Genomic DNA, 288,358 nt, shown 5'->3' with positions numbered 1-288,358 from the left:
CCTAGACAGCATACAATTTAGATTAATTCTGAAGCTGCATTCATTTTTTTGTTGTTGTGTTTATTATACATTATCCTCCATAGCCAGTAACCTGTGTTTATTATACATTATCCCCCATAGCCAGTAACCTGTGTTTATTATACATTATCCCCCCATAGCCAGTAACCTGTGTTTATTATACATTATCCCCCCATAGCCAGTAACCTGTGTTTATTATACATTATCCCCCCATAGCCAGTAACCTGTGTTTATTATACATTATCTCCCCCATAGCCAGTGACCTGTGTTTATTACACATTATCCCCCACAGCCAGTAACCTGTGTTTATTATACATTATCCCCCCATAGCCAGTAATCTGTGCTTATTATACATTATCTCCCCCGTAGCCAGTAACCTGTGTTTATTATACATTATCCCCCCACAACCAGTAACCTGTGTTTATTATACATTATCCCCCCACAACCAGTAACCTGTGTTTATTATACATTATCCCCCCCATAGCCAGTAACCTGTGTTTATTATACATTATCCCCCCATAGCCAGTAACCTGTGTTTATTATACATTATCCTCCCATAGCCAGTAACCTGTGTTTATTATACATTTCCCCCCCATAGCCAGTAACCTGTGCTTATTATACATTATCCCCCCACAACCAGTAACCTGTGTTTATTATACATTTCCCCCCCATAGCCAGTAACCTGTGCTTATTATACATTATCCCCCCACAACCAGTAACCTGTGTTTATTATACATTATCCCCCCATAGCCAGTAACCTGTGTTTATTATACATTATCCCCCCACAACCAGTAACCTGTGTTTATTATACATTATCCCCCCACAACCAGTAACCTGTGTTTATTATACATTATCCTCCCATAGCCAGTAACCTGTGTTTATTATACATTATCCTCCCCATAGCCAGTAACCTGTGTTTATTATACATTATCCCCCCATAGCCAGTAACCTGTGTTTATTATACATCCTCCCTCCCATAACCAGTAACCTGTGTTTATTATACATTATCCTCCCATAGCCAGTAAACTGTGCTTATTATACATTATCCCCCCCTAGCCAGTAACCTGTGTTTATTATACATTATCCCTCCATAGCCAGTAACCTGTTTATTACACATTATCCCCCCATAGCCAGTAACCTGTGTTTATTATACATCATCCCTCCCATAGCCAGTAACCTGTGTTTATTATACATTATCCTCCCATAGCCAGTAACCTGTGCTTATTATACATTATCCCCCATAGCCAGTAACCTGTGTTTATTATACATTATCCCCCCACAGCCAGTAACCTGTGTTTATTATACATTATCCCCCCATAGCCAGTAACCTGTGTTTATTATACATTATCTCCCCCATAGCCAGTAACCTGTGTTTATTATACATTATCCCCCCATAGCCAGTAACCTGTGTTTATTATACATTATCCCCCCCCATAGCCAGTAATCTGTGCTTATTATACATTATCTCCCCCGTAGCCAGTAACCTGTGTTTATTATACATTATCCCCCCACAACCAGTAACCTGTGTTTATTATACATTATCCCCCACAACCAGTAACCTGTGTTTATTATACATTATCCCCCCATAGCCAGTAACCTGTGTTTATTATACATTATCCCCCCATAGCCAGTAACCTGTGTTTATTATACATTATCCTCCCATAGCCAGTAACCTGTGTTTATTATACATTTCCCCCCCCCCCATAGCCAGTAACCTGTGCTTATTATACATTATCCCCCCACAACCAGTAACCTGTGTTTATTATACATTATCCCCCCATAGCCAGTAACCTGTGTTTATTATACATTATCCCCCCACAACCAGTAACCTGTGTTTATTATACATTATCCCCCCACAACCAGTAACCTGTGTTTATTATACATTATCCCCCCATAGCCAGTAACCTGTGTTTATTATACATCCTCCCTCCCATAACCAGTAACCTGTGTTTATTATACATTATCCTCCCATAGCCAGTAAACTGTGCGTATTATACATTATCCCCCCCCAGCCAGTAACCTGTGTTTATTATACATTATCTCCCCCATAGCCAGTAACCTGTGTTTATTACACATTATCCCCCCATAGCCAGTAACCTGTGTTTATTATACATCATCCCTCACAGTAACCTGTGTTTATTATACATTATCCTCCCATAGCCAGTAACCTGTGCTTATTATACATTATCCCCCCCACCTCCCATAGCCAGTAACCTGTGTTTATTATACATTATCCCCCCCCACCTCCCATAGCCAGTAACCTGTGTTTATTATACATTATCCTCCCATAGCCAGTAACCTGTGCTTATTATACATTATCCCCCATAGCCAGTAACCTGTGTTTATTATACATTATCCCCCATAGCCAGTAACCTGTGTTTATTATACATTATCCTCCCATAGCCAGTAACCTGTGCTTATTATACATTATCCCCCCCCCACCTCCCATAGCCAGTAACCTGTGTTTATTATACATTATCTCCCCCATAGCCAGTAACCTGTGTTTATTACACATTATCCCCCCATAGCCAGTAACCTGTGTTTATTATACATCATCCCTCACAGTAACCTGTGTTTATTATACATTATCCTCCCATAGCCAGTAACCTGTGCTTATTATACATTATCCCCCCCCACCTCCCATAGCCAGTAACCTGTGTTTATTATACATTATCCCCCCCCACCTCCCATAGCCAGTAACCTGTGTTTATTATACATTATCCTCCCATAGCCAGTAACCTGTGCTTATTATACATTATCCCCCATAGCCAGTAACCTGTGTTTATTATACATTATCCCCCATAGCCAGTAACCTGTGTTTATTATACATTATCCTCCCATAGCCAGTAACCTGTGCTTATTATACATTATCCCCCCCCCCCACCTCCCATAGCCAGTAACCTGTGTTTATTATACATTATCCTCCCATAGCCAGTAACCTGTGTTTATTATACATTTTCCCTCCCGCATTTCTGGACTTCTCGGGACTTTTGTTGCAGCCGCTTGGTAGATAACTCCCTAATTCCCACGGTATTAGGGAGTTATCTACCAAAAGGCTGAAATACCTAATTTGGTCTTTCAGCCAAATTTACTAATACTAAGTAAAAATCTATTAAACATGTCTATTAAACAGTGAGCAGCCGTTAAAAAATTCATAAAAAAGGGTCCCCCCTCCCTGAGCGGGTGGGGGCCCTAAAGTGAAAAAAGGGGGGAGGACCTATTGTCCTCCCCACCGGCCCCCACCCCTGAGCGGTGGGTGTGGGCCCTAAACAAAAATAAGGAGGGGGACCTAATGTCCTTCCCCCTGGCCCCCACCCCTGAGCGGCGGTGGGGGCCCTAAATAAAAATTGGGGGGGGGCCTAATGTCCTTCCCCCTGGCCCACACCCCTGAGCGGTGGGTGGGGGCCTAAGCAAGAATAAGGGGGGGGGGTACCTGACATTTACCTGTCAGAGCATTCTGATTGGATGGCTTAAACCATCCTAATTGCAGGGCGGGGCAAGGCTTTATAAGCCTTCCCCCGCCCTGCAGAGCTCAGTCTGCGCAGAGCCCTCGCCGGGTGAAGATGGATTTTTTTTTTTTGTGCTCGTTTTTTTTTTTGTGCTCGTTTTTTTTTTTTATTGCGTCGGTTATTATGGATTTTTATTTGGCCTTTTTTGGGGCTGAAAAAATAAGATTTTAGAAGAAAGAAAACATCGAATGGTAAGTGTATTTTTATTTTTAAAGGTACTTAGTTAAATGGTCCCCCCTCATTATTTTTAGGGTGAGGGGGGTAGGTAGGAGTTTATTTTTTGGGGGGAGGGGGTGACTAGGGGTTTGGGGACCCCTAGTCACCTGGGGGAGGGGGGTTAAATATGTATTTATGGCCCCCACCCGCCGCTCAGGGGTGGGGGCCAGGGGGAGGAAATTAGGTCCCCCCTTATTTTTGTTTAGGGCCCCCACCCACCGCTCAGGGGTAGGGGCCAGGGGGGAGGACATTAGGTCCCCCCCAATTTGTGTTTAGGGCCCCCACCCACCGCTCAGGGGTGGGGGCCAGGGGGGAGGACATTAGGTCCCCCCCAATTTGTGTTTAGGGCCCCCACCCACCGCTAAGGGGTGGGGGCCAGGGGGGAGGACATTAGGTCCTCCCCCCTTACTTTTGTTTAGGGCCCCTACCCACCGTTAAGGGGTGGGGGCAAGGGGGAGGACATTAGGACCCCCCCAATTTGTATTTAGGGCCCCCACCCACCCCTCAGGGGTGGGGGCCAGGGGGGAGGACATTAGGCCCCCCCATTTGTGTTTAGGGCCCCCACCCACCGCTCAGGGGTGGGGGCCAGGGGGGAGGACATTAGGTCCACCCCAATTTGTATTTAGGGCCCCACCCACCGCTCAGGGGTGGTGGCCAGGGGGGAGGACATTAGGCCCCCCCCCAATTTGTATTTAGGGCCCCCAACCACCGCTCAGAGGTGGGGGCCAGGGGGAAGGACATTAGGTCCCCCTCCTTATTTTCGTTTAGGGCCCACACCCACCGCTCAGGGGTGGGGGCCGGTGGGGAGGACAATAGGTCCTCCCCCCTTTTTTCACTTTAGGGCCCCCACCCGCCGCTCAGGGATGAGGGCCGGTGGGGAGGACAATAGGTCCTCCCCCCTTTTTTTTACTTTAGGGCTCCCACCCGCTCAGGGAGGGGGGACCCTTTTTTTATTTATTTTTTTAACAGTGAGCAGCCACAGACTGCTCACTGTTTAATAGACATGCCCCTACTCGCGGTATAGCGAGTAGGGGCATAATTTACTAATACTAAGTAGTTTTTACTTAGTATTAGTAAATTTGGCTGAAAGACCAATTTAGGTCTTTCAGCCTTTTAGTAGATAGCTCCCTTATACCGTGGGAATTAGGGATTTATCTACTTATTAATTTCTGTCATTACACTGACTGGCTTAGTAACTTACATTTTATATGAATGTAAGTTACTTGATTGTTGTGAATGTTGCAAATGCTTACAGCTGAATCCTGTCTATGTTTGTATACTTTTTATTTGAAATTGTATACAGTGTAACATTCTTCTTCTTTCACTGGGTAAGTATATTCGTACTTAGGCAATACTGTGCTTCGGAACTTCGGAACTTCGGCAATTTGACACCTCGGAACTTTGGCAACTTCGGCACTTCGGCACTACTACACTTTGGAAATTCGGTAATTTCTGCACTTCGGGACTTCAGCAGTTCGGCAATTCGGCACTTCGGCAATTCAACTATTCGGACATTCGGAAGCACCCGAATGTCCGAATTATCTGAAATTCGGACGAATTTTAATTCGGACCGAAACGAATTGCACATGTCTAGTATATAGTGATCATGATTTTTTAGCGATATCCAATATTTTTAAGGTGGTCCCAGTGCCACCACTCATATCTGGTGTCACAATAGCTTGCATTTAAAAAAAAACAAAAAACTTTTTTGACTGTAATATAATAGCAGTCAGTTTCCTTCACACGTGTGCGTTTCAGGGCCTGCCAGGGCACAGTGTCACACCAGTGGAACTCATATCTGGTGTAAAAGTAGTGTACATTAAAAAAAAAACTAGAAATTTGACTGTGAAATAATAGCAGTCAGTTTCCTTCACACATGTGCGTTTCAGGGCCTGCCAGGGCACATTGTCACACAGTAACAGTAGTGTACGTTTTAAAAAAAATACAGGGGGCTTGTTGTCACCTTTCGGGGACCATTGGTGTTGTACGTGGCTGGGTGGCGGAAGAGACCTTCAATGACATCAGTGAGGACAAGGAACGGGACATGGCTAGCTTGGTATCCAACCTTGTGCAAATGGGGAGTTTGCAGTTGTGCAAATGGACTGTTTGCGGTTGTTTGCGGTGCGTTAAACGGGGAGTTTGGTCTGTCACTGTGAAGCGGGCGTAACCCTTACACTACCTGATCGATACAACATCATACCTGATGTTTTAAAGCACGTTATTCCAAACAATTTAGGAATGTTAGGTGATTTATGTCCTTTATGGATTAAAACCAGACTCTGCATCAACTATGTAATTTTCCATGGGAGTTTTGCCATGGATCCCCCTCCGGCATGCCACAGTCCAGGTGTTAGTCCCCTTGAAACAACTTTTCCATCACTATTGTGGCCAGAAAGAGTCCCTGTGGGTTTTAAAATTCACTTGCCTATTGAAGTCTATGGCGGTTCGCCCGGTTCGCCCGTTCGCGAACATTTGTGGAAGTTCGCGTTCGCCGTTTGTGAACGGAAAATTTCATGTTCGCGACATCACTAGTTAAGAACAAATAGTTTATGAAGTAGTGTTAGGCACATTGCTTAAATAACAGATAGCAGATGGTGCTCAACGACGCATGAATAGACTGGAATAGGTTTCTCATTCAGATATTTATACACCTTTTTTTGGCTGAGATACCAAGAGCAAAGAGCATACAAAGCCCCCTCTAATCACAGTTCTAACTAGTAATGGGCTCTCACTGGGAATAAAATTGCCAACCTCATCTCCAACCTTTCTATTACCTTCTTTCCATGACACAAAATATCCTGGCCAACATGGTTACACAAAATAGGACCATGCACTCATAATTCTGTCTATCTCAGAAAAGACGGCTCAAAAAAACTCACTGGCAACACTCAATTATTTCCATTCTTTGATTCTGCTGCTCACCATTATTGGTGGTGAGAATGTAATGTAAGATCTACAGTAGTATCCATTGTTTTTGTGTGGTAGTTGGCTGTTCCTGCATGATACAATAACAGAGACAGCTTTACTGACACCTGCGGGATGAGGTAGCATGACATTAAATCCTCCAGCATGCTGACTGAATGCTGCTCTTGGAAGTCGGTAAACAGCAAAATTTGGGATTAATTCCCCCCCCACACACACATCCTCATCATCACTTATTAATTAATATAAAAGGAAATGTACACACAGATATAGATCACATACATTGTAAGATTCAATAGCGTGCATTGCACGTATGCGGATAAAAAGAGGGTCACTTGTCCTCCTTTTCACCCATATAGTCCCACTGTTCCTTAACTGTATGTTTGTGTCTCACTGTTCATTATCAGGTTTAACATAACAAATATTAAAAATGAGCTATATTTTAATTATGCCTGGTTATCTATTACCAAAAGCTGGCCTTTTTATTTAATATTAATATGTTCAGTTTATTTGAGAATAAAAGGAAATGTCCTTTGTTACTAATGTTTGCCTTTCACAAAAATAAAAGGAAAAATATTTCCAAACCTTAGTGAAACATTTGATCAGAGTATAAAAGAATAAAGAACGGTAATGTAATTATTAACCTCCTGAAGCGGGGGGGTAACCCCTAGTGAGAGTTGTCACTATGGAATAAATGAGAAAAAAAAAAGGGTTGCCAGGAGAGAGCGAGAAATGATAACTGAGAGTGGCAAATATCAACCAATTAGGCTAGGTATTTCTAAAAATAAAACTTCACTTTTAATATAGCGATTAGGAGGTGAAATAAGTCACCACAACAAAAAGAAAAAGGAAAACAAAATTCAAACAGGAATCATAATGTACATATTTACAAAACAATTATCCAAAACGAGTGTAGCTATAATGTCTGTATATGGAAATCTGGTAGTTCTATCCAAATATAGAGATAATGAATACAGAGTAAGGTACTACAGGCTGTAGCTTTGTGAGTTCAGGATAATAATAAAAAATCAAAAAAATCTGTAGCAGGCCAGCAGTATAAGAAGAATAAAAAAAAATAATCTAAATCTAAACTCCAAGCAAAGGGATAAGGGGGACATCTCATTCCCTTTTAGAAAGAAACGTAGTATTTCATAATGTGCTGTATCCCTATAAGAAAAGGAAATCATTCTAAATTATATAAAAAAAAATTCCCTACCAGAATGAATTTTATTGTCACATGCCATAAATTGCAAGTGGCTATAAAATGTAGTGATTATTGCTACATTGAACTGGACATTACAGTTTTAAAACAATAATCAGGTTCTTCTGTAAGATGGATTCATTTTTGAAACATAGATCATAGTATTTTATAGCTTTAACTTGTTGGCAGGCCTCTCACGGAATACTCTAGTTGCTAAAAAGAAATTCATGCTAATTCAGAAAGAGCCATATTATACGCAATCTGTTTCTCTTTAGTTACCCACCCTACTAGCTTGTTAACAGCATGACTGGTTGGACCCACTCAGTATCTCTTACCTTTATATTTAATTGTCATGCACACTGTCACATGCTCCCGAGTCCCAACCTGTTACATATCTTTACGGAGTCATATTAACCTAGCCACACACTGTGTCATATATCTCCATACAGTCACATACAACAACCCACTAATCACGTTCACCTTACCCAATGAATTACATATATCTACCAATCCAGTGACATTTAGCTATGCATTCACACGGCTTACCCATAGCCACAGTCATTCACTTTATCACACCTTACCCATCATTCACAGCCTTGCTCACATACCTCTACCAACCTAAATATTGAGTTATCATCTCACCCAGTCGCATAGTTCTCCACCAGCAAAAAGCTATTTTTATCCACCAATACAAATTCACCGACCCACCCATCTCCATTTTCCACATACATTATATACCAGCTAACATATGCACATTATATGTAGGCCGTCCTACACACTTAACACACCCAAATTATATACCCAAATTATATACACAGTCACACATTTTTAACAAACCTGCACCTATGTGGAAAAGGGAGAACGATTCAGATGTATCTGTATGCAGCAATGTAGAGTCCTGCACCCGACTTCCTGTGATACTTTGCTTGCCCCATTTAAACCCATTGGCTTTTGCTCACAGATCACTCTGTTAGGTTTAACAGATGGAGCCACTATACAGCAGGAAGATGGATAGAATGATACAAAGATCACAGTACAGATGAGGGTTAGACAAAAGCGTAGTTAGGAATGCAGAAGGGCAGGTCAGGTGGCACAGGTTCTTAAACGATTAAACAGGTAAAGGTCAAACACCACAAATCAGAACTACAGTATGAAAGGAAGTTAACACCACTACGAGTACAGTATAATAGAAGTACAGCTGTTAAATAGAGAGAAGAGGCACTACCCCTCGTTACTCCCACCCTCCCTACACCACTTTAAATGGAGAGAAAAATAACCGCCGCCCAATTGAATAGGTGAACAGGCTGAACCAAGAGATCAGGGAGGTGAGCATTGGTGCGGCGCCTCCGAGTAGAGAGGGAAAGAGGCAGTGAGGGAATGCGCGGTGAGGTAAAGGGAGCGCCTCTCAGTATCCCCCATCTTGTTGTCTCCGAACACATCCAGGTGCAGGGCATGGAGGGTGTTGAGGATAGAAACATCTGAGAAGCCGATGTTCTCAACAGGTTCCTTGAGGAACTATCCTCAAGGCCATATCCCATACAATGGGTCACCAGAAAAGACAACAGGTTCGGGAGGAATAAGGACTTAAGCATAAAACTTATTTTCTTATATGGAATTTAGACCCAATTTCTTTGCGGAACCGGGAAATTTCAGATTCTTCGTTGATCCATAAAGAATTGACTAAACGCCACGGAGATACAGTTTTGACCGTCTGTTTATTGAAATATGCCAGAAATTAGTTCCACAAGTTCAGTGCCAACGGCCAGTCATTTTATGGGAGCTCTTGTGCAGTGGAAAAAGGGGGCTCCCCCTGGCTTTCAGGGAGATATTGTTCAGCAGGGTCTGTTGTACCTTCACTCCAGTTAGCGCTTTCATGGACTGAGCAGAAGTAGGGGAAACTTATCGTGGCCAAGCTGGAGTTCCAGACAATTTCAGTTAAGTCCCGCTGGAGACCTAGCAGCAGGCCCGGACTGGCCATTGGGCTGTGATGGCCATGGGCCGAGGCCGGCTGAGGAGGTCACAGGATCGCCGGTCCTGCTGTATTCCACGACTGGCCAATGGGGAGATCAAAGATCTCCCTCACCAGCCCACAGGCAGTGTAATGCGGCCACCGGCTGGGGAGGGAAACAGAAGAGGACCCAGAGGAGCTCTATCTTGCAGCTCTGGCGGGTTCCTCTCGTGAGGTCAGAGCTTTGCCATGGCAACGCCCCCGACCTCGCGAGAGTCAACTCTAGTCCTGCAGGCTAGAGTTCACTCACCACCACTACAACCACCATGTATTGCAGTATAGCCCCCCTCCCAGGCAAAAGGTAAGAAGGGAGAGGGGATATAATGCTTGTTTTTTTTTGTTTGTTTTTTATTTAAAAAACAAAAATACACATATTGTGGCATTAATCTGCCTCCCCTCTAACACACAATCCCTCTAAACATATACACATCACACACACACACATAGCAACCTCACACTCACAGCATCCTCACACTCACAGCATCCTCACACTCACACACACACGCTGCACCCTCACACACACACACACGCTACACTCTCAAACCCACAGGATCCATCACACATACTACACCCCTCTCTCTCACACACACACTGCACCCCTTTCTCTTACACACACTGCACCCCTCTCTCTCTCACACACACAGAACCTCCAACACACTGCACCACTCACACACATACTGCACCCCTCACACACACACACACACTACACCCCTCAACACACTGCACCACTCACAATACACACACACACACACACACACACACTACAGCACCTCACACACACACATTACATTACAGACACACACTAGATCCCTTACCCAACTCTGGATCATCTACACACATACACACACTAGATCCCTAAATACACTCTGAATTCTCATAATACACATACTCATTAGATCGCCTATACACATTCTGGGTCCTTCAAACACACACTAGACCCCTACACATACACACTGCACCACCTACACACACACTACATTCCTAACATACACACTCTGGATCCCCTATGCACACACTAGATTCCTTGTAAGCAAACACAAACGCACACACACTACAGGCCATATACACACACTATGCCCCCTATACACACACACTCTCTAGAGCCCCTAGCCACACATATTACACCACAAACATAAATGAAATAGACCTACTTACACAATACCACACTACAATCAGCTCACTCTACACACACACGCAATCCCACAAGTAGGCTCCAAACACATGCACAATATTCTTTCCTGGCCCCTTTGTCTCCTGGTATCCAATTTATAGAGACGGGTTGCAAGTAAACACAGTGCAGGCATGTTATCAAATTTGCTTGCACCATGCAGAACAAATACAGGGCCTTTTTCTCATGCTAGAGCTCTTCAGCAAAGCTCTGTGCATGGTCTGCCCTGAAAGAGCATTGAACCAACATGCTCACTTTGAGAGGGGGCGTGCTTGTCATTGGTGATGACAAAAGACACCCTTCTTAGTGGGCCGCTGTGATTTAAAAATGCCCGGGTCGAATTTTTCCCCCAGTCCGGCCATGCCTTCCTGGAACTGTCAGCAGGCACGGTGGAGAATGAGTGCTCAGATGTAGTACAGGGAGGGAAGGTAGAGAAAATCAGGGCTAGTGTTATAGTCTTTTGAGAGTACATTTATTCTCATAAGGCAAGTACTGCCATAATTGGATTGGCTGAGATAATCAATTCTGATATCAGCCAAAGAGGCAGATCGGAGGCAGAGACAGTGCCTGCAAACCCGTGGAGAGCTGGAAATAAGGTAAGCTTTAACCCTTTCTAAGGGTGCGGGGGGAGGGCAAGCCGCTTAAATGGTAGTTTTATCACTATAGGGTCAGCAATACATGTGTGTGTTCCTGACCCTATAGTTTTCCTTTAACTTTAAGTAGAGGGCCCTTTTTCACAAAAACTGATAGTGGTAAAAGTGTTGTGACAGTACCGTAACAGTGAGATTAGATCAACTTAATAGCAGTCTGTGAAGAAACTACTCTTTGTATTCAGTAATTTAGTTTCTTCGTTTGGTAGATAAACTACTGAACACCGACCACCACCCCCCCAGGCTCATTAATTTCAAAGAAGACACAAATTAAGGGCTCTCTCTGTTTGGCTGCCATGTGCGTGAGAAAATGGCAGCCATCTTGGTCGCACGAAAAGGCGACAGCGGGACTTGGTCGTCGAGTGTCTAGAACTAAAATTTGACACTCGACTTTCTGAACGCCGTTCAACTTTGCGAATGCCTGCTTCTTTCCACCGACCAGCCTGGAGAGCTAGGGGAACTATGGGAACAAACGCTACCTATGAGCCAGGGGATCCATTCGTGGATTTGTTTGGTTTTTAGACTTCCCAAAAGAGATCGACCACTTAGCCTAATTTGATGGAACTCTTTCTGGGCAGGAGCCTCGTGTGCGGTTGGCCAACCTAAGACTTCCATGAAACTACCAAACCCCTGAACCAATCTGGGTGATTTTTTAATTTGTTGGTCCCACAGATCAGGGCTGTCTGGGGATATGACTTGTGTGGGGTTTCCATTGTGTTTTGTGGAAATGTGGTTTTTGGTTTGGAGATAGTTGAGTTTAGTATAGTGCATGACTCAATTTTCTCCCAGGCACAGGCGAAGGACTATATTATTTTATGTAGGAGTGTCCTGGACCTGAGAGACAATGTAACTGCAGAATGTATTTTGTCATTGTCCCCTCTCAGGTCCAGTAGGGAATGTCCCTGGAATATGTCACCGTAAACCCTGTACATTTGTAACTGCATATAAACCAGCCAGTTGACCTGAATAAAATCACTCCTGTTATACCCTTCATCTAGTCTAGGCTGATGTTTGGGTATCCGTCTGATTTGCTTAGTGAATATACTTGGATGCTGTATTTCGTCTGGAGAACGTTCAAATCAACTCCCGAACTGTGAGTTATAATCACTCAGCCTCTAGCAGTTCGGGAGCAAACAGACGAACGGGTATCTGAAATACCAGCGTTCGTTACAAAGTCATTGAAGGTAGACCTCTCAAGGGACATTTCTGGGTTTTGTTCTACCAGATGACGTGGTTGCACCATGCAGACAGTGGTTCGGCAGTGGTCTATGCACAGTCTACTTAGAGTGGAGCTGGCCAGGAGGCCATCTTTTAGCCTGGTTTGTATTCACTTCAGACTGGCAATCTCCTTCTGGGCATTGCCAGTGATGCAAGTTGTGTCACTGGCACGCCACTCTAGGTCCAGCCTCCCCTATCCTGCTCTCATACCTCTCAAGATGGGTGGTATGTTTCCATGTTGATAATTACCAAACCATAGATTGTTAATTACCCTACAGTTTAAAAACATCTTGTACAATAATTATGTCACTGTATTCCATCCCTGGTATATGATATGCAAGCCATGGATAGAAAACTTTATTTAATCATGGGGAAAAAAGAAAACTCACTGAAAGTCCTTGACTGATCAATAAATATGGTCCTCACATTCTGATCTTGGGCCCAATAACCAATCGCCTTGCATGCTGTGTATTACCAAGCCTCTGAATGGTGTGTCCTGATTCAGGCTGTCACAGGCAATTTATTGTCCTTTCAGCGTGTAGAGATTGGCTCCATACCAATTCCTCTTGTGGCAAAATTGATTGTTTTCTTCTCTTTCAGTCTGGCTGAATACAGGAGGTGTCACAGCCATTTGCTTCCAGTCATCTGCATTAACCTCTATGTATCTAGAGGGACCGGTTACCAGTGGCTGTTTTTGTACTTTGTACTGAGTATTGCTGACCAAATGATGAATCTTTTTTTTTTTCTCCTTTCTATAATATCATATGTGCATTTAGTATTTTACAGTATTGTACTGAGGCATTGTTGGTGATTCTGCCCCTGCCCACCTGTTGCTGCTCTAAAATCTTTATTAACCTTAGTCAGTATAATCTTAACTGAGATTGATTGGAGTTGCAGCCTAGTAGCAGCTAAGGACTAAAGCAGAGGCAATATCAGTTGTTATTCAAAATTAAATAAATGTTGTAATAAATTATATGCAAGTTGGCTGCAATGGGCGAGTTTAGAATTAAACTACTGGAATGATTTAGTAATATAGGAGAAGAAGTGCGAGAGAGCAGGAAACATCTGATTATTTTCTCAAAGTTCTCATTTTGACAACCACAGATTGCTGACCCCAATACTCCGCTTAATTGAGATTGAATGATTATTAAATCACGTTTTCATTGAGGATTCGTAAAGCTTGATATTGAATCTTTATTGTCAAGTCTGATGTGGTCGGAGCCCCATGAGACACCAAGGTTTCGGTCTTAAAGGAACACACCAGGATAGACGTTTTGCCACAATTTCTACTTTATCATATGTCGTGCATAAATTGTACCCCCAAATATTTTTTTAAATTATAAAAGCTATGAGGCGGAGTCTGACTGCCAAAGCGAACGGTCGCATGAGTCTGGAGCTCGGGACCGAAACGCCGATAACTAACCCAGGCTGCCACACGGGCCCAGTTCAGGACTCGAATATTTTTTTGCTGCCCCCCCCCCACGCAAGGCATATTAGACCGCAACCAGACACACAAATGGAGCAAACTGTGCTCATTAACCTTTCGCAGACAGGATAAACTGCGCTCACCACCGCTCCCCCCCCAGGGGTTACATGGGCTAGGAAAGCGTATGCCACCCACCGGTGCCTACCAACCTGAAGCACAATCACACCCTCTGACCCCACTCATCTTAATGGAGCTATTAAAAGTAACGATGAGCCCAAGTCACTGAGGGCACCAGACTAAGAATACAATGGGTCATGTTTTCTGTTTCAATATGTTATTTTGTTTTTTTCCTTTTTCTTTTGTTACTGTATATATAGTTATTCACTGACGGTACGCAACTCTCCTATCACACACTACACCCCTCGGGGGCAAAAACAGGGGACTCAACACGTGAGGAACATAGTACAGACATGCCTACTTACCCTGCAGCCTCAGATGCATACATTCCTCCAAACGACTTACTCCCCACACACACAGGGACCACAGAGCAGAGCAAACAGCACAGCATCCCTCACGCAGTGACCAGGCCTACAGAGCATACAAACGCTTTTACCTACACATATGTTGAACTGTACACTGCTTAAAGCTTTACTGTTCATTAAATTACAAAAACGTGCTGAGTTTAATTATGCCACGAAAATGTTTTTATACGTTGCATATGATTGCGTCTGTTATGGCTATTGTGGCTACACAGACACTGTTGTAAATTCTTGCCCGACAAAAATAAAGAATTTAAAAAAAATAAATTATAGAAGCTATCCCCCAGGATTAGCAGCTGTTGAAGTAGACTCATTGTTGATGAGTAAATTGCAAAAAATATTGCAGCCAATCCTGGCTCTCTCACTATGTTCAGTAAGAGACAATATAAATACAATTGAATAAAAAATTCCTAAAATAAAATGGTGCTACAATCACCTTTGTGGGCCACACCACCACAAATACAACAAGTGATAAAATAAAATACAAACAATGGTGAGAGCACTCTGAAATTGTGTATAATATTACCCAAAATGTAGTCAATCAATCCGGAATATTAAAATAAGAAAGAAAGACATAGGGTAATATAGTTGAGATAAAACCATAAAATAACAGGTGTTGGTCTCACTCACATATATGGAGCCACTATAAAAGCTGGCTCAAACTTCAAGCTTTGAATCAGTGGAAAACAGGACTTCTTGTAGGAACTTCAATAGATTCTGTATCTGGTACCTCCAAATTCATTCAGGACGCCGAATGTAGGGGGTTACATAAAAAGATTTATTGAAATAAACATAACAGAATAAAGTAAATATTAGAAAGAGTCCCATAAAAGAGAAGTCCAGTCACTCAACGCGTTTCGGCTCTCGCCTTCGTCCGGAGTGTTTCCACTGTTGTAAGGCTTGTGTTTTTATGTTCAAATTATTGGCGCGTTTTTTCGCTTCAATCGCCGGTCTTCCGCTTCCTGTTTCAACGTGGGCGTCATGACGTCAGCCCGCGTCCTCACGTCACGACGTATTTACTTGCGGGTCAGTCTGTATACCTCCGGAATAGACGTCGGTACGTTCAGAGTTGACGTAAAATGACCCAAATTGATTTAAATTTAAAGTGACCGAGTATTCAATCACTCATTACATTTCCAACATAAAAATTCATATAGTGCATTCAAAAATATATTTAAAAACATCTAAATTAGACTAAATATAACAAATAAGCTAAACATTTAGTACAGATTAATACAGGTAAATAGAACATAAGGAGAAAAAATATAAAAATGTTATAACAGATCATACCACCCAAAGTTAAAATTACCATAATAATATAATCTTAAAAAAAGCATATATTAAAAAAATATATATAAAAATGGTTTATATTTTAGTTAAGATAATTAAAAAATTAAAGAGAGATATACAGACATATAGGGAGAAAAAAGGGAAATCATAGTTAGATAAATGAATTAATTTCGAAACCAACATTTAATCCTTGTGTTACTAATGTATCCAATTCAAACATCCACTTCATTTCTGTTAGGCTTAAAGTGCGATCCTTATCTCCACCTCTCCAATGAATGTGAATTCTATCTATACCCATAAAATCAATACCTTGAGGATCTCCATTGTGTACCTCTAAAAAGTGCTTGGATACGCTGTGGTTAATAAACTTCCTTTGAATGTTATAAATATGTTCTCTTATTCTTATTTTTAAGGGGCGTGAAGTCTTACCTACATCTTGATAGCCACATTTGCAGGTTAATAAATAAATTACATCCTTTGTTTGGCATGTAATAAAAGGGCGTATTGGATATTCTTTTTTTGTAACAAATGAGGTAATTTTTTCAGGGAGAGTCTTATACCTGGATAATTGGGCATCAGCTTCAGTAGGGTTGAGATTGATAGAAGCAGTGATACATAAATAAGGACTGAAGTATGGCTCCAAGGCAAGACAGCAGGACTACAGCACAGAAGGACCACAGTTCAAATCCCCTGGCACAGTGTGAATCGTGGAAGCTTTTTACATTGAGCTACCAATGCTAACAATGAGCTGAGGATGGTCTGACTTAATGCTGATGGAGAAAGTTAAACGTGATCTGTACGAAAACCCTTGAATAATACATAGTAAGGAACAAGCCGGGTCTGGTAAATCGAACAGGAGAAATCTTGGTCAAATAAGTAGCTGGGTCTACACACGGGATCAGGAGTGGAATACAGCAGGGTCAATGAACATAGCCAGGTCAGTATGAGAAATAGTAAACACTTTTAAACGCTCTAAAACCATGAAAACAAGAGTATATATAGCACCAGACCCTGGCGTCAATTTTATGTCCTTGACGAATATGCAGAACATCAGACAGGATGCCAACCAATAAACATAAAAAGTCTCTAAGGTTGCGTCTCATCATTTAGGTTTGGTTAGATTCAGAATGAAGTTAGAGCGACCTGGTGAACATAATGCTGCTTCCAGAATGATGCAGCTGAGCATTAGAGCTTGATGCGGCACTGTTTGTTTGCCAACCGAGGGCTTTTTCTTTTTTGGAAGAATTACACGTACCTACTGTATGGATTCCAAGTCAAGGGAATCTTACAACAGCATCACTTTTGGAAATTAGTCCACAATTGAGTCCAAATTCAACTCAGAATCCAGAGACTGGGGGGCGTGGTTTGGGTGCCGACCAAGATGGACGCGTGAGAGAAGAGCTCCGCTCCACTATCCCTCATAACAGCTCTTACAAAGCGCTTACTAAGGCTAAATGGGTCGCACGAAGCGACCAGACAACCCCCAGACTCCAAGGAAACAAATTCAAAGACCCCTGGACAGTTTTCTGCACCCGCATCCTACCGCGAGCGGGGAGTCGAGCAGCCCCAAAATGGCGTCGCCGTCCACGGCGGACCCTGGCACTGCTCCCTTCGAGAGGATCGAGGAGAAGCTGCAGAGCCTAACAGCCGCAATGGTCACTAAAACCGACCTGCAAACCCTTACCACATCCATCCAAGAGGCGGTCCGAGCAGAACTGGCGGGGCTCCGCGCAGAGGTGACCGCACATACAGGCCGCATTACCGCCATGGAGGAGTCTGCTGCGGCCTTCACAACGCGCCTCCAAACTACGGACACGGCGGTGGCACGCCAGGGAGGGATGCTCCTGTCCATGAGGAGGCACCTGGAGGATGTAGATAACAGGGGCAGAAGGCGTAATATCCGAGTCCGTGGCGTGCCTGAATCGGAGAGCTCTGAGAACGTGGTGGAGGTACTAACGGAGTTATTCCACTCTATACTCCAGACACCCACACCGCAAGTGATCGAATTCGAACGAGCCCATAGAACACTGCGACCGCGTACTGTGGAGGACGGCCCGAGAGACATTCTTTGCTGCCTACATTCCTTCCCAACGAAAGATGCCATCATGCAAAAGGCACGGGACCGACAGTCATGGCCCTACAGGGGGACACAGGTGTCGCTATTTAATGATTTGTCCCCGTTCACCCTGGAGGCACGCCGCGCACTCCGCCCGGTCACTAATGCCCTCAGAGACCGCCACATCACATATAAATGGGGATTCCCGTTCGCCCTCATGGCACGACAAGGTAACCACTGGGTGTCCCTCAGGGGGCCAGAAGACGTACCGGGATTCCTGGAAGAGCTCGGCCTTCCCCAGCTGCCAGTACCGAATTGGATATTGGGCCCTCCAAACCTCCCTCCGAGACCTCAAAGAGGGAGCAGGCGCAGAGAAGCAAGATCCCCGCCAAGTGAGTTTGCCAGGCGGCGCAGAAACCCAACTTCTCCTGAAGAATAAGTACTCTACCCGATGATGGCTACCATGGATCATCCTGGATATCCTCGTTTGCCCCGGCCTGCTCCTCGATCATTGTCACCTCAACGCCGTTGCAGTTCCAGCTTGCCCTGAAGGTACTTCGTTGCCCTGCCTTGGGATGATTGTTGCCTGAGCTCCATACCCTGACAAATGAGACGGAACACTCACAGCTGACATCTTCAGGTACATTGGGGTTATCTTTTTCTGTGCGGGGACCCCTCTGGGACTGTAGACTCATGGCACTATGTCTGATTCGGTGCCGCCCCCCCGGCATTACCCCCCCCCCGCCACCTGACTCCGCTACTACCAGGGCTCTGGAATTATCTTTGGGGTGGGGGATATCGGGTTGGGGACTTTGGGGCTTTGGGGCCAGTCTCCGAGTTGCCTGCCGTTGCAAGGCTTTGGACGTCAGCTCAGAATGCATTGCAGCAGAACACGTGAATATGCAATCTCACAGTTAACTATATAGACCATATATTGATTGACATGTGTGTACGCACTGTTTCCCATTTACATGCTACCCGATTCTGTCACCGTTACATTGCTGTTGGGTATTAGGAACGGGGTTTTCGGAATTCCGCCCTTGCCATACATACCACACGCTGCAATGAACGGTAGCTAGTTGTAACTGAGCTTTAATGGTACACGGCAAGACATATACACCTCAGACCTCTATGAGCCTCCCCGGGGACTGATGTCCACTCGTAACTACAGGGAAACCCAATGTACACTCTGCCCACTTCATGACCTCAATGTATACGACAACTCACAGGCACTCTCACTGTCGGGTGGGTGGGGGAGACAATGACCCTGATCTCGAGGTCTACACGTAACCACACTCTCAGGGGGGGAAGACGGCCTCATACCTAGGGAGCGAGGGCCATATATGCACTGCGAGGCTGACATGGATCGGAGGGGCGCAGGGACACGGGGAGAAGTGACGCAGGAATTCAGTGGGTAACGCATGATATATGGGGACCTGATCCAGGCCACAGGGGTAGTCTTTTCATCTATACTATTCCATGTTTGATACTTAGTACTTCATGTTTCCTATCCTGTATTTCATATTTTACGTAAAGAGTTGACATGTCTGGCTATGAAACAAAACTGTGTTGTTGAAAGTTAATATAATATTGCATATAATGTATGTACACGTTTGACACATGTGACCATTTGCACACAACGCATAAGTAAGCCCAACACTCAAAATAGATAGGAGGGAGGAGACGGGTGATCTCAAATTCCATACATATCTAACACCCTCTGTTATCTCCTCTGACACTACTCCTGGTGCGGACCCTTCATCACGCTACCCACACCTTTACTAGTGCTCAGGCTTCACAGCCAGGCCGTCGGCTTTCCCGGCCGCTGGGCAGGTCCCCGGTCCGGTGCTGGTTGCAGCACTTGTCCCTCCCCCCCCCACCTCACCACCCGCCCCCCAGGGTAGGGACCTAATTTCCGTTAATTCACCTAGACCCAGAAAGCACCCGAACACTGAAGACGACCACTGTTAGTAACTGGTACCTTCCCAATCACACCCGTTACACATAGTGACTGACTCTTTCCCAGCCGGCTCGAACTCCTGAGGTGCCCCCCCCCCCCCCGGTACCTCGCAGGCTAACCCATCTCTCCCCTATCTCCCTTCCCCTTCTTCCATTTCCTGTCACGGATCTGTATAGTGGGCCCTGGTCCGGATTGACGCTCACACCGCATAGATCGCGATTTGGCCATGGCATACCGCTGCACACCCCTGAGGGTACTCACACAAAACTGCAGAGGCTTAAATGCCCCGGAACGCAGGTCGCATTTACTCAGAGCACTGAAGAAACAACAGGTTTCGATTGCCATGCTCCAGGAAACTTCAGGGAAGGCTCAGCGCCCAGACTGCACAATAGGCATTACCCTGACACCTACTTCTGCAACCACCCATCGGCCCACAGGGCAGGAGTGGCTATTATCGTGGCGGCCGAGCTGTCGTTCAGGGAACTAGAACGAGAAACTGACCCACAAGGGCGATACCTCTTCTTAAAGGGCGTTATAACCGACAAAATTTACACGTTGGCAACGATATACGCCCCCAATAAGAAACAGGCTCCCTTTTTACGTAATGTCTTACACAAACTGGAAGATTTTACGGACGGGATCCTTCTGGTGGGAGGCGATTTTAACGCTCCTTTGGATCCGACACTAGACTCCTCATCAGGGCATAGCTGCCTGTCACAACGCCACATTAAAAACATCCGAGACTCTCTGGGCTCTATGAGGCTAGTCGACTGTTGGAGAACCCTAAATCCCACGGCTATGGACTATACGTATTACTCAGCCTTACACGACCGATACTCCCGCATTGATTTCCTCTTTATTACACAGGAAGGCTTATCTAGGTTACGTAAGGCCGACATTGAGCCAGCTGCATGGTCAGTCCATAGCTCAGTTATAATGGAATTAGAATCCCCTCTATTCCGACCGTCTAGGTGGACATGGCGACTTAACGAAACTCTCCTATCGGACCCGGGAACCAGAACACAAATCACTCAAGAGCTGGAACAATTTTTCAGGGACAATGACACTCCCGGGATGTCCCCCATCACTATCTGGGAGGCCCATAAAAGTGTCATCCGAGGAGTACTCATACGCACTGCCACGATCAAGAGACGAGAAGCGATGCGGGAAATGACCGACCTCTACCAATCTATAGCGCACCTAGAACGCCAGCATAAAAGAACACATCTTAACGCAGTATATGGCGAATTGATGGAAAAAAGAAGGAACCTTAGAGACCTCATCCTGAAAAGACACCTCAGGACGGTGCGGCGCTCAAAAGGCTTCTACTACGCCCACGCGAATAAAGGGGGCAAATACCTGGCGAGAATTCTCAAGGGCCCCTCGCCTCACAGACAGATACACAAAATACGGCTCGCGACAGGAGAAGTGTCGCCCATTCCACAAAAAATCGCGGAGGAATTTAGGATATACTACCAAAGCCTATACAACCTGCCTTCACCAGTAGACAGAGAGTCTCCGACACGACAGTCTACGCGGATCCAGGAATACCTACGTGGCACCATCGCGAACACAATTACCCGGGACGAGGCCCTGATACTGGACTCCCTGGTTAGCACTGAAGAACTCACGGCAGCTCTTAAATCCTCCAAATCCGGCAAGGCCCCGGGACCGGATGGCTTTTCGGTCGGGTATTACAAAAAGTTCTCCAATACCCTGATTCCCTGGCTGACCAAGGCAATTAACGAGGTTGGGGAAGGGGGAAACTTCGGACTGGAATCTCTGGCGGCCACCATCACGGTACTATTAAAACCAGGGAAAGACCCGCTGGCCTGCGCCAGTTACCGCCCGATCTCACTGCTCAATGTGGACGCTAAACTATTTACCAAGGTTCTGGCTACTAGATTGAAACAACTCCTTCCAGAATTGATACACGTTGACCAAACCGGTTTCATCCCGGGCAGGGAAGCTAGAGATAGCACTCTCCGACTCTTCTCCATTCAGCACCACGTTAGGCGGACAAAAAACCCCCTAATGTTGTTATCGACGGACGCTGAAAAAGCGTTTGATCGCGGTAATTGGAACTATATGATAGCAACTCTTCAACAGATGGGATGCGGGCAACGGTTACTCACCTGGATAGCAGCACTGTATAGCAAACCCAGGGCCACGATCAGAGTTAACGGAGCCACGACAACCGACTTCGCAATCAATAACGGCACCCGTCAGGGATGCCCGTTATCACCCCTGCTGTTCGCAATAACGCTGGAACCGCTACTTCAGTCGATTCGCTTGAACCCCGACATCCAGGGATACGAATGGAAGGAGAAATGTCATAAGGTAGCGGCGTACGCGGACGATCTGCTTTTCTTCATACGCAACCCCAGAACCACCCTACCTTGTCTCCTCTCTGAAATTGAAAAATACGGGAAACTATCAGGGTTCAAGCTCAATCTTGCGAAATGCGAAGCCTTGAATCTCACATTACCCTCCTCAGACTACAACTCGCTGAAACCACACTTCACGTTCCGATGGTGTCATGACAAAATGAAGTACCTCGGCATCTGGATACCCACAGACCCGTCGGACATATACAGGTTCAACTTTCAACCCATGTCACAAAAGATAGTCGCTGACCTCACCAAATGGTCACATCCACACATCTCCTGGCATGGTCGTATTGCAGTTCTGAAAATGAACATACTCCCGAGACTCCTCTACCTAATGCAGACCATCCCAGTTGCTCTACCAACAACCTTCTTCTCCCCCCTGAAATCGGCAGTTATCAGATACGTGTGGCGAGGCGAAAGATCCAGGCTGCGGTATGATATACTTACCCGACCCAGACAGCGAGGAGGCCTAGCACTGCCGGACTTCAAGAAGTACTACCAAGCCACAGTACTACAACGTATCCTGGACTGGCACGTGATAGCTACTTGGAAACAATGGGTAGAGCTGGACAGAGGCCTTATAGGCCCTACGATTGAGGCTAAGATCTGGGGAGGCGATGGGCACACTGTCTCACAACTCCGAGAAGAAGGGACAGTCCTGCAGACGATCCAGGGATGGAGGACCATGAGAGGCCAAACTCACATCTCTCCCGCTCCTAGCCCGATGACCCCCTTGACGTATAACAAATCGGTGGGTGGTGGGCTCCCACCCAGCGCATGGCCTATCACAACCAATGGGACATATATCCCGATATACAGAGTACTAGGGGCTGGGAAACTCCGCACTCTGGACTCTCTGCTGGAAGGTGAACCTAAGACCCCCATCGCCGTCTTGAGATATATACAACTGACACACTACTATAACACCATGCCTCACAAAGATCGCCTACACCGGAATCTATCTTGGTTCGAGAATCTTTGCTACGGAGGCGAACCCCTGGACCATGCAATCTCGGTACTCTACCAGAATCTCATAACGGCCGACATACCCACCACCGGAACATTCCAACGACATTGGGAAGAACAACTGGGAATGACCTTCTCAACCTCTCAATGGGATAAGGCACTCATCTGGCAACAGAAGAGCTCTATGAGCTCGCATTACCAAGAGGTAAATTATAAGTTGATCTCATCATGGTACAGAACACCGACAAGACTACACCAGATCTTTCCATCCATCTCTCCTACTTGCTGGCGATGCAATTCGGACAGGGGCACTATGGCCCACATTTGGTGGTCGTGCAGAGACATCACCGCATATTGGGCAATGATAAAAGATGAGATAACATCTATCCTGGGAGACATCACAGACTGGAATGCAGGACTAGCGCTACTCCATATCTCGACGCAGCCAATCCCGGTATATAGGAAGTCGATACTCAGGCACCTCCTGAACGCAGCTAAAGCTTCCATACCGGTTCACTGGAAAACATCCAGGATACCCACTAAGGAGGACTGGATACAACGAGTTGAGGACATACAGGCAGCTGAAGCGGCACATGCCTCCCTGATGGACCGTGGTACTAAACACGCAGAGATGTGGTTCCCGTGGTTCCAATATATATCGCGATGCCGCCGAGACACTGGTAATGCCGGGGCAACGGAGGGAATGTCTACGGAGATGGGTCCCACATAATGGACCGTGACCAACCCTACCCCCCCCCCCCCTATCCTGCCTTCTCGTTTTACCCTACTTCCAACCACTACTTCGCATGACACACCTGCGAGGTGCCAGCCTTGGGGAGGACAGAAGCAGAAGGGACGGTGGTGGAACACCTGCACGACGTTATACACTACCAATTCCTAACTCACAGCACACGAGGCATTGGGCCACTACTAATCACCTCCAACACCTCATCTCTAAAAACTTAAGATGCACACTGACCGCTACACTACATACAGTGACTTACAGTACTACCATGTCCGGCCACGGCCCCTACACCCCTCTCCCCCACCTAATAACCCAAGCGCATGAACTACAGCTTATACTCTCGAACTACCTGCACCATGGCGAAAATGACATGGTCTTCTCCACCACGACCTTCATATTACTCATAACACAATTAAGCAGTAGATGGGAAGGTAATGTTCACCTAATTAACACACTCTATACCCCATTACTTCGCACAGGACCTCAGGCTAGGGGGACTAGGGCACAGTGGAACGATACTTCGACGAATTTATATCTCACAATACGACTGATTGCATCCACAACCCATGACCCACCACATTCGAGCACTGACGGACCCAAGACAGAAACGCTTCTGGTGAGGGCACAAGCATGCGGACCGAATCCGGTTACTGACTTTAGACAGAAGGGATACCCCTGCTTCCTTCCGATAGGTTAGGGGTAATGATAACTACTGCTCCCCTGGGGGGCGGTTTTGCTGAGATATGCGAGACCCAGGATAAGGCCAGTCTCATGAACTCAATTACTATAGCTCGACCCTAGTGGGTAATGCCTGGCTAATTGTCACGGATATCTGGTCTACCTCAATTATTAACTATAGAACACCTAGTGGACCCCCCTATGCTATGTCCTACACTTGAATAATGGAATTATTCTTAATTGCACTAGCAGGTACGATCAGTTTAATATTCATTGCCGACCATGTGCCACACCCTTACCTTTAAACTTGTGACTATGCCATTCATTGTGATACAATCACCCACAAATTTTTCTTCATGTATGAAAAAACGAGAGAACACGGGGTGGAAAAAAACAAAAAAACAATCGCACAAGTGGAAAATTAAGTTGTAACAGTGGTTATTCACACATTCAAGGTTCAGATACAATGTTTGTTTGCTCATGGTAAATTTAAATCTATAATTGTGTTCTGTAACATCATAAGTTGTACCTCACTGATGTCTTTACTTCAATAAAGAATTACAAAAAAAAAAAAAGAATCCAGAGACTGTTGCCGAATTGATGTAGATGCATCACTAAAAGCAGGGGCGGACTGACCGGCCGGGCACTTTGGACATGGTCCGAGTGCCCGGCCGAGGTAGGGGGCCCGCCACCCAGCCACTTTGTGTGTGTCTTTGACACACAACACAATTTGCGCCGACCTCTTGAGTCAAACGCCTCCCTCGGGCCCAGCAGTACTTACCAGAGGTGGAGCTAGGGTCCGAGGGAGCAGAGGAGTATGTGATCCCTGTGCGCACAATGTCGACGTCACACACGCCCATCGACATGCTCCGCCTGCACGGGCCACCCGCAATCTTCAATGATCAGGAGCCCTGTGTAATGCCGCGGTGCAGGGAGTTTCCCTCTCCCTGCTTACCAACAAGCCGAGAGAGGAGGGAGCCAGACTCCCATCACACTCAGCCACCCTCCTGAACCAAAAAGGTACGTAAGCAGGGGTGGTGGTTAAATATGTAATGTGATCTGTGTGTGCATGTTATCTGTATATATGTTAGTGTGTTAGTGTGTGTCTGTATCTGTATCTGTATGTATGTATGTTAGTGTGTGTATAACTGTATGTGTTAGTGTGTCTGTGTATCTGCATGTATGTTAGTGTGTGTATATCTGTATGTGTTAGTGTGTGTCTGTGTATCTGCATGTATGTTAGTGTGTGTATATCTGTATGTGTTAGTGTGTGTCTGTGTATCTGCATGTATGCTAGTGTGTGTATATATGTATGTGTGTTAGTGTGTGTCTGTATCTGTATGTATGTGTTAGTGTGTGTCTGTATCTGTATGTATGTATGTGTGTTAGTGTGTGTGTATCCATATCAGTGTGTTTGTGTATATGTATGTGTGTGTGTATCTTTATGCATGTTAGTGTGTGTCTGTGTATCTGAATATCTGTCTGTGTGCTAGAGTGTGTCTGTAAATTTGGATGTCAATGTGTGTCTGTGTATCTGTATATGTGTTGGTGTATGTATGTATCTGTGAGTCTGCACCTGTGTATCTGTTCAAGCAAATACACCCCTGCATTCAAATATCAACAATACATACAGACACACCCCTACATTCTAAGGCAAACAGTACACACAAATACACCCCTACATTCACACACACATACTCCATTCAAAACATGCTTACAGTCAAACATACATACACTGCTCAGGGTAAGTTCAACCTTGCAAGGATGGGGAAATGGTAGATACCCATCTGGCAAAGTATTATGGTAGTTGTATGAAAGATGGGGATCTAACTTTTTTTCCATCCTTATGATAGGTGGACCGAAAAAAAATCTTGCACCAGCACCCACTCTAATTTAGGTCAAAAACATGAATAAAATAACTTTTTAATGGGAGGAAAGGGGGGCTGGGGACCTAAAAACTACCCCACTACAGCCCCTGTCCCCCACAAACACCCAACACTACAGTCTCTATCTGAAATTAGAACCCCTATACCCCCTCTACAGCGCCCTTTTACCCATTAGAGCCCATGTTGCCCATTAGAGCCCTTATTTTCCCACTACAGCCCCAGTCCCACACACTACAACTCCTGTCCCCTACTGAAGCCTCCCCCCCCCACATTACAACTCTTTCTGTAACACATGCATGTGTGCGTGATGTATATTTGTGTCTCTTGCAAGTTGGTGGGTAGACGGGGGCCCCATGATCTCCTATTGCCCAGGGGCCCGATGAGTTGTCAGTCCGCCCCTGACTAAAAGTATGTTTCCTGACACAGAAGCATTGTGCAAAAGTATTTTTTTTGTTATTTTATATTAATAATGTCTTATATATACACTATGTAATAAACAGAGCGTCATCTCCAGCCTGGATTGTCTTGTTAGCAATGTTACCTCTTTTACAAATAGCTTTAGCAAAAAAAATATATCACATTCTTTGACCTTGATCAGAGATCCAGGATCGACCTTCTATAACAGCTTATATGGAATTATCAGATAAGAGTGACTCTGCCACAGGATGTTATTTTATTGATAAAACCATTTGTTTTCAGAGGCTTGAAAAGAACATAAACGACTTTCACTAGGGGTTGGTATATAAGAGTAGATAGTTCTATCGTAATATACCACTGTGTATATCATTTCTTCCTTGTAGGATGTTTGCATATCTAGAACTTATGCTTGTTTGAGCAGAGCCTTCATCACTTATTATGTCTATTTGCCTAATGTGTTTTTATCAAAATTATTTATGTATTATTGACTCATTTTACAGGACTGCTGAATATGTTGCACGTAAATAATATCTATTAGTAATATATTTGGTTTATATGATGTTTACGGAACACAAACCAATTTAATATTAAAAAGATTTTTTACAAATAAATAATAATAATAATAAAAAAAAAAAAATATATATATATATATATATATATATATATATATGAATGCACACATGAAACCTGGAAGACTTCACTCACATGAACAAGCATACATTATTAAGTATGCCGGTCAGGCCAATTCATACAACATCCAGAATCCAGCTTCAAAGCTCACAAAATGTAATGGCTTTTTTTTCTGCTTGAAAACAAAAATAATGGGATTTAGTCGAGTATTTAAAACAAACAAAAAAAACAACTTGTTCTATTTTGTGAGCTCTGAAGCTGATGTTAAGTGAGTGCGCTGGTTATGTATATATACAATTCTTTATTTAGTCATGATCATGCAAGAGGTAAAAATGTACATACAATCAAATATAAAGGTGTTAATTTGAGAGACAAAATGAACACAGCCATGAACAGAGTTTTTCTGATTTTTAGAAAAAAAAAAAAAAAATATATATATATATATATATATATTAGTTTTTTAATTTATTTTCCATGATCTATTTATTTATTTTCTGTAAGCATTTTGCTTTTAAGACAAACTACCATTAAACTAGTATTTTGTCAGATTATGTAATGTCTGTCTGTCTGTCTGTCTGAATGTCTGTACAATGTCCTTTGTACATTGAGAATCGATATCTCAAAAGATATCTCAAAATGTTTGTAATTATACGTCCTTTGTTAAAATAAAATAGCACTGGGTCCACCAACATTAATATTGTTTGTGTTCTAACTATTTAATGTTTGTGTCCACGTTGTATGTACACAGACATAATTGCTAAATCAGTATACTGCAGTATATAACAGGTTTCACTTAAGAAAAGTGCAACAACATATGCTTGTTGCACCAGAGTGATAATAGGCAACAGGTACTATGTTGATTTATTATATAGTTTTTCTTAATTTACACAGACAAACATATAACCTTGAAATGTTAGTATATTCCAATCCTGCATATTTTTGCACATTTTATAGGCAGTATTGAAATCTGCATTCTTTAACAAAATTTAACATCAATGACCACAGTGTTTGTTTAATTGTATAAATTCAACACTGTGATAACTACTGTTTATGCTGCTGCTGTTTGTGCTGAAAGTGATAATTGCACTCCGTACAAATTATTTTCAATCTTTTAAAAGGATGCAAGCAACGGCATACCATATAATTACTGATAACACAAAAAGCAGGTAGTAGATTTTTTTATTCTCTATTCACATGGACTCGTCTCAAGTCATCTATTAAAGATGCAACTAATTATAGGCTTATATAAGCAATGGAGAATTCAGATGGGCATAAATGGCTCATTACCGATGCTTGCACAAAATGACTAATTTTAATGGATGATACCTGCAAAGAAATTATTTAACAGTAGTAATGGACAACCTTGTCACGTCTTATTGGACACTACATTTTTCACAATACGCAACCATTTCCATTTTTAAATATTTATGTTCCTCGATGCCAGATAGGATACTGACATCTAAAGCAGCTAGATTTTAACAAAAAAAGTTCCTTACTTCTGTGTTTATAGGGAATCTTAAAATTATTTTGGACAGCTGTATGGGCAGCCCACATTAGTAGCACAGTTGGGCAGTCTGGCACCTTGGTGTGCATGCATGCCATGATGACAAGTGCGTTTTGTGGTTGGGTACATTGTCCATCACACTGATTGTGTCATGAATATGTCCAGCAACAGTACATGGCAATTACAACACCAAACCCAAATTGGACAAGTCTGAATTGACTAAAGTGTAACTTTTTGGGGAATTCTAAGGGAAATTCAAACTTTAGTCCAAAATAACGTAACAAAATGAATACGAGAATTCTTTCAATTCAATGGTTTTAAAATGTAAAGTTCACTTTGAATTAATTTCTAGTTTCCTTCCGTTCACACTTTAGTGAATAACTCTGAAAGTAATCCACTGGACAAAAGCAATTTATAGAATATTCATACAAAATGCTGTAAATTGTGAATACTTTGTACCTGTTTCAGAGGAACACTTCAAATACCATAATCATCACAACCTGCTGCAGTGGTTATGGTGCTAGCAATGCCCTAGCTCTATCCCTGGCAAGTAATGAAATTGTTTTAGTATGGCTTGACAACTTACCTGGGTCTCCTGGGTGCACACCATTTCTGGTCTTCTCCTGCAGGAATAGCCAGATGTCTCTGTAGAAGAAAGCAAGGTCCATACAGTACCAGACACAATGGCTGAGAGCAGGACTGGCCTTAGGCCTTTAGGTGCCCTGTGCGAAATATCTTCACAGCTCTCCTTACTGGTCACAACTGCTCATCCATGTATAGTTTGTGTGTATCTGAGTGTAGTATTTGTACAGGGGCTTTATTAAATTAACAATTATTTTAAAAATATATATTTATATTTATTCCCCATTCCTTGTTGTTACCTTGCAAGGAGGAGGGCATATTGATCTTCGGTGGTCCAGTGTGCTGGGAATGTGGTCTGCGTTTCCACTTCCATGTGTGATATTTGTTAAGAGTGTATTGACCGTATGTGAATATGTGTGTATTGACTGTGTGTGTTATTTGTGATTGGTTTTAAATTCAGATAATACTAAAAACATGTAGGCCAGATGTGTGAATGCAGTGTCACATGCACACAGTTCTAAACACACTGCCAAATAAACATACATACACACACAGTTTCAGGCCCGTAGTCATTCGTACACAGTCACACACAAGGTTACCGGCAGACTTTCATACACACAGTTACAGGCAGCCACACACAGTCACAGGCAGACAATCATGCACAGTCACAGGCAGACAATCACGCACAGTTACAGGCAGGCAGTCCCACACAGTCACAGGGAGACAGTCACAGGGAGACAGTCACAGGGAGACAGTCACAGGGAGACAGTCACAGGGAGACAGTCACAGGGAGACAGTAGCAGGCAGACAGTTACACACACAGTAGCAGGCAGACAGTTACACGCACAAAGTTACAGGCAGACAGTTTCACACACAGTTGCAGGCAAACAGTCTCACACACACAGTTAAAGGCACACACACACACACACACACACACACAGTTACAGGTAGACAACCACACACGCAATCACAGGCAGACAGTCACACACACAGTTAAAGGCAGACAGTCACACACACAGTTACAGGCAGACAGTCACACATATTCACAGGAGTTAAATCACTTTTGTTTCTGTTTATGCAGCCCCAGTCACACCTCCCCTGGTTGTGACTCAAAAATATTTCATTTTCAATCAGTACACTGTTTTCTTTGTACGTTTTTATCTCCTGCTCTATTAGTTGAACGTTAATTAGCTCTAGCAAGCTATTAACAGAGCAGCTTGGCTGTCATCATCAGAATTGATTCTCTGAGCCATTCACAATGCTTTCCCATAAGATTGGCTGAGACTGTCGAGGAGGTAGATCAGGGGCAGAGCCAGCACAAGCCAAGCACAGCCCTGGCCAATCAGCGTCTTCTCATTGAATTAATGCATCTCTATGAGGAAAGTTCAGTGTCTCCATGCAGAGGGTGGAGATACTGAATGGCACTGCCCCAGGAAGCACCTCTAGCAGCCATCTAAGGAGTGGCCAGTAGAGGCATCCCTAGGCTGTAATGTAAACACTGCATTTTCTCTGAAAAGACAGTGTTTACTACAAAAAGCCTGAAGGGAATGATTCATAGAAACATAGAAACAAAAAAATGTGACGGCAGATAAGAACCATCTAGTCTGCCCAATTTTCTAAATACTTTCATTAGTCCCTGGTCTTATCTTATTGTTAGGATAGCCTTCTGCCTATCCCACGCATGCTTAAACTCCTTTACTGTGTTAACCTCTACCACTTCAGCTGGAAGGCTATTCCATGCATCCACTACCCTCTCAGTAAAGTAATACTTCCTGATATTATTTTTAAACCTTTGCCTCTCTAATTTAAGACTGTCCTCTTGTTGTGATAGTTTTTTCTTCTATTAAATATAGTTTCCTCCTTTACTGTGTTGATTCCCTTTATGTATTTAAATGTTTCTATCATATCCCCCCTGTCTCGTCTTTCCTCCAAGCTCCAAGTGAATATTCTACTCACCAGAACAAATACTATAAGCTGTAGTTGTTCTGGTGACTATAGTGTCCCTTTAAATACCATTTATATGGGGTTGAAGGGGTCAGGAGGAGGCAATTTACTGAGGCGGGGCACTTGCTCCCTCTTCCAATATTCTACAGAAGCCTATGAATAATAGATATATTAACCTCTAAAGTTCTGTGAAAATGAAATGTAATTTGAGTAATATCTTCCTTCGTTCTTGAAATAATGGATTTTTTTTCCCTAACTAAAGTTCTCTGTTTAAATCAAAAGACGATCTGCGCAGCGTTCCTGTTTTCCATTGAATGCACCCAATTATGCAGTAGATTATTATTTCCCCAACTATGTGACCTTGCTGCTGGGTTGTTTGTCCGTTGTATTTAATTACTGCGGTGCAAGAGGAAAATAATGTTTAGCAAATCGAGTTAACATTAGAGTGACTTCAGGATTTTTTAAAAAGCCGTGTTTGTAAGTCAGCGTCTTGCATGTTGACTTAGGCCTGCCCAGCGAACATTCCAAGGAAACATGCAACAGGAAAAGAAAGGGTAGCATTTTAATGAGATTTAGCAAAAGAAGTGTCAGTCGTCAGGCAGACCACAGTTGACCTTAACACTGGGCACACCTGTTTAAAATTCATAGGCAGTAGGCGCTATTTCCCAATGTTTGGTGGCGGCCTTATGTAGTCCAGGGCATGAACTTGCTTCCACAGAAGGCTATTGAAAGATCCCGAAATTAAAAAAAATATACGTGAAAAACAATCTGTCTTTAATGTCAGTTTTATGATGTGTATAGTATACGTGTCACAAACTCGGAATGAGTAGCACAGAAGATTTAGATCAGAAAGCTGTAGGGTATTGAATGTGCTCCCTGCGTTAATATCAGCTGTACAATCCTGATGAAGAAGAGTGAGATGCAGGTGTGGAGCTCTCTTTTTATTTTTTAGATGAAATCATTTGGCAAATAACAGTTTTTTTACGAATCTACACAAGTGATCTCTTTCTCCCTTTATTCTGTGTTTTTAAGCGCGCATGTATGTGTTGCAAAATGTAGGGCATTTCACATGAAAAAAAGATAATTTAAAAGACAACAGTCACCTATTTTAAATATGATAACCCTTTGCACAATAGATAGGAAATAGATTTTTCTTTTTAAATGTAATGTAAAAATAAAAAGCGAGGACAAACTCATCCTTTCCTTTAGTATGTCTCTGGATCCCTCAGCCATATACATGCACCTTGGGCCAGGCAGTCCATAGAGGGAGTCCATAGAGGCAGTCCATAGAGACTGTCAGTTTTTAAACACTGCCCAAGACCAGGGGCATGTATATGGCTGAAGGCCGAAGCATCCTGTCAAACACTAAAGGTGGGGACGAGTTTTTCTCATTCTTGCACATATACGTCATTTAAAAGAAATCTATTTCCTTTCAAAACTCAATGAAATAATTATTATATAAAAAATATAATTTTCAGGTGACAGTTGTCCTATAGTTAAAGTATAATGGTGGGTGTCTGTTGGACAGTGATGTTGGGAGAGGGACTATCTCATTGTTCCACACTTGAATCTAGACCTATTGCAGTTTGAGTACCAGTGACTGAATACCCCTACTTATAATTTATTATGGCATTCTAATGTGTATATATAGGTATATTAAAGTGGCATTATAAGCAACTTAACTTCTACCGCTTTGTGTAGTAGTTGTGATACCGGTAATCACTGGGAGCCTTTGGCATAAGTTATTTACAAAAACCCAGAGACCACCCTCTCTTCAACTGCACTGATAACACTGAATTAACAGTTCTCTATAGTTAATGTTGTAGCGGAATGGATGCTTTAGCTACATTTTTATTCCCTTTTGTTCGGCTGTCCGTACACCTCCATTCGTTTATCGAACCAACTCTGTGTAGTCCTCTTGCTCACACCTTTTAATCACGACCACCCCTGGCTGTTAACCATAAATTGGTTATTAGTTCAAGTATTTTCCCTGTGTGGCTGCCGTTCGCTTAACCGATCGCACGTGTGCAAACAATTGGCGCCATTTTGTCTCCGGAACGTGGGCAGCAGTACATGGTCGTCAACAGAGTGGAACTGTTTTCGGATATGCGACCACATGAACACCCGGGAAACTTGTACAGCTGCCCATCCAACTTCCCAAACAGTTATGAGAACGGCGTTCGGAAGACACAAACTAGCGGATAGGGGAAGCATTTGCTCCCTAACAGCCAGGGGATGCATTCATCTGTGTTCGTGCGAGAACACCCGGAAGATGACCGGTCGTTGCCTTGTTTTCTCTGGAACTGTTTTGGGGCATCATCTCGTGGCCGACCAGTCAAAACTTAATTTGAATGGCGTTCACAAACCAACTAAGATCTGAGTGATATTTCGGCAAAGTGTGCACTCAGATCCAAGCTATTCAGTTCAAATTCAAATTACTTCCGTGGGGTTCCAAAGTTATTAAAATGTATTTTTGGGGTGTTTATGAATATTGTATATATTTCTGTATCTGAGAGATAATTGAGTTATTGCTTTTTCTCATGCAATTATATCTGAGGCACAGAGGATCCTGGGAAGAAAAGCCCTGTATTATTGTATGAGAGACCTCATGTAGGGGTCTGTGTATAAAAGCCGTGTGTGGCCAAAATAAAATTAGTTGGCTCCCAGAACTATGTGTCGTCTAGTTGCTGGGGGGAAACGATCTTGGAGTGTTATTCTTTCAGCTACGAGGACAGAATAGCGAAGATACCTATGCTAGGTATTGGAGCTCCGCTATATTTTTCCAATATAACAAAATAGAGAGAAACACTTTTAGGTTGCTGTGGAGATACCATACACGCGCTGCCTCTATTTAGTTTTATAGAAAGACCATCTGTTAAACGGAGAGGGATGTGCAATGCTCTCACACAGGGCCGCATCATTTCTTTGGTACCCTGAGTGGGATTGGTCACCTATCTAACTCCTCCCATTTGCACATGTCCAGTCTAGACATCCATGTGTCTATGGCAATGACTCAACCTCTCCAGCTATAAGCCCCACCCCTTTTTGCAATCAGACACACTCAATGACAGTCACACACTCTCACTGAGAGACACACACTGACAGGCACACACTCACTGACAGATATACTCACTGACAGACATACACATAACCTAAAATAGGATAAGTGCTGCACACAAGCAACATGTATGTTGGATCCCTGGGAACAACAAAAATAGAAGTCCGCAGGATGAACATAGTAAACAAACAGTATTTATTTTGGATCAAAAAGGTATACATGTTTTGGCTGTGGGGCTTAATCATGTACTATTTTTGTTACACACATGTACACTGATAGACACACACACACACACACACTGACAGACACACTCACACATTCTTGCACACACACATAAATTAATATTATTTCTTGTGGTTTTATTGTTTTAGGCCCATCCAGCTTCCCTACCTTTGGGAGAGCTGGTGTGGGTCCTTTCCGTGGGGTCTAGTGGGGATCTTCTCCCTAGGGTCCAGTGGCCCCTGTAATCTTCCAGTTCCTCACTGCTCCCTCACATGCTGTTTAGTGATGCCGAAGCCAGAGTGACATCATATCCTTGCTTCCGGCATCACAGCAGGGTGTGAGGAACATCAGCTCTCCCTTGTCACCTAGTGCCTGCTCCCTCACCCCTTCATCCCCTGGTATATTTCAGCAGAGTAGGTGCATGAAGTCCAGGCAAGCAGGTGCTTACTCTGCCTTACTGAATATGCATCCGCTTCAGGGACGCCCTAAGGTGGCTTGCTGGCCACCTCCTGGGCCCTATGTGACAGATCATTGACTCTCTCCTCTTGGCACCACCCACCTTCTGGCACCTGGTGACGTGCACTCTGCACTCACATTTTCTGTGGTGGTGTAAGGATTAAAAATGGTAAGAAGGTAAGTGGTGACTATGCATCTACCTAGCCTGTACTTTGGAGTAGTGAGATTGAAGAATAATACGAAGTTACGAAGTTCGGAAGTGCCGAAGCTCCGAAGTGCTGAAGTGATGCGGATTTCTGAAAAGTGGCAAAACAAGAGAGAGGGAGGGAAAATTACGTGAATGATGAAAGGAATCTTGAACAATAAGCTAATTCCTTTTGTGCAATTACATCATATCCTGTACGCATCACATTGCGGCTGCCAGCGGACTCTAAAGAATGTGTGAGGCAATGGAATGTTTGTCCTATGCAGTCTTGCGCAGTCTCTATTGCGCATGACTGCATCGGACAAACATATTTAGCCAATTTTTATATAGGATATATAAAGTAGACATGTGCAATTTGTTTAGTTCTGCATATACATTTGTAGGAATTTCATGCTATTCGGATGCTTACGAATGTTCGAATTGCCGAAGTTCCGAAGCGCCGAAGTTCTAAAATGACGACGTTTGGCAGTTCCGAAGTGCCGAACTGAACCAAATGCCATTGGTCCGAATTGCCGAAGCAGACAAATTTTTTTACTTACCCGAATATCCGAACCAAATTTTTTGCCCATGAACATCCCTAGCCCCAACTATGATCTATGTGTTGGGGCTGTTGAAGAATCAAGCGAGGGAGTCCCTGGCACTTATACAGTGAGGGATTTAGATCCCACAGTACCTTAGGCAAGTTTTCAGTTTGGGTTGCACATCCATTCTCCATATAGGGATAGTGAATGGAGCCATGCAAGTGAATGGGGCCCATGTTTACCCTAGAGCCAGTAGACAGTTGCCCAATATAGGCTTATGATTAATGCTGCCCTTGCCACAACCTATATAAATTATGCATGCATTAACACCTATACAACATACAACAATAAATGCATACATTCATTCATTCTAGAAATACATGCAAATGCATACATGCATTCACACTGTTTTTACACTGCACAAATAATACATGCATTCGTGCATATACAGTGCCTTGCAAAAGTATTCACCCCCCTTGACTTTTTACCTATTTTGTTACATTACAGCCTTACGTTCAATGTTTTATTAGGCCCCAGAGGCTGCAACACCTAAGCAAGAGGTACCACTAACCAAACACTGACATGAAGACCAAGGAACTCTCCAAACAAGTAAGGGACAATGTTGTTGAGAAGTACAAGTCAGGGTTAGGTAATAAAAAAATATATGATCCCCAGGAGCACCATCAAATCTATCATAACCAAATGGAAAGAACATGGCACAACAGCAAACCTGCCAAGAGACGGCCGCCCACCAAAACTCACGGACCGGGCAAGAAGGGCATTAATGAGAGAGGTAGCACAGAGACCTAAGGTAACCCTGGAGAACTACAGAGTTCCACAGCAGAGACTGGAGTATCTGTACATGGGACGACAATAAGCCGTACGCTCCATAGAGTTGGGCTTTATGGCAGAGTGGCCAGAAGAAAGCTATTACTTTCAGCAAAAAACAAAATGGCACGTTTAAAGTTTTTCGAAAAGGCATGTGGGAGACTCCCAAAATGTATGGAGGAAGGTACTCTGGTCTGATGAGACTAAAATTTGAGTTTTCGGCCATCAAAGAAAATGCTATGTCTGGCGCAAACCCAACACATCACATCACCCAAAGAACAGAATATTCAAGGATATAGTTTTTCAAAGTAGGGTAATAGCTGCTTGATCCAAGGATAAATCTGACTGCCATTCTGTAGTCAAGAAGGAATTTTTTTCCTAGTTTGTTGCAAAATTGGAAGTGCTTCAAACTGGGTTTTTTTGCCTTCTTTTGGATCAACGGCTAAATACAAATGTGAGGAAGGCTGAACTTGATGGACGCAAGTCTCTTTTCAGCTATGTAACTATGTAACACCATCCCCACAGTGAAACATAGTGGTTGCAGCATCATGCTGTGAGGATGTTTTTCAGCAGCCGAGACTGGGAAACTGGTCAGAGTTGAGGGTTGGTGCTAAATGCAGGGATATTCTTGAGCAATACCTGTACCACCATGTGCGTGATTTGAGGCTAGGCTGGAGGTTCACCTTCCAGCAGGACAATGACCCCAAACACACTGCTAAAGCAACACTTGACTAGTTAAAGTGTTGGAATGGCCTGTTGGCCTGTTGACATGTTGGTGGAGAACATATACCTCCTGTACCCACCATGTACCCACCATGCATCGGCAAGTGGGAGGAGGATCTCCAAGTCAGCTACTCAGAGGATCAGTGGGACATAATGCTGCACTTGATTCAGAAGTTAGCGGTTTATGCCAGTCTGCAAGAAACCTCTTACAAGCTGTTCTCTAGATAGTACAAAACCACTTCATGCCTGTAACACATCTGCCTTGGAAATTTGCTGGCGATGTGGTGAGGAGGTGGGGAGACTTTTCCACATTTGGTGGCATTGCTCACTAATCTGACCTTTTTGGTCCCTATTAAACTTTTGGAGGAACCTCCTGAATTTGAGCCGGCGACTTTTCTCCTCCATCACACTTAGATCCCAATGCAGGCATACCAAAAAAAATCATTAATCCTGCACCTTTTTAATGTGGCGAAAGCGGTTCTTCCACTATTTTGGAGATGCTCATGCAGTCCACCGTAGTTGCGATGGATTCAGGAGGTGGAGGACACCCACAGATTTGAGAATCTGGATGCAGATACTGTGAAGGCTAGAGAACGCTATACATGCAGATGGCACGTTATACATGCAGATGACACCATTGGCAGGAGTTCCTCTCCAGCCTCCTTTTTTTGTTTTATTCCCTTTCTCTCCTCCCTCTCTTCCCATTTAACCTATTCTTCCTCTCTACAAACACTTTGCTCTCTTTTTTGTCTCCCTACTCCTGTAGGATGCTTCAGCTTCTCATATTGATCCCCTTCATTTTTTCCTGTCCCTACGCAATCCAGGCTGCCTTTCAAACCTACTCCATCCTCTCCAAGGCTCCACTATCTCTCCGAATCCGACTCCTTCAAGGGCAATCATAATTACATACCACACATAATACTCCAGGTCTCCAAGACCCACCATTTGACTAGCCAGGCTGTCTCTGTTATTTTTGGGAAGAGTTGACGGGAGAATCACCATTCATCCTCTTCTGCAACTGTCACTAGTCTAATACTATCCTTACCTTTTGTGTCATTTTACCCCACTCCCTCTAGCATGTAAGCTCATTGAGCAGGGCCCTCAACCCCTCTGTTCCTGTGTGTCCAACTTGTCTGGTTACAACTACATGTCTGTTCGTCCACCCATTGTAAAGCACTGCGGAATTTGACGGCGCTCTATAAATATCATCATCATCATAATAATAATAATAATAATAATTAGGTTTTTGGCATATCAGGGGGAGTTATCTCACTCACTATGGGAACCTAAGCTGGACTCCCCAAGGGGTAAAGTTAGACATGTAACTGTCTTTATTTATTTATAAAATATTTTACCAGGAAAGATACATTGAGATTTCTCTTGTTTTCAAGTATGTCCTGGGTCCACAAAACATTGCATTGATACATTATGGTACAATAAAATACAAAAACAATATTAAATACACAATATATACAAAATTCAACATAGAACAGGTAGGAAATATATAATCAACCATGACACATGCATTCTATTTTGAGGTATGTAGAGAGTGATCTCTTAAAGGACTCTAGGCTTGGGGAAGATTTTAAAGGGTGCGGGAGGTCGTTCCACAATTGCGGCGCTCTGTAGAAGAAGGAGCATCGGCCGCTTTCTTTTTGTATTGAGGTAGACTAAATAAAGTGCTGGTACTGGATCGGAGGTTATAGGAGGTGGGAACAGCCGAGGAGAGCATTTTACTCAGGTAGGGTGGGAGTTTCCCAGAAAAGCTCCTAAACACAAGGCTGGAAAGATGAAGGGTGCGTCTGGATTCCAGCAACAGCCAGTTTAGTTCTTTTAGCATGTCACAATGGAGCATCCTGTAATTACATTGTAGCACAAATCGGCAGAACAAGTTATACAATGTATTGGGTTTATTAATGTGGGATTGCGGTGCAGATGCATTTACTACATCCCCATAATCAATGATTGGTATCAGCATTTGCTGTACAATCTTTCCCTTTACTGTAGGGCTTAGGCAGGATTTGTTTCTGCACAGGGCACCTAGTTTGGGATAAAATTTAGATGCAAGTTTTTCTATGTGGAGGCCAAAAGATAGATTGGGGTCCATAGGCGTGCGCAGCCTATTGCATTAGGGTGTGCACCCTAAAGCACAAGCACACGCCGCGTATATATATATATGTATTATTATGTATGTATGTATATATATGTGTGTATATATATATATACACACACACATACACTGCGGTGTGTGTGTGTGCTGTATGAGGGTGCTGTTAGTGTGCTATGTGGGTGAGGGTGTTTGTTTGTGCGCGCTTGTGAGGGTGCTGTTAATGTACTGTGTGTGAGGGTGCTGTTTGTGTGTGTGTGCGCTTGTGAGGATGCTGTTAATGTACTGTGTGTGAGGATGCTGTTTGTGTGTGAGGGTACTGGTAGTGTACTGTGTGTGTGTTTGTTAGGGTCCTGTTTGTGAGGGTACTGTTAGTGTGCTGTGCGTGTATGAGGTTGCTGTTTCTGTGCTGTGTGTGAGGGTGCTGTTTGTGTGCTGTGTGTAAAGGTGCTGTGTGTGTTTGTGAGGGTGCTGTTTGTGAGCGCTGTATGTGTGTTGGTGCTGTGTATGTGTGTTGGTGCTGTGTATGTGTGTTGGTGCTGTATGTGTGTTGGTGCTGTATGTGTGTGGGTGCTGTATGTGTGTAGGTGCTGTGTATGTCTGTTGGTGCTGTATGTGTGTTGGTGCTGTATGTGTGTATGTCTGTGGGTGCTGTATGTGTGTAGGTGCTGTGTATGTGTGTTGGTGCTGTGTATGTGTGTGGGTGCTGTATGTGTGTTGGTGCTGTGTATGTCTGTGGGTGCTGTATGTGTGTATGTCTGTGGGTGCTGTATGTGTGTTGGTGCCGTATGTGTGTTGGTGCTGTATGTGTGTTGGTGCTGTATGTGTGTTGGTGCTGTGTATGTCTTTGGGTGCAGTATGTGTGTGGGTGATTGTAGGGGGTGGAGGTGGGGGTAATATCCCCCCTCCCTTCTTACTTTATGTAGGGAGGGGGGATTATTGTTCATTGCTGCCTTCCCTGGTGGTCCAGTGGAGGTGGGGGCAGATTATTTAATATCCCTCCTCCCTTCTTACCTTATGTAGGGAGGGGGGATCCTTTCTGCCTTCCCTGGTGGTCCAGTGGAGGTGGGGCAGATTGCTTAATATCCCCCCTCCCTTCTTACATTATGCCTGGGAGGGGGGATCCTTTCTGCTGCTGCCATCCCTGGTGGTCCAGTGGAGAGTGAACTCTAGCCTGTGGGGCTAGAGTTCACTCTCGCGAGATCTGAGCGTTTCCGCGGCAACGCTCAAATCTCGCGAGAGGAACCCGGCAGAGCTGCTGGCAATAGCTCCCCGGGTCCTCTCCTGCCTCCCTCCCTGCCTGTAGGTCGGTGGGGAGGGAGGCTGAGAGCAGAGCCGGTGCTCGGATAGCGCCGGCTCTGCATGAGCGGACAGGGGAGATCCTGAGATCTCCCCTGCCGGTATCACTCCATAGGCGTGCCGCGGGGATTAGGGTGTGCCCAGGCACACCCGGCACACCCCGTGCGCACGCCTATGTTGGGGTCTAACAACATACCCAAGTATTTGAAAGAGTGGACTGCGGTCAGTGTGCTATTTGAATTTGTTTTTATGGATAGGTGGGAATTGTGTAATTTGTGTAATTTAGGTGCTGTTCCAAAGATCATTGTGACAGTTTTGTCAGTGTTTAGGAAGAGTTTGTTTTTTGCGATCCACTTTTCTACCTCTGTAAACTGGTCTCGAGCTGTGGTAGCTCGGATTTGCTCGCATAGATTACTGTGTCGTCTGCGTACGTGTGTACATTTGAGGATTTGCAGACATTAGGCAGATCATTTATAAATAATGTAAATAGTAGGGGGCCGAGAATGGAACCTTGGGGAACACCACACGTGACTGGGAGAGGGAGGGAGTTGCTGTCAGAAATGGACACATATTGTGAGCGATGCGATACATACAATCAAAACCAGGTTAGCGAACAATCACCAATACCTGAGTTTTTGAGTTTGTGCAGTAGAATGTCATAGTCTACTGTGTCAAAGGTCTTTGCAAAATCAAGGAAAATAGCTCCAGTTAGGGCTCCTTGTCCCATGCCGGTTTGGATGTAATTGCAAACTTTTAAGAGGGCAGTTGTTGTGGAGTGATTCTGGCGAAAGCTAAACTCTCATTAAACACAAAATCACACGACAACACAAAATTACATAAAACGTATGTGTAATATCTACTTAATGTTTGTATATTACATTCAACTGTCTAAGGGCCTCATTTTGTTAAAACTATGTTCAGTCTGACCATTGTGAACAATGTAGAAAAATCTATGAAAGATTTACACATGGCATTTTAAAAACATTAGTAATATAATACTAGATTTTTTTTCTTTAATAATTGCCATTTTTTGCTTAAATGCTGAGCCCTACTGAGGCGGCCCAAACTGTACAGCTGGCCAAAAATATACAACCATTAAGATGAAAGGGTTAGCTTTTATTTGTATTAGCGAACACCAGCAAACATCCTTTATAAAGTCTAGAAAAAACATTTGATATTGTGAGCAAACTTTTAAAAGGATCTAAATAATGAGTTCCAGTTACAGAGGAAAGGATGGTCGATTTACAGCAGAGTCAAATGAAGGTTGCCCATGGTCCATTGGGGCCCCCTGCTAGAGCCATGGGCTTGGTTTCTGTGTGTACTGTGTACTGTGTGTGGTGGCTAATTGTTGTTTGTGTTTTTGTGTGTGAGAGTGCTTGTGGAGTAGGGTGAGAGCTGTATAGGGCAGGGCTATTTGTGTTTGTGTGTGCTGGTTGAGAGTTGTATGTGTGCTGGCTGACTTGTGTGTACATGAGTCTGAGTATTGTGTGTGTGCATATTCTACCCCTCTTCTGCTTACCTTCCCTTGTGGTCCAGTAGAGTGTGAGCTGGATCCCTGGTAGTCTAGTGGAGGAGCTTCATAATCTGCTCCTAATATTGCAGATTATGATATAATCTTCATAATACTGCACCCCTTTAAGGGTGCCCTCGTGGTTCTATTGCTCAGAGGAAGCCCTTATTGTGGTCTGTACCAAATCCTGCTGGCTCAAGGAGGGTCCGCTAAGAGACCCTAGACCACCGGCTTGGTTGCCTAACAGTAATCCGGCTCTGCACATATGTGCCCATCCAGTCCTTCTGCCTCATTGCAACACACCCCACCACCAGCCCAGTGCCTCTTTGATTACATTTGAAATAAATGGAGCTATGTCATTGACTATTCAATCACATTGGCTCTGCAGTGATGGTGGAAGGGAAACCGTCTACTTTTTGAAGTTACTTATGTTACATATGATTTGTTTTGTTGTATTTTTTTTAATCTGAAACCATTTTTTAGTTACACGCAAAGGACTGTTATTCTTTGAAATTAGTAAATTATTAAAGCATTTTAGTATTTTATGACAGGAACACTGGTGGGACACCTCATGCCAACATATTACTTTTAGGGAGAAAGTGGCATATTTATTTTTATATCAGCAGGTTACTCATTTCACCATCCCCCCCTTCCCCTTCCCCCCCTCCCCCATCCCCCCAGGCACTATACTAGGGGGTAGTCGTGTTCTACTTGAAGGTAGGGTACTCACTTGCAGTATATTTAGAATGGAGGGTAAATAAAGGATCCATGTATTGTACTGGAGATCCTGTGGACAATTTATTTTGTGTCTCCTTTATACAATTGTGAGGCTGAGAGAGATAGCATGGTCAAAAAGAAAACCCACTAATAATATTAATTATTAAGTTTTCCCTCCTGCACAAGGGGTGCGGAAAGAAGAGGGGGTAAATTCTAGCTCCATTGTGGTTACAAAGGGTTCCTTAAAACACTATCTCCATTATTTATTGATGTATTTATTTATTTTTAATACTGCATCAGCTGGCACTTTACATAGCCTGTGGGCATGTTTTTTTTTTCATTTTGCAGATAGTTCAGGAATTACTGCATCAGCAATTCTTGAGCTGTTCCTTTCCGAATTATGCATAACTAAGCTGCATTGGTTTTGGTTTAAGTTTGGCTTAATTCATCTTTTTCTGCTATAACTTAACTATAATTTTTAACCAAATAATATTCAGCCAAATTAAAGGATCTAATTTAGCTTGCACAGACCCTTTTTTAAAAAAAAACATTTTACAGCTAAACTCTTTTTTATATTTTTTACCTTTAGTAAATGACCAATAAAATATGGAAAGCTGTGGAGGTTCCATCACTCATTCAATTCAGTCATGGACCAAGGGCTGCTGAGAGTCCAACTCTTCTGATTTTGGTGAAACATTTCCTATTTTAGAATTCTTTTGCATTTTTTGGGGGATTTACATCCAATACATTATTATTATGACACGGTTTATTCATTAAAATGTGAATTGTGGTAAATTAAAGAGACTTCATCACCGTAATTATTTTTATTATTTCATAATACAGATTAAATCTTAATGAAATGCTCATAAAGAACCCAATCAAAAGATACCAAAGACAAAGTAGGAGTTAAAGTAGTTGTAACGGATCGCCTGGCACCCCGACTGGGTACCTCCGTTAAAGGATGCTCCTAGCGTTTCCTGAGGACTCCAAACACTCTGGCAGACACCACAATCACCGAACCGAAGAAGCATATAAATCCTCTCAAGCATATGAATGCTGTAGACAGTTGCATAGGAAACCATACGAATAGGTTTACACTCCTAGCAGTCAAACTGGAACAGCATACAATAAATCCTCCCCCAAGAATGAGACGACACTTCACTTTGAGGGTTAAAACAGGAACTCATTGTGTTGGCACATACAGCCTCTTTTATTTACCATCCACAAAACATAATACTGCCCACAGGGTTTTGCAGAACAACCAATAAACACATTACCACACATACAATGCAAGTACAACAGCCAATCAGACACAATGGGACAGTAGAAACACACCCAGCATATTCCTCCCCTCTGCTTAGGAGATAATTGAGTCAATTACTGTATCTACTCAATTATCTCCAAGCTGAAAAGTTACACTTTTATTACATTTTTTAACTCCCTGATTTTACATCACATATTTCTGTGATCAGCATAACTTGGGGAGCAACATATATAAAAATCACATGAATCCGTGCAGGGGTTAAAAAGTTAGGTGAGGTCCCTTTATTAACCCTTGCCAGCATGGCTTTACCTGCCCAAGCCAGTTCCCACTGTGACAATGCCCTGCTGGAGAACAATGGAGCTGGGGAGGGGAAGAGCCGCATCTTCCCAGGGATTCAAAGGGGAAGAAAAAGTGTCCAAAAAGTTTCCATGTGTCCATACACTGTTTTTTAAAAGGGCCAGCACTGTATAATAGCCAGGCCCGGACTAGGGAAAAAATTCAGCCCGGGCATTTTTGTTTCACAGCGGCCCACTGAAAAGGGGGCGGGGCTAGATAGGGTGTGTTTTGTCATCCCCAATGACAAGCACGCCCCATCTCAGTGAGCATGTTGGTCCAATGCTCTTCCAGGGCATGAGAAAAGGGCCCTGTATTTTTTCTGCACAGTGCAAGCAAATTTAATAACATGCTTGCGTTGTGTTTGCTTGAAACTTGTCTCAGTGGTTTCCATAATTGGGATACTTACTGTATTCCATTTATGGAGACACTATGTGTTTGCTTAAATAGAATCTAGTTTGTGCATGGGGATCCAGAGTGTGTATGTCAGAAATGTAGTGTGTGTAGGTGGTGCAGCGTCTGTGTGTAGGAGATCTAGTGTGTGTTTGAAGGACTCAGGAGCGTGTATAGGAGATCTAGTGAGTGTGTGTGCGTGTGCGTGTGTAGAGGATTCAGAGTGTATATAGAGATCTAGTGTGTGTATATCTGTAGAGTTGGGTAGGAATCTAGTGTTTGTCTGGAATTTAATGTGTTTAGGGGTGCAGTATGTGTGTGAGGGGTTCTGTAGTATATATACATATATGTTTGGTGTGTAGTATTGTGTGTGTGTATGCGTGGTGCAGCGTGTTTGGGGGCTGCTTTGTGTGTGTGCTTGGTGCAGCGTGTTTGGGGCTGCTTTGTGTGTGTGAGGTGTGTGCTGTGTGCAGGGCCGGATTAACATAGGGGCTGATGGAGCTGCAGCTCCAGGCCCAGGCCCATGGAATAGGCCCATTGGTTTAAAAAAAAAATTTTTTTTTTACATTTTTTTTTTTTACCCACTACTCTTAGGGTTGCCAGGTATTTCTCATGTATTTCTTAGGGTTGCCAGGTTTTTCTCAGAAGTATTTCTCAGGTATTTGAAGCTGCCTAGCCGGTGCCGGTATTGCAGTAATACCGGCAATACAAATGTCTGTCTCAGTATAAACATAGATTATTCTGCAATACCAGCGCCGGCCAGTAGGGGTCGCTGTTTGTGTGGAGAGAGGCAGTGATAAGAAGTTACGGCATCTCCCTCCCTGCCTCTCTCTACTCACTGATCCGCAGGGGGAGCAGCTCTACACAGAGAGTCCAGACAGCAGCTCCGAGACATGGGGACGCTGAGACATTGGGACACTGGGGAACATGGGGACCCTGAGCATGGACATCCACAGGAATTTTTCCGGGGGGGCATAATTGTAATGACATCCATGCTTGGCCTCTTTTTGACAGTGTCATGAAAGGGAAGGAGCATAGTCATTTTCACATAAAGCAAGGATGAATAGCGTTTTCACAACTATGGTGTCAGGAATATATGTTTGTATATAGGAACATTCTGGTCACCATAACAACTTTATCTAAATGAAAATGCTTTGATGCAAGGAGGCCCCTGGGTGCTCTTTTTTTGAAGGGGTGAAACCGCTCTCAAATGGTTTACCCCCAAACGCTTCCTTTAGCTCTAGATCTCCAGGTCGCTCAGTGGTATTCGACTTCTGAAACAGAGTGTCAGGAAGTGCAGATTGACGTTGCGCATGGGTGCCGCTGATTGGCTAGAGTGGTCAGCTGACACTCTAAGCCAATCGCTAGTTCCCAATTCATAAAAATGTTTTACGTTTTTATGAATGGGGAGCTACTGATTGGCTTAGAGTGCTAGCTGACCCATCTAGCCAATCAGCGGCACCCCTACCCAGCGGCCCTCTGTGCTTCCTGATACTCAGTAAATAAAAGTGAACACATTAACACTGATATTGTTTGTTTTTACCTGGGGAGATGAGAAGGTCCAAAGTTTCCCTGCCAGGCCTTATGATGTGGTGTCCAGAATGAAGTGCTCCAATGTCATTTTCTTCTCCTTCATTTGACACAGTCTTCTTTGTCTTTTGAGGCTCCTTCTGCTCCTTTACCTTTCTGCTACTTTCTGCTTATTTTGCGCCCTTCTGCTCCTTTCTCTTTCTGATCCCTTTCTGCTCCTTGATAGCTCTTCCTGCTTCTTTCTGCCCCTTCCAGCTTCTTGCAGCCCCTTGCTGATCCTTTCTGCTCCTTCTGATTCTTCCTGCCCCTTCCTGCTCCTTGCTGCCCCTTCCTGCTCCTTGCAGACCCTTCCTGCTCCTTGCAGACCCTTCCTGCTTTTTGCAGACCCTTCCTACTCCTTGCTGACCCCTCCTGCCCCTTGCAGACCCTTTCTACGCCTTGCTGACCCCTCCTGCTCCTTGCTGACCCCTCCTGCTCCTTGCTGCCTCTTCCTACTCCATGCTGCCCCTTCCTACTCCATGCTGCCCCTTCCTACTCCTTGCTGCCCCTTCCTACTCCTTGCTGCCCCTTCCTGCTCCTTGCTGCCTCTTCCTACTCCTTGCTGCCTCTTCCTACTCCTTGCTGACCCCTCTTGCTCCTTGCAGACCCTTCCTACTCCTTGGTGACCCCTCCTGCTCCTTGCAGACCATCCCTAGCACTTCCTGCTGCCCCTTCCTTTTCCTTGCTGACCCCTCCTGTCTCTTGCAGACCCTTCCTACTCCTTTCTGCCCCTTCTTTCTCCTTGCTGCCCCTTCCTACTCCTAGCAGACCCTTACTACTCCTTGCTGACCCCTCCTGCCCCTTGCAGACCCTTTCTACGCCTTGCTGACCCCTCCTGCTCCTTGCTGACCCCTCCTGCTCCTTGCTGCCTCTTCCTACTCCATGCTGCCCCTTCCTACTCCATGCTGCCCCTTCCTGATCCTTGCAGTCCCTTCCTGCTCCTTGCAGTCCCTTCCTGCTCCTTGCAGACCCTTCCTGCTCCCTCTTCCTACTCCTTGCTGCCCCTTCCTACTCCTTGCTGCCCCTTCCTGCTCCTTGCTGCCCCTTCCTGCTCCTTGCTGCCTCTTCCTACTCCTTGCTGCCTCTTCCTACTCCTTGCTGACCCCTCTTGCTCCTTGCAGACCCTTCCTACTCCTTGGTGACCCCTCCTGCTCCTTGCAGACCATCCCTACCCCTTCCTGCTGCCCCTTCTTATTCCTTGCTGACCCCTCCTGCCTCTTGCAGACCCTTTCTACTCCTTGCTGACCCCTCATGCTCCTTGCTGACCCCTCATGCTCCTTGCTGCTCCTTCTACTTTACCCTCCTGCTCCTTGAAAACCTTTCGACCCCTTCCTGCTTCTTGCTGCCCCTTTCTATTCCTTGCTGACCCCTCCTGCCCCTTGCAGAACCTTTCTGCTCCTTCTACTTTACCTTCCTCTATGCGGTCTCCCCCACCCCCAATCCCTCACTTACCTGCTCTGTAGGCTGCCTCTGTGCTGCTCCCATGCGGTTTCAGTCATGAGAGAGAGGCAGGGATAAGCTGTAGCTTCCTGCCTTTCTCCATTCACAGCACTGGCCAGCACTGGTATTGCACTGTATTCTCACACTAAAATGAAAAATAGCAGCACAAGCTGAAAAATCCGGGGGGGAGGGGGGCCAAGTACCCCCCTTTACCCCCCCATTCGGACGCCCATGACCCTGAGACACTAGGGACACAGTAGCCCCATGTCTCCCAGTGGCCCCTAGTCTGTGTCCCCATGTCTCCCAGCCACTGTCCCTAGTGTCTCAGTGGCCCCATGTCTCCCAGTGTCCCCATGTCTCTTAGTGTCCCCTAGTGTCCTAGTGACATCAGGACACTGGGAGACATGAGGATACAGACTCTAAGGGACACTGGGAGACATGGGGATACAAACACTAGGGGACACTGGGCGACATGGGGACACTGAGAGGCATGGAGACATGGGGACACTGGGCGACTTTGAGACATAGGAGACATGGCAGTGTCCCCATGTCTCCCAGCCAGTGTCCCTAGTATCTCAGTATCCCCATGTGTCCCTGGTGTCTCTCAGTGTCTGTAGTGTGCCAGTGTCCCTAGTGTCTCAGTGTCCCCTAGTATAAAAGAAAAAATCTCAGGCACTCACTGTGATAGATTTAGGCAGGTTTATTGGACACCGCAACGTTTCGACCTGTACCCAGGTCTTTATCAAGTCTCCAATGTCCCCTGTGTATCAGTGTCCCCTATGTATCAGTGTCCCCTATGTATCAGTCTCTCAGTGCCCTATTTCTCTCAGTGCCCATAGTGTCTCTGTGCCCGTAGTGTCTTTGTGCCCGTAGTGTCTCAGTGTCCCCTAGTATAAAAGAAAAGGCACTCACTGTGATAGCTTTAAGCAGGTTTATTGGACACCGCAACATTTTGACCTGTACCCAGGTTTTTATCAAGTCTCCAGTGTCCCCTATATATCACAGTGTCTCAGTGCCCCATGTTTCCCCATGTCCCCTCGTGTCTGTCACCCAGTGTCCCTAAGAGTCTCAGATTTCCCAGGTCTCCCAGTGTTCCCTAGCATCTGTGTCCCCATGTCTCCCAGTGTCCCAATGTCTCTCAATGTCCCCTAGGGACATGGGGACACTGGGAGACATGAGGACACAAACACTAAGGGACTGGGAGACATAGGGACACAGACATTCCCCCTTTTAGTGTATGTTCCCCTTTCGGCCATTCTGGTTATGTGATTTGTGTCAGTAGCCCACCCTTTTACCGCATACCTAGACTTGCATTAAACCTGCTTTACTGGACACTGCTGTTAGGGGGTATGGGTTTACTTGAAAGATGAAAGCATGAGATTAGCAAAGGGTATGTGTTTTCTCATAGTTGCATCCTATGAGTTTCCCTACAGCATCATCTCCATCAGATACATGACGCTTAGGAGGTAGGAATGTTTTAGTGTTTTTGGTCAATAAGATTTTGTAATTAGGCCCATCATAATTATCAGCACCAGGCCCACTGGGCTCTTAATCTGGCCCTGGCTGTGTGTGTTAGGATGCTGTGTGAGCGTGATGTGTGTGTGTGTGTTTTAGGGTGCTGTGTGAAGGTTATGTGTGTGTGAGTGAGGGTGCTGTGTGTTGGGGCGCTGTGTTAGGGCGCTGTGTGTGTTAGGGTGGTGTGTGCATTAGCGTGCTGTGTTAGGGTGCTGTGTGTTAGGGCGCTGTGTGTGTTAGGGTGATGTGTTAGGGCACTGTGTGTGTTAGGGTGATGTGTGTTAGGGTGCTGTATGAGGGTGATGTGTGTTAGGGTGCTGCATGAGGATGATGTGTGTTAGGGTGCTGTATGAGGGTGATGTGTGTTAGGGTGCTGTGTTAGGGTGCTGTATGAGGGTGATGTGTGTTAGGGTGCTATATGAGGGTGATGTGTGTTAGGGTGCTGTATGAGGGTGATGTGTGTTAGGGTGCTGTATGAGGGTGATGTGTGTTAGGGTGCTATATGAGGGTGATGTGTGTTAGGGTGCTGTATGAGGGTGATGTGTGTTAGGGTGCTGTATGAGGGTGATGTGTGTTAGGGTGCTGTATGAGGGTGATGTGTGTTAAGGTGCTGTATGAGGGTGATGTGTGTTAAGGTGCTGTATGAGGGTGATGTGTGTTAGGGTGCTGTATGAGGGTGATGTGTGTTAGGGTGCTGGGGGGAGGCAGGTAAATGCCAATATTGATGTCTTTTTTTTCAAAGTTTTATTATAAAAATAAATTGATTATACCCCCCCCCTCTCTCCCCCCCTTCCCTTCTTACCCGTAGCCTGGAAGGGGGGGGGGGGCTGCTGACATCCATCCCTGGTGGTCCTCGTGGTAAGTGAACTCTAGCCCTTTGGGGCTAGAGTTCACTCTCGCGAGACCCGGCCGGTTGCCATGGCAACGGCCCGGATCTCGCGAGAGAAAGCCGGCGGAGCTGCAAGTTAGAGCTCCGCCGGGTCCTTTCTCCAGACTGGCTGGCTCCCTCCCTCTCTCCCCGCCGGCGGCCGCATTTGACAGCATGTGGGCCGGTGAGGGAGATCCTTGATCTCCCCACCGGCCCTTCATGGAACACAGCGGGGCCGGCGCTCGGATAGTGCCGGCCCTGCATAGACCAGGTAGATCTCCCTGGCCTCGGCCCGTGGCCATCGCGGCCCACCGGGCATTTGCCCGGTTTGCCCGATGGCCAGTCCGGGCCTGATAATAGCAGTCCATGAGCCCCAACTCAGTCCCTTAAAGGACAATATCTCCTAGGGGCCATAGTCGCAGGGCAGGAGGCTAGCAACCAGGCTTCTCCAGTTCAAAGTGGCGAGGTTGGTTCCGCCACAGTAGTCTTATGGTAAATCTTCAAGTTGACAAAACTTGACAAAAGCTGAAGCTACTGCCACCAAGTTTTGTCAGTTTCCCAGATGTCTGTGGGAATAAGGCATTGTCTCATTCACTGTCAGAAAATATTTATGGTGGCTCCAGACATTAATCTGGATCCTACATAGACATCAGTGTTTTGGTCGTGCACATGTGCGAGAGTATAACACGGATGTGGGCTCATGGCGGGTATAGCACCAGGGGCTGAAGAATGAAGATGGCAGCACTCGCAGGTGATAGAATCAGGTATAGCTTACCGTGCTGTACCCCAGGCCTCCTTACTCTTAGTGGCAATGTCATCATTTGCTAAATATTAAAAGACCCCAGAAGGAGACAAAGCCACTTTAAAAATTTAATTTAAAAAAAATCTGCCAAAATAGTCATTTTTTTTCTAACATTTCCCAACAATCCATTTTTTCCAGACTTGCTGTTTTGACCAATGTCCAATTTTCATGTCAAATCTTCACATTTTGCAGGTTTAATAAACTTCTATGTCCATTTTTACTATGTACCGGTATATAATTTGAGGATATTTAATAAAAAAATCAACTTGAATGCACATACTTATTTGCATATATAGTTTCAGTGTTGTGTTTGTGTACAGTGTCAGTGTATATAAATGCAGGTGTGTGTATTTGTATGAAGTATTTCCATATTCCTAAAGTTTTTATATTTCCATAATCCCCAGTTTGTGTACAACTGTATCTCACACCCCAAATGTTTCCAACTGCCCCCGCTTTTTGTTTTCGTATCCTCAGCTTCCAATTACCTCTCTCCCATTCTCTATACTAGAAGCAAGCCCAATCAAGGTAGGTGCCTGATTAACCTGTGGTCACCAAAACCAAATGTCCAACCCTGTATACACCTCTACTTTCCCACATCCACACCGCTACATTTAAACACACACATGCATTCCCACACACTTGTATACATGCAAGAACAATTTTTTTCTGCACTGACTGACACTATGTGTGATGAAAGCACCTTCGTCACTGGGATTTGGAGAGGCCTGCTTGCCAGCCTCTTGCCTTGTGATTATGGCCCCTGGGATGTATTGCCCTTTAAACACTATATTTGGGCATATTGGATTTTAACATACTGTTTCTGCCCCTTTAAATTATATGGGAACAGCTTTGCACCTTTGAAGTGGCACTTCGGATACAGCCGAAGTGCCGAAGTAGTCGAAGTGGCCGCCATACGAACACGTGATGGCGGCCATTTTAATTCAGTCGAACGCGTTCAGTGGTGTTTGGTAGTCGAGTTCATGGAACTGAAATCGGACACGCGACGGCATGAACACCACTGAACTTTACCTTCTCCAAACTTCGACATTTCGACTGCAGTAGAATGCTGTTCGACAATTCGAACGGCACTTTAACATTGACGGTTTGCACGAACGGTTGCCGTTCGTCTATTTGAACTGCATTTAACATTGGAAATAGACCGGCCGCACAGCCAAATTCTGTGGAACTGTTTTGGGCAGGAAAGCCATTCTGCGGTCGGTCCAAAGAGACTTCCACAAAACTTGAACCCAATGGCGATTTTACTATGTTCATGGGATCTGAGCGTTGTTCTGGAAATATTGAGCGCTCAGATCCAAGCTTTCTGGGGTAGGTCAAATGTGGGGGTTCAGTTCTATGGAATATAAGTTATGTATTTTAATGTGTTTTGATGCAGTTGTAATTTAGAGATATTTTCTGTACCTGGAGATAATTGAGTTTACTACGGTTACTTAAGCCAATTATAGAATAGCCAGGATAGAAGGGAGGGATTTAACGGTGTATGTGGGAGTGTCAGACATTGTTGTATTGTTTTGATTGGTTTGTATCCTTTGTGTGCCTGTGTGCCATCAGGTCCAGGGGGTGTGCCTCTGGCCTGAGGAATTGTATAAATTGTGAGTCCTGCCTTCCATTAAACAGACCAGCTTACCCCTTCATGAAGTCTTGGCTCATGTTTGGGGGATTGGAGACCTACACTCTGGGGATTGCTATAATCACTATACTCCCCAGAGTATCATCATTAGCTCTTGTAAGAGCTGTTACTGTTCTACTTTCTGGATTTAGGAGAGGTTCACCCACTGGAAGTTGGAGCCCAGTCTTGGGTCCAGGGTGGGTGGAGGATGGAGAAACCCTAAACCAAGCTGCGGCGGTTCGTAGGGTTTGTTGTGGTTATGGTGTCAAGTGCGGTGCTGATGGTCCTTGGCGAGCACTAGGAGCATCGTTCGACAGAAGCACCCAGTTGGGGTGACAGTCACACTATGTACATATAAATGGCTGCATTCACACATTTGCATGACATACAAATACATGCCTGCATTGGCATACACAGACATTACACAAATACACATACAAACAAGAACTGAGCGACAGGAAGAGTGGTAGAGATCTCCCTCTCCATGCTTAGTAACCATAGCGCATGCACTGTAACTCCCTAGACAACTGTTGTTAGCACTGTATAAGGAATATAGGCAACAAAACCTGCATGCTCGTGTCACGGTGGACGTTTGCCCTTCTTGGACTAACAAAAAAAGATAGCTGATGAAGAACGGGCAGACCAGAGGTGACATTGCAGCTCTTGCATCAGAGGTAACGTAAGGTAATATTTCACAATTTTGCATTGAATCCATCAGGTATCTCTGTAATATATATAATGTAATTAATGCATTTGGGGTGATGTAAGTACCACTCCAATAGCGTATCACAGGTCCATCTGCATTTGCCTACTTTGTCCCTGAAGGGTTACTGATGGTTTGGCAGTGGAAGTAAAACATGCGTTTTCCAGTTGCACACACTTTTTACAAGTTTTACAAGTTCTGTGAAATGAAAAACACACAGGAATGATATGGGGGCAGGATCTCACACTTCTAACTACAGCTAGCAGCCCAGTAGGGGAACAGCACAAATCCACGTACAATGATGGTACTGCAGTTCCACTTTACTCTGACAGTACACAATAATGTACACAAGCATTCATACTGATTCATGCACACATGTAAATTCAGATCATATTATGTCATATCAATTAATTTATCATTTCATTTCCCTGTTTTATCTCCCACTGTAAAAATGTAAAGTACTTGGGAATATGTTGGATCTATATAAATGAACATTTACATAATGTTATGCAGTATTCCAAAATACATGCAAATTGCAACATTTTTGACAATCCTCACTTTAGTAAATAACCCCGATAAAAAAGTTGTACATTCTCAGGTCAGGCGAATCAAACGTACAGTAAATTTACCTGTCTTACCGAGGACACATCGTTATTTACCAAATGTGAATTGTCATTAAAGGGACACTATGGGCACCCAGACCACTTCGTCTCAGTTTCTCAGTTTGAGAAAATTCAATGATTACATTGTAGGGTTAAAACTTCCTTTAGAGGCTGTCAATCAGACCGCCACCAGAGACACTTCCAGATTGCTAGGCGACTTTTAGTCTCCTAACTGACACTGGGTGTCCTCACGGTCTGCACGAAAACATCCAGTGTCAGTTAAATCCCCATAGGAAAGACTATATTTAAAAGAAGAAAAACTACCACAACAAATTAGAGGGGCAAAGGTTTAAATATAATATCGGGAAGTATTACTTTACTGAGAGAGTAGTTGATGCATGGAATAGCCTTCCAGCTGAAGTGGTAGAGGTTAACACAGTAAAGGAGTTAAAGGACCACTATAGGCACCCAGACCACTTCAGCTTAATGAAGTGGTCTGGTTGCCAGGTCCAGCTAGGATTAACCCTTTTTTCTGTAAACAAACAAACTGCTATGTTTACTTTAGGGTTAATCCAGCCTCTAGTGGCTGTCTCATTGACAGCCGCTAGAGGCGCTTCCGCGCTTCTCACTGTGATTTTCACAGTGAGAAGACGCCAGCGTCCATAGGAAAGCATTGAGAATGCTTTCTTATGGACAGGCTGAATTTGTGCGGTTCTTGCTGCGCATGCGCATTCAGCCGATGACGGAAGAAGAGGGAGGGAGCCCGGCGCTGGAAAAGAGGTAAGCGATTAACCCCCTTCCTCCCCCCTCAGCGCCACAGGAGTGGGACCCTGAGGGTGGGGGCACCCTCAGGGGACTATAGTGGCAGGAAAACGAGTATGTTTTCCTGGCACTATAGTGGTCCTTTAAAGCATGCGTGAGATATGCATAAGGCTATCCTAACTATAAGATAAGGCCAGGGACTAATGAAAGTATTTAGAAAATTGGGCAGACTAGATGGGCCGAATGGTTCTTATCTGCCGTCACATTCTATGTTTCTATGTTTCTATTTAAGTGGCGCTCGCAATGCGTGCGCATTAACTCCCTCCCCCCCCGTCAGGTGAAGTCGGAGGAGACAGAGCGCTGACCCAGCTCCGAGGAAGATTGGCCCTGATATCGTGTAAGTGTTACAAGGGTTTTTTAAAGCTTGCAGTGGTGGAGGTTGGGGGGAATGAAGGTGAGCGAGGGTTGGGGGGAAAACTCTTGAGGACTGGGTAGGGAACCACTGCCTCACACTATAGTATCCCTTTAATTCAAAGTGGATACATTTAAATTTTAACCAAAATATATCCAAGTCAGCTACGTTCCCAGATTTGCTATTTTGACCTTAAATTTGGCACTCACTTTACATTTGCTTTGAATTCCAAACAATTCACACTTTAGTGTGTAACACAGTCTGATTAGTATGTAAGGTGTGATGAAGATCCTGTATAAATATCACCTCTGTTTGCCTCTGGCTGTTAGAACGTCTGTACAGAGCTGGTGGTTACATTGTAACAACTTGCATCTATTACAAGCTTCCCTGCTCCTAGCAGAGGGCGTGGCTAAAGAAGAGTAAATGGAAGGTTGGGCGGGGATATGCAAATAGCGGGGCTTGGGTGAAGTGTTGATACATCAGTTTGTGGGCGTGATTATAGGCAGGGTTATTGCTCATTGAGTTCCAGAAACCAAAGAGGAGGCAGATTGAAATGTGAACGGAAAGGAGCAGGAGAGACAGGCAGGGGATGAAGAGAAAGAGTAAATGAGACATTCCACCTTCTCGCTCCAAGGAGACTGGGACACCCCAGGTTACAGGAATCCAAGTTTCTAAACTAAACTCAGGATGACAGGCAGCCAGGATTCAGGGTAAGGACACAGAATTAAACAAAAAGTCCAGATCTGCACAAAGGAGACAGACATACTGAGACAGAGAGACTGCATGAGACAGACCGGGGCATCGATATCATTATAGGCAGTGAGGCACCTTCAAAGCTGCTAGGGATACAGAGAGACAGCTGAAGGCAGATGCACCAATTTGGACCTGGAGATGGACTTTTGGTCAGGCAGTTTCTGATTGGCCTCATCTAGTGCTTTAGGTAGCACCGAGTACAGAGGCAAAGATCCTGTGGATTATTTTAACCAAGACCACGAAAATAAAGGGCATTCATACAAGGTAAGGAATGAGTCAAACTGGTACCAAATCTCATAAATACCAACTTCTGCTGAGCTTTCTGTTTATTTATGCCCATTAAGTTTACTGCTGAAAAGGACTTTATACTCTGCCCAGAGCTAGATGCCTGGCATTCACACTAAAGACTTAAACTGTGGTGATGCCAGTTACTTCTCAATGTATAAAGGCAGCTTGTTAATACAAAAATGGCTTGCTTTATTTTTCTGTTTTCATTAAGTTGCTCTTGCACATTTTAACTGAATGGAATTAAAGCGTTAGTAAGGTGGCAGCTATGGTGCCAGTCTGTGCCTGTGCCCTTGCCCAGCTGGCAAAGAGTTTTGGATCACCTTGAGTAATTTTCTATCTGCTGCATCAATTTCTATTGTGTTTCTGATTCATTCCTAAATTCATGACTTGGAACTGTACTTAGCATTATAAGAAGTTACAAGAAAAGCAATTACACTCTTACCCACATGTTGGCAATTGTGCCACCTTAGCACCTTAATATTCCATATCATTATGGTAGATGTAGGGTGCAGGGAATTGTAACCCACCTAGCAGAATGCAGAAAGCGTGGTAAAGTTGCTGTCTATAACCTGTATTAGCAGATACATATAAAATAAATAAGGGTTATATGTCAATCAGTAAGTAAGCCTATTAGCCTACTTTTATTTGGGTTAATTTGTGCTAACTCCCACCTTGTAATTGATGTATACAGTTATTTTGATGAAAAACATTTTTATTGCAATGAATGCAGAAGTCATAGATGTTGGGGTGAGAGGAGGGGTAATTTGGTATTAACCCTTTTGGTGCCAAAATGTTTGTGTGCCTGTGTAAGGTAAGCAGTAACGTGCCAGTACTCAGGCACTGAGAGGGTTAAAGGATGTTGCACTATGTGACCAGTTACAGGGATATAGTTATCGCTTTAAGTAATGGTCATATAAAGGAGATATATTGCCCCCTGCAGAATTCTGCCTAATAAAAATATAATATGAGTATTAATTATTTTTTTTCTCATTTTCTGTTAGAACCAGTTTTTTTTCACAATGCTGCTGTAGGTGCAATGTACTTACATACTGCATCTTTAGCTGCATGCATTTAGACTCCATTGATCACATTACTACCAAGGACAAATAAAAAAAAAAAAAGACGTTCATCAAAAATATATTTCCTAGCATCCAATATATTTGCACTTTCTCCAGTGATCAGACAGTCTTTTGCATTGTTCCCCAACTGGAAAATGTAAGGGTTAAAGTCAAACTAGTGTTGCATGGTGCTTTAAGTATTCCAGGAGATATGTTACCTATTGTTTGATCTGTTACCCTCTCTTCTGACGTTCCCCCTGTTTTGTTACTATTTATTAGTCAATAATCAATCATATCTGGGTTCTATACATATTTAATTAACCTACTGATCAAATTAGATTTCACTTGCGTCAGTGAATTGAATACCTTGCATTAGATTATAGGCGAACAATGTATTTGGTTTCAATGTGAATTTGAAAATTGCCCTTGAGTGATCTTGGTCAAACTAATAAATCAAATGGCGTTTAACTACCCCATCATTTCTCAAAGACCTTGTCAAAAAAATTACTCTCACTGTACGCAGGAATCCAGATGCGTGATGGCACTGTTAAACCCCACAGGAAATGTAACAAAGTGAATTTGGGTATTGGGTAGATGTGAGACTAGAAGATTCTAAATGCCTTTGTCTCCTGGTCTGTTGAGGTTGGTGACATAGTCTGTCAATAATCACTATCCCTGTTTGTGTACAGCTAAATTGACAATTATTGACTGACAGACCAACAATCCATTTTAACTCCCAAGCACTGGATCACATTGTACTTTCCTTTGAAGTAAATACGTCCTGAATTATGAATATTTAGAGAGGGTTTTCCATTTTGTGGTACGATATAATATGGAAAAAAATATTACAAATTACCATGATGGGAACTCAAATGATAGCCCCAAAAAACAAGTATTGGTTTTTGAAGGACGTGATAGAGAGGACTATCGAGCCATCATGCATAATGAGATGGAGGATGAGTTTGCATAGGTGTAAAAAACTTTGAGAATTACCGACTCCTTTTAAGGCAAGTTTGCTAATTAATTTGGAGCAGATTCACTCAACAGCATCCTAAAGAGAGACAAGTGGATTACAAAAAACATAAATCTAAATAACAAAGATGTTCAAATTCTTCTGTGTTGGAGTTTTATTTTTTACACAACTCTGCTATGTTTGCCTAATTTTTTAGTGTCTTTTGTCAAAACCCCCAAAATTCTTGTTTCGTGAATAAGCCTCATTGAGTCAACTCTCCAACTTATTCATAAGCCATTTAGTCGTATTTGGTGACAAATTCCTACTCAGCGCCGCAGTGTTGTGTAGTATAAATCCTCAGGGAACTGGTTAATAAAATGGCAATAAATTATCATTTAATATTTGTTTGACCTCACTGTATGGCATTTGCAGCTCTTTAAATATAATCTCCCATTCCACTGTGCTTGGGTCACTTTAAGGGGGCAAGACAATTTAGCTTTTCTTTCATTTGTTAAAGATTTAGTTAATTATAACACTTGCCTTTTATGGCTTGTAATGTGGGTTTTAGGATTGAGTCATGATGCATCTGTATGTTGAATGTTGGGACTGTAGAGATTTTATGAATTGTTTACTTATTGGTGTTTGTGTTCTTATCTTTCATTCTGAGTGTTCCAATGCAGACAAGACATTTAGACACCAACTTCATAGCACAGATCTAATGTCTTACTTGCAGTTTTTCAACCCCCAGTTGAGTTTCGCAAGTGGAGGTCTCTGCCCTAAAAGAAATGCTTCATCATGGGTGAAAGGGGGGGGGGGAGAAATAGCATAGGATTTCTTTGTTTCTATTGTTATGGGAAGGTGGAAAATTGGGGGATGGTTCAGACTTGGTTATCATCTATTCAACCTCCTAGTAACAGCTGCTGCCTGAATACCTTATCTGAGACAGTTCCATTGGGAAAGGTTGAGAGGGGCTGGATGTGGCAGTGAACTGGAAAAAAGACCATCTCTGTAAAAACGCTTTTTGTGTGCTTCCAACGAGCATGTAAGGTTGCAGGTCTTAAGTGACACCTGTGAAAGGTGCTACTTTTTTTTTCCAGCGCACTTTATTTTTTCTTTGCAAATCTGCACATTGTAGACATACACCAGCTGTGCCCAGAAACGATAATCGCTTGAACATCAGAAAATATGGCCACCCTACTGACATTTAGATTGTTAAACCAAAGTCATTTATTTATTTTGTTTGTTTTTGTTCTGCTGTTAAGTAAACAAGGCATATTTTGCATAGTGTGGCCCTAATATTTAGGGAAGATATACTGACAAATGGACTTGCAGTTGTGGATTTGTACTAGAAATAAGAGTTTAATATTGTGGAAACAGATGGCAGGGGGTAAATGCGAAATTGCGCTGTAATTCGTTTCTGGCTAACGCTTTTTTTGTGTGTACATATGTTTCTTAGGTTTGGGAAACATCCCTTGTAAATAAAACCTTTGATTTGTTTCTTAGCAAGATAGCTTGCTAGTTTTGGTATCTCTGAAAATGTAACTAGAATAATGTTAAGTTCCAGGAGATTATTCCCTAACAAATGAGCTGTGTTGACTTGAAGAAATTCGAACAAAATGTGGGCCAAATATGCTAGTTAGAGGATAATCTTAATCTTACGATGCCTGTATTATTACTTATCTCTGTAAAGCATGCTGGGTAACGGCACTGTATTACTAATACTAAATGAGGAATCATGACATGAAGCGTTCCCTTTACATTAGAAAATGGAAAAAAGAACCAGCAGAATTTGTGAATTGTCAAGAACGTTAATTTTTAAAGCCAAAATACCTAGAAAAACATAGCTGACTTGAACAATTTAGTTCAATTTGACTATTTTGGGGCTAAAATTTAGAATTCTCTTTGAATTCACTTTGAATCCCTAATAATTTACACTTTAGTCAATACTCCTGGTAAAGATCAATGCAAAAGAGGAGAATTCGCTCCAGAATTCGTGTCATTTCTCAGTGACGCAGCGAGGAACAAATTGATGGCATTTGGAAGATGCCGGATACAGGGAGTGCAGAATTATTAGGCAAGTTGTATTTTTGAGGATTAATTTTATTATTGAACAACAACCATGTTCTCAATGAACCCAAAAAACTCATTAATATCAAAGCTGAATATTTTTGGAAGTAGTTTTTAGTTTGTTTTTAGTTTTAGCTATTTTAGGGGGATATCTGTGTGTGCAGGTGACTATTACTGTGCATAATTATTAGGCAACTTAACAAAAAACAAATATACACCCATTTCAATTATTTATTTTTACCAGTGAAACCAATATAACATCTCAACATTCACAAATATACATTTCTGACATTCAAAAACAAAACAAAAACAAATCAGTGACCAATATAGCCACCTTTCTTTGCAAGGACACTCAAAAGCCTGCCATCCATGGATTCTGTCAGTTTTGATCTGTTCACCATCAACATTGCGTGCAGCAGCAACCACAGCCTCCCAGACACTGTTCAGAGAGGTGTACTGTTTTCCCTCCTTGTAAATCCCACATTTGATGATGGACCACAGGTTCTCAATGGGGTTCAGATCAGGTGAAAAAGGAGGCCATGTCATTAGATTTTCTTCTTTTATACCCTTTCTTGCCAGCCACGCTGTGGAGTACTTGGACGCGTGTGATGGAGCATTGTCCTGCATGAAAATCATGTTTTTCTTGAAGGATGCAGACTTCTTCCTGTACCACTGCTTGAAGAAGGTGTCTTCTAGAAACTGGCAGTAGGACTGCGAGTTGAGCTTGACTCCATCCTCAACCCGAAAAGGCCCCACAAGCTCATCTTTGATGATACCAGCCCAAACCAGTACTCCACCTCCACCTTGTTGGCGTCTGAGTCGGACTGGAGCTCTCTGCCCTTTACCAATCCATCCATCTGGCCATCAAGACTCACTCTCATTTCATCAGTCCATAAAACCTTAGAAAAATCAGTCTTGAGATATTTCTTGGCCCAGTCTTGACGTTTCAGCTTGTGTGTCTTGTTCAGTGGTGGTCGTCTTTCAGCCTCTTACCTTGGCCATGTCTCTGAGTATTGCACACCTTGTGCTTTTGGGCACTCCAGTGATGTTGCAGCTCTGAAATATGGCCAAACTGGTGGCAAGTGGCATCTTGGCAGCTGCACGCTTGACTTTTCTCAGTTCATGGGCAGTTATTTTGCGCCTTGGTTTTTCCACACGCTTCTTGCGACCCTGTTGACTATTTTGAATGAAACGCTTGATTGTTCGATGATCACGCTTCAGAAGCTTTGCAATTTTAAGAGTGCTGCATCCCTCTGCAAGATATCTCACTATTTTTGACTTTTCTGAGCCTGTCAAGTCCTTCTTTTGACCCATTTTGCCAAAGGAAAGGAAGTTGCCTAATAATTATGCACACCTGATATAGGGTGTTGATGTCAGTAGACCACACCCCTTCTCATTACAGAGATGCACATCACCTAATATGCTTAATTGGTAGTAGGCTTTCTAGCCTATACAGCTTGGAGTAAGACAACATGCATAAAGAGGATGATGTGGTCAAAATACTCATTTGCCTAATAATTCTGCACTCCCTGTATGGATATCCACCTATTCCATAATTTAGTTTTTGTATAAAGGTACCTATTGAGTATAATGTGAGCAGATGCCCATGACATCAGCCATCAGTTATAGGTAGCTGACAGAGGGAGGATTTATAAGCTAATTATGTTATTTTTGTCTTTCTTTGCCTTATGAGTAAGTCAAAAGTTCAAGGAAAAACTAACATACAATATAAAGGCACATTTATAACCAACCCCCTTCACACTGTGCATCACAGGGAAATTGGGAATGTTTTCTGCCTTGGGGATAATCTGATTAATTTTGTGTATGTCTAAACATCATGGGAAATTACCATAATTCCATGGCATGTAGTGTATCATACATAACCTTTCCCTACAGATAAAACAACGATGGTTCCTGATCAGATTGCAATGACCTGCATTCCCTCTCTGCCATGGGGGGTTATGGAGTGAACTGGTGATTGTACCTGGGAGAAGTTACAATAATTGCAACTATTAGACTTCAAAAAAAAGATTGTTTTGCCTCCATTTTGCTCAGCTATTTTAGCATATAATTTGCAATGTTCTTATCATTTTTACATTTGTGGGTTGAATAACTGCTAAATCACAGTTAGCATTTAGATTGTGAAACAATGCTGGACACAGCATGTTTGTCTAGAATAAAACTACTTTGTTTTTCTATGATAGATGGCCAGACATTATACAGACTTTGGTTAGGCATCCCATTATCCGACCAGGTGTTGTTTAACTATAACCCAAATGATCTTCAGACAGTAACAGCTGGAGAGATTGAGTTAGCTAAATGTCCACTTAGATGAAAAACAGGCAGGAGTCAAAAGTCAAGTCGCAGGGTAAGGATCCTCTGAAAAAAATATCTAAGGTTTCTCTTGTGTGCTAAGTATTTAAAGTATGCTCACCCCCACTATTTCTGGTATAGAGGTCACATTCTGCCCCACAATTAACCTGAAAACACAGCACAGGATCATCTTAACAGGTGCTCCTGCTAATATAGTTGCACTCTGCTAGTCTCCTTCAAAACAATGTCACGCAACGTCCATCAAAAAAATTGTTCCCATTTATAAGACTGTGCTACTAGCGCTCCACTGGGGAACGTCTCTCTTTTTACAACTTTGCCGCATAAAAACCAGACCTTGCATTTGCCAGTAACACTGAAGAAGAAAATCTGGAGGATGTGGATCAGGCCAGCAGAAGATCTGAACCATGTAAAAAATCTTTCCTAAAACATAAATCATCTAATCTTAATGTCACAAACAGTCTATATTTTACAGCTGTCCTATTCATGCGCATAATAATGACAAATGGACATTCTTTTCCCATGATCCTCTGCCACCGTGAAATTGTATCACTGTGCATGGTAACTGGTTTCGTTGAGTTTACCAGTGTTCCCACTTGGATTCAGTGGTGACTCAGCTTGTATTTACTGACCTAATGTAATTTGGGAAAATGAGCCAAGCATTTACACGGACACATTTTTTGTGCCAGAGGATCCATGGGAGATGTACCGTATCTTTCCATGTATAAGACTATGCTTTTTTCTAACTTTTTTTTGTCTAAAATTGGGGATTGTCTTATACACGGAATGTTACTGCAAGGGTTAAAAAAAACGAAACACTTGTGCCCGGGGCCGGACAGCCAACCAAGCTAGTCGCATGTGGCTGGAGCTCCATCAAAAATCTAATTATTAAGCAGAGTTCTTACGGGACTTACTCAGCGCAATTTGGGCAGAAAACTTGGCTACTCGCTGACAGAACACTCAGCTGACTGTTGGGTTCACTACTGCTAGGTTCCTACAGGCGTAGGCTGTGTTGTACACCTCTGCGACCTGCTGACATACTTGAAGCAAAGGAGGCGCTTCTCCATGAATTTGATTGATTGTGTGTGCGGATCTGGGAGATCTTGCGCAACCGCATGCTTCCTCGCATCACTCTAGACCACGCCAACACCTCATGGCTCTGGACTACAGATAGATGCCACAGGGTGAGGCCTTGCTTGGACATCCCCCATAGGGTACTGTGGGCAGAGGGCATCATTGCCACCAATAGCAGGATGGCGGTCCAGAAAACCAGGGTCCAGATGTGGCTGGTCCTAAGGGAGCAGCCTACCGAAGCTTGAGGGGACAAGGGACCGGTGGGGACTTCAGTGCTATAGATGTTTAAAATATGTATTTCTTAATTTTGGGGTCGTCCTATACATGGGGGTGTCTTAGAGACGGAAAGAATACGGTAAGTTGGTTTGAATAAAATTTGTGTATTATGTTAGTGTGAATTGACTTAGATTACTGCCCCCCTTGATATTTATGTTTATCTACGTTTAAAATTCCAAAAAGCTTTATCCCCACACTTCTGGTGAAGTCCTCTGCATTGATGACTCATAGAGAAGCATTGCAGACAGAGGGCATATAAAATACAATTGCTGTGCTCCACCATTTGGATGCTTCTTATAGGGAAGCACTGAAGATAATTTAGACTTCTCTGTGATGACTTTTCATGTTAAAAATTTTTCATGAGGAAGAGCCACCAAAGACTGTCAGACTGTCCATCCCTTTTCTTAAAAAAAAAGTTCAGGGTGAGACAAAAATCAGGAATAAATCAGGAACCGCTGAAGTACGGTAGCTGTTAGTCCTTTAGGACATGCAATTTATTCATGATTTTTCATGTTTAAAAAAGTATGATATGTAATAACTCCTATGTGCTTAATTAAAAATTATCTTATCTTAGATGTCATGGTCTTTTAAAAAAAAATTTTAATTAAAAGAAAATTACGTCGATTTAGATTGTAACCTTGTTTGGCAAGGCCTTCTTAACCTACTGTTCCCAAATGTCATATGTGCTTTGTGTTAAATCTGTTTTTACTGATAACAGGTCAGGAAACAGTTTTCCAATGCAGGGGGTGCAGTAGACATGCAATAAACGGTATATGTAGAAGTGAAAGTTTAGCAGTGTTAAAGTAACATTTGCCTACGCAGACGCTTACGATTTGATAGAGCAGTTATGGCAATTGCCCACAAAATAAACTGGTTGTCCCCGTAGGAGAAGCCTATGGTGCAGTTAGCATGGGACATGGTTACCGCGGTTAATGTGGGTTATTCATATTGGTAATGAGTATAGTCGTTTATAAGTGTCGTGGCTGCCTATGATTGTGATATGTAGCTTGGGGTTGGTTGTTCGTCTGCAGCTTTGCATCCGTTTCCAGGGATTGTGTAGGGTGGGAGGTGTGGGTCCACTTCCGTGGAGTATGTCGGAGAGCTCCCATCAGGGGTTATTGGTCTGGTTCTGTGTCAGGGTAGTGGGCCGGGCCGTGGTTGGAGGGTCAGTTGTGAAAAGGTGGATGGGAAAGGGAGAGAGGGGGAGAAGAAGAGAAAGAGAAGACGAAGAAGAAAAAAAAAATAGGATCCCTCCGTGCCCTGAGGGCTCCCTCTGGGGTATCTCTCTGGGTGTCCCCTGTCTGCCCTCCGGCTGTTCAAGTAGTAGCCAGGAGATGTACGAATTTGTTTGAGGAGATATGTCTCAGCCAGTGGAACCATCTGTTCGTGTATCTTTCGCCAAGTTCGTCATATGTGTTTTGTTAGAATTAAATGTTTGTCTTGTATACCTGTTGTATAGTAGGGCTATGACACATGTTTGCGCTATATAAAAAATTGTAATGTACACATTCTCATATGAGTAGCATAACTAAGAAACACGCACAAAGATTGATCAGAGTCTCATTCTACACTGGGATGGTCTGGCAATGAGTGCTTACCCAAGGAGTTGATCTGTGGAGTTAGTGTACATTTTTGTCACTTTTGCGGTTATGCCCCATTTTCATCTGTTGCTTCTTCCCTCCAGGGAATATCAAAACACATGTGCAGCATTGGTACAGTATCCCCCTCTTGCTCTCCAGGCATGTCCCATTTCACGCATCAATGCTGGCGTTTTGTCAATATTTGCACCACATGGGCACTGTTAAACCTTCCAGTGCCTGTGGTCTTGTGAATTATCGTTCACGCTGAATGCACAAGTTTCCTGATTCCCACATTAAACAGCAGCAGAGCTTAATTTAACTCCAGAGGTCAGAAGCCATATATCTCCATCCGGCCATGTGCAAATAAATGAGCCTTAGACACTGACAGGAGATAGGATAGCACTGGAGATAAGAATAAATTGTTTTTAGTGAGTACTGAGATGCATGAGCGACTAATCAACTAAATGGTGATATACGGCAATATGACAATGAAATTGCAACATTAAGGACAAAACAGCAGTGTTAAAAAATACCAGTCTAAGCTATACTTCTTGTATGTCTTCCCCAATCCTTTGTCATTTGAAGGACATACGTCTGTTAAAGTGCTACTGGATTAAAAACACATATTGCACAAAATTCCATCACCATGGAAACCATTGGAGATTCCCTATAGGAACTGAAAACTGAATTTTTGGCAGAAATGTTGAAATTTACTTTCAGGGTTATTCACTCAAGTGAGAATTGTCTGATTTATAAAGTGACGTTTAAATTTAAGGTCAGAGTATCTGTACTGGAAGCATAGCTGACTGGGAGAAATTTTACAGTTTAGCTAGTTCGTCAAAACGTTTAAAATTAATTTTGAATTCCTGACAGTTCTTACTTTGCTGAATAACCCTGCTTGAATTCCTCACAGAACACATTTTAGCGTGTAGCTTGTGTGGATGGAATGGTGTAATGACTGTTTTTAAATGTACCATAGGTAAGGTAGGTAGAGCTGATAATGGTATAGTAGACATGAAGCAGTATCTATTTGCAGTGCAGTGTAGTGGGTTACTACATTACACATACAGGGCTATTCTAAAAAGTGAGAATTCAAAGTTTCCCATTTAAGGCCTTGTAGCCGAACTGGAAGCATATCCCATTTAGAAAACTTTTCTTGTTTGATTATTTTGGCCTTTAATTTTAAATCCACTTTGAAGTCTCAAGTTTTCTAAATACAAATCGTATAACCTAGCTTTACAGATGTGTTGAACATCAGTAACATGGTTGATCATATATGAAAAACAAATGCCCAACCATATGGAACATAAATACCCTCAGAGTACAATCTAGTTGTCTGTCAATCTTCATTTCCATATGTTCCATACCAGGAATATGCAACCACTAATATGACAGCTGTTCTGCTACTTCTCCCATCCTTCTGCAACTGGCTGAATGTGGGTTCTAACCCTGGAATATTAGTGAATGCGCCCAAATAATCTATATTTTTGATTTATTCCGTTTATTTTTATTTATAAACAGCAGAATCATTTTATATTCAGAACAGGAGGTTTATTTATGCTATTTGACATTACTACGTACAACATTATAAAATATATGTATATGTGGGGAAATTACGTGTATAATTGTACGCTTTGCTCTGCAGTGTGTTTATAAATACGTACTTTTAACGTTTCAAAGTCATCTAATTAACAGTTTCCAATATAGCATTTGCGTAGCATAAACAACTATTTGGTTTGAGAATGTTTTTTTTTTTTTTTTTTAAAGGTGGTTTGAATTGTAAAAACAAATATTTGTTAACTAGACAAATATAAAACTACTAACTAGGTTATTCAAGTAAGTGTTAATTGTTGGGAATGCAAAGTGTATTTTAGCCCAAGTGAAATTAGAATATTTTATCCTAAGATTTACTTTGAAAGCCTAACAATCCACATTTCTATGTATACATTATGTACGAATAGGTTTTCATACAATAAGTCAGTTAATGGCTCAGTCTGTTATTGCGGTCAATTTAAATATAAAACCAATATATTTATATATACTATTTAACCTTTTTCCAGGGAAATCATTGTTCTGTACCAGACGTCAAAGGATCTGTTTACTTCTCTGAATTGTAGCAAACTGAACTCTATATGATAAAACTCAGGCTGCATCAGCCTAACTGTTACTATATCTGAATTGAAGAATTCTCCAAATCAGATCTTTTGCTGACATTAAGCCATTTGTATTTCAACTTGCTACTATTTGGAGTTTCATGCAGTCACAGTGATTGATAGTTGTCCCCTGTATAACCAGGCATCAGTTTTTAAACTAACACTCTAAACACCAAAACCACTTCAGCCCATTGCAGTAGCTATGATGCCAGGAGGGTGTTGGCACCATCCCAGCATAGTCTGTCAAATATATAGTACAGTTTGAGACGTACCTGAGTCCCCCGCCCAGCTACCACTGTGCATCCAGTCTTCTCAAGCAGAAGAAGCTGTACTCTCTCACCCTTTTATTGGCTGAGAGTGTCTTCTGAGCACTCTCAGCCAATTAATGAATTAAACAAGTCATGACAGCAGGCTTCTTCAGCTAGTGAAGGTTGGAAGCAGCTTGGGTGCCCAACGAGACCAAGATATGTGTCAAACCATGCTGAAATAATTGCACATGGGAACTCACAGCACAATGAACACTCTGCCTAGCCATCGTAGGAGTGCATTGACAGTACCTCCATAAAAATATTTTTAATTATCTTTACTCATCCTTGAATAAACTGATTGTTGTCTAACAAAGCATGTTTACTAGGAACTTTGTTCCAAGACTTGAAAGGCCTAAAGGTAGATCACCTTGGGATGTATATTTTACGAACATATATTGATTTACAAAAGGAAGATTTAGGTTCACCCTGTAAGCCTAAGGATTACATCAGCAAGTTTCCCAGTAAATGCTCACAGCTGGTCACAGCTAATTTAACGAGTCATTACTTTGTATCTCTTCCTCCCACCTCCAGACCTTGAAGGGTCTAATAATTAAACAATAAATTCCTAAACTCAACTCAGCAGCTACTAAACTAACAGCAAACCTCACTTGCATTGGTTAAAATTAGTAAGAGAAGGCAATTGAGGCTTGAGGCTCTGTGATCAGAGATTAGGTACAGGGTGGAGGCTCAAGATCACAATGTAACGTTTGCTTACACGGTTTATTTACTGAACTGAGAAATATTGTGAAATACAATTTAAATGGCAACATTTAGGCAAAAATAAGCAAACTATGACTGTAGCGGAGTTGAAGATAAATATTTTTTTCTCTAAGTTATTATTTGCGTTTATGTAGCACCAACATGCTGAGCAGCATTGTACAATTATAGAATGGCGATATTTGATAAATTACATACAGAGACAAGAGCAAGGAAGGTTATCACAATCTGTGAGTTTACAATCAGTTATATTAGCCTACATAAGGCCACTTTTATTTAAATGTTCTACAATTTGACACTTATATGTGCTTTATTGGCAAATGACAAATACATTTTACATTTTATACAAAAAAAAAAAAAAATTCTCCAATGTAGCTATATTTCCAAATTTAATATTTTGCCTAATATTTGTAGTTCCTTTGTAAATATCCAACAATTTGTGTTAGTGGGGTTTTATTCACTGTGAGCTAGGGTTACCTTGATCCACCATATTTTCCTGGACTAACATAAATGTATCATGCCCATTGGGTAGCCTATTGATGGTGCTGTTGTGTGGTATATATCATTCTTATGCTGCATGATTCCTTTGTTTATGGATTATATTTGCTGTTAGAATTCAGCTGCAAGGCAGCAATTGTGTTGTGCTACACAACACTATCTAGAGGCGATCTCTGTCTAGAATAGCATGATGGATTTGGTAACCCTATGACCTGTGGTGAGATGGCAAGTGGATTCCAACATTTTTAATTTGCTTTATTTGTGGATTATTTATTTTTCTGCATTTTGCAATTTGGATGTCGTCTTCACAAGTTGCTGTTTTGCAATGAAAACTTTCTATTTTATTAAGTGTTCTTGCATAGCAAGTCCACTTAATGTTATCTCACATATATTATTATTATTATTATAGCCAAAGTTACCACCCTAACTCCTCCCACAGTTTTTACACTACATAGACAGTAATATACCAAAACGTGCGGATTGTTCCCGATTGGTGTGCTATTACTTTGTGGAATGTTTCGCCGAATGGTTCACGGAATATCGTCGATCTTGTGGCGAAATTGGTCCCATAGGAATGAATGGCAAAATGTTCAAACCTAGAGTGGGAGCTGGCAAAAGCTGAAAAATCAGGACATGATTTCTAAACTGCCATCACTCCCTCATTTTCAAGGCCACCTACACAAATCTTATATCAAAACGTTCAGCTATCCCTGCTGCCACTAGAAATGTCCACGGCTAAGCCATAGTCCTGATAGTTTTCACAAAATTACCATTTGTTTGCAACTCATGCCGTCCATTGACATTCATTGAAACTCCACTCTAGACAGCTCAAACTTAAAGGGCAATTTCTAAACTGCGACTGTGCCTTCATTGTTAATATTTCAGAGACATACTATGCATCAAAATGTAGGTCTGGGTCTTGTGATTCTCACAATATAAAGTACTTCGATGTAGGATGTATAGTTTTGAAAATACGACCATTTGAAGATGGCAACCGCCAAAATACTCTGACCTGTGCCAGGCTGCAGCAGCAAGTGATGTCATAGACAGGGCCTTTTGCACCTGCTAATGTTTTTATAACTGTATGTTTTAATGTAACTAGCTTTTTTAATCAAAAGCTAAATTTTATTAGGCACAAGGGAACTGTAGCATTAGGAATCCAGGTTTCTAACGAGATTCCTTTAACTTTGTGAGACAGGCTTTCGTAAGCATCCTAAGGGCATCTTTCATAATGCCTCCCTACCTGTTGTGAAATCTCACACTGTTTGATACATGACCTTGTTCTATGTTCATTGCTGCCTTATTATGTACGTGCCAAGAATTTCTGAATTATCTTTCTGTATGGAAATTTTAGCACCTCTACTGAGTAGCTTTGCTACGATATCACAGCTATTTCCACAGCAAGTTATTTTCCCGTGCACATTTGAAATATAATTTCTTATTCTGCCACTTCTTTCTGTTAGAGAAAAATGCCTTAACTTGGCATCTTGCTAATTGAATTGCTTAGTATTTCGGAATATTGCCATGCCATTTCCTACTCTACCAAAATAAACAACCTTCATTATTTCTTAATAACCGATTAGCACATCATTGCTGAATTGCCATTCAAATTTCTGTATGCTGTGCCAGATTAAGGGTATAAGTCCCCCCTTGGTTTACACTTCCATCATTTTTCCCATATCCTTCTAAGTAGCAATTCTAGCCTCTCACTCAGAAGATACCCCCGGCACCATTGAAAATATGCTGCATTGGCATCTTGTGTCTCAATGAATATGTATCAGCTTTAAGAGCAAAATCTACAGTGGGCATAAAAATACAGCCGTATATGAGAATAAAATGAACTGTTTAAATGCCGGAGGCTATGCAGTGCATCCCTATGCAGATAATTAAAAGTCGAGAGTTTCTGTTCATTCCTGTTCTTTTAATGATGGTTATAGACTTTTATTTCAATGTTATCCAGGCACAACTAGCTCGTCTATATAAATAAGTGCCATTAATGCCCACTAAGTCATGCATTACTAAACTTAATACAAATATTTCAGAAGAAACTGTGCAGTGTAAAACAATTCGATTTTTTTTATCTTATCCTTTCCAGAATACATAATTTTGTGCGTGTGCGCATGGTGTGGGGGGGGGGGGGGGGCACGGGGGGTTATCCCTCTTTCTAAATCCTTAACCCCTAAATGTAATTCTATCAACCCTGTGTATAGGTAATGTAAGGGCCAGTGCCAGCATTGTACATCTTGTTTTTTTGTTACCGATAGAGTAATAAAAAGAAAAATGTTCTTATATCTTATGCCATTTTTGAGTTTTAATTATTATTATGCAGATCGCACAAGCATATTCCATAGCTCTATATTTAAGACACAGATTGCGATGAGAGAATTAAATATTAGTTAAAAATAAGTGTAGGATTATCTATTAGGCTACAGAGCTCCGGCTCTGCGTGTGAGGTGGTCCTTCTCAAGCCGGCAAAGAGATCATAAACTCTCCCTGCTTATCCCTGTGCCCCCTTACTTTTCTCTGAGGGAGCGTTGTGGTCTGTACCAATATCAGGTTCCCCGCATGAGAACTCTTAAAGTGGTCTGTACCTGATATTGGTGCGGACGTTGCAGCTCCCCAAATGGACCACCAGGGATCCAGCTTACCCTCCACTGGACCACCACAGAAGGTAAGGAAGAAGGGGGGCAGGGGGAGGGCATACACAAACACAACTGTCAGACTCCCCTACAATACACACACAATTCTGCCACTGCACGCACAACACTTAGTCAGCACTCACACACTCAGCCTCCTCGCCATACTGCCCTCCTCCACACACACTAAGCCACTACACACACTCTCAAACATTCAGTCAACACACACCAATCACAGAAACATAGCCCAGAGCTCTAGGAGGGCACCCCAATCTGTCCTGGACAAAAGAGGAAGCTGTGGGCAATTGAAAGCATTTTGATTTTAGATAATTTTGTAGTAAGTAGTAGCATATTCCCCATTTTCCCTGTGGTATGAAAGACTATTAATACCCTCTCATATCTCTAATGGCAGACTACATATAATTCAATCTAAAACTAAAACTGACTCATAAACATTTCTGTTAGAAAATCTGTGAACTTGTAGACTTTTTTTTATAAAGACATGTCAATAGAAAAGCGGTACAATTTGAGGGGAAAAGTCCTAAAAACAGGAATCAGCAGGAACCTTATAAAGGTTTCCATAGTGATGACTCCACCTTTAGAATGGTGCAATACAATCACTTTCTATATATCACCTCTTATGTGTGCAGGCTCCCCCTTACATAATCCCCTCCTGCTTCCTGCACAAAGAGCTAGGGGTCTGGAGATACCTCACACCTTCTATAATTTAACGGCCTCGTTACCATCTGTCTGAAATAAGGGAAAGAAAGGAGAGCTGAAGGTAGAGGAAAAGAAACAGACAGATGATGGGGGAGGGAAGAAGTAGAAGTATTTATGGAGTTAGTTGATAGTGAAATATACTGGGTACGCATGTCGTTTTACTGGGTTAACTAATTTAGCTCCATTTTAAGTATAACTTTTTTTTTTTTTTACATGCTTCCTTATATTACAAAACAACTAGATCCATTGCCGTTAAAACGTTTAGAATTACTCTAATTCTTTTTCACACACGTTTTAATTTATAATCCCCTATTGGTCATTTCTAACTTACCTGAATCCATCGCCGAGTAAGACCCCCAGAGCTGCTCTCCACGCCTTCGTCCAACGCCATCCCATTTCTAGCTGGCTCCCCTCTTTAAACCCTAAAAGAAAGTTTAAACTTACTTGAAATACAGCCCCAGGCGAAGCTCCCGATAATGCTCCCCACACCTCCCTGCGTGGTTCAACCAAATGCTTCTCAGTTCCTGGCTACCTAAGTCACATGGGCCTGGGAGTGTAACTGGGGGGAGGGGAGAGGGTTCAAGCAGGAATGCTGCACATACATACTCCTACTACCATGACCACTTCATAGTGATTGGGTGGGGGGGGGGGTGTCTGTTACTGTATCTAGCCCCAGACATGCTTGGTTCTCAGTGGAGTAATACAGACGAGCCCAATTTATAACTGGGTGTAAACAATTGTTACATTCTGATTGGATTCAAATTTAAAGAAACAGAAGGCATATTCCTGCTGCGCAACCGTAGTCCTGGGCAATGGGCTGTAAATGAATTCAAAATTAATTTGAGGCCTAAATATCCAAATTGGAAACATATTTTTCAAGATTTGGCCATTTTGGCCTAAAATATCTAATTCACTTTGCATTTGCCAACAATTAACACTTTATTAAATAACAGATATTTTTCTTCTGGTCATGGTCACATATCATTGTTTTACCTTCATAGTTGGGGAGACATAAATTATTGTAGATTATGGCTCTATCTATAAGTGCTTAGAACCTGAAGTCTGAAATGGTGGAAGGTATGCACGGAGGTTTATATATATATAAATGCTAGCCAGCCTCCAGCGCACTTGGATTGCTGTCCACATCATTGCTGTCCAAAGACTACAATAAAAGCTCTTGCCGTTAATAATGTGTAAAGTAAACAGATTGCACTCTACCCCATTTCTGTCTATCACCATAGTTAGGAATCCCTATTAAAAGGACACAATAGTCACCAGAACAACTACAGTTTATTGCATTTCTTCTGGTGAGTATAAAAATTCCCTCCAAGCTTTTTGCAGGAAACACTATCTTTTCAGAGAAAAAGCAGTGTATACATTACAGCCTAGTGATAACTCCACTGGCCACTCCTCAGATGGCTACTAGAGGTGCCTTCTGGGGAAGTTCTGCACAGTGTGCAGTACTGCCATTCAGTGTCTCCACCCCCTGCATGCAGAATCTGAACATTCCTCATAGAGATTCATTGATTCAATTCATCTCTATGAGGAGATGCTGATTGTCCAGGGCTGTGTTTGACTTGTACTGGCTCTGCCCTTGATCCGCCACCTTGACAGTCTCTGACAATCCTATGGAAAACCATTGTGATTGGCTCAGATCACTACTTCTGATGATGTCAGCAGATAGCAGGTAGGTAAGAGGCAGACAGGGGCAGAGCCAGCAGCTGCAGACTTGAATAAAAGTATTATGTTACTATATTTAGGGAGGCAAGAGGGGAAAGGGTGGGCTAGATGTTGGTTTTAACACTATAGGCTCAGGAATACATGTTTGCGTTCCTGAGACTATAGTGTTCCTTTAATTATACCCCTTTTATTCACTGCACATTTCTTGTGGGTGGGAAAGACTGGTGTTGCAAGAATCCCATTATTTCTTTTCACCTCTAACTTCCTGTACATAGAATTACACTAAATATATTTATTTATTCCAGAGCACAGGTTATTCCATCAAGATAAAATTCAGCAAATCCTCTGAATTTACAATATTTATAGGTAATCTGCTGATAAATACACAAATTCCTTTTATTTAATTTTTTTGAAAATTCTTTATTTGTCAATTTTAACATTTTATACAGTTTCGTCAAAGCTTACTCTGAAGACAATAAAGGTGTACGAGAACTTAAATAACAACATAACAACATAACATAGCATAGCATGTGATTGGAAGCGTGACTGTATCCAACGGAGAGATTGAGTATAATAGGTACTGAAAAATGGAGTTGTTGCTTACCCAAGTGTTTTACATGACCACTTTAACAATAAAAGGTTCGAGACAAATTCCTTTTATTTTGCTCGAAATTATTCTTTATTTTCCAACAGACCTCAACTTGCTCTGTGGTAAATATTTTGGCTAATTAAAGATTAATAAACAAATACACCTACTTTGTTTGTGGTAAATACGTGAGATGGTTTTTTTTCTTATCATCTAAATGAGATGAATATTGAATGTCGTGAGCAAATTCAGAGCTTAGTGTGTATAACCTCTTGCTTTTAATTTCAGTAAAAGTGACCCTTTAAACTTCAGTCCGGATTAGCAATGTACAGTTAAGGACCAATAAAGTAAACACATTTTGCTATGACTGTTTTTTATAGTTTGTAGTCAATGTGTCACATAGCTCCACAGATCCCTGCAGTGCTTTGATCTCCTAATGTGCCTCAGCTATGTTTTACAAGCTTACAGTATTAGTCTTAGGCTACAAATCTGAGGAAAAAAATCATTTTCCCTGCTCTGCAGACCATGCCATTCACCATGCTACTTTGGTTTATTGACTAAACAGTGAGCTGTGGTTGACAACAGTGTTATAAAAAAATACTTTTGCTGGACTGCAGATTTTGCTGTCAGTGTTGCAAGTTGTGCTACTTCAGCTCATTGCAAGTCCCATTCAAGTTAAAGGACCACTCTAGGCACCCAGACCACTTCAGCTTAATGAAGTGGTCTGGGTGCCAGGTCCTTCTAGGGTTAACCCATTTTTTCATAAACATAGCAGTTTCAGAGAAACTGCTATGTTTATGAATGGGTTAAGCCTTCCCCCTATGTCCTCTAGTGGCTGTCTCATTGACAGCCGCTAGAGGCGCTTGCGTGCTTCTCACTGTGATTTTCACAGTGAGAGCACGCCAGCAGGGCCGGTGCAAGGATTTTTGGGTACATAGGCGAAGATGTATTTTTCCGCCCCCCCCCCCCATTCAAAAATAACATCTTCACCTATGTGCCTCTTAACCAGCCCCTCTCCCCGTCCATTATTGGTCGCCTCCCTTCCCTGTCCCTTAGTGTTCTTCTGACAGTCACACACACTCAATGACAAACACAGAGACTCACTGATCTGACACACACACACACACACTGATTGACACTCATTGACAGACACACTGATAGTCACACACAGACTCAATGACAAAGATACTCTCACTGATTTGACAGACACTCACAAACACACACTGACAGACACACACATACACTGACACACTCACATGCAACACTCATACAATCACTCAGACACACATACACTCACTCACGCACACACTCACAGACACACATACACTCACTCACACACACACTCACAGACACACATACACTCGCTCACAGTCACTCACAGACACACATACACTCACGCACACACTCACAGACACACATACACTCACTCACGCACACACACTCACGCACAAACTCACACACAGTCACTCACAGACACACAGACACACACACACAGACACACACAGACACTCACACACACAGACACTCTCACACACAGACACTCTCACACACAGACACATCACATACATTCACAAATTATTTTAATAAATAAATAATATCCACCCAGCCTCCCTACCTGGAGAGCTGGTGTGGATCATTCCCTGGGGTCCAGTGGGGCTGCTGGGCGGCGTGCGGCAGTGCTGCGATCAGGCGCTGCGAGGGAGCTCTAACCTCTCTGCTCTGCTCCCTCGCGGGCTGTCTGCTGATGCCGCGGGAGCCGGAATATGACGTCATATTCCGGCTCCCGCGGCATCACTAGACAGCGCGCGAGGGAGCAGAGCAGAGAGGTTAGAGCTCCCTCGCAGCGCCTGATCGCAGCACTGCCGCGCCGGGGGGCGGAGATGGTGGCTGGCAGGAGGGAGAGCTTCCCTCCTGCCGGTCACTGAAATCGGCCGCCTGTGCCGCCTTATGGACGCGCCGGCCCTGTATGCCAGCATCCATAGGAAAGCATTGTGAATGCTTTCCTATGTGACCGGCTGAATGCGCGCGCAGCTCTTGCCGCGCGTGCGCATTCAGCCGACGGGGAGGAGAAGAGGAGGATCGGAGGAGGAGAGCAGGAGGAGATCTCTCCGCCCAGCGCTGGAAAAAGGTAAGATTTAACCCCTTTCCCCTTTCCAGAGCCGGGCGGGAGGGGGTCCCTGAGGGTGGGGGCACCCTCAGGGCACTCTAGTGCCAGGAAAACGAGTATGCTTTCCTGGCACTAGAGTGGTCCTTTAATAAGACACTAGATATTAAAGGGACACTATGTATTTTTGACACTTTAGTGCGGGTGTGGCTCTTGAGGTCCCTGGGCCCCCTGTCTGTGCAGTGAAAAAGTGAGTTTACTCACCTTTATCCCATGCCACGCTGCTCTCGCACTGGCTGGCCCTGCCTCCATGGCTGAGATAATCAGTTTTGATGATCTTAGCCAATGCAATGCTTTCCCTTAGGATGTGCTGCACCAATCAGCATCTTATTATGGAGAAGCATTAAAAAAAAATGCATTTCTATGGGGAACGTTCAGCGTCTCCATGCAGATCGTGAACGCCAGTGCTGCACACTGTACAGCACTGACCCAGGAAGCACATTTAGTGGCCATATGAGTGATTACCACTAGAAGGGTTTCGAGCCAGCAGTGTAAACACAGCCTTTTCTGAAAAGGCAGTGTTTACATTGAAAAACCTGCAGGGTCATGCTGTAGGCACCATGACCACTACACTAAACTGTGATCCTGGTGACTATAGTGTCTCAAACATAGCGGCACATTAGCATAATTTAGGCTATAGCAGTCAAGTTGTGACTATAGAGATGGACAGTTTTTCAGATCAGCTGTCATTATATAACTTTTGCCATTCAGATTTGAATTTGTTATATGTTGCAGTTTGGTGAATAAACCTCTGTGTCTTGTTCAAGAGTGCCTTTAGCAGTGGCTCTCACAGGGACAAACATTGGTTATCCAATTAAAAAAAATATAATTAGCAATTTCACATCGGTAATCATTTCTCAGAGAATATGCTCCTTGCTGCACACACAGCACAGTGTGTAATTTAACACAATCAATAGGAAATTAACGCTTAGCTAAGGAAGAAGCCCCATGGAAATGATGTGCTTTTGCAAGCTCTGGATGCCTTAATGATATATCCACTAACATAGGGCCCAATGTTAGGTATTTACTAAACACAGAATTTCGCTGAAATATTTAATTAAATTGCTTTCTAACTAAAACCGCTAAATCAGCTATATTTACCCAAATTGTGCGATTGTTTTTCTGTTTTTGTGCAAATAGTTTTTCTGTTCACTGCAGTTTATTGTTTAGTGAATGTCTAGAACAGAGTGGACTTTTCACGGATCATATTGTAGAGCATAGTATGCAGTTTATAAATCTCCCTCTGCATTCGTTGCACAGAGAACAAAGTCATCAGCCCGGTCTAGTGTTTGTGTTCTGTAAGCAAGCGGAGCCCTATAAAATTGGCTGAACAGACCTCTGGTCTCAGTCTTGTGACTCTGCAGGCCTTTTGGCAGGGAATTCTGTACAAATTCAGATGTTGTGCCAACGCGAGGGCTAAAGATGATATTATTCCAAAATGTTTAAAGCGTTGTGATTTAGGGATCCTGCTAGCCTTGCGTGGGCCATGTTAACTGGTACTCGTAGTGTGCACATTCTGCTGCAAGCTACGCTCCTAGAATACTGGCATAATTGCACAGTGTTGAAAAGACTGCGGTTCCTCCTGCTTCCTGATAGAAGTTAAATTAAGAGGAATTTAATTATTATAATGTGTCATTTTCCTGACACCTTTGGGTTTTATTCACAAAACTGGTAATTGTAAAGAACTAACAAGTGGAATGTACATTTTAATTCTAAAATAGCCAAATCGGGTTAAAACTCCCCATCATAATATTTTTTCAAGTTTGGCAGTTGTAATCTAAAGGTTGCAGTTACAGTGTCAATTCCTTATTTTCAGTTTAGTAAATATAAACCCCATTCTTATATATATATATATATATATATTTTTATGTATACGAAATTGCAGTTTTTTTAGAGTAACCAAAATTCTGTGAGCCATAATCACAGCCTAGATTTTGCAAATCAGTTTTTAATTTCAAAACAATTGACCTATGTTAATAAGACTTTCCTTTTTCTGTTGATTCGCGTTCTATTCCTTTTCCCTATATTTTCCTTTCCTTCCTTTCCGATATTTTTCTTTTGAGGCAGGGTCCACGTGCATTGTCAAGCCTCATTTTCCCAGAATAGTTACTATCCCATTGCGTCCATTGCCTCTAATCTTGTGAGTCGTCCTTTGTCTGTCGCCGAACATTGTGCATGCCCAGTACAATTGTCTTTGCTTCTGGGTTCTGGACATGCATGGACAGGCAGGCCAGGGTAAAGGCAAACGAAGGCAGTGACTGTGCATCACTGTCAGGTCAGAAATATGACGGCAGATTGGAAGAGATCCGGTGCACAATGGGTCCAACTATGACATTGTCACAAGTCTTTGCTGGTTGCTCCTGGAAACCTTTTGCCTACAAAGGAGTTGTCACCTCATTGCTAATTGTGCAAGCTAAAGAAACACTATGGAATACAAATCTGAATTCCTACCCTTAGAGTGTTCCTGTACCTACTCTCATTCACATACCCCTCCCCATCAAGTGCATTTAACCCCTTAAGGACACATGACATGTGTGACATGTCATGATTCCCTGTTATTCCAGAAGTTTGGTCCTTAAGGGGTTAAATGTAAAAAAATGAACACTATACTTATCTTTTTTACTTGCCTACTCACAACCTCCTCTGCTGATATCCAATCCAATGATTTGGGACCTAATGTGAATGCGCAGTGAGTGCTGTGCGCACATTAGGAAAACATTGAATCATTAGTGAGCTATACTTGGTCATGGAAGCATTTCTAGTGGTTGTCATACTGAAGGCCACTAGAGGTGGACTTAACCCTGCAATGTAAACATTGCAGTTTCTAAAAAGTGGCAATTTTTTATATAGTGTTGAGTAAAAAGGCCAGAGACACTGCAACCATCGAGATAGTATAGTGTTGATTTAATAGCAAACAAAAAGTAAACTATTATTGATGCTTTATCAAAGCAAATCAATAATATGCCAGCATGACAAACGCAAGGTATCATTGGAAGATGTAATATATATGCATATCCGCTGGTCTGGTTAGAAATGGCAAACAGGATAGAGGTGCGCTAAGCATCGGAAAGCTGCGATTTATGGTGCATGCTCGCTGCTCCACATCTGATTGGTTAAATAGGAATAAGTGTCTGCAGCTTTTGTCATCTGTTCTTTCATATACCCCGAAAGAAAACCGTCAGGAAAGAAAATGACATTCATGTTTTTTTTTTCCAGTGGTATATATGCTTAACTGTTAAAAATTAAATTTGAACCCTGTTTAAAAACATTGTTACAAGTGATCATTAGTTCAATAGCCACTTTCTTTGGTGCTGCCAACTTCCTAATCTCCTCAAATGTTGATTCCTTTTGCTTGAAAAAAACAAACAAAAAAAGTGGCCCTACTTCATGCATTATGGTTGTAATGGAGGGACACCAGTTGTCTGTTACACTCTAGTAAAGGTTTAGCCATCAGAAACACATGTTACAAAAATTATGAGATGCTTTGAAGCATCTGGCAGGTAAGCAACCAAAATGGCTATTGGTGCCTCAAGAGGGAGGGACAGTTATTTATTGCAATTACATAGTTAAAAGTAAGTGGACATTCACATCTAATGTGTAAGGAGTTGTTCTCCTGTCCACAGGCCCCCGACACTAATTTGATGCAGATTTATATACATGTGTCATGGTTGCTGGCGTCTTACCTGGGCCCCACGACGTTCTGTCTGACGTTGCACACTCTTGATCCATGTGTCTTTATGTGCAACTGAATTCAGGTCAAAAGGCTGAATTCGACGGGCTGAATTCGGCATGATCTTATGACATTAGTTAGCAGTCTAATAGGGTTTTCTACCATTCACAAATCATATAACTCTAGGATGACATGGGCCAATAGAAGTTCTATCTGTTTATACTCACCTACCCCACTCCTTGTTGCCCTGTTGTGGTTCTAGTTAGCACAGTGTATTGTGTATTCTGATTCTGGTATCTGATTCTTGGATTGTTTACCTTTTATCCAGTTCTCTCCTATCCGTGACCTCGGCTATTAACTCTGACACTGCCCAACGTTAGTCCAGCCACTCTAAGGATCGGTACAGGAAAGTCTCTAATTTGTTGTGTTCTGGGTTTGTAACTTTTGGTTCCTACTGTATCCTGACAACATTAGCACATTAAGAGGAAGGTAGAAGCAGCAATTTGTGATTTGTGCAGTGAGCAAACATAGGCAATTTATATATATATCTTCTATGTATTGATTTATATCAAAACATTTCTTCAGTTCCTTCTCTCAGCTCCATATGTAGGGTAGTTTAATATAAAAAAACATTATAGCATGTAGAAATAATTACATTTGTAAGGATTTACAATGATAATCTCAGGTGGGGATAATTACAGCCACCAGATCTAAGATCAGTTAAGACTTATAGTTTGTAAACTCTTGAAGAACACTATTATATAGATTATAATGTTCTACTAACTCAGGGAATTAGATCAGTGGGCCTCTCTAATACATTTATTGGACTGTTTCTATTCCATAGTGAGCACAAGATGTATTATCCTAATAACAGAACATTAAATATGGCTAATGTGGTAAGCATTTCATATTGTTAGTAGAGATTTCAGTCAATTTCTCTCGCCGTACCAATCCATAAAAATGATAGTTGGCAACAGGAATGGTTTGTAACCTAGCAGGTAAAGTGATAGACCATAATCAGTTTACCTGGCTGCCGCTGGCCAAGTTGTCATCTTCCATGGGGGTGCAGATCCATATTGCCAGATGTGCACCAATACACACAAATCACTTTCCAAAATACACACAGCTATAAACAATTCAATAGGCACATACACTCCAATACCAGGGGTATTACATTTAAAAAAAAAATCTACTTGTCTACAGGACTAACGTGGTATCCCAATCTAGTTTCCTGACACAAAATAAAATACATTACAAAGATTGGAGACCCTTGCTTAGAGTCTTGGACATTGGCAGGACTATTTGCTAAACTGATTTTCACAAATTAACTCTGAATGGAAAAATGGATGCAAAAATAGCTTATCGGAAAATATTCTCAAACTTGGCTATAGTTAGATAGAACATGGGTATTTTTGCTTCAATTTTGCCATTTGGATTTATTTAGCAAAAATTCCAAGTTTTGTAAATTACTCTGAATGTAGTCTCTCGGTGTGTGTACTGACTGCATGTACTGTGTATGTGTGTGTGTGTTGGCTGTGTGTGTGTGTTTGTGTGTGTTTGCTGTATGTACTGTGTGTGTATTGGCTCTATTTTTTAATTAGTGTGATTCAGATTTTTATTTTGTTGTGTTTCATGCATATGTAATGTAAGTAATGCTTGTAATAGATACACATATTAATATTAATGTAACAACTACCGGTATATATTAATATAGATGTGTATAAACTTAAATACACAATACTCTTAAAAACAAATTAAAGTATAAATTGTTTAATTTAAGCAAACCTTGTCCTCATTAACACACACAAACTCCAACACATAATCATTGACCTACACATTGATACACATACACACACACACACACACACAAACACTCACTCCATACTCACACATAAACTAACACACACTGACCTACATACCATGTAGAGTCACATTGCATATTTCACATTAGCAACAGCCTCCATGGTCCTGCTGTCAGTCTGCAATTAGTTCCCTTCACTTCTCTTCCCTCCATGCACAGGGTGCCGGCTGCTGGGATATGACGTCATGCCAGGCCTGGACTGGCCATCGGGAAAACCGGGCAAATGCCCAGTGGGCGGCGATGGGCATATGAATCTCCTCTGCCGGCCCATGCAGGGCAGCACCAGCCCTAAGAGGGACCACAGTCCCTTCACAGGCCGAAGGAAAGGTTTGTGAATCCATGCGTGCTTACTTGTCCCCCTCTTGTGAGCTCCGATATTATCAGAGCGTTGCCATGGTAACTCGCAGCAACGCTCGATAATACAGGTGCTCGCGAGAGGGAGAAGCATGATCTGTACCCTGTGGAGGTACAGACCGAATAACCTGCCCACTAGACCACCAGGGATCATCATCAGCAGGCTCCCCTCTACCCCAGCACACACTAGGCACTCTAAATACCCCTTTAAATACACACACTACACCCCCTTACTTACACACAAACACAGTACCCAAACTCTATACCCCCTAAACATACCCTACACTCTCGACACTCACACACTCTATACCCCCTATAAACACACACTACACGCCCTGCACTCACACACTACACACTCTATAACTCTTATATACACCACACCCCCATGCATTAATTCACACACTACTATGTATACACACGCACACACACTTAACACGCACCCTTTTTAGCTATGCCCCTTGCAGTGGGCTGCTCTGCCATTAACTGCCCAGGCTGAATTTTCATCCCAGTTCTGCCCTGTGTCATGCTGTATCATGGCGGCAATAATCTCTGGGCATCACGAGAAGTGGTTGCTGCTCCTTGCACCTTCTCATGCCTGGAGTCCTACTGCACTCCCTAGCTGGCTCTAGGTGATGACGAACAGTATTCCCACTGTACTAAATGTCCCATGGCAGCCATTCTCTGCTGCAGGGCTAAAAGGAAATGACCTGCCTGGAACCTGCTAGGAAATGACCTGCCTGGAACTGCATGTCTCATACATTGAGCAATCTAAATTCTACATCCCTGTGTACACACACATACAACTACACACTCCTATACATAGTGTGTCTGAACTCTCAATGGAGGCTGCGTTCCTGCATGTTGTGCATCAGCCAGCCTCATCACTGATGTTCTGGTACATAACTGCCGAATACCGAACCTTTACTAATGATGCTGGCAAAAGCACTGACCAAAAATATAGAAAACAAAGGCTGTACCAAGAATAAAATTAACAATATGTATAAAAATAGTCCTTACAACATAAATATATACCTCTGTTTTTAACCACTAGGGCTGTCTTCTTGATTCCTTTCAGATGTGTATATGGAAGACAAAAAATAAAAGGAAATCCAATGGTACATTATATCAGGCAGGATAAGTGCAATGAGATAGATAATAAAATTCCCACTCACAATTTGTAGAGCCTAGGCCAGCTCTAGCGTGTAGCGCCTGAAGTGGTACAATCCCCACTCAAGGATATAACGTTAGTGTTCCTCGATTAGGAAAGGGTATCAGGAGTTCAATGGTAAAAATTATAAAAAGGCAACAATAGTGCTCTCGGTAAAATCCACAGATAATTAAAAACTAAGATATACTCACAAAGGTGGAGCAAGCGCTGGTGGAATAGATCTAGTCAGGGAGTAGTTTTAAAGATGATAATAAAGGTAATTGGCACAAATATAAGTGTCAAAAATTACAATCCTTTATTAAATAAAATAAATGAATATCTATAACGTGTTTCATCTCATCAGACTTTTTCAAATGGTATGTAACATACTACCTGGCTGATAAGCTTTATATAGGAGTAAATTCAATTAAATTTAGCGCCAAAATATGTCCACCAATCAGAAACATGCAACCATATATAATAATAATATCACTAAATCAATACATTTTATTGCACTATAATCTTTGGCAAGTAGTTTGTGTGTAAAATATTTTGAAAACGAGGGTGATGAAAGGGATAAAAGAAAGAAAGTTTATAAACACGTGACACACGGCATTTCCACATTATCAAAAACTTAGGTTTATGGGAAATGTCGTTGCCTTCGACGAGGTGCACGCAAGCCGTTGTCATGCGGCCGTGGGACGTGATGGGCGTGCACAGCTATCAATTGGGTAAGCGGTGTGCATGGCTAGCCCGCAGGGATACCTCCTCACATAAGGGGGGTGGTGCTAGGTTGCTAGAAGCACTGACCATCCTCCTCAAACACCGCATATATGAGATCATGACGTGGACTAGGCCACTAGTAAATCTAGAACATGCCCGGGACATATCTCTCTATTTCGGGATGGGAGCCCTGGGCCGCATTAAAGTATTTAGGATGGTTGAAAAAAATCTACACCTGTACTTTGCCATAGATAATGGCAGAATCAATGGCGCAGGATAACATAGTTTGTATTTACCCAATCCGGGCTGCTCATCACATCATGTGACATTGTGGCTGCTATTATGGTGGCTGCACAGTCATTTCATACAATGTGATGTAGCTTTATTCCCCCCCCTATTGAATTGACTGTATACAGTTGTACATTGTGTCACACTGTTTGCTATATATACACGTATGCTGTTCTGTGGTGTTAGCTTGACAATGACCTGTCTTTTTTATTTCAATAAAACTGCCTGCAGCTTTAACATTCTGAGTGCCTGGAGATTTTTCTTCCGGATACAGTTGCAGTCACCAACAACTGTACATTGGGCATCCACAAAAGAGAATAACAAACAGTTTCTGTCAATGAAATGGTAAGGTAATGGTGCGTAACAAAGACTATTGTTTAGTCTTATGTACTACTGCTCTATTATTCATAATGTGCAATCAAAGGCAACTTGGGGTTTGTTCATTGAACAGCGATCTGATCTGTGAATGGTTGGCAGCTGACTTTTAAAATTTTGGACAAAATAGAAGATTTGAAAAAGGATCCCAAAGTTGACCAAATTTGATTTTCTTTCCCCCCTTTTTTTTATTTTTTTTTTACTAAAGTTCCCTGACAACTAAAAAGCATTCATGAATAAAACGTATAGTTTTCCACGACTAATATATATTCTTACTTTTGTTTTTCCAGAGACACACGTTATTTGTGTTGTCTAGTGCAATGTATGACTGTCTGTAAATGTGTATGAACTATATAACTCTCATTACAAATTTACATACATATAAATGCAAGGTACAGTTTTAATTTGGGAGAGCAGGCCTCCTTAGTATTAGCGGGAGTGCACTTTATTTAAGTGTACATTATCATCACCTTTCACTGTTAGTAAATGTTCTCTGTATATTCTCTCAGTAAATGGATATACATATTTTATTAGTTTATTTTATTATGATGGGAAATAAGATTAAGAATGGGCCAAAGGGTCTGAGGTTTTATGTAAGGTTGTGAAAGAACAGTGTATAAGCTTAATGGTGTGTGTGTATATATATATATATACATACACATATTATAGTCCTTTCGGTTTACTTATGTATTGGAAAAATGTCGAATAGAAACTAGCTTTTTCCTCAGTTTCCTGAGTTTTTAAAGGGAAATACAAAAAAAAGTAAAAAAACAAACACTTGTTATTATATATACTCCGAATGAAAACATGCCTGAATTTAATTATGAATTTCTTAATTAGGGATATATCTAGAAACTGCTTGCAAAAACTGTAGTTATCTTGTTTGCTGCCCAAGTCCTCCCCTTTTAACCCCGCCCAGACTTTCTGTGTCTATCCAATCACAGACATTCAAATGTAGATCAATGAGAAGTCTTTGCAAGGCAGGTGCTCTGAGCAATTGTTGCCTCTTGAGTTTAGCTCCACTGAGCTAACCAAACAAGGAAGTAACAGTACCTGTTGTCTGATTGACCAGCCAGGGGGGTGTAACAAAGTTAATTTCTAAAAGTGTAAATGTCTATTGAAATCTGAACTTTTTGTAAAATGAAAAAAGAGGACACGCTCTTCACACATAAAGCATTTCAGCAAGCTAGTAAGTGCTTTAGGGGTCCGGAGTGTCCGTTTAAAGAGTATGTGAACTGTTGTCAGATAACTGAATGGAAATTCTGAATCTATTGAATTATGTGACTTGTATGTTGGTCAGTAACGTCACCTTTTTTATAATCAAACAAAATAAATACTTTTGAGATGTTCCAGGTGAAATGTGTGCTAAACAGTAGAATTCCACAGGACAGTTGTGTGCGTTCACATCATTTTGACACTGGAAAGCACACACATTCTGCTCATGGATATTTGCAAAGGATACATCATATTTCTAAATAGAGAGTCTCACAATGCCAGAAGAATAAATGTTTTTTTGTGTGGATATAATGCCACTTACAGTACATGCATTTCCTGGGTTAAAGCCAGGCACTTCTATGTACAAGTGCAGTGCAGGTTGTTTTCTATTCTAATGTTTGGATATGTGCAAGAACCCTTCCTACCACCCTCCTCAATTGCTCTTGTTATTAAATTTCAGATTTGAATGCCCTTGTACAGGGCATGGCATTGTATACATTCTCTGTGCACAAGACTGGGAGCGAACTGAAACACTGGCTGAGAAATGATTTGTTTTCTAATTGAGAACTTATGTTTGGAAAAAGAAATACATATCTCACTTTTCAGTGCTACACAAAGCCAATTTGCCAGTTAAATAGTGTTGTGGGCAAATGGCAGATTTATACCATCTGTAAATTAATTGTGCCTTAATGGAAGAGATTAACACAATGTAGCACAGCAAACAAGCTTCTTGTGGGATACATTTGGAGATTAATGACTGGCTATGAGAGCCAAGTTTGGACAGATTTGTACACCTGATGCGGATGTGAAATGACTTCATTATCTCTATGACAACATTAGGGCCGGCCTTTGGGGGCTGGAAGAGCCTTATTGAAAAGAATTTGATAAAAACTGGAGTGATCGAACTCAAACCCTCTATAGGCAATAAGCAGTAGTGGTTCTGATTATTCTATTGTCCCTTTATGTAGGTAAGGAAACCTGCAGAAATGAAAGCCTCTAAGAAGAAAGGACTTGTGGTTCTGGTGCGTCTGCTGTAACATTCCATTAAACTACATTTTATAAAACACAGACCTGAAAATATGTTTTAATAGCATCCCTTATAAAGGATAATCCAGACACAAAACACTTGCTGAAGTGCTTTACGTATTTTTTTTTTTTATTAAGAAATTTTGTTCACATACATGCATGACTTTTACATTGAGTAAGGTTGAGTGAGTTGCGACCTTTTAAGATCATCAGTCATCAAGTATCAAACATAAACATTTTGTACTTAAGTCGCAATCCATTTCACAATTATTTTTAATTACATGTTGCAAGTTTTTAATTTAACTTTGGGGAGGTAAACCTGGATGGGGTGAGAGGGGGGAGGGAGAGTGAGGAGGTAGGTGGGTGGTGCCCTGGGTTGCATTCTCTTAAGGAGGGGTTGGATCTCACTGTACCCTGGATATTGCGGCTGATAATGTGTCTGTTGTGCGTGTTAGTGTGCGCGTTTGGTGTCGTGTCCTGCCTCTGGAGTGTTTAACCTATGGGTGCCCAGTTGGTTTGGAATGGTCGGCTCGTTCTATTCCTGTGTTGTTTTGGCCATATCTGGGGTTTGATAATGGCCGGGGTTTGTTTGATCATTACATACTTCTGCTTTGGAAGCGGTCCTTACAAGTTTTATTTACGTGAGCGCGGCTGTCGGCATTTGGTTAGGTTTGGATCTTTAGTGGTAGATTCATCAGTGGACATTATTTCGTTCCATTTTTCCCAGGCTATTCTCCATACTTTGGATTGTTGGTTCGCTGCCTGTCTTGCTGCGCATTCAGAGATTTTATTTTGAGTTACTAGGTTAATACATTCTTGTATTGTTGGAGGTTCTGTGTTGCGCCATTTTCTGCTGATCAGCATCAGTGCTGTTATATGTATTTGATAGGTTAGGTATGCCAGTGCTTTTGCGGGATAGATATGTAGTAAGAATGTTTCTGGGTTATGGGGCAGAGTAAGTCCTGTGACCAAGGTCACCAGGTCGGCCACTTTTTGCCAGTAATGTGTTAGTTTAGGGCATCCCCACCATGTGTGGATCATGTCTCCTAAATTGTTGAGACATCTCCAGCATTGATCAGATACCGTAGGGTGTATCTTGTGTAGTCGTTTTGGCACCAGGTACCATCGGTACAGCAACTTTTTTGAGCGTTCTATGTGGGATGAACAGAGTGTTAATTTTTTGTTGGTGATAAATATTTTTTCCCATGTTTTGTCCGGGATGTTGAGGTTTAGCTCACGTTCCCAGGATTGGATAAATGGTAAAGTTTTAATGTTCCCTACCTTATGTAGGCTTGTATATATAGTGAGATCGTTTTTTTTGCTGGCAATTGTGTCGTCATAACCCGTTCAAAGGCCGTCAGCCGCAGCTCACTCACAATTTTCATTATTGGTACATAGTGTTTGAGCAACCATGCCCGTACTTGAAAGTATGAAAACTCAGTGATGTTCGGGAGGTTATAATCGTTTTGTAATTGAGAGAAGGGTATGATTGTTTTCCCCTGCATTAGTTGTGTGATACATTTGATGTGATGTCTTTCCCATAATCGGGAGTTAAAATCGGGGATTAACATTTGTAAGGTGCCAATTGTCATGGCAGGAGAGTGCGCTTTTGTCCTGCATAGGGTCGCCCTGTTTGCTTCCCAGATATGTTTTGTTAGGGCCGTTGTAGGTAACATCGATATGTTTTTGGGTCTAAGGAGGGGGGGGTCCACATGATGGACAAAAAATGTTGTTCCGGTTTCGTGCCAGATTCCAGCGCTACCCATTGTGGGTGTCTATCTTGTGTTTGTACTATTACAATAGGGTTAATGTTGGCTGCGTTATTTAATTTATTTTTTAAATTTATAAAAGTGCAAACTTCAATAGAAATTTGCACGTTTATAATTGGAGTCTGAAACACATTCCTGGCTATCCCTCAGACAGCCAGGGAGGATTTATTTCGCTTCCAATAGCTCTACACAACATACTCGCCATAATACAGCTCATTGAGAAGCATTGTAAAGCCATGACCACATCCTCATGGTTTGAGCTCTAAGACTACTCAATGAGAAGAGGACGAGCAAAGCCTGCAGGTCAGCAGCTTTAACAAGCTTATTTTTCAAGTATCCTCAAAAAAAATACATGCATGTGTTTTGGGTGCTACATATACTAGATGGTTAAAAATAATAATTGTTACTGGAGTGATATATATATATATATATACAAATATTTACAAATTCTGGCACTCTTTCCACAAATAAACTCTCAGAAGACTTCAGACCAAGGTGCTTCTCAGTGCAAAATATAAAATCCCAAAAAATGAGAGCACTCACTGGTTTTGAAAAACTGTATATTCAAATGCTAGGCAAACAAATCAACGTTTCGACCGTCAAGCGGTCTTTATCAAGATCTTGATAAAGACCGCTTGACGGTCGAAACGTTGATTTGTTTGCCTAGCATTTGAATATACAGTTTTTCAAAACCAGTGAGTGCTCTCATTTTTTGGGATTTTATATATATATATATATATATATATATATATATATATATATATATATATATATAGTTAAATGAATAATTGTTACTGGAGTGATATATGTTAAGGCTTGGCCTGCAGTTGTGGGAGGGGCATGTTACCCTATTTAAACCCCCCTACTCACCTTCCTCCGTCCCTTACATTTTTTAGCAACTCACATGTCCCCACCTCACTCCCTCTCTATACTTTTATTACACCTCATGGGTGGGCCCTCTTTTATTACAGGCCTACCACAACGTCGGTTCCGGCACACCCCAACCGACTTATTTCCCCTTTAATTCTTATACGGCTTTATTTTGCCCCTCACACAAATATATATATATATATATATATATTGTTAAATAAATAATTGTTTCTTGGAGTGTTCTATATTTTTTATTAGAACTTTTCTTTTGAAAGCTACCCAGTGCATGTTTCATTTTGTAACTGCTATTTCCCAAGTTAATTTTACATCCTTTCAACCTCGTCAGGAAGAACGTGTCCCTTTTACCCCAATGAGCTAACTCACAGGGTTATTCACTAAAGAGAAAAACATTAAAGTGAATTTCAAACCTAAAGCCAAAATAGCCAAATTGGGAAAATTCGCAGCTATGATTCTAGTTAGGCTACATTGGCCTTTAATTCGGAATACACTTTGAATTCACTTTAGTACAATAACCCTGTCAGCTTGGCCACATATAGCAATGACAACTCTAGCAAGTAGCTTACAAACATAGCATACAGAGAACCGATCAGTATTCTAGTTAACATGTTCTCCCATCATTCGAAAAACTGTGACTTCTCTTGAATTATTAAAAATGGCAAATTTAAGGTCAGAACATGATGCATGAAAATTTATCAAAACTTTCAATGCACGGCCCCCATGTGCTATGGTGGAGGAGAATTTCTTTATTATATATTATATTTATATTATTCTATTGTGCCCATCTATATATTTCATCCCCTTACACTTAATGGCATCTTTCTCTCACTCTCTGTTACATTTCATGTGCTAATTCCGATTATCAATTTAAACCTGTTTTGTTTTTTTAAAGCACTAGTTCTCTCTAGTCAAACAATTACAGGAGGAAATAATTAGTTTTTATTTTATCTGCTGTGGGCAGCGATTCATTGTGATTCATTCGGCTCATACTGCGAGCTTTACAGGTAACAGGACGAAGGACTGCTGCAAGAGGTCACATTTTAACAGCTGCTGCCATTTGGCAAATAATCGATAATCCTTATGAAACAGTGAATTGGAATGACAGGATTATGGTGAAAGGTTTATGCAGAAGATTATCCAGGTGAAGTACCATTTCAGTGTTGCTGGTTTTAATAATAATAAAAATTATTTTAATTAGACTTGAGCGTGGCAAAATAACTCAGCTCAGTTGTATAATTTCTTCTGAAAATTATTTGGACACTAGAAATTCATCCTAATGTCCGTTCGGCTCAGCTGAATTTTGGCACCGAGATTCTGATTTGGAAACCAAATTATAAGTGCAAAAAGGGGTGTGAAAATGGACAAGGGAAAATACAAATATTATTTGTATAAAATATAGTGTAACTTTTTTCTATAAATAGAAACATGCTCTAATGTCCTTCTCAGTTATCTGTATCAAATATATATCGCTATGTTTAAAAATGCAGATTCCCAAAATACCAGCACAGTTTGCACAATATGTTTTGTGTGTGTGTTTGTAAGAACAAAGCCTGTAAGTACATTGTTTGTGTAAAATTACCAATATCTGTATACACATGTATACACAGATACAGGCTAATTTGTCAGTCTGTCCACATGCTGTTGCCTGTGACAAGATCTATTCTTCCCCTTCCCCTTGTCGGTCCCTCACTCCCAGATGCTTGTATAGTAAGTATATAGGTTGTAGTGTCTTTCTCTGCAAGACGTCATCTCAGCTTTTCTCTGGGTTCTACAGGACCAGCACAAGGTGATGGGATGCAAAGACATATCTGTCTGTAGTATTCGAAAGCAGACCAGGGGCTGGAGTTAAGGTTCAATATTGGGATAGCACGGAACCATGAGTTTTGTAGGGATTACATTAGGCTAAATAGATACTGTGTGACCAGATATCCCCTATTGATCAGTTGCCCAATGAGTGGAAAGTGGCTTCTGGTGATCCCAACCAACCAATGTTGTCTTGGCTGTGTACATGTAAGGATTTACAAGAATCATCCTAGGGAGGAGATGTGGTGATTTAGATATTGCCTTAGACAACATGATGGTAACTTCATAACAGACACACTGTGTGGTCCTGTGTATGAGGTTAGCAGCCGCACTAAGCATAGGTCTAAACATTCTGAGGTTTCGTTGAGCAATTAATATTCTGCTATGTAAATTCTCTGTTATTTTTGAATGTAGTTGGCAGTTCAGACATGCTCAATATCTAGCAAACTCTACAATCCTCACATCTCGTGGGGAGTTAGACACATGGTGTATACCTCAATCCCAATGCAACCTGTCCAGTTATGGCCAAAACACAATGACACTCGCTAAGACAACTTTTTTACTATTATAAACCTCATAAAAACACAAAAGACATCCAGTCACAAGCAAAATGCCTCCGAGTAACCATATGGTGGAATCACGTATGTAATAAATCATTGTAACTACCCATTCATTTTGTTGAACTTCTACTTTCTTTGCCTTGTGTTATATGATGAATAAATAATAAAGTGGGTTAATGTAGCTTTAATGAATATGTCACGTATGTCTCCTAACATTTCAATTGGAAAAAAAGGGACACTTTCATTTTAGCAGTATGGCTGGAGGTGTAGCCAAAGGCAATGCTATGTCATTTTCGATGACTTCATAGCCCTTTATGTAACTGAAAAAGAGCAATGATGTTTATTAACGAAACACCGAACTGTAATGAATAGAATTCTGAATTGCAAAATGTGGGCAAAAATACTTACCGGTATTTGCAAAAAATTTCTAACACAACTTTGGTACTTTAACCAAGAGAGATTTATCAGTAAACCCAAATATATCTTTGAAAACGCCTGTGGAATTCTAGTATTGCTCCTAATCAACAGACAGTTAGGGATATGTGTCAGTATTCTTCACAGTAAATTCTGCCAGTTGTCACAGAAATTTCCATTTCAGAATATCACCAAATATATAATGGTGGAAAAACTCTGTGATACATTTCTGTCAGAGAAAGTGGTGTAAATATTTATAAATTTGCTGTCAGTGAAAAATGGCACATATTTAAAAATGACGGTTCGGGCACAAAATAAGCAAAAAAATTAAGATATCTAACAAGCTTTATATATTCTTGAAAACATTAAAGAAAATTAGATAGAAAAGTGTCTGTGACACACAGTTATGAGGATGTTTATTCTCCAGCTTTTCACCGTTTAGTAAATCTCTCAAGTCGTCTGCGGAATACTGCTGTCCTGGATTCCACTGCTGAACTTGGTAGGGAGATTTAAAATATTGTGTATCACATAAATATGTTATTACACAGCAGTGAAGTCTGGGAACCTGAAGTATAAGCTTTCAAAGATATTTAAGACTGGTGAGATAGTGAACTTACTATCAAACTTGGCCTAGTGACTGTTACATAACTCAGAGCTTTTTTGCTCCTGTGTATACACTATATTAACCCTTCCTTTGTATATGTATAACAATCCTACTATTGTAAAAATGCAACATAATTTCTCTTGAGTGCCAAATAAATCTTCCTTCCTTAGACTATACACTAAAACTGTTTCATTAATCAAAAGTTGTTTTGGTGCTATAGTTTCCCTTTAAGACCAGAGTAGCTGAACTGAACGCATAGGTGACTTAGAATTGTTTTTCCAATTTGGCTATTTTGACTTTAAATTTGAAATTCACCTTGAATCTCAATGAGATATTCTATGTTTCTATTAATTTCAGGAAGTATTACTTTACTGAGAGGTTAGTGGATGCATGGAATAGCCTTCCAGCTGAAGTGGTAGAGGTTAACACAGTGAGGGAGTTTAACAAATTCCGTAGCGCTTTACAATGGGTGGGATAACAAACATGTAATTGTAACCAGACAAGTTGGACACACAGGAACAGAGGGGTTGAGAGCCCTGCTCAGTGAGCTTACATGCTAGAGGGAGTGGGGTAAAGTGACAAAGGTAAGGGAAGTATTAGGGAAGTAGATTGGTAGAATAGTACTCAATGAAGACTTAGTGTGTTTTTTTTGTTTGTTTTTTTGAGCCATTAACAGTTTAATTGATATGTTTTGTGAAAAAGTGAGTTTTTAATTATTTTTTTTAAGGAGTGGAGACTGGGTGAGCGTCTAACGGAGAAGGGGTGGGAGTTCCATAGGAACGGTGCAGCCCTAGAGAAATCTTAAGTGCGAGCATCAGAGGTGGGAGTACGAACATAGGATAGACACAGGTCTTCGACAGCGCATAGGAGCGTAGACGGGACGTACTTGTGTATTAGGGAGGATAGATAGGAGGGATTAGAATTATGTAAAGATTTGAAAGCAAGAACCAGAATTTTACATTGAGCCCTATATCTTACGGGAAGCCAATGCAGGGACTGACAGAGGGATGTGGGAGGTGCGGAAGGATAGGAAGATGAGACTATAGACTGCAATGGGGCGATTTGGGAGCACGTAAGACCACTGAGAAGCAGATTGCAGTAGTCAAGGCGAGAGAGGACGCTGGCATGGACAAGCACCTTTACCGTATCAGGCGTTAAGTAATGAAAGTTTTTTTTAAAATTGGGCAGACTAGATGGTTATTATCTGCCGTCGCATTCTATGTTTCTTAGTGTTTTTGGCTAGAGTAACCTTTTTAAACTGCACAATAAAAAAGAGATTAGCAATGTAGAAATGAAAAGGGAATTGTGTGAAATGTTACAAAACCAACAATTTATTGATACACAGAAGATGCTTACTATGCGTACTTGAACTGATTATCAAAAACAGGGTTTTGTATATAATAAATTGGAGTCCTACGGTGTGCAGCTTCGCAATTCTCTCGACCATTGTACAATAACTTGTAGAGTCGCCAGCATGCATCCTGGCTCCGCTGTTTGCTGTCCATTAAGCTTTTCAAAAAGGTGTGTTTTCCTCAGCCTGTGCATAATTTATTTGCGATAATTGAGTATATGTATGAAAGACTTGGCTCTGCCTGTGACATTGTAGTTTGTATAGAATTTATGGGTGTTGGTGCCTATTACCCACAGTGACCCGATCCATGCTGACTACTGTTAGCACTTGGGTAATTAACAAAACCACCAGGTTTATTCACTAAACTGGCTATTTTAAATTTAAGGCCAAAATAGCAGAGCTCGAAATCTGTCAATTCACCGATTTTCGGGCACTGCTTCTTTGGCCTTATTTTTGCTTTTCCCTGTCAGTTCGCCACAGTTTAGTAAATTACTCCATGTGTCTGCTCCACCTCTTAAACTTTTTCTAAAGTGGGAATTGTCAGGAATTCAAAGTAAATTTCAAATTTAAGGTCAAATTAGCCGAACTGGAAAAATTCTCCAAGTCATCTATGCTTCCAGTTTGGCCACTTTGGCCTTGCATGTGAAATTCAGCATGTGTTACAACAATCCTCACTTGAGTTAATAACCCTGTGTCTGCCTTCCCCCTAGCACTCACAGTGTTAACCCTCAATTCAGTGGATGTCTGTGCGCTCTGTGTAGCTGTGTTCTGTCAATCTGTGCTGTATAAAGGGTTTTATTTTTATCATTTTCCCTCCCCAACTCCCAACCCATTAAGGACTATTTACACAGCATTAACTGCATTGATTATTTTGTGGTGTGTCACTTACAGAAGTGTTTTGTGCCCAGCTGTGGCGCTCTGTTCTTCAAGCCTACCTCCCTTTCTGCCGGCTGAAGGTTTGAGGCAGACTGAGGGCGTGCTGGGGCATAATTGTGTATTCATTCCATCTCTTGGGAGTTTGAGGAAATTGACACGTTTTCACTCATTACATAGCTCCAATCCATCCTCATGTTAAGATGCCCTTTCTATAAAAGATGAATGGACTTTGCTTGTATGCTCCCACCCAAGGTCACCTTGAAGCCACTGTAAAAAATTAAATATGAAATGTCACGGCACCCTGCATCTCAGCTGGAAAAAAAAAACCAACGTTTGTAAATGGGTTAAATGCACTTTAGATTACAAATAATCTCCTGGTACAATATATATATATATATATATTTTTTTTTTTTTATTTATTTTTTTTATTTTAGGCCATTGATGCTTTTTCTTATTTAAAACTTAATTTATGAATAATGCTTTCTAAAACATACATGAATTATATTTGTAGCTATGTATATATTAATTCTATAAAATATTTGTAAGAGGTTTTTTTTTTTTTTTTTAAATTCATTTATATTACAGGCATACCGATTTTTTTTCTTTTTTTTTTCTAGTTATTCGTTCCTGGAAATGTGTAGAAATAGAAGGGTAAATTATCGGAGATGTAAAATTAATCGGTATTTTTACAGCTCAACTGTTTAGTCTTAAAACATTCAGTTCCTTTCTCAATGGTTTGTGATTCCTATACAGTGACAGACGGTGATAGTCCTGTGTCTGGCTTCACCTGTCATTATTAAATTAGGTGCTGTGTGTGGAGCAGCCCTACTGCATAGGTAAGAGACGAATGTAATTGCATTACCTTCAAATTTTAGATGATGTTCAGACAAAAGGCTTACACTTTTAAGTGTCTGTTTATAATAAAGTAAGTTATGATGAACTGATTTGGAACATTTAGGTCAAAATAGGGTGGACATTTACTTCTTGGATGTTCAGATATATTTTTGCCAGTTGATTGACTATAACTGGCGGAGTTTTAAATGATTATAAAAGACAAACTTCGCTCTGATTTCCAAAAGGTTGCATCCACCTTGCAAGTCATTACATGACTGCTGACCCATAATCCATGTCCCCACCGTTGCCCCCCAATAACACACCAGACACCTTCTTAGTGGATAAGGGCAACGGCCACAGCTTTATTAAATGTATAACTTTTTAACATTATCCAATCTGTCAGCTGTTGAGCGGTTGCCCAACAGACAGTTCCCCCAACATTTTTTCCATGAGACTAAACAGCCGGCACTCCGCCATCAGCTCCCGTGCGGGCTGTCATCTCCCCAAAGTGACTCTTCGTCTTAACCTTTTCTTTGCGCTGTCCAGGATACCGCCACCGCGATGCCCTCCTCGCGTGCCTTACTGCGCGCCGGCATTGCGCCCCCCGCCGACAGCGCAATTTCAATTCCTGACTGGAGTCCCACATCGAATATGCCCAAGCCTACCGGTAACAAATGTACGCCATCCCCCTGCATCAAATTAGCATTATCTCCTTCCAGCTCAAAGTGGCGTACTACAACTCCCCCCGTGCGCTGAATAAATCTAGAGACCGTCATGTTGACCTCCCTCCTACATCTCTCCAAGCCTCTGCCATGTGCGCTCGCCCGCCATACTGGGCAAGGGATGATTTCTGACCAAACTACAATCAAGTCCTTAAAAAGAGCAAAGCAGTGCGGCAAAACCTTGCTTCATGGCCTGGATGAGATCGACCGACCGCCGGCGGCCAATGTTATTCCCGCCTGCGTGCAATACCAGGATGACTGGACTGGAGAAGCTGCGGCTTAATTGAAGACATTCAGAGTACATTTGGTCCCAGCGTAATACCCTTAACCCCCTCCAACGTACCCAAACTGACTCATGGGGAAAACTCAAGTTACGGCCATACACTCTGTCTACCGCGTGCCGGGCTGCCCCGTACACATAGTAGAGCCCTATTATCCATACGAAGCACAGACCCCTGCCTAGAATGAAGGAACAGACATAACAACCCTACATCCGGGAATCACATAACTAACAAATTGAGGGAAGGGAAGAGGGGGGAGAGAGAAGGGGAAATTGCTAAACCATCATAACATATGCGGGCATACATATAGCTGATACTGGCCTGACTTCCATCTCCTAGCCATTTTAATGCCTCTGCAGGGAGACCTGTCTAACTCGCATGCGTCGCCGCACCTATACGTAAGGAATGTGACGTGTACTGGGTAGGGTCTGCATACCTACAGAATCCAAGAGAACTGGAATCGACTCAGCGACGTACCATCCTGGTGAACCAAAAGGGGACCCCTCCCTTTGACCCAGAAACCAGAGGAACTCCATCACTAGCAAAACTGGGCAGTATACACCCCCCGTAACTCCGATACGAACCTGGGCCCCTTCGCCTGCCTGATCTGTCTTTGACCATCGTATACGGAGCACTATGCCCGATGCTGACAGCTCCAAATCCCTGAGCCACCAACCGCGAGTGCGTCGAGGCCCTGGGTGCTACCAATTCTCCAATCCGCAGCGCTCCGAAAAAGCACAGTAAACCTCATATGCAGGCGAGCACACCTGAGAAAGGAAGGACAACAGCTTCCCCAGTATCTCAAATGAGATCGGCCTACGAGAGTCCGGTCGTCGACATTGCATCCATCCTTCCACCACACGAGAAAAGCCAAGTACCTTGGAGACATCCTCCCACCCGAACCATTGACACAAAAAGGAGAGAGCAGACAAGTTGCGACTCGCAACCGCTACAGACTTACCAGCCGCGCTTAGTGACTCCAAGAGTTCCAGCATCACACGCAGCCTACCCGCCGCTGTCGACAAGCCTTTTTCTGACCCGATGACAAACCAACGCCGCCATATCTCTGTATAGGACCTCCAGGTTGACTCTGATAGGGATCCCCTAGCCAACCTCCTCAAATGTCAGACATCAGGTCCCCTAACTCTCGAGGACATTGCTCCCCCGTCTGCGCCGCCTCTGGCGCCGTCTCCCGAAACCGGTCCCACTGACCGAGAAAGGGGGTCGGCGATGACATTCAGCATGCCTGGAACATGACACGCTAAAATCCCCACATTATGACGCAGGCTCAAGAGCACTAACCACCTAAGCAGATGCGACGCAGAGGTAGACCGATTAATTACATGGACAACACCCTTGTTGTCTGTGCGCACCACCACCTTCCTATTCGAGAGCCCTTCTTCCCACAGCTCCACTGCCACTACTATGGGGAAGAGCTCCAGAAACGTAAGGTTGCCCTTTAGCTTACTCTCCTTCCACGCAAGCAGCCATGCGTCTATGCACCAGCGACCGTGGAAGTACGCGCCAAACCCCACAGACCCTGAGGCGTCCGTGAACAGCTTGAGATCCGTATATGACGTAGCAGGACGCAACCAACACGACTGACCATTATACCTACCGAGGAAAGAACTCCACGTCTGCAGATCATCTCGCAGCTGACTGGAAACCCGACCTATGTGAAAAAGCTGACTCCTACAGAACGCCCGTCCCATAGAGAGCACATGAGGTGACCCAAAAGCACCTGGATTTGCCTCAGCTGCCTTTTTTATTTTATTTTTTTTTTTGCGCACCCTTCACCATATCAACCAACCTGAGTAATTGCTCCAGCTTCCCTTCCAGCAGTCGAAAGACCATGAGCGAGCTATCCATCTCTATGCCCTGATAGGAGAGGACCTCCACTTGCCCCACTGTCTTGATCTCTGCCAGGGGAACCCCAAAGTCCACGAGACCTTCCTAAATGACTCCCATAGACAGACACATGTGACCGACCCCCGAGCTCCCACGAACAAAAAATTGTCCAAATAAAGCATAATGGACGAACAGCCAGCCACCCATTCGAGAAATGAGGTGAACATCTCAACAGAACATCTCAACAGCACAGCCCATAGGCAAACACGTTCAAAAAGAACGAACCCTTAAACTGGCAACCTAGTAAATGAAAACATTCCGGATGCACCGGAAGGAACCAGAAAGCGGATTCAATATCAGACTTCGCTAGCAAAGCCCCGGCTTCCGGCCTCCCTAAGCAATTCAAGAGCCCTGTCAAACGATGCGTACCTAACGCGGGACACCTCTTTATCAATGTCATCATTCACCGACCCGCCCGCCAGGTACGACAGGTAGTGAATGAGTCAAAAAGCCACGGAATCCTTTTTTGGGCACCAAGCCCAATGGAGAGACTCATAAATTGTGAAAGGGCAGAACCGTGAACGGGCCAGCCATGCGCCCCCTTCGCACTTCCTTGTCCAACTTCTCCGCTAAAATGTCTTCTTTTCCCAGCACAGACTTCAAATTACTGGAGAGGGAAGGGGAATCTGAATGTACAAACGGAATCCCGAATCCCACGGCAAACCTGTCCAACAAATCTCAGCTGCCCGCCAGTTAGGTTACCGGTCGAGCCACGGCCGCATCCTTACCACGCTCCCCGGCAAGGGCGCGTCATCTCTTGACGAACGCTGACCTTGTTTACCTTTCCTGAAGCAACGCAATGCTGGGTGAGACCCTCTGCAATGGGAACACTCATGTTTAAACCTGCAAACTCCGAACCACCTGCAGTGGCTCTCTCTAAAGAGCCAGCACATGCCCTTGCGTGCCCCTGCCGATGCACCAGGAAAAGGGAAAATTGCTGGTCGTAGCGACACCAACATTGGCCCCCCATAAACTTTGTACGCCCCCAAATAAGATCCACATAACCGAACAGTGCCGGGGCCTTCCCTGGGAAGCTCCTTGACACTATACTCGCATATACCATGAACCCTTGGAGCCAGTTTCCAAAGGTGCGTGGAATCTTACCTTATTCACCCTCCGCCGACTCCCCGCGCTGCGGTCTGTCCACAGATTCCCGGTCGGGGGAAACCACGGTTAACACATCTATAGACTCACCCCTGATTATTTTATCCCTGACCTCCATGGGAATATGCATCCCTAGTGGTGCCATCTCACAACCGGGCATAGGGGGAGGACCAGACGCTAACGCCTGCATAAGGACACTAACCAGCACCTTGGCCTGAGCAGCCCCCTCTGGCAGCCTGGCTAGTACAGCCCTAAGCAATGAGAGAACACTATCCCCTTGAAGATCCCTTGCTTGTCGCCAGCGCTTCCCATGTGCTAGCGCAATACTCACCAGTACCTGTTGCAGGAATCAGTGCTGGAACAGTGGTCCTCTCCTCCTCCGATCTAGACTGGGCACAGCCCTCTTCAGAAGGTGAGGTTGGGGACCCACGGCCGCCTGTACCCGGGGCCGCTGTCTGTACCTGCTGCTCCTGTCATGTAGATGTTGCTGCGCCCAGGCCTGGGACCGGCGCTCTCCCCTCTGCGCCGCAGTCCCGTACTCGCCCGACGTTCCTGCGCCGTCTTCCGGTGCACGCCACGTCACGTGCGTGATGTCGACACTTTCGCTCCGGCCAGAAAAGACTCACGCGGACTGCGCGATCTTCTGGCGGGCTTGCCGCCATTGCTGGGGCCGCCATCTTGGGCCTCACCTGCTCCTCCTCGTTTGGACCGTCACCTGTGCCCCGCAGCTACCGCTGGCGATGTCCTCTCACCGCTGCCGGCAACCCCCTGGCTCCCTTGTCGCCACCGATCACCTCTCCTCACCGGACTGGGGGATAAACGCGACGGAGGCCACCTCACCGGACTGGGGGATAAACGCGACGGAGGCCAGGACCGCCTGGCCCTCCATCCGCCAGCCACCGCAACATCATCCGTTGTCCCTGTGGTCCCCAAGGTCGTTCCCACGCCTGATACCAGGGCCTCCAGCGCCCCCGGCCTGTGGGAAGCCTGTTAGGCCTCCAGGAGGCTTACCAGGTCGGATTCAGCCATCAGTGTTGTGGTAGTCATACTGGAAGGGGTGTTACACAGGGTCTCAGAGGCCTCTGGTCAGCCTAACAACTTATTTTTCTTCCTTTTGCTTGCAGAAATCTTCAGGACAAAACTGGACAAATTTAAAAGTCCGTATTCTCCTCTCCCTTGTCTCTGCTGACTGGTGAGACTCCTCCCCCAGCCTCCTACCAAACTGACCACTTTGCAACCTTGTATAATTTTATAATCCTGCCCCTTATTCATGTGCAGCAGTCATGCTCCCCCTTCCCAAGTTGTCCAGGGGGAAACTGTTCTGTGTTCAACAAATACCGGTAACTCCCTTGGGGTTCATTAATTAATTGAGAATTATAAAGAATTGAGAAATACATTTTAATTTTTAGGCAAAAATTGGAAAATTCTCAAACTCTTTATTTTTCAGGATAGACTGTTTTATCTTAATAAATTAAGTTCAAATGTCAATAGCAAATTGAATGAATAAACCCCAAAGTTTAATAAATAAAAACATAGTTACATAGTAATCTCTGTTAAATAAAAAACAAAAGACACAATTCCAGTGAATTCAACCATCTTTTTATGCTGGTGATCCAAAAGAAGGCAAAAAAAAATTAAATTAAAAAAAAGCAACAATTTGAAGCGATTATTATTTTATTATTTATATAGCGCCATCAGATTCCGTAGCGCTGTACAAAGGGTGGATTAACAGACATGTAATTGTAACCAGACAATTGGACCTACAGGAACAGAGAGCTGGAGGGCCTTGCTCAATGAGCTTACATGCTAGAGGGAGTGGGGTATAGTGACACAAAGGGTAAAAGTAGGGGTAAGTTTTTTTTTCTTGGATGTTCTGATATATGTTTGCCAGTTGATTGACTATAACTGGCGGAGTTTTAAATGATTCTAAAAGACCAGCTTCGCTCTGATTTCCAAAATGTTGCATCCCCCTTGCAAGTCATTACAGTTATGTGTTCAACAAATAACTCCCTTGGGGTGGCCAATTACACCACAAAAAGGGGGGGGGGTGGGGTGGGGGGGATACCTTCTTGACTCCATAATGGCAATCAGATTTCTCCTTTGACCAGCAAGCTGGTGGGAAAAAAACAATGCAAAGAAAGGGAAGGTTTCCTAAAGGGAAGGTTTATTCCATAAGGTACATAAACAACAGGGGAAAAGAAAATCCAAAAGAAATCTTCCTTACATGTTTCGGACCACCCGGCCCTTAGACATAGGAAAAAACAAAACCTAACTCCGCTTAAATTTTATCCAGTTCGGGTAGACAAGTAGGTTCTCCAGTCACGACAATGCACTGTTTAGAAAATAAGCCTCACAGGTTCTGTTATCTTGTCACATGCCTGGCAGTCTGCTGGGATTTGTTTCCTAACCAGACAATTCCCCAGGTCTCCCACTGGTAAGACAGATTGCTGTTTGTAGAGATAATAAGGGCTCAGGTGGCAGCATAGTGTAAAGATTCAGCCACGGAATGGATATCTGCTATTATTTTCTGTAAAGGAGAAATATACTAGCAGGACAAGTCTTAATTTTCTTTTTACGGATAGATTTTTAACCCCACGGCTACACTTTATATCTAGTTCGGTTTCTTATTTTCTGGGGGTACTCGGCTGTACTGAGTCTTTTGAAATCAGAATTTACAGAATATCCAGAATAGTTCTGTTATTATTATTATCATTATTTTCTACTTTACTACTGAATTTTTATTCCCGCAAAGAAGTCTCTGTATATTTACAATGGATTTCCATTTGTTATATGCTTGAATATACATTCCTTTTCTTTGTGCAAATACAAAGCTGACATTTCTTGGAGCCATAAGGTCTATTTATTTTGAAATAATGAACTGTTTTGCTGCAGATAATAGAATTCCTATTGGTAATCTGAGTGACAGCTGTGTTTATGGCTGTACTCTGTGACATATATTTAACACATCACTCAAGTCTCCGTCATCTGTTACATATATATATATATGTAATGCCTAATTTGTTCTGCGTGTACATGTGGCACATTTGTATGTGCTATGTCTGTTGTGTTGTTGCACATATATTTACCTTGTGTGCTGTGTGCATGTACGCTGAAACATAATTTTGCCATATCTGTTGTGTTTATATATACCTATCATTCTGAATAAAATACAGAATCCAGCGTACTCGCTTATTCACTAAACAATGATTTCAAATCTTAGAGATTGTAGTAGTTTTATTTCAAAATGAATGCTCGATGTCTTTATTTGAATATCATTCCAGTAGCATTTCTTTGCCCTTTTTATGTGTGTACCATATTTTTCCATTCCTCCATAGTGCGCCTATTTGGGAATATTAGCTTGTTCTCTCTACCTATTTTATCCTAGATTAACACTCCAAACAGCATAACCATAGTTGTTATGGTGCCAGGAGTGCTATGGTGTGTTTTTTGCCAATGTAACTAGTCAAACCGTTTAGTAAGCTTGGGTCTGCCAGCACCCTTCCCTCCCTTCACTGTATCCTTCTTTCAGGTGATTCTCTCAGCCAATGAACTGTTTCTGCATTGTAGGGTTTGGCAATGGTTACCTAATGGAATCTTCTACCAAGAGCTTCTGCCTCTTCTGAAGGCAGGGACCAGAACGCAGTGGTCCTCAAGTGAAAAAAAATCAAACTGTTACTGGCACTATAACCACTACAGTGTGCTGTAGTGGTTATGGTACTTGGGGTGTATGGTGAATGTGTTTTAGAAATGGGTTTATGAGAATATGACTTTAATTTTGTTCCACATTTTTTTTTTTAATTACCTAAAATGTTTAGCATTACCCAACTCTGTGGCCATTCAACTAGGCATTAGGACCTAAACAGGCACTGTCCCTTCCTAGGACACCATAGAGCAGGGGTTCCCAATGAATTTTGCGCTGTACCACAACCCTTTTAATAAGTGGCTTTTTTATTATCATTTTAAAATATTTTGCTCATAAACTGTTTAGTTTTATAATACTCCTGACGCTTTTGCTTAAAAAAGGCAGTCTTTATCTTGGTACTCTGTGTGGTTTTCCTCAAAATGACAAAGTACTTTAGCAGGCAATTGAGGAATATTTTTATTTCTATTTCTGGCACTTGTGAATCCAAATGATAAGTATCTTTCATTATATTTTCTTTTCTTTGTTTGAGAAGAAGATTGGGTAGCAGTGTGTGTTTTTCTTTATAACTTTGCCTTGTCACTTGTCTCTGCTATTTGAGAAACAGTAGATTCAGCATATTGGGACCTATTTTCTCGATTTCTTGTTGTATCTTTTTTCTCAGTTTCTATAAGTGACGAACAGTTAGAAGTAGCAATGATTTTCTCTTGATAGTTCCTTGTTTTAACCAGATGTCTAAATTAATGGTTGTTGGTTGGTAAAATAAAAAAAATACTTCTTACCTGAAAAAAAAATCAGATTTCCCTACCTGACTGCAATGGATGCTGTTTGTTATAGAGCTCTTACAAAGAACTTAATGTGAGCAGGATTTTGAGTCAGTCTTGGAGCAAAAAGATTAGCACACTTTAAACAAGATCTCACTACCTGACTGCAAAGGATGTTTTATAAAGCACTTAGAACTTAACCATAAGCAGGACTCTGAGGCAGTCTTGGAATGTAAAAAAACACTTCAGTACAGATTTCACTACCTGACTGCAAAGTATGCTGTTTTAACAGATAGTAAGCATAAGAAAATATATGTAAATAAGTTTAACCAACAAAAAAAAGAAAAGTTCAACCCAAGTAACTTGTTTTCAGCTGCAGTCTTTTAACACAATCTCTACAAAAAAATAAAATAAATAAACCTATCCCCATATGCCTCAATGGGCACTACTCTAAAGGGCTGTTATCTATAAAGGCAGTAAAAAGAAATCCTTTCTCCTGTGGCCAACAATGTGAGCTGAGCGTCTGTCTGAATGCTTCCACTCTCTATCACTGGATCACTGGAGTGGATATGAAATGGCTAACGGAGGGCGGGCTGACAGAAGGCATGCATAATGGCACAGTCTAGTGACTGCTTAATAACATGACATGCGCGCATCCTCTGCTGTTTTTTCTGACCTTCCAGGAACAGCAGGGAGCAGCGGCCATCTTGGATGTGGCGATTCATGGTGGAACCCCAATTTTGTTCTTGCGGAACACTAGTGTTCCACGGAACACCAATTGGGAAACGTGGCCATAGAGTATTTACTAGTTTCCATGTTATGTATATAAAGCATATGTTATGCGTATGTACATCTCTATCTGATATCATGCCATCCCTGACACACATACCATATTTATGACGGTGTTGCGCTCTTAATAAGAGGTATGTATTACATCTGTTTTATTTCTGTATTTTATGAGATTCATGTAGGAAACAGACAGTGTGCTAATACTCTATGTCTTGTATACGCCAAATATTGTGTAATGTAGAATTCTCTCGACCTTTAAATTACATGGCTATTGTTTCTGCTCTCGGTGACATGTTTTGTATCTATGTCTTTTTGTTGTAAATTACATGCGTGTACCACATCTGTTTTATTTGTAGTCATTGTTGACTTGTCATTGTTGACTTGTCATCTATTTTGTGTTTACATAGTCTGTTATATCCATGTACCTGGTCTGTTTTGTTTCTTTACGCTGTATATGTGTGTATAGATATATATTTCTCCCAATAGTCATTTTTATTTCAATTTTTTCACTTTTTATCTCTTGATCTCTGAGGAATGCCATAGCTGCTGTGTGGTGGAATGACTGGCACATACACAGTAGGCGTTCACTCTTCACATTACCATATTTTTCCTTTGCTGCTGTGCCCAAAAACAATGTGTCAGATTCCTAGCAGAACACGGTCTGAAGATCTCATTTCCATGTGGCACGGACCCTTGCCTTGCCTTGCCCACAGAGCTTCTTTGCTGAGCATGAATCCAGCTACCACATCACCACATGGTGATATATAGCAGCACACAGACAGCGATACGCAGGATAATGTGTGCAATGTGTCTCATGTTACAATACAAGTCATCAGCGTCAAACAGACCCTTGTCTTGGCCAGTAGTTATATCTGAATGTAGCAACTTAAAGGGAAACTGTCACTAAAAGCACCTATAACTTGTGCTAACAATTGTTTTTCCGGTCAGATGCACTGTAATGCTTTTTTAAATGTATATCACAATATCACACATTTAGCAAATTACATCATAATCCAGTTTAGACAAGGCAAAGCTATGGCAAACATTGCAATTGAAGAGAAGAAATAGAAATATTGTTTCATTTATCCTCTTCTCTCTATGATGTCTCTTTGTTGACCGACAGTTGAAAGGGACAGATCCTGTAACAATGATTGACAGAGAGCTAAGATGCTGAATAATAGGGTGTGGATTCTACTTTTATTTTTCACACTTCACAAATAAATACTTGCTAAATATAAGGATAAGCATAATAGAACAATTTCCCTTTAACACATTTAAGTCTATTTTCTTATTCTAGGCCCCTATGTTTAAATTGTACAGCCATGACATCTTTGCCAATCCCAAATAGCTGGTCCTAAGAGTGTACATTTAAGGGCAAGGCTGGAGATTGGCAATCATTCTGGTTCTAGAGATGCATATATTAAGAAAAGAGACGTAAATGTGTTAAAAAGGAAAAATAAAATAAGTAGATTCCACACCCTATTATTCGGCATCTTAGCTCTCTGTCAATCATTGTTATAAGTTCTGTTTCTTTTGTTATGTCTTTTATAATGTGCTCTGTTTTATAATGCACAGTTATCATAGAAACTCTAGTTTAATCATATGACCTTTTCATCCTGGATGTATAAAATTGTGTCTGTGGCTGTCTGAGCATCAGGAATTGTATCTCCAAAAACTATTAAAGGACCACTATAGGCACCCAGACCACTTCAGCTTAATGAAGTGGTCTGGGTGCCAGGTCCAGCTAGGTTTAACCCTTTCTGCTGTAAACATAGCAGTTTCAGAAAAAACTGCCATGTTTACAATAGGGTTAATCCAGCCTCCAGTGGCTGTCTCATTGACAGCCGCTAGAGGCGCTTTCGCGCTTCCCACTGTGATTTTCACCGTGAGAAGCCGCCAGCGTCCATAGGAAAGCATTGAGAATGCTTTCCTATGGACTGGCTGAATGCGCGTGCGGCTCGTGCCGCGCATGCGCATTCAGCCGATGACGGGAAAGGAGGCGGAGAGTCCCTTTTAGTTACCTTATTTCATGCTCATTGCCAGGAGCCATGGCTGGTCCTGTCTCTATGGCTGAGATCATCAAGATCACTTATTTTAGACAATATAGTGCTTTCCCATAGAAAAGCATCGGGAGGCTAGTGCGCATGTGTGGCAAAACCTTGCACTGCAACAACCAGATGGTCTCTCTTTCCTCAATAGCACCTTTAGCGGCCACCAGAGGCATTTAAACTCTCCAAAGAAACCAGTGCCATTGTGCAGAACAACAATGTCTTCAGCTGCAGAGCTAATATGGGGAGGGGGGGATGGCAGCCACACCACTTCATTGAGATGATGTGTTCTGGGTGCCTATGGTGTCCCTTTAACATTTCTTGGTGTTTGAAGAAAATGACCGTGTCAGTTCCTTCTAACCCTAGAGGAGACATTTTGTCTGTCACAGAGACCCAAAGAGATGCATTAAAAAGTAATCAGGTACCAACTCCTTGTATCTTAAAATTATATTAATGTATCCATGTGAATAAGGAATGATCAATATTACTCTCTATGGGTTTGGAAATTTAGTTGATCTGTCAACTAGCTCTTCCCAGTTCTTTGCAGGCAGGATCATTGGCCTCTGTCCAGTGAATTTTAGAAGTTTGGTCTTCAAAAGCATGTTAAGGAGACGGGATAATGAACAGGGCTGTTGAGTGTTAGGTTTGTGGATAATGTGTAGCATATCCGCAGCTCTGTAGTTCCAAGTGGAATTAAATATCTCTCTTGATACTATATACAGTGTGCAATTGTTCATCATTTCCTTGTCCTCTTTGGCCGCTTTGAGTCTTCTCTATGTACTGACTATACCCAATCAGCTGAAACAATTGTAAGACGGATGAGTTGAAAACCGGAGCAAATAATTTTAAACAAAGAGTTGGAATGAAGGCTTGGCATGGACTGAGGGGAACTTGCAGATGTCTGGGCAGGATGACGAAAGGTCAGAACAGAGTTGAGCTCCATGAGAACTAGACAGAAAAAGAGGAAATTCATGTAACAGTTTCATATTTGTGCCAAGTTCTGTTCTTGTGTTTCTGTTGGTGGTCGTCCACCAATGTTATCTCTTAATTTGTTGCCAATGTAGGCATCATCTACTTTCTAAAATCTGGGTTTATCAATGGAACATGCATATGCAGATTTATCACACAAAGTCTGTATTTAAATAAAAATTTTATAGTGTAGGTCAAATTGGTCCAAAGTCCACCAGATATTTTTACCTTGGAGATCAAGTAGTGCGTTAAATTTTCTTGCATATTATTGAAGAATTACTAATGTTCTTTCATGGTAGAATTTGCCACCAAATCATGTCCTGCTTGTCTCACATCTATTTTTGCTGTTGATCCAAAAGAAGGCAAAAAAAAAAAAAAACAGTTTGAAGCGCTTTCTAATTTTGAAATAAACTAGGAAAAAAGATACTTCCTACTCCCAGAATGGCAAGCAGATCTCTCCTTGGATCAAGAAGAAATTCTCACATATTAAAAATGATATCCCTGAATATAGTTAGTCATCAGTAAGATATATATCAATGAAGAATATTTGTGGTGTACATTGAGCTGTACATTTTAGTTTTGAAAGTTGAAAGTTTGAAGAGCACTTGAGGGCGTAGGTGATCACCAATATAATACACTCATTAAAGATAATCATTGAACGTTACTGAAGGTTCAGTAAATATATGTTTTGTTCTTTGGGCAAGGCTACCTTTTTCAATAGCCTCCCACTGTATTACAACATGCATACCTGTCTCTTGCTCTATCCTAAAGGGCAGCAATTTACTCTCTCCCCCAGCTCTGCTTCACTCCCACCTCATTTGATTGCTATTTCCTGTCCTCATGTGTTTTATACCCCCATAGACTGTAAGCTTGTTTGAGCAGGGTCCTCTTCAACCTATCGTTCCTGTAAATTTTCTTGTAATTGACCTATTTATAGTTAAATTCCCCCTCTCATAATATTGTAAATCGCTACGGAATCTGTTGGCGCTAAATAATAATAATAATAATGTAAGGACAATACAGTGGCCCAACACGCAGAACTAAGTCAAACAAGGTAAAACGTATTACTGGGCCTTTGAATGGCCGGAATTAACATATATAGAATAACCAGTAACTAGCCGAGGTCAGGGGTACAGACAGATCAATAACAGAAATTCAAATGCCAAAGGGTCAGGAATCCAGAAGTAAGAATAGTCAGAACAAGCCAAGATCAAAAACCAGAATACCAAAAACAGGAACGCGCTCTCGGATAACCAAACAAGAATGGAAACCATGACAGGGCAAAGAGGGAATACAGAAATTGATTTAAATAGCCCCTTCCACACAGTCATTGGGAACAGCAACAGCATTGGGCAGGGAACAGCTGATTCCAAAACGTGCATGCGCGCTGATGGCGTGGTGGTGCATGCACGTCTGTCTGACCCCCCAACCACGCCAGAGGCGGGGCTACAAATAGCTACAAAGAGCTGAGTGGACTTTCCCTATGGTCCAGTGGGGCTGATATTCCTGGGTGCAAGGGAGCAGTGATCTTCCTGCAGCTCCTCTCTGCTCCCTCACATTGTCTGCAGTGATGCCGGGGCCGGAATGACGTCATGTTCCGGCTCCCGGCATCATCACACAGCGCGAGGGAGCAGAGAGGAGCCGCTAGAAGACTGCTCCCATGCACGCTGCAACAGCCTGCCTCCTCCATACCTCCTGCGGGCGGGCAGGCGGCCAGCTGCAAAGCTCCCTGAGTTGGCCGTCTCCATACCGCCAGGTCCATTGTTTTCCGGCCACTTTAGGTAAAAGGCTAACAAATCCCAGATGCCAGTGCAAAATTTCTAGTCACCATGGCGACCTGGCACCTGGGATTTGTTGAGCCCTGCTTTGAAGAAGCCCTATTTTGGGAATAATTACTAAATACCGGACACTTTCGAGGTTAGTTTATTACATTTGTTGTATAATGTTTGGAGAGTTCAACTCTTTATTGATACATGCATACATATCTGAACATTTTTTATTTTATTTTTTTTTAATTTTTTTTTTATTCTTTATTTTTGTTGTGCATTATGGGTTACAAGCAAGCCTGTTATGCCACGACAGCAGTCACAGGTATATCAACGTAAACATTGTTATGACAGGTTTAATCTGCACATTTTTGTGGGTAAGTATGCGTACTAATACATGCAATCAACATTAACAGTATGCGAATTGTTGAAAGTTATGCTTATTAAAATGTACATGTCATGGAAAAGTAGGTAGAAGAGAGACAAAGGAGGAGAACAAGGTTTGAGCATACAATCTACGTTCAAGATTATACTAGTTAGCTCTCGCTAGGCTGATGAACGAGTGGTGATACATCTCACTTGTCTGCCTAAGCTGTGGGTAATTGGTTTCACATCATGCTAGCACTCAGACGTGGGTAGCTTGAGCACATAAAGCTTAATATAAAAGCAGTATCAGCAGTATGATTTTACTTCGCTTGGTTTTGTCAGAACATATAGTATTTAGGCTTTTTCGTTTCATCTGTGGTATTGGTACATTGTGCATTATTTACTTAAACTTCACACTAAACAAATTGCCCGCTAAACAAATTAACTTTTCTATATGAATGCTAGGCTAGGTAGATGAGATTATTAGTAATGCTTAAAGTTATGAGAACTTGAGAAGGTATGTGATATTGCAGTTTCGAAAAGGGTATACAGTATACTTATTTAACAGGTTTATCCTGTCACGTTCTCGCAGACATATAATAAGAACGAGAGGCAAAGAGAAGCACAATGGAAAACATAAGGGAAACACATGGCACACAGGTGGGACTCTTCTCTCAGCACTAGTGTTAGGAGCTTGTCGCGGTGCTGCTCTGGGTGTCTGCTGATCAGCTCACCCTATGCCCCTGACAGTCCAGGCATGTGCGTAGTGGTCCATCTCTGGATTGTCTTGCATCCCCTCCGGCCCGCCATTATACGTGCTGTGTAGGTGTAGTAGGCCTCCCAGCCGCTGTCTCCCACGATCATGGCTCCGGGCTTGAAAGGGGGCCAGTGCCCTGTGTACATTGGCCCGTCTACTGCCCGTGGTAAGACCTCTTGCCCCCAGGGGTCCTGTTACTCCGGTGCCCCCTAGGGTGTATGGACGGCTACCTGGTGTGTGTTCCAGGAGGGACCCCGGCCCAGGAGAGTGGTGGGAAGCTGGCATAGCTGTGGGCATTGGAGCGGTAGTACCTGGAGGGGTGAGTATCTGTTTCGTCCCTGCACCGGTGCAGTGGGTCATCGCGGTGGCTCTTAGTGTTACAGCGTTCCCAGGCTGCGTTAAGTGGCTGTTCTCCGCCAGTGCGATGGGGACATCCCGCCATTTTGGGCCCTTCATCTGTGTTGGGACTGCATGCATCCGTCGTTTGGTTAGCAGCGGCGGTGGGGGAGAGCGTTCGTTTACTTGCTGTTGGGCAGAGAGCTGCATTTTCTCCTCCAGGTTGCGCCAGAATGTTGCAAAGGCTCTGTCCAGTCTGATCTCGATGTCTGCCATTACTGCTGCATTGTCAGGTTGCCTCGTGGCATCCGCCATGTTGGCTGAGTCAGTAGATGTGCCCATAAGTGTAGCCCCTCCGTCCCCCCTGTGCTGTGGGTCGGAGAGTTCTCCCAGGGCTGGACCGGGATCACCCCCGCCGGTCCAAAGGGGGGGGTAACGGGTTGCCTGCTCCACCATGTATGTCCCTGTGCCTCTCAGAGCTGGGAGGTCGGCCGTCCCTCCCGCCCGGTGGTCAGAGGGCCGCATGGCTCGGAGTGTGCCGCTCGTCGGTTTCGGTCAAGCTTCTGCCCTTGGTGGTTCCTTGCTGTTCGGTTCCGAGGCAGGGAAGGTTGTAGCAGGGTTTGTCTCCGATTTATTTAGGCTAAAAATCGCTTTTTTGCCAAATGCTATGAGGAGCTCATGTAAGTCACTTCTTTACAGCTCGGCGGTCAGGCCCCGCCCCCATCTGAACATTTTTTACTTCTGTCACTGATTAACAATGTATAAACCAAGAATCTTCAAAAACAAACAAACAAAAAATAACATAAAAGCTGTTTGTCTCAGAAAACACACCATTCTGAGGAAAAATTTCTCAGAAATAAAATATGCAATTTTGTTCTTGCTCTTTATAATTGTTGGAAGCAACAAATTTGTGAACCAGAGGAAAAAAAAAAAATAGAATGAGAAAGTAAAATGAATGAAAAGGCGCTGTCAGTAATATTTTTGCAGAAATAATGGAACAAATAGATTCACATAGGCAAAGTTCCATAGAAATGGTATAAAAAGGGCGTTATACTTTTTACAAGTAACCTCTATGTTTTGGCTCCCCCTCCAATGCAATGTGTGCCCTGGCACAAATAGATTGGGGTGTTAACTTCTACATTTTCACTATAGATTTAAGATTTAAAAAAAAAAGTTAAAATAGATGATTTTCAATGTTTTATTAATTTGTGTAATTTCCAGAGAATTGACATACCAGGATTTTTAATGCTATATGTTTATTTATCCCCACATCTAACAGATATATATTTGTGAGGCGTGAAAATCTTAAATTAAATTTACAAAACCACAATGCTCTGTTTAACTTTCTCATTTAACTATAAAAAAAAAAAACAGCTCTGCCTTCAACCATGTTGGATAAAATCAAACTAGAACTGTCTGTCACATACATTTACAATACATCCTTTAATCAATTTTTTCCCTAACAGTTTGCAGAGCACTCCGGCAGTTTAATAGTTAATAAATACTACACCTAGATAACGTTCTGCTGGTCTCACAGAGGGTCGATGATTTTATAAAGGTTCTAAGAATTCCCTGATTTTGTCAAGCAGCGAGTCTGAGATAAGGCGATTGTGCTGGAGTAGATTACTGGCTATGGTAATGGAGTATGAGAGCTGTATTTGGGTCAGCGGGATTAAAAATCATAGCATCTACCATCCATGGAAGAGAAGGCCTCAAACGATTAGCTGTTTTGGCTAAAGTAACTCGCTCACTGTATATATTAAGGTTCCTAAGATTAGATGTATGGGCAGCACGGATTTCTGACTGACCTCATTTTCTCATGTAGACTTTACACTCCCAAAGGGTTTGCCAACTGCAGTCTAAATCTCCTGACTTATTCAGATCTGTTTCTTTTTCTTTCTTTTTTCTGTGTGGGAAAGTTTCAGGCACTAACGTAGACAACAGTAAAGTACGTATTATAGGCACAGACCCCCAAATTAAAGGGGAAGCCTTACTATAACAAAACATATTCTTAAAAATCAAATGCACCCTGCCCCAAATAGAATGAATTTGTATGTAACTTTATAGCGCACTATTGTATACTATTTTTATGGTATGATTTCAGTTTTCTAATTTTATGTCACGGAATTATCCTACAACAAGGATAACCTGCAGGTAGTTCTCCACATGTAAGGGATTCCCTCGCAGGTTAGTTACTCAATAGCAATTTACCAGCCGTCTGTCATCAGTGACACATCTCATTTATACATACTTCTCATCTTATACACACATCTCATTTATACATACATTTTAACAGCTATTCTGCCAATAATGTATTTATCTCCACCATACAACTTGTTTCCCAAATAATTCAATTTTCTGTAGCCCAATATGCTCCCCCCCCACCACCACCACCACTAAAACTGCTCTCTTTTGTTTACAACTCTCTCTCTCTCCCTCCTATTTTCAGTTGTCTCCATCTTAAAAAAAAAAAAAAAATGTTCTAATCCTATTTTATGCACCTTGTGCCCTAATTACCGCCTGATGTATCGCTAGTGGTGAGCCACATCAAATGGATAAAAGTTTATGCTTTGATTAGGAATGCCCATGAGAAATGCTTTCCTTGTGTCTTTACAACCCGGGATTATGTATTATTTAATAGGAGTCTGGCTGATTTGGTGAAACTTACTAGGCCACAGTTTGGGAGCCATGAATATGTGTTGCATGGCCCACTATTTCAGTGTCTGATATCCTTTGGAAAATTAGTGTAAATACTAGATTGAAATAACTTGCTTAGGGTAGGACCTTCCTTACTTATTTTTCTAATTTTCCTTTAGTTTTCATCCTCTATTTGTTATCCATTGTACAGTACTGCCATGTCTGATGGAATGTGGTTTAAGAACCTTTGTAATGAATTATTAATATATTATATGATATTATATTATAGTAAATGAATGCAATATTGGAAGAGGCAGGCCTTCAGACTGAGTTGTGTTACAACATAGTCAATTTTGGTTAGAAAAAAAAAGGGAGATAATGTATATGTATCGGAGGGCAGTATTATAATCCCCGATATCCGCTGGTTCCACAGGTACCTCCACAGTCAGCGCTGAAAAGTAAGGCAAGTTCCCAAATCCTCCCAATAACCGGACGAAACACAGTCTGGGAGTCAACTCACTGGCTTTATTCACAGCTGGCATATTTATACAGTTCCCCATGCAAGGGGTTTCCATACAGTAAATCCAGGGGATTTCTCCCATCATGCAATGTAATTTTCCCAACAGGCTGTGCTGCACGAGAAGGATACTCCCACTAAAATGGACGATTAAGTGGATTATCCCCTCGTGCAGCAGAACTGACAATCTGTATTAAAATACGGTTTTCACATTTTATTCGGTAGATTTAAATGACCGAACGTTCGGCAGGTAGCTGGGACCTGAGCGCATCTTTTGGGAGAATACCGCTCGGCTCCCAGCTGAACTGACCGAACGCCGCATAAAATACACTTAACCATCAAGTTCGGTTTAAAACTACCGAACACCAATGGGAAACATAATGCGATGAGAGCGGAACTCCCGAACGCTCGGGAAGTACAGCGGTGTTCGTATCATTGAGTAGCCGTTTTCAGTACCAGGCGCTCGACGACCGAACACCGCTAGAGAGACAAAGGATCCAAGATGGCCGACCGCCGCATGGTCGGTAGTCGAACGACGGCCACCTAGGAGAGCCTTTAATTACCGATTGCAACAATGTTGCAATTGGTTAACGAGCGCCACACGACTGCTAAGTGTGTGGTCCACCTGGGGAGCCCGTGTTCGGTTGGCGAACGGCCCGGATGGCCGCAATTCGTCAAACGAAGGGTTTGCATGCTGGTAGCTTAGGGCTGCCAGCATGCGAACGGTGCTATACAATACACACCTAATATAGAAGATACAGTCCCCCCTTACATCCTATGGACAACCTCTACATATCATAGTCCTGAAGTGGCTAGGTTTGCCACAGTATATTTAGGCGTGATTCATTTTTCTGTTGATTATTTTGACATAATCTCTTCTCAATATCTGGCTTAGTGAATAAACACATTAATGCTAAAATTTTAACCAGGCTATTTGAGCTGGAAGAATAATCTCAGTTTTTCCTTGGTAACCTTGTCCTAAAATGTACAACGTGCCACAGTTCACTGTAAAAAACACTAAACTCCCTATTTAGTCAGGACGTTGGGCTCAAGAGTAGTGCTTGCCACATAGGCCCCAACTACAATGTTGGATCCTTTGAATGTGGATGTATCATTTCTCATGATGTTTAATATGTGATTGTGAGATCTGAAAAGTAAGGGTAGAATAGACATCCACACTGCTCTTTCCTGGAGCTAAATCCCTCCATCTTGGTTCTCTGTCAGCCTTTGTTGTAAGTCCTGCTCTTTGCTGCTATCAGTGGGCATGGAATGATCTTAGATAGAGGAGGAGGAACATTGGGGAAGATTTATCAAAATGTCATGTCCTAAAAATTCGTCTAAAGACATAAAAGAGGAAGAGCCATCAATGTGGTGTGCTGCTTGTCCTAATAGTTTCCATGGCGATTGCTTCATTTTGAATACTATGCACTATTTATGTGAACATGGCACAAAATGGTTATTCACCGAAGGGAAATTTCAATGTAAATTTTAATTTCAAATGTAAGGTCAAAATAGCTGAATTGGAACAATTCTCTGTCAGCCATGCTTCCATTTCAGATACTTTGGCCTAAAAATTAAATGAAATTAAATTAAGTGCAAAGTTCTAAAAGTGGAGCAATCAGCAGGAACATTCTGTTGGTTTCCATGGAGACTACGCCACTCTCTCTTTAACATATACCCCATTGCTTTTGCTTCCCCCTCCAATGCCATGTGCATCCTGGACTGAACTGGGTTGCTATACATTCAAAAGAAAACAGAGTATCTCATGAAAAAGTTAAAATGTGTTGTCAGTATTATAAACAATGGTGTATTTGCCAGAAAATGTTCCTCTTCCTTCCAGTTCTACAGGTCCCCTTAGATCCCATCTCCCACTAACAAAACAAAAAATGAATCTTAAAAAGACCAAATAACTCAATAGCTCACTGATGTTTAATTATGAAACTGCGGGTGTTTGTGAACTGGGATTCAGCATGAGCATTATGGGAAATGTAGTTCACAAATGTCTTAAGTGATACGGTAATAAAATGCAATAGTTAGAAAAGGAGCACAAAGTGATGGCCTACTAGGAACATTTGACACTTTTGGCAAACATTTCACATGTATCATTATGTCGACCATTTCTATCAGTTTGTTAAAATGTGTGTTTGGAAACTTTACATCAATATAAATTGTTATAGAGTTCTATTCGGAACCAGATGCCATGGTAAACAGGTTCTAGAATAACTAAAGAAAAATGTTACTCTGTCCCAACATTAAAAAAAAAAAAATAAATAAAAAGGTTCTATCAGCGTATCAACCATAGCAACAAAAATAGAGAGAAGCAATACTGTATTTTTTCCTTGCTGTTTCCATACCTGCTGTCTCACCCCGTTCCACATCCCTCTTGCTCACACAAACTCCCTTCGAATAGAGCTTTTCTTTCAAGGGCTGATTCTGGCTTACATATCCAGTCTCATGGAAACAACCCACCCTTCTGTGGTCTGGTGATGCCTTCCCTCTGACGGGACTGCAAGATCTCTGTGTGCTTTGGCTTTTGATGCTGTAATGCCTCTCCTGGTGATTTCTCATCACAGTGAGAGCTCTGTTTATGGGACTTAGAATGACCCATTTCTGTTGCTGTGCCATACGGGGTCCGCTGACTCCCCACACCTTCTCTGCAAACCCTTTTATGGGCTAATACAGCAATGGCTAACCCTGACTGGCTGTGCATCAAGAGAAATGCATTTCACACACATCTGCAGTGCCAAGATTATAACCATCACTGGTCTAATTCATATCTTCAAACAGCCACTGTTTTCAGTATTAATGGATCTGTCACCTTTAAGAACTATCTTAAACTCTATTAAACGAACTTTCAAGAACCAAGTAACTATACGTGTCTATTTTGCCAGGTCATATTAAAGTGATTAGTTATTTACTATGTTCCTCTGTGATAATAGCTCCTCCTTAAGTTATGTTAAACTTTTTAATGTAAGTCCTGCATAATTATTCACTTATCTGTCCCAAACTCAACTTCCTAATCCTTCTCTGATACTGCCTGAACTATCACATTCCATTTCAGGCGTGGAATAATCATGCAGATCTTATTAACATGCATACCCCATGTTACTGTAAGGATGCATGAAATTAGAGGTGATCCTATTACTCTGGGGCTTTGGGTACGCTTGTTGTCTGATTATTCTTCTAAAATATTTATACGGGGAAGAGGAATTTGACTGCACTGATTGCTATTAAATGTTTTGGTGCTACGAAATTAAAACTTGCTTTCTGAAGTCTGTCAGTTCACTGGTGCCAAAAGGTTTATCAGTAAATAGTGTATCCCTGTCCAAATATTTTGGACAAATAATGAGGAAGGATACATCTTCTCAGATCGGATACACAACTGAGAGGTGGGCTTTGAGTTTGATCTAGACTTTGATCTAGCTTTGTCATACTGGTAGAATCTGGCTTTACAAAAACTGTAGGAAATTTACCTGTAGAGTCATAGCTTCATCACCACTTAGCTGTAGAGGTTATAGAGCATGGGTGTCCAACCTTTTGGCTTCCCCAGGCCACATTGAGTGAAGAGGAATTGTCTTTGGCCACACATACAATATATAGTATAATTGATTTATATGATAAAACTTTAAAAGCACTTTTTATTAAAATGTTGATATTTTGTATGTTTAGTATGTAACTCCCTTATTTGTTATCCTTATGTGGGATAGCCATATTTAAGGATACTAAATTAGGAAGCTTTCTACTAAACACATACACATGTATATACATATACACCTAACTACAGACATACACACATATAGTCACAGGCCTATACACACACATACAATCAAATGCATATACACACAATCACAGACATAGACACATATAGTCACAGGCCTATACACACACATACAATCAAATGCATATACACACAATCACAGACATACACACATATAGGCGTACACATAATCACAGACCCTCACACGTACACATACAATCACAGAGATACGTACAATCACAGACATACACAAACGCAATCGCAGACCCACACACGTACAATCACAGACACACAATCACATACACACATAATTACTGGCAAACACACACGAAAATCACATTCATAGACATACTTTTATTAATTAAGAGGTCTACCCAGCCTCCCTACCTTGCTCTGGGAGGGCTGGAGTGCATTCTCTCCCTGATCACCGGTGGTTGCTGCTGTTGATGGGATCACTGTGCTCTTCCATCATAGGTCCCTCGCCCACAGGGAGCTGTGCAGAAAGAGCACAGTAATGGGTCCCCTGGCTCCTTGCCACCCGGCAGCCCGGATGGTAACTATAATAAAGCTTGGTGTATCCTTTTAATGGGCAGTTCTGGTCTTTTTATTTCTTTCTATGCAAATGTTTCTTTTATTAAAATTTCAACTAAAAGATACAAAACATTGTCTAGATTAGAAGCACACTGAGTTACTGAAAATAAAAAGAGATATACAGCATTGGTGGTCATTTCAGGTCTGGTACAGCAGAGGCAAACACATAAAAAAATAGGTGATTATATAAGTACATAAGGGAATGCATTACACAATACAGAGTGGGGTAATTCGCTAAAGTCCAAATAGTGAATTCAATGTGAATATCCTGTTCCCAAAACAGCAGAATTGGGAAATCCAAAAATAAAAATCAATCAGATATGCTTTAGGTTTGGATATTTCGGTCAACAATGTGAAAATCACTTTGCAGTAGCAATTATTTACACTTAAGAGAACGTAACAACTACATGGAATGTTATTGATGGACTATGAATAGAAGAACGTGGCAGAGTTTTTTTTTTGGATAAGAACATTCAAAAAAAGGTCACATATATCTTAAATGGTGTCATATTCTTTTTGCACTTTTCTGTGGGAAGTGTGAAGTGAAAGAATAATCGATTTCAGATTACCGTATGTCTGTGTTCTTTTTCTGGAAATCTTATTAGACATCTTGTAGGAAAAAAATGCAGAAATATATTTGGTTTTATTTCCTTTGTAAAATACAGAGGGTTATTTAACACAATTTCTCTTCTTGTTAATAACAGTAATTCCCTTATTGAGTCAGTTATTGTGTTCCTTAATATTACCTCTATATATTACCCATTCCTTCTTCCATCAGCTCCCCTTGTTTGCACTTACACTAAGTGCTGATAACATCCTATTAAATAACCATATCAGAACTAAAGTACTTTTGAATGATTATACTTCTCCTTGGGAATGGAAAATAATTAACTTTTACATTACCAAACTTCCTGCGTAATCCACATCCCACACATTCCAAGTCACTCACTATGACCTGCAGTACCCAAGACCTATAGGAAAAGGTTATGGGATAGCTAGAGGGAAGACAAGAGGACCGTTTGAGAGATTCATGTAAAAAATATTGTTTGGGATATAATCATTCTCCAATCCTCTGTACTCATTTTGCATGATTATTCAGTAAGTTTTCAGTGTGAATTGTCTGGAATTTAAACTGTCTCCCAACATTCCCACTTTCGGCAGGACAGGCACAATTTTTGGGTCCTGTCCTTCCATCCCGACTTTGTCCCCAAAAAGTGTAGTGCGAGTACATCATCTGACGCACTCACGTTATGCTCAGGCATTAGGACCCTGCAAGGAGAGCTGGGAATCCCTTTGGGCATTGTCAGTGACTAAATCACATCACTGCCGCCTTTGCCCCACTCCCGCCAGTATCTCGATTTACTGGGCACCAATATTGAGAGGTGATTCAGGTCATTTTTCTACTCTTATTTTGGCCTAAAATCTGAAATTCACATTTCCCATCAACTCTTGAAAGTGATAATTCAATGTGAATTCTAAGCGAATTGCACATTTTTAAAGTAGCCAATCGGGAAGCATAGTTGAATTATTCCAGTTTGGCTTTTTTAACCTTAAATTTGAGATGAACTTTGGATTCTCCCTGTAGTGAATAACCATGTAAATGTCTTTACTTTAACTAAGTCACAAGAATTGTCAGGAAATTTGTTTTGGTCTGGACTATGGATGACTTCTATGATGGAATTTTTAAAATAAGGTGTTAATGGGTCATTTCAACCAGAAAACAGTGTGTGCCTCTCCAAAGTATAAAAAAAATAAAAAAAAAATAAAAAATAAAAGCTGATCCTTTCCTGGTTTCCAGGAATGGCTTCATTATCCCTGAAGCCCGATACTCCTTGGCTGACGTCACTCACTCTTGCCAGAAGCCAGGGAGGATGGGCTGAGGGGAAGAGGTGGCACGAATGAGAGAATACCGTACAGCCATTTTCTCTATGGCGCCGGCATGCTGTGCGTGCTGGTGTCTGATGCCAATTTTGCACAGAATTGCAATGACACTGCCAGAGGTGGAGTTACATCACCGTCAGCTAAGGGGATAGTCTCTGTGTGTGCAGCGTCTCAAAGTGAAACACTGCACATGCAGACCTCAGGGACCATAGACACTTCAAATTAATGAAGTGGTCATGCTGCTTGTAGTAACCCTTTAACTTTGTAGAAGAAGCAGGTCACTAAAAAAACGTCATCTCCTAGAGTCAGTTTAAACTTGAACATACCAAAAAAATCTAAACCGATTAATATGCAAGGTTACTTATATTTATGATTCTTACCAATATAGAAGCTGTAGTTTGTAAAGACGGAACACATTTATTTGCATGTTATAGACGGGGAGGACCAAATAAAGAGCTTTATTAACTGTAAATGGGTTGGGATTATTTATCTTATCACCTATTAGCACTTTAATATACAGTAAGTAAAGAGAACTTGATGTATAGAGCATTCGAATAGTAGTATTGCATTCCCCACTGCAAAACTAACTCTTCTGTAAAGGTGTGAAGCAGAGCTTCCTTTTATATCAAGGTATGGAGAAATGCGTTGTCTCACAAAGAGATGGAGATTAATAATTTAATAAAGTTATTAAAAAGAAAGGAGACGTATCGAATGTTTTGCCTGAAGTCTAGCTCCTCACAAGCTTTGAATCATGAATGGGAAGTCAGCAATATATTTAGACATTAATGATTTGATTTTCTATTTAAAAAAAATAAAAAAAATATTCCTAGAATGTTTAACTCAGTCTTTTCTTGTGGACAACTAACAGTCGTTGGTTGTTGAAATGATAAATAGTGTATTATTGGTAGTGTTGAGTTTTTTAATGTAAGTATTCCTGAATGAGGTTGTCATTGAGAATGAAAATGAGAATTTGTTCAGATTATTTTATGTGCCTGCAACAAGGAATGCAGATAGAAAAATGTGAATAGAAGGGTGCTGTGGCTGTGCTTTTAGCAGGGAAGTTGTGTGATGTGAATTTTTATGGATGATATGTTATATTTAGATGGCAGTCAATCAAATTATTGTTATTGTGATGTTGTACCGTTGATTTATTCAGTTAAAGGTCGTCCATGGATTCTAGCATAGCATGCATACGGGATGTGTGTACCTAATCAGTGAAATAAAAATGCACTAATAACTAGGCATAATTTAAAGTGCAAATCTTGCACAAAACAAATAAATCCTGAAAACCTATTTGAATAAAAAGTTGGCAACATGTGCCCTCAATCAATAATAATAATTTTATGGGAAGTGTGATATACCTTTAACAATGCACCTATGGACTCAAGGGCAGTAATCTTGTGTAAAGCACAATGTGTAAAGTATTTATGGGCTGAAGTGTAATAAGATATGGGAAGTGTAATTTATGTGTCCCATTGGAATATTATGCTAACAGGAAAGGTTTTATGTGCTGAAATAGAATTATTAGATTGGTTCCTTGTAATATATAATAAGATATAAGATCTAGATAGAGTTCCCCAACCCTTTTTGAGTTTTAGGCTTTTCTTCTTGAATGGTGCGATACTTCACTATACACAATCTAGAACTTGTATAAAACAGTCACATGACCGACCGAGTGGACCTATGTCCTTGGTATTAAAGATTTAAATGTTTTTGGCAATAGTTTCTCCCAACATATAGTTTAGCCACCAATCCATTAATTCTAGACAATACTGACAACAAGAAATTTATCTGAGATTTCTATTATGTGATATAACTCAGCCCCCTTTGAATAGACAACAAAACGTTTCCATTTTTATACTTACTGACCAGGTGGAGCATAGGTGGACTATTCAACTCAAAGTAGGACAATCTCAGCAACTATGAGCTGGGCAAAAACCCTAATGTGATCAGATTAGTTGAACCACCACAGCTTCCCATACATATTATACTGAATTTGATATGGTTCAAACTCCCCACTTGCAGGCCAGATTCTAATTGTACCTCAGCTGAGATGAGCCTAGCAGCCCTTCAGAAGTTAATTAAGGAGATAGGGAACACCAAAGATATTCATGCAGCCCACCACCTCCATCTTGGTATCTTCTATTAGGACTCAACAACCTAATATTTCACCTGTTAGGACACAACAAGTTCCGGGCCCTCAATACATAGAGGTTAAGGTTAAAAATACTTCCTTTTAACTGATTAAGCGTGTCAGTTACCTTTTATGCATTGACATCTAGTCACGTATGGCCTGCCCTGTTTAATGGCTGCACCATTCTCCGTGGACTCCCGCACCTGTGGATTGCAAAGACTTATTAAATTGGTCTATGACCTTGTGCTGATACCAGCTGCTTGAGTTCCCTCACTGTGTAAATCAAGTTCTTTATGTGCTACACGGCAGCCTTCAACCTTCTCTGTCCATTTTATAATTAGACCTGGCTTCCAACATAATGAAATTACCATTTATTAAAGCCTGGGAACTTTCACATCCCCTCGTGGGTTCCACATTTAAAAAAAAATTTTTTACAGATGTTACAGGTTGATAAAGAGCTCATCACTCTGATTAAAAACTAAGCCATGAGTCCAAATGCTTAAAGCTCTCTCTTTCTCATCTCTATGTTGACCTTCCAATGTGTGAAGGTCTGCGATATTTACAAGACTCTACACCAGTGATGGTATAGAATTGACGAGGGAATTGCAATCTGAGACCCACATCGTTGTTTTGGAATCTCCTTTACGGTTTGACTGTTTTGGCTCAATTTGCAATTTCTTTATCACTTTCCTCGAATTTATGTTTTTGTGAATAGTCACGATTAATTCTTTGCACATCGAAAAATTGGTATTACCATGCCCTATAGAGTAGGTAAAGGGATACTAGGCAGAAATTACTAGAAAAGGGATGTGGAAGGGGAATAAGATTATTATTCCTCCCTCCCCACATTGTGATAATCTAGCAATGTCACCAAAGCCTAGCAATCTGTTGTCACACTGAGACTATGTTGGTACAGTCCAGATACTTTACATGTATCAACATAAATGGGAACAAGGGGACAAATGTCACTGGTTCTTTACATTTTCTTATGACAGATTACAATGACACTGAGAGTAAAGTAGTTAGGAATGCAGACTGCAGTAGGTGACAATGTCCCAGCACAGCGCCCCCCACTGCCAGGTTTACAGCATGGACTGCTTGTACAAGTAACTAGGCATACAATGCTCCGGGGGTTACATGCCATAAGCCCTTTATATCATTGTTCTCTAGAATAAAACAACACATCAAGGAAAGTTTCATCAAAGTTGGCTTCATAATGGCTTTCACTCTCAGTGAACCAAAGCTTCAAGCTACTCACAGACATTAGTAATGGGCACGGAATGTCTGGTTTCCCCCCCAGCTAATTACAGATTCTCTGGTAAATTCACTTGCTGCAATGTGCTGGCACTCATGCCAAGTGTTAACCCTTGGCAAGATAGGTTTACAGTCTGTTCTTTGGCTGGATGGCTGAGATTGATCAGAGTTATAACGAACAAACTATGTAGAGCTGTCAGATCCTGGGGAATTCTAGAACAAAGTTTGCCAGAAACATTTTTTTTTTGTTACTATAGTTTAAGGGGACATTATAGTCACCTGAACAACTGCAGCTTATTGTAGTTGTTCTGGTGAGTATAACATGTCCCTGCAGGCATTTTAATGTAAACACTGTTTTCTCAGACAAAAGGCAGTGTTTAAATTGCTCCCTATGGACACCTCCAGTGACTGTCACTCAGGCGGCTACTTGAGGTGTTTCCTGGGTCAGTGCTGCACACTAAACAGCACTGACATTAATGTCTCCACCCACTGCATGGAGGCTGTGAACGTTCCCTGCAGAGATGCATTGATTTAAGCATCAAGTATTGGAAAGCATTGAATTGGCTGAGATCATCAGTTCGCATGATCTCAACCAAGGAGGCAGATTGGGGGTGGCGCCAGCAGACCCACGCGGCTGGAATAAAGATGCGTTTTATACCCGTTTTAAGAGGGACAAGGGGACCGGTCAGCTAAAATGTTTTTTTAACACTATAGGGTCAGGAATACACATTTGTATTTTTGACCCTATAGTGTTACTTTAAATACACTGGTAGTATAAGTCATATATTTTGGTCTGAAACCGGAGTCAAGAAAATGTTAAAGGGAAATTGTCACTTCCCAGGATTTTTAATGTTTATTTATATTTAACAAAATGCATTTGTAAGGTGTGAAAAAAAATTAATAAATGTACAAATACCTCAAGTTAGTAACTCCCAGTCCTAAATCAACTCAGAGCCCAACATCACATGATGTCACAAGAAGAGAGCATATCGTATTTAGATTAGTTTAGTTTGTTTTTGTTGATTGTTTTAAATGTTGCATTATTTAATTTTCTTTTCGTCATCTTGCCAAACTCAAAGCAAAATGTCATGCAAGAAACCAACTGCACAACTTCCAATTTGCCTTTTTAAAATGTATTCTAGTCATATTATACTAAATGTGAACAGAAAAAGCAAGGAAACCGCGCCCTAGACTTGAGAAAATATAATAATGGTATACATACACAATGGTAGTGGTGGTGGTCTCTATACAGTCGGTACGTGAATGGATACTTGAGATTCTTCAGAAGCCTTTTTACAGGTGAAACGCGTCAAGTGGATTTTACAAGACTTTCAACATAGTACTTGTATATTTTCAATTTATTTTTGTTAAATAAATAATCTTTATCCATATATACTATTTGGATTTTGTTTTCTACTTCCTGGTTATCATCTTGCTCCTTGGTAGGGACTATACCACCTATGCTATACAAACTGGAGCAAGTTCTGCTCTAGCAAATGTGAGTACGGTATTTTACTATTTAATTTATTTATTTTATCAGTACATACTGCACTATCTGGATTTCTCTGTTTCTTCACATATTATCTACCTGAGGCTGCCAAGATATCTACTGTTTCATACATATCCTTAGACGGGGATTGTTCCGTCCACGCGTATTAACAGCTGAGCTCTAAGTTAGCTCTGGGAAATGTGAGTGCGAATTATCTCAAGTATCCATTCACGTACCCACTGTATCTGATTTACTGCACTATTACTTTTTTATGTTCTATCTTTTGAGGTCAATTGTATAGAGACCACCACCACTACCATTGTGTATGTATACCATTTATATATTTTCTCAAGACTAGGGTGCGGTTTCCTTCCCTTTTCTGTTCACATTATTTTTAGGTTGGGGTTCCTTGTATTGGTTACTGCTGCCTAACTATTATTAATTGTATAGTGAGCGCCTAATCCATTTACTTTTATATTACATAACAATACTAAATGTATAAACCGTCTCATGACCATAAAAAGGATTGAAACTAATGAGATGTACAAACCAACACCTGTTTATGCTACATATTGGAGCCACTATCTTAGCTGTTACAAAATCTGTTCTTTGCACATGAAAGTCAGTATAGAGCAGGGGTGTCCAAAAGGTAGATCCCCAGATGTTTTAAAACTATGGCTATGATGCTTTGCCATCATTTCTAAAGGCAATCAAAGGCTTGCAAAGCATCGTGGGAGTTGTAGTTCTATCCACCCAGCCTTTGGGAGAGCTGGAATGGATTTTTTTCCCTGGGGTCCAGTGTGGCTACTGAAATCTTCAAGCTCTTCTTACTTTGCTCCCTTGCACGCTACTTAGTTATGACGGAGCCAGAGTGACCTCCCATCCCGACTCCCGTCATCACAGCAGGGCGCGACGGAGCAGAGCAGGAAGAGCTTGAAGAGTGCAGCTCCCTCGCTGCCCACCTCCATTCTGCCTCATTCAGCTGCCGCGGGAGTGGGAGGGGGCTGATTCTGCAGCTGCTGAACGGACTGACCTGGTGCCTGGGATTTGTAGAATAATAATAAATTTTATAAATAATAATTTTATTGATTGTGTATTCTTAATATAAATTCCCCCTTTTCCATGTAAGAGTATTTTTTAAAAGTGAAAAGTATGCTCACCCATAATCATATTTCTTTCTTTTTTTTTTTACGTAATTTTTAGTTGTGCGGACCCTGGTGATAGAGGAGAGAGGAGCAACTACTTAGCACTTCAGTAAGGACAAATGGTATGTAACATTGTATCCTGAAGCTTCCCTTTATGTCACGAAAGTGACATGGGGAAGGTAAATCATGTTTTCCCTTTAGCAATATTCCACTTGATTTCATGCAATATAGATACAGGATTCCAGATGTTGGCCTAACAAATAACCCTTAGGCAGGGCTATGCTTCAAAAGGCTCAAAGATTGTTATGGGAGCTGGTCACTTAGTGCGATGGTACTGTCACAGGTTAAATCCCAGTTGCCCGTCTTTTCTGCCTCCTTCTCTGGTCTTTGTACAATAAGTGTGTGTCACTATGTATTGTAATTTAAAAGTACAACTTAAAATGGGTTGTCTCATTTTGACCTAGAACAAACCAAAAATCGACCACAAAAAATACACAATTGAACTGCGATGTTTATTCCTGAAATGAAAAGTGTGGTGAATTAAAAACTAAATAACAAATTGCAAAAGTCCCCAGACAGTGACAGCACCACTTTAAATTTCTCTACTGAGCCTGACTTTATGTGGGACATCTCCTCATACACCCTATTCCTTGGTAATCAATCTTGCATTATCTGGACTGTTGGGGGAGGGGGTGAGTCAATTTCCCTAGGGTGGTAACAGATTTTGGCAGCAATCAGAATGTACACCAGTATTCCCCTGGATGGGTCCCGAATGTTGTCCTGGATCAGGTCAAAGAGGTAGGCCTTTTGCTTCCAAGGGAAAGATATTACCCATTAATTAATATTATTAATCATTTATATAGCGCCAACATATTCTGCAGCGCTATTAAATAATGTTGACAGAAATAAGAGAAATAAAGTGGGCCCTGCACAAACAAGCGTACATTAAATATGAAAGTGGTGCCTTAAAAAGAAGAGCCTTAGCTATTGTAGACCTTCAACTCCCATGATGCTCTGCCAGCTTTTGGAATGCAAAGGCATCATTAAAGTTGTAGTTTTGAAACATCTTTTGAACACCCTTTATCTGTATCTGTAAAAAAATGGCAAGATGCCATTTTGTCTTTTTTTTTGTAATATATGATTGTGTCTCAAGGCAGGGACTGGGTTAACGCGAAAGTGCACAGTGATATGGAATTTTCTCGTCAGTGCATTAAAACCTACTCTTTGTAATACCTCTCTGAGAACAAGATGTGATTGCCACAAACTGCAGTCCTTGTGCTCCTGTCTGTAATTTTCTTCCATTAGAATCCCACATCTGTCGGATTTCTTTTCACTGCTACAGGCTGCCCTCCTTTCTTCCTCTCTGTTCTTTTTATTGCCTGCCCTCTTTGCCAGGTAGAAAAAAAAAAAAAAAAAAACCTGCAAGATAATACATTATTTTATTTTAAAATTTAAAAAAACACAAACATTTTGGCCCAGTTCTAAAAGTGGATTCTTTTCTCAAACTGACAAAACCCTAATTATCGTACACAATAGGATAATTATATTCATGTCTTAGCATGTGGTTTTTGCGGATGTTGTACAAACCTGGCTATTCTTTCTAGCAGGTGTAGACAACTTATAGCTGTGCATATTGCTGCAAGAAAACTGCCGCGAGGCTCTTATAATTTATCTCTATTCTAAGGGTTCCTGTTTTTTTCGAGGTAGGAGGCCCACTTTACAAATATTCATGCTTACAATGTATAGTCTGTTTCGTTAAGAAAGAACATGCACAATGATAAGACCATAATACCTCAGTAACACCTTTCATTTATGTATTATTAAAAAATGTGTAACAACTAATTCTGTCCCCCAACTTTCATTCTCATCCTCCTTTTGTCCAATCTAATACTTCATGTAGATGAGGGGGGGGGGGGGGTGCAAATTATGCAAAGTCCCCAGACTGTGACAGTGTCGCTTAAAGTGAGAAATCTCCAGAATTCAAAGTGTATTTCATATGAATTATTAACTTGTGACAAGCTCACTTTAATTTGAACTTGAAATTGAACTTTAATCACATACAGGAGGCTCTTGCAGGGTCTAGCAAGCTATTAACATAGCAGGGGATAAGAAAATCTTAATTAAACAGAACTTGCAATAAAGAAAGCCTAAATAGGGCTCTCTTTACAGGAAGTGTTTATGGAAGGTTGTGCAAGTTACATGCAGGAAGGTGTGACTAGGGTTCATAAACAAAGTGATTTAACTCCTAAATGGCAGAGGATTGAGCAGTCTGACTGCAGGGACATGATTTGTACACCAAAATGGCTTCATTATGCTAAAGTTGTTTTGGTGACTATAGTGTCCCTTTAATAACTAAATTACATCTCAAGTAAAACCATATTTTTTTAGAAAATAAATAAACTCCCTAGTCAGTTACATTTTCAGTAAAAGGAACACTTTAGGGTCAGGAATACGAATGTGTATTCCTGACCTATAATGTTAAAAATGCTGTCTAGGCCCTCTTGCTCACCTTAAAAAGTGTTAAAGCTCACCTTTATTCCAGCACCGGCAGTAGCCCCACCCATGATCCGCCTCCATGCCCGACATCATCAGAATTGAAGATTTCAGCCGGTTCAATGCTTTCCAATAGGAAATCATTGGATTGACTGAGATTGTCAATTCTGATGATCTTAGACAAAGAGGCGGATTGGGGGAACGGAGCCAAAATACTTCCCTGGCCTATCAGCATCTCCTTATAGAGGTACATTTAATCAATGTATCTCTATGGGGAAAGTATAGCGTCTCTATGCAGAGCGTGGAGACGCTGAACGTCAGTGCTGCATGTTGTGCAGCAGTGCCCCAGGAAGCACCTCTAGTAGCCATATGAGTGACTGCCAATATAAGTGTCCCTTGGGAGCAATGTAAACACTGACTTTTCTCTGAAAAAACAGTGTTTACTGCAAAAAGCCTGCAAAGACTGGCTATACTCACCAGAACAAGTACAATAAGCTGTAGTTGTTCAGGTGACTATAGTGACCCTTTACGTGAACTAATACCTTTCTGTTCTTGAAATGATATATTACTATAAATGCCCAACCACTGTTAAAATAAATCCATTGTTCTCATATTTATATTTTCTCCTGGTGGAATTAATTAAAGCTGTCATGTGATGTAAGGGGGGGCGTACTGTTAGGCTGAAAGCTTTTGTTGCTACTTTGAAACTTTTCTTCATAATATATAAATATAGAGAGAGCAGTAGAACACTCAGTTCTAGGGTAGAGATGCCTTTACAGTGTAATATTTAGTAGATTCCAATGGGGCGGCTGGTGCTGTATCATGGGAAAAGTGGCTGCTGATTCAAGACTTTTTTTTTTGTTCTATTCACTTTGTTTTAAAGACAGAGTTAAGCTACTCAGCTTGCCTCCCAGATCCTCTTTACATCCTCATACACACACTGCTACTTGTCACATTCCAACACTCAGGGAAAGAAATGCTTTATATTGAGAAGCCTTCACGCCTGGTTGGTTTCTAGCCTACGGAACCTTTGACTTCTACACAAGGGAGAGGATTACATCTTAACAGCAACTCATTCAGTTCTAGAAAAGGGAATTCAACTACAATTCCCAATTCTCATGGTGTCTTAAAGCAAAAGATTTTATTTTTTATATAATGGATGGATGGCTAGATAGATAGATAGATATATAGACAGATAATAATAATAATATAGACTGTAAACTCGTTTGAGCAGGGTCCTCTTCAACCTATTGTTCCTGTACGTTTTCTTTAAATTATTTATTTATAAAATATTTTACCAGGACAGATACATTGAGATTTCTCTCGTTTTCAAGAATGTCCTGGGTCCACAAAACATATCCTATTATTGTCCTATTTATAGTTAAATCCCTCCTCTTATAATATTGGAAAGCGCTTCGGAATCTGTTGGTGCTATATAAATGGCAATAATATTAGATAGGTAGGTAGGTAGATAGATAGATACGGACTGATTGATGAACGGACATCTAAAAGGTGCATGGACAAGTTGTGATGAGATCAAAATGTGTTAAAAATTCTGAATTGATTTTTTTTTTAAGTATACTTTTGTATAGGATCTCACTTGGCCATAGGTAATGTATAAAAGTATAATATAGAACTATTTTATTAAAAAGAAAAAACAAAACAACAGTATTTGGATACTCCTCACGAATTTCCTTTTAGTCAATATATATTTTAAATGGACACTATAGTTACCAAAGCAACTTTAGCTTAATGAGGAAGTTTTGGTGTATAAATCATGCCCCTGCAGTCTCACTGCTCAATTCTCTGCCATTTGGGAGTTAATCACTTTGTTTATACAGCCCTAGCCAAACCTCTCTGCATGTGAATTAAACAGTCTTCCTAAACACATCCTGTACAGAATCATCTAATGTTTACACTTCATTTATTGCAAATTCTGCTTTAATTAAGTCAGTCACCATCAGGAGAGGTGTGGCTAGGGCATAAACAGAAACATAGCGACTTAACTCCTAAATGGCAGTGAATTGAAGAGTAAGACAGCAGGGGCACAATCTATACACCAAAACTGTGTCATTAAGCAAAAGTTGTTTTGGCTACTATAGTGTCCCTTTCTATCAAAATTGTGTCACCTCCATCTTGCAACTGTTCAATTGTCATGGGAAAACGGGCTCTCCATTTGCTGTGTCGAAGTCGTAGCTCCAGATTAAATATGCTAGACCAGGGGTGCCCAAAAGGTAGATCACCAGATGTTTTTATACTACATCTTCCATGATGCTTTGTCATTCTAATGCATTCTACAGGCATGCAAAGCATCGTGGGAATTGTAGTACTACAATATCTGGGGATCTACTTTTCGGGCACACCTGTGCTAGACAAATGGGGAGATTGATAGCTCCCTCTACAGACAAATCCTGTCACATGGCGCACTGTCTTTTTTTCCCCAATAAATTGTTGGATGTTGTCACATTGTAGTTTATCTTAAAACTTCAGATGTTTTATTTGCCATAGACAGTCTCAAACTTACTGACATACCCTCATCTCTCAATCACACCGTTCTCTTTCAAACCTCATGCATATACCTTCAATACTCGACCACATCAATTTTAGCACAATTTTTATACCTGTTAATAAGCATCACAACCTATTTTTAAAAATATAGTATTTTAACTCTTGGTGTTGCCATTATATTTAACGAGTGATAATACTAATGTACCAGTGGGAAATCTTGGACACAGAGGTTTTTTTCTGAGTGTCATGATCTCTGTGTCATCCAAGGCAATTTTACAAATGTACAAATACAATTTATTGACCTTTTAAAAAGCAATTGTGGGAGTTGTGCAGTCACATTTTTTTTTATTATGGAGTAATTCTTAGTAGGGATTTAGCTATTTTAGAAGTCGCTGGTTTTGTCTTTTTTTTTTTTAACAATACTGCAAAATGTGTTTTCTAAAGGTGCATTATATTTTAGGGCATTGAGAAGGGGTGGGCTACAATCCAAGCTGGCTAACAGATGTTTAAAAATAAAGTGGATCGTTTGAATGCAGGTTTATTACAGGAAGCCATTACAGATCTGCAGGGGTCCCTAAAAGGACGGGAGTTGAATGGTTTCCATCTGGAATACAGGTGTGTGTGAAACAAAATAAATTGTGCACTTGTAGTGAAAACATGATGGGAGACATGTCATAAAGGAATAAATAACTACTACTGTTTTCATTCAGCAGCAGTAGTAGTACTTAATTAATCACTTAGTGAATTGGCTCACACTTTGACACATACATTCACAAAATGGAACTATTTTAGAACATTGCCTGATCACATTGTAAAATACATGACAATGTGTTATTTTATAAATATTTTGTGCAAGCAGTGTTTCTATGCACACTTTTTGTTATAATTTACAATAATATATATTCTAATTTATTTTTTGTTTCTAATTTTGTCGTTTAAAGATCAGGTATGAAAAATAAGATAATGCAGTTGTAACTGCAATTTTTATTCAGGCCCATTTTATTATAACATTGTTATTTATTGATTTATTTAGTGATTGCTTTTTACATGCCTTATGATATCTATGATCCTGGGCAATTGGTAGTATTTAAGTTTTATTGTGAGGATTCACGTACCTTGATTTTGTTATGTCAAGATGGACGCGATTACCATTATCGCGATTTCTGTCCTGAGCAAATAACGTATTAGAATTTAAGAGTTCCCACAGTAAACTGGAAAAAAATGAGTTTATCATCATATTTATCCTCATTAAACAGTCTTTATCAGTCATTTTAACACATGTTAAGAGTTCTCCAACAACATACTAGTTAAGTATGGCCTACAGGGAATTTTTGAAGAGGGAGGTTTGTTCTCCTGCTTGAATCTCCAGAGGAACATGTAATTTTCCAATTCTTTTACAGAACCCCAGCAGCCGCTTACTGTGAATGGCAGTGTCTATCCTTGTTATGCCAGTTATTACTGAGCTACAATTCTCTAATTACATGCCAGCTGTTCAGACTACAAAATTCAAAAACAGACTTGGCAGAATTGGCAGGTATGCTGCCAGGATGGAACGGGAAGGGGTGTGGGAGGGGAGAGGCAGTGGTTGACCAAATCCTTGCAAAACCTTATGGGTGCATATATACCTAGCCTGCATAAGAGAAAGATTGACAGGCTGCCCAACAAAATTGTCAGCCATGGCTCCCCATGCACAGAGCACTGTTGAACCATTCTCACACGGAGCACAAATGCCCAGAAGTAAAAGAGAAGAACTGGAAAAAAATGAGTTTCAATCAGGACTCTTCTTCTAACTTCAGGACTGTTAGTACGTATGTAAAAGGGAGACACGCTACTGGTCAACTGAGCATGCTGTATACTTTTCCATTGGACTCGGGTATTGACTTAATGTGTTTATTTGCTAAACCTGAAACTGAGGAGAACTAACAAAATCAGTGGACATTACAAAATAGTAAAATCAGAAAAATTCTCATTTACCAAATCTGCTACTTTTCCCTATAATGTGTCTTTTCCTTATACATTATCTACAAGTTATAGATGGTTTTCAATATTTTTTTGAATGGTGTTATTTCCAGGAAGTTTCATTTTTGTTTTAAAGATATATAATGACCCCTATATGTAGTACCCTTGCTAAGGTGTAATAGGGGAGTACTAGTAAGCAAAAGTGCCATAAGAAAACCTGTTTAAAGAAGCATCCGATGTGCCATAACCACTGCATTCTAATGTAGTACTTATGGTGCAAAGAGTCCTTAAAGTGATATCCCCTGTTTTTTCCCTAGACTGTTCTCCCAACATCCAAAGCCCTGTTACCGGTAACTTCAAATTCGCCATCAAAAGCTGTTCTGAGCATCAATGCCACAATAAGCTGAAGTGGTTATGGTGGTTAGAGTGCCCCTTTAAATGTGTTGAACTAAATTAATGTAATATATAAATTAAATATTTATCAAACTGTTTATTAAAATGTAACTTACTAATGCATTCTTCATCATAACAATAAGGATTAAAGGAACTAGAGTCATTTATCCTACTACAATCTTAGCTATGTTTATGTAAAAAAAAAAAAATACACTGTAAAATAAAGAAACCCCATGAATAATTGTATATATTTGGATACTTTGTGTTTGAAACAGTATTATTTATTGTAGTTGACATATTTGGTGGTTGCTCTCCAGCCATGAAAGAGTTACTTGAAAGTAGGACTCAACCTTAGTGGCTGCCAGAGCTTTTTCAAATAGATTTTGTTCACAGTGGCTTGTAATCTTATGTTTAAACATCAGACGGGTTATTCCCTAATGAGACATCTTTACAAGCTGAAAGACGAAATGCATTACCATTCGCAAGCTAAAGTGCCTGTAGTCCTAATATTTATGGGTTGCTCTGATTCTAGCTAACAGTTTATTTTTATGGAAAAGGTGCCCTCTGTTATAGATTACTGCAGGGAAAGAGGCTTAGAATCTGGAGTGCTTTTGTTTCCGTACAATATTATTAGGAACAAATTTCAGTTGGTTGTGGACTAATAGCGGCTCTGATGATCCTAATGATTTGCGGAATTAGTGTTCCTTTGTACAATATATTGGGGTGTGCAGTTCAAAATCAGAGGCGATGAACAGTGCTAAGGTAGTGTGATCCCTCTAATGGCACCACACTTCCTGGTCCTATAACCGTTAGAGGGAACCTATATTCCTGAAAATAACCATCACTATTGTTATTGTCCACCCCCTTTGGCATTAAAAAAATATAGTTAAGTAAAGCTTACTCACCTCATTTTCAGCGTTGGGACTCCTCCGCTGCAGCCTCCGGCTCCTCCTTCAGTGATGTCAGCACAGAGAAGCAATGGATTGGAACTAGGCAGGTGCAGCTAAACATGCGCGTGATTCCAGGACCGAGTTTCACTTGGTTCTGGACAAGGAATTGCTCTTGTTGGCTGTCTGCAAGACAGTCACTAGAGGTGTGTTGAACCCCGCAATGTAAACATTGGATTGTATACAAATCTGCTGTGTTTTTCATTGCAGGGTTAAAATGACAGAAATAGAGCACCCAGGCCACTTCATTGAGATCAAGTGGTCTGGGTGACGTTAGTGGTCCTGTAGCCCCCACTGTGAAGTAGGGATCTAGTGATTAAAATAATGCAATAGAAAAATTATTTGAAATTCTTTCTAAGGTTGGACAATAAATTGTATAATTCATGGTTATCCCGTTTTAAAACTGAAGATTCTGCAATTGTAAATGCTGGCCAACTGGACATGCTGATATTCATACCTATGTACTCTCTGGGTTTGACCAGGTTGTGTGGATGAATGTGAATATTGTCAGAGTTTAATACTAAGGCTCTAAATGAATGCCCATTACCACAGAGCGAATGAGCAGCTTCTATGGTCTATCTATAACCAGATTCTGTCGGTCACTCTGAATGGACAGTTTATTCAGGGTCATTCTGAATAGTCAGTGCCAGAGTCCACAGATGACTTGAAGATATTTAGAGGATTTTGATTAGATTATTATCATGGGCTGAATATCAGGATGATGTTAACACTAGCAAGACATGCATAGTTTGCTTACTATCTTCTGGTAAGTAAAGTCAAGCCCAGCTGGAAAAAGACTGAGATATAACAATAATTAAATGCCTTGAAGTGGAATTTAAGGACAAACAAGTACTGCCAACAAAACACATCAATAAGTCTGAAGGAATGCCTGGAAATGAGGTAATGTGGCTGGTTCTTCCTGGTATTGATGGGGATGGCAAGAGATGGCACTGGAAAACTTCAGAATTACCAAAGTGATAAAAAAAAAAACTGAGATGTAAAAATAATGAAATGCCTTAAAAAAATGGAATGATTAAGATTTTGAAGGTGGAATTAAAGGACAAACATTTATGTGCCAATAAAACACATCAATAAATTTTAAAAGGGACAATCCACTGCCTAAATAAAAAAAAAGAAAGAAAGAAAATCAATGTGTATTGTTATAACCCAAATAAAAACATGCATGCATTTAGTTATGCATTGTATTAAACAGGTTCCAAAAGCTTCAGATCTCTTGCCTGCAGCCTTTCCAAGCACCCTAACTCCGCCCAGACTGTATGTGGCTGTCCAATCACAGACTTACCAATGCAATGAGAAGTCTTTGCAAGGCAGGTGCTCTGAGCAATTGCTGCCTCTTGTTTTCATTGAACTAAACAAGCCAGGAAGTAACAGGACCAGTTGTCTGATTGAAAGCCAAGGGGGTGTAACCAGGTTAATTTATAAAAGCCTCTTTTTCTAATAAAATCTGCACTTTTTGTAAAATGAAAAAAGGGGACACACTCTACACACAAAAAGCATTTCAGCGAGCTTAAGTGCTGTCAAGGTTCGGAGTGTCCCTTTAAGCAATGCCTGGAAATAAGGTAATGTGGCTGGTCCTTCCTAGTATTGATGGGTATGGCAGGAGCTGGCACTGGACAACTGTCACCTCAAATTTTTTCTTATTTAATAATCCTTTCATCAGATTTTGTAAGGAAATAGATTTTTATTTATTTTTAAGTGAACCATAATTTGCTCTTACATACATTGAATACATGAATATATGATGTAGCTGTGTGTCCTATTCTTTAATTGCAATAAAATATATACTAAATTTCCCAATACCAGATGGATTTTCATTGCCTGGAGAAGGCAGTGCTCTTGCAGTTCTCGATTTACTTTGAGATTTTACCAAGATCCTGACAAACAATCAAACCGACTTGACAATCTTAAGTAAATAGCACAGAATTAGCTTATAATATGCTTTTTTAACTCCACACATATCTAGCCCAGAATTTACATGTGACATCATGGACTTTATATGTGATTTAGAGTTCATGTTTTGATACAAAATCCATGACATTCCAGTGTGAAATCAGCTGGGCTGTTGGCACACATGCCAGGAACAATGGGTTCTTTGGCAGTCAAGATAAACCTTGTGTAGGTCAGTGTAAATGAGCATGTGGCTATTAGTTTTATTGAAGCAAATAGGTAATGTGTAGAGTAATAAATGAACTTGCCAACCTTGGCTGCCTGAGCCGCAGGTTTTCCTACAAGACTGATAAGTATTAAAATTAAAAAAAGGAGGTTAATTTTCTTTAACAATTATCTTTTTCTTATACTAACTAAATTATTGCAGGAGTTGAGACATTTTGTTTACTATGCAATTACAAATGTTAGTTCCGGTATATAACATTGAATGTATTAAATATTAAACAACTATAACTTTTAGATAAGATGAGACTTTTGCACTTATGGAGTTAAAGGGATCCTATAGTGCCAGGAAAACAAACCCGTTTTCCTGGCACTATAGGCTCCTGGAGTGCCCCCCTCCCACGGGGCTGAAGGGGTTAAAACCCCTTCAGCTACTTACCTTAATCCAGCACCGATGTCCCTCGGCGATGGGTCAGGCTCCTCCCCTGTCGCTGACAGCCAGTGGGGAGACCTAATGCTCATGCACAGCAATGACCGCACGCGCATTATATCTCCCTATAGGAAAGCATTATTAAATGCTTTCCTATGGGTAAAATATGACGCTGGTGGTCCGTGAGGATGTCCAGCGTCAGATTACCGACCAAAAGTCAGTATTGAATTTCGGAAGCCCTCCAGTGGCTGTCTGCTAGACAGCCACAGAGAGCAGACTTAGAGCTGCAATGTAAACATTGCAGTTCTCTTCAATTAGCTGAAGTGGTCTGGGTGCCTACAGTGTCCCATTAACTTGTACTATCCCCTTGATTGTTTAAATGCATGATGTCTGTCACATTACTCTGTGCTATTTGATTTGTGTTCACCTTTAAATGTTTTAGTAGGATACACTTTCTTTATGGCTTGAGAAAGACAACCTGTGAGTTGAAACGTTGCCTTTCTGTGACAACTATACAAACCACTATTGTACCAAATTTTTGCAGAGTGCTCCGGCTATTGTTGTTATGTTATGTCACACTTCCTGAGCATGGAATATGCAGTGCATGAGGTATTCCTAAAATGTACTATAAATAAAACACACACAAACCTTTATTAAACATAAATGATATCTTCAACCAACAATAAATACACTCATTGGTAATAAATGCATACATAACACTCGAATAAACAAATTTACATTTTTTTTAAACCTACTCCGAGCTGGTTTCTTAATCTGGAAGTATGAGTTAAGACCAGAAGGACTATGGGTGCCCGATACAGAAAGGTAAGTTGTAAACTGTCCCTAAACAGTTTGATAGTTTATTGGTGGAAGGTGCCCATGGACTCTTGGAAACATAGTCACTACAGTGTGCTAAAAGTGCTTATGGTACCTAGAATATACATTTTAAGGGACATCAAGGGATGTCACTGCTGATAAGTACAAAGATTGTTCCTGTCTCTGTGATTAGTGGTGCTGGTCATCATTGTACTCTCTCAGCAATAGTTATCACATAAAAAAAAAAAAAACAACAACATTTTTAAAGCCTTACAGAAGCTTTGTATTATCTCTTTAATTGCATTATATTATATTATCTAGGCTAAAGGATAATTTTGTCAAATCATTTAGTTTAATCATTAAAATGAACTATTTGCAAATTATTATTATATGAGTCACAACACATAAACATAAGCTTCCAGTATTCGTTGTACCGTTCCACCCATTTGGCTCAAATGCAAAATGCTTACTTTGTATTGTAATAGTTTGCTTGATGCTCTACTGAAAGCCTTCCATAAATTCCATGTCTTATCCCTTTAATTCATATTATAATTGATGGTAGCATGCTATTCATACGCTATAATCCTGAAGGGATCCAAGTCAAAGCAGAACAGGTAGATACGGTGGTGATGAATTCCCAGTCTGCCTGTAGCACCATGTATTTTATTCACCATTAGGTAGATACTTTAACAGTCCCACATTTCAAAATGATAAGTCAATATCTGTGATGTATTATTACACCATCAATTACTTGAAAAAATTAACCCAGTATTGTCGTTATCAACTCTCTTGGATAGACAGATTGCCTCTTACTCATTCACACAATTGAATGTTATGGTTTTGTTTTATTGGATTTGAGCGATATAGTGGGACTTGGTGGAACTCCATTCTGTTTGAGTATCAGTGGGCAAAATCTATTAATTTCTGATCCTAAACATAGATATTGTGCTACTGACAAGACAGAGAAATAGAACTTCATTTTAATCTGGCAACTGTATCTCAACCGACAAATACAGGTCCTAGCTCACTATGTTTATTTAATAATTAGTGCATGTTGGGGGAGCAACAAAGGAACGCTCACTCATTCGTTACAGCCAACATTCCAGAACCCCAGTTAGATCACGCCTCTGCCCAAACAATTCTGATGTACTGCACAGTAAAATTCAAATGTATCTAGAACAGTGCCATAATATTTTTAAATAAATATCATCAGTTATCTGGTAAAGGTGTGGCTAATCTATCTCTTCCAAAGAGATTTATTTTATTCTAACCTCATAAGTGGTTATGGTGTTTGGAGTGTTCCTCTAAGCCAGGGGTCCTCAAACGCCAGCCCCCCAGATGTTGCTGAACTACAACTCCCTTGATTCTTTGAATTACATCGATAGCCAGAGAATCATGGGGAGTTGTAGTTCAGCAACATCTGGGGGACCGGAGTTTGAGGACCCCTGCTCTAAGCTGTCACTAGTCATGGAATATGTGTATTTTTGCCACTTTCATGGCTGTGGCTCTATTTTTCTTGGCACAGTAGAATAAAGGACAGTTTGCTGACATTTTTCATTTTAACTGTAAACGATAGTGATGGGTGAGAATTAACTACATTAATAGTTCTCCAGTTTCTTTGTGTTGAGAATATTTGATCAGAGATGTCCCTATCTCTTCGTCTTTATAATGATCAATGCATACGATTGTCTAAGTCAGTATTTTGCTGCACAGACTCCACAGTGGAAAACCTGTGCGTGATTGTTTGCATATCATTCAGATATATTTCTGTATTGTTATCATGCAGACTCCAGCAGGTTTGCAGTACAAGCTGCCAAGTCCGCTTGATTTACTGTCAATCTATTTTCATTTTATAAAGATTCTGTATTTTGGAATCCTGGGGAATCTTCCACACCGGAGACATCATTTTTCTGGAAGCATAGCAGCCTTATTTTGTAAAAAAAAGCAAAAAACTATTTTCAGTCTGTTTTTACAGAATCCGATAGCTCTATTTGGATATAGTAATACTGAAATATACCATATTTGCTGTTGTTTCAACATTTAACATCAAAGGGTTAACATCAAAGGTTAGTGTGCAGTTTAATTTAATATTTTATTACATTTTATTTTTGACATTTATACAGCGTCAACTTATTCCACAGCATTCTTAAAATTTTATAAAAGGAGGAAATTTAACAAAAAATGAGACAAGTACAAAATGTTGCAGGACCCTGCTCAAACGAGCTTACAGTGTAGAGGAGGTGGGGTACAAAAACACAATAGGAATGACATTGAGGGGATAACAACCAAATGACAAGATGGCAAAATAGCAGAGCAGGACGGTGCCCCTTGAAAAGAGACCAAGACATGTTTGTGAAATTGAAGTACTCAAGCTTTTCTTGAGTTTTGGGTTGAGAGATGTGTTTTGAGGGACTTCTTAAATGGCTAAAGACTAGGGGAGAGTTTGATGGGGGTTTGCAGACTGTTCCAAAGGAATGGGGCCTCCAAGGAGCCCTGCAAGCGTAGGTTAGCAGTAAGGGTGTGAGCAGCGGACAGGAGAAGGTTACTGGCAGAGCAGAGAGACCGAGAAGGAGCATACCTACGAATTAGTGAATAGATCTAACAGGGGTTAGAGTTGTTTAGAGCTTTATAGGTAAGGGCTAGTGTCTTGAATTGAAACCTGTAGGATACAGGAAGCCAATGTAATGATTGACTGGAGGCCGAGGTGTGAGAGGAGCAAGAGGAGAGGGAAATCAGCATAGTGGCGGCATTCATTATAGACTGGAGAGAGGCAGTATGGCTTCTGGAGAGACCAATTAGGAGAGAGCCACAGTAATCAATGTGAAAAATTACAAGAGCATGAAAAAGCTCCTCGGCAGCATCTCATCTATGGAAGAGATGGACGCGAGCAATGTTTTTAAGGTGGAACTGTCAGGATGTGGCAACAAACTGGATGGGAGGTGTAAAGGTGAGGCCTGAATCAAAGATACCAAGACAGCGAGCTTGAAACTATGGGCTGATGCGGTTATCATCAACCTGCAGGAAGAGCAAAAGAGGAGGATCAGTATTATGAGGAGGAAAGATGATGAGCTCAGTTTTAGAGTGACTGGATTTCAGAACGTAGGAGAACATCCAATCAGAGATGGAAGAAAGGCAACCAGTTTAAAACTGGTTATGGTACTATGGGTCTTTGACAGTGGTTCTTCTGACACCAAAACCATGGTCTCTCTGTTGCCACTCAGTGCTGAATATTGACTTCAATGTTATCTATCTAAAGCTGAGTAACCATGAATGGCACAGATAGGTTTTTGCAGTGGTAGGCTGTGAATTCTGAAGCTAATTCAGAAATATAATATTCAGGGATAAAACACTTAATATGTTGGGTAATAGCTTCTTGATCCATGGAGTAATCTGGCTGCCATACTGGAGTCAGAAAGGAATGTTTTTCTAGTTTACTGAAAAAACGTAAAGCGCTTCAAACTGGGTTATTTTGCCTTAGTTTGGATCAACAGCAGAAACAGATGTTAGAAAGGCCTAGCTTGATGGATGCATGTCTCTTTTCAGCCTATGTAACTATATAACTAATTAGGATTAATGATGGAAGTCATCCTGAGATCAAACAAAATTTTTGAGAAAGACTTCCACAAAGAGGAGCTAATGAATACTCTATTTAAGGAAAAAATAAATAATGAAAAGTCCTTACTTTAGCAGTCACTTTAAAACTGGATATATATGCTCCCCGAGTTAGATTGGAGTGTCATTAATAATCGTAATGAAATTGTACTGGGCAGTATGATCCCCGATGACAGCCCTGCGTGTGAGTTCTTTATTGTCGCTGGTTACAGATTACAACATAGAAGCAAACTTTGTCAGTAAGCAGAGGGATTCCATAATTAGCAGAAGAATCCATTCAATAACAATTGCGATGTACTATAATGACATAATGGGATGTATGGTGTATTGATGATCTATTGATGACATCCATGTAGAACACTAAGCAATTAACTTACGCAGGGATATACAAGGGGATTTAAAGGCACTCTATCCACTTCACATATCCCCTCTTATGAAAGCCATCATGAAAGAAAATATTTTTCCACAGTCTTGTCTATCTATGTATTAGCAATTTTGTGCTACGAAGCATATGAAAGAAAAAGGTATATTTAACTTTGACAGCCAATCACATGCATGTAAAGCAATTCGACATCAAGGTTCGCTTGCTGGCGTCTCAAAAGCTGTCCAGCAGCTCATGCACACCGTGCAATGCCGTGCATTTTAATAGCTAAGGATTGTGGGGGTTTATTTCAAGAGCAGCTGATGTTTTATGTGCTGTGTTAGATAATGTGACCTCTGAATAAGTGCAATGGAGACGAGGAGAGGAGCTGGGAATTAAAAGCTTGATCCCTTTACTATCAGGCTCAATAAATTCTCAAGCAATATATCACAGCACCGTCTGGCAAAACATGAATGAAATTCCACAGTTTGTCTAAGTCATCTGTGCCCTCATCTTAAGAGAGAGGAAGAGACAGGATTTGCTATATGAAGTGCCTGATGGCCATAAAAAATCTGCAAAACATTTAGTTTAGTTTTTTAAAATACTAGTTTTTGCTCAGATCTATGCAATGCTTTTGCCTCCGTTTTTTTTTTTTTTTTTTTTTTAATAGTTCACTTTTTATCTGGCTAAGCAGCCATGTTGGGTCAGACTCTAATGTTATCTGGCCAGCTGTTGCATTTACACACAGAGCAATTGCAGTAGCAGAGAGGTTAGGTTAAGCACCAGTTGGTCAGATAATAGTAAAATCTGACCCAACATTGCTGATTAGCCTGATTTAAAAAAAAAATTAAAAAAAGTGTATTTTTTTCAAATAAATCAATAAATATCATTAAAAAATATAATTGTTTCATTAAATGTGATAACATAAAAAAAAAAAAAAAAGCGAGAAGTGAAAAGTTGATTATACATGTTCTTTAAAGGGTTACTCCAGGCACCATGACCACTTCATTCGATTTGAAGTGTGCATAGTCCATGAAGTCTGTCTGTGCAACGTTTCGCATTGAAATCTGCACATACATTGTTTAACCCCTTCAATCTTCAAAATTGGGGTTGGATTCCAGACCCTGTGGTCCCCTCATACCCCCTCCCTCCTCAGGGGGAGTGATGTTAACAGAAAAAAATGGGCTTTAGGAGAGCTTGGTCTAAGTGCTGGACAAAAATGTAAATGTATCCATTTTTTAATTTATTTTTTTGGTGTTGGGGGGCATCACATATTTTATGAAAACACTGGTTTTTGGTTGTAGTAACCCTTTTATGTATCTTTTACATTCATTACAGCCCCTTTAACATTTGGAATTATTACATTTGTAAATACTCAAATAAGAGATATGAAAATTCTAAAGAGGGTACATATTCAGTGCAGGACACAGAGAGTCATCATGTTTTTGTATTCTTAACAATGTGTTGTGCTTTGGCACAAGTGGCCATTTTTTTTATTGTAAAGGGCACCTTGTTCATGACTCAAAAATTCTCAGCATTTAAAACATTCCTCAGTTGCAGGCTACGGGACGTGACCGGATTAAGTGTTTCATCACGCTGTAATTATTTAACATACATTTTAATAAGGTAATACTTTCTGTTAAACAGCAGCACAGGGAGGTTATTTTGTTTTTTATTGCTGTGCTGTACTCTGTTACAGAGCCCTAGTTGAGCTGGTTTAGCCAAACCAGTGAATCTCTTGGATATTTGTGATCCATAAAAGGTTAAGCTGGCTCTATGACAAGAGTTAGTGCGCTAGACATTCACTACCCAGCCTAGTTGTTTACTTCGCTGGAAATGATATCATAGGGGTCTATTGACTAAATAGCTAATTGTAGACATTTGAGAACCAACTTGATAAGTTTCGAACAAAGTTGTAGAATTGGAATATATAGAACCGGATTCTTTTTCTCCCAATTTTACTATTGTGTTAAGTAATTTTTTGAAGTCATGACATTGTTTTAGTTACCAAACAGAACGTTAGGGTCATTTTAGACTATTTGGAATAGCATTTTTTTCATGTATACTGCTCTGTCAACGATGATATCACAGTTCTTATTCCGTGGAGGGACATCTTATTGAATACCAAGTAAAACCAAGTCACGAACTGCATTCAAAAGCATATGAGTCCCGCCGGATGGATAGTTTATAATCTATGATTATCCTTTTCATGTGAGAAACAGCTTTATGTTCAACAATGAAAACACTGTTATAGAAATCCTCATAAATATGTTAATTTTATAATTCTATAGGTAAGACAACAAGTGTTTGTAGAGTTTAGGGGCCAGGCACAGTCAAAGCTACATGTGCTCAGTATGGGACATTATAGGCACAGACCCGCTACAGTTTAATGGGTACACGGTATAGAGACTGTCCCGGCACTGTCAGCAATTTAAACTCTGCCTTTTCTTTTTTTAATTCTTTATTTATTAATAGGCAAGCATGATCTTATAGTAACAAGTAATTCAACAGTATACAGAAATAAGAATTTGTGTGTTTTCAAGGCGCTTTCAGTTAATAATTGAATAGAATGATAGTAGCTACCACACAAATAGGGACTCTCTACCCTATAGATTAGTACAAAAAAGATGAAGTGCTCACTCAGTATTGGAAATTAATAATAAAAACCACCACTGGTGTGCGTGTGGAGCGCTTACAAATTTGTTGACTCACCCATATGGGTTAACATACATATGTATGGAAAACGTGACTCATAGCGATAATCTGAAACAAATGTAAATGCAAGAAATAGTGCAGATAACGTTTTCAATAAGTGCAGTGAGGGAATATTCTATATGGTCTCACTCACATGTAGCAGAGCCCTATAGGATAGGCTCAGATCTCAATGGCCTGCGTGTGCTTATGGTGACATGTGCTTATGGTTATCACAGTGATAAGGAAAAACCAGGGGTCAGGGATGCCAGAAAACAGGGAAGTCAAAATCAATGCCAAAGTCAAAATACCAGAATAACCAGAATTAATAACGCACAAACTCAAGGGAAACTACGACCGGGCACTGAGCAAGAGGAGAACTGGGCCTAAATACCCCGCCTGTGGATCCGATTGGTTCTAACCAGCCATTGACCCCAAAGGCAGTTAGCAGGTTCCTATTTGCGTGATTGCTGCTCAGCATAAACCCTCCTGTGGATTGATTGCTGCTCGGCACAACTTTTCCTGTCAGGGCAGTAATGTTGCTCGGCACAACTTTTCCTGTCAGAACAGTAAATTACATTAATCACATTTTTATATGCGGATGAATACGTGACAGTATGATAGCGTGATAAGGAGAGATGGTGAAGTAGAGGGGAAATAGGGAGATAGAGAGGCATGGATGGGAGTGATAGGGGTAGAGAGGGAAGCATGAATGGAGTAATAGTGGGAGAGGAAGATCAGAGTGAGACTGGTCACAGTCTGGGTGTGAGGATAGTAAGAGATATGAAGTGGCACTGTGGCAGTAATAAAGCACAAAGCTCCACTTAAAAATGTAAGATTTAGCACTGTGGAGCTTTGTGCTAGTTTTACAATTCTATACAAAAACCCAGGACATTGATGCCTGCCATTGGTGGTATAAGTGGCTGAAAAGAGTCGATATGCATGCCTCACACTGCTCTCCCTGCTCGGTATTCCTCCAGCAGGGCCTTATGATTAAGGGAAGTGATGTCACATGCTCCCCCCACTGCGAGCTCCGATTCTTGGAAAAATGCCACATGGAGAAAGCAGTTTCAGCAGGCATGCACATCGCTGGCACCTTCTCTGCCACTTATACAACCGATAGGCAGCAATGCGTTGCGGGTAGTTATAACTTTTGTCTGTCCCCAACCATAAATAACACCCATGGTGTCAATCAAGCTAATCAGGAGCGTGCTGGAAAAAAATGGGGTAGATCTCCCTTCCGGTTTGGCTTTTGGGATGCATTAAGGTGTTCGCACACCTATGAATATTTATTTAAATCTCTGTGTCTGTGGATGGCAGGTTTACCTAAATTCTTGAGAAGTTAATTACATGAACTTGATGGACACAAGTCTCTTTTGAGCTATGTAACTATGTAATATAGTTGCATATTTGTCTTCAGTAAAAAAACAACTAAAGTCCATCAAGTTCAACCGTGAAGGCCATTCTTTTATGCTGTTGATCCAAAAGATTTTTGATCAAATCCTCCCTCCTCACCATGAATTAACTATAACTCTGTATGATTCCTTTTAACTGGGAGTCAGTTCAGCTCTACATTGAAATCAACCTGGAAATGTGTTTTCTCAAAAAATGTATTGTAAATACAAATAATTTCCTGAATTGAAGAATCAGAATGGTTTTGTTCTAATTTCCTACTTCCACTCTGTCCATTGGAAAATAACTTGCTAAATATTTAATGTTACCTGAGTATATAAATTCTCAATTACAGTTTAATGCAACTGCTTGTGTTGATTTTTTATTTATTTTTAATTGTTATTGTGTATTGTCAGTTTATTGTTATCAGTAATAAATCTGCTTTGAGGAGTGAATCAAATAATTTCATCCTTGCTGTATTCTCCCACCGTCAGCATAAAACATTTGTTCGATCTCTTAGTACTATATTTTTTTTCCTAATGGCATAACTGATTTTCAAATCCCACCATAATGAATAATGAAATAGATGAAGGCAGATTATCCTCAAAGGGCTGAAAACAGGAGATTAGTTACAAGTCAGGACAGTCCCAAAAGAACAGCTCTGGATTGTATCCAGCACTGATAATTTTGATGGCTTCATTAAAGGAAAAGTACCCTATTATTGTCTGTTTCTGCTTTCCCTGCAGTATTTAATGAATGCGATATGCAAGTCAGAATTTCAAGTAGTCTTCTCCGTATTTGCCCAATTATATAGATTTGACTTATTTTACTACAGGCATTTCTGGCAAGGATTTGGCTGCACCTGCAATTTTTCACACAGAAAACATCTTTAGGGCCAAGAATATGTCATAACGAGTTATTTGCTTAACCCTGAAGAGGTTAAAGGTTCTCATAGATATGGATGGTAACTCAAAATGGCAGTGAGACCGGTAGGTTAATAAAGGCATCAATGAAACGTCAATGACATGTTCCAGTTACCAAGAGGTTGTTTTTTTTCACTAAACAATGAATTGTGTTGCGTTGACATCCGACAATATGAAGAAAAGAGAAGGGAACTTGACAATCTAAAATGGGGGTGGATTCTATCCTGTAAACCTGCCCTGGACCTTATATCTGCACCCAATCCGTTTTGATTTATAATCTGACAAAATGTAGGTCAAATGCACTGTATGCACACTCACAGCATTTCACTGATTAAAGCACATTATTCTAGAGTTGTAGTTCAAATAAAGGCCACAGTTCAACAACACTGAAGGACATCCAAAGTCCGATAATCTTGGTTAGAATAATTGCTGTGACAAAGCAGACATATTGATCAGTAATGGATTAATGCTTGTTTACGTCTGTTAATTGACTTTTACACTTAATATCAAGGAGTTTCATATGGCGTTCTTAACTACTCGCGTAAGGGTTAAACTAGGAGTGTCCAATAGACCGATTCCCTATCTTTTGTAGAACTACAACTCCCATGATACTTTTCTTGGTTACTATCATATGACTAGCTGTCGATATTGTGTAATGGGAGACAGTACCGTTATAATAAGAGTGCTGTAAGAGATAATAGCTGTACTTTATAATGCCTTCTAAAGAAATTTAAACAAAAGTTTATACTATCAATTTATATATATTATTTAGTTGCTAGAAAGGGTATGTAAACACTTTAGAAATTACTGCTATATGTAAATATATTTGTTTTAAAATTTAGCTTGATGTACGTCTAAGTTACAGTAATCAATAATCACAATCTGTTTTAATTGACAACACCCAAATTTGTGCAGGGCTTGATAAATTTGTTTGGAATCTAGAAGCCACCTAAAAAAGTTAGGAGCCATATTTTTTAAAACACCAGAATCTCTACAGCTTAATGTAATTGTTCTGGTGCCTATAGCTTGTCCCTGTAGCCTTTTCAATGTAAACGCTGCCTTTTCATGGAAAAGGCAGTGTTTACATTGCTTCCTACGGACACCTCTAGTGACAGTCACTCAGATGGCCACTAGAGAGTCCTGTGTCAGTACTGCACAGTGTGCAGCACCTTTGTTCAGCGTCTCCACGCTCTGCATGGAGGTGCCGAATGTTCCCCATAGAGACCATGCACAATATCCTCCCAATGCTTTCCTAGCATTGGTTTAGATGAGATCTTAAATACTGATTATCTCAGTGATGAAGGCAGGATGAGCCGCGGGAAAACCGCTTTGGCGTGGGAAAGACGGTGAGTAAAAACATGTCTCTCATGATCGGAGTGGTGCAGGTACCTAAACAGTCACAGAAGGTCACACTCTCTGAGACCAAACAGACACACACAAACACTCTGACACACTGACAGACACACACACACACTGACAGAGAGACACACACACACACACTGACAGAGAGACACACACACACACACTGACAGAGAGACACACACACACATTGACAAAGAGACACTGACAGAGAAAGAAACACACACACACACATACACACACACACAAATTAACATTTTCCATTTTAATTTTAATCCACCTAGCCTCACTACCTTTGGGAGAACTGAGTGGATATTTCCCTGTTTCCCTGGGGTATATAGATAGATAGATAGATAGATATAGAGAGAGAGAGAGCTAGAGCTTGCAAATATAATTATCTGGACTTTCTGCCTGGGATGTCAGACATGTCCCTCAAATTATATTAATAAACTCACTTTATTGTGTAAAAATAATAGAGTAATATACACAAAATACCAATGGATTGGTTTTATCACTGCCAAAGGAGCATCACTTAGCTATTAAATCCAAGTCTTCCGTTACTTTTTCCACAGTGCTGTGATTGTTCTGGTTCTCTCTCTGGCAATATTATTAATATTGTATAAAAAATGTAACATTCTTATCAGATAATATATACATTCCCATGTGGATAAATAGTATAAATTCCAAGGAAATAAAATGGAGAGAGCGAAACTGTGTCAAAATTTTATTTTACCCATCACCTATTCCTAGAACATTACAAAAACATGATATATTAAATGCTTATTTTTCTGTAAACCTTCAGCTGTCTGTTTAACATATTCCTGCAATTACTGTGTCTTCGGTGCTATGAAAATACCACCTTTTAGGCCACTAGGGAAGGCAGAAAATAGGGAGAGTTGTCCTGCTTAATGAGGTCTGTTCCCCAGTATGGGGGACTGAGATCCTTCATAGTCTCAGGATAAATAGCTTCCCCTGAGCCAAAAATTACCCTGTAGAGAAGAAGTGGCAGCTTTCTGCATAAATTAACCCCAGGGGGCAGATAAGTAATGCAACAAAAAAGAAAGAAATGAAAAATAATTTAGTTTTGACCATAAAGGGGCAGTGTTTATCATTCCTTTTTTTTTTTAAACGGTAAAACCTTAGTTTCACGGTTTAGGGTTTAAAAATAGTGTCATTCTGCCAATAGTGCATGGATGTTTGCTGCTTTAAAATAACTTTATTTATATGTGCTTGAAGGGAAACTGTCACTTTTCTGGAATTTTCATTGTTGAATGAAACTCTGACAATCACACATAACTTGAACTTGTGTTAACGTTTTTGTTTTTTTTCATGAGAAACTCTGTTTTCTTTTATGTTTTTATTAAAGATTTAAGTAATGACATCATAGTCCGCTTCAGACAAGGAAAGCCAGGGCAAGCATTGCAAAGAAAAAACATTGTTTCATATCTCGTCTTGTCTGTGTAAATCCTGTGTGCTGACTGCCAGGTGCAAAGGACAGAGCCTATAAAACTGATTGACAGGGAGTTAAAGATGGAGGTGCCGAGTTGTATGATAAAGAGGTGTGGATATCTTCAATAAAAGGGGTGCTCTACTGCACAAATGTCCCAAATAAATCACTGTTTAGTAGATATACTGGCAATGAAAACATGCATGCATCTAATTTTGTATTTTTCATTGTGGGTATATCTAAAAACAACTTCTGCGTATTTATTGGCTGTCCAATCATTGACTTTCCAATGCAGCTCAGTGAGAAGTCTTTGCAATACAGATGCTCTAGGCAATTGCTGCTTCTTGAGTTTAGCTCCACTGAGCTAACCAAATCAGGAAGTAACAGGACCAATTGTTTGATTGACAGCCAGGAGGGTGTATCCAAGTTACTTATAAAAGTGCAAATTTCTTTAAAAACTAAATAGCTGGGATTCAGAAAGTTTTCAAGTTCAACTAGCGAGTTTAAAAATTTACAATTCTTTTGCATGTAATTCACAAATCACAGTTTAGTACATAACCTCGTTTTCTTAGGAAACAAAAACTGTACTAACTAGCTGTAAAGAACCCCCTGGCGGCTATATTTCAGGAGTGTAATTGAAATATGATATGACTTCCATGGAAGACTGGGCTGAAATCATAATAAGCACAATGCATCTTACATCGTACCAAGTTTAGACAGCTATCAGTGTTCAATGACCCCAGCAGAAAGAAAGGCTAAGGCGTCTCACGTAGATTGGTGGCTTTTGTGATGGATAAATGCTATAATGCAAAACCATTTAAACTTCAGTCCACAGCAAATCATTGGTCACTGTGACATGTTGGTTTTTAAGGGGTCAAATACATTTTGCATTTGCATTATATAACCTTCGCTTTTCATTATTTAAAAGAAAAACTACCACAACAAGAGGATATAGTCTTAAATTAGAGGGGCAAAGATTTAAAAATAATATCAGGAAGTATTACTTTACTGAGAGGGTAGTGGACACATGGAATAGCCTTCCAGCTGATGTGGTAAAGTGAGGGAGTATAGTGAGTAACTAAGATTATTTTCATACCAGAACACAGACACAATTTTCCTCTGACTTTTTAGGGAAATAGGGTTACTTACAACCATCAGACAACTGTAATATTCAGTATATTAAAGCGATTACTTTTGCTTCAGTCTGCTCTGCGGATCCTTGGCACACTTGGATTTCCATTACCTAAAGCTGTTAGGATTTACTGAACTCGTTTACTATCCAAAAGGATTTTCAGAGGAACCTGCCTATGTTTCCAGTACAAGAAGGGACCTGTTAGGTAGACATTCTTAATCACAGCACTTACAGTGATTACCTCATTTGGATTCTCGGCACAAATATGTCTCACATGGGACCTTGACAATAGACGCTTCACCTCTTTTCAGCCTTAGGGGATAAAGAAGAGCCAGCAAGTTCCTTCCTCAAATGTCTTTTCCACCCTCTCGATATTAACAGCATGTAACTGAATTCATGTTAATAGGTTAATTGATCCTCTGTGGGACCACACAGACCATTGTCTTTATTCATGCATATTGATAAAAAAAAAAGAGGTAATGAAAAAAGGTTCCTGTTTTTTTTTTATATCATCAGATCAATGATTTTGATAGTCTGCACTACAAAAACAAAATCCTAAAAATAACATAATCAATCAGAATATTGTGTAGCCTTGTAATTGTCTTATGTTGTGACATAACTGTGAATGTCACAATGGCATCCAACTTATAAATACTCGCAAGCAAGAGTCCAGCCATGTCTCCTTTCCCGCTATTTGTTTAATCTAAAGAAGGAATATCGGCCTCTTTGGGAGTAATACTGGTATCTAGTAGCTGTGTGTTTCTTGCATTCAGTGGCAGAGTTTGAAAAAGCTGGGTGTAATTTTATACTCTGGGTCTTTGGTTACTAAGGGTAAGGTTATGGGAAATTTATTAAAAAGACAAAGGTTTGCAGAAGTGAAGCCAAACATCCAACTACTAACTACACTGAACAAAATTCACACAACACTTTTGCCCCCATTTTTGATGAGTTGAACTCAAAGATCTTAGTCTTTTTCTATCTACACAAAATACCTATTTCTCTCAAATATTGTTCACAAATCTGTCTAAATCTGTGTTAGTGAGCACTCCGCCTCGCAGGTGCATTTTATTGATGGCATTTTGAATGAGATACCGTTCATTGGTTGTGCCATTCATCCAACCATCACCTCATGTTGCAGCTTGATAATGCACGGCCCCATGTTGCAAGGATCTGTACACAATTCCTGGAAGCTGAAAACATCCCACTTCTTGCATGGCCAGCATACTCACCGGACATGTCACCCACTGAGCATGTTTGGGATGCTCTGGATCGGCGTATACAACAGCGTATTCCAGGTCCTGCCAATATCCAGCAACTTCGAGCAGCCATTGAAGAGGAGTGGACCAACATTCCATGCGTTTATAATTTTGTTCAGTGTACGGCTACTAGTACTACTAACTTCTAACCCATCATCGATCTTGAGCTCTTAGTCTAGTCTATATAACCTGACCTGTTGGACATGTTTAACCCATCTATGCAAAAGGTTGAAATGTGGGTACTAAGGTCTCCTAAAAGAAAAACTTGGTTTGTATAAAATACGAGAAGCATCTATATGAAAAAGGAAGTGTGAAACTTTACAGTCTTGGGCAAAATTCATGCTGTAAATAGATTTTATTTTACGATTAGAAGACAGATAGGAAGAATTCAATACCATAAAAAACAATGCTTCCAGAAGTTTTCTAAAAGGGCTCCTAAAGGGGATGATTAGTTGTTATGAAAAAACAGTTCTCATTGTTTTAATGCTTTTCTTTAATATAACAGACCACTTCTCCCACCTCCGGGAATAACTTGAAAATTCAGAACTCCCAGGCAGATATATGGAACCTCTTAAGAGCTTACCATCTGTACGAGATGCTTACATTGTCATCACACCATCCTACAAAGTTCAAACCACGAACAGCATGTTCTATTAAAGACAACATAAAAACAATAAAATACTAAGCACCACTCTAGCGGGAGTATCTTAAGCCAAAAAGCTTATAAAAATATCAGTAGCATAGGGCACGAATATTCAATATATTGCCACAAAGGGCAGCACACCGATGCATAGATTCATACAATAAAGTATAATTACTATTTTTATCCTGTCTAGTTAATGCCATTGTTCTAGATCTGATTACTTCATGCAATAGAGAATGTGTTTTGGACACTGTTGTCCACATTCACCCTCTGCCTTCGATGCGCAATTCTAAATGCGTCATAGTTCGTAGATCACATAAGCCTGGGGTCCTTCCCTACACCATGTACTTTTCTGTATACTGCACATATAGTGGTTATATTGTGTGAGAAACATGACACCATCCTCCAGTTTAATGTCAAAACTAGAGGCAGTTTGACATAAACCAGGACTCCTGCGTTGGTGGCATATGTTAAACATTAATCTGGAATGAACACTACTGCATTACGAGTGTTAATTTCATCCAACATCATCGATTGGATGAGAGCACTGTGCTAACTCACCTCCGGCAAACAGTTATTTTTGGGCACCCCTAGAAACATTTGTTCTTCATGGAAGGTTTGGTAGATACTCATATTTATGTGGGACACTTATGAATTGTACAATTTGTGGATTGAAAGTGTTGCCAAATGTGGGATGCATGTGGTCAGGGAGTGAAAGCATTCAATTAAATATGTCCAGGACACTGACATAAATATAAAAGTTTATTAAAGGAGCACTATTTCGTTAGCAGTACAAACTAACGAAATCACTGGCATTTTTACCTTACCTACTTTAAACAGCGAGGCTCCCGAGGCACTGGCTAGGTCTTCTCCGCCCTAGACATCACGGCCATGGTGGGACCTACTGCGCATGTGCACACATTAAAGCTTCCCCATGGGAAAGCATTGAATCAATTAATCAATGTTCAATTTTTTTTTCTACTCCAGGATGCAGTGTGTAACCTGACTGTGCTAAAGTTTTTTGCTAAACTGTTAATATAAATGTAAAGGGAATAGTAACATCACAATGGAAAATGGTTAATATTAAATTTATAGGTGATTGTCAATGGTTTATTCAGTAATGTAATTTTCAGAGAAGTGTTAGGTCTCCTTTAAGGGTGATATACTACAAACCTAACGCTAATCTTGAATATAAGCAGGGAAAAAAATGCTTCTTTCTAGCAAAACTCATGTTTGTTCTTTTCAACTAGTTGCGTATAAAACACTAGCCCAGACACAGTTAGCTCTTTTTAAGTAAGGGCAAGGTAGATCGTCTCGCATAATAAGCCTGGGGCTACGGGTACATCTGCAATTAAGTAAAACAATGATTAGATCACACACAGTAGGGCTAATTATTAGCTTCCAGACAAGTTGTAGCAGTGAGGGAAGCTGGTTATTTGAGATCTTTCATTTTTCTATTCTTGTTTTTTTGAGTCATAACATCGGCCCGTACAAACATGACGGCACAGAACGTATCTGTATTCAGATCATGGAAACGTATTCTTCTTTTATTGTGTCTCCTATGGAACCTGCAAAAGAAGCTAAATTAGTGCATTTATTATCAGAGCTTCTCTGGGAGGAAACATTAGGGCTTAATTAGACTCCTATAATGGCTCAGAAATGGGGTGTTTGACCTACGTGGCTGTGAGCATTTTAATGAAGAATGCAAGCTGTTTGTTCAATATTGCCACTCTCCTACATGCAGTGTTTAAAATGATTGGAGTGACACTGTTCACGAAAGGTTTAATAGAGCTTTTCGTTTTTCAGAAATCCTTTGTGTTGCAAGGTTTGATGTTGGTTGCCTAATGATAAATTAACCAAATAGATAGCAGTGCTAGTGAATACAATTTCTATATCACGTGGCTCTAAATGGGCATCAGTATGGCTGAAAGGTTCTCTTAAAGGACCACTATAGTAAAGTTGACCACTTAATATCAATGAGGGGGTCTGGGTGCAGTATTCCTGTCCCATTAACCCTGCAATGTAAAAGCATGGCATTTTTTGAGAAACTACGATGTTTACATTGCAGGATTAGCTCCTCCTCTAGTGGTGGTAATAATGACAGCCACTACATGCTTTTTCCGTGGCACAGGCAGTCGCATGACGTGGAAGCCCCATAGAAAATCATTGACTTAATGCTTTTCTATGGAGAATTTTGAATGTGTGTGCAGCTCTTGCCATGCATGTACATAAGATTCTCAGTGTCGCTCATAGAAGAGCAGGGCCTCCGTCATGACGTCTTCAGGGGATGAGCGGTCAGCAGCTCTGAGGGAGGCAGTAAAACTTTATTTGTTTATTTGCATCGCGCTGGCTGCCTACATATATATGGTCAGCAACACTATAGTGTAACTGTCTAGCTGTCATGGAACTGGAATTATTGTTAAAGGAACAATCCAAGCACAATAAGCATTACAGCATGCTGTAACTGCTATGGAACCAAGACTTCCTTGGTAGATCCCATGGTAAATAGTCAAAACCATTTTAGTACAGTTTGACAACTTACCTGGGTCCTGCCGGGTGTCTCCACTCCACAACCCCTAATTCGGGTTAGCGCTCCAGAGGGCCAGGCAGGATCGTCTTAATTGTTGACCTAGTCACATAATGCATACTCAGCTCTCCGGATTCTGTTTTATAAGATGTTGTCGCACTTTACAAGGGGTTAGATTTACCCTTTTAGTAACAAGCTCTAATTTATAATTCTGCAGTGTCTTTCCATTAACCATGCAGCCCAGACTTTCTGCCGGTGCTTTCTATGGACACTGTGGCATAGAACATTGAGTAGGGTTTGTAATATATCCAATGGTCTTTTTTAAAATCAGACTCTGATTAGCAGCTGTTTTTTTCACATTGAATCTTCAAATGTCAATAACTTGCTACCTTTAGCTATTCTATGACAATACCCTTGTTGCACACATCAATAATCCATTGTTTTGCTGGGCACCGATATTAATTTACTAAACAATCCACAGTGCTGTGACAGCAGAAAGCACAGCCATCCAATAAATCATATTAACAGTGTCTACCTGAAGGTTGCGCAAGATGAATAGAGAAGCAGAGTGAATATCTCAGTGAGCGATGTGATAGAATTTCAGTAAACACCCGGCCCGTACATTCCATTTCAGGTGCACTTATTGGTCGCTGCTTTAGAAGTACAAAACCAAATAAGGAGTAAGGTTAAGAGGACAGCCATAAATACATTTCACAACCTCATATTATGCATACATTAAAGGGTTACTCCACGCACCATGACCACTTCAGTGATTTGAAGAGCTCACGGTGCCTGGAGTCTGTATGCGCTGCGTTTCGATATGCAACACTGCATATACGGACATTAACCCTTCCGCTGCTGGAGTTGTAACTCCACCTCTGTCAATGTTGCTGGGGTGTCATCAGCCTGTTCAGAACTAGAGTTCTGGGCCGAATAATGTCAATTCTGTGCATATTATACAAAGAATTGCAATCATTGGCTGAAAATGGTCAACTGATGCTCTCATCCAATGAATGCCCGGCAGGGTTGCCATCCAGCTCTTGTAACAGAGATTGACCACCAGCCAAAATGCAGGTGCTCAGTTCCAGAATAGAGGTAAATTTGTACATTGAATTTTATTTTTCAGACTTCATAAACAAATATTTGTTATATATATAGGAGATACGGGGCGACTCCCGTTTGTCATAATTCAGGGCATTCTGGGTATTCTATCTGCAGAGATTGCCATAAAGGTAAGAAAGAGCCTTAAGTCTGTATTAGTAGGTACCTGTTAAGTGGACCATTAGAATTACAGGAATGTATTTAATTGTGCTTGGTATTACTGGGAAGTGAACCTAACCTCCCCGTGAATCAGAAAACATATAACATGAACCTTCTGCAGAAGCATACTTCCAGAGCATTTAAGAGGTGTGAGCTTTGTTGTAAGCTATATTTCAGTAATAATTGCCATACTTACATTCCTTCCACACAGGATCTGAAAGGAAATATACTAGGCTGGAGGCGGAGCTGACCCATGCTTTCAAATGCATTAGATATATAATGCATTACTGTAACCGTGGAAGCGTGCAGAAGCCAAACACAGAGAGATGGACACAGGTATTCAGGAAGTAAGAGCCCTTTATTCACGTACCGATCGGGTCTCAGATGGACTAACGTTCCACAACAGATCTGAGCCCCGAACACACGGAGTACATTCCTTATATAGCACTATAGCGCCTCCCATAAGTAGCTACACCCACACATACTCTTAACCAATCAATGGACAGAGTCTAGACTTGCTCATCCGGTCTAACCACGTGGCTCATCCGAAACAAAAGAGAAGGGAGTGTGATTTCAGTTCCTACATTCCTGCACATGCTCAGTACATTGATGACAGTATCTTAGCTACGTGTAACTAACTAACTGATACTACAAACACATGTACCTACATATGCCACGTGTCAATCTTGGCCTACTAAACTTTTATTTTACTGGAATTCCATCACATTACAAATGTATGCAAAAATATAGAAAGAATAGTCGAGGTTTGAAGTCCCTGCATGTGCAGTCAATCCCCAGTTCATTAAATGAATTAGCCAATCACGACTCTCCAATTCCACAGTGCGGAATTTATCCCATAAAGCTATGCACAGCAAGGCTGTTTTGGAAGAGTAGAGGTTTCTGGAAGTTTTAGTTTAGTTGCACAGTATCTAATTTAAAGGAAAAAGTTACATCACAATTGAAAATGGTTAACATTAAATTCATAAGTGATTTTCAATATTTTATTCAGTGGTGTAATTTTCAGAGAAGTGTGAGGTCTCCTTTAAAGATGATTTACTACAAACCTAACACTTATTATAAGCAGGGAAAGGAAGATGACTGCTGAACTACAACTCCCAGAAACTCTCACTCTGTAGATGCTGACGATTTGACTTTTATGTTGCCATAATGTCAGCCAACCATATGCAACCCTCCACTTTTACAGAATGTGTGTAAATATCACTGAATATGTAATGTGTGTGTGTGGTTATATATGTAGTGTGTGCATTTGACTCGGTATGTCTACATAAATATATGAAATGCCTATACTAGACATGTGCAATTCGTTTCGGTCCGAATATGAATTCGGACGAATTTCGGACAATTCGGACATTCGGGTACTTCCGAATGTCCGAAGTGCCGAATTGCCGAGGTCCCGAAGTTCCGAAATTACCGAATTCCCGAAGTGCCAAAGTTCCGAAGCACAGTATTGCCTAAGTACTAATATACTTACCCAGTGAAAGAAGAAGCATGTTACATTGTAAACAATTTTAAATAAAAAGTATACAAACATAGCCAGGATTCAGCTGTAAGCATTTGCAACACTTACAACAATCAAGTAACATACATTCATATAAAATGTAAGTTACTGGGCCAGTCAATGTAATGACATGAATGAATAAGTAGATAACTCCCTAATTCCCACGGTATTAGGGAGCTATCTACTAAAAGGCTGAAAGACCCAAATTGGTCTTTCAGCCAAATTTACTAATACTAAGTAAAGATAACTTAGTATTAGTAAATTATGCCCGTACTCGCTATAACGCGTTGGGGCATGTCTATTAAACAGTGAGCAGCCTGTGGCTGCTCACTGTAAAAAAATAAAAAAAAAGGGCCCCCCGGCCCCCATCACTGAGCGGCGGGTGGGGGCCCTAAATCAGAATAAGGGGGGGGACTGAATGTCCTCGCCCCTGGCCCCCACCCCTGAGCGGTGGGTGGGGGCCCTAATGTAAAATAATGGGGGGGACCTTTTGTCCTTCCCCCGGGCCCCCACCCCTGAGCGGTGGCTGGGGGCCCTAAATCAGAATAAGGGGGGGACCTAATGTCCTCCCCCCTGGCCCCCACCCCCGAGCGGTGGGTGGGGGCCCCTCAATTATAATAAGGGGGGGACCTAATGTCCTCCCCCCTGGCCCCCAACCCTGAGCGGTAGGTGGGGGCCCTAAATTATAATAAGGGGGGGACCTAATGTCCTCCCCCCTGGCCCCCACCCCTGAGCGGTGGGTGGGGGCCCTAAATACTAATAAGGGGGGGACCTAATGTCTTCCCCCCATACCCCCACCCCTGAGCGGTGGGTGGGGGCCCTAAATTGGAATAAGGGGAGGAGACCTAGTGTCCTCCCCCCTGGCCCCCACCCCGCAGCAGCAGGTGGGGGCCCTAAATCAGAATAAGGGGGGGACCTAATGTCCTCCCCCCTGGCCCCCACCCCTGAGCGGTGGGTGGGGGCCCTAAATACTAATAAGGGGGGGACCTAATGTCCTCCCCCCTGGCCCCCACCCCTGAGCGGTGGGTGGGGGCCCTACAGTAAAATAAGGGTGGGACCTAATGTCCTCCCCCCATGCCCCCACCCCTGAGCGGTGGGTGGGGGCCCTAAATTGGAATAGGGGGGGAGACCTAGTGTCCTCCTCCCTTTCCCCCACCTCTGAGCGGTGGGTGGGGGCTCTACAGTAAAATAAGGGGGGCCCCTAAGGTCCTTTCCCCTGGTCCCCACCCCTGAGCGGCGGGTGGGAGCCCTAAAAAAAATGTTCCCCCCCAGGTGACTAGGGCTCCCCAAACCCCTAGTCACCTCTCCCCCCCAATAAAAATGATCCCCCTACCTACCCCCCAACACTAAAAACTAATGAGGGGGGGACCTTTAACTAAGTACCTGTAAAAAAAAAAAAAAAACTGGCAGCAGTCACTACGAGGAGGAGAAGAGGACGGTGTTTGCATTGTTAGCAGCCTCGCTAAGTTCCTGTGCCCAATGTGTTAACAGCCTCTGCATGCAAAGAGGCGTGACAGCAGCCATTGTTAACAAAAACATTTAAAATTAAACAACATGGAGAGCAGTTTCAAAACTGCAGCCCTAAGCCCAGGCATTGACAACATATACCTGTCTGTGGCATATTTGGGTGAAGAATCAGGCTTATATCTGCATTTTTGTTGCAAACTGTTTCAGTTATAATACGATATATACATGAAATGTCTGACAGGGGTCCTCCTTGTATCTTAACACTCGCGAGGAACATGTAGCGATTACAGGGACTATCAGTTGTTTTGTTTTTTGTTTTCTGTTTTCCTATGTTCCTTTATTCGCCAGATTATACGCCATTGAAGTGTTTGCTGGTGTGAAAAATCAAAGACGAAGAACAAATAAATAAATTGGCAACACTGCATGAACCATGTAGGACGTGATGCATATTTTATTTGGTTGTTATCTTTGTGGTCCAATGACACCTAATGCTTTTGTGAGTTTAAAACATGAACTAAACCGAAGTGAAATAAGGAACTGGGGGAAAGGGAGTGAATTTGCATAAATTTTCCTAAAATGCCATCTCTGTGCCATTTCAGAAAGTGGCGAAGACATTGTGAAATTCCATATTAATGGGAAGAGGTTTTTAACCCCTTAAGGACCAAACTTCTGGAATAAAAGGGAATCATGACATGTCACACATGTCATGTGTCCTTAAGGGGTTAAAAACAAGCACCATATACATAAGATGCTAATAACACATATGGCAGCAAATTTCTATTAGTGTATTCAGAAAACAGAGAAGTTAAACATTAAGTTTTACTTATGTAAAATGATGGAAACAGCAATGTAGAGGAGTCTGAGGTGGCTCTAAATCATAATGAACTCAAACAAACATAGTTACAAGGTATGTTTCCAATGCAAGCAGTTGTTTTTTTTATCATACACATATAAAGGTACACAATATAAGCACAAAAAGAAGAAAAAAGGTCAATTCTCCCTGTGCTTGAGGAACGATAGATTATTGGTGCCTTAAGTATTTGATACCATCATTGCCTTTAAAGTTGAGATTTTTGGCTCAGCTCCTTGTGACCTTGCACAAGTTATTTTATTAGCCTTTTCTGCAAATACAAAATAATGTGTCACAGCAAATGCATGCCAAAAATCTAATTAGACATGTGTATATATATATATATATATATATATATATATATATATATATATATATATAAAGAACAGCTCTAATGATCACAACCTCATGATTACCATTTCAAGACACTTCCAGAGGGGCAATGTAATTAGTCGCATTAAGTTGCAATTTTTATTTACAAAGCAGCAACACATTCCCCAGCCTAATATGCTTTGCTAAACAAATGAAAAAGTGGCTTTATGCAGATCTGTATGAAGTCAAACGTTCCAGGGCCTCACAATCACCAGCTGTGAATATACCGTCATATCTCCCAACTGTTCTGGATTCAGCGGAACAGTCCTGATTTGTAGAGGTTATTCAAGGGCATATCTACCCGTACTCGAGTGCTTCAGCTGTAAGCTGTGCTCAGACATTCTTGCGTGGAAGGTTTGTTTGGCCTGTCAAGCTTGTGTATACGTGCACACCGCATAGACACTCCTGCGGGATGCACATTGCTAGTGACACAAACTACCCCTATTGCAGTTTTGTGTTTGTGTTTTTGGTTTTTTTTCTTTTCTTTTTTGCTTTGGCACCAATCTTACTCATTTATTTATTTATTTTTTTTTGCTCATAATTATTTTGAAATTCTTATTATTGTATTTTTGAGAGAGTAACGGAATTTGTTATAATTATATTAGCTTCATAATACGTTAACATTCAGGTATTCGTGACATTGCCTCATAACATAGCATTACTGCAATGGAATTACCAAGAGAAAGTGAGAAGCTACAACAAGCTAAGTGCGTGAGCAACAAACATGATAATACGTTTAGCAGTCCATTAAGAAGATGTAAGCATGCAATGCCGTGTTATCTGTCATTGTTGCACGGTGCATAGGTGAATGATGAGATCACTTTGGCTTTACAAATCCCTAAATAATTGCTTGTGTAATGGGCTATGGTTAGCTGATGATTTTGACTAACGGATGTTGCACTATTATTTGGGTTTTTTAAGGTCATTTTTAAAGCTGAACTAATGGAGGAGCCCCCAGAGTGTGAATAGAATGGAAGTGTAACCAATATTTTACACTGAAAATGCTAGCAGATGGGCTTAGGATCATTAGCTAGGCTGGAGACCGAGGAAGAAATTTAGCAATTACAATGCAACCACAGTGCTTAAAGCTGGTGCAGGGAATTGTGTGTTTTTTTGGAGAGAAGGGGCTGTCATCGTACTTTTGGTGCTTGCTTAAAACTCAGTATTTTAAGTCTATTCCTTGTTTAGCAGATACAACAAAAGACTAGGGTCACTTGTGCTACATACATGTACTGTCTGCATTGATCTTATCTCTGAGAATATCTGAGGACAGTTATCGTTTGAGTCAATACAAAGAAGATCCAGAACACACGAACGCCGAAGAACTGCAATTTTATTTAGAACCCACCAGGAATGTGTAATCCCCAATAAGAGCTTTTCTATTGGAGCTGAAATGTTGTTAGTGGATTTCAAATAAACGTACTGTTTCTGGGAGTACACATGTTTCTATGTGTTTATCATATCTATGTTGGAGTGCTGTCCTGGATCTTATTACAGGGTTAGTTGCTAAATTAAGAATTGTCGGGAAGTGGATGCTAATTGAATTTGACAATCAAGGCCATAATAGATAAGCTGGAAATATTCTCCAAGTCATCTATGCTTTGGTGTTAAATTTGAAATTAATTTTGAATTCACTTTGGTGATTGCCTTTTCCATATCTTCCACCATTGGGAGGTATGTGATCGTGATGGGTGGGCCTGAGAGGTGGGTGTCACCAGTGAGGTGACTTGAGTCTTTGAAACCCATAATTGGTGGTACCACCAAGAAAAGGGGCAGGCCCGTCGTCCACTGAAACTGGCTTGTTTGGCCAGCCGTAAACCTACAGGTCCTTGCAGAGAGCACTGCTGAAACTATCTCGGCATGATCCTAGTGCGCTTGCACAGAACAGGCACTTCTAATGATGCGCTCAAGCTGTGCTGAATGAAGACAATTTCCTGGTCTCTCTGGATGTGGGACACTAGAAAACGAAATATCTATCAGGACCCTGAAATTGGCACGGTGCCACCGAAGTCTGGACTGTTGAGGAGGCTGCATCTCTATTTCCTTTAACCATACAATGGTGTGCGCCATAAGCATGAATTACGTTTTCACTATATTGTCAGGATGATTGATCACTTTTCCAATAGGAATGGGGCAGATTATCACGGTTTTAAGAGTACTGGACAAATTATCAGTGTGTACTGTCTGATTCTTGGACAGAGCTATTCACAAAAGCCTTGATTTCATATTTTTTGTATAAGCTTTTCAGATGATCCCAATCTGTTAGAAAAGCTTTTAAAATTATTTATATACACATTTTCCCATAGAGGGTTTAACATTTTGGCTATGCTGGAAAATCAGTTATGCTGGATAATTTGGCAAACTTGGATTCATATTTGAAGTTCAGTAATCAGTAATCAGTAATCAGTAATTTTGTCAGGCTCTCAGGGTGAATGGGGGATAGGCAGAGTTTTGGGTGAATGGGCAGATTGTACCCTTGTACCTCATGTTAAATAGGTGTATACAGCATCAAACATTCAGGTTCTGGTCACAAAACATCACATTTAATACAGTTATGTTTCCCTACTGATTGTTCAATCAGCACAATTTAAAGGACCACTATACCGTTACCAATACAATCATATGTCTCTAACTTATTAGGTCCTCCAACTCTAATCAGGAAAGGATTAAAAACCATGTTTTGCCACTTACCTCTTTACAGTTTTGCGGTCCCTCGGCTAGGTCTCCTCCTCCCGCCACATCACGCATATGGAAGAACCTAACGCACATGCGTGCCATGCGCACATTAGATGTTCTGCATTTAATCAATGCTTTGCTGTGGGGACTCAGATGTTAGTGTTTCCAAAATCATTTCACACAGTAAAACTCTGTTAGGGTCCAATAGGCGCCTATAGTGGCTGTTTGGAAGATACTCACTAGAGGTTGTCTTAGCCCTGCTGTGTATGCATTGCAGTTTCTGTTTTGCTTTGTAGAGTTAAGGGGATTAAGTGGTCTGGATACCTATAGTGTCCCTTTAAGCACAAAATGCAAGTACTATGTTCTACATGTCAAAAATAATTTAACCCCTTAAGGACCAAACTTCTGGAATAAAAGGGAATCATGACGTGTCACAGTAAAAAATTGGAAAATATGTGGATTATATTAAAACATTAGCAATTCTTCATATATGCCATTATAAATCATCTTAACAAATTGTTCTGTCACTAAAAATATTACCATTCTGTCAGTGAAGATTATTCTCAACACTTGAAAATTCTGTGCGTTGCCTGCCTTAAGCAATTGCTTTTGAACATTTTTTAGAGACTTTTTTTGTCAGGGTTAAATCCCTAGTTTGATATCACACTGTATTAACACTGGTCGTATAATAAACCGTGGCAATAATTAAATTTTATTTTTTTTGCGGTATAAAACAGATTTTCGGTAAAATAAATCTTTATTTTCTATCTAGACACATACGGTATATGTTTTCCATAAAATAGATTTTCAGCCTTGTGAGGTAACTGATGTGTGTATCATCAGTTGTAGTTAAAGAGCATTTCTGGAGCAAAGTTCTATATGTAGAGAAGTAACCATGGAAACCAAATCATGCCGATTGCTCCTTGTTTAGAATACTGGCCCAGAATTGTTCTCAATATAAAACTACAATTGGTTCTTGTAGCAAAGACTGAATCGTAAAATGCCTGGAATTCACTGGGGAATTGCAAATGTTATGCTAAAAAATCCGTACTAGAAAAATTGTCCAATCAGCTATGCTTCTAGCACAGCTATTTTAAACTTAAACTTGCAATTCCCTGATGATTTCCTGACCATTCACATTTTAGTGAATAACTTTGAGTCAGCATTATTTACTAAACTAAGAACTGTTGAGAACTGGCCCATTTAGGCCAATAAAGCTCAAGTTGAAATAAACTCCAATCGGGTCCCTTGATGCTCTGCGAGCCAGGGTTCTACCTTTTGCCCGTCCTTGCAAGGTTATATTTATACAGTGTCTGAGTATTTGAATGCAGAGTTGTTTTTGCATACTGCAAATGTTTGTGAATACTGGTGTTTAGTTTTGGTGTTTAAATGCAGAGTTGTTTTTGTATACTGTATGTGTTTGTGAATACAGCTACGCATAGTTTTGGTGTTTGAATGCAGAGTTGTTTTTGTATACTGTATGTGTTTGTGAATACAGCTACACGTAGTTTTGGTGTTTGAATGCAGTGTTGTTTTTGTATACTGTAACGTGTTTGTGAATACAGGTTTGAATTTGTGTGTAGTTTTGGTGTTTGAATGCAGAGTTGTTTTTGTATACTGTATGTGTTTGTGAATACAGGTGTGAAGTTTTGGTGTTTGAATGCAGAGTTGTTTTTGTATAATGTATGTGTTTGTCAATACAGGTGTGTAGTTTTGATGTTTGAATGCAGAGTTGTTTTTGTATACTGTATGTGTTTGTGAATACAGGTGTGTAGTTTTGATGTTTGAATGCAGAGTTGTTTTTGTATAATGTATGTGTTTGTGAATACAGGTGTGTAGTTTTGATGTTTGTATGCAGAGTTGTTTTTGTGAAATGTATGTGTTTGTGAATACAGGTACGCATAGTTTTGGTGTTTGAACGCATAGTTGTTTTTGTATATTGTATGTATTTGTGAATACAGGTTTGGATTTGTGTGGTTTTGGTGTTTGAATGCAGGTTTATATTTACATACATACATACACTGCCAAAAATACGCATGCACATGCTACCACACATACGGCCACATACGCTGCAATACACATAAATATGTAACTAAAAGGCATTGTTACAGTAACACTTATTATGACCCTGATAGTTGGGCTTCTGCCCCCAAACTTTTGACAAGATTTAAAGAGCACTTGGGAAGCAGAGTATGCTGTAATTAACAATCCTGAACACAAATTAAAATTACGGCAAAAAACAGATATACCACACTGACGTAAGCTGGTGTCAAGGACAGTGTGTGATTCATTTGAAAGTGCTTTATTGCGGCATGCATCCACTTTTATTTAATTAACTGAATGCTAATTTAACCATACATTGGTTGGAATGTAATACATTGGCTGGAAGAGATTATCGAAATGACCATAAGGTCATGTAGACTGTAGACAATTTATTAAACATATACCAAATCCTACCAATCATTTGAAAACATTAAATAAAAGCTCTTGTTCTTCAGCAAAAGTACTTATATAAATATATCAATTATAAAAGAGTAAGCCATCTGTATTTTTTAATTCCTAAGTTACAGAAAACTGAACAGTAAGATTTTGGTTTGGTTTATACACCAAAACTGCTTTATTAAAGGGACACTAAGACACAAAAAAACCCTTTAGCTTAATTAAGAAGTTTTAGTGTATAGACCGTACCCCTGAAGTTTCACTGCTCAATTCTCTGTTATTTAGGAGTTAAATCCCTTTGTTTATGAAGCTCTAGTCACACCTCCCTGCATGTGACTTACACAGCCTTCCTAACTACTTCCTGTAATGAGACATCTAATTTTTGAACTTCCTTTATTGCAGAGTATGTTTAATTTCTAATCTTTTATTTATTATTGTTAATTTTTTTAATTTTTTTAGTTTCATGTAGACTGTGTGAGTCACAGCCAGGGGAGGAGTGACTAGGGCTACAGAAACAAAAGTGATTTAACTCCTTGATGGCAGAGAATTGAGCCGTCAAACTTTAGAGGTATTATCTGCACACCAAAATGTCTTCATTAAGCTAAAGTTTTTGTTGATGCCTATAGCGTTGCTGTAAGCTGAAGGTGTTTTGGTGAGTAGAGTATGACTTTAATCTGCATTTCATTAAACTCTTTATATATTGTGATAACATTTTATAAAACGTTAAATCATTTTTTTAAAGGGGAACCATGACTACTCTGGGAATTACACCACTAAATAAAATGAAAATCACCTAAAACTAACTTGTGCTAACTTTTTTAAATGTAATTAAAGAATCACCATACTCCGGATAACTCTATGTACAGCCAGGGCACCCATTGGAAATAAGGAGGGAAAATAGACACTGCTTCCCTTCCCATTTTCTTGGCATGTTTTATCTATGCAGACCTTCAGCTGGAAAGGACAGAGCTTATGACATTGATTGACAAAGAACCAGGATGAAGGTACCCAGCATAAGGAATAAATAAACGTAATATCAAAAATCCTGCAAAGTGAGAGTTCTTTTAAATTTTCAACTTTTTCCTGAATAAATAAATAAAATCTAATATTTCAGGCACTTGTATAGGATTTATCTCTTCAGATCTCCTTATGTTATCAATTACTTATAAATTATATACACTACTAGAACATTGTTGGTCTATGTCATAAGGCCACGGACAATCATTTTTTGTAATATCTTGCTTCCCCAGCTTTTATCCAAAAAATTCAAAGAATATTTCCTGATTTGATCTATTTAACAATATTGACCAAAATTTTAGATAATGAATTAATTTCTCATCTAACAAAGTGTCTATAAAGTCAGTTCATTTAAAATGTATAACATTGTATCCCATTATAATGTGTTGAAAATATATAACTCTTTATTTTCCAGTCCAACTGTATGTACATGTACTCTTCAAAATTACACTGAATAAATACAATTTATAATGTAAAATGATCTATTAAAAAAGTTTGTGCCTTACAGATACTACATAAATTGGCCAGAAAATGAACGATAATGTTTATTGATTATACTTTTAGACTTTTTTAGTGTTTTCCGACTTTCTAAAATATTTCGCTTAAATACATTTAATTGAAGACAGATGTACTTTAAAGTGGCATTGCCCTCAAACGGTCTATACACAACTGTGTAACATTGCAAAACAGCGTGTTTTTTGTGTTGATCATTTTTAAACATGTTCTGTTGCTTGCTTATTTTTTTATAAATACTGATTAAAAGATTTCTAGCTACCTTTTGTTTCAAGTTCATTCACTAAACAGTGAATTATAAAATATATTGCAAAATTCTGACTAAACTAGCAGAGCTGTGGCTATAGTTGATGTGGGTAATTTTGTTCTAAAACCGCTATTTTGGCCTTCATTTTGCTATTCTTTTTTTGCTTCACTGAAATTTATTAAAGGGACACTGCAGGCACTCAGACCATTTCATCTCATTGAAGTGGTCTGGATGCAGCCAGACAGCCACTAGAGGCACTTCATGCAATTCCAGGGACTTTGACTACTTGAAATGACGCTGGACGTTTCCACGCTTTACACGTGGACATCCAACGTGTTGAAAAACCACATTGTCAATGCTTTACTATGGGGAAGACCTAATGCATGCTGCACGCTAGGTTCTCCCCATCGTTTGTCGTCGGAGGAGGTGGAACACAGCGCCGAGGGACCTTTACATAGATGTGGAGGGGAACAGAGGGGCACTATAGTGTTAGGAATACAGGTTTGTATTCCTAACACTATAGTGTTCCTTTAAGTTCCTTAAAGACAGTAAATCTCAGATTCTGATTGACTGGTTGGAATTAATTTAACTTTTTTGATAATATTTTTTAACATGGTTGAAATAAAAAAATGTGTTAGTGATTGTAACATTGACGTTTCCTTGTCAATCATCTTTAATTCCCAATGAAGTGAGTGAACTACTTTTATTTTTTATAATGTGCTACTAACGTAGTTTAAATGTAGAGTTTCTTCTGTATCCTTTTATATTCACTCCTTTTTGGTGAATAGCTCACTTCTATTCAGACAAATTAGAATAAAATCTGTTTCGGTAATGCAAGATGATTTGTGAGGTTCAGTGTTTTACGTGAGACTGATTTTCCATTTGAAAGTAAACAGGGCGGCAGAACACAGCCAGTGCTGTCAATTAGGGCTATTTTTGGACAGTTTTGCTAAATAGGACCTTGGTCTTACTTTGAGAGGCAATCTTCTGAGAAAGCAGCGGAAAACTCTGCCCTGTTTGTCAAGGATTGTAGTCCAGCCTAAATTTTCCTCTGAAAGGGAAACAGAACGTATTTTGTGCTGTAAGAGGTGATGTAACAAACTTTGTCACTAGTTTGCTCCTTTACATGCCGTGTGATCCCCAGTACCTGATCCCCATCATATCCCCGCAAATAACATTTTGGACCAGGTCCTCATGTCGAAGATTTAATCAGAGCGTAACTGTAGCGTGTTATATTTAATCATAGTTTAAAAAAAAAAAAAAAAAAGTTGATTTTCTGATTAAATTAAGGTAAGCAATGCAATATAGATGTACAGTGTGCAGCAAAACTGTCAAAACATATAGAAATCCGTATGCTTTTCTGAAGTTGTCCTACTGGTTTGTGCAATATGATTATAGGATGCGGATTGGACTATATTTGCCTGTAAGTACAGAAGGCAGCTTCCTATAGATACATGACTATTGGGACATCTCTCCAGAATTCAAATATACATTTGTTTTTGTTTTTTACTTTTGTTATTTTTTTTATTTTTTTTAAAACAACATATATTGTAGGTGTATTTTGGGTATAATCGTTTTATTTTACTGCAAGTTAGCTGCTATTTTTTTATTACTTTTATTTATTTATGGAGAGACGGAGGGAGAAATATACTTTTATATAGTTATACATGGAAAAGTGTGAATTGTTGGAAGTTTAAAGCGATTTTCAAATTTTAGGCCAAACTAATAGAATTGAAAACATAGCTACATTGGAGATTTTTTTCTGATTTGGCTATTGTGATTTAAAATTTGAAATTGACTTTAATTCACAGTCATGGTTAATCACTAAATTCTATTTAAGGCCAAAGTTTGGCTATTTTTTACCTTGAATTTGAAATTCACTTTGTTTTTTCACTTTTATAATTAACTCTGTTTGAATTCCTAACAGTTCACACATTAGTAGCCTTGCTGGTCGTATGTGTCCTCCTAATCTAGCAAGAAATTGACAGCTGATTTTTTGGGGGGAGGTATGGGCCCTTGAGGAATTCTGCACATACAGGCATTTTAGGTGTAAATCTGGTCTGGATGCAGGCAGCTCCTAAGGCATTCCCGGATTCATCCTTGAGAAGTTTTGATGCATTGCATACCTTCTAACCATCCTGATTTCTGCGGGACAGTCCTGATGTTCAAGTCCGGTCCCGACTTTGTTCCCCAGTGTTCTGCTTTTTAAAAAGCGTAGCGCAAGCACATCATAATTAGTATTCGCACTGCACACAGAGAGCACTAAAACAGTGCTACCTGCAAGTCCTGCCCTCAGTGGACTGGCCTACTTGATTGGCAGTCAGCCTGGCACGCATTCATGCCAGGCCGACCTGACAGTTATTTGGGCAGTTCCGCCTCCTTTCAGGTCGGTCTACCCAAATGTGAGTTGTGCCAATGAGGCGATTGTGTCACCAGCCCCGCCCCTTTACCCGCTCCCACCAGCATCCTGCTTCTTGGGAACACCCATGTTTGCGGGGCATGGCCTTGTGTGGGTATCCCATTGATTGGCAAGCAGTTTTTTTCTCTCTCTCTCTCAGGGTTATTTACTAGAGTGAGAACTGTCAGGAAGTGAATTTCAGATTTAAGGCCAAAATTACTGAATTGAAAAAATTGTCAAAGTCATCAATGCTTCCAGTTTAGCTATTTTGGTCTAAAACGTGAAATTCTCAATGAATCCCCAACAATTCTCACTTTGGTAAACAACCACGTTAGACTACAATTAACTATACATTTTCTATCAGTTTGATTTGTGCAATAAATAATGAAAAATGAGTGCCACTATGCCAATTTTGAAAACTAACACCTAAAATATGTTCTTTCTAAATGTATTATTTTTTTTTATCAAGGTTTGTAATGTGATATTTCATTTCTTTCCAAATGCGCTTTCCATTTTTTGTGAAATAATTTACCTTTAAATATGCATTTAATAATGAAAACCAAAAAATAGCTAAAATGACACTTAATAATCCCAGTATTTTTTATGCCTGTGGTACGGGGCTGGAGAATGAACTGATGGTTTATTACTAATTAGAATTTCATTTAAATTAATAGGAATCCGTTTTTGAGTCTTAGGGCTAGATTCTATTATGATGTGATGTGCTTATCTCTTCTAATTGAAAATAGCGTTTTTCCTTTTGACTTTTATGAGAAAAATGCTATTCAATTACAATAGATAACCTTATCTCATCTAACAGAATCTAGTCCATAATGTGAGAAATTCATTAAAGTGTCACTGAGAGAAAAGTGCATCAAAGTTTTTAAAGTTTAGCTATCGGCATGGAAACACAATGGAAAGTTCTTGGATTAAAAACCCCTTCTGTCACTTACCTCAGTGAAGTGCCGATGTCCCTCGGCGGTGACCCAGGTCCACCTTCATTACCAGCTGGTGGACTCGCACTCGCATTAGGATTTCCTCATAGGAAAGCATTATACAATTTTGGGGTTTTGGGTGACACTGGATGTCCCCATGCATAGCGTGAGGACGTCCAGGATCAGTTAGGCGACCAAAAGTCACCTAACAGCTCCGAAGACCCTCTAGTAGCTGTCTGGTAGACATCCACTAGAGGTGAAGTTAACCCACCAAGCTAATTATTGCAGTTTTTAAAAAATTGCTAGATCTACCGTTGCAGGGTTAAGGGACATGGGACAGTGCACACAGATCACTTTAATGAGCTGAAGTGGTCTGGGTGCTAATAGTGTCCCTTTAATCTCATTTTGTTTTGGCAGTTTAATGTCAGAAAACCTATTATGAGTTTTTTTAAACCAGATTAAATGTTAAGTCAAATTTTGAGATGTAGATTTGAAAAGTAAAAAGTTTCTTGTTATCCAAATAGCACAAACAAAAAACACTAAACTGACGTTTTGGATTGAAAACTGCTATAATGCCAAGATAGTCATGTTTGTTTGTCTTTTATAAATTTGCAAATTCAGTCTTGAATTGACCAAAATTTACTACGTACAGCATGCATCACTAGAAGTATGAATTGTTCAGAATTCATAATTTAGGCTACAACTGCTACACTGAAAACATAGGTGACTTAGTGACTTTAAGCCCTAAAATGTTACATTTGCTTTGATTTTTTAACAAAAATTTAAATTCAGTAAATTTCAGTAAATACCTATTATTTTTGTTTGGATCAATTATTCAGTTGACCTTAGATTTCTTCCTCCACCCCATTCCCTCTAATGCCTACAAAGATAATAGAAGCAAATACAATAAAAGCAATTTTTTATTCCATTATCCTGGGTGAAGGCTGGCATTATCAGCATCTCTTTGTTTAGCGTTCCAACCATTAATATGTATTCCTGCTTTGTTTTGTCTTGTTGTTTTCGCACCAAAAGGTAACATTTGTTCAATTGTATAATTTACATTTTGCAATTTTGTAAACTTTTTTTTTCTTCTATTGTAGAATGATCATCATGCCACCAGGAACTTTATTTCTTGCTGCCTTCTGTTTCTTTGGGACCTCAGTCTCAGGAGCACGACCATATGTGATCTTCTCACAGAACAATACAGCATTCAATCACCTCACATTGGATGCCAATACAGGCACTCTGTATCTTGGAGCTACAAATTATCTTTATCAACTGACTGAGGATTTAGTGGAGGAATCTGTTGTAAAGACCGGACCTGTTTGGGACAGTAAGGATTGCTTGCCACCTGTGTCAACGGAGTGCCCCCAAGCCCAAAATACTAATAATCACAACAAACTGTTATTGGTGGTGCCAAGCCATAAAGAACTTATTGTATGTGGCAGTGTGTACCAAGGAATTTGTGAAAAAAGGCGTCTAGGATCTGTGGATGCTGTCCTTTTTAAGCCAGAGAGACCTGTAGACACACAGTACGTTGCTGCAAATGACCCAAATGTGACCACAGTTGCCCTGGTGGGCCTTTCTAAAGATGGTTCACCTCTTTTGTTTGTGGGTCGTGGGTACACTAGCAAAGGAGCTGGTGGAATTCCTCCAATCACAACTCGGAACCTTGAAGTAAAGGATAATGGTGGCATGGAATCCCATTCTGTGTTCTCCTATGAAGACACTGCAAAGTTAGCTGTGGTGGGACGACTCTCAGAATACAACCATCATTTCATCAAGGTTTTCACCTACCGATCCAGTGTCTACTTTCTCTTTTATCGACGAGACATCAAATCACAATCCAGGGAGTACAAGACATACATTTCTCGTATCTGTCCTGATGATTCACATTATTATTCCTATGTCGAGTTGCCTTTAGGTTGCGTTTCTAAAGAGAAAAGCTACAACCTTCTTCAGGCTGCATATGTTACCCAACCAGGGGAGAAGGTGGCCAACGGGGCAGTAAATACTAGTGGGAATGTTCTGTTTGCAACATTCTCTCAGTGGCAGGCTGTGTCTGGAAAAGTAAGTGAGGAATCGGCTTTGTGTTTATATTCCATGGATCATATTGATAGTTTAATTAATGAAACAAGGGACATCTGCTACACCAAGGATGGCAAAGCCCAGGATGGAAGAGAGCTAGCATACATTGAATATGATGTGAAATCAAATTGCGTCCAACTGCCTTCAGTAAGTATAATTTCCTGTTCAGTCTATCTAACATAGATGTTTACCTGGTGTGAACAAACATATATTCCTAATGCTATATTGTTCTACTACCAGGGCCCCCCTAAATGAAATTGAAAAAAAGGGTTTTAGTCATCTTTTTTCCAGCTCTGAGACTCACTCCATGCAGCCATTGTTCTGCAGGCAGTCCCCTCTTCGCCTTCTCGTCCAATCCAATGCTTCTCAACGAGATGCATTAGGGAAGAGAAGCGCATGCATAGCGACTGCTGCACTCGTCCTTTTAACCCCTTAAGGACCAAACTTCTGGAATAAAGGGGAATCATGACATGTCACACATGTCATATGTCCTTAAGGGGTTAAATGCTTCTCAAAGGGAAGCCTTGATTCCAAAGCTTCCCTGTGATCAGCATTAGAGGGCATTCGTCATTGAACATCACATAATTGAGTCTGACTTGGTTATTGCAGCAAATAGCAACATCCAGTGACTGTCAGAAAAACAGCCACTAGAGGTGTGTTTGTCCCGGCAATGAAACCATTGGCATATCTTCAAAGCTGCATCATTTTACATTGTGAGACGCACCCAGACCACTTCATTTAGATAAAGTAGACTTGGTGCCTATAGTGATCCTTTAATTCTTATTAAGGAAACTATGACTTGAATATTTAAGAAAAAAAAATATTAATGTGGCTTTCTCTCAAGGATTCTAAACAAACTTTAGTTTGTAGCAAGGGCTTATCATGTATTTTTTCTAATGGTCTGCTGTATCTGATAAAGAACTCAGACACACAGTAAGTCTCTAAGGATGCATATAAATATATTGAGGCTTTTTGTTTTGCAAAGCATTGTTAATAGGTTGGTCTAGTAAGAAAAATAATTCATGATGGCGTTTTTTAAATTGAACTTTAAAAGCATATTCATGTATTTTAAAGACTAGAACAGAGTGGACTTGCGGGTCTCCTGCAGGCAGACACTTTACAGGAGAAATTAAAAATACGTAGCTACATTTAACCTGTATACATTTTTGTTGCATAAGACATTCACTCATGAAGAGGTCTAAAACTTTTTTTTAAAGATTTTGGAACTAGACTTTTAAAGGGATTCTCTAGTGCCAGGAAAACAAACCCATTTTCCTGGCACGGTAGAATGTATAATTAAACTGGGGACAATCACTTTACAAGAACAGGCATAGTTTACTATTTCAATTCATCTGTGTTTTGACCCCCATAGAATGTCCTACATAACTGCGTGGGACTAACATATTCAAAAGTTAGAAGTATAATATTTGCTAATCTCTTCTGATGGCAAATTTATATTTTTCCTTGTGGTTCCTTTCATTTATTCTTTGTTATTGTTTTGTCTCTGCCTATGTTGTTGACTTAAGGATACACTTGATGCCTACCCATGTGGATCAGATCACACTCCTAGTCCTATGGCACGTCGTGACCCCCTTGACTCTGTCCCAGTATTTGAGAGTCCCACCACTCGCCTCACTGCCATAGCTGTGAATGTAGAGGATGAACACACAATCGCGTTTATTGGAGACAGCAAAGGACAACTTAACAAAGTAGGTGTCATGGGGATGGTAACAATGGTATTATACTGTAACTACTGAACTAAGACAGCCGCCATAGATCATTAATCACTGTCGCTGCTCGGCAAATTAACTTACTTTCTCCAAGGACGGGTATTTTGTATAATATTTATATGCTCTTCTGTAAAGAAAGGGAGGGAACATAAAAGTGATGCAGGTATCATTTATTAGGGCCTGGGGGTCATTGAGGCTAATTCAACAGCTTTCACACCAATCGTCTTAGGACTGTACATGTTAGCCTTAAATGTTTTATTTTTATAGGCGTCCTCAAATTCAAACGGAGATCTGGAAATATGCAAAGGGTAACAATATATTGAACTAAATGATATTATAAACACTTATTTAAAGGCAGGTGACATGTTTCTGATATCTCAGGCTAAATTGTGATTGAGCTTTCAAATAGGTTGAACTCTAATTTTGACCTTATCTATGAGCATATCTATGTGAAGTATCGGTGGACTTAACACAACATTGATTAACACAACTTTTGGGTTGAATTTGTGCACCTCCTGGTCCCAATAGGCACATCATCATTTTTTTTATTAAGTGCCCAAGACTGTTCATCTCCTGTGCCCTCTAAAGGCAATTTCATTACAAAAGCGCCAGAAGACTTGGCATTGCTCAATTCCTATATGGCAACTATTAAAGAGGTCTAGAACTCTGGGCATTTCTTGAACCATGTTACTTGTTATTACTATGTTGCCAATGAGGTAATACATAAAGTAGCAGCCACTGGTCATGCCACTACACAAGTATTGTTGGGGTCCAGTAGACATCACACTTTTTGTATTAAAATGAATAGTCAATCAGTTTTATATTTGTGATCCATTGGTTCTCTCTATGGGAGTGTTGGGCAGTTGTTAACTTGCTCTTGTGTGTTTCCACCAAGCAGAAACAGGTTAAAAATTAAGAGGGTTAATGGCAGGTTTGGAAACCATGCAGTAACTAGCTGTTAACGGATCACATTCTATTCTAGGAGAGCCACTAATAGTACTTGAAAATATTCAGTAAAAAACTATCGACAATTTTCTGTCACTAATGGTGAGATTTTGCAGTTGGAAAACAGCCGCTACTCGCCGAGGCTAGTGGCACTTACTCATTTTTTATATATTCATACATTTTCATCTTTGATCCATTTTTTGATATGCTGAAAAAAAATAATACAAAAAGTTGTAAAATATACTAAATAATGGGGAAGGCTTACCCAGCAATATGAAATTAAATTGAGGCCAACACTAGAAATAAGCATTAAGTCTAAACAATAGTCACATTTAAAATCTATGGTAACTATGAAAGCCACGTCTTCACACGTTTCATTAAATAAAGTACATTATTACAATGTAACAGATCAAATATCTCTTGATATTTGGATGAGCCACTAAAAATAAGAAGTGTGAGAATGCATCAAACAGTTTTGTAGACCAGGAGCCATTAGTATTTAATATAGTAACATAGTATATGCATGCTTTTTATTTTCACTTCAAAGTGGATCTGTCACTGTCTGTGGACTTTGCATAATCTGCAAAGACCCCTAACAGTGATATTGCCACTGGGGTACCGTGGCCAGGGAGGGCAGGTAAAGTTTTACTTACCTGAACCTGTCCTTCCCGGATGCCCCACTGTCTTCCTTGTGCTTCTTTTCTGCTCTCGACTCTTCAGCTGCCAGGAGGCGAAGTTTATATTCTCACGCATTCGATCTATGAAGAATGCTGTGATTCTGGGTCCTCCGTAGAAAAACATGACGGTTCGGGAAAATAATAAGCTTGATGGCAGTACCTACGCCTAGTGTCAAGCTTTGTCCGGCAGAGGAAAATTATTGAAACAAAGTAGTCCCCACTTGCCGCTTCAAATGACAAATGAGCCCAAAAGATCAAAGTTACTTAGGGATGCTGATGAGAGAGAATGTATAATTATTCCGTTTACACTGAATCATATTGTGGGAACTTTACATTCTATGTATTGGATTGTGTGCGCAGATTTTGCCACATTTATTTCTGGTAATGTAAAACTGCCTTTTCTGGGAATTTTCTAAGATGATGCTGTGATGTGAGCTGTGTTCAGCGTCATTACACATAGCATGATGATTCTGGGAGTGTCTAGTGCTTCTCTGTCTTCATCGGAAATGGAGCATCTGGTGGAAGAAGATTTTCCACTCTCACTGTGTTTTTTATTTTTGTAAACATTTTTCCTTAAAAAAAAAAAAAAACAGAAGCAAAGTGGAGGCCCAGTAATTTAAACACAGTAATTACTCTAATGTCTAAAATAAATACACTCTGGGCACCAATACAACTTTGATGCATATGATATGATATGGTTATGGCTCTTAATTAATATGCTGCATTTTTTGCATGCTCAAATCTTTATAGTTTTTGCACACACACACACACACACACACACAAAAATGTTTTGAAGAATGCTGCACTATAAACCTGCCCCCTTAGCCACATCCCTTACTCCAGAAAAATACTTCCTTATCAAATTTATGCACAAAGGTCAGTCACTGACTGTACTGAATGACCTGAAGTACCTGCTCATGGAGCCTGCGGTGTCCACGAGGTTGACTGGTCACGATACTCAACTTCATTGCTCCTGCCCGACATCCTGCAGCCTCTGATGGGGGACCCACCGCTGGGGGACCTTCAGACTGCCTTTGGACTTGCCTCTATGCCTTACCCTTTTGGATCTGACACCTGGATATTCTCCTCTTTTATAAAGCCCCTTGCCTTCATACACCTTCCTCCTCCAAAGTATCTTGTAAGTTGTGCTTGTAAGGGATCGCTGCTCTGCTGGGTTCTAGATCCCGGAAAACAGAGCCCAATGGGCCGTCACACACTACGTGTGTATAATTTCTCAGACTGTCTGCAGCCAGATTATGAATTAAAAGCAGCTCACTCAGTGGTGATGGGGCAGAGCTGTGTAGTTTTTCTAGCACAAGTGGCGTGGCTAAGCAGAAAGGCTTAAGGTGGAGCACTGTTCAAAAACTGTAAAGATTTGCAACATTTAAAAAATAGCATGTTAATAAGGTCAAAACCTATCACATGCATTAAATTACTTTGGCACCTGGAGTGTCCCTTTAAGTAACTTGTTGTCTCAATCTTTTTCTTGCTACAGTGTGTCTGGGGCCGCAGTCTTGGTTATGAAACTGTTTGGTTCTTTACATGCATAGCATGAATGCATTACGTGCAGTAAATTCATGACATCCCTAAACCTTTTGCTTCATCCCCATCTGCTGGCAGAACTAACAACTGAAGGTCATGCTCAAGGTCAGGCTTGCTTCATCAGCAGCTCAGGGCAGCTTTGATCTTTCAACACCATATTGCCTCTTAAGGAGATGGATTGTTCATTACTCGGAAGGGGGTGAATAGTGAGCCTGGATTGAGAAGTGTAAAGTGCATAACAGAATTCATGCTAAATCTAACATTCGTTTTATGCCAAGCTTATTTCATTTGTACACACAGTATATAGAAAAGTGAGCACTGAAATACCCCAAATACAATGTAACAATAATGAACCTACACTAACAAGCCCAGTAAATTGGGGTGGGGGGATTTAATATGCATGAATTAAAAGTAACCACAAAAAACAATGTTGTGAGGTGTAATAAATGAGGAGCGGTGTGGATCAAATCACACCCTGTGAATGAAACCCTAATTGGGAGTGAAAGACCATATCATTTAGCAGAAACTGTTACAATTTCCAAAAGTGAAGGTTTTGAAGCAGGTATACATTGATCAGCCACAACATTAAAACCACCTGCCTAATATCGTGTAGGTCCCCCTCATTCTGCCAAATTATCTCTGATGCATTGGTGCATGGTCTCCACAAGAACTATAAATGTGTCCTGTGGTATTTGGCACCAAAATATTAGCAGCAGATCCCTCAAGTCCTGCAAATTGCGAGGTGATGTTTCTGTTGATGAGATTAATTTTTCTTACACATCACACAGATGCTCATTGAGGTCTGGGGAATTTGGAGGCCAAGGCATCACCTTGAACTCTTCGCCATGTTCCTCAAACCATTCCTGAACAATTTTCAAAGATTGCTCGGGTGCATTATCCTCCTGAAAGAGGCCATTGCCATGAATGGTTGTACATGGTCTGCAACAATCTCTGGGTAGGTGGTTCATGTCAAAGTAACATCCACATGAATGCCAGGACCCAAGGTTTCCCGGCATATCACTGCCTCCACCAGTCTGCCTCTTCCCATAGTGCATCCTGCTGCCATTTCTTCCCCAGGTAAACAACGCACGTGCTCCCGGCCATCTACCTGATCTTAAAGAAAACACAATTCATCAGACCAGGAAATCTTTTTCCATTGCTCCATGGTCCAGTTCTGCCCCCTTTGGTGGTGGACAAGTGTCATAATGGGCACTCTGACAAGACTGCTGGTATGCAGCCCCATATACAGCAAACTGTGATGCATATACAGCAAACTGTGTTTTCTGCCACCTATCTGTTATTAAGCATTACGTTTTTCAGCAGGTTGAGCTAAAGTAACTGTTTTGTGTGATTGGACCAGACAGACTAGGCATCGCTCCCCATGTGCAAGAAAGAGCCTTGGGCTCCCATGACCCTGACCGCGGTTTCCCCGGTTGTCCTTACTGGGAACACCTCACGAGACTTGCCGTTTTGGAGATGCTCTGACCCAGATGTCTAGTCTTCAGTATTTGACCCTTGTCAAAGACACTTCGATCTTTTTCTTTGCCTATTTTTTCTGCTTCCGAAACATGAAATTCAGGAACTGACTGTTTACATACACCCTAATAAATCCCAACCCATTGATAGGTGCCATTGTAACGATATAATCAATGTTATTCCCTTCATCTGTCAGTGGTTTGAAGTTTGTGACTGATCAATGTATAAAGGAGAACGTAACTATGTAGCCCATCTTGAAAAAGTCGGATAATTTGGCTGCATCTAATCTACACTTTGGCATTGGAAATGGAGTAAGTCTTATTATTTCTGGTGCACTTTACTGACATTTCTCTGGAGGACAAATCCAGACCTTTTTTTTTTTTTTTAAATTCTTTATTTTTGTCATATTTTATAATATTTTCAGTGTCGTTGGGGTGGGGGTACAGAAAAGAACGAGGTGATAAAATTATTGTTACAGAGGTCAGAAAGCTTATTTACCATTGTGATGACAATCATACATAATATACTTGCAAGGTAAGGTCTTTCATTGGTTGCGATATCACACGTGTGTTGGTACTTTTGTGTTATCCATGCAACATTTGTTGCTGCGCTGATTCTAAGGGTTAGGGAGGGGTACAAAAATAGAAGGGGGAGGGGGTACGGGTACCCTGTTTGCTTATTTTTAGTTTTTATACATCGTTGTGTTTTCAGAAAGGTTATTTTCATTGTCGTTGGTATAGGGTACAGGGGAGGATGAGGCAACAGGGGGGTGGTTCAAACAGTGCCAAGCATAACATTGTTGGCATTAACAGTCATACGGTATAAGCATGTTAGGTACAATTCGTCTTTGGTTACATTAATTGCTGTGTATCCGGGTACCAATACTTTGTGTGTAACCTTTAAGATTGTTCTGAATCTAAGAGGGGGGGGGGGGTACAAAAGTAGTAGAGGGAGGGGGTACGGGTGCCCTATCTAGTTCGTTTACGTTCTAGTTCAATATTTTCGTAATTTGATATGTGTGTCGGGTTGTGTACCTTGAGAGGTATAGGTGGTAGAACAGGTGAGGGGTTGTATAGAGTTGAAGGGGGGTGTCGGGTCCCCTATCTGACCTGTTTCACCGTTCGGTTTGTTTCCCCGTCTAGATATGTGTTCTTATGTATTCATGGTCGGCATATTTGTCTGTGGCCGAGTCGGTGAGCAAGCTTATGTCAAGGTGTGTCCGAGTTTGCATATCATGTGATGCGGATTTGTCGGGGTATACGTTTATCGTACTAAGGTAAGTCGATGGGGTCATAAGTGGAGGGTTGGTCTCAAGGTAGTTCATTCTCATGGGGGTCTCTTTCTGCTGTTATATGGGGTACGGTAAGGCACGGGGCCCCGGTCCGGAGGGGTCAGATATGCTCTGGGTGTTCTTTTGGTTTTAGGGTTATTCCCTGTTCTTGCGCAGTGGGGGGTTCCTATTGTTTCGAGTCTTTTGTGTCCTATATTATAGTTACCAAGGTAGGGATGTGTCTCCCTCGATCCAAGGGTCCCAAATTTTGTGGTAGCGTTTAGGTGTGTCGTGGAGCAAGGATGTGAGTTTGTCCATTTGTATGTGATCTAATATTTTTTTTGTGATGGTTGTCGGGGATGGGATTCGGGGGGTCGACCACAGTTCCGCTATTGCTCTTCTAGCTGCAAGAGCTATGCGGGCGCTAAGTTTGTTTTCTGCTCTTGTGAGTTCTTCCAGTGGTTTTGATAATAGTAACGCCCATGGGTCTAGTGGGTATGGTTTGTGCAGTATTTTAGTTAGTAGGTTTGTGACCTTTGTCCATAGAGGTTTGATCTTGGGGCAAGTCCACCAACAGTGGAGGAATGTCCCTTGTTCGCCGCATTGTTTCCAGCATGTGTCGGGTGTTTTGTGTATGATTGCTAGCCGTTTGGGTGTGAGGTACCATCGGAATAGCATCTTATATGCTTGTTCTGTATGTGTTACACAGATGGAAATGGTCGCCGTAGCGTCCCAGATATCTGCCCAGTCTGTGTTGTCTCCTGGAGGTCCCAGGTCCCTCTCCCACGCCGCGATGTATGGGAGGGTGACCTGGGTGGGATGGGTTGCTAAAGTCGTGTATAGGTCGGATATTTGTCCTTGTCTGGTCGGGCATTTCATGCACTCCTTTTCGAATCGGGAGAGAGTTGCTGTGCCTGCTTGCTGGATTGTCGGGTTTGAGGCGAAGCTTCGTAACTGGATGTACCTAAAGTGATCGAACGTCGTCAGTGTGTCGGCGTCTTTGATTTCCGTGTATTGAATCACCTTGTTATTTAGATATAGGTGTTGGAGTCTGTCTATGTCCCTTTGATCGAAACTGGCAAATTGAGTTGGAGTGAGCCCTGGTGGGAATAGCTTGTTTCTCCATATCGGGGTCATTGGAGAAAGGAATGAGGATAGATCGAATTTATTCTGTAATTTATCCCATAGGTCTAGAGAGTGGGTAATGGCTGGGGCAGTTGGGGGGGGCAGGGGTCGGTGGGGTCTTGGGACCCACATGTAGAAGGATGGAAGGTCTCTTCCAAATATGGTATGTTCGATATCTACCCATCTTTTGGTTTGCGGGGGTGCGTGCCATTGTTGGATTTGGGCCAGTTGAGCAGCTGCATGATAGTGTGAGAAGTTAGGTAGTCCTAAGCCTCCTTGCTTTTTTGGGATATAGAGGGTGGTTCTGCGGACCCGGGGTTTGCGGCCGTTCCAGATGAATTTGTCGACCGCCTTTTGTAGCGTTTTGAAGTCTGTTGTGTTGAGGGGTATGGGTAGTGTTTGGAAAAGATATAGTAGCCTGGGAAGTAGGTTCATTTTTACGGAAGTAACTCGACCAAGCCATGATATTCCCAAGGTCTCCCATTTTTGGAGATCGGCATGTGCTTGGCGTAATAGTGGTGTATAGTTGTTTTCGTATAGGGTGTGTAGGTCAGCGGGGAGCTGAATTCCTAGGTATGTTATGACTGCCGGGCTTATTCGGAATGGGTGTTTGTGTTTGAGGTCAGTTAGTTGTGTTTCCGAGATTTGTATTGGTAGTATTTCCGATTTTGCGATGTTTAGTTTGTACCCTGCCACTTCAGCGTATTCGTTTATGGTGTCCAATAAGGAGTCTATGGAGTGATCTGGGTTAGTGAGTGTGAGGAGTATATCATCTGCGTAGGCGGATACCGTGTACGTTTCGCCCCTGATGGTTATTCCCTCTATGCTAGGATTGGTGCGGATAGCGTGGAGGAGAGGTTCTAGTGACAATGCGAACATGAGGGGTGAGAGAGGACAGCCTTGTCTCGTGCCGTTTAGGATCGGGAATCTAGGTGGGGAAATGTTGGGGAGCAGAAGGGCTCCCTGTGGGGAGTGGTATGTTGCCCGTAGGAATGCTAGGAAGGGGTTCGGGAAATTCATGTGTTCTAATGTGCGATAGAGGAAGGGCCATAGTAGGCGGTCAAATGCCTTTTCGGCATCCAAGGAGATCACTGCGGTGGGGATTTTGCGGTGTTTGGCTAGCCAGATGAGATCAATGTTTCTTCGTGTGTTATCTAACGCTTGCCTGTTGGGTATAAAGCCCACCTGATCTGGGTGTATTAGCTTGTCTAGGTATGGATTAAGTCTTGTGGCCATCATCTTGCTCATGATTTTGAGATCTACGTTAAGTAGAGAGATAGGTCTATAGTGATCCGGCTCTGTGAGGTCTTTGTTAGGTTTGGGGGAGCAAGCATATGTTCGCTGTTGTCATGTCCGGTGGGAGATGGTCTCCCTTCAGGGTAGCGTTAAATACTGCGCAGAGGTGTTTGAGGAGCAATGGGCTAAATTCTTTATAGTAGAGGGCGGTATATCCATCAGGGCCAGGGCTTTTGTTAGGTTTGCAGGCCCCCAATGCCGCTGCCATCTCTTCCACCGTCGCTTCAGCCCCTATGGCATGTTTAGCATTTTGGGGCAGGGTGGGTAGTTTTAAGCGCTGTAGGTATTTATCTATTATTTCTTGGTATGTTGCTGTCTCTTGGTTAAGGTGTGGGGAGTGGTTATATAGTGATTTGAAGTATTGCTGGAATGTGTCGCCTATCTGGTCAGGCAAATCGGTAAGTGTGCCCGTTTTTGTGCGTATAGAGCAGGGGTAGGCAACCTTCGGCTCTACAGATGTTGTGGACTACATCTCCCTTGATGCTTTGCCAGCAATATGGCTGTAAAAGCATTCTGGGAGATGTAGTCCAAAACATCTGTAGAGCCGAAGGTTGCCTACCCCTGGTATAGAGGATATTTTCTTGGCTTCTATGCGTTTTTTGAGTCGTCGGGCTAGCATGGTGTCGGCTTTGTTGCCCTTTTCGTAGTATTTTTGTTTAAGCCACATCATTGCTTTGGTTGTGTCTGTAAGGGTGAGTTGTTTAAGGAGGTCTCTAGTGGCGGTTAGATCGCGCAAAGTTTGTGGGTGTGGGTTGTGGTTCATTTCTAATCTTCGTAATTCAGTTAGCGTGTCCGTTATCTGTTGCATTTTTCTCTTTTTATGCGCAGAGGCAATGCTAATTAGGGTTCCCCTGATCACTGGCTTGTGTGCAGCCCATAATGTTATTGGAGAGGTTACCGAGGTTGCGTTGGTGTCGAAGTATTCTTTTATGGATTGAGCGAGTGATAGTCTTATTTGGGTGTCATGGAGGAGTATCGGGTTTAACCTCCAAGTCCAAGGCCTTTTCAGGTCTGGTATGCGGATGGTGATAGTTATATCTGCGTGGTCTGACCACGAGATATTACCTATGGATGTGTGGGTTATCTGGGTCGTCAGGTTCGGAGAGATAAGGAAGTGATCTATGCGTGAGTATGTATTGTGTGGATTCGAGTAGAAGGTATAGTCTCGGTCGGATGGATGTTGTGCTCTCCATATATCTACTAGTGTTTGTGTGGCTAGGAATTGTGCAAAGTATGCGTAATTTCTTGATGGTTGAGATGTAGGCACCCCGCGGGTCGACCTGTCTATGGCTGGGATATGCGTGGCGTTGCAGTCTCCACCTATTATTATTCTCTTGCCTGTGAAGGCTTGTATGTGGGATGCGTAGTGGTTCCAGAACGTGTTATCTGGCACAGAAGGGGCGTAAACCGAGCTTGTGACGTAGGGGGTTGCGCCTAGTTTACCTTCTATCGTGACATATCGGCCTTGTGGGTCTGCGGTGCACCTGACGTCTGTCAGGGGGCAAGTGGTTTTTAGTAGTGTGGGCCATGTAACTCCGATTATAGTATCGATTGGTAAGGGGGAATGACCTTTTGGTTGTGAAGTGCGTTTCCTGTAGGAGTAGTATATCTATGTTCTGTCTGCGGGCCCATCGTAGGAGGCTATGTCTTTTGGTGGGTGCGTTAAGACCCCTGGCATTGATGGAGACACATTTCAGTAGGAGGGGCATTATGGCGGTTAAATGTCCAATATGGTTCTACTATTCGCCTGGGCGTGTAGAGTATCTGTGGTTAGTGGCCGGGGCGGTGGTCGCGCCCAGAGGTGGGCCGGGGTCCCGTGCCTTGGGTATAGGGCGAGGAGGGAGGTTGAGGAATAGAGGCGAGGGGTGGGTGGGGTGGGGGTAAAAGTAGACTAAAGGTGGGGTTCTCCCTATAAGGGCCCTAGGGGGCCTGTCTATTGGTCTTATACGTTGCCAATAGGTGGTGGGGTGGGTCGCCTGACGGCTCCTTAAGGGTCAAAGGTGGTAGAGGATAGAGTAGTGGTCTACGGTGGCGGGTAGCCAGAGTCGCGGTCTGGTCCTTTGGTCAAGTCATTGCAATTATCTTATTAGCACGTAGTTGTGTGTGCCACAAGTCAGTGTCCGCGGCATCACCCCCCCCCCCCCCCCCCAGCCGCCCCCCCATAGGGCGGGGCAGCCGGGGGGGGCGGGGGAAGGCCGCGTGTGTGTGTCGCCAAGGGGCGAGTGGTAGGTTTGTGTATTGTACCCAGAGTCAGTCGTCATTTGAGGGATGTGGGTCTTTCCCATAGGGCGATGCGTCTCAGTGTGGTCGTCTTCTATTGTTGCAGTCATCGCTGGTGTGTAGGGTGCCGTGGTAGGGGGCCACTGGTTATACATTAGCGTTCCTGAGCAAGATAAAGTAATAAATATTTGAACATCATCGCTTCATATTAATACAGTTATGGTTATATAAGTGCTAGTACATTCTCTTCGCATTCCTATAACATACCCATTCCTATCAGTATTGTAATTTCCCCTCATTCCCATCTTATTTTAGTTGTGTTACCTCTACGTGCTCTCCCCTTATGTGAAGTAGCTTTAGTGGTTTACATGTTGCGGAGGAGCAGGGACTGAGCTGCCTTTATGTTGTAGACTGCTAGTTGTCCAAAACTATACATTCTATGGTATTCCTTTCGTGCATGGTATTAGGCCATGTGGTCTGTCCTGGCTGCTTCGGTGTGGCTAAGTATCTATGTTTCTGTTGTGAGTAGTTCGGTTCTCTGGTGTCCCTGAGTATCGTCTTTTCCATATCGGAATCTATGTATGGTAGCTTTACTCAGGTGCTGTTATGCGGGTGTTGTGGTGCGTCCGTTGCACTTTGTTCATGCTAGAGGTAGTGTGTAGCCTGATATCATGGTCAATTGATCTAAATTTCCCCCCCCCATATTACTCACTTTATTAAAGGACTATGGTGTTTGTTTGTCCCTTTTTTTTTTTTTTTTTTTTTTTTTTTTTTTGTGTGTGTGTGAGGATGTGCATATCAGGGATTATTAGTAAGTGGCTGGGAGTCATGCTGCAAGGTTCGTTTGTGATATCGCTATATCCATGCTGTCCGCTCTGGATAGCCCCCCATAGGCAGCGTGTCTCTTTCATGCTAAGTAAGACAAAAAAGGTGGTAGCGGTTGGCGCATTGTGGAGAACATGTCTCCCATGGCGACCTCAATTACCACATACCTTATGAGTTGGCATATGAGCATATAGATTGGTACCGTATGTACATTTTAGCAGTGGTAAGGCGGATATTAATTCTAGGCCCTGTCCTCATAGGGTCGCCTGTAGCTAATTTAGCCTGGGGGATATATTCAATTATACCATGGAGTATATAAGCACAGTCTGTTCTTATAGAGTTAATGTTGAGATGTTGGTCTCTCAGGTGCGGTAGTACCTGGGTCAGGGTATGTGCACCATATTGCTTAGGTGTTTCGTGTCCCCTTTGAACCCACGTGTGTTATAGTTATGGCTATTCCTTAAGATTGGAAGCTGGGTGGGATAAGCCCATATGGTTGGGGGTGTTATGAGTGTGCAAGTGGGTGGGAGCGTGTTTATGTCTCAGCTATGGGTATACATTTGGTTATTATCATGTCATGCATAAGCAAGGAATACTTAAGTGTCCGTAATGAGGGATCATCGTCCGTTTATCTTGCTGGTGGCGGTGGCGTCTGAGGCTGTCGGTATATAGTCTCTGGGTGAACTTCAGTATGTCAAGCGTTGGAGTCTCTGGGTATGGGAGCAAACAGTCTGTGGCAATGTGTTGATCGGGGTCTTCATGTCAGTTTGCGGTGTTCAGTTCTGAGCGCTGGGGTTCAGGTTATCAGGAGGTAGCCGGCGTTGGTGGTGAGAATCTCTTTCCCTTCGGGTGGATGGTGTCTGGGTTAGGTCGGATCCCTCTCCATGGTTGGTCTCAGGGTGAGGTAGGCCCAGTCGTTCCGCGAAGTTGGCCGCATCTGCGATGTCGTGCAGGGTGTACGTGTGGTTATTCCGGCGTACCGTGAGTTTAAAGGGGTGCCCCCAGGCGTACCTTATTCGTCGTCGCGTTAGTTCCAGGGTGAGTGGTTTTAATTCTCTTCGTTTCCTCAAAGTACTGGGGGCCAGATCCTGGAAAAACATCACCGGGTGGCCTTCTATTTGGAGGGGGTTGTCTCTGGCTGCTCTCATTATGGCCTCTTTTATGTGAAAGTAGTGGAGCCTGACTATCACATCCCGCGGTCGGGCCATGCCTGGTGTGGGGGCTCGCAGGGCTCTGTGGGCACGATCCAGAAGGAGCTCGGCCGGAGGTGCCTCTGGGAGCAGGCTGCAAAATGTCTCCCTGATGGTAGATGCGAGGGATTCCATGTCGATCGTTTCGGGTATGCCTCTAATTCTTATATTATTTCGGCGTGACCTGTTTTTGAGGTCTTCCTGGGCATCCTCAAGTTGCTTCATTTGTTCCTTTAGTTCTTTTATGGCCTGATCTTGTGTATCTGCCCTGGTGGTGGTGGCGGCCATTTTATCTTCTAGTGAGCTGGTTCGTTGCACGAGGTCGGTGAGGCCTGCTCTTATGGGCGCCAGGTGCTTAGAGAATTCTGCGGCCATATTAGCCTTGATATCGTGCAGTAATCCACGGAGGTCTTCTCTTGTGATAGGGTTAGTGTTTTGGTGGTGGCTAATATCGCTTGCCGTCGAGTCGGAGTCATACTCCTTTGGGTCTCCGGTCTTTTGTTCCTCCTCCGGCCTGCGGGTTTTGAATATCGGGGCCACTGCCGACCCCTGCTTGGATTTACGTCCGCCGCCCATATTGCCGGGTACACCGTCGATGGCAGGTTTAGGGGTGTGTTTTTATTGGGTGGCTTTGGCTGCAATTGCTGCTAATATTTGCTTTTGTAGGACCAGGTTGTGCGGAGCTCTAGCAGAACGCCGCCATCTACACCGGAAGTCAAGCGCCGCCCCCCACAAATCCAGACCTTTTAAAGCCACGATGGAGGAAGTGTATTGCTGTTTCAGCCAGAGGGGGTCCTGGTGACCACAGTGTGTCTCAGTTTGTATTCCAGCGCTTTACATTAGTGTTTTGTACTCCCAATACTTACCTGTATCCTGTGATTGTTTCACACTATGTATTCCTTCTATTTCTTTTAAGCCTATTGAAGACTTTAAAGATTGTATTAATCTATAAACTGTCCACTTTTGGAAATCATAACAGCTTCTACTACAATGTTGCGTTCCTCATCTTCCAATTAGGGTATCATACACAGGGTTTAAATTTTATTTAAAGGACCACTCTAGGCACCCAGACCACTTCAGCTTAATGAAGTGGTCTGGGTGCCAGGTCCAGCTAGCTTTAACCCTTTTTTTTATAAACATAGCAGTTTCAGAGAATCTGCTATGTTTATACTGAGGGTTAAGCCAGCCTCCAGAGCCTCTAGTGGCTGTCTCATTGACAGCCGCTAGAGGCGCTTGTGTGCTTCTCACTGTGAAAATCATGCTTTCCTATGCGACCGGCTGAATGCGAGCGCGGCTCCTGCCGCGCATGCGCATTCAGCCGATGACGTCGCGAGGAAGAAGAGGAGGAGGAGGAAAGCTCCCCGCCCGGCGCTGGAGAAAGAGGTAAGTTTAACCCCTTCCTCCCCCCAGAGCCCGGTGGGAGTGGGTCCCTGAGGGTGGGGGCACCCTCAGGGCACTCTAGTGCCAGGAAAACGAGTATGTTTTCCTGGCACTAGAGTGGTCCTTTAATTTTTAGCCTGCTGGATGCATAACTGTTACCTACCTCACAAATCATGGAACTGATATAATCTGAGATGGGCAGATCGTTCTCTCGTATATGTAATGGTAATGGTCACAATTTTAATCATCCACAGTCTCCTTGGAAGTGGAATCTAATGCATTGCCTTCTAATCTTGCATAAAAGGTGTAAGTTGCGCTATGAATATTTCTCACAAAAATAATTAGCTCTATATACTTTTTTTTACAGCACTTAGCTCAATGCTTTGGAGCACACCTCTAGCACCCAAAGGGTTTATCACCGGTGACATATTAGTGTATTCCCCTCTGAGATGTGATCGTAATACATTGTTACAGCTCAGTTAGCTCTCAGAGATAAGGCATCACAGCTGTTGTCTCTTTAACCTGACCCCCCTATACCTTTGAAGTGACACTCGAAATGACATCCAGTTACCTAGCCAAATGTGAAACTGGTCTCACATTGCACAAGGATATCTATAATCTCATTTATGACTCTGGATCTTTCATTGTTACTTTATGAACCATTTAAGCCCAGCATCAACTTTATTACATTCCTCTATCCGCTGTCTGTTGCCATAACATCTGTCCATCTCAGGTTATTGAAACATGACCTGGGCCATACTCAGCCGGGAGATATCAATTTCGCTTGTATTTCCAGATAAATTGTTTGAAAATGGAGATACGATACCTCTTTTCTACCACCTTAAAGCGGTTTTATTGATATGTTTACTAAAAAACAAAGGAGTTTATTTACTAAACGGAGAATCGTGGGCAGTTGATACAGGAGTCCAAAACATTTTAGGTCAAATGCTCTAACGTTCAGCTATTTTTAAAGCTTTGCTATTTTGTCAATTTTATTTAACTATTTACAAAACTCTTAAAGAGGTAGGTTTTTCTTCAAAGGAGTTAGAACTCAGTGTGTTAATTTACGAAATCAGTGACTTCATCAAAAATGTTTATTTAGGCTAAGTATTGTCTGCTACATCTTTTGGCCAACTGCTAAGTTTTTGTTTTTACAAAAATGTTCCAAATGTTACTTTTGTGTGTATCTTTGTGTAAAGTTGCTAACTCTAAATTAAACTTGTGGAACTATTTACAGGTGTATTTGGGAGGAAATGGCGATTCCCATCTGTATTCGATTTTACCCAACCAGTCAAACACTGCTGTCTCTCCCGACCTCTTATTTGACCCAGGAGAGAAACACTTATACATCATGACCCAGACTACGGTAAGTGATAACCACAGGGTCTGCAATCAAACTGGCCAATTCAGAAGTGCACTGTAGTGAACTCGTACTGTGGTTGTGAATCTGTTCTATGTACAGTTTCCCAGTGGCATCTGGGTGATTGTATACATGGTGTCACATATTAGGTTCTTTTCTGCAGGTGGCAAAGGTTCCATTATCAGAATGTTTTCTACACACGGATTGCAAGTCCTGCCTGTCTGCTGGGGACCCATACTGTGGCTGGTGTGTTCTTCATGGCAAGTAAGTTGTTCATCTTAAAGTCCTGATGTTGAAGGTGAGATTAGAAAGACTGTATAGACTGCTTTAAGGAATCTAAATGTATTAGCGCTTACCAGAGATTTTCGTTTTTCTAGCATGTATTTCACCCTTTGTTCATAACTAAGTGACATTTAAAGAATCCTCAAAGTTTATGCTGTCCTATTATTGTTTTTATTCAATACGAACTGGTCATGTGCAATTAATAATAAATGCAGTATAAAACGTTTACAGAGGAACAAATATGTATTAATTATTATACCAATTAAGGTGTGCAGCCAAGTGTCTTGTTTCATAAAAAATAAGGCTGCATAAAGGCGTGACAAATATGTAAAACAGTGTGGAGGGCTTGTGGGAGACGGCAGTGACAAAGCGGGAACCAGAATGCTGGCACTTACCCACCCCCCGGTGCCAGTATGTCTGGGATAAGCTGAGCAAATGGGAAAAGCAAGCAAGCCCTTGTTTATATCCTAATGAGCAACCAAAGACAAGCTCTCTGTAGAGGAGAAGAGCTCCCTCAATCTATGGACACCACCAGATAGATTGTGCCCTCAGCTACCTATGCTCTAAAGGACTAGTATAGTGGTTACCAGGATCAGAGCGACATTCACTGGAACATTAGCAAATACTAACGACAGTACTGACTGGGTTCCATTCCTCACGGCTGGGTAGTGCTATTTGCAGATCCTTGGTTGGGCTCCGGGACGTTTACTGTTATGTGCCAGGAGACTCTGCAGGAGAGGTGCACTTTCTCAGTCAGCTAAAATGACGATGACTACTTGGACACAGAACCGTGATATGGAGAATTTATTTTTAAAACGTAAAACCAGCTAATATTTATGTTTTACAGTCCTACCCACATTAAATTCAGTACTCCTTTGTAAGCTGCATCAGTCCAACACAATGTTAATCCTTTGTTGTCCATATTTGTTCATCCTTAAAGTGTCAGTAGAGATTAACCTTTAAAGTCCAAATGTCCAGTTGGTGATTTTTTACTGTGTCCTTGTTGATTTACCTGTTAAACACACATGCCCAGATGTTTTTTTAAAGTAAGGGCTCCTATCTTTGGTCATGGGGTTATTATATAAATTCCAATTGATTTCATTGAATTTAAATCTGAGTGGCAAAATTAAGACAAAAATAGATAATCTGGAAAAATTCTTCATATAAACTTTAGTCATAGCTTGGCATACATTTTGCTATGAAGATTTTAATTCAATAAAGTTCAGAGTCGAAAGGGAACCTATAATCCCCAAAATACCCGTCGTTATTATGGGACTATAGGCTCCCTTCTTGCAATGTGCAAACTGCCCACTGTCATTTGCCCTGTACAAATTAAGTTAAAGGTACACTATAGTCACCAAAACAACTTTAGTTTAATCACTTCAGGACAGAGTCAATAGTACACGTTCTGATCAAAACAAAATGTAAACAAAACCTGGAATTTGCTCTATATGTTTGTTCAACCATAATTCACCTCTTTCATATTAAGTGCACCCACACTTATTACATATCATTTTATTCAGGAGAAACAGGGCTTTAATTTCACATTAACCATTCATATATGAAACATAATTGATTATGAATAAAATAAAAAAATCTGTGAGAAATTTAAAAAATTTAAACAATTGTAGTTTCGGCCTCACATTTTAGCTGTAAATGTCATAATACTGTTAGCTTTTACTGCAAAAAAGCACATATTTGGATTCAGCAAAGTCTCATGAGTACAACAGTATCCCACGTTAACAGTTTTTACGGTGTTTTGGAAATTTAACGGGTTAAATATAGCACATTCCATTTTTCAGGTTTTTCACATTGAAATTTGCTAGATTACACCGTGTGGTAGCCCAGGAATGAGATTTACCCCCATGATGGCATACCATTTGCAAAAGTAGACTACCCAAGGTATTGCAAGTGGGGTATGTCCAGTCTTTTGAAGTAGCCACTTAGTCACAAACACTGGCCAAAGTTAGCATTCATATTTGTTTTTGTGTGAAAAAAGCAAAAAACGAATATTTGGCCAGTGTTTGTGACTAAGTGGCTACTAAAAATGACGGGACATACCCCATTTGCAACACCTTGGGTTGTCTACTTTTGCAAATGGTATGCCATCATGGGGGTAATTCTTATTTCTGGGCTACCATACGGTCTCAAAAGGCAAAATAACCAGTCTGGCAAATTTCAATGTGAAAAAAATGAAATGCAAGCCTTATATTGGACTCTCTAACTTTCCAAAACACCATAAAAACTGTACATGGGGGTACTGTTATACTTGGGAGACTTCACTGAACACAAAAACAAGTGTTTTAAAACAGTAAAACATATTACAACAATATCGTCAGTAAAAGTGCCGTTCGTGTGTGAAAAATGCAAAAAACTTAACTTTTACTAAAAATATCATTGTTGTAATACAAGTTACCATTTTGAAACACTAATGTTTGTGTTCAGCGAAGTCTCCCGAGTAAAACAGTACCCCCATGTACAGGTTTTATGGTGTCTTGGAAAGTTACAGGGTTAAATAGAGTGCTTGCAATTCAAATTCTCTGCACTTTCTGCCTGGGTTGTCAGGCATGTCAATCAATTTTTGTAATTAATTAAATCACATAATTATGTTAAAATATTACTTAAATATACACGTAGAATTTTAATATATATACATATATATGTATTTAAAGTCTGCGTGTACACTTATGTAGTTATTTATGTAATCATATATATTTATGTGTATATCTATATTTGCGGTTATTTGTATTTTATATATAGATAGATAGATATATAGAATGTCATTCTAAGTGTATATATTAATAACAAAATACAGTTAGAATAAAATTGCATATGTATATATACTTTATTTTACAAAAAAGATTAAATATATATTTTTTTTAATTTTATTTATTTATTATTGTAATTATACGTGTATATATAAATATAATATATATAGATGTATTATATATATAATATATATATCTTATATATGTAACATCATTCTAAGTGTATTTTAATACGAATATATATACTTATATTAACATTAAAATACACTACGTATGACGTTACATATATATAAGATGTATATATATTATATATATATAAATACATTTAATTTATTTTAAACCTGTTTCTATAATTTTTTTTTACATTTCCCACCAGCAGGGGGACTGTCTGACATTTCAGACAGTCCCCTTTCTGGCAGATCCACAGCCAGCTATAGGGGACCTTGTGATCTCTTTGAGAGTGATCACATGGCCCTCGTGGCCTGATTTGCCGTGGGAGGGCTGCCTGGGCTGTCAGGCAGTCCTCCCGAAGAGGATCGCGGCTGAGGTAAGTAAATTTTACCTCCTGGGGGCTTAAGCCGTTTAAAGCAACGGCTTTAAAGCCCATTTAAATGGGGACGACATAGAACGCTGTAACAGCGTTAAGGGGTTAATGAAGCAGTTTGTGTGTATAGATAATGCCTCTGAAGTTTCACTACTCAATTCACTTCCATTTAGGTGTTAGACTTTTATTTCTGTTTATGCAGCCCTAGCCACACCTCCCCTGACTGTGATTGACATAAACTGCATTAAAATAAAATGGTTTCATTTTTAATCACATGTTAACTTACTTTTAAAGTTTTTGTCTTCAGCTCTGTAAATTGAACTTTAATTACATATGGGAGGCTCCTGCAGGTTCTAGCAAGCCAGTAACAGAGCAGGAGATAAGACATTCTAAATTAAACAGAATTTGCAATAATGGAAATGTAAACATCAGATGACTCTTTCAGGAAGTGTTTAGGAAGGCTGTGAAAGTCACATGCAGGAAGGTGTGCCTAGGGCTGTATAAACAAAGTGATTTAACGCCTAAATGGCAGAGAATTGAGCCGTGAGACTACAGGGGCATTATCTATACACTAAACCTGCTTCATTAAGCTAAAGCTGTTTTAGTGTCTGTAGTGTCAGTTTAACCCCTTAAGGACCAAACTTCTGGAATAAAATGGAATCATGACGTGTCACACACGTCATGTGTCCTTAAGGGGTTAAGGAAATATTACTCACCTTGTTTCCAGCCTCCTGTTTCACCTCTGATGATGTCAACAAGCATGCTGGCATCACCCACAGTTCTCATAGAGAAGCACTGGATTGAAGAGTGCCTGTGCGGCAAAACACCATGCTCCTCCAATCAAATGTATTGCAGGACTAACTTTTACTTAGTTGTGGAGACATAACACCACCACTAGAAACTTGTTTAACCCTTTAATGTATACATTGCCATTTTTACAAAAATAAAATCTTTATCGAATACAAACATTGACTTGTTAGAATTCCAATGAATTTCCAAATCAGTCTACTTTTGTCTTGGGTATTTTTCCTACAATTGACAAATTTGGAGCTACTACTGTCAAGCTTTATCAAGCCCTTAACCATCACTAGTGACGGCTGTGAGGAAAATAACTCCTGACGGGTTTGTGGGATCGTCCATAGACATCAGTGTTGTAATCTCTTAAGTGTTGTACTCTTGCACATTCACGAGAGTACAGCATTGGTGTCAGCTCCTTAACAAAGTGGACACAAAGTGCATAAATCCACAAAGTTGTGCCTTCAGTCCAGAAGCAACCAAACTATTCCAAACCAAAACAATGCAAGGACTGGGCACCGACATAAAATTGAAGATAGATTTATTTAAAAAAAAAACAAAACCAACATTTTGGCTCTATGTTTGATAAAGGTTCACACAGAGCCTCCAAATAAATCTGTCCTTAACTTAATGCTGGTGCCCAATCCTTTTGTTCTTGATGTCAGCTCCTGGCAGATGAAGTGTCAGGAACGGAATAGAAGACTATGGCGGCAGCCGTGTGGGACAGCTTTGGGTAGGTAAAACTCACCCCTGGACCATATAGCCAAAGCACTGCCAGTGGCAAAGCCACAATCAGGGATCTTTACAAAACATGTAAAGACCCCAGAAAGTGACATAGCCGCGTTAAGCGTAAATATAAGGAGCCAAAACCAACTCTTCTTGACCTACCCAAAATCTTCTGTCTGCAGCAGATATTTCCCTTGAGTAGCCTTAAAACAGGAGATATTTGATCACACTAGTTTAAAGAGAACATTTTGTTTTTATCTAACCATCACTTAACCCATATAAATGAAATATGTTCTATTTGGAACGTAAGATAATCTGTAAATCATCAGTACATCCAAATGTGTATTTATTCTCCCCTCGATTACTCGTAATGCACAGGGCTTTGAAACACGCTGCCCGTGACTCTGTGGTCTGTCATTAAGTACAAGTGCGCATATGTGACTAAGGCCTTGATTGAAAACATTTTCCGAATGATTCAATTTTGTTAGAAAAAATTCAAAATGATTTATCTTCAAAAATTCTTAGAAACTTTAATGGTGACTTCCCTTAAATAAATAATTGAGAATTTTTTTCCAACAGTATTGAATCTTTAGGAAGCTTATTAATTCAAGGCCTATGTGAGAAACTGATGTCCAGTGTAGATGTGTATTTATTTTTTACTTTAATTTCACTTTTGTGAAAATCCTTAATTGGCCCATTATTTCCCCCCCAGATGCAGCAGACGACATGAGTGCTTGCGTTCAGGACAGAAGAACCAGTGGCTTTGGGCCCATGATCCAAACCAGAAATGCCTGACAGTACAAAGTCTGAGTCCAGCAAATATCAGCAAGGAAGAGAAGAGAAATGTAAGTGTATATAATACAGAGGTTTCTTACTGCTGAGTTGGGAATACATTTGTTCTCCTTGCCATTTTATTGGAAGCATATTTACTTCAGAAGATACATTGTATGAATAAGGCCCTAGTCAACTTCTCCTGTAGAAGAATGGCATACGAAGCTAAGGTGGGCTGTTACGGAGGACAACAGAGACTGGCATCCATTTAGGATAATGTTTTATACTACAGGACCATTGAATGCTTCAATCTGATTGGTTGACGAATGTTCTAAGGTGTGCATTATTTTCAGGGAGACGCACGGCTAAAGTAGTTCCAGACAGGTCTTGACCGCATTACAGTTGCGTAAGAAATTAGTCCTATATACAAGAGCGTTTTAATGACAAAAACTTGACAAACGTCTTGAAATACATCATCTGAGCAATGTTTCGAGGTGTGGTAACTGTAGTATAAGCGGAATAATTGACTCCAGGCCGTTGAATTATAAGAAAAAAATAATGCACACCCGAGGTGTAACGGCCACTCCGCTTCGCGTCGTGACCACATTACCACCTCGGGTGTGCATATATCACTCCTCCATCCTTTTACAACACTTAATATGGACACTTTTTGTAATAAGTGGTAATCCCAACTCTTTATTTGTAACCATGAAAGATCCTTAATGCTTGCAAAGGAGACCGGAGAACCTCTGTCTGAAAAGGATAAATATTGGTGAAATAATTTAGGCAGAGTCAAGTCCCCAAAGCAAACATAGTGATTTGTGAATTGTTTTACATTAGGAGCTCATAAATGTCACATACTATCAGTCAGATCAAAATGGTTAAGGTTATGCTTAGTATTTGAATATGACATAAATAAGTATTCTGGCTCCATCTGGTGCTATCTGTTTGTCACTGCATGAGTCAGTAATATTAAATGGTAAAGGGATCTGAGATTGCTCCCATATACATTGAATACATCATATATAACAAAGATAAATGCTGTATTCAGTGTAAAATATATTGATTTACAAATGTCTCCTCCTTTCCTGTGCCTCTCAGTGAATACCACAAAGTATGCCATTGTTAATCATAAGAAGGATTTGAAAGAATGTATACATTTATTGTGCTAGCAGCATAACAAGCTTCTCGTATTGGTTACATTTTTATTAGATCTATGAAATGCTATGTTTCTAAGCTCAAGTTGCGTTCACTTCATCAGTACGTGTGTAATTTAATTTGTATCAGACTTCAGGCTGCCCTCAGCTGTCAATCAAATTAATCTGCAGTACCATCCAATTGACATGCAGCTAGTTGCTGAATATAAAAATAGTGAAGTTGAAATATGCCCTACATTTACACAACAATAAAACAGGGGACAAAAAGAAACTAATGCAATATACATCTGAGTGGGTTAAGGCCGGTACAGTAAATCAATCACGAGAAATTAAGCGATTCAAATATAAATTAGAAAACGGGTTATTTCCTAACATCAAATTGTATTTTTATTGATTTTAGAGATGGGCTATGTAACGAGAAACTGATGATCAAATTGTACTATAGTTATTTCTTTAAAAAAATATTGAGTGAGGGTCTGTGTGTGTGTGTGTTTGTGTGTGAATGAACATGTGTCGGTGTGTGCGCCTTGTATTGCTGGTGTTGGTGTTTTGTATCGGAATTATTTGTTTAACTTTTTTAATATAACACCCATCACATTGATATGATCTACTTTCATCTTTCTCTGTGGGTCTGCTTCCACTCTAGTGCCGTGAGGCAATAGTGAAAGAGGTCTACGACAGATGTCCACTGACAGACCTCTACTCTATTGAGATTACCACCAACTGGTATTAAGGGAATACACTGCTTCACTGGACAAGCTGCATTTATTCCCTGGCCAATTATATAGGATTTAAGTGTTGGAAGCCCACTTTTTAGAAGTAGATAGATAAATAATCAATAACATTTTGTCTGTGCATTAGTGCTTGGAGTTTATTTGTGGGTTATAATTGTTTAATGGGTGAAAGTGTAAGGTAAGTATGTGTGTGTATGTAAGTTGTGTATGCATAATGATGTACAAATTATGTGCATGTAATTGTCTATGCATGTGTGTGCTTGTATTTATGCATGTGTGTAGTCATGTGTATGTAGAAGCAGTGACTTTATGTGGTGCATACATATGTCTAGTTCTATTGAGTGTTTGTGTATTTAAAAACAAGTGTATTCCACTGTACAGTCTCATATTATTGTAATTGCAATGTATAGCAGTAAACTTTTACAGGAGGAGAATAATTGATTTCTAAGTAGTCCATCCTGATTGTTCCTACAGATCTTTCTGTCCATCCCTGATCTCCCCTCCTTGGAGTATGAAGAGTCCTACTCATGCTTCTTTGAAGATTACGAGAGCCGTGCAGTTAGGACACAATCTGGGGTCATGTGTCCTTCACCAGATCCCAGCAAAGTCCCCGTAATTAGACCTGGCACGGGTTAGTATAAACTGCAATATGACTTACTGACTCTTAATAAAATAAATGTATGTAATAAAAGTTCAGATACAAACCATTTAGCCTAATATAAAAAAATACTTTACCGTGACCACAAGATGTTTTTTTGTTTCTTTTTAAAAACAAACAAAACAAGACCCTTTCATATAAGTTGTGTAGCTCAGCAGGTAAGTGCAACACGGTAGTACTACTGTAGAGTAGTGGCATCGTAAATAAAAAATATATCACATAAATTGTAATAAGGTCAGTTATTAATAATCAGGATATAAAACATCCAGTCTAGAAAAAGTATTTTAAATAGTTTTAATGTGGCCAAACATTTTGTTCGATTTTTTTTTTTTCCAAATCATTCAGTGATTTCAGGTACGAGATCCTCTTTATTGACCAGCTAAGAAAATAAAAACACAACATGTTTGTGGCAGTGAGTGTGTGAATAATGGGTTTGTGGGTTGTGATGTTTTTTTTTTTTTATTGAATAATTGTTCCACATCCTCCTCTTTCAACTACTCATCTACTGGTCAATAAAAACCCACCAGATTGTCAATCGCATGAGATATGTGTACAATAGAAACAACTGTAACGCATTATTGGTTTTCAGATCATGTACGGGTTAAGCTACTCCTTCGTTTTGGAGAAGTTACAATAACTACAGCAGAGTTCATATTCTATGACTGTACCGCAGTGGCCCAGCTATTCAAGACAGCACCGTAAGTATCACAAACAGGTGTACACTAAGATTAAAGCAGTTCTACAACATCTACCTTGTGCCCAAGACAACTGAGGTTATTATCATTTAATGTAGTTGTTTAAATCTATACTTCTGATCTTAAAGCTTTCACACGTCAGTTATTATAACCTATATTGTTCATGATTCACAGCTAGCCAGATGGCAAGCAAATATTTTGTTCAGAATATTATGAATTTCGATACTACAGTCAGAGAATTTCTGGCTTAATATTTGCAATTCCTTTGTCAATTGTTCACAATTTTTAGTTTAGAATGCAATTATTTTTTTCTCTCTGCAAATTTAGATGCCGGGGGTGTGTAGGCAGTGACTGGGGTTGTAACTGGTGCATTCATCAGCATGTTTGCACACACAAAGCAACATGTGAAGAGGGAACAATAATTTACAATAAACTGGTAAGCCATGGAATGCTTTAACTTTATTTTCCGTCTGTTATTGTTCAGTATGTTTTCTAGACTGTTTTCTGCCATTCTATTATTCCTGGTTTCTAACATCTTCCTTTGTATCCTTTATTTGTCATTACTTCATTTCACATCTTTCATTTTTACCTTTATTCATTCAGTATTTATTTCTTTAATTCATCTAGTTTATTCTCCATACTCTTCCATATTATATTGTTATACCCTCCCTTCTTTCTCTCATTCCTTTACGCATCCTTCTTTTCTTCAATTCTGATTTTTTAAAAATGTTTCTTTATGTCTTCCTTTCATATTTATTTCCTTCTTTACTAAACTCTCTTAATTCTTCTTTTTACCTCTTTATATTGTTATATTTTTTTCCTGCTGAGACTTATTTTCCTTTCACTTCGTTCTTAATATGCATATTTATTTATGTTCTCTCCTTTTATGCTCACCAGACACATATTCCTGTACCAGAACCAACCCCACCTCCTGTGTTTCCTTCAGAACCGATGCCCACTTTGATTCCATCAACCAAAGCCCCCGGAACAACTCCCAGTCCTACCCCAGAGATTACAACAAGCACCACCACCACTGAAAGCACATCTATGATTTTCACTGAGACATCTCCTACACCCATCCCTACATCAGTGCCAACCACCTATCTTCACACTACCACAGTATCTACTCAGGCAACAACGATGATACCACAGCCAACAACAGTTGAACTCACCACTGAAGACACTATTCCATATTTTACAACACTACCTCCTACAGAAGAGCCAGTCAGTCTCCCAACAACAAATCCGACTACCCTGTCAGTAACTGTATTTACTAGCCCTCCGGTTGCAGAAGATGAAACTTTGCCCCTCACTACTGAAACAAATGTAAACGAGGAGGACTGGGCAATCAGCAATGCCACCACTATTAATGTTACCATACCACCCCTTGTTCCTGCACCAACCATGTCTGATAATGACAGTGAAGTGCCCTTAGCACCCACCACATTCCATCCAACACAGAAACAGATTACATCAGCTGTTCAGCCAATAGCAACCACCAATGAGGATCTTGGTACCCCTACTTCAACTGATTTTCCAGGTGATCCAGAGAGTGAAATTCCATATTCTGAAGAGCCGCCTACTATACCGATGGAGGGTCCATCAGAAGAAAGCTTGGATCATACTAAAGCAGATGATTGGATGGACTCTACTGTAATGGAAAATGACACAATATCTTTCTCAGCTTCTACTATACTTTCTGGTGATGGGGACAGTGATGGTATTTCGCCCCACTTTCCTGGCATCATAGATCATGGAATGGATTATCAATTTGATTCCCCAGAATGGATTGAACTGGTGAGAAAGCCTATAGGTTTCCTGTTTTTTTTTTTCAAAAAAACAATTCTAACTTGTTCCAACATTGCTTTTGGGCTGATAATAAGCTCCATCCAGACCTTTGATGTTGATGCTGCCTGATTGATTCATGTATACTGAGTGATCTAATAGGTAGAATTGGGCATTCGTTTTCGGATTAACTCAAATTCGACCAAATTTTTGTCTAATTACAAGGAGGTAGCTACCGGCTCCCTCCTTGTAATTAGATCATTTAAAAATAATAGCAGTAGCGTGATATGCCATGTCAGAGTGCTCTGATTGGTTGGTTTAGAAGCCAACCAATCAGATAACGAAGTTTAAAATAGTGTAGCATGGAAAAGCCCTTATAAGGGCTTTTCCCACTATGCATGATCAGCCTGCTCAAAATCTTGATGGGACAACTTGGATCTATTTTTAAGCGTTGGTTGTTTTTCTCTCTCTCTCTCTCTCTTTTTTTTTTTAATAGTTGTGATGGGACTTTAAAATTATTTTTAAAAATGCAATAGGTGGTAGTTATATGTGTAAAATGTGCTTCTAAGAAAACATATTTTTTAATCTTTATATGTAATACGTAGTTAAAGTTAGCTGCTTAAACACCTAAAGTTTATCCTTCACTAACTTAAACATGTGCAATACATGTTTTAATGGTGGAGGGCTTAATTTAGCTGTCCTAAGTGGTTTAAACCATAGAACAACAATATAGGTCGTAGACCGCTAAATTAAGAGCTCCACCATTATTGGCCATTTGGGGCTAAAAAAAAAGAAGCTTTAAGAAGATAGAAGACCTTTGTTGGTAAGTATGATTTGTTTTTCTAAACCGTTTATTTGCCCCTATCATTTTTATTAGGGGAAGTGGGATAGGCAGGCATTTTATTTTTTACTGGAGTAGGAGTTGCTAGGGGCTTGAGGTTGGGGAGGAAGGACTTTACAAAATTAATTGTCCATAATTTTAGTGGGCTGGACAATACTATGGGTTGGGCTGGGGGTGACATTAAGATTTTTTTTAATAGCTCCTACCTGCCACGGCACTGGCTACTCTCTGTTTAGTAGACATACCCCTACTTGTAGCATGGCACTTAAGGGCATGAGTGAGATTTTAATCCTCTCTTATAATAATATGTGGATCATGACCCCTACAGGATTTGATTTGTTAATCTTTCCCTCTGCTTACTGCTGCTTCCATTTGTAACCTTTTACTCAATGAGTCAGAGGATAAAAATGAAAGCATTTGTCCGAATTTCTTTTGCAACAAAAATATAGAAATTATAAAAATATAAAAAATATAACAGACAAACATAAGGAACAATATTCAGAAGATACGTTAGTTAAAGGGGGAAACATTTGGAGAGAGTATTCTAGGAGCAATAGTTTTCAGAGGGCCGAATTCACAGAACCTTTAGCTCCCATATTAAGCCACAAATTTACATTTTAATAGTTCCTTCCTAATAACATGATTTATTTAGGACAATACCATACATATGGACACAATTTAATTATATATTGTATTTGAATGGTTATCTATTATTGAAGGAAAAAATATCTTATTTTATGTACCGGTACTTATTAGATGCAAAGTGGTAATGAACCACAAAATGTTTCTTTAAGCACAATACATCCAGTTGGAACTCCATTGGATTCTCGGCTTCAAACAGGGCTTTGAAGATGAAAGCATTGAGATGACAAGAGGGTTCAAGTGACAGATTGCATTTCTCTTCTGATGCACAGCCAATCCTGTCACCCTATTAACTCACAGAGAAGTGGGCTATCTTTGAAATAAATTAAGTCTGCACTGCAGATCTTGATTTTCAAGGTTGGCTAAATTTGACCGCTATCGCCATCCTGTACAATGATTTACTGTACTTATTAAGGTGTTTTCAAAAATACATGTGGAGAATCACAAATAGATATAAGCCAGTCTGATTTCTGCATAAAAATAAATTATATAAATAATCTGATCGATGGTCAAATCCCTATCTTTTCTTTAATAATATACCAATACGATTTAATAAACCAAATAAGCAAGTATAAAGTTTAACAAGGACTTTGTGAAAATGGTAAAAGGATACTGTGCAGATGGATGCAGAATGATGGCTTTGGCATTGGTTTGAGTTTTCACAGAACCAACTGGAGTGAAGTGAATGATGTTAGAAATTTGGTAAGAGCTCACAGTTTCCACCCGCCCATTAGCTGGTGGTGAACAAAAATTCAGTCCTAGTGACTTTTGCATGGACCCTCCAGACTGGCAGTGGTGAATAACTTTTAGACCTGTCTAGTAGCGTTGAGCCCTGTTATGCAGGAGTCAAGTGTGGATTCCTATATTAAACGGACACATGAGGCACCAAAACAACTGCATCTAAATTAAGTTGTTATGGTGCCAGGAGGCCCCTGACGGCACTCTAACCTCAAGGGATTAAACCATTCTCGAACGGTTTGACCCTAAAGTTGCCTCCACATGTCCCCAGGGGGCATCCATCTTTTGAATTTTCCGGTTCAGGAATCGCACATTACCGCCAGGCAGGGGCACAGCTCATTGCCTAAGAGTGGTCATCTCATGCTCTCAGCCAATCAATGATGCCCCATTCACTCAACTGGCTTGGAAATAAATGTACCTTTTCCAAGCTAGTTTAGTGAATGGGGAGTCCGTGATTGGCTCATAGTGTCAGCTGACCTTCGCCAGGTGGCACTCCGCGCTTCCTGAATCTGAGAATTCAGAATCCAGATACCGCCTGGGGAGCAGTGGACATCACCACTGGAGGCAGCTCTGGGGTTAAATCGTTTGAGAACAGTTTAACACCTTGAACGTAAGAGTGCCTCCAGGGGGCCTCCTGGCACTGTAACAACTTAATTTAGATGAAGTTGCTGGAGTGTCCCTTTAAGTACTTGGAGAAAAATGAATGTATATGTTGCACAGAACAAAATACTTAGATTATATTATAGGCAACCCTTGGGGGAAACATTCCAATTTTATTGTAAGCCCCTTTAAAGCACGAGTCATCTAGATAGAGTTATATCTATATTAGAGGTAATCTTTCTTTATTATTAAATACGTTGTAATTAGAAATATTGTCATGGATTAACAGTTATACCAGTACTTTAAGAAATTATTCAGTTATTAAATCTATTTATATCATTTATAGACATTGTGTCCTTCTCTGCAATTAAACAATTCTCAAGAACGTTCTCAGCTGGACACTAAGGTCGGGAACTTCAAATTTATGGAGGTAGTTTGGTATAATACTCTTTTTGTGAAGGACTGGTTCTTTAATTGATAATAAAATGACGTGCAATGCACTATCTGTAGCTTGGCAGAATTTCTGCCTAGAATAGTTAACATATTGAAGGCTTTGCATTCGAGCCAGCTGGCTCACGCCAGGCACAATTATGAGCAGGGACACTTTATTTGAGATCTCTCTGGCATTCACATCTTATTGCTGTGAAACCCTCCTGGTTCTGCTGGTGCCAGCTGGCTTGATGTAGACCTGGCTGTCACAAGAGATGTCCCTTTGTGTTCAAGGACAATATCATTGGTGTTCTGTATTTTTATTTTCCAGTAAGGGGCCCCATTAAGAGCAAGATCTGACTGTAGATTAAGACCCCCTGGCAAGCATTGATTTAAAATTTGTTTTAACCCTTTGCTTTTTGAACTCAACAGGCAATGCGTACTTACCTCTCAAGGCCATAGTGCCTATTCGGACCTCGTAGCCTCAAGTTCCATTCCTGGTTCTCACAAACATATATTAACCACTTTTAAATTCACATAATTCTAAAACCTGGAGAAAAAAAATCTGTGAAGCATATTGATAAAAACAAAAATTGCCATAATATATATACAAGACTTACTGCCAATAAGGTATAAGGGCCTAGTTAGGTTAGCGGGATCCCTTCGAACCTCATTTGTACCAACAGTAAAATAAAGTTATTTAAGAAATGTATTTATATATGGTTTTTTTTGGCAGAATGAGGAAGAATTATTTTGGGGTCCAGATGCTTGTCCTTGTGTAGAAAGCATTCAGAGCTCTTCCCTGATACCTGTCAATGTGGAACGAAAAATAACACTGCTTGGAAAGAATTTTTATCATTACCAGGTATCTAGAATTTTTTTATATTAATATATTAAAATGTTTGTGATTGCTGAGAGATATGTACTTTTTTTTTTTTTTTTTTTTTTAATTTGTATTTTATTGAGTGTTTTGCAACATAGAATACAACTTATACAGGGTATGTCTTGGAGGCATGTATTAGTCCTTTGCTTCTTCTATAAGTCAGAGTTCTGTTGCTCATTCAAACGTGTCACACAGGTTGTCTTCAGTTGGGTTTTGTCATTGTCTGGTGTGTGTTCTCGTCTACTGTGAGTTGTTGTGTTTCGGCTGTGTTGTGTAGTCTTGTGTGGCTATGTGTATCTATGGTGTCGGGCTTCAAGGCTATGTGGTTTTGCGTCTCTTAGGTGTTTTGTGAAGTGTCTGAGGGGCAGAGTGTCATGGGTTACCTTCTAGTCCGTCCTTATGTGGGGCTGTCGCTTTCTCTCTATGTGAGTCTCGTGTGGTCTATGAGTCATATAGCCTAGTATGGGGTTAGGCATGTGGCAGGACAGTCCTTGTTTTAGGGCCGCTCTGCCCTTAGGCTCTCCGGCGTCTTTGCTGGAACCTGGATCCCTCCGGGTCAGGCCGCAGTATTTCTTGGTTCTTTACCCGGTAGGTTCATAGACTTCCAAAACGCCGTGGGATCTTCCCCAGCTGATAGGGTAAGTGTTTCGTGTGCATTTTGGATGTTCAGCGTTCCATCGTCTCCCCAGCGGTACCGGACCTCTGCCTCTCTCAATTTCTTGGCTACTGGTGCCAGTTGTCTTCTCGCTACCAGCGCTGCGAAGGGAAGGTCTCCATAAACCGTCACACTGCAGCCCTCGAGCCGGAACACCTTGATCTCTCTGGATTTGTTGAGGATAGCGGTTCTCACCCCTATGTCTCTGGTGATGACTATTATGTCTCTTGGTGCCTACTGTGGTGCTGCTGCCGCTTTCCGTACTCTGAACGCTGAGACCACCATCCCTTTGGTGTCTTTGCTCTTTAGGCCCATCGAGTCCACCAATCTCTGGACGAAGGGCAGCAGGACTTCGTCACCCACTGTTTCTGGGATTCCCCGCATGCGGATATTTTTGCGTCTGTGGCGGGATTCCAGTGCGGTCACCGACCGGGTAAGTTTCTGCACCTTCGTGGCCAGATCCTCGATTTGGTCGTGGGCGTCCTGCATCTGGTGTTCCCTAGTCTGCTCTTTATCTTCTATGTCAGAGACCCTCTTGCGGAGGTCTCCTATGTCTGCTTGTGCTTCCTTTAAATCTGCTTTCCAGACTTGCCTTATGTTTTGTAGGAGGCTTTTAATGTCTCCTTTAGTCACTGGGGAGGAGTCCTCGTCGGAATCCGTTTCTGGGTATTCTTCTCCCGGTTCAGGCGAGGTAGATAGGTCTCCCTCCTCCTGGGACGCTTCTGAGGCCTCCTCTTCAACCCGAGCCGCGGGCGCCATTTTGGCTGGAGCCGCGGGCGCCATTTTGGCGGGAGCCGCGGTCATGGCTGCAGGTCTCTCAAAGGAGAGCCTTATGTCCGGCATTCTCGGGGTCGCTGGCGGCTGGTTTCTTCTGTTTTTGCGCCCCATAGTAGTCTCTGTCGGAGGGTGAGTAGGGATGTCGCCAGTGGTGCTCCTGTATTTCTTTTTCCTGCTCTATTTTGTTTTCTGTCTCGGAGCTCCAGAGGTTTGCGTCCGCTCTGGTGCTCGTCCGGCCACGCCCCCCCGAGAGATATGTACTTTAACGTTGTCCTGGACCATTGGTAAGATATAGGAATAATCCAAAGATCTCAAATATGAGTGATGATTGGCATTTCAGAAAAGAGAGCTCTGTGTGTAAAGGCGCTTAGTAGATAAACCAAACAATGGATGCAGGTGAAAAAGCAGCTCACACTCGTGTGAATACCCCCAAATTTCACACACAAAATATAATGCAAAAAAACAGATAACCCAGGTGGACCCAACCACTATAGGTGTCTCTTAGTGTAGCGCTAAGAAAAGCAGACTTACCCCTATATACTCTGGGGAATATGCAATAATATAATTCCTATATAAAAAGAGATCTACACAATGGTGAAGTATATCAAGGTCCAATAACATAAATGTGAAGATAGTAGGAACCACACTCACATGGTTAAGAGCCACATACGGATAGGCTCAAATCACTTCAGCATAGGTATATTAAGGTAATACCAAAACCTTCTTATGGTGTCCGGTAAGTATCCTCACCAAAAAAGGAAAGAAAAAAGGATGATTGGCATTTGCCTACACTATTTTAATGATCAAAAACTCTTGAGTGAAACTTTGTTGCATAATGAGAAAAGAACGTTGTAGTTGAAGCAGTTGGCATAAGGTCAAAATTAATATTCTTGTTATTTTCTGTTCAGCTTCTTAAGAAACATGTATTCATTATTTGCTGTCATCACAGTCTAGTCCCCAAAGAATTGGTGTCAGCATGGAATAACACTAACAGCTCAGTAAAATGACATTGTTGTTAAATGAATGAAACATTCCATTTTGGAATAGGATCATGAAAGCAGAAGTAGCATTTCTTGTAGTGAGAGCTCCTCAAACCCTTACCCAAATAAATGTTGCCAGGGTGAGGAGTACTGCGTAGAAGTATAGAATGTACTTATCTTCAGCACTTCTGTATTCTAGTGATGTTATTGCCCAAGATGCTCTGGCATCTCATAAAAATATGAAGACTGTAACGGAGCTCCTGTACCCAGAGTGGTACTTCCATTGTAAATTCTCCCAGGTCCCGTAGTGAAGCAGTTGATTATAACTCCAGCATAACCAAACATCACTCAAGACTTGATGAAGGGTGCAAGAACTGGTTTATTCAGCCAGAAGTACCCACAATGATACACAGACCCCCAGCATGCTGTCTCTATTCAGAAACTCTTAAGCCTGCCCAGGCATCTCTGTGTCTGGGAGATAATTGAGTTGATAACAGGTAAACTAATTATCTCCCAGATACAGAGAGTTAAACACAGAAATACCCCCAAAATATATATTAAACATTAGGGTATCCCTGTTATAGCTCATTTTAAAGCGCAGATCCGAGCGCCATTACTGGGAACATAGCACTCAAATCCAAAAAGAGTTCCACGCAGTCGGGTCAATTCTCAGTAATTTACGGGGCAAAATATCTCTTTAGAAAATGAGAGCTCCCTATCCAGGGAGCGATTGTCAAGTTACTGGGATAGAAGCTTACCTTCAAAAAGCGCTATTCTGGGTCGCGGGAAAAGGGGAGAAAATGAGGGTACAAAATGACCGGGAAAACCAGAAGTAAGTGGCCAGGCCGGAGTTCTAGAGCAGGTTTAGGCTGGTCCAGCTGATAGCGCCTAGACACTCCGACTCTCGGAGTATATCTTAATTGTTAGGAAACAGGGCAGTGAGGTAGGAGCTTAGTGGATCGTAGTCTTTTAGAAGTGAGTTCATCACAAGCACATTTGTGCTTTGGTATTGCTTCTGTGGTTCCATTTGAATAAATGCGCAGTGAAATGACTCTGTGGAGGTTAGAATAATTTGCATTGTGTGCTCTGACAAGTCAGTTGTATATTGTAAATCATTGAAGAAAAAGTCTTCAGATTTTTAGAAGAAAAAAAAAAAAAGACCACAACCATTATTTAACTTATACTATTTTTGCGCCAGGCTCCTCCTCCTCCTCCAGTGTCAGCCGATGGGAAAACCCAATGCAGTTGCATTAGGCCTTCCCTGTAGAAAAGCATTGACGCAGGGCTTTCCTATGTGTAATTTAAAGACACTGGACTTCCTCATGCAAAGTGTCAAATTTCATAAAACAGAGGCAGTCTTAACGTTGGAATGTAAATATTGCAGTGTCTTTGAAACTGCAATTTTGCAGCTGCAGGATTAAGGGGACAGAGACACTGAACCCAGTCAATGAGATGAAGGTCTGGGTGTCTATAGTGTCCTTTTAATTGAGTATAATACTCAGAGTTCTAATTGGACATCAAATCCAATTGCTTTTATTTGTTTTACAGGATCAGGAGCGGAATTATCGGTGTGTTCTGGTTCTAGAAGGAAATATGGTGGTTACAGATGCATTTGTGGAAGAGGATGCATTGGACATATCCGTATACTATATTTCATGTCAATTACACCAGGTAAGAAATGCAAACACAGGTTATACTGGGAGATCATGTGGAATTACCAGCATGTTTTCCAATATCTGTTATGCCCTTTTCCCAATAACCAGCTCTGCACCAGACGTAGAGTTTCTGCTGTTAGACAGGCAAAGAGTAATTTCCATGGTCACATTCTTTATACAGTAGCTAAGCGATCTTTGGCATTCCAAGTGCTTCAGACTATGGCATTTCTAATGCTCAACCCAGACTCTAGCCAAGCATCATGGGAGATGTCGTTTATAGTAGGGTACCTACATCTGTCAGACATGGAGCCCAAGCACCAATGTTGTTCCAGGTCAGAGAAAGGCAAACTGTGGAGCAACAGCTGCTAGCATATTCTGTGGGCTGCAGGTATTCTTAGTTTAACCTGTTGATGGCCAGAGTATGAACATGATGCAATGCTTGACTCTTAGATACCCAAAGAATCTAATGTTCACCTGTGCAAATGTTCTGTTTGCAAACACTGTTTCCTATTTTGCTCTCAGCTATCAATTTCCTATCAAGTTATTTTATTTATTATCTGATATTGTCTCCTATCAGTTTGCTCATATTTACTTAACGATAAGAATGAATAGAAGGGAAAGGATAATAGAGCTTTCAGACCTGGATTAACAGTTTGAAAAAAAAATTGGATCAACTGGAACTTTTACACATATATACACAAATGGAATCTATCACAGATACTCATTTTTGCTTGATATATCTTTAGATGATTTAAAAAAAATGGATTTTCATTGAAACAAAATCTTTTTTCAGAATCGCAAACTGTGTGGTTAATCCACTAGGGGGCAGCTCTTTTTTTATATCCTCTTGTAGAACTGCTGCAGAGTAGTTGCCATGTTTTTTATATAGTGTACTCATCAGACAATTTACAGTCAGGGCTTTAACCTCTGTCTCCCAGGACCATAATCCTGCCACTATGTTAGGGTTTACTTATTGAAATTTTGTAAATACATACATATATACATTTTTAGATTTTAGAATTTTGTAATAGCTTTTTGTGTATTACTGAGCAATGCCAGAAGCATCAGTGTTTGAGCCCTGGAGCTCGTATTTTATCGTTCTAGCCCATTCACAGGCATACCATGGGTAGTTCAAATTTATTTGCATTTCTTCTTTAATTTGTGAGTTTGTTTTAACCAGACTTGATAACATCTCACTCTTGTTCCAGTACAGTTATCTGGTGCCCCAACCAGAATATAATGCCATGGTGTTTGTGCAGAGAGAGGACGACCTGCGAGTGGACAGCTCAGAAGATCTCCATGGTAAGTGAGATGCGATGTTCTTCAATCCAGAGTCAGTCTGCTTTGCTGTTTCCTGATTGGTTGACACACTTATCTTCATACCCTGTGCAGTGACTCTGTATAACTGTTCTGTGGGACATTCGGACTGCAGCCGCTGCCAGACTGCTGATCCCAAGTATCAATGTGTTTGGTGTGGAGGGGAAACTCCAAGCTGTGTATTCCACGAATCCTGCACAGAGCAGGTCGCAGGGACCTGTCCTGCTCCACTCATCAGCTCCGTAAGTAGATATCAAGCAACAGAATACACATACCTTCAAACATTCCAAATGGACAAAGAGGGACTATTACATTTTAAGGGTGTGAGTGTGGCCTGGGGGTGAGTTTGTTCTGAGAAATTTTAGGTGACTTACAAATAACAATTTATGCAACTAAAGTGTAGCTTAGATCAAGAGCAATGTGTCTTATTTACACAGACTGATTCTAAACACATGTATTATAGTTTAAAGACACATTACTGTGAGTATTATTGCTGTGGAGCTCTTAGAAAAGTGGGACATAAGGATAGAAAAGAGGGATTTGGGTCCAAATAAAGACACCTGGGAGGTATGGAATACATATTGGCCAGTTCATTGATGTATCTTGATATAATTAAGATGACAAAATAACCAGATAGTTGGACCCCAGTCAGGGATGCCAAATAAGCTAGCCTCATTTATGAATTATAGTATAAAGTATTTGAGCATTATTTATTAAATCTTAAAAAATGGATATCCATAACGCAATAGAGAGAACAGGAAAGGGAATAGAAAAAGGCTTAAGCATTTAATGTATGATACTGAATGACACCTCAGCAAAGTGTTTGCATGTGACAGCTCCCCAACAAGAGGCTGCTGTCACATGCCACCTGGCATCAAGTGGCTGATATTTCACCTGTATCAATCAGGAATATTAGATGACAGGTGACACAAATAGAAAATAGTGGCTATGGTACAGCTAATAAATAAAAAGCATGATTAGTGTTCACCCATATCTAATGGGCCTGGACCACTAGATAAAATACCATTGATGGTAACTGATGACAGACTATTATGATGGAACATGTTTAGATTTCCACGTTACTGGGGGTAGGTGGATTTGAGTCTACATGGTAGATGGATGTAGCCATAGCTAATGTATTTAAACAATGTGCCTGATCTATAAATATGCATGAACGGTCTAGTTGGGCAATTTGGTTGTTATATGCTTTTATATTCTATTTTTCTATAATGACTCTAGTAAAAGTTCTGTTAAACGATTCTGTCCTAATAGTATGTTTAATCATATATTTCAGATTGCGCCTCTGTCTGGCCCCATTGAAGGTGGCACAAAAATTACCATTTCTGGTTCCAACTTGGGTCAAAAGCTTGAGGACATTGCAAACACGGTCTATGTGGCTGATATACAGTGCCAGGTGGATTCTATCAAATACGAGATATCCAGCAGGTAATGTGCAGTGCAGGGTCAATTCAGTCCAAAACATGTTCTCATTTATGAGTCAAAACAAATAATTTTTGTGCCTTTAATTGGTAGCAGAGATCCTAGCCTATAAGTTAAAATGTCAACGATGACTTCTGTTGAATAGGTAATCCTGGGGTCCCCTAGTTATGTTTTTGTGTTAGAAAGTCAACGATTTCCATTTGGAGGTCCTCCATTACATACATAGAGAAGGGGTCAGTTAACATGTTTTTGGTTCGTGGAAATCTTGGAATCTCCTTTGTCACATATTGAGGAGGGTATTCCACAGACTGCAATTTCAACAAGCTTTGGAAATGAGACACCATCCCGAAATGAGTGACATCACTAAAAAGATGACTGATTAGCTGGAAGTCATTAACATGGGTTTTAAGGGAAGGATATTTCTTAGCCAGTGCACTCAGCACATAGCTTACCTCCTAATATCAGATTTATGACCTGTTGTCCTTTCTAATTTCTTGGGATAGCAGAAATATTCCTCCAGTGCACGGTGATGAGTTCCAGTTTATTGATTTGTGGGGAAACTGGTTGGGTGGCTTGCTGTGAATTGATTTTAGTGGTATGCAACGTTAACGTGATGTTGTTATTTAGAAATAATATTATCAGAACATTTAACTAGAAAAGAAACACTTGTTTTCTCTATTTTCCTAATACATGTTGATCGCACGAACTAAGCTGAATGATTACAATTGTGTAGACATCAGACGATGTCATGTAATTCTTATCAGTGTCTGTGTTTCTTGTTGACAGCATTGTGTGTGTCACGGGCAGAAGCTTGTCTGAGACATCTGGGCATGTCTCTGTTAATGTCCCAGGAGGATTGCATGGAGTTTCCAGCCAGGTTTTTACCTACCAGGTAACATGATATATTTGGCACAATGAAACAAATGCCCTTAGACTTACAGATCTTTGTAGGTTTTAAGACCGACTGTCTATGTAATGACCGATACTGATATACAGATTGGGAATACACACACAGCAGACATAAAACATTGCTAAGAATATATCCAGAGATGTTAAACTTTGAAAGTTTATAAATATAGGTTTATCAGGACTTGTTTTTCACCAGCACTTTGTCATTTTTTTTTTATCCAAATATACATCTCTCATATAGCACCAATATGTTGGTCCTATATAAAAAAATTAACATGTAATCTGAAAAATTAAAAATACAAACTCAACATTAATCAGTGTAGTTTAGCGTTAGGTATCTAATTATGGGCTCCCGTTCGAACTGGACTTGATAAGGCAGAGAGGTGATGCATAACTTTGTCCCATTGAGATTTGCCTAAGTAATTACAAATATGTGCAAAAGTCACCTTAATAACTAGTTAAAACCAACAAAGCACTCTTGTTAAATGATAAATGAACAAGTTACAAATGACAGTAAAAACAAACAGTGGATAGTGACATGGTAGGGTGGGCGGAGGGATGAAGGACACCATATTGCTCGGAGCTGGAAAGTAATACATCAAATTTGGGATGGTCGACTTAAACCTCTATATTTCAGGAGACTCACAGTTACTATGATATAGCTTGTTCAATATCCGACTTTAAAAGAGATCCCTAATGATTCTCAAGCAAAGCGATTAGATAAGTTAATAAAAAGAGCATTAAAAAATGCCAAAGTGCTGCATTAAGAGTTTGTAAACTGTGATATGATACTGTGATATGATATGTCTACTCACATGCTCAAATTTAAAGCACGTGCTGACAAGTTCTTTTTCCAAACAGCTAAGCACCCTTTACTAATTACTTACTTTATTTTGTACTTTTAGGAAGCTTTGTAACATAATTTTTAACTAGAGCAGAAAACAGGAAACAGTGAGTTGTCTTTACGGACGCCCATAATACAGATTAGAATAAATTGACAAAATAATTAAACATTTTAGGATAGCTGATAAAACATGGATATGTTGGCCTAAAATTTGCAATTGCCTTATCATTTCTCTTGGATTAGTGTATAACCTCAGTATTTTCCCAAATAATAGGCCTCTTTAAATTCTATAGCAAGTTCCTTTACGTGTCAATCTTAAAAAAAAAAAAAAAAAAAGACAGAAAATGGTCTTCTTTTTTTTTTTTTTAATTCTTTATTTTTGTTGTGCAAGCATTACATCATACTTGAGTAGCCACGACAGCCATATCAAGCTTCATAACAGTAACAGTTGAAAACAATATCATGGCATAAGAGGTACTGCACATTTTTTTTATAAAAGGAGAGCATGTAAGAAAAAGAAAAACTCAGCGTGACAACATCTTATTTATCTTAGGTTAATGCCATAGGCCAGTGGTAGTGGGCCTAGTGAGCGTCCCTTGTGTGTCTTAAAGTGCGGTTTTGCTTGGTCTGCTTTCGTTTGTTGGGACTGGTGAATCTGTGCTGTTAAAGTGTGGGAAACAGCCTAGGTATGCCAACTGGTGTGGTCCGGCGTTGTGTCGTCAGTGGGGGCGAGTGTAAGGCCCTGGGTTGTGTAGGCTTGCAAGATAAAAGAAAAATAATAAAAAGAAGAGGAACAGAACAAAATCTGGTGTATAAACAAGCACGTCAGTTAAAGTAGGGGATTTCGGTGGAGTATCTTTATGGCTTGGGAACCAGCTCCGTGTAGCGAGGCTGAGATATGTTGGGAGCTGTTTGGACCTGGGGGGGGGGGGGGGTAAGGTGGTATATTGGAGCCAATTGCCCGGGTTATTCCCGGTGTCTATAGTGGGTGCCTATTATCCCTTTAAATATGTAGTCAGAACATATGAAACATGGGAGATAGGTGTGGGTGGTAAATAATAACATATAAAACATAGGTATATAGCTGGCAGCTGGTAGTTCAGGTCTTTTTCCTGGAGGCACCCTCGCTGGTCGGAACAAACGGGATGACATTGGCCGGGTCCCAAGCCGTTGTTTTCGGAGGGGTTGCAAGTCCAAGTTTAGCCACCACAGTGTCCATCTCTGCTATGTCTTTGACTCGCTGTTCAGTGCCCTGGTGCTGTATTATAAGCACATGAGCTGGTCCCCATCGGTATGTCACCCCGCTGGCCTGTAGTAGCGTTGTCAGCAGTCTGAGGGTTTGCCGCCATCGCAGGGTTGTGCGTGACAGGTCTGAGTAGAATGCTATGTCCATGCCCTCAAAGCTGAGGGGAGTCTTCCCCTTTATGGCACCCATAAGTGCTGCTTTATCCTGCCCGTTTTGGAGTTTGATTAAGAGACCGCCTGTTGTGGCGCCTGTGAGCTGTGGAGGTTTGGGCAGGCGGAACATGCCATCCAACTGTATCCCCTTCGCTTGTCTGTGGGGCAGTAAAGTGGAGAATAGCCTGCGGAGGAGATGGGGCATTTCAGCTGGGGACACAGCGTCGGAAATACCTCTGATTTTGATGTGTTTCCACCTGCGTTTATCTTCTATGTCGGCTATTTGGTGGGACATTGCAGTGTGGGCCATGGTGAGGTCTCTCACCTGTGTCTGGAGGTCAAGCACCTCTGCTGTATGCGTTTGCGTGAGTTGTTCTACCGTGGTGAGGTGGGCTGTGAACTCTCTTACATCTCCCCTTACTTGGGATATCTCTGCTGACAGCGACTGGCGTAAGTCCGAGAGGAGAGCGGTGAGTATTGCTGTAGTGATCGGGTGATCCACCAGCGGCTTTGCTGGCTGTGCAGGCTGTGCTGGCTGTGCTGGCTGTGCTGGCCTCCGAAATCCCAGGGTCTCTGAGTAATGCAGCATGGTATCTTCTGAACTATCAGAGTAGTCATCGAAGTCGGCGAAGTCGGCTGCCATCTTGGGTCCCGCCGCACCATGCGGCCTCCGCAAGAGATCGCCTATATCAGCAGATTGCCTGGGCCGATCTGGTCGCAGTTTTTTCGTTTTCTTCCCCATTAGTGTTGGGGTGTCGTCTGGCCTTCTGTCAGTGCCAGTGGCAGCGTTTTCGGGCTGAATTTGGGGCTTTCGGGTTCCTGCTTGTCGGAGCACTGTGAGTGTGTGACCGTTCAGGTTAAGCGTTGGCTCCGCCCCCCGAAAATGGTCTTCTTGAGACATTTGAATGAGAGTCTTTTTTTAAGACAAATTGAAATGCAGTGAGTTTTAGATGCCTGGCCCTTATGATATAAATGAAGGTTTCTGGCAAAACTACAATTTTGTGACATAAAGAGGATTTGCATTTCAAGGACAAGAGCCTTCAATGAGTTGAATCATTCTGCTCTTTTACTGCACCATCTGTGAGACTATAAATTATGTGCTATTAGTATCTGTTATGGTGAGAATTATGTGGAATAATCTGCAGCATTATTATCCTGGATGATTCTCCTGCTCTTAATTCTATGACCCGAATAGTGGTCAAATACTTGTTATTTAGAACAGTGCAGGCTCATTGTCCTTAGCACCAGATTATGTTAGTGGACATACTATTATAAGGAAGGATTTTCAGCTTTCGTGTTTTTGTTTTTATTTTCAGAACCCAATTTTGACTTCCTTCGCTCCGTCCAGAGGTCCAAAGTCTGGTGGGACAAGACTAACTCTTGAAGGAACTAAACTATTGACTGGACGTCCGAATGATATCAGAGTGCTAGTTGGGGATATTTCTTGTCAAATGTAAGATATATTATCATAAATGAGAACCCAATCCACCATATAGGAGTGCATGGACCTCGGCTCTGCCCACAACCAGCAAGGCATCCCAAAGAAATAACAAAAATCGATCCAGCACCATCCACAGATGGTCATTGATTGTTCTGTCAAGTTAACTACCACATCTACTGTCTTCACAGCACAAAAACAAACACGCTGTGGATTGTGCTGGATCTTTGTTGCTTTTTGGAGATATTAAGATATAAACACCTGAATATATATTGTTACCAATCTCAGAAAGGTGGAACTCATGATATGAGGGGGCTAAGCTTTCTAGGAAAGGATCCTTTAGTATTAGAATTCAACTTGAAACTGGATTCCACTCAGGTTGAGCATCTTGAGTTTGAACTGGTGTAGAACTTGCTGAGGATCTACGCCACCATAAATCCATGGGTTTTCATGGGCAGCAGCCTAGGTGGCATCAAACAGAGTATTATTATCATCGCCATTTAGATAGCGCCAACAGATTCCGTAGCGCTTTACAATATTATTAGAGGGGGGATTTAACTATAAATAAGACAATTACAAGAAAACTTACAGAAACGATCGTACAAGAATTATGCACTGGACGTATCCCATATTAGTGCTTTAACAAAAGTAGAACCATCAACCTAAATGTGGGTTCCATTCAATGTCTACTCCCAGGGGCAGTGAACTGCATGTTCTCACAAAGCCTTTTACTTAGTTCCAAAAAGTGTGGATTTTCACACCATTATTTACAAATCCTTCATACATCTTTCAGTTTAGTGGTGGGCTTCCTACATTCTGCAGGTGACTCTTACAGTTATCACTTTCCTTGTTTTTTTTAGTTAGTGGCACTGTCATTGGTTTCAGTATTTCCGTAATCCAGAAACTTTACCCTTCTACATTTCTAAAGGTTTTTTTATGGCTTCTGGAAGAAAAAAATGTAAATTAAAAGAGTACTTCCAAAATAACGTACAACCAAACACATATAGATAGATGGTTCAGTAGAATGTTAAATATACACTTGAAGGCAAGTGAGAGAGTATTCTACATTTCTTATAATTAATCACATAAAACCTGGTTTGTCTATAGCTTTTCAGAGATTCATGAAAACCAGTTGGAGTGCATAACGGGTTCAAGTAACACTACATCAGATTTCGCGGTAACTGTCCAATATGGCGATCAAGCTCTCAGAACATACAATTCCCTATTCACGTATACTCCGGATCCCAACATTACTGCTGCCAGTCCATCCAAGAGCTTCATCAGGTATTAAAGACATATTATTGTACTTTATAACACTTCAGAGGAGGTATTTGTCCTCTATGTATCATAACATGAAATGGACTTTCTTTATTATTATTCTCTGTTTTAGCGGAGGACGTACAATATTTGTGTTTGGGCAGAATCTGGATGTGGTACAAGCTCCAAAAATCCGCGTCACTGTTTCACCAATTGAAAGGCGCAGGAGGCGTAGTCTTGTACGCCAACGGCGGATTGTGCCAGAGACAGAATGTCCGGAAAATGTTCTGTGTCGTGTGGAACAGGTAGTCTTTGCATGCCTGAATGCAGATTTTGGTGACTTTCTTTGTCATTTAAATATTTGTGCACTTTTGAACAGCATCTTCTTAATTAAGAATTGTTTGGCTATGGTTCTCCAGATGTTCTCCAGAATGCAACTTCACTCAACTTAGGCTTTAGTCTAAATTATTTTGATATTTATGAGATTATTTTTCGAAAGAATGTATATATTAAGTTATCATGAGAGCCCCACAATGTTTGCCTCAAAGTAATGTTTTTCCAGCATGTCCACCTATAAAGCTACACGTTTGTCAATCCATAATGTCCAGCTGTGGTCCAACATAATTTCCCCCATCTGACATGGTTCAACTTGATCCAACCTTGGCATCAAATTTGGTTCTCTCGCATTACAGTAAATAGTTATGTCATCTAGTAAATAATATTTTTCTATTAACTGAGCCTCACCTCCACATTTTCAACTCTGGATTAAAAAGTAATTTAATACACCAATCCCTCTTATTGCCTCAGCCCAAAGTGAGTGATAAGACAATTTGTAAAAAAAAATACACAGAAAAAAAGAGGGTAGTGCACTAATTTATCAGCTCTGGCCACTTCATAGCACTTCAGATACCTGTCACTATGGAAAGAGAGCTCTGAAATTCTAACCATAAACTGGTCTTTCTTTAATTTATTCTGCAGTTTGAAGATGTCTGCCAGATTAACTCATCAACCCTGCTACTTTGCAAAACCCCTGCCATTAACCCACTACACTGCAACAGCCGTATCGATATGGAGTTCATTCTGGATAACCTGCATTTCAACTTCACAGCAATTAATTCTGTTTCATTTACGTATGAGCCGGATCCTGTGCTAAAACAGCTGAATGCTGAGGACACTGCTAAACCCTATCGGCACAAGCCTGGCAGTGTTATCTCAGTTGAGGTAAGAAGAACTATTGGCTACTTCCAAAGTTTGTTTTCTTTTTTTGTCAACCTGTGCTGTGAATGTAAAATAGTAATGTAATGAGGTTCTAAATAAAGTGCAAACATGCCTGGTATTACATTAAAGTGAATAGGAGATTTGATATACCAAACACAATAGGAGCTTTATATTTCCTCCTATTTTATCGAAGCAGAGAGTTTGATTATAGAAAGAACTGGGAACAAGGGGTTAAGAATAAGGAAAAAGGGAGACTTTAGAGATAGATCCAGTGTAGTCCAAAAGTGTAGAGTGGAACAAGTGCTGTGTTGATCTGGTTCTGTACTTCCAACGCATAATATTTTGAGAAAAAAATAAATGTGGCAAAGGAGTGCCGAGAGTTGACTTTAATTTCAGGGTATATGCATCCTGCACCAGATATGATTTACAGCCTTTTTTAAAGATAGTCCATCTACTTTCGAGAACCTAAAGTAATTGGAAATCTGGCTTCTCAATTGAGTTTTTGCCAAGTGTGTTATCGGATTGATAGATCATGCACAAGAGAGCTAACAATAAAATGAGATAAGACTCTAGGTGAAGCATTTGTAGTCTGTATTTCTCTGTCTGCATGAGAAGCATCTATGAGAAAGTATCAGTTGAATAGGCCATTAACTGTCTGGAAAAGTGTAATGAATCCTAGATATAGCAAAAACAATTGGTAAGGTACACGCTGGGCCGATCAGCAGCCGCAAACTAGATGGTAGGCCATAGAGATCAGGTGTCAGATTCATTCTTGTAATTGTAAAGAAAACTGTATGGAGTTCAGTAACAATGTCTTATGGACAAATGAAAAAAGGTATGGAGAATATAATAAACACACAAGCCCATCTGTGAAAGATGGTAAATGTAGTGATATAGCCTGATTTGTCAGTTCTTGCAATTCATCAACTTCCTCATTGGTTTTTGACAGCTGTAATTGATCAACATCTAACATTTTGTTCTAGAGCAGTGGTTCCCAAACCAGTCCTCAAGTACTCCCGTAACAGTCAAGGATTTGGGGATTACCCAGTTGGGTCTAAGGTGGTTTTTAGAAAGAAAAAACAAAACACTTTAGACACAACAGAGTAATCCCTAAATCCTGGACTATCTCCCTATGGTTGTACCTGGCTCACTACTGTCTCTATGTTCTGCGTAGTACCAAAATAGGTTTCCTGATAAAACATGCCTAACGCCAGTGCATCAGTGTTACAGTACCACTTATTTATGAAATAGACAGTAATAGAAACAGATGACAAACAATTTTTGGTGTTGAAGATTTTTAATTCTGCTCCATATATTGTTTAAGATTGTGTTACTGTATCTTGTTGCCTTGCAGCTAATGTTCCTCAAATATAGAGGAATTATTTGTAAAAAATTGCTGTAATGTCTACATGGTTTGCAATATAGGAATGTAAATGACCTCAATGTAAACGGACAGACTTCATTTTATCCTAAATAGAGAAGAGGCTGAAATGGGTTAATGAATTATTAATTATTGATTTATTGCTCTATACTAGGGGAGCCGTTGTATTCAGGGTACAGAGACTGTATTTGGGAGCACTGTTTCAGTTTAACCCATTTCAGCCTCTTCTCTATTTATTACTCCTCTGGGTTATGCCCTAATGCCCTTCAACCTATATATTCTTGGTGATTGACCATTTGGGTCATTCACTTCGACTGTACTATTTTTCATTTTATCCTAAAAGACACTATTTACTTGCATATTCAGTATGCTGGAGTATAAAGCAAACTTGCAAAATACTTATCTGTGCATAGAGAATGACGAGAGGAGGAGATGGGGAGATGGTAAAGAGGTAGTGGGGGAGAGGAATGTGGGAAAGAGAGATTGGTTTGCACACTGCTGGAAAAAAAGTCTGGTGAGTTGGTGAGCGAGGCTGCTGGACAATGCAGAACGTGAGGGATAGGAAAAAAAAAAAAAAGAGCTGTGATATTAATGACTAATGTGAGACAAATTCATTTACTATGGTCACCTGCTCTGCCCTCAGGGAGAGAACCTGGATTTGGCCATCACTAAAGAAGAGATGATTGCCATGATAGGAGATGGGGTCTGTACAGTGAAGACTCTTACAAGAAACCATCTGTATTGTGAGCCCCCAGAGAAGCAGCCAGCTACTCGGCACCCATCTAAGAGAGAAGGAATGGACTCTCTGCCAGAATTTACTGTAAGAAACCCATGGTCTCCTCATTCTGAGCGATTGCATTGTTTTTTTTAGATAGTATAATTGTTTAATTAGATGTTCTGGTATTGTTATGTGCATGGCATACAACACTCGCAACTAGAGTTACTCTGAAAACGTTTGCATGAAGTATGTCATAGAATGTATTATATAGGACCATATATCTGGTCACATCAATCATCTAGCGCAGGGGCAGGCAATCATTATGGCTCAGTAGTTATAGTGATTCTGTTAATTTATTTCGTATTTACCACTGCATGGGTAGTTGGTGCTTTTCTGGAGGACTGATAAACTACGTACTGTCAGTTCCCACGATTTGTAATACTACGTTTATCCTATCATCTATTTTATAGGCTCTGTGAAGTAATTTGCTAAATCTGTAAAAGGATACTATCAGCAATGTAACTGCTTAATATCAGTGAAGTGGTTATAGTGCCTAGAGTCCCCTGTGCCTTTCTTCTGTTTAGTGTTAAACTGCTTTTAATGTTAGACTAGACCCCCTAGTAGTCCATCCCTATAGTGAAGCATGGGCTAATGAGGAAGTATTAGCCTGAGCAGCAATGTACGATGGACGGGATTGACTGAGAGTGTCACCTTACGGCTCATAATGCCTATTACTTGTATGAATCATTATGGCTATAACGAAGTGGGTAATCTCTGCCTTAGCCATACCTCCAGTGGGGCCAAGACTCTCGATAGCTAAGGTTCCTCATTCCTTATTAAACTGCTTGAAAATGGTTTCACACCAAAAGGAGGCACAGCACCAGGGGACTCCAGGCACTATAACCAATTCAATGAGATAAAATTATTACAGCGTCTACAGTGTCCCTTTAATATGAAACTAAACTAAAACCAGAGCATCTCATGAAAATTACTTAACACTAATAGCTGATTTTCAATGTTTTATTCGATGGTGACAGTTCCCCTTTAAGAATACTTCATTACATCATATAAGAAGCAACATATATTTTTATTAATCTCTCATCCAGGTGCAGATAGGAAGAATCCACCTCATCCTTGGAAAGGTGCAGTACGACACAGAGAGTCAGCTCACATTCCCTTTGGAGGCTCAGATTGGACTCGGTGTTGGAGCTTCCTTTGTAGCTCTGATTGTCCTGATAATTGTATTGATTTACAGGTAGGTGACGGTCTGACCCAGTACAAGTACTTTCAAGTGGGCTAAATTTACATTAAGAACATTATTAAAAAAAATTGTAAGGCACAAAGTCTTATACACTATTTCCTGAAGTACATTCAAATTGCAAGACTGCAAATGCTTAGTGGTGGTCAGTGTAAGTGGAGGAATATGTGAGTATCAAACACAGGTGAACCAAGCAATGTTTAAAGAGACACTATAGTCACCAAAACAGTGTTAACTTAATAAAGCAGTTTTGGTGAAAGATCATGCCTCTGCAGTCTCACTGCTAAATTCTCTGCCATTTAGGAGTTAAATCACTTTTATAAATGCAGCCCTAGGCACGCCTCCTTACATTTGACCTACACAGCCTTCCTAAATACTTCCTGAAAATGAACCTAGATATTTTAGGTTCCTTTGTTTACAGTCTGTTTAATTTAGAATTTCTAATGTCATGCTATGTTAATAGTCCACTACACCCTGCAGGAGTCTCCTGTGTGTGATTAAAGTTCAATTTATAGAGCAAAAGAGAAATACTTCTAAAGCAAGTTAACATCTAATTGAAAATGAAACCACTATTTTCATGCAGGCTGTGTGAGTCACGTCCAGGGGAGGTTTGGAGAGGGCTGTATAAACAGAAACAATAGTGATTTAACTTGTAAATGACAGATAATTGAGCAGTGAGACTGCAGGGGCATGCTAAAGTTGTTTTGATGCCTATAGAATCCCTTTAATGGCTTCTTATTAATGAAAAACATGGAATCCATTGCTAGAAACCATCATATTAAAGGCATATCGGCATATGTTATTTCATTGTGTGACTGAGGATCATAGATAAACCTCAAGGAGTTTAAAATAACACTAATAAGTATGAACCAACTCCTATTAGCAAGATATCCTGGGAAATTTTCTATATTGCAAAAATTCTAATAGCAAATATAAAAGAATATAAAGGCAAATCTCTAAAGCATATAGTGATAACACTTTGCAACACCCACCATAATGCAATACGACAACTAAAGCTTTTGATGCTACATGATTCATGTTACTAAATAAAACTGAAAGAGAAAGGGAGGTGGGGAACGGTTTTTCTTTGAGGAGGGAGAACTTTCAAAAATTGGGGAAGAGATGAGAGAGAAAAATAACAATGATTTGAGTGGTAGTAAGCCAACAGATGTGAGTGAGGTAAGATCATGTGATTTATTTCTACACAGGACAACGCCACCTTTTGTTTTATATCTTTTATAGCATTGGCAATAGTAATATTAAAAAGTGATAGTGGTGTGATAATAAAATGCTTGCATATTTCAATCAGTGTTCCAAGAATGCTTATTCGTCATTGTTCATTATAAAAATGTATAAACTCGATTAAAAATTAAATCAAAAACAAAAAAGTCAACAAGTAAAACATAATTCTAAAATTCATAGTGAATCCAGGTCTAGTCCTACAGAATTGATCCCTAGTTTTGTTTGATCGATACTTTATACCAGGCTTCCTCAAACTCCGGCCCTCCAGATGTTGCTGAACTACAACAGCCTATCTATTTCATTCATAGAATCATGGGAGTTGTAGTTCAGCAACATCTGGAGTTTGGGGAAGCCTGCTTTATAACAAAGGGTATAGTAACCATTAATTTTTTAGGTTGGTAGCATAATGTTTTTCTTTCCATTCTGGCTATATGGTATCGTGTTTGTATTATTTAAAAAAAGATGATAGAGGCTATTTTACTTTGTGGTTTACAGTATGGTCAGAAAGAATGTGAATTAATATCCCCTACTTTTGCTTGACTAATGGTGTAGGTAGGTGATTTGTAGATGGTTGTGAGCCCTCTTACACTCTAAAAGCTGATAAACATTCTGATTGAGCCTTGCATTGTTTTATGAAAGAAGGCTCATAAGGTAACATTTTCTCTACTTTACATTGGTCACTTTTTAAAAAACAGAATAAAAGCGATAGATTTTGATAAATAATGTTGCTTCTCTAAAGCCGAAAAACCTGAGAGAACTTTAAATGCTTGCATTAATGGCATGATATGGCTTCTTATACATTTATCTCATATTGCAATGGTTTTATACCATATGCTTTACAGCTTTTGTCAAATGTATTTCTTCTTTCCTCTTGTTTTCTGTAAGTATATACGAGGAGCATCTGGATGATCTTAAAAGGATTAGGGTCTTCTGATTGTTAATTTTGTGTAGGTAACATCAAACTAAGCCCATGAGATATACATTGGATTAAATGCTAGACTACTTTTTGTGGTTTTTATGTACTGATATTTCTATTATAATATCTAACTTAACTATAGCTATTCATTAATCTACAAATTGTAGCAAATTAAATTCCTAATGGAAAAATTCAGGCAAAAATATTCAAGCTATGGTTGTAGCGGAGCTTTTTTTTTGTAGAAGACTTTAAATTCACCTTAATTTGGAGTTTAGTGAATAAATCCCATTGATTTTTACTGGGATCTATTTTACTTGGATTATTTTGATTTAAACTTTATGGGTTTCTTTCTAGGAGAAAAAGCAAGCAAGCTCTGCGGGATTATAAAAAAGTCCAAATTCAGCTGGAGAACTTGGAAACCAGTGTCCGAGATCGATGCAAAAAGGAATTCACAGGTAAAATATCTAAACTATTGATTCACTTTAAAAAATGTTTTATGATACATATTGATGTAGAAGGTTTACTGAAACGTGTCTAGACATGACAAAATCCACTGGTCTTCTACGGCTGCCTGTGAGACTTCTGTTTGTATTTTTCCTCTTGGATGTTGATGTGATTACAGTTCCATGTTTTAAATACAATCTAAAACAGTCCTGATCCTGACTGCCTGAAACTAGCACATTTATTATTCATTACGTAAAACAATTATGAATAATTAATGTGGTTTGCATTTCACACTCCAGATTGCGATGCATATTGGGTTTCACATATTGTTTTCATGTTTCTGATTCCAGCATTAATGTATCTCTGGAATAAAATATCAGGTCTATGTACACTTTCCTCAATATCTACTTTGTAACATTGTAGATCTGATGACCGAAATGATGGACCTCACGAGTGATTTGGTTGGAACGGGCATACCCTTCTTGGATTACAAGTCTTATGCAGAGAGAATTTTCTTTCCTGGTCACCGAGAATCTCCCTTGCAAAGGGATCTAGATGTTCCCGAAGGTCGGAGGCAAACAGTAGAGCAGGGTTTAGTTCAGTTGTCCAACCTTCTCAACAGTAAACTATTTCTCACTAAGGTACATACCACCAAATACTCCTACATAATAAGATGATCAGGACATAAGATAAGGTTCATCTGTCTTTTGACTTCAACAATTTCACCTTTTTTTTCTTGTCCAACTTTCAGTTTATCCACACGTTGGAAAGCCAACGCACATTTTCCGCCAGAGACCGTGCATACGTGGCGTCTCTCCTTACTGTGTCACTGCACGGAAAGCTTGAATACTTTACAGATATTTTAAAAACTCTACTCAATGATCTGGTGGAACAGTATGTGGCTAAGAACCCTAAACTCATGTTGAGAAGGTAAGGGATGTCTGCTTTGTTCCTCTTCCTTTCTTGATTCCTTTGCTTACTAACTTAAAAAAATCAAACTAACTGTTAAAATGTGGTTGAAATCAGGAATTAGTCACTATCCAACCCAAGATCATGCTCAGTAGGATGGGTCCTGTGGAATGACGTCATCTGTCATTACCTTGTGAGCCGAGTACAGCACTGTGAGTCCATGCCACTCACAATGTCTCAGATTTACCATCTCAGGGGCACAGAGCTCTTGTTTTTCCTAATCTGCACTTCCAGGCTTTTACACAGTACAAGTGAAGGTATATTTTTTGCATCAACTTTTTATTTTATTTTATTTTTTCTACAAGGTTCACAGCTTCTTAATTTAGCTGGAACAGTGTAAACAACATCAGAGTTGTCATGAATTCAAAGTGGTTTTTACATTATAGGGCTAAATAGCAGATCTAAAAACAGCTTTTTTTGGCCTAAACCTTTAAATGCACTTACCCATGAATTCACACATTACAGGGTTATTCAATAAAGTTAGAATTTAAGGCCAGAGTATCTGATCTGAAAACGTAGTTGACGGAATGTCTCCAGTTTGACTTTCTGGCCTTAAATTTCATTCGAATTCTCACTTTATTGAATAACCCTGTTAGTGAATAACTACGATAGTTTTCTTTATGGGAAATGTACTAATTAAAAGGAAAAAAATCCTTGTTTTGGTCAAATAATCAGAGAATTGGTACAGCAGTAAACTGAGAAAATAAAACGAGATGAGAATAAGATGTAATCTTTTTATGTGTTTATGTACAAATTTGCACATGGAAAACCTCGAGGTTCTCTTCAACATTAAAGATTCTGCTTGCTACAATGTCTTTCTGTTAATAAGGCAGTCTGGCTGGCATAGAATGTCTCTTTCCATTCAGTGTGATAGTGACTGTTACAATCACCATTTGTCCCAAATCCCTGGTTCTTCCTTTGCCGGAGCAGATACATGCCAGGGCAGACTGCACATGCCTCCCTGCATTACATGTCAGGTCAGGAGCCAGTGCCAGACTCCCTCACTGACAAAACAGAGCCAGGCAACATTTGTTTCTTGTATATACATCTTCTTGGCAGTCGTCTGACATTTTGGGACCCCCTCTCCCTTCAAAGGTGGTTGGGCCTTTGATGTATGTAGCGATGAAGCTCAATGTTGTTTAATCTGTTCTCTGTCACTGGGAGTATTTCTGTAGTATTTGTTCTGTTGCTCACTGAGATGTGCTCTGGCATCATTTAACACTATGTATGGATTATGCAGCGGATAATCATTTCTGTTCTGGTTACTTTGTTTCTTTAGGACAGAAACAGTGGTGGAGAAACTGCTGACAAACTGGATGTCCATCTGCCTGTACTCATTTGTGAGGGTATGTCTGCTCTCCACATGGGAAAAAGACTGTGTGTTTGTGTATATTTAATGGATAATACACTGATAGTGCAAGAACAATATGGCTGATGTTCCGTCATGGCTGACTGTCTAAAGTCAGAACAATGTTTCTCAATGTCTAAAACATAAATAAAACAGAATGTTTAAAACATTTCTCTCCATCCTTCTTTTGTCCCTTACCCATTCCTTTCATTTCTATCGTATAATCTTATTTTCATTCTAATTTCCTTCTTATATTTTTCTGAACTTTTCTCCCCAACTTACCATTTTTTGTTTTCACGTTTTCTTCCCCCCTTTTGCATTCTTACCCTTCTTCGCGTACCTTTCCCACCTCACGTTTATATTTCTTCTTCTCTTTTTATTTATGTCTTTCTTTTAAAAAAAACCTGTTTATATATTTTGTAAATGTTTTATGTTCTGTTCGTTAATATCAATTATTGTAATTATTATTTTCTCAATTTATGCAGTGCCCAATAAGCAGGTTATTCACGAACGTGACAATTCTTAGTGATTTCAAAGTAAATTTCAAATTAAGCCTACAAATGAACATTTTGAAATGTACTTCGATTTCTCTCACTGTAGTGAATAGCTGTAGCTGTGTTTGAATAAATGATCGGATAACTTTATACTATATTAACAAATAAAGGATCAGTGACACTGTCATTACTGCTCTTTCAGGACTCTGCCGGGGAGCCTCTGTATATGCTGTTCCGAGGTATAAAGCACCAAGTAGACAAAGGACCAGTGGATTGTGTGACTGGAAAAGCAAAGTATACGTTAAATGATAACCGCCTACTGAGAGACGATGTGGAATACAAAACTCTAGTAAGTCCTCACACCTACTTTCAGCCAATCACAAAATGGAATTGCTTGGGTTGGGTGTGCCTAATAAAGTAATTATATTATGATTTAACAAGAAAGCATACATTAACCTTTCCCTAAGCTTTGTATACATTCTGGCATCTACATGTTATTACCCAACTTAAAAATGAAATCGATCTGCAGTCTTAACCCCTTAAGGACACATGACATGTGTGACATGTCATAATTCCCTTTTATTCCAGAAGTTTGGTCCTTAAGGGGTTAATCATCATCATCAGCTATCTAAGTGACATCAGTGCCTCAAAGTTGCAGTGGACTTTGGTTTGTGCGTGTGTTATTAATTTCATATATGATAACAAGTGCACTGGATCCGATGAAATGCATTAGGAGGAGTTTTTTTCCTTGTGCCCCCCATTGTGTTGTTATATATATTTTATGGGTTAAGTAAAGATATATAGGGAAAAAAATGTTTAATTTTTTTAAGAAAAGACTTCAGATTGGTCGTCATGATATTAATTCTTGGATCTCCAAAGAGCCGTCATTTCAATATTTTCTTATTCTATCATAAATAATGTTTAAGCAATGAAGCATATCTATGAGCACGAAGTATCTTGTTTTCCATTTAACTTAGTAACTTGTGGATATGGGAATCCTACGGGTTTTATTTACTAATCTAAAAACTGAAATCTGAATTGCAAAATGTCGGCTAAAATACTAAAATATAGCTAAGCTGTGACTGTAGCTGAGTTGGCAATTCACTGTTTAATGAAAAAACTCATGTGCATGCCCTGAACTTTTTATAGCATCCTGGTTGAGTTGCTATGACAATGCAATTTTTTTAATGTATGTACAGTTTGCAAAATGGTAAATCCTGTGTGGTGGTCGGTATTAGTGGAGGTTAATATAAGTTTTGTGTAGATGATAAAATCTGGAATCAACCAACTTCGTGGCTGCTTTTTACTGAGAAGCATAGAAACAAGCTCTATTGTTTAATGATCAAATATCTGAAACTGGTATAAGGCATCCTTCATTGACCTTTTTTCTTCTCTCTCCTACAGACACTGAATGCTGTAACTCAGACAACTTGTGGGGCTCTCGGAGAGGAAGAGGCACAGGGGGTGCCTGTGAAATTACTTGACTGTGACACCATCACTCAAGTGAAAGAGAAAATCTTGGACCAGCTTTACAAGGGAACTCCTTGCTGCCATCGGCCTAACCCAGAATCACTTGATCTTGGTGAGTACAGTGCTGTTACACTAAAATGGAGAAAAATTATCATATACCCAGTGTCAGCACAGATTCAATAGCATGTATAATGTTATCTACACTGATCAGTCACAACATTAAAGCCACTGAAAATGAATAACATTAATTATATTGGATTTCAAGGAGTGGGATATATTAGGGACCAAATGGACAGTCAGTTCTTTCATGTGTTGGAAGCAGGAAAAATGGGCTAGTGAAAAGGTCTGAGTGACTTAGACAAGGCCCAAATAGTGACGGCAAGACGACTGGGTCAGAGGATCTCCAAAACCGCAAGTCTTATGACATGCTCCTAGTATGCACTGACTAGTATCAACCAAAAGTGGTGCAAGGACAACTGGTGAACTGGCGTCCGTTTCATTGGTGACCCAAGGCTCATTAATGCATGTAAGGAGTAAAGACTAACCTGTTTGGTCCAATCACACAGAAGAGCTACTGTAGCTGAAATTGCTGAAAAACATTATGCTAGCCATCACAGAAAGGTGTCAGAACACACTGTGCTTCACAGTTCGCTGTTTATGGGACTGTGTAGCCACAGACTGGTCAGAATGCCCATGATGATCCCTGTCCACCACTGAAAGTGCCTTTAATTGGGACTTGAGCATCAGAACTGGATCAGGGAGCACTTGAAGAAGGTCTGGTGAATCACATTTTCTTTTAGATCTGGTGGATGGCCAGGTGCGTTTGCATCATTTACCTCGGGAAGAGAAGGCAGCAGGATGCACTATGGTACTAAGGCAGGCTGGAGGAGGCAGTTTTATGCTCTGGGCAATGTTCTGCTGGAACAATCTGGGTCCCAGCATTCATGTGGATATGACTTTGACATGTACAACCTACATAAAGATTGTTGCAGAACACTTAGATCCCTTGATGGCAATGGTGTTCACTGGTGGCAGTGGCCTATTTCAGCAATATAATGCACCCTGCCACACTGCAAAAATTATTAAGGTATGGTTTGAGGAACATGACAAAGAGTTCAAGGTGTTGGCATCGCCTCCAAATTCCCCAGATATTAATCCGATTGAGTATCTGAGAAATGTGCCACTACTCCATACTAATTCTTCTTGACCTCTCTGCGGCCTGGGACACTGTTGATCATGCTCTCCTTCTTCAAACTCTTCAATCACTTGGTCTCTGTGACTCTGTCCTCTCGTGGTCTTCCTCTTATCTCTCCCAACGCTCATTCAGTGTCTCCTTTTCTAATGATACCTCCTCCCCTCATCCTGTCTCGGTTGGAGTCCCCTTCTTTTTTCTCTTTATACTGCCTCTCTTGGCAAACTTATTACCTCTTTTGGATTCCACTACCACCTGTATGCTGATGATACCCAGTTATATCTCTCCTTCCCGGACCTCTCCCCTGCCATTCTGCAACGTGCCTTTCTTCCATCTCTGACTGGATGTCCTCCCGCTTTCTGAAACTCAATCTCTCTAAAACTGAGCTCCTTGTCTTTCCTCCTCCTAATACTGATCCTCCTCTTTCGCTCTCCCTTCAAGTTAGTGGTACCCACATCAGTCCATCCTTGCAAGCGCGCTGTCTTGGCGTCATACTTGATTCTGGCCTCACCTTTGAGCCTCACATCCAGCATGTTGCCAAATCCTGTAGATTCCATCATAGCCCGCATCCGCCCCTTTCTTACACAAGATGCTACCAAGGAGCTTGTCCATGCTCTAGTAATTTCCTGCATGGATTATTGTAACCCTCTCCTGATTGGTCTTCCCAAAAGCCGTACTGCACCGCTACAGTCCATAATGAACGCTGCTGCCAGACTGATTTTCCTCTCTAGTCGGTTCTCTCACACCTCACCCCTCTGCCAGTCCCTACAGTGTTGGATACTCTGAATATCGTATTTTAAATATTATAAGCTGAAGAGCCAGGACTTGGCCACCATTCTCCCAAATGTGATAAGATGAAGAATTACTACAGAGAGGTTTTTATACAAAGTCAGACTTTAGTTTATGTCCATGGTCATTCACTAAACACTGAAGTCTTGTGGAATCCATGCTTGCGATTTTGGCAGCCTGAGAGGTATCTACATAATATTTGGCAGGTGGTATTAATGTTGTGTATGATCAGTGTATATTTATTGGTTTTCCAGCCTTTACCCACTCTTAATTCCCACCAAATGTTGACATAACCAGCCAATGGGTGTGAGTAGGAAATATTTATTAGAAAGACATATTTTGTTTAATATCTTCAAATGTTTGGCACTTTGACAGAATGGAGATCGGGACTAGCGGGTCACCTCATCCTCTCTGATGAAGACCTGACTTCGGTTGTCCAAGGTTCCTGGAAACGTGTGAACACATTACAGCATTATAAGGTGATGTTTTTATTTTCTCTCAACTTTTCTCTGGCCTTGATTTACAAAACGCACATTGTCTCCTTATTCTCTGCAGAATGTAACTGAAACCTTAAAGGCAACTATACACATCTCAGACTCTGGAAATAACTGTTAAATGTATTTATAAAAAAGTAACTCTTGAGTATGTCATAGACATTATAACATTCTATATGTCATGCTGCATTTTCTTATGTTTGTAACTGCTAGAGTTAAAGGATCACTATAGGGTCAGGAACACAAACATGTATTCCTGACCCTATAGTGTTAAAACCACCATCTGGGCCCCTCATGCCTCTATAAAAATAGTACAAATCTTACTGTATTCAAGCTAGAGGCTGTAACTCTGCATGCTGTTAGACTCAGAAAAACAAGCAGTCTGCTGACATCATCAGAAGTGGTAGCCTGATCCAATCACAATGCTTCCCCATAGGATTGGCTAAGACTTACAATGAGGCAGTTCAGGGGCAGAGCCAGCATGATTCAAACACAGCCCTGGCCAATCAGCATCTCCTCATAGAGATGAATTGAATCAATGAATCTCTATGAGGAAAGTTCAGTGTCTGCATGCAGAGGGAGGAGACACTGAATGTTTGGATGCATTTCAGGCAGCCATGACCCATGAAGGATCTCTAACAGCCATCTGAGGAGTGACCAGTGAAGTTAACACTAGGCTGTAATGTAAACACTGCATTTTCTCTGAAAAGACAGTGTTTACAGCAAAAAGCCTGAAGGTAATGATTCTACTCACCAGAACAAATACAATAAGTTGTAGTTGTTCTGGTGACTATAGTGTCCCTTTAAACTAACATTCTAAGCAGTATTATTACTACAGGAGCCCCCTAGTGCTAATCTCTGGTAAAAGGTCAAATGGGGTCAAACGGTTTGTGCATAGTTTGACACTTACCTGTGTATCTCCACAGTGTCTGGTCTCCTCCTTGCACCTGAAGCAGATGTTTGTGTCAGCTATGTCAGTTGTGTGTAAGTTCTCATATAACTCATTGCTGAGAGTGTCAGCTGAATCCAAGTGGAATCCAAACTTTACATTTTGGTTTGCATGGAGGAGACCAAAGACGGCACGTATGGCTTTGAGGACAGCTAACAGAGGGATGGTGACAGAGAACTCCCGTTATAATAACTACTAAGGTGGCATGAATTTTCTGTGCTTTAATCCAGAATTGGGATAAAAACACACTCTTTGGAAAGGTTTTTTTTTTTTTAACGGAAGTGCTTTTTACAGGTTCCTGATGCCGCAACTGTAGCTTTGGTTCCACGTCTGAGCAAGCATATCCACCCAGAAAATCACGATTACATCCCTGGAGAGAGTGAGTCATGTTTGTCTTTAGATTATATCACAGATATTAGAGTTGATTGACATGACAATTGTAAAAACTGGGGTGATTTGATTTAAAAAATAATAAATGATATAAATTTTGGTCTGTAGGGTCTCCTGGTTAGTGGAATAAACCTAAAGAGGTTGTCCGTCTTTTTTAAATTGTGCGGATTCCTGTAGAGACTAGGAAAGAATGATCTTTCTTCACTCTGTGTGCAATGGGCTAAAAGAAACTTCACAATATGCCCTTCATCCAATCTTTTATTGGATGTTTGAGTTATTTAATCCAATGAGCACTAAGTGCTGATACTGTACCATCCACACATAATAAAGATCCAAGATACCAATATGGAATTTGATTCCTCTATTAGGCTAAAGTTTGCCTCTAGTCCCAATGTTCTACTCCAGGAACTTGCTTCACAAGAAAAATAATCCATACTGGTTGATTATTTTACAGTAGTGCAAAGGGGATCCCCATTTTTTTTTTTTTTTAAGTCTTTGTTATGTAGCTGCAGTGAAAGTTTATATTTATTAAAGCATTGTCACTTTGGGGCCTTTTACATTTTTGCAAAGACTCCCTAAGGTGACATTTACATTTGCAAGGTTGGTACCAGGGAGTGTCTGTGGATTTACATTCTTGAACCTGTCCCTCCTCTGCACTGCAATATTACAATAATGTTAAAATCATCAGTTCCTAGTGGATTAATCAGTAAAGAACTATGTCACTACTGCACCGTTGTGCATACAGATAAGTACAAAATGCTTCCTGTAAGATCCTGATAGGCCTTATGCATTCTTTGAGCATCACGAAATGAAATTCTTTTTGCACCCGACAGCTGACAGATAACAATAAAAATGAAAATCCAGCACACTCACTTATATACTAAACAGCAACTTTGTTGCTGGCAGATTTTGTAATTTTTTTTTAAACACCTAATCTAGGCAAAAAATAATGGGGTTTAGTTACATTATATGATCATACATTGCATAAGCCTGCCACAACGTCAATGTACCCCATCTACTACTCTAACAGCCTAATCTGTCTGCTAAATGAGCTACTTACTTGGGGAACAAATTCCATCTCGAGTTCTCTGCAGTACAAGGCTAAATAGGGCCCTGGGATGAGGGCTGACAGATAACATCATGGTGGGGAAGCACAAGCTCTGCTTCTTGCCACATCTATCCAAAGAAGTTCATACTTTGTCTCATGTACATCTTCTGATTATGTTGGCAGTGCCATTTAAGAGATAGGTAGGTTGGTTATGTTTAGTGATAACTGAAGTATCGTATTGATTGTTTTAGAACATAGATCAGGTTAGCATGGAATTGAAAGATTCACAAAATTACTAGACATTAGCGCAACACACTAAATAGATTTTTGCTTTGTCTGTTCAGATTTCCAATATTTAAAGGATTCAGTTTGTTACCCATAAGTAAGATGTTTTAAAGTAGCATTAAATAACAATACTCTCATAGCTTTATTGGAGTTTTTGTTCCTAATCACAATACTGTATTATACCTCATGGTGTCAGGTTATAATCTGCTATTAACAATTAAAGGGACTTGCATCACTTGACATTTATCTTTTTAAACCCGCAAACTGTTGTAAACAAATATAGAAACCAAAATAAAGTAATGTAATAAATGTTTATAAACTTGCAAAAAACTTGGTCAGAGTGCATTAGTGGTCATGTCTCTCAGCTAGAGGAGTTTCTTTGACCTCTCCCTCGCACTTCCCCAACCATCTCAGTTTCAGACCAGTCCACTTATGAGAGAAACAAGATCAGAACCCTCTCATCTCCCCCTGTCAGGATGTTGCAAGGTAAAGAAATCTTCCAACTGCACATGTGTAAATTTGTCAGGCATGCCCAATGTATTTTTTCAGCATTCCTAGGGATAGGACACTGATTGGTTAGATCAGTGCCCTCTGCATTGAGTATGGAAAGCATAGAAACATAGAATGTGACGGCAGATAAGAACCATTCGGCCCATCTAGTCTGCTCAATTTTCTAAATACTTTCATTAGTCCCTAGCCTTATCTTATAGTTAGGATAGCCTTATGCCTATCCCACACATGCTTAAACGCTCTCACTGTATTAACCTCTACCACTTCAGCTGGAAGGCTATTCCATGCATCCACTACCCTCTCAGTAACATAATACTTCCTGATATTATTTTTAAACCTTTGTCCCTCTAATTTAAGAATATGTCCTCTTGTTGTGGTAGTTTTTCTTCTTTTAAATATAATCTCCTCCTTTACCGTGTTGATTCCCTTTATGTATTTAAATGTTTCTATCATATCCCCTCTGTCTCGTCTTTCCTCCAAGCTATGTTAAGAACCTTTAACATTTCCTGGTAAGTTTTATCCTGCAATCCATGAACCAGTTTAGTAGTCCTTCTCTGAACTCTCTCTAGTATCAATATCCTTCTGAAGATACGGTCTCCAGTACTGCGTACAATACTCCAAGTGAGGTCTCACCAGTGTTCTGTACAATGGCATGAGCACTTCCCTCTTTCTACTGCTAATACCTCTCCCTATACAACCAAGCATTCTGCTAGCATTTCCTGCTGCTCTATTACATTGTCTGTCTACCTTTAAGTGCTCAGAATTAGTCACCCCTAAATCCCTTAAAGGGACACTATAGTCACCTGAACAACTTCAACTTAATGAGGTTGTTCAGGCGAGTGCTACAGCTACCCGGAGCCTTTTTCTTGTAAGCACTGTATTTTCTGAGAAAATGCAGTGTTTACATTGGAAGCTTGGAACACCTCTTGTTGCAGTCAATCAGACGGCCACCAGAGGGACTTCCGAGTTCAGAGGCCCTAAAAAGGCCTCTCGTCCGATGCATTCTGGGTGAATGCATCAGACGGGCTATCAGCACACAAAGCACTGTGAACGCGCTTTGTGTGCTGATAGCCTGTCAGCACTGCTGTGGGCGTGGCTTCAGCTGACAGCTTCAGCTTCAGCTGACAGCTGAAGCCCGAACCCACAGGGACGCTTACTGTCCACAATAGTGGTTGAAGGGGGGGGGGAGACCTACTCTCCTTCCCCCCCCCCGGCCCCCACCCCTGAGCGGTGGGTGGGGGCCCTAAAATTATCGATAAGGGGGGGGACCTACTGTCCCGCCCCCACCCCTGTGCGGCGGGTGGGGGCCCTAAAATTATCAATATGGGGGGGGACCTACTGTCACCCCCCCCGGCCCCCACCCCTGTGCGGCGGGTGGGGGCCCTAAAATTATCAATAAGGGGGGGACCTACTGTCCCGCCCCCACCCCTGTGCGGCGGGTGGGGGCCCTAAAATTATCAATAAGGGGGGGGACCTACTGTCCCCCCCCCGGCCCCCACCCTGTGCGGCGGGTGGGGGCCCTAAAATTATCAATAAGGCCCCCAATAATAATATTACCAATAAGGCCCCGGCCCCCACCCCTGAGCGGTGGGTGGGGGCCCTAAAATGATCAATAAGGGGGGGACCTATTGTCCCCCCCGGCCCCCACCCCTGAGCGGTGGGTGGGGGCCCTAAAATGATCAATAAGGGGGGGGGACCTACTGTCCCCCCCGGCCCCCACCCCTGTGCGGCGGGTGGGGGCCCTAAAATTATCAATAAGGGGGGACCTACTGTCCCCCCCGGCCCCCACCCCTGAGCGGTGGGTGGGGGCCCTAAATACAAAGGGGGGGGGACCCTAGTTAACCCTCCCCCCCCCAAAAAAAAATTATCTCCCTACCTACCCCCCTCACCCTAAAAATAATGAGGGGGGGAACATTAACTAAAAACCTGTACAAAAATAAAAATAAAGAGATAAAAAAAACTTACCATTCGATGTTTTCTTTCTTCTAAAATCTTCTTTCTTCAGCCCAAAAAAGGCCAAATAAAAATCCATAATAACCGACGCAATTAAAAAAAAAAAAAACGAGCGCAAAAAAAATAATCCATCTTCACCCATGGAGGGCTCCGCGCAGACTAAGCTCCGCAGGGTGGGGAAGGCTTATAAAGCCTTGCCCCGCCCTGCAATTAGGCTAAGAACACTCTGATTGGTGGGTTTAAACCAATCAGAGTGCTCTTTGTCATTTTACAAGCGTGGGAAAGTTCTTTGGAATTTTCCCACGCTTGTAAAATGACAAAGAGCACTGTGATTGGATGGATTTCAAGCCATCCAATCACAGTGCTCTGTGTCATTTTACAAGCGTGGGAAAGTTCTTTGGAATTTTCCCACGCTTGTAAAATGACACAGAGCACTGTGATTGGATGGCTTGAAACCCATCCAATCACAGTGCTCTGTGTCATTTTACAAGCGTGGGAAAATTCCAAAGAACTTTCCCACGCTTGTAAAATGACACAGAGCACTGTGATTGGATGGCTTGAAATCCATCCAATCACAGTGCTCTGTGTCATTTTACAAGCGTGGGAAAATTCCAAAGAACTTTCCCACGCTTGTAAAATGACAAAGAGCACTGTGATTGGATGGCTTGAAATCCATCCAATCACAGTGCCCTGTGTCATTTTACAAGCGTGGGGAAATTCCAAAGAACTTTCCCACGCTTGTAAAATGACACAGAGCACTGTGATTGGATGGCTTGAAATCCATCCAATCACAGTGCTCTGTGTCATTTTACAAGCGTGGGAAAATTCCAAAGAACTTTCCCACGCTTGTAAAATGACAAAGAGCACTCTGATTGGCTCAAACCCACCAATCAGAGTGTTCTTAGCCTAATTGCAGGGCGGGGCAAGGCTTTATAAGCCTTCCCCCGCCCTGCGGAGCTCAGTCTGCGCGGAGCCCTCCATGGGTGAAGATGGATTATTTTTTTTTGCGCTCGTTTTTTTTTTTTTTTTTAATTGCGTCGGTTATTATGGATTTGTATTTGGCCTTTTTTGGGGCTGAAGAAAGAAGATTTTAGAAGAAAGAAAACATCGAATGGTAAGTTGATTTTATCTAATTTTTTCTTTTTTACAGGTTTTTAGTTAATGGTCCCCCCTCATTATTTTTAGGGTGAGGGGGGTAGGTAGGGAGATATTTTTTTTGTGGGGGGGGGGGGGTTAACTAGGGTCCCCCCCCCCTTTGTATTTAGGGCCCCCACCCACCGCTCAGGGGTGGGGGCCGGGGGGGACAATAGGTCCCCCCCCTTATTGATAATTTTAGGGCCCCCACCCGCCGCACAGGGGTGGGGGCCGGGGGGGGACAGTAGGTCCCCCCCTTATCGATAATTTTAGGGCCCCCACCCACCACTCAGGGGTGGGGGCCGGGGGGGACAATAGGTGTCCCCCCTTATTGATAATTTTAGGGCCCCCACCCGCCGCACAGGGGTGGGGGCCGGGGGGGGACAGTAGGTCCCCCCCCTTATCGATAATTTTAGGGCCCCCACCCACCGCTCAGGGGTGGGGGCCGGGGGGGACAATAGGTCCCCCCCCTTATCGATCATTTTAGGGCCCCCACCCGCCGCTCAGGGGTGGGGGCCGGGGGGGGCAGTAGGTCCCCCCCCTCATTGATAATTTTAGGGCCCCCACCCGCCGCACAGGGGTGAGGGCCGGGGGGGGGACAGTAGGTCCCCCCCCTCATTGATAATTTTAGGGCCCCCACCCGCCGCTCAGGGGTGGGGGCCGGGGGGGGCAGTAGGTCCCCCCCTTATTGATAATTGTAGGGCCCCCACCCGCCGCTCAGGGGTGGGGGCCGGGGGGGGACAATAGGTCCCCCCCTCATTGATAATTTTAGGGCCCCCACCCGCCGCTCAGGGGTGGGGGCCGGGGGGGGCAGTAGGTCCCCCCCCCTCATTGATAATTTTAGGGCCCCCACCCGCCGCACAGGGGTGGGGGCCGGGGGGGGACAGTAGGTCCCCCCCCTTATTGATAATTTTAGAAAGCGAGCTGAGCTGTCAGTCAGACAGCTCAGCTTGCGAACGCGCATTCTGCGCACATGCGCGGTAAAGCGCTCAGGTTCTTCATAGGGCGGCATTCAATGCCGCTCTATGAAGAACGCGATTGGTGCAGCGCGAAGCCGTCCCATTGGGCCCCGCGATTTCGTCATTTTGACGAAAAAGGGGGCGCGGCCTAGCGGGGAGCTCGGCGCTGGAACGGAGGTAAGTTTTTAATATAAAAACACCGAATTTTTTTTTTTTAATTAATGAAAGTTCATATAAAAGCAAGAAGAAAGGCTGAGGGACCTGTCTTTCTTGCTTTTATATGGTGACTATAGAGTCCCTTTAAGAAAGAAGAAGTCATTTTTTTTCAGTCTGAAGAGCGAGGTAATTGCCTCATTCAAAGTTAAAGCTTTTGAACGAGTCGTCTCAAAGTGATGCATTTCTCTTTAAGGAAAATTGTTTTATACTTATCCCAATTTTCCTGAACCTATAGGTTAGCTCCTCCCATCACAGCAGAAAGATCAGCAAATAGATCTAGAAATAGAAACATCCAGGCCTGCTAAAGCAGATTCCTTCTCAGCTGCTGTGAAGGACAGTTAAAAAGACTGCCTGATGAGCAGGGGATGTATCTATTTATACCAATTTCAGAATTCTATTTCCTGTGCTTTCTGCCATGAAGGGTGGAGCTAAGCCATACATTAATGCTACCATGTTTATTTAGGAAAACTTTTAATACTTATGAAAATGTGTTAAAACCTTATAAGATTTTGTTGTATTGCTGTGCTGATTAATGTGATGTTTTTTTGCATGCAATATCCATTTTAATAAAAATATATAAGGACAAGGAACTGGGTTACAACAAATATCTAAATAAGCCCCTTATTTTCCTAGAAACGCCAATGCTTGAAGATGCTGATGAGGGCGGTATAAAGGTTTGGCACCTGGTCAAACCCACAGAGGAACCTGAGCTCCCCAAGCATAGACGTGGAAGTTTACGAGACAGAGAAAGGGCTAAAGCCATCCCTGAAATCTATCTGACACGGCTTTTATCCATGAAGGTGCGAGAAATGTGTTTTTGCGTTTTCCATAATGTTAGGTGATGAGTATCCACATATGTTTCAACATATATTCTGAGATCATTTTCCTAGACTGTCCCTGTTTTGGAAACAGGGGTATTAGTTTAAGTCCATCATGTTGATCATGTTTTATTTTATTTTTTTACTTTTTCTTAACTTTTTTTTTTGATTATTTGAAAGGAGAAATTCAGTTGCCATTTTGAGGTCAATAATGTTTTTTTTTAATCTTGTGATGCAATTGAAAAATGGTTTGTTTTCATTTCTTCGTTTGGATCCACAGCAGAGTTCAGTGAAGCTTAGTGGACACAAGTCTTTTTCAACTTATATTACTATAAATTAAAACAACATACTTTATTTAGCTGTTATTGTGTAATGAGTTCGTATGGGTGTTAGAGTAAAATAGTAATGAAAAATACTGTTGGAAAAATGATCCTTCAAGGGCAAATAGAAGCACCATGCATTTATTCATCAGCTTCAGGCAACGAATAAAGAAACTTTGAAATGAGCCTTTGTAAGGAAACGCTACGTAAGTAGTAACGTATTAGTTAGTTCTACAGTCCTGCTAAATGTCTGCTATGTTCTTCCTTTTTCCCTCCAACTCAAACAGGGCACTCTCCAGAAGTTTGTAGATGACCTATTCCAGGTGATCCTGAGCACCAGCCGTCCCGTGCCACTGGCTGTGAAGTATTTTTTTGATTTATTAGACGAGCAAGCAGCTCATTACGGCATATCAGACCCTGAGACTATCCACATCTGGAAAACTAACAGGTATCTGTACTAAACAAGACATAAATAGAAAAAGAACTATGAACATGAATATTATTAAGTGGATGTTCACACTGTTGACATCTGTGGTTTGCCATTATTCCACTACCACTAAAGGATTTTATAGTGTTAGGAATGCACTATAGTGCCTTCTGGTCATCCCATCCCTCCCCTGGCAGATAAAGGGTTAAACTCACCAGATTCCAGAGCTTGGTCGGCTCTCCGCCTTCACTGACTTAATGTTCATACGCGGCGAGTTTGCAGAGTGTTTAAGGGTTCCCGGTAGTGCCTCTAGTGGCTCTAGTTTATCAAAAACTGCAATGATTTACATTGCAGGACGAAGTGGGACAGGGACTCTGCACCCAGACCACTTCAATAGTGTCCGTTTAATACTATTATTTCAAGGTTTCGGGAACAGGTTAATATTTTCTTAGTTATTTTTGAAAAACAATTTTGGGAGTTGACCCTTCCTGTAAACACACTATAGATTCATTATTAATAAATTTTTAGACAGGGACCGACAAGTATTTTTGGCCACACTGGCGAATGCGCATTTTGTCACGTTTGTGAATCTTACCATTTTATTGTCTCTTTTCCACTTTTGTGTATTTTATTCCCTTTTGTGGTATCTTACCCCTTCTTGTGTCTCTTGTCCCCCTTTATTTTGTCTTATATCATCTTTTGCCCCTTTGTATGTCTAACACCCCATTTAGGATATCTCCTTTTTGCGTATCTTACACCTCCTTTGTTTGTCTCATACACCACTCCCCCCTTTTGTGTGCCTCTTTCACCCCTCCTTTTTTTTTACTCTGGCCTCCTGTAGTAGCATGGCTCTACAGACATGAGGTAGACGATCTTCTTTATCCTCTACATCGTCTGATGTTGCTCCCAGAGTAAGTTCCTCCCCAATTAGAAGATAAAGAAGATCCTCTACTGCGGTCTGCAAGCCCAAGTTGCAGAGTGATTCAGACACTATGCCCAATGGGCCAGTGCACCCTAGGGCAGCTGCATGGACCGCCTTATGGTAGCGCTAGTTCTGTTTTTAGAACACAAATACTATTTACAAGTAAAGCAGTAATAAAAAAACCAAACTATCAATTCGATCCGTTTTCAGATTTTTACAAAGATACAGCATGTCATGAAATAAATATAGGTTTAAATTATGGAATATTTAAATAACACTTCTTCTAACTTGCCATTTCAAGTAAATGAGTTAGGCAATTTAAAAAGTTCCTTAAGTGTCTGTGTCATAACTTCAAATGCCGCTACAGCAAGTAATATTAGATTTATTTAGATTTGTTTTATTTTGCAGTTGTTTTCTCTAATACATTCAGGCTCTTAATTTCTTTTACTTGTAGTTTGCCTTTAAGGTTCTGGATCAATATCATCAAAAATCCACAGTTTATCTGCGACGTTCAAACTTCAGACAGTGTAGACGCGGTGCTGTCGGTCATTGCACAGACCTTCATGGATTCTTGTACACTCGCTGATCATAAGCTTGGGAGGGTAAGTGTCCTTTTCCTGGGGATCAAGAATAATTGGAGATTCAGGATAATGGTTTATGGTGCATTTTTATGGATTGTTCCTAAATAATATGCCTTCTTGTTGGATTAAAAGGTTGCTACATATGGGTCATTGGACAGATAGACTTCTTGGAGGTCTTGGAAGGGAGCTTCATGCTTGATAAGAATTAAATGGAATTTGTGTATTTTAGTCCTGAGAATTGTGCTACAATACCAGCAACATCAATATATAATTTAACTTTTTACATGCTGTTGACAAGGTTGCTATTAAAGAGAGTGTGATGTGTACAATTTATCCTCAGGAATGAAGATGAGCTCAAAGGCAAGCTGGAATTGGCATCAAGGAGCTCATTAAGCTACTCAATTGTTCCTTTGTAGTAATTCCTTTCATTTGCGAGTACATTGATCGGCAAAACAATAGGGAGAGGACAGGTGGACTGCTGAAATCTGTGGAACCCATATTAATTAAGTATCATACACAAGCTTAGCTCGATGGGCCTAATGAAATACATTGCAATTCCATCTTTAGACCCTGGTCATCAGCTAGTCCATCAAGCTACTGTTCCTTAATTTTGCTGAGCGCCCCCATCCAAGCAGGGGTTCAATATTTCTCCATGCTTCAGCCACGGTCCACCTGGGGACCAGAGTGATTTTACAGATGGATTTGTTTTCATAAATTATGAGAGCATCTATAGATTTGAAGACATACATCCATGCAGCCAGATCATCTGGGTGACGTAGGAATTCTGGCAACACATCTTTGACCGAATACCTAATCACTTTTTGCCACTCTCACCACATGTGGTAAAGTGTACCATTTACACCACAGTCCCACAAGCATTAGATTGTAAAGAATGTATCCTGTATGAATAATAACTGGCGGGACATACCACCTTATTAAAATTTGACTTGCAATTGTTACTGGAGAACTACACACATACAGTCAGGTCCATAAATATTGGGACATCAACACAATTCTAATCTTTTTTGCTCTATACACCACCACAATGGATTTGAAATGAAATGAACAAGATGTGCTTTAACTGCAGACTTTCAGCTTTAATTTGAGGGTATTTACATCCAAATCAGGTGAACGGTGTAGGAATTACAACAGTTTGTATATGTGCCTCCCACTTTTCAAGGGACCAAAAGGTAATGGGACAATTGGCTGCTCAGCTGTTCCATGGCCAGGTGTGTGTTATTCCCTCATTATCCCATTTACAAGGAGCAAATAAAAGGTCCAGAGTTAATTTCAAGTGTGCTATTTGCATTTGGAACCTGTTGCTGTCAACTCTCAATATGAGATCCAAAGAGCTGTCACTATCAGTGAAGCAAGCCATCATTAGGCTGAAAAAAAAAAAACCATCAGAGGGGGGGCGGGGCCGGACCGCCGACGGGATCAGACGCTTCTGTCTGAGCTCCCGCTTCGGAGCCGAGAAAACGGCGCAAACTGGAGGCAGAACCTCCCCAGCCACCCACAACGGCGCCCACCTTGATCCCCAGATCCCGAGGTACGAGGGGATACTAATTAAGCTGCCATCCGTAACCCGACTAAGGCCCAAGGCATGAGGAGCTTGAGCCGGGATGAGACGGCCGCTCTCCCGGGTCTCCGGCCGGGGTCCGGCATCCCCCCCCCCTCTGGACCGGGGGGGTTATCCCGGTCTGCACACGCACAAGCAGGGACCCCTATCAAGCCACAACACGCGGGTCGGTAAACGGCTACCCTGCTACAGGAAACTATCCCGCGGCGGTCCTCAAAATGGCCGCCACACGCCAGCCGCATGTGCACCTCACTGCAGGATAATAAAGCTCATCAGTCCAACTGTCGGATTAAGCACCAGCCGTCTAGCCTTACGGTAACTGAACTAAACAGCGTAAACACGACCACACCACAGCAGACTCACAGCTATACCAGTGATGTCGATATGGAGACGGTTTTGCAGCAACCTCATCCACTGGCTTACTAAACGGCAGCTCAAAGAAGGAACATCCTTTGGAAGGTGGCACTGAAATGGAAGTTGGCACGTCCCAAGTCAGACGGCAGCTGTGTGGAGGGAGCCAGGCTGCAGCTGAACAAATGACCTGCATGAACTGAGAGGTTTAACCCTCCATCACCTGTGTGTAGCCCCATGCGGTGCAATATCAGATTAATATTTATCCACTCACATGTGGCACAAATTTGTACTATTCTACTGCCACTGCCTAAAGTGTATCGGTTTTGCTGTTAGGCCCGTTAAGACGCAAGCGCTATGACAAACATCATTTTATTAACATTATAGCATTACTACATGTTTCAATCCTGAGGCACATAGCTTATTTACCTGCACCTCTAAGCGTAGTAACCCCACTCTTAAACTAAGCCTGTATTCGATAGCTATAGCTTAAACTAAGTTTAAATATATGTATTTGTGGCCTGCCTACCGCAGCGTGACACACTAGATTATATGCAATTCAAGCCTGTTAATTCTATGTTATAGCACGGTTACTACTAAGTGCAGTAAATCCACCAAGCAAAGTTAGAACTTAAATGACTTTCTATTTAATGCTAACACCTGTTATTGCTGACTAAACTCATGTGAATTGTCTTTAGGCTTATGTTTGCTATACAATGCTCAACTGCTCTTGTTTATCTTCTTAAAATAAATGCATAGGCAACAAGCGAGATTTAACACTAATAACTCAATAGTTAGAATGCTCTTGTATGTACGTTCTCTGCACGAGCCATGTTTTTCCTCTTTTGTCCCTCTCCTACCTATTTCTGCATGGCATGTGCATTATGCTAACATCTTGAAAACTAAACGACTATAATAACTATAAAAATGTGCCTGTATAACGTATGCCATGACTTGTACTACCTATGTCTACCTATTTTACTGGATGTCGCTGTTGTGGCGCATGCCGGCTACCTGTTTATTCTGTGCACACCCAAAATAAAGAATAAAAAAAAAAAAAAAAAACCATCAGAGAGATAGCAAAAACATTAGGTGTGGCCAAATCAACTGTTTGGAACATCCTTAAAAAGAAAGAACGCACCGGTGAGCTCAGCAACACCAAAAGACCCGGAAGACCACGGAAAACAACTGTGGTGGATGACCGAAGAATTCTTTCCCTGGTGAAGAAAACACCCTTCACAACAGTTGGCCAGATCAAGAACACTCTCCAGGAGGTAGGTGTATGTGTGTCAAAGTCAACAATCAAGGGAAGACTTCACCAGAGTGAATACAGAGTGTTCATCGCGAGATGTGAACCATTGGTGAGCCTCAAAACAGGAAGGCCAGATTAGAGTTTGCCAAACAACATCTAAAAAAGCCTTCACAGTTCTGGAACAATATCCTATGGACAGATGAGACCAAGATCAACTTGTACCAGAGTGATGGGAAGAGAAGAGTATGGAGAAGGAAAGGAACTGCTCATGATCCAAAGCATACCACCTCATCAGTGAAGCACGGTGGTGGTAGTGTCATAGCGTGGGCATGTATGGCTGTCAATGGAACTGGTTCTCTTGTATTTATTGATGATGTGACTGCTGACAAAAGCAGCAGGATGAATTCTGAAGTGTTTCGGGCAATATTATCTGCTCATATTCAGCCAAATGCTTCAGAACTCATTGGACAGCGCTTCACAGTGCAGATGGACAATGACCCGAATCATACTGCAAAAGCAACCAAAGAGTTTTTTTAAGGGAAAGAAGTGGAATGTTATGCAATGGCCAAGTCAATCACCTGACCTGAATCAGATTGAGCATGCATTTCACTTGATGAAGACAAAACTGAAGGGAAAATGTCCCAAGAACAAGCAGGAACTGAAGACAGTTGCAGTAGAGGCCTGGCAGAGCATCACCAGGGATGAAACCCAGCGTCTGGTGATGTCTATGCTTTCCAGACTTCAGGCTGTAATTGACTGCAAAGGATTTGAAACCATGTATTAAAAAGTGAAAGTTTGATTTATGACTGTTAATCTGTCCCATTACTTTTGGTCCCTTAAAAAGTGGGAGGCACGAGGGCGGAGCCTAGCAGCCACGCTGACCGGTCGCACATCGAGTGTGCTCCGCACAGAACAGCTCTTTTTTGCAAGGAAAACTAAAGAAAACATCCCTAAATATTGCCTGCCCACGAGCTACAGAGACGAGTACCTACCAAGGCGGCGACAAATGGGTCCAACGACCGAAATCGGTGGCTCTTTCCCGGGGATTGACCTGAGGCCTGCCCAGTCGGCACGATGGAAGCGGCCGATCCCTTAGCTGACCGCAGCATACTCATCCAATGATCTTCCCCGCACATCCTCTCCCCCCCTGCCGGTGAGGGATATCCCGGCAACCACAATCTGTGAGGCAGATACAAAATACCAAAGCTGTCTTACCTGCACCACCGGATCAGCACAGTTCAACATGGTGGACGCCACATGCTGCTCCACGCTCAGCCCATCGCTGCCATCTCTCGCTGACAGGCTAGACCGCCTGCTCACAGACTTTTGGGCAAAGCTTTCCCCCACAGGGGCACGCATGAGGAGGATCTGCCGGCAACAGTCCCACGGGACGCCGAACAGCAGCCCACAGCTCCAAGAAGGGGCCCTGGTGCAGCACGAGTTGTGGGAAAGAGGAGGTGGAAGTCCCGCAGAAAACCTCAGCGACGACACGCTGGACCAGTGATGTGCCGACCCCTCACTGGGCTCACTGGGCAGTTGCCCACCACTGAACCAGTCGCTCAAAGCTTCTCCCCCTCACCGGAGACCACTACCCACCCCAAGCGAAGACAGAATATCGGGGGACCCCGAGCTCTACCAGCATGCTGCCAAGGCAAAGAGGCTGCAGATGCTCTTACACCTCCTTTGTTTGTCTCTTTCACCCCTCCTTTTTTTTTTACTCTGGCCTCCTGTAGTAGCATGGCTCTACAGACATGAGGTAGACGATCTTCTTTATCCTCTACATCATCTGATGTTGCTCCCAGAGTAAGTTCCTTCCCAATTAGAAGATAAAGAAGATCTTCTACTGCGGCCTGCAAGCCCAAGTTGCAGAGTGATTCAGACACTATGCCCAATGGGAACAGGGGCCATCGAAGGGACACGTACGTCCGGAGCGCGCAGCCCATTCAAGCCCATCCAAAGGATTACCCGCCCATCCAAAGATTACCCAGTGACCTGCCTATCTGACCGGATCACACAGCAGTACATTCAAAGGAGTACCTAGTGACCTGACTGGCTGACCACTGATGCCGGAGTGATCACTGTGCATTGAGCAGGAAACTTTCAACACCTTTTTTTCATCCCCTTTCAGGACATTACCATCTGCAATCTTCAGCATCCTCCTACCACGGACACCATACAGCTACTGACACATTGGTGAGATCCATCCATTATAAAGTGATACATATAGTGCACTATATTCTGGACTACTATCTTGTTAGGACTGCATTATTTTTTTTTATTTTTTTTTATTTTTTTATTTTTTTTCTATTTTTTTCTATTTTTTTATCTATTTTGATTGTTTCATAAATTTTTCGTTTCATCACTACTTTTTTCTATTTTTTTCTACTTTTTAGATTTTTTCTATTTTTTCATTTTTTCATTTTTCTCCTTTTTTATTATTCATCATTTTTCATCATTTTTTTCTTATCATTTTTTCTCAGTGTGTTTTTTTGGATCATTACCTATTGTACATTGACGTGTATATACTATGAACTTTATTACAGACGAAGGAGGGTCCTGTGTGTGTGTATATATATGTAAATAGTTTGAAATGAGTGTCACTATGAGGATATACTATTACCTTTATGAATTTATTTAAAACTTACACAATAAATATTTTGAATTAAAAGCGTGATTAGCGATAAGCTTTATTGCCCAAAGATCTTTTTGAGTGCGGTATTCATATTTGTTTATCACTATGCCCAATGGGCCAGTGCACCCTAGGGAAGCTGCATGGACCACCTTCCAAGAACCTCAGACCAGCACGACACAAACCTACACCTCAAGGTTCTCATAAGCTGGCGCAGGCTTCAGGCATATAGGCAGACTTCAAGTTTACCTATGCAACTAGCTCCCAGTACTGCTGCAATTCCTTTCAATTGATCATATTACCTTTCTTTTTGTTAATACTTGTTACCAGTGGTCTCATATTCTGTTAAATCTTGCTACAGTATAATCACTTATATGTCTAGATGTTAATGCGATGATACACTTAATCAGCAAGGTCTAGATAGGTTCCCTAAGTATGTTGACTTCGATGGTTGCAGGATTAGCAAATGATTGTATTATTAGAAGCTGAGACATATAGACTTTTCATGTAACCATGTTTTTCTTCAATATTATAAAATGTGCACTGTCCCTCATGTCACACTATTGTTATACTATACTTAATGATATGCATGCACCCGCTGTTGTGGCAGTGCTGCCCTGCTTGTCTAATCTATGCACGAATAAAATAAAGAAAAAAAAAAAAAGTGGGAGGCACAAATACAAACTGTTGTAATTCCTACACCGTTCACCTGATTTGGATGTAAATACCCTCAAATTAAAGCTGAAAGTCTGCAAACATCTTGTGTTTCATTTCAAATCCATTGTGTTGGTGTATAGAGCGAAAAAGATTAGAATTGTGTCGATGTCCCAATATTTATGGACCTGTAATTACCAGAGATGTGGCCTACCAAGTATCTTCCCATTCATTTTCATCTTTTAGAGAAGACCCTTTCCCTTAAGGAAGACTCTTTCCCTTTAAGAATCATAGGACAATTGCAATTCTCCAGGAACATAGATGGCGGTACATTCATGTGAAACTCCTTTTCATAAGTCTTGTATAGACACAAAGTCTCAAACCAAGTTCTGTTTGTACGAGCAGCCTGCACCACCTCAATATTCCAAATCAGACTACGAAGCTAAACGTAATGGAAGTGGTCACCAGAGGTAAGGTGCTTATGGCCAAAACAAAGTGAAAGGAGATCACCTTATCCTACTTGTAGAGATCCTGATACCTCTGGGCACCCATCTCCTCCATACCCCTCAAGTGCTCACCATCCCTGATGGAAATGATGTGATATCTAAAATAGTAAATATGAAAGAGGGATGTGTAATCATGGAGTGCATAATTTTGACTAGCACCTAAAAATAATACATAATTTTATAGAGCAGAGTCATCTTGACGCTGCAAATTTTAGAGAAGATTTATCTAGTTTAAACTACGTGCTATTCTGGGTGCAAAGTGCGAAATAAGGAGCACTCACCATGGAAACTAATAGAATATCTCTCAGGATTTAGCCCTTTGCACCAAGATTAGCACCAGTTTTGCCTTAAAGTAAAACTATTAGCTCAGGAACGCAAAACATTTATTCCTGGCCCTTTAGTGTTAAAAACACTATCTGGGCCCCCTGAGTCCCCTAAATATAGTGAAATCTTACTTTTATTCCAGTCTGCTGCTGCTGGCTCTGCCACTGATCTGCCTGCTTGGCTGACATCATCAGAAGTGTTGATCTCAGCCAATCACAATTCTTTTTCACAATTGCATCAATTGCCCTGACCTTTTCTTTTTTTTTTTAGGATTCTCCCATCAATAAGCTGCTATACGCCAGAGACATTCCACGTTACAAGCAAATGGTAGAAAGGTAAGAATGGTTAAAGGAATTTCCTTCTCATTAAGTGGTATGAGGTATTGAATCTCATTTCAATCTAATTTGCTGACCTGCAGGTATTACGCTGATATCCGGCAGACCATCTCAGCAAGCGACCAGGAGATGAATTCGGCACTTGCAGAGCTTTCCAGGGTATGCTGCTATCTATTAATTTATTTTATTGTTGGGAAATGCTTGTGTCCACTTGGTGCTATTAAGTTTCCACACCCTGCCATGTCTAACACTAGTTTTCTTTCTTTTAGAATTACTCAGGTGAACTAAACTCGTTAGTGGCTCTTCATGAACTCTACAAGTATATTAATAAATACTATGATCAGGTAAGTTGATCATATTTAACAAGAAATGTTGAGTAGATGACAAGGGGATTGTAGAATTTGGTTCATAATGTTCAATCTGGGAAAAAAATCTTTAAAGGGACACTCCAGGCACCCAGACCACTTCTGCCCATTGGAGGGGTCTGGGTGCAAACTCCCACCACCCTTAACCCTGCAAGTGTAATTATTGCAGTTTTTATAAACTGCAATAATTACCTTGCAGGGTTAAGTCCTCCTCTAGTGGCTGTCTGATAGAAGGACTACCATGTTCTTAGAACACGAAAAGTGTTTTAAACGACGCTGGACGTAATCACACTATTCATGAGGACCTCCAGTGTCGCCAGAATCACTATAGGAAAGCATTTAAAAATGCTTTCCTATGGGTAGGTCCAATGCGTGTGCGGCCATTGCTGCGCATGCATATTAGGTCTTCCCCGCCGGCTGACGTCGACAGGGGCGGAGCCTGCCCCAGCGCCGAGGGACATCGGCGCTGGATTCAGGTAAGTCACTGAAGGAGTTTTAACCCCTTCAGCAACATGGGATGGGGGTGTGGGAGGGAGAGGGGCACTGTAGGGTCTTGCAGTGCCAGGAAAACTGATATGTTTTCCTGGCACTGGAGGGTCCCTTTAACTGTGCTGATCTGGAGATTTCTTTCAATTCAGATATTTTACCTTAGAATTTTCAATTTGTGCATTGATTATTTTTGGTATCATTATTACTATTAATATATTTTATTGATAAGGTGACAACATTTTCTGCAGCATTGAACAAAAGAAGACAACTGAAAGCATTCCGATACATAGCTAGACAACCGGGGACCAAAATAAATGTGTGTACTGTCTGTGAGGTTAAAATTTAGAAGGCATAAATAATGCTCTCATAGCGTAGAGTGAGATGGCCCATGAGCTTAAAATCCAAATGAGATAGTGGGGTGTGAGGCAAAAGGAAGCAGTTATTAGTTCTGCTTGTGTGTGCTCATAACAAAGGTTTATAATTTAATTCAGCATTAAACAGTTTTTAATGTTTTTATCTTTTAATGCTAAACAAGATTCCCCAGCAGCCCTTTCTCCCTGTGCTGCTTGTGCTAATAAGGAAGCATTAGCCTGAGCAGCAATGGGCATCCATGATTGGCTCAGAGTGTCATTTGACTGTTTTTAGCCTATCAGAGCTTAAACTGACAGTGTGATGGTTATGACTATAAGGAAGTGTGTAATCTCTGCCTTAGCCACACCTCCAGAAAGGGCCGGATTGTGGGTGGCCAAAGACCCTTATTTAGTGTTAAACTACTCTAAAATGGTTTAGCACTGGATGGAGGGAGAGCACCAGATGACTCCAGACACAATAACCAATGCAATGAGATGCAATTGGTTGTAGTGAGTACAGTGTCCTTTTAAAGGCTGATAACTCTTAAAACTGACCAGTGAGTCATCGTGGTGGAATTCTATAATAGGATAGTAAACTCTTGTAATAGTCACAATCTATTAATGAGTCCCACAACTTTTTTGGGGGGGTATAAAGTTGAGGCTAAAAGCACAATTAACTGTAACATAATATTCTATAGATACAGGATTATCTCCTTGTCCTATTCTCCTTTATTTTGTATACTTATTTACAATAACTTATTGGTTTCTCGTGCTAGGTTTCTTGTTATTTTTTAAATCAATATTTATTAGGCTCACAAGAAAATGCAGTGTAATTCAGTCATTATAACATCTTATCAGGAAATAGAGAGACTTAATATGTGATAAACGTCTTACAGCCCCACAGAAAACGAGTACACAAATACAAAGTCTTGCTTTTTAAGTAACAGTTTGAGTGATACTTAATGGAATGGACAAATGCATATGAAACCTAAAATCACAAATTGTAGCGTGTGATATAAATTAGAAAGAACAGTGATAAAGACAATAGGATAAATAATGGGATGAATAGGAAAGTATAGGGAAAGGGCCCGAAATGGAAGTTGGTGTGAAAAAGACTAAGAAGGAAGTGCATGTTGAGAGAGAGGACCAGGAGAAGGTCCCACTTGGTTGTTCTTCTTAAATCTGGTTAGCTGCTTGTTTTGGTCAGGAGCGGTTTTGGGGCATTTATGTGCACAGTAGCATTCATTGTAGAATAGACCAAAATACACCCTGAAAGAAACTAAATGTCTCAGCATTCAGTGAATTAAACATCCAAAAGATTAACGTATTGGTTCTTTCCCATCACCTTCATTAACACCCTCTCTCTGTCCACCAGATAATAACAGCTCTGGAAGAGGATACTACAGCCCAGAAAATGCAGCTAGGATACCGGCTACAGCAGATTGCCGCTGCAGTGGAAAATAAAGTCACCGACTTGTGACCAAGACACGTAGACAAAAAACTACTTTTCTACGAAGATTTTTATAAAATCGCAGACTGTATATAACTGCCTCTGAGAAGCAGACCCCCTCAAAAGTTTTGATCTTGATCTATTATATTGCCATCGACCCCGGCAAAAAACAAAAACAAAAAAAAATCGAGGGCGAGAGTTTATGCGAAAGGCGATTGTATGAAGAATTAAAAAAAAAAAAAAAAATTAAAAAAGATATTTTTTATAGGCATTTTCTCTTGTGGACATTGATAAAGGATTTTTATCCCAGGAATATGGGGTAATATGGTAATCCTGGATGTTTCATTTCAACAGGATAATTTTATCTCCTTATGTGCCAAGTCTATGTTTTGATATTAATGACTTTGTGCCCATTTCCATGAGCAAAGACTATTTCCAAGGAATAGAAAGGATTGCTTGTGTTTTCTCTGAATCTAAGGCACATTTTATTCACCAGCCTTCTGAGAATGGACTGGTAATGGCCCCGAAGCTGAACCTCTACGTCTGACGACTGATGGTTTTATGAAGTCATTTTCATTACAGACTCTTACCTTTCTTCCTAAATATTCTGGCAGTTGCTCCTATGACAAGCCAGCTATTGTTGTAGATATGTAGACTAAAAAGGACAGAGCACTGTAGCTGTTTAGAATCTTACCAACTATGAACTGCCAATATCTGTTGCTGTGTTTGAGACAGAAATTTTGAAATCTACTCCATTGAAATTTAATCAGTACTACATTGTGTTAATTGTTTTGCATTTTATCCTGGACACACGTGTAAAATTTTTATTGTGAAACAGAAGTATTATTTTATTATTTGTAGCTACTGTATTTTTTTATTTACTTGTTGTATTGCTTTTTCAGTCCAGAGAAAGCATCAAAAAGTCTTCCTTTTATCCCACTTTGTTGTATTCAATCCGTAGTCCAACCAAAATCGTATACATCAGGTTGGATCAGATACTTAAATAACGGGGTGATTTGACAGTAAGTTATATGTGTGATCTACCAGCGTTGTTTAGCCTTTGGTCTCCAGTAATTGGCCTTTCACATCTGTGCACTAAGAAAATGTAGATGAATATTTATTAGGCTGATGTACAACTCTAAATTAGCACTGATTTCAAATATTCTTTTATCTTAGAGAATGACACAGCCCTGTAGAATATTCCATGTTTTGTGCGGCCCGTTTGCTGCTCTGAACTGGGTATGTTGTAAATAGAAGTAGTGAAAGAAAATATTTAATTACTAAAGGAGAATTGTAATTTATTTTCAGAGACAGCCCATCCATTTTTGGGATTCTTGTTATGTCTTTAGTTGTGCTCCATGAATTAACGGTCTGCATTCCTGCCTACAATTCCCAAAATCCATTGGTGCTGTCTTTTTTTTTTTTTAAGAATTAGAATTCACAGTTAACATAATATAAAGAGGAAAGAATACGAAACTTGAAAGTGAGTCTTTTGAAATACTGTAATAACCATTTCTAGGATATGTTCAGAAAGCTTCAAAGCTGTGAAGTGAGAAATCGTTTGTGTCAGTGGACAAAACGAATGTAAAATTCAGCACATTAAAAAACAAAAATTCATTTAATAGTCCTTACACAGATTACTCAATAAACTTTAATATGTCAAAATACCTGGCTTGGATATTCTTTCTTTATTCTCATTTAAAAAAAAGAATTACTAAAGAGGTATTGTAGATTTGCATTGTACCTTCTTGAATCAGACACTGTAATTTGTTTTAAATGTTATTTATATTTTAAATATGTATATCCTTTAAGATTTTCTACCCACCAGGGAGAGCAAGACCAATGGAAGTATAAGTATAGAAGCAGAACTAACTTTTAAAGATCATCGGAGATGTTCATGTAAATAGCATCGCCATGTATGTAACAAGCAGACAAAAATGAATTCCTCATTTCCTAGAAGCCACATTAAAGATACATTTTTAAGTTCAAGCAGCAGAATTTGGGAATATCGAAAACCAGTGTCATAATTTTATCTTTCATTAATGTAAGAATTTGTCATTCATGGTCATTGATTCTGTGACTGCGGCTTATTCAGTCTTTGCTCAAATGCATGGCAGATTGAGCATGTTTTAAGTATCTAAAGGGACATGTATTACCTGACAATTCTTTTTCAAACCAGCAAGCAAACACTTTTAAACATATATATATATAAACTATAAAAATATGTAATAAACATTTATAAACTTAATATAAACTTGGTCAGACTGTATTACTGGGTACAACTATTAGCTAGGGGAGTTTCTTCAGTCTCCCTCCTTCTTCCCTTTTACCAACTCATCTTAGTTTCAGACCAGTTCACTAATGACAGAAACAGGCCATCATTGTGGAGAGGGTAACCCAACATGGGAGCCTGCTCTGCATGATCACACTGACCTTCCAACTGCATATATTTAAATACATCAGGTATGCCCAATGCACTTTTCAAGTATTCCTAGGGATAGGACACTGATTGGTTAGATCAGTAGCCCCCTGGAGTGGGTGTGCCATGCATAACAAAGAAGCAGGTAAATATGGAAAAAAAACATATTTGCCTGCTTCTTTTTAAAGCCAGCAGAGTGAGATAATAGTCTCATTAAAAGTTATATCTTTTAAATGAGACCGTTGTCTTAAAGTGTTGTGTATCCCTTTAACTTGAGTATTGGCATAGGACTGCCAGGATAGTGACAATGATATAATTATGAAGAAAGTGTTCCTATTGGGTTTGTTCCAGATGTCAAGTAGAAGTCCAATAAAGAGTGCAAATTACATTTATAGGAGTATTAGTTGGGGAACTTTAAAGGTACTGAGGCATGTGGTAAAACTAAAAAAAAATCAGAAGGGCACTATTGAAGTAAAAAATAAAGACAAAAATAATTTGAAAAAAAAGATACTTTAATAGACGAGAACCATGTATTGCACCTAGATAGTGGCCACTATAGAAAACTAAAGCTGGCTGGCTTAAGTAAAACCAGTATCACAGTGCAATGATTATACTAACAACAACAACTAATCAGAGCAAGACAAGGAAGCGTCAGTAACACTGGCCTTTTGTTTGATCTATGTATATTTTATAAATGTATCTTATTAAAAACTCTAGTGTTAGAGGTAGGATAATCATGTTTTCTTCTGACATACAGCTCATCCAACAAAAGAGTATGATTGACCATAACTGTAAGTCAGTTTTTATTTTGGTAGCAATCATTAGATAATTCTATCAATCGTATAAATTAGCTAAATATGTGTGAATTATTTAGCACAAATTACTTTATTTGTGAATTAATTTAGAATTATTTTGTTTTCATTACTATATGTTACTAATATGGAAGACACCAACGTCTTAAAGCTTTTTAGGGGGGGAAGCTAGAACAGTATTGTTTATAAAAAGAATGGGGGCTGGCAGATATTAAGAGCTTAGTGGCTTGTGGTTTGGGGAGCCATAGCCACTCGTGGGAGTTGTAGCTTCCACTGTTGAACTGGACGGGGGGTTAGATCGGTATGTTTGGTCCAGTGGGCTTAGATGAAACTGGGCATGTCGTGCTACATTTTAAAGAACTAGTGGACTAAAGGACATAGCTTACCATTTTATTACTCCACCCCACACTACACAGGTTAGAGCAAGGAGTAGTGTCCATTCACTGGGCTCCTACCCACTTGTTAATTCTCTTAAAGATGGAGGAAGAGGTAGGGGCAATTTTCAAGGCCAAATCCAGGTATTGATTTCCCTTTTACCCTCAAAATGCAGGTTGGAATAAGAGGAGTGAGCTAGTAATCATCAACAAGCTTGTTTCTTTTTGCTTGCTTTAAAATTGTTTTATATTAGTGTGTATTATGGCAAACATTTCATTTCCTACTGTGTCCTTGATTTTATATTTTTGGATAAGTTTTTTTTAAATAATGTTATATTTTTTTTTACATATATTTTTAAATACAAAAAACACATTATAAATGTTCAGGTGAGTGAAACCAGGGGCCTGCACTCACCTGAACATGCATAAATGGGGTGCTGCTGAGGGCCAATTTATACGATACACAAGATCCAGCGCACTCACTCATCCACTAAACAGCAACTTCAAAGCTCACAGATTTTATTAGTTGGTTTTTTTTTGCGGGGGGGGGGGGGGGGTTAAAAATAGTAGGGGTTTAGTTACAGTATATGACTAAAAAAAATTTTGCCTTATGGGTACTGACTACTTTGTCTCTGTATATTTGCTATGCCTGAAACTTCTTGATATTGGGCGGAGCTACCGCAGTCAAGAAATGTCAATCCCCCCAGTCATCACAAGGGATGGTTGCAGTGAATTGACTCTCTCAATGGAAATCACTGGATCCTCTATAGACCTCAATGCAGTACTCTTGTGCATGTGCAAGAGTACAGTTGTGACGTCGACTCCTGGTGCTGAAAGAAGATGGTGGTGCCTGCGAGGGACAGGTTCAGGTAAGTAAATCTCGCCTTTACCTTAAAGCCCCAGCCACTGGACCAGTAGCAGCAATGTCACCATCGGAGTCCTTGCAAATTCTGCAAAGTCCTCAGACGGTGACAGTACCACTTTAATGTAGCATTGTCTGTTGTATTTTATATGAATGTTATATTGTTTTGTTATATTTGAATGTCGTGGTTTTTTTTACTGTATACATTTGTACTGAATTTTTCAACAGAAGATATACAAACAATAGCAACTTTGCAAAAACTATAAGTCATGTCATCAGTAGACACAGAACATGCTCAACATACATATAAATGCAATTCCTAAATTATGGAAAAGCATTGGCAACAAAAGGGGGACCTGAATGTAATGGGTTGGTCTAGTAGGACTCATGAGTGAGGGAGAGGCGTGTCAAGAAGTGCCTGAGGAGGAGTGCTCATACCTTGCCCACACAGCACAACTTTTTAGATCACCTGTGACATATTTTCTGGACTTGTCCAGTTGTTCACCCATTTTGAGTCCACATTCAAATCTTAATAGAAGTTACTGTGGTAGGTCTCACTAGAAAACTACCTATTGGACATACTCCTAGACACACAGTTGAGGCCAGCAAAAACCCTTATTATGCATATTTTAATTTCAGCTTAGCTAAGTATAGCTTCTGCTTGGAGAAGTTTTACAAGATGACTCATGTCTCATCAAATACATACTTATTCACTGATCAGCCACAATATGAAAACCACTGACAGCTGAAGTGAATAACAGTGATTATATTGTTACATTATATTGTTACAATGGCACCTGTCAAAGATTGTGATATATTAGGCAACAAGTGAACAGTAAGTTCTTGAATTTCATGTGTTGGAAACAAAAAGAAAATGCCAGATAGTGATGGCTAGACGACTGGGTCAGAGGATCTCCAAAACAGCAAGCTTTGTGGGGTGTTCCCGATGTGCTGTGTTTAGTACCTACCAAAAAGTGGTGCAAGGAAGGATAACTGTTAAACCGGCATCATGGTTGCCCAAGAATCGTTGATGTGCATGGGGAGTGAATGCAAGACTTTCTAGTCTGCTCACACAGAAAGGTACTGTATCCCAAATTGCTGAAAGAGTTAATGCTGGCCATGATAGAAAGGTGTCAGAATACACAGTGCATCAGAGTTTGCTACTTATGGGGCTGCGTAGCCGCACACCGTCAAGAGTGCCTATGATGACCCCTGTACACCCAGGGCCGGCGCGTCCATAAGGCGGCACAGCCGCCTTAGGGCGCACCGGCTCTGGGGGCGCAAAATTCCAGTGACCGGTAGGAGGGAAGTGCTCCCTCCTGCCTGGTCACCTCCTGGATCCCCGGAGCGGTGCGGTGTGCGGCTGAACTGGATTGGGAGGCGGCGAGGGAGCTCTGATCTCTCTGACAGGCTCCCTCGTGCGCCTTTTGCTGATGCAGCGGGAGCCGGAATATGATGTCATATTCCGGCTCCCGCGGCATCAGAAAACAGCCTGCGAGGGAGCAGATCAGAGAGATCAGAGCTCCCTCGCCGCCTCCTAATCCAGTTCAGCCGCACGCCTCCCAGCAGCCCCACTGGACCACCAATGAGAGACCCACGCCAGCTCTCCAGGTAGGGAGGCTGGGTGGGAAATTTAAATTTAATTTAGATTATTAATTACTGTGTGTATGTGTGTGTGCATGTGAGTGTGTGTGTGTGTGTGTGTGTGAGTGTGTATGTCAGTGTGTATGTGAGTTTGTGTGTGTCTGTCAGTGTGTGTGCATGTGAGTATGTGTGTCTGTCAGTGTGTGTGTCTGTGTGTGTGCATGTGAGTATGTGTGTCTGTCAGTGTGTGTGTAAGTGTGTCTATGAGTTTGTGTGTGAGTGAGTGTGTCTGTCAGTGTGTGCAGAGGCGGCTCTAGACTTTATGAGGCCTTAGGCGAAACGCAAACATGAGGCCCCACTAACAAAAAAGTGTCACATATACACATTGATGCACTGTCTACCTGTGTATGTGCCTGAGAGTGTGTCTGACAGAGAGTATCCTTGTGTGTGCGAATGTATGTCTCTGTGAGCATGTTTGTGTTTTTGTCTGAGACCCTATGTGTATGGGGTAGCTGATGGTAAGAGGGAGCAGGGGGTGTGATGTTGAAAGGGAGCGGGGGGGTTGATGGTGATGTGAGAGGGAGCGGGGGGGTGATGGTAATGTGAGAGGGAGCGGGGGTGATGGTAATGTGAGAGGGAGCGGGGGTGATGTTAATGTAAGTGTGGGGGGGTAATGAGAGTGGGGGGGCTAATGTGAGAGTGGGGGGGGTAATGTGAGAGTGAGAGGGGGTAATGTGAGAGTGGGGGGGCTAATGTGAGAGTGGGGGGGCTAATGTGAGAGTGAGAGAGGGTAATGTGAGAGTGAGAGAGGGTAATGTGAGAGTGAGAGGGGGTAATGAGAGAGTGAGAGGGGGTAATGTGAGAAGGAGGGGGTGATGGTGAGTGGGGGGAGGCTGAGGGTGGTGATGCTGAGGGTGGTGGGGGTTAATGCTGAGGGTGGTGAGGAGTGATGCTGAGGGTGACGGTGGTGGGGGGGTGATGGTGACGGTGGTGGGGGGTGTAGCTGAGGGTGGTGGGGGTGAGGCTGAGGGTGGTGGGGGGTTAGGGTGAGGGGTGATGGTGAGGGTGGTGGGGGGTGGTGGTGGTGGGGGGTGATGGTGGTGGGGGGTGAGGCTGAGGGTGGTGATGGTGGGTGATGGTGGTGGGTGAGGCTGAGGGTGGTGGGGGGGTGATGGTGACGGTGGTGGGGGGTGAAGCTGATGGTGGTGGTGGGTGTAGCTGAGGGTGGTGGGGGTGAGGCTGAGGGTGGTGGGGGTGATGGTGGGGAGGGGTGATGGTGAGGGTGGTGGGGGGGATGGTGGTGGGTGGTGAGGCTGAGGGTGGTGATGGGGGGTGAGGCTGAGGGTGGTGTGATGGTGGTGGGGGTTAGGCTGAGGGTGGTGGGGGTGAGGCTGAGGGGGATGATGCTGAGGGGGGGTGAGGGGGTGATGCTGAGGGTGGTGGGGGGAGTGATGCTGAGGGTGGTGATGTTGAGGGTGGTGGTGGGTGGTGAAGCTGAGGGTGGTGAGGGGTGATGCTGAGGGTGGTGGGAAGTGAGGCTGAGGGTGGTGGGGAGGGTTATGGGGGATGGTGAGGCTGAGGATGGTGAGGCTGAGGGTGAAGGGGTAATGGTAATGGTGAGGGTGGTGGGGGTGAGGCTGAGGGTGGGGAGGGGTGATGGTGAGGGTGGTGGGGGTGCAGCTGAGGGTGGTGAGGGGTGATGGTGACAGTGGTGGGGGGTGATGGTGACGGTGCGGTGGTGGGGGGTGGGGGTGATGGTGAGGGTGGGGAGGGGTGATGGTGGTGGGGGTGAAGCTGAGGGTTGTGGGGGGTGATGGTGACGGTGGTGGGGGGTGATGGTGACGGTGGTGGGGGGTGTAGCTGAGGGTGGTGGGGGTGAGGCTGAGGGTGGTGGGGGGTGATGGTGGGAAGGGGTGATGGTGAGGGTGGTGAGGGGTGATGGTGGTAGGGGGTGATGGTAGTGGGGGTGAGGCTGAATGTGGTGATGTGATGGTGGTGGGGGGTGAGGCTGAGGGTGGTGGGGGTGATGGTGGTGGGTGGTGGGGGTGAGGCTGAGGGTGGTGGGGGTGATGGTGGGGAGGGGTGATGGTGAGGGTGGGGCTGAGGGTGGTGGGGGGGTGATGGTGGGTGGTGGTGGGGGTGAGGCTGAGGGTGGTGGGGGTGATGGTGGTAGGGGGTGATGGTAGTGGGGGTGAGGCTGAATGTGGTGATGGTGATGGTGGTGGGGGGGTGAAGCTGATGGTGGTGGGTGTAGCTGATGGTGGTGGGGGTGAGGCTGAGGGTGGTGGGGGTGATGGTGGGGAGGGGTGATGGTGAGGGTGGTGGGGGGTGATGGTGGTGGGTGGTGAGGCTGAGGGTGGTGATGGTGGGTGATGGTGGTGGGGGTGAGGCTGAGGGTGGTGGGGGGTGATAGTGAGGGTGGGGAGGGGTGATGGTGGTGGGGGTGAGGCTGAGGGTGGGGTGATGGTGGTGGGGGTGAGGCTGAGGGTGGGGTGATGGTGGTGGGGGTGAGGCTGAGGGTGGTGGGGGTGAGGGTGGTGGGGGGTGAGGCTGAGGGTGGTGGGGTGGGGTGAAGCTGAGGGTGGGGGGGGTGATGGTGGTGGGGGGGGAGGCTGAGGGTGGTGGGGGTGATGGTGGTGGGGGGGGAGGCTGAGGGTGGTGGGAGTGATGGTGGGGGGGTGAGGCTGAGGGTGGTGGGGGTGATGGTGGTGGGGGGGGGGTGAAGCGGAGGGTGGGGGGGTGATGGTGGTGGGGGTGAGGCTGAGGGTGGTGGGGGTGATGGTGGTGGGGGGTGAAGCTGAGGGTGGTGGGGGTGATGGTGGTGGGGGGGTAATGCTGAGGGTGGTGGGGGTGATGGTGAGGGTGGGGAGGGGTGATGGTGGTGGGGGTGAGGCTGAGGGTGGGGTGATGGTGGTGGGGGTGATGGTGGTGGGGGTGAGGCTGAGGGTGGTGGGGGTGATGGTGGTGGTGGGGGGTGAGGCTGAGGGTGGTGGGGGGTGATGGTGGTGGGGGTGAGGCTGAGGGTGGTGGGGGGTGAAGCTGAAGGTGGGGGGTGATGGTGGTGGTGGGGGGTGAGGCTGAGGGTGGTGATGGTGGTGGGGGGTGAAGCGGAGGGTGGGGGGGTGGTGGTGGTGGGGGGGGTGAGGCTGAGGGTGGTGGGGGTGATGGTGGTGGGGGGTGAAGCTGAGGGTGGTGGGGGTGATGGTGGTGGTGGGGGGTGAGGCTGAGGGTGGTGGGGGTGATGGTGGTGAGGCTGAGGGTGGTGGGGGTGATGGTGGTGGGGAGTGAAGCTGAGGGTGGTGGGGGGTGATGGGGGTGTTGGGGGTGAAACTGAGGGTGGTGGGGGTCAGGCCGAGGGTGGTGGGGGTGATGGTGGTGGGGAGTGAAGCTGAGGGTGGTGGGGTGTGATGGGGAGGGAGAGCCTACCTTTCCCTGGTGGTCCAGTGGGCTCCCTGGTGGTCCGGTGGCCACTGCTCCCAGTCTGCAGCTCCGCAGAGCTGCAGACCGTGTATTCTCGCGAGATTTCAGAGCGTTGCCGTGGTAACCCGCGGCAACGCTCTGATTGCCCAATTCTCGCGAGTCACATGGTCTGCAGCTCTGCACACTGCGGAGCTGCAGACCAGTGTCTGCGGTGGCTGGCCTGGCAGCCAGGAGGGGCCTCGCACCCGGCGGCATACCGGGCAAGCCGCCGGGCCCCCTCCTGCTGTCAGGTCCTCGGTCACTGACCGAGGACCTGACACACTCTGCCAACAGGTGGTTTAGGTGGCCGCGAGGCCCCAGCCAGTGCGAGGCCTTAGGCGGCCGCCTAAACCGCCTAATTAGAGAGCCGCCTCTGAGTGTGTGTGTGTGTGCATGTGAGTATGTGTGTCTGTCAGTGTGTGTGTAAGTGTGTCTATGAGTTTGTGCGTGAGTGAGTGTGTCTGTCAGTGTGTGTGAGTGTGTATGTCAGTGTGTGTGTGTGCATGTGAGTATGTGTGTCTGTGAGTTTGTGTGTGTGTGTGTCTGTCATTGAGTGTGTGTGACTGTCAGTGTTTATACACCCCTGACCAGGGGTGTATTTGCCGCGAGGCAAACAAGGCATTTGCCTTGGGCGGCATTTTTCAGGGGGCGGCAAAAAAAGCCGCCCCCAAATGCCCAGGGCAAATGCCTTGTTAGCCTTGCGGCTAACAAGGCATGCTGGGCGGCCGGCGGGCTGCTGGGAAGTGCGGGTAGGTGGGCGGCCGGCGGGCTGCTGTGAAGTGCGGGTAGGTGGGCGGCCGGCGAGGGAGCACTTCCTCTGAGCGGTCTGCTCAGCTCCCTCGCGCGCCGCAGAGTGAGGCTGGGAGCCGGAATATGACGTCATATTCCGGCTCCGCCTCCCAGCATCACTCTGCGGCGCGCGAGGGAGCTGAGCAGACCGCTCAGAGGAAGTGCTCCCTCGCCGGCCGCCCACCTACCCGCACTTCCCAGCAGCCACTGGACCACCAGGGAGACAGATATCCCCCCCCCCAGCTTTCCCAAAGGTAAGGAGGCTGGGGGGGTTAAATAAAAAAAAAAAAATGTATTAAATATGTGAGTGATTGAGTGTGTTTGTATGTCTGTGTATGTCTGTTAGTGTGTGTGTGTATGTCTGTTAGTGTGTGTGTGTGTGTGTGTATGTCTGTAAGTGTATGTCTGTAAGTGTGTGTATGTCTGTTAGTGGGTCTGTGTGTGTGTCTGTTAGTTTGTGTGTGTGTTTGTGTGTGTGTATGTGTGTATGTCTGTTAGTGTGTGTATGTCTGTTAGTGTGTCTGTGTGTGTGTCTGTTAGTGTGTGTGTGTATGTCTGTATGTGTGTGTGTGTGTGTATGTCTGTATGTGTGTGTGTGTGTGTGTGTTAGTGTGTGTGTATGTCAGTGTGTGTGTCTGTAAGTGTGTGTCTGTTAGACTGTGTGTGTGTCTGTTAGACTGTGTGTGTGTCTGTTAGACTGTGTGTGTGTCTGCTAGTGAGTGTGTTTCTGTTACCTAGTGTATGCGTATTTGTCAGTGAATGTGTGTGTGTGTGTATTTAGAAGGCGGGTCGGGGGAAGGGTTCGGTGGGGGTGGCGTGGGTGGGAGGGGGGCGCCTGAGTTTTGTCCTGCCTAGGGCAGCACAAAACCAGGATACACCACTGCCCCTGACTGTAGCGTGGCCAAGCGGAGTGTACCATGGTACAGGAACTTCTGTTTCCTGTACCTGGCAGGACTGACAGGAAAAGCTCACTGTACCGGGATTCGCTCCGCTCAGCCACACTACAAGAAAGGTAGGAGGCACACCAGGAAGGGGAGGGGACCACTATGGGGGTGGGTGGCGCACCAAGGGACAGGGAGAGGAGGGGAGAAATACCCTTAGGTACAGGAAAAGGAGGGAGGGGGGGAAAGGAACACTAAGCGACAGGGAACAGAGGGGGGAGGGGAGAGGAACACTAAGGGACAGGGAAAGGAGGAGAGAGGGGAGAGGAACAGTAAGGGTCAGAGAAGGGAGGGGACCATTAAGGGACGGGGAGAGGGGCTGGATGTGAAAGAAACACACAGCGGGGCTTGAGAAGGAAAGAGACACACACAAAGGAGCTGGGAAGAGTAAAAGACACAAAAGGGCTGGGAGAAAAGGAGTCACACAAAGGGTCTGGGAGGAGTAAGACACACAAAATGTGGGAGGATGTAAGAGTAATGCAAAGAGGAGACATAGGAGACACACAAAGGCAAAAATAGGAGATAAAATACACTAAAGGGAGTCAGATATTTAAAGACGGGATAAGAAACACAAAAGGGAGGTTAAGAGGCACACAGGTGCAGATGTTTTTTGGGGGGCGGAAAAATGCATCTTCGCCTATGTACCCAAAATTCTTTGCACCGGCCCTGTGTACACCACCAAAAGTGCCTTCTATGGTGACGTGAGCATCATAACTGGAACATGGAGCAATAGGAGAAGGTTGCTTGATCTGATGAATCACATTTTCATTTAGATCAGATGGATGGCTGGGGGCGTGTGTCATTTAGCTGGGGGAAAGATGGGAAATAGTCAATTTTGTTCTCTGGGCAATGTTGTGCTGAGAAACCTTGAGTCTTGGCATTCACGTGGACACATACCACCTACCTAGAGATTCTTGCAGACCACGTACACCCCTTTAAGACAATAGCGTTCCCCGATGCCAGTGGCATCTTTCGGCAAGACAATGCACCCTGCCACACTGCAAAAATTGCTAAGGAATAGTTTTAGGAACATGACAAAGAGTTCAAGGTGTTTTCTTGGCCTCCAAATCCCCCAGATCTCAATCCGATTCAGCACCCGTGTGATGTGCTGGTTAACAAATACATGGATCTACCGCGCAACTTGTAAGACTTAAAGGTGACAAGGTGAAGAGTTACTACAGAGAGGTGTTTATACAAAGTCAAACTTTCAACCTTCTAAAAGTCAGTGAAAATCTGGTAAAACAATGAGTAAACTTGTTAGTTTATGTTCATGGTCAATACATTCTATTGAATATATATGAAATGGCAAAAATTAGGCTAAAACTTGTAGACCCACCTCAACGTCTCAGGTGTGGGAAATGTTGCTAAACTGACTTTCAGCAAGATGAGCAACTTGTGAAGTTCCCAAAGCTTTTTGCATTAAACTTGCTGTGTTACACAGTGACCTATGGAAATTTTTGTTTTGAAATATGTCAAGCTGTCCCTTTAAGTGAAATAATTGCAACATATTGAATCAATAAAACACTGATATTCCCTCTCCCACTGGCTCCACAGTATGATGACCAAAGGTAACTCTCATTCTAGAGTGAAGAGCATGTGTACTATATACATCATGAAATAAACTATGCCATGCAATGTACATATACCTTGTGTTTAAAAAAAGTTATTTGCAGTTATAACAAATAATTCCCCAAAATGCAACAAGTTAATCACAAGTAACTAAACAGCATCTACCTGGTAATTTTAATTTAATTGTGTTTTTCCCATTTGGAAATCCTACTGTAACTAAGAAAAAGCAGTATTTCTGTTTCTGTGTTAGTATCACACACCCCACCCTCTATTTCTAGATTGACTGGTTAGATACAGACTGGAGGTAGGTGCACACACACAGACAGACAGACAGATGGATACAAAGCTTCTCATTTTTCTCACCCCCACCCCAATTTGTATTTATTTATTTTATATATATAATATTTTAAGTGAAGCTGTGATTAATTCATCCTTTGCACTGCCCGTTTTATGAGGGCATTGTGCCAGCCTTTCAGTGAAAGCAAGCCTGCCCTCTCTTTGTATCAGGGAGAATCCCCATGGTGAGAGAGAGCTGGCTCCAGTCTCTCCCTGGCACACACTAGCAGGCAGGGCCGCGCATGCGCAGTGTCTGCTGATTCCAGCACCCTGGAGAGCGCCCACGGCAGAGGTAGAGGAAGGCAGGAGATAGCAGGGAGTAGCAATACACCGGCCTGGGCAGCTCACACCGCATTGCCAGCCACAGATCACAGCAAGGAGAGAGGACCCTGCTAATAACTACTGCACACATCAAGGTCTGAGCAGGGAATTGATTAGAGATCAGGACCCCTTTAGCAGCCTCCTTCCCTTCCACCGTTACACACACTCACACACACACAACACAGACACACACACACACTCCCCCCCCCCACACACACACACACAATAATCTGTGTCCAGTAATCCCTGAGCACCTACCACAGCCCTGTCTCATCCTTTCTATAGACATCAAGTGGACCTTGGAGCATGCTATCATCTGAAGAACAATAAGGGAATCTGTCTCAGCTGCTCTCATGATAGCGCCCCCTACATAGCTCACACAGAGCCCTGTACACAAGACTGCTGGGTGCCCCCCACCCCCAGCCATGAGAAAGGATCACGTCTACAAGGGTGAGACACTCATCTCTGTATCTTCAATGATAATGTACTGGGTTTTTGTATACGCAGCTCCATCCTATCAAGGCAGTAATATATCTTGACAAATATATGAGATATAGAGGGATGGGGGGAGGGGGCGGGGGGAGATTGTATTGATATATTCTTTGATTTCCTTGTAATTTACTTAAGACATAAATTCAGTGAGGGGTTGCTGCAGCCCCATTAAGACATGTATTGCAATAGTGATTATAATTTATTTAGCAAGTAGGGTTTGTTTTGTTTGCTGGTGTTGGTGGGTTTGTTTATAGGTTTTATAAGATCCTACCCATATTTGGTGTATATGTAGAGTATATGTATAGTTTAGAATACCCAATATCCTATTAAATGAAATTATTTTACATACATTGTAACAATACACTACTAATACCAATAATGCCACTAATAATCAGTAATTTATGAGAAATAATAGGTTAATTTTTCTTTTCTGCTGAAGGTCAGATAAGGCCAATCAGCATAATGACCTCTGGGCTTACAAGGCACAGTTCTAATAATGGTAAAACTGACAGAAACGTTCCATTGGTTTCCATGGTGACTGCTTCACTTTTAGAACTTTCTCCCACAATTGCTTTTTTATACAGAAACGCAATTGTAGCAGAAAATATTGACTAATTTGCATCACAATGTTCGTTTGGCCTGGAGGGAGCACCCATGAATCAGATATAAATATCTCAGGTCACCTAATGTATAGGAACACATCTAGTCTGTTAGGAGATTGCTTGGATGGCTTAGTTCATTAATCTACATTATCAAGTTTTTCTCCATAAATAGCTAAGGACTTCATCCATGAGAATTAATAACGGAAAATGTTGAGTGTATCAGCCAGTTGACTACAATGAACGCCAAAGGCATATTTAAATGTAGAACCTGTAAAGCACATCTCCCAAACCATCACTCCTACGAACGTTGATAAGAGGCGCAGAGGAATCGTTATCATGAACTGGTGGCCTCATCAAAATTATAGGCTTTGCACACTAGGGAGTCGATGTACCAAACATGATGCGTGTATTTTAAGTAAGCGTGCCTCTTGTGTGCTGTCTGTTTTACACCACTCTCCTCTCCAAACCAGATGGTGCTTGAAGATCGTTCCCCATGAAACAGATGGGTTTCTACATCAGCTCCTTATCTCGAGCTCCTTGCACCAAGACTCAGGTGAGACATTATCAAGTGGCCCCCAGCTACAACTACAAATGGACCGACATTCACTACGAGGCCAGCCGAGGAAATGTAGAAAAATTACGCCTCTTACTGACCACATCAGGTTTGTTAAACACCCTTTTTGATGCTTTATATAAAAAACATCATGCTGAAGCCAATGTTATTTTTATTAATGACTCACAAGCTGTAAATTAATTGTTGTTTTTCTTTAGCAAAATCAGATTAGGAATACCATGAGAATTTACTAAAATCTCCCAGTTTAACTAATGGAATATATATATATATATATATATATATATATATATATATATATATATATATTTGCTGTAAATGGATTCTCCTATTAGATTGTGAGCTTATTTGAGCTGGGCCCTCTTTATCTCATGTCTCTGTCAATACTAGTTGTTTTATATCTCCGATGTATAATTGTAAAGCACTGTGGAATATGTTTGCGCTATATAAATGCTAATAATAATGATATGGTTTAACATGAAAAAGATATTCAGAGGTAAATGCACAGCAGTTTTATGGTATTGGGGGCCCAGATATGTTAAAGATATATAGTATATAGTATAACCTCCATTAAATAGACTACATGTTCAGGAAGTGTGTTTATAAATGCGTTCTAACTGTGCATTTTTGAGAAATAAATATCAGCCTTGTTCAAATAGCATTGTATGTTTTTACTCTGACTATATATTCAATTATGAGGAGTTTATTCATTAAACAGTAAGTTGTGCAGGGTGTAGGTTCACTTGCCAAGGTGAAAGATGAACCTCTTAGGTGACCCCCTTTGTTTCATTAGAGTTATTGCCTGTTACCTGACAGCAGCAAGGCGAATTGTTAGCATAGCACTCACCTAAAAGGTTTGCCTTGAAATTACCAGGTGAGCTTACACTTTAATGGCCATTGCAGTGCTAAAAACCATTGAAATATTCATTTACGTAAGGATTTGGGATAGTTTGTAAGTAACTTTTGTGACGGTAGTAATCAGTATCACCGTCTAGTATTCCTTTTCCCAATAGCAGAATAACTCCAATAATCCGCAGGAGCAAATATCGCTGGTATCACCAAATAATCCACACATGAGCCAAAGCTTAATGCTGGAACAAAACTGTTTTACTGGCACACAGGACACACAATTTATACAATACAAAACTCCTTCTCTGGGCCAGGCTAGATAATTGGGTTTGAGCAGCATGCTAAACTCAATTATCTACTGGCCAGAAAAGTTACAGTTTTACAATTTTTTAAAACAATACTTTCCAGATCCCATATCAATATAAATTACATCCCTGGGTAGCTGATGGTCTGGGAAGCAACATACTTAAATTTCACGAAAATCTGTTCGGTAGTTTTCGTGTCGCGTCGTGTGGAAGTTTGACCGGCTCACCGCGTGTTGGTATCCGATTTAGAGTTCCATGAAATTGGGGCTAAGAGCCGGTCTCCGTTTGTATCAATTTACACAAAAACTACCATGGTTAGAATGCAGAGAGTTCGTGGAAAGTGCTCCCCTCATTCGGTACTTTGAATTTCCCGAACGCCGTTCATGTCAAGTTCGTGGAAATAAGTCAGACGGGACTTCCATGGGGGACCGGGTCATGCTGGAGGGCCATGCCGAAAATAGTTCCAGGGGCTCGACGCCTAAGTCCCGCTGACCGGCCGTTCGGGAGTTTAAGATGGCCGCCATTCATTGTTCTCGCCACGTGTTCGGGTCCCGAAATGGCGGCCACCCAGAAGCACTCAATTAACTTGTGGTTTCACAAGATTCTAAGTTCTAATTGCTACCCAGGGTGGTCCTCGTTCGGTAAAATAGCTATTTTACCGAACAAGGGTTTTTGACGAATAGAAAGTAACGAATGAACTAGTAATAAAAGTAATAAATCCAACAAATACAGTAGCAGGGAGGGAAATAACCGAATGCATGGAGGGTGATTCTTCACAACTTTTTTTGTGAGGTTTTTTGTGGTTTTTTTTTTATATATATATTAGGACTGATTACTATTATATACATAATATTATAGACATTTGTCCACACAAGAGCAGTGGGAGTTTCAGGATTTTTAGGAAACCTTAAAATGAAAACATTTACAGAGTTACTCACTAAAAGGTAATTCGGTATTTGTTGGAATGGACAAAATCTAGTGAAATTAACCAAATTTCGGTCTAACTGATTTTGTAGCATTAGTTTGTGAGTATTTGGAGAGTCAGTAATAAATTACATTTGAAGCATTCAGGCCTTGATTTCCAGCATTCGGTCAAGATTTCAGGCACCTGGAGGATTTTGGCCAGTTGAAATCCGGGCCAAATTCAGGGTCTGTGTTACAAAATCCAGCCATTGTTTAATTCCACGGTTTTGCCCCATTTGTTAAAGGGCCATTTAGACATTAGTGAACAACCCCGTTAGATCCCTATTTAATAAGCAGGGAGATGCAGTGAGATGAGAACTCTCCCAATTGAATTTTTTTTTTTTTTTTAAAGAAATCTTTAAAAAAAAATCCCAACTTCGCAAATTTGCATGCCTGTTTCAATTAAACACATCTCACTGTAATTCAGTTGTACATTTACATACAATATATCTGTGTCTCCCTCAATGCTATGATAAAGGCCCTCATTTAATTAAATGCTTAAAAAACACTCCAGGTATAATCAGATTATACATTTAGCAATAGAAAAATAAAAATAAAGAATACACCAACTACTTTTACAGTCACTGTATTTGCTGCAAATCCCCAAAGTTTGCGTCTAAAGTCAATGCTCACCTAACCAGAAAGTGACTGCTGCTCAGCTAGCCTTCTACAATACTGGTACTGCTTTGCTAATCACATTAGCAGTCTTATGTCGGCGCAACAAGGGTTTAAGCAACTTGTAGTACAACTGACAACTTTCTACTGTAGAAGCAAACAGTCGTATCAATGGTACAGATTCCAGTGGGACTTTTCATGTCCTGTTCTGCTAGCCTAACTAAGTCCCATGGTGTCTTTTAGGGACACAAGAGAACTCCCAACAAGTATAGTGCCAGAGCATCTTAAGATGCCTTGCGCTATGCTTAGGGCACTAGGACCATGCAGAGACCACTGAAACAGTGCTCCCTGCAGGGTCTGCACTAAGTGAGTTGGCATGGATGATTGGCAGGCAGCCTGACTAGGCTGGTCTGTCAATTCTGTGGGTGGACCCGTTACCTTTTCGAGGGAGGACCTACCCCTATAGGTGGAGCCAGTGACACGAATCGCATCACTGGCCACCCCAATTTTGCCTAACCCACTGGCATCTCGCTATTTTGTGAAACCAGCAGAACTACAACTATCTGAAACCTAATTGATGACATAATGTACAGCTGTATTTTTTGAGGGAAAAAATAAATCATAACTTTGAGCAGAAAGGCTGGGTTTATTAAGCAAAGTAACTGTTTTTTTTAAAAAATCCTAAAGAGTATTACGGACAACATACCCACCCAACATAACTAACTGTAATTTAATCTACCTAATATGTGTGGATGATCAGAATTACAATTAAATTTACTTTTATGCCATTGACACTTATGCAAGAAGTGAGTTATATAAAACATAAATGCAGCTTAGATTTATTTGAATTTTGTTTTTTACTTGGGTCCAGGTTTGTAAATGAAATACCTCTATTCCTTTTAAACTAACGTACATCTCAATATAATATAATATATGTAAACATATCAACAGCTTGCGAGATCAGTGATGTCAAAGGAGAAGTTTACTTCCTTATTTGCTGTCCATCATATGCTCAATTTTGTGTCTTGTATCCATGTGCTAAGCACACAATTCAGAGTCGTTGCTTACCTACCTACCTGGACTGGTTGATCACAGCATCACACAACTTGGTTTACCATTTTTATTTTTAAATATACATACCACAACTGCTATCAGCTTATCACATGTGATGAGATGAACGGTGGTCACGGATGTCTTAACACATGGACACACTGTACAACATGTTTTATTATGTTTAAACAATGATTTTGTTGAGGGTATCAATAAATATAAGCTTAATTTAATTAATAATATGCATTATTATTCCTGTTTGTGGTTGTATAGGTAGGGCCCCAGTACATTGTTAAAACAGCCCTGACGCAGTAGGGACTAAGCTCCATATTTCATAAACTTAGAAGGTTATGGGATGAGGAAGAAAGAAGCATAAACCATAATGGGAGACTCTGGGTTGGTGAGCCTGTTCCTGCTCAGGGTAGGGCGACATTTTAACTTTATAATTTATTTTATAATTCATTAATATGCAGGGTGACCTCTGCATTTGGATCTATGCACATTCCTAAGCACATTGTCAAGAGATTTTTATTGTTTCTTTAAATAATAACACATATTTGTACACTCTAATATTTATAGTTACAGTATTTGGTTAGTGTTTACTTAGGTTAAGAGGTGCCTGTGAGGGAAACGTAGACCACAAGACATCTAATTTGGGAATTCCGTAAACACATTGCAAGAGGCTCCATGATCTATATTAAGAAAAGAGCTACCCTCAGTTTAGAGTGGGGTCCTAGCAACAAATATACTAACTGTTATGCAAAATAAAAAACAGAAGGTCAGTGCTAATTAACACAATTAACTGTTACCCTCCCCTATGTCCATATCACAGGTCCCCCCTTACTTTTCCCTACGTATGTCCTTGAAAGGAGCCCTGGTCATTGACAGTTTGGGGATGCTTTGCCTCCTGTCTCTAACTGCTCCTGTGTTGCCTGTGCAGTGACAGTGCTTGGAGAAGCAAGACAGACATTTCTTAGTTTAACTTTTCTGAATATTATACCTTTAGATTAGCCTATGACTATCCATCTAGTGAGTTCAGACAGCAGCCCACTGGAGGTAGCTTCCCATTAAGACCTTCGATTTTCTAAGATCTTCACATTTGACATCATCATGCACGCATTGATGATGCTGAACGCAGATAAGGCTTCTCACAGAGCTGCATGGGATATCACTGAGTACTAGCTAAAAGAACCTCCTGAGCAGGTTTTAATATCATTAATACAACATAGATACCAGCAGAGCAATTATAGTCACAATGATCACAAAACCTTTTTTTTTTTACAAGGCCCCAGCAGCACCATGTGCACTCTAATTGTTTTTGAAGGTGCTTGGAGTTTATTTGTCAGTGTGATGTCAATGCTTCTTGACATTATTCTACAAAGCAATAAATGAAATGATACTGGGAGTTTGGGGAAGAGGAGTTAACAGTGGAAAGGGAAACATAATTGTTATGCCCCTAGTGTTCCGATGACTGGTTACAACTGTAAGCCATACATTCTCTGTAGAAATGGCTCTGATACAGAAAGGAGTTTTTGTTTTGCTCAATTTATTACTATATTTTTTTTAGGTTACAGGTCTTTGGACACGTACTTTAAATATTGCTGGTCTAATTGTGTTCTAGACAAAGAGCTGGTTGACCGGAAGGATTATTATGGAAAAACCCCTTTATATTGGGCAGCCTATAAAGGTCAAAGGGTTTCAATGGAGTTGTTGCTTCAACATGGGGCAAACGTGAACAGCTGTTGTAAGCACGGCGGAACCCCGTTACATGCTGCCATAGGGTTATTTCCAGAGTGTGCCCTGTTACTGATACAGGTAAGTTAAATCCACATCCGATTCATTTTATTGACTTGTCAATTTATTCTCACTAATTGAACCAATAGGTGGATGACTGCATTTGTTTCTATGTACTGTATATAGTCTTCATATTTTGTCATCAGTTGTGGTTAAAAAAAATGTGGTTAAAGTATAGTCTAAAATGAAACCCATTTCAAAATATGATCCTTTTCTTACAGACTCAATTCGGCAGAAAACTGTGTTGACATTATATTGAACTCTTTTTCTTAAATGTTATTGTTTAATTAGTGTTTTGTGCTTATGCAATCAAACATTGGACGTACATACATGTTTTAAAAAAAAAAAAAATTAGTTCCCTTATACAAATTTAAACTCGGTGTTACCATACAGATTACCAGTATACCCTTCACTAACCCACTTGCAATGTTTGATTTTTCATGTAACTAAGGTGCAAGCTTTTCCCACATAACCTTTAAATGGTCAATGTCTGCATTGTAAAGTAACCAGGGAAAAGTTGCTGAATCAGAGGTTTGGTGATTTTCCTGAGGTTTAATTGCTGGTGGGCAGCCAAAGGTTCAAAACCCAAGTCTCTCCAAGTAAGGCTTGCAGATTTTTTTTATACATTCTTAAGTTGATTATTCTTATTTGCAACATTGGAGTTATTAACCAAGTTTTGATCGTTCAATGTATCTACACCTTAAAGTGGTTTGCTTGCTTGCTTGCTTGCTTGCTTGCTTGTTTATATTGTTGTAGCACAGTATAGCTTGTGATGTTACTCTTGCCAGCCATGTGTATCTTAGCTGAAAAAAAATTGGAGAGAGAAATAAAGGATAACCATGTGTGTTTTTGTTCCAAGCATGGTGCTGATATTAACCTCCATGATAACTGGGGAGTAACTCCAATGTACTTGGCGGCTTGTAGTGGACAAATGGAGTGTATTCGACTCTTGGTTCAGGCTGGAGCTGAAATTACTTATAAGAACAAGGTAAGAAGTGGATGTTCCTCTAGTTGGCATCATATGTTATGATCAGTGTCTACTATATCAGTCTCATATAGACCAGTGACAAGACAGTAAAAATATTTTCCTGTATTATTTCACATTTGATCACAACAAATCACACCATGTGAGAAATCTGTACAATCCTTTATATTCCTTACAGTATGCATGAACGTTTGCAGAACGTCTAAGGGACATACTAGAGGCACACCTAGACAAATGGTCCAATTAAGTAGTGGTAGGAACATAAACACACAAATCCTAGACTAAATCCAAACTCAAGCACCACAGGTTTCTTTTAGTGGCCACAATTTAATTTAATATTGAATATAGAAGATAATCCAGGCACTCCAATGAATTCCAAAATAGAGGCACATTTTTATTGGAACAAGAAACCAAAAAGCAACGTTTCGACCCCTAAAACTTGACAAACTTGACAAAGGCCCTTAGGGGTCGAAACTTTGCTTTTTGGTTTCTTGTTCCAATAAAGATTTGCCTCTATTTTGGAATTCATTGGAGTGCCTGTATTATCTTCTATATACAATACTACAATTGGTCCTTTTTGGTATTGGGACTTATCCATGGAGCACCCTGAATCCCATGACTTAGGAATGAGTGCACTTCCACCACCTATACATACAATTTAATTTAATAACACAACCTCGGCAACAGATGCATGCTTGGCCAGCCTCTACCTTAAATAAAAATGGAAGATGGAGAGATTACTCTGATATTGTGGTATCATGGCGGGCTCCAGCTGAAAAGCTATGTGAAAGTGTATGATATAAACTGAAACAATAATTACATACACCTTGAAACAAAAATAAACTTCATGTTGTCCTAATCAGGACTCCACATCCTTACATATCTTATTTTCATTAATATGTATTATTACTAATTATTATTACGAATATTTATTATTGGGGTCATATCTTTTTGAGCAATTCTGGTGTAAAGTTCAATGTGGTGAATTCTGTTTGGAAACCAATAGAATGATACTGTTGATGTCTTCACTTCTGGAACTTTGTACCAGAATTCCTCTTTATATTTGGATCTATGCACTTGATGATTTTTTTAACCTGTAGCTCAATATTACAAATTGTGCTTTACATTACAGAAAACAGGACTACCACCCAAGCGCCTTGCTTCGCAGGTGGCATTCATTGCGTGGATTGAGTCGTTTTCCCATCAGCCTCGCTCATTAAAACACCTGAGTCGTTTAAAGATACGCTCCACTATGGGCCCCCAAAGGCTAAGAACCATTAGGACCTTTAACTTGCCACAATCACTCAAGTGCTACCTTATGTTTGAGGATCTAGTACTGCAAGAAGGTCTTTAGCGTTGATAGTGGCTAAACGCACTTTACAGATATGCTGTATTGGCATAATATGCACCCCAGTACAGCAACTCCATGCAGCAATGCAGTGACTTTTCACACCTCTGTAAAGAACAAATTGAATTATTTGAAAACAAAATGGGAACACCTGAAACCTGCAAAACTATAAAAAGAAGTCAGAGATTCTCTCAAATCAGAGGAATTTTTGAAGAATATCTCTCCTCACTGAGCTTCCATTGAATACCACGTCAAAAAGGCCAGCTAACACAGTCAATGCCAAGGGTTAAAGGGGACATTTTCCACCAGTGGTATAAATATATATTATATCATCTCCGTTTACAATCTGGAGTCCATAATATATCAATATATTTCTATTTTTTAAGCTGAACCACTGTAGGGAACAAAAGTGCTAAGACACGGACTAGAGACTTAACAATTCTGTTAAACAAAACAAAGCCCATAGGAAGTCCTTCAGCTGATGTGGAACTACAAGATCTATAGTGCTTTGCCAACCACAAGACTGGAAAACTATCATGGACGTTTTAGTTCCACAACAGCTGGACTGCTGCCTAAGCTCACCCCAAACGTGGATTTATGATATATTATTAATTACTAGCAAAATATGTATCTGGAATATTTGTAAGAACTTTGTTCCTCCCCTCAAAGCCTGTAGTAAAGAACATCCGTAACTCATCAACTCATAACATGTTCCTTTCTTGACCAGTTTAACTGAACCCATTACATGCGGAACAGGGCAAGGGGTGAGTTCTTTCACAAACACTTCATATAGAATTTGGCACATAATATAAATAAAGCAAAGCATAACATTTTCCTTAGTAGACTTTAAACCAATTTTCAATTAGGTTCCATCTTGATATCAAAGAACTTCAGATATTATGGATGGGGTCTGCAGTTTCCTCTCTTCAAATGATAATGTAGCAACTGTTGTTTCTGTTTTGGGTCCTGAAAGTTGTTTTTGGCCTGTCTTTGTTGAAAGGTCTTCTTATAGAATTCTAAGCATTTTTGATATTCCAAAGGCTAAACCATTGGCTACAAGGAAAAACACTGTCAGTCTTTTCCAGGTTGTGCTATTTATTGGGATATTTTTTTTCAAAAGTTTCAAAGACACATTTAATGCCATAAAAGCTTTTGTTGTTGATATGATGTTGCACTTCAAAACACACTTATTTTTGTCAGAATAGGCTATAGAAAGATGACCATTAATGAAACTGATGGCCTAGGCATCCCGTGGACGTTAAAATGTTTTATGACTTCTCCAACACAACTCTTAAACAATGGCGTAAATTAACATGTTTGTTATCTAAGTGACTTATCTAAATGCAGTTCAGAACAAAAAGATTTACATGTTTCGAATAAGTAGAAAATGCTGAATGTAACCATTTGAATGCAAGGAGTGTGGAAATATATTGGCCATATTTTGCAAGCTAATGCTGGCGCAATAAGCATAATGATCAAATTAGTTTCTATGGTAATTGTTCAAATTTTAACATATATGGACCAATGTGTTACTCGTTCCTCTGGTGATCTAATGGCTAAGCTGCAAATAATCTGTTTAAGAAATAATTCAAACTATAGTTTTTTGAATGCATATTTCTGTTCTTATAGAAACAGAATTATAACTGCCACTTGTTCCAGCAGGTGACATAATGGTTTTGGTTTAATATGTGACACAATGTTTTGTGACTTTTTTTTTTTTTTTTTTTAAATAAACATAATTATTAATATCTCTCCATGTTTCTCTTTAATAAAGGACTTTCAACTAAGTAAAGTGTCCTCACACAAATATAATCATCTGAAATGTGCAAAGATAGAAAGGGTGATATGTAACCCCTTAACCCCTTAAGGACACATGACATGTGTGACATGTCATGATTCCCTTTTATTCCAGAAGTTTGGTCCTTAAGGGGTTAAGGACCAAACTTCTGGAATAAAAGAGAATCATGACATGTCACACATGTCATGTGTCCTTAAGGGGTTAATAGTTCAAATTTGAATTCTCTTTTTTTATTTTCTGTATCATTTGGGATCACCGTCATACACAGTAAAGAACTGATGTTCTTGACTTTATAACAAGACAGAAACACCCTTCTGTTACTCTGAGACTTTAAGGCATTTTTAAGGAAGCAGAAAATAAGTAAATATGGCTGATATGAAAAATGTACAAACCCTCCAAATGGCGATCTGGGGGTATACCTGATGTATTTGATCGACAAGTAGTGTGTTAGTAGCCTGCTTAGCAAATTAATATTTAATAATGAATACACATTTCAGCTATTTTATTTAGATTTTTAGGAAAGTAAATGCCGCATATCTATATTAGTGTCATCATCTACAATAAATAAATAATGATTGACCTGAAAACATGTTCCTGACAAGGATGACGAGTTCCCCGGGAGAAGAGAGCTGCACCTAGAAATACTTCTGTAAAAGCTGTGATTGCAGAAAATGTATTTTTTTTTATTAAAGGAGCACACTAGGCAGTTCAGCTTGCTGAAATTGACACTTTTATAATTGAACCATAATACTCTTTCTGACTGTCAATCAGAGACCAACAAAGTTCTTCTTAGTAGTAATTTATCTTTGTGTAGGGTAGGGCTGTATATTTATGCTAATCCCTTGACTAACAACTATTAAAGTGAGACGGGCTAAATAGAGTTAGTTTTATAGAAGAGGGTTGGTGGCTGAGGTCGTTTTTTTTTTTACTATTTTATAGGATCATAGGACTTTGGATCCGCTGGCCTTTTCCTTTTTGGCAGACAACAGGGCCTCCTCTGGCATATCATTATATTACCCTCCACCCTACCACCCCCTGGGATGAATTAAGGGGTAAGGGCCACCTGTCAGGCCCATGTCCAGTTTTGTTCCCCCTTTACCACCCAGCACATGCAGTGTAGGACGTGGGGACGCCATATGCTGGGCTACACATTTTAAAATAATTTATGTAATGATACAGACACGAGAGTCAGTTCCCATGTGTTTTTTAACACTGCTAGCAGTGCCAAAGCTGCAAACAGCAGCTGCAACTTGTGAGTTGCTTCATGTTTTTTTCAACATTGTTCAAAGCACTCTACTTACATTGAGAAATTAGATATGGAGTTATGCTTGTAAACTAGCCCATGGGCTATACTAGTAAACAACACAGATCTTTTCAAAGACTTACAAGACAAACCTGAGTTTGCAGCTATAGGGTTGTATTAAGAAAACAGAATAGCGTAGCATTTGCGTTTCCTCACTTGTGTTTAAAAAGACTGAGCGCAGAAAATAGTTATATTTTCTTTTATACTTGGGAGTTGGTTCTCCAAACATGGAATTGTAGACAGCTGACAAGGGAATTGCAAATTTCAGAACAAAATAAATAAGCTGGAAATTAAGATTAAAAAAGTTAAAGGGTTAGAGGCGGAGCCTAAAGCTTGAACTGAACGGACGCTACTCTTCCAAGCTCCTGCCAATTAATAATAAATCCGGCGTAATCGCTGCAAGCAGAGTCCTGCAGTTACGCCAGATTACTCCCCTCACCAGCCCAGCATTATAGGCGGTGTCCAGATGCCCTTCTTGTTCCCACAAACAAGCAGAAAAGTACACCGCACAATGGGGAAAGGTTGTCAAAACACACAGGACGTGTGGCATACTACAGTTTAGCATATATTTTGTTAATATATCTTTTGTTGTTAAGTTTAATAAATGGAAAAAACCTTGACGGGTAACTAGACAAGCCTACTACTAATGTTAAGCTGGATATGCTATGGGTTGTCAAATGTTTCACAGTGTTTAAATATGTCCGAGGCTTGTACCCTCACAACGCCAGAGAGCACACTGCTGTGATACAATGGGCCGAAAATCCCAGAAAGCCCAAGCCAGCCCTTCCAAAAACTTCCAAGATATAGGAGTTCTGCTACAGTGCCCCGCGGCTTACAAAATGGTGGCCCCGCCAGAGCACGATACTAGCTCCTGCAGCTCGGATTCGGACTCCAGTGATCATGTGGAGCATGCAAACCAGAAAACAGCCACCACGGTTCCTGCTGATCCAGATGCTCAGACCCCAGCCAGTAAACTGGACATAAAAAAAACCTGCTGCCGGAATTAAAGCAAATGTCAGCGGCTTATATGGACTTAATGAGAACTAAAGTCCATGCGGTGACCGCTCGAGTCCAGGCCTCAGAGGAGGACATCTCGGATGTACAGTAGGAGGTACAAGGACTAAGGGAAACTGTATTGCAGTTACAAGTCTCACATTCTGGTGACCCGGCTAGACCTAGCAGATGACCGGAACCGCTGCAAATATCAGGAACATACCACTCACCCTGTCTAGGCTATATTAAGATGCTACGTCCATGCTGTATCTCACCTTTATGCTATGTTTTGTTTTAAGTTTCATTTTCATATGTGCCTAGTGAGATATATCTTACCTCTTTAGATTAAGGATTTTAGTTTAATCTTGCTTATTCTCATTAACAAAATGTTTTCACAAATGTTATACTATGCCTGATGCTCAGTTTGCACCAGCTGTTGTGGCAGTGCAACCCTGCTTGTTTAACCTACGCACAAATAAAATAAAGAATTAAAAAAAAAAAAAAAGTTAAAGGGTTACTTCAAACACCATGGGCACTTTTCTCTTTGAAATGCTTCGCATACCGAGATTAACCCCTTAGCTGCTGGAGGTGTAACTTCACCTCCGCCAGAACCATTAGCCAGCCCAGAACAACATTGTTTGCAAATCTGGTGTCTGACGCCAGCACGCACACCACGTTTGTGTTGCCTCTGTCCTCCCCTAAGTTTGTTCACCCTACAATCCATCTACCTTCAGTGAAGGAGAGTGACGTCAGGCATGGAAGATCGGGCTGCAGGAAGATTGTGGACAATGATGGATAATGATGGAGCAGAGTTTAATTTTTTTTTTTTTTATTCTTTATTTTTGTTATGCAAAAAAGATCACAAATTGGCTTGCACTGCTACAACAGCATGTGTGAGCCCACAATTGGTAAACATTTGAAAACAGGCATATAGCAGGTGAGGAACATTGCACATTGTTTTTTTGTAAATATAACCTTAGCTAGGTAGCGGAGCATACCTGGACATCAATTTAAGTAATGGTATCGAGTGCCAGAGGTGTATCAATGCCGTGGGCGGGACATTACTATAATGAAAATAGAGACCAAAGCAGGTCTAGTATTGGATGTCCTGTAGGAAAACCTATATTGAGAGACAGTGGATCCTAAGCTACGTCTGCTCCTTGTCGTGTGAAGTTGAGTATTCTATTGGGGCCCTATGAGTTTCATCCCAGTAGTTTGCATGTCTCGTGGGATATTTGACTTATTTGACAGTTTCCCAGTGTGGACTTTGAGCTAAAAGCGGGATTGTTATGAAGACACCTATCTGCAGGTGATTTGGTGCCCTACCGGGCGGTGGATGAGTAAATTCTCCTATTGGTACCCTCGCGGGGATATGGTGGGGGGGGGGGGGAAGGTTTGTGTAGGCCAGTTGGGATATACTAGGTCTGAGAGTTGTGAGCGGACTAGTACAGGAGTATATTCAGGGTAGTGTGATAAGTAGTCGGTGAGGACATGGTGATAGTTACTGGTGCCTCATTGCCGTGTAGAGACGGCGGTGTGTTTAGAAAACATAAAACATTTAAAATATAACACGAAAACATTAATGCTGAGGAACGAGAGAGAGTTCTCATAAAAGCCTGGCAGGCAGCAAACAGTCCAGCACCTCAGTTGGACATCTATGCGGATAAACCATCTCCGGCTTGGGCTTCACGGTGGCGGTCAGGTCGGCATCGCATTCCGGGTCGGTCTTGGAGTAAAGTCCGCAATGTTTGCAGGGTTTATGTGGAGCAGAGTCCCGCTTGCCCCATTCTGGGGGGTGGTAAGACTAATTGACTGCAGGTGCGCTTCCAATTCTTGTAGGCTCCGTGCCTTGTAGGTATTCCCCCCATGGGTGAAGATCAGTGCTCGAGGGGTGCCCCATCGGTATGCTATGTTCTTGGTGCGGAGGTGTTGAAGCTGTGGCTGTAGTGATTTCCTCCAGGATAGGGTACTTTTGGTAACGTCTGGAAAGACTAGGAGCGTGGCTCCTTCAAAGGTTAAGGGGGTTTTCCCTCTTATCGCGGCTGAGAAGGTGTTCTTGTCCTGGAGGTTTTGGAAGCGGAGGATGAGGTCCGCCGGTGTTGCTTGTGGTACCTGTGCAGGCTTGGGAAGCCGGAACATTCCGTCTAACTTTATGGCTTTGGCCTGTTTGGGTATCAGCAAAGCTTCAAACAGGCGTCTGCTGAAGTGGGGTAATTCTTTGAGGCCTACGGTCTCCGGTATACCTCTAAGTTTTAGATTGTATCGCCGTCTTTGGTCTTCGAGTGAGTTCACTCGGTTTTCAGCAGCTAGTTGCCTGTCTTGGAGGTCTGCCATTGATTTCTCTACCATCGTGAGTCGGGTGTCATGGACACTGGAGGTGGCTTCGAGTTGTGTGGTTATGGCCTGGACGCCTTCTATGGCGGTTTTATAGTGGGCCCTGTCCGCGGCCAGGTCTTTTCGCAGGTCCGCAAACATGGCTTTGAGCAGGTCCGCCGTCACCGGTTCCCCGGCTTGCAGGGGCTTGTCTGCCCTTTTCAGCGGTGGGTCATATGAGGCTCCCTCCTCGAGATCTATGGAGGCCTCGTCGGATGAGCACGATAACTCGTCCCTGAGCGCCATCTTGGCCCATGCGGCCTGCTGCGAGTTCCGTAGCAGTTCTCCAATATCTTTGCTGATCGGGCACTTGTCGGCTCGGGGCTTTTTAGTTTTCCTGCCCATCGTCTGCTTTTGTGTTGCAGGTATGGTACGGGGTCAGTTTTGGCTGAAAACGCCTGTTTTGCCACGGTTTCAGTAAAGTAGGGCTCGGAGCTCAGAGAGTTGCGTCCGCTCCGGTCCTCAGTTAGCTCCGCCCCCCCAGCAGAGTTGAATTTTAGTGTTTATTTTTTATTTCTTGAGGGGGCCTCAGAGTTATTCCAATCAAAGCCAGTGGTTGGAGTAACCCTTTAAAATCTGTTAAGTTGGGCTAAAATTTGTGATTTGTTTGTTAATTATTTGAAGTTTCTAGTATATGTACACGTGTATACCTATGGCCAATTTTGTATACTCTCAATGCTCTTACAATAGATTAACTGAATACACTTATTTAGCACTATTTATTTGTCTCCCACATTTGGAGTAAGTGTAGGACCCACTGATAATGGGGTACTGTGAAGTAGTGGTGGGCTTAACGCAATATGGCCATATAGTGGAACTGAATCCCCATATTTGTTTTCTTAGATAGGCGATTTTAAGTAGCCTGATAAGATTATTAGTATATTTTTATGTGTGCGTCATAACTTAATCTGTAATATGCATCAATGGCCGGGACCTATGTTGAGGTTTCTATATACGTGCACAATGACTTCTCAGGTTGCTCTATGTTCAATGCAAGTGTAGCATTGTTTTGACATATAATGCCAAGTCTGGACCATATTATTAAGATCACAAGGGAGCTTGAGATTGTGTTGTTTGTACCCTTGAGTTATAACCCAGGTAACCAGAGTCCCTTGGGACAATATAAGTGGCTTTCGTCACTCAGATCCAGGCATCATGAAAGCAGCTGTGTCTCTGTCAGCAATTTCAAATAACATGGTTATAATACAAGAGATGGATTATTTTATACCCTGGGGAAAAAATATTTAGCACAGCAAAAAATTTAATCTGTATGGAATTGAGGTTGATCTAACTGGAAAATATAGTGCCCTTTCATGGGCCTCAATTTAAAATATTTGGTTAAGTTTACCAAATACATTTAAATTTTTGGATAAACCTTTTTTAGTTTTTTTAAAATATACTGATAAAAATTTTTATATAAGATATATTTTTTGATATTTTACTATGTAGAAAAAAATATTTGTAAAAAGTTTATCCAATAATGTTAAATCATTTGAAAAGCTTATCTAACCCAATTAAATTGAGGCCATGGTTATCTTTTTTTCATTGGTCGCCTATAAAACATCAACATTAATCAATATTACATTAAAGGGTTACTCCAACCACTATGACCACTTCAGTGATTTAAATTGGTTATGGTGGTAGGAGTCTGTATGTGCCTAATTTTAATTCTGTGCATATTTTATATTTTTTGATGTCAACGTGTGCAATGTGGAGAGCACGCTGGCGATAGACGAGCTTAGCTACTACTCTTGCAGGCAGAGCCCTTTTCCCTTCCTTTAGAGATATTAGCTGTATCTTTGGAGAATCCTGCGGTCTCACGGATCCTCCATACACCTCAATGCTGTGCTCTCACGCATACGTGAAAGTATAGCAGTGACATCAGCTGAAGCACTAGGTACAAAAGAGGATCAGTCGGAAGAAAATGGCAGCACGGCTATTTACACTAAAAGTGCTTCAACATTATAGACGCTAAATATTACAAATGTACTCAATATTTTTTAGAATGTTAATTCACATTTACCATGTGAAACAAAGAGTGTTCTTACTAAAGGATTGCTGAAGTGCCTTATATGTCTGGAGCCTGTCACAATTATGACAGTCTATAAAAGTGCCAATTTCAACAGAATTATAATTTGGAGTAGAAACACTTCCCCATCTGTCAGTCAGAAAGCCAGGGAGATGTTCTTCCTCCTACGTTAACACTACTGAGCTAATAGAAGCAGTAGGCACACTGTGTAAGCATGCATCTGTCCTCCACCTTTCTCAATGAGCTGTACACGCAATGGAGTGTGCATGCGCACACTTATATCTCCTGCGCAGAGATGACTATGATTGTAGTTGTATGTATTATCAGAGTATTCAGTATGTGCTGGACAAAAAGGGAAAGGCTTGCAAAGGCTGCAGACAAAAGATCTGCAGCTTTTGCAAGCTGTTTTTACATATACCTTCAATGAAAAAAATGCAGAAATTAATGCGTGCATGTTTTCAATGGGTTATATCTACATTTAATGATTTATTTATTTTTTTAAAGTGCAATGGGGTGTTCCTTTAAATATATATCCACAAGATCTCTGAACGTGTTCTGTGGTATCTGACACCAAGACATTAGCAGCAGATCCTTTAATACCTTCAAGTTGCAAGTTGGGGCCTCCAGAGATCGGATTTGTTGTTTCAGCACATCCCACAGATGCTCAATTGGATTGTGATCTGGGAAGGCAACACTTTGAACTCTTTGTCACATTCCTCAAACCATTCCTGAACAATTTGTGCAGTTTGGCCAGGTGTATTATCCTGATGAAAAAGGCCGCTGCCCAGGTAACGATGCACACGCATCCAGCCATCTACCAGATATAAAAGAAAACGTGATTAATCAGGCCAGGCAACCTTCTTCCATTGCTCCATGGTCTATTACTGATGTTAATGTTCCCATTGAAGGCACGTTTGGCAGTGGATCAGGGTCATGACCCAATACACTGCAAACTTCAATGCACTGTATATTTTGACACATTTCACTGGATCTCCTTCCTTGCACCACTTTTGGTATGTACTAACCACTGCAGGACTACACCACAAGGCTTGTTTTAGAGATGCTCTCACCTAGTCGTCTAGCCATCACTACTTGGCCCTAGTCAAAGTCACTCAGATCTCTTTCTTGCCCATTTTTCCTGCTTCCAACACTGATCACTTGCAACCTTATATATCCCACCACTTGACAGGCTGATCAGTATAAAAAGGTAAGCCTGATGCCCAAAATACAACGCTAGCATTACATAGCTTAATTTTGCTATAACAACATGGATGTGGGGGACATTGAATGAAGTAAAATGCATTGTAATAGCATCACCTCATGGAATCAGTGCTGGTTTACACATAAAAATATTTTGAGGGAAAACTGGTGATAAATGTAAAATCTATATTTACAGAAACCTAGCAGGACTATGTCAATATGCCTAAAAACTCAGAAGATGTTAAACTGGCATAAAAAATGAGCAGTATTGAGCTAGTCGTATCAATTCTGATGATGGCAAAATGGTTTACGTTTGTTCCCTAACTTACAGTTAATAATTTTTTTTATTCTGAGAGCTATGCCTATTCTTAGTCTGGCAGTAGATGGTAAGAAAGGGGAGGTTAACAGAAGGACAGCTGACTTGGCAGAGAGATTAATGCTCTATATTTTTCAAATTTCCCAATCCTAAAATCTGTCAAGCTACCAGATTTAATTACAGGCATGTCTGTCAGTCTGAGATTTAATGCTAATGGGAACTCCTAAACTCACAGGAAGGAAGAAACGGAGAAACAGTTTGATAATGACTTTGGGGTGGAGATTACAGAGATGCAAGACCGAACTTAAAAGTTGTCAGCAGTTTCTTGGAACTTAAAGCAAGCACCAAATGTGTTCTAATTATTAGCATGAATCTGCCAGTAATTATTATATGTCATTGGTCAGGTGTTTCTAAGACATTAGACAGCATGCAATTTGGCGGATATAGACATATTTTGTGCATAATTAAAAAATCTACAATGCCTATAAGACGAGCATAGTATCAGAAACTGAGATGTCGTTTTCTGGTCCAACATTTAACATAACACCTACACCCTTTCCAGGATGGACTTTTTTATTAGTGTTCAATAATCTCTCTTTTCGATTACAACATAAACGTTTCAGTCTAATATCTGGACTTTCTTTAAGATAACCAAACACATACCATCTACTTTTAACTAACCCAGGAAAGCATTGCATACAGGAGAGAGATGC

At 41.3% G+C, this 288,358-nt stretch overlaps 2 protein-coding genes across 3 annotated transcripts; both read left to right on the top strand.

Annotated features, from left to right (window-relative positions):
- Nucleotides 1–56,399: 56,399 nt before the first annotated feature.
- PLXNB1 (plexin B1) lies at nt 56,400–256,013 on the top strand. Of its 2 annotated transcripts, XM_063426749.1 has the most exons (38): nt 56,400–56,876; nt 128,372–128,435; nt 174,123–175,257; nt 176,637–176,819; nt 192,024–192,152; nt 192,310–192,410; nt 197,974–198,106; nt 200,398–200,554; nt 201,171–201,279; nt 201,604–201,712; nt 202,174–203,073; nt 207,048–207,176; nt 211,155–211,277; nt 212,470–212,563; nt 212,654–212,820; nt 213,873–214,024; nt 214,805–214,910; nt 218,486–218,622; nt 219,715–219,891; nt 219,998–220,169; nt 220,843–221,085; nt 223,107–223,283; nt 224,288–224,436; nt 226,952–227,052; nt 227,465–227,682; nt 227,793–227,971; nt 229,290–229,356; nt 230,055–230,201; nt 231,257–231,434; nt 233,679–233,782; nt 235,041–235,125; nt 241,875–242,041; nt 242,667–242,827; nt 244,183–244,330; nt 251,875–251,939; nt 252,023–252,098; nt 252,209–252,283; nt 254,519–256,013. In XM_063426749.1, the coding sequence occupies exons 3-38, from the start codon at nt 174,124–174,126 to the stop codon at nt 254,621–254,623; spliced, it is 6,657 nt and encodes a 2,218-aa protein (XP_063282819.1). In that variant the 5' UTR covers nt 56,400–56,876; nt 128,372–128,435; nt 174,123; the 3' UTR covers nt 254,624–256,013. The 2 variants fall into 2 exon arrangements, with proteins under 2 accessions (XP_063282819.1, XP_063282821.1); XM_063426751.1 differs by lacking the exon at nt 128,372–128,435.
- A 12,323-nt stretch (nt 256,014–268,336) lies between these two features.
- LOC134568289 (ankyrin repeat and SOCS box protein 9-like) lies at nt 268,337–279,384 on the top strand. The gene is made up of 5 exons (XM_063426748.1): nt 268,337–268,509; nt 269,624–269,706; nt 275,074–275,321; nt 276,160–276,288; nt 277,418–279,384. Exons 3-5 carry the CDS (start codon nt 275,208–275,210, stop codon nt 277,637–277,639), a joined length of 465 nt encoding a protein of 154 aa, XP_063282818.1. The 5' UTR covers nt 268,337–268,509; nt 269,624–269,706; nt 275,074–275,207; the 3' UTR covers nt 277,640–279,384.
- The last annotated feature ends 8,974 nt before the right edge of the window (nt 279,385–288,358 follow it).

The sequence above is a fragment of the Pelobates fuscus genome, chromosome 7 (assembly GCF_036172605.1).
Source record: "Pelobates fuscus isolate aPelFus1 chromosome 7, aPelFus1.pri, whole genome shotgun sequence".
NCBI classification, from domain to species: domain Eukaryota; kingdom Metazoa; phylum Chordata; class Amphibia; order Anura; family Pelobatidae; genus Pelobates; species Pelobates fuscus.
The sequence above is the reverse complement of the archived record's forward strand: the minus strand, read 5'-3'. Positions and strand labels throughout refer to the sequence as shown.

Coding starts and splice junctions, on each gene's coding strand:
- PLXNB1 (XM_063426751.1), top strand. CDS start 174,124: ATGATCATCATGCCACCAGGAACTTTATTTCTTGCTGCCTTCTGTTTC. Junction 201,280..201,603: donor CAGCTATTCAAGACAGCACC/GTAAGTATCACA, acceptor CTGCAAATTTAG/ATGCCGGGGGTGTGTAGGCA. Junction 203,074..207,047: donor CCCCAGAATGGATTGAACTG/GTGAGAAAGCCT, acceptor TTTTTTTGGCAG/AATGAGGAAGAATTATTTTG.
- LOC134568289 (XM_063426748.1), top strand. CDS start 275,208: ATGGAGTTGTTGCTTCAACATGGGGCAAACGTGAACAGCTGTTGTAAG. Junction 275,322..276,159: donor GTGCCCTGTTACTGATACAG/GTAAGTTAAATC, acceptor TTTTGTTCCAAG/CATGGTGCTGATATTAACCT. Junction 276,289..277,417: donor AAATTACTTATAAGAACAAG/GTAAGAAGTGGA, acceptor TTTACATTACAG/AAAACAGGACTACCACCCAA.